Below are 209430 nucleotides of genomic sequence, written 5' to 3' on the forward strand. Positions count from 1 at the left end.
TTGGTTACTTTAACTGTATTTTTGCTCACGTAATTTGCTGTATTTAATTTTAGTACTATTAAGTAAAGCTCCTGCTAGATTATGCTGTCTTTTTCCTTGCATAAACACCACAGAGACTCTCTCTGCTTAACCCTGTAAACTTATCTAGGGAAGCTTTCAACTTTAATATTAGTAATTTGACTTGTGGATTCAATATAGTTAAGCTCTAGATATTCACAGCTTGTACAGTAACTGTCAAAATGCCATTGTCCGAGTGACCTCAAGGCCCACAGCATCAGCATCCCAGATGGGAGCTCACAGCAACCCACCACCGAAGTACTATGAAGCTAACAGTTATTACAAAACAGTACATAATGCTTTAGTGTAAAAGTCACTTTTTATTATTTCCTATTTGAACTACAATGTTAATGACATACAAGTACATAAAAAAAGTTTTTCAGCGTACCAAACAGCATTTTTTTTTTGTACACAGCGATTTTCTCATCAAAATACCATTCCCAACATGCATTTACCCTCTTAAAAAGAAAAAGGTTTTCTGATACGTTCCCACCAGCAGCACGTAAACCAAATATCCAGAACACATTCTGAAGCCCCGCCTTACATTTTATAAAACTAATACATATTAAATTAGCAAATGAGATATTTTAAATAGTTAACAATGTGATTTATTATAGAATTTTTTTTAAAAACATCTAACTAGTTCTATTTAAAAAAGTTGAAAAACTATTCTTAATACACGTTTCCATTGAAATAATTTTTGTATTTTTGATGTTTTGATATACAGTACATGTAATAACTTTTGCTCAGTAAGAAAAGAAATCAAAGAAAAATGAAAAAAAAAAAAACGACAACACTTGTTTAACCAAAGAAAAGCAACCAGCTACGATAATTTGGTTTGAAACAGACTCACCATAATTTGATAAAGCTTGTCAAACGTCAGCTAAACAGCTCATTTTCAATACATTTAACAGCTGCCCTTCAATGTCTCGGTAAATTGCTTTTTCGGACAAGGAGGGAAAAAAAAGTGTGAAAACAGCATACAATATAGACTGTGAACAGATATCGTAAGAAACAGTGATATAAGAAGTTACAGTACTGACAAAATTCATTCCCCCCCGCCCCAACAACCACCACCACTCCCACATAATTTTGAACATGATGGATAAAAAAGGAATAACAGTCAAAAGAAAGAAAAAAAAAGGAGTGGTTCCTTCCATTAACATACATTCAAAAAAAACTATTCTTATAGCTTAAAATATGCACAGTATTTGTGTATCATGACAAACATGTAAGACACATTCCTGGCCTGAGTAAAAACTCTAGAAGCAGTGTTTTAAGTGCTCCAGTAGTGATGAGCACCCAGTTAAAGATCAGAAGGGAAAAAAAAAAAAAAATCTTATGCAAAAGAGCCTGGACTTAGTTATCCCTCTCAATGAACTGCAGGTTGATGGGGGCACCAGGGCAGAGCAGGCCGTGGGTTTTGGCCTTGACATCTTCAGTGAGAGGAGACATCCCAATGTAGAATTTCTGAATGAGCTGAAAACGGAGCAAAAAACAAGCATTATTTTCCGATGTGACAAAGCTGAGCATAACATCGAAGTGCAGGACATTAGGGTTGAAAGATATACAGAGGATGTGACAGGCAGCTATTTCATATCAGTAAAGTGGGGAAGTTGTTCTGTGAGAATCCCTTGTGGAATTTGGAGCATGTTAGCGAAGAAGAGAAATGCTCAATGAGGCCATCAAAATAAGAAATAGAAGTTGTGTCACGTGTTCGGTTTCATCAAGCCTATCATACATTACTATGTCATACATCACTATAGGGGGGAAAAAAATAGAGGAGTGTTTTTTTGAAAGAGATTTTTCACCCCAACTTGAAATAAGTGCCAAAATCCAGAGATATAGGAAACTGGCGGCAGAGATAATTGTAGGAAACGGATTTAGCCTACGTTAAAATCGAATGCTGCACACAAAATCACTGTACTTTGTTGCCATTTTCTCAACCAAACATGATCTATGCTAACCTGACCCTCATCAGATGGATGCAGTTCCACCGAGCTCCACACTGCTGCACACATCCATCTGGAATCGCTGCCATTGGGAGGGATTTCAATACCACATAAAATGGACGAGCCAATCAGGATCATCGGGCAGGGTTTTTTGTACATGTGACGTATCAGAGAAACAACTGTTTGGAGTCAGACAACAATGGCGGCTCGCAGCAAGGAAGCAAGCTGTGAGCAGACGTCCCCGAGCCCCTGTTTTGCATGACCTGTCCCCAGAAAAAGCTGACCCCTGAAATGCCCCGATTTCAGTGTATGATGATGGAGTAAAAAAAGCTTAACACGCCAAGAGGTATTTAGTAGAATTGCTGAGTTGAACGTGCCTTCCCCGCCCAGTCGGCATTGCACATTGGGCAAAAAACAAACAAACAAACAAAAAAAACCCGACAAAGACTCTCCGCCCACCCGCTTAGCAAAATCAGAGACGTCCCTGGTTTCATTAGAGAAATCTGGTTATCTGGTAACGTTGCTGCTGTTATTTTAGCAGTATTGTCCAATCTACTGATTATCAATTCTTTAAAAGAACTCCAGAGAACGGCTTTGGTTAGTGGGAACAATGCTTTCGGTTTCAATATTGGTTCTGATGTGAGTGGTTAAAGTAGCACGTCAGTAAAGATGACAGACAAGTGGTTTATCCAATCATATGCAAGGATTTTTGATAAGGCCCCTCCCTCTGAAATAAATCGCCAATGGAGCAATCCCAGATGGATGTGTGGAGCTCTGCAGAACAATGTCCATCTGGCGAGAGTCGGGTTAGATCTTTGCTGCTCAGAATAAGTTCCCGCAGTAATGTCGCTGTATCTTGTCCTAAAACAACTTTGAGCCAGTTTCTCCAGTTCAATTCCATTTTTCTATAGATAAATTATATCCTCTAGGGAAGTTATACGGGAGCAGTCTCTCAAACTGTTAGAGACCTTACAAATTCTTGATCAGTGGAAAGTTTTTTTACATCAACATGCGAATAGGAATGTTTGGTTGAGAAAGCAGGGAAGTTATCAAATGCGGGAGTGAATATTTAGATTGTTGAAATTAGATGTAAAGTAAAACCCTTAGCTTGACAGGCTCCTGTGAATTTCTAACTAAATGTCAAATTAATCTCAAAACTGAGATTAGACTTCTTACTCTGGGTAAGATACTGGCTACTCCTGGATACTCTTCACACTCTCTTGATTGCAACCTTATAGGAAGTGAGATGGTTGGCCAGTAATAGTATGTTTGTACTTGTCGTACATGTGCCTTAAAAATGATTTTGAGCAAAATCGAATTCCGTGGCATATTGAAATGAATTGGGATAATTGCAGTTAACTACAAAGCTCTATGCATGTGATGAGGTGCAATTAAAATGTATTAACTTTACAACCCACATTCACTTCACTTCCAACTAGGTCCATTCTCAGACCAATGCATACTCAAAGCGTCAATAGATACCCTACCCTGGTGAGAGCTAGATGCATCTCCAACTCCGCAATTCTCCTGCCAATGCAGCTCCTGATGCCGTAGCCAAAGGGAATTGAGCCAAAGTTGTCCACACGATCTGAGGAATCTTTCCGTACCCACCGGTCTGGTTGGAACTCTAAGGGACTGGGGAAGTTCTGCTCATCCAGAGATGTGGAGTAGTGACAGAGGGCCAGCTGAGTCTGAAGAAGAAAAAAAAAAATTGCAATTGTGTAATGAAAACTGTTGCGCAACATATGTGGGAATAATGCTCTATCATGTTACATCTGTTTTTTTAATGTTTTTGGCTGGCGGAGTCAAAAAGTTTTCCCTTCAGCACATGCACACTCTAGAAGCATCTTACCCCTTTGGGGATGAAGTATCCACCAACCACCAAGTCATCCTGGGTAATCCGGCCGTTGCCTGGGAGAACTGGAAAAAGCCTGCTCCCAGGAGGGACATACAAAGAGTGTTATTCAGCAGCACTACACACTGTGTCAGGCTGTTCATAAAGACTTTCTCTAAGAAAACTGAACAAGAAAAAGCAGGGAAACAACGTAAAAAAAAAATGCAAAGCTAAAGGAATCCATGTAAAGATTCCTGATAGAATGGAAGCACAATTTTAGTAATAAATAAAATACTGCTGAACTGTTTGTCTTCTTGCTTGCATTTTTATAAAGGGAACAAAAATATGGGTGTTATGAAAAGCTAAACAGAACGTACCTGAGAGTCTCTTTTACAAGCCCTCTGATGAGAGGCAGGCGAGGGACGTCTTGAGCTGTGGGCACGGTTCCAGGTCCCAGAGTCTGTGTGACTTCGGTGTGGATCTGCTCCTGGATGCGAGGGTGTTGTGCCAACAGATAGCTGGCCCAGGAGAGGGTGAAGGATGTCTGTAAGATCAACAATGAACAGCAGTTGAATACATTGTTTACATTGATCAGTTTAAGAGCTATAAGGAACCCCCCCCCCCCCTTTTTTTAAGTTTTGCAACAAGAGCTTATATGTTACACAACAGACAGAGGGTGGGGGGCTTGAAGAGGGCTAATTCCACATGCTGAGCAGACACTCGTGTTTACTCCACAAGCTGACATCTCATGCCAAGATCCTTATCGCTTCTCATCCATCTCTACCTTGATTAACTGTCCTCACAATACACCATTAGAGTAATGAATCCTAACTTGGCGTTATAAATAGAAATAACTTATGACCAAATTGCACAAGTGGAAACAGCATAACGCAATTTTACCTTACACAGCCGTTCTGCTGAGTTGCCACAGACATCAAGACGTTTTCCTCACTCAACTTGAAACTTGAACCCCCCCACCACCAATGAGCAGACAACTTCCTCTGTGTGACTCACGTTTCACTGGCATTTTCAATTGAATGAGGTTGGCAGATGACCAAATGATATGAAAATGGCCTTTAACACTCTCCCCCTGTTGCCTGTGGAGCTTAACATCTGCTTCGCCCTCCCCCAAACCCACACCATTCCTTCTTTTTCCTGACACTCCCGCCTGACTTTCCCCATGCAACCCCCTAACTTTTCCACCAACGCTACTAATTACATGCACAGATAACAAAACAGCACCCTTGCTTTTGCATAATAGACCTCAATGGGATAGGTAATGAAAAAAAAAGCATGCATCCTTGTGTAGGCCATATCAAGATCTTCTCTGACCTCTGCAAACTCTAATCACGTACCTGCCATGGAAATGACTTCTAATCAATGTCAGATGGCACAGATTGCTTGCACTGCCTCTGCCAGAAGGGAATCATATGACAAAAACGAACCCATGCCCAGTTCTCAGAAGCTTATGCCTTTTCCTTCCAATCAGTGCATTTTCTGTCCTCCCATCACCCACCATAAACCCAGCTCTTTCTTCCTTTCCTTCTTATGCCAGTTCCCAGCTTTCCCCTCACATCCAGTCCCTCACATCCAGTCCCTCACAGCCCTCCCTCCCGTCACCTCACCTTTGCCCGCGCTGCGCCATAACTCTGGCCGTAGCTAACGCGTCTTGACAGCTCTTGTGTGTGCTGAGTAAAGGCAACTTGCACTTCGGGGTCAGGTAATAACTAAGCCCGCCACCCCACAGAGCTGCGGCCAATTCAACAAATTTAACAAAAACACAGACACCCTTTCATTCTGTAGCCCCAAGCACAGCACACAACACCCCCCCCCACCCCTTAGCCCTCATTAATCCGACAGTACCCCAAACAAATTAGGCTGTCACTATGAACAGGTGCAAACACACTCGTAACAGACAACAGAACGGGGAAAAAAAAATTGGCTTAGTCAAATTCTGACATATTTCCTTTAAAGACCTTTAATCCACCGTCTCCTGAAGTGAAACCCCAGGATTAAAGGCTAAAAAAAAAAAAAAAAAGTGAAAGTGAAGCAACGAAACCCTTCCTCCAACTCCGATCAGAAAACTAAAATTACAAAAAACAAATGCTGCACCAAAGACGGTCAAAGGTAATTAAACTGGCAGCCTCAATTACCAGCGAGTAGAACAGCGCGTCTAGTACTTTCTAATGAGGAAACATGAGAACGTACAACACAGATGTCTGGCACAGAAGAAGAAAGACAAAGGGACCCCTGTGTTGAGCTAACAGACAGAGACAAACGACAAGAAGAAACTAAACCAGAGTGAGAACATGCTTGTCAGTGGGATAATGTGTAACCTCTTGATTCATTCCCCTGACCCGACGCTGGCACAGCTACACAGGCACAGATGTGGCACCAGTAACCTTACCATGCAAGCGAAACAATGAGTCAGACACACCCAGAGTCCCATCCCCTCCAACTCCTTCAAGAGGAGTAATTACACGCTACTAACCACACCCCCACGCTTTAAAACACTCCATAAAAACACACACCGTATCGACCCCAGCCAGGAGCATCTCTGTTACGTTTGCGTAGATCTCCTCCACGCTCATCTCCATCGTGGTGAGCATGTGTGTGAGCAGTCCACCCTTCACCTTCTCCCCCCTCTCCACCTGGGCCTTGATGTCCTTGAATCTTTTATCTACATGAATCATGCCTGGGATTAGACAGATGCAAAGAAAGGGAGGGAGGTGCAGTGTAGGACGGCATAGGGAAGGGAAGAAAAGGGAGAAAATAAGATATACAGTTATGTAAGGTAGGAGAGCTCCCAAACTTAAGCAAGATTTGTACACAAATCCACATTCTTTTCAGCTGATGTAAGGCTATCTAAAACAAATCCGTTTACAGTAAAAGGGAAGGCAAGTTTATTTGTATAGCACGTCAGTAACAAGACAATTCAAAGTGCTGTAACTGAGCAGAACATAAGCAAAGAAAACACAGAGAGGAATGGACATAGCAGTGGTTCTAAGTTGGTATACAAACCTAATCTAATGATGTTTCAATTCACTACAACAGTTTAAATAGATCATTAACATTCAAAGGCAATCCTAAACAAATGGGTTTTTAATCTTGATTTAAAAGGAACTCAGGCTTTCAGTACTTTTACAGTTTTCTGGAAGTTTGTTCCAGATAAGTGGAGCGTAGGAACTAAATGCTGCTTCTCCATGTTTGGTTCTGGTTCTGGGTATGTAGAGTAGACTGGAACCAGAAGACCTGAGTGGTCTGGAGGGTTGATACACTGATAACAAGTCTGTGATGTATTTAGGTGCTAAGCCATTCAGCGATTTCTAGAATAATAAAGTATTTTAAATGTACCCGGTTTCTAACGTAAAAGATTTAGTGAAAACTTTATAGAAACTCATTTACTGTGGAAAACCCTATCATAAACATGCAAAGCAGCACTTGCTGAATATCGCTAAAACATCACTCTTTATAAAGTCACTGTTATTTAGCGAAGCACTTCCATGAACTTCGAAGGAAAATCTAAAGCCTCTCACAAAACACTTTCAAGTCAGTAATTGCATGCCTTTTGGGGTGGGGAGGGGGGGGGGTGAAAGTCAGCCTGCCATTGTTATTCCTCCGAGTTACCAGGTGACGCTTGTGTAAACGTTGGGCTTCTCAGTTCGGCGGTCTGAAGCATTGATGACCGGCCCGGTCAGATGCACCGAGACAGAACAGAATACTGGGATTCAGCCCACAGTAGTTCCTTCAGTAGCTGTGACAACTTTCTGCGACATATGTGCCTCCCTCTGACTGGAAGTATTTACCCTGCCAGCACGAACAACTGGACCAGTCGCAAAGATCTGGGCTGCATGCTGACGCCCAACACCCTAGCAGACCCTGCTCCAGCCACCATGCCTGTTTTGGTCAAGCTATGCCAGGTTGAGCAATAAAAGCCCATGTGTGAGGGACAGAGCCAGCTTCACAGTGAATTATGAATCTCCATTGATACTTTAGAGGTACTCATCTACACAAGTACACTCAGTGGGAAGCGATGGTCTGGTGGGTTTTTTTTTTAATCTGATTTTTGTGACGTCATGTAAGCACTTACTAAATCTGAACAGGCCATCCCAGGAGAGACAAAACTCTTCCCATGGTTTGGGAATGATGGGGCGCAGCCACTTAGGAATCGCTCCGGCATACATGGTGGTCTTGAAGGAACTGAACATGAGATGCAAGGCCGAGATGTAATCCTGGGTTTCTTTGGGCACGTTGTTTTCCAAACATCCCAGCCTACACTCATACAAGATGGCAGCCACACCTGTGAAGAGCAAAAGTTATTCTTTAGTGTACAGATTTCTAGAATTGTGGCACAGAACAAGAGTGTGTTACCTTAGGCTATTTGGGGACAGTTCACGGTGACAGTTTTAACACTTTGGATGTGTAAAGAACAAGTTTAAAAAAAATAATTGACAACTTTTCCTTTCTCTCCAGGACATCCTTCAGTCTACCATTTAATGTTTTAATCCCATAAAAGGTCCTCGTTTTTACTCTAACTTAAAAACAATGAATCTAAAGGCCTGAACTCCACATAAGCAGAACTTCTTCAGAAGTTCTTACTTCACAAGAACCCCTGGGAAGCCCTTGTGGGTCTCTCCCACTGCAGCATTTGTCATCTCACCCACTTCAAACCTTAACCAGTTACACAATATTGGTCGGACGCCACTCAAGAAAAAAAATCTCAGCCCTCAACATGTGTCACGAACAAGCTGGAAGGACATTCAGAGCAGGCTTCATGAACATTTAGCTAATTTTTTTTTCTTCCAGCCCTGGGAGAGTCAAATGAATTGCTCTGTTCTTGCAGAGCTTTTTTACTCTTTACTAACCTTCCATGGAATATTTGAAGAACAGGTCATTCACATTGAGGACGGTAAGACCATCAGGCTGTTGGGCTCGAAGGTTGTAAACTCTCTTGACCAGGTCATCCACCACCTTGTTCACATCATCGGAGAAGACCGCCACATCGCGGGGACGCATGATCAGTTGTCTGAGCACACTCCGCATCTTTAGCCAATCTTCTCCCTCACTGAAAAGCAATGTAGAGTGGGTCATTTTGAGCTTTCGCCAAACCAAAGGACTTTCCATCTGAAATCTAAACATGGGACCATAATTGTTTTATGCAATCTGTTCTAACCATGGTATATCGGGAGCTTGTTGTCAGGATTCAAATATCAAGGGGGGGGGGGGGGGGTTACTACTCACGCTGAGATCAGGCCAGTGGAGCGGCCCCTCATGTCTCTGTACTCATGCCAGGATTCCATGTTGGCTCTTTGAGGGGCCACGCCCTCAGCCCGCAGGACCTCCGCCACCAGTTCACGATCAGCAATGGAGACCACCAGCTGGGGTCCGAAACGAGATTTGAAGATTTTTCCAAACTTTTTGGTGTGCTCCATCTATAAAGCAGGGATGACAGCATTTATAGAGGTTTGGCTTCTACTCTGATTTGGAGTAACACAGTTCAGCAATTCTTTCAATCGGTGTGTGACAAGATTGTCTGAGATCAAACTATAATGAAATCCACAGTTAAATGTCTATTACTAATAAATGACTTCTAAAAAGATATTATATTTCTAAAGAGATTATAATATATATATATAATATATATATATATATATATATATATATATATATATATATATATATATATATATATATATATATATATATATATATATATATATATATAAATTTTATGGGAATTATTCTACTCATAGAGTTCATTCTTATATCTGCAGAAAATAGCTTCCATAACTAAGAAAACTTCTGTGAAAGTTCAAGTAGTGTAGTTCTGTCAATGTTTCATTCCTTGGTTTGTTCCTTAGCCAGAAGGTATTTGTAGTTTAATGAACTGAAAAGTTGGCGGCGGGACTTTTAGCATTTCCCGTATCTCGGTCTGTTACAAAACTCAAGCCTTGGAGCGGAAAACTGACCAGGGGTCGAGCTCCGGATGCGCTTTTACGCAACAGACAGTGCCATTCTGCGCATAGGTGGCAGAACTGGCCGAGGCTAAGTGTACACTGGGGCTTTGCCAGCTACGAGAAGACAAATAACTTATTTTTGCGTGAAACAAAGATAGAAAAGGCGAAGACCGAAACTTTTCGGGATTTCTTTACCTGAATCTCGTGGATTCTGCTGAAGCCGTCTCGCCAAAAAAACTCGACCAAGTTGGAAAGGGTGCTCGGGCCGGGCATCTCCTTCAGGGTCTTGATCTTACTTTTCTCTCGGACCTCCGCCGGTGCGATCATCCTGTCGGACATGGCCTCCTCTCTGGTCGGGATCTGCAGAACCTCGCTGGCTGCTGACTTGTGTAAGGCGCGGGAGACGAGAGCCAGCTGCTCGTTCAGAAACCCGACTGGGACACCCTTCCAGCATGCTCCCGAAAAGCGATTCAACGCAGCCATCTTCGAAAGAGCTCCCAGCGAGCAAAGGGCGATACAATTTTAAGAAATGAAATACAATCTTGAACGACTGTGCTGTCTTCCTGGCACGTGTAAGACGCAGAAGGAATTGTATCGTGAAAGGCTTTTAAATAGTGGCTTGGACAGCCTCGGTGCCCGAGGATTGGATGGTCGCTGCGAGCGATGGGAGGGATATCTGCTGTATTCGGGTGTGGGCGTTTACCCAAAAACTTTTAAGTCCATCCTTTCGTTGCAAAAGGGGTGCAGTACAACGTGCCATTTAAGTTACATCACACCAATCAATTAAGCGGCGGACGTGGGCGCGCACCAGCTTGCACCGGGCGCGCGCGCACATACGGACCTTTGTTTCCATGTCCCCTTGGGGACACGATCGAGACAATGCCTGCCTCAAGCTTCTTAGTTTTACTTTAGCTATCCCTAGCTAAATACTTGACACAAGACTAACCCTGCCACAGTCCTTATTCTTAGAAAAACAAACACCGTTCCCCTATTATCTGGACAATTTCCTCCCAGATGATAAAGGGAGTCCCCACAACTGGGTGCCACACAATAAACTGTATGCTGCACCTCCCATATAAAACCTATCCACCACTGCTAACATAAGCACGACTAGTTGATGGGTGCATTCACAGAAAAAGGAAAAAGAGCAACTATAACAGTCCAGGGGCAGGGGTCTGCAAACTTTACAGTCTCATGAGCCATTTTTGCTCAAAGTCGGCTGAATAAAACTTGTTTAGAGCTGCAAATGTTATATGACATGCAGAAAAAAAAGACAACTCAGTTTTTTTATGAATATATACTATAGGAAATTTGTTATTTGCAAAATTTGAGTTTGCAAAAATAGGGCACTTTTATGGGATGTTGATATTTGTGGAAAATTATGTGTGTGTGTGTGTGTGTGTTTTTTTTTTAAAAAAAATGACATAATTTCCAAACAAATTACAAGAAAAATAGTTGTAAAAACATTACTGGTCCTTTTAGTGTTATTGTTTTGAACACATTAAGTTCTATTATTGCTCTGCTATTAATGCATATTAAGTTCTATTAATGCTCTGCTATTAATGCACATTAAGTTCTATTAATGCTCTGCTATTAATGCACATTAAGTTCCATTCTGCTAAAACCTGCATTTGTTATTATATCCATAATTAAAAACCCCATTAAACACAGGTTCTTCATAATTTTTAGTCGGTTATTAAGAGCCATAGCAGAAGGACCAAAGTGCCACTTGGTGGCTGCAGAGCTGCAGGTCGCAGAACCCTGGTTTAGGGTCACACAGCAAGAGCAATCTCTAGTCTGGCATAAAACGTGGCTTATGTTGGACTTAAGGTGTTAATCTTTTACTCCTATTTACAAGGATTTTTCTCCCACTAAACCTGAAACTTTTTTTGAACGTAGTATTTGATTGTCATTTGAAAAATTTGTGCTAAACAGTACATTTAATCTTAAAGGGCTTGCTGCGACTCAAAAGCTACCCCTCACTTGAGAGCATTAATTCACGCACTTTTGATCTCTCAATGTTCTTTGCTTTCCAAGTAATAGTAATTGTGCCACAATTGGATTGACAGTTATCTCTTTCTCTTCACTAAACAGACACGTTGATTTAAATCTGCCTTAAGACGCTTCACTCCTTCGGATCCCGTAAGCCCGAGGTTCCTTGAGGACACGGCGCATTCGGACTGTAAGTCAACAGACGAGGCAACTGTGCCATGTCATTTAGCAAAAGAGTGGCCGGCCCCGAGTTGACTTCCCACACTAGCACTCTTTTGGAGCTTACACAACACATCGGGGTCTTGATTTTCTATTTTGAAAAACTTCAAGTGTCCAAGAAGGAAGTAGACCCCCCCCCCCCAATTCTTCCCCATCCCCACTCTACTGCGGCACTTCATTCGAGAGTTTTCCTGTCTCACTCGACGGAGAAAAGAACCCAGTGGATAATGCCACTTGTAAAAAGAAGAAATTATTGGCCCTATAGGTTAATTGTGTTTTCTACAGTTTGAGCTGTTTATTTGGACTTATATGGACAACTTACAACCAACTTGTTCTTATAAAGTATCCATAATGTTCCAGAGGTTAATAGAGGAGATGACAAAGGAGTTCATTCTACAAAATATCTTTATGAACATTTCAAAGTGGAGACATTTGTATAATACAACATGAAACAAATGAGTCACAATTGAAGCAAAATTCACAAAACAATATTCTAAAACACAAAAAGATTTGTTTTCACAGCCAAGGTACCAAACCCTGCAGATCCAACATACTCAAACAGCCACCCTGTTCTCATGTTACATGCAGATCTCTCTGGCTTTCAAAAGCCCTGAAACTCAGCCCCTCCACGTTGTCCCGACCGGATGGATTCTCTGCGCCCGCAAAACCCATTGTTGCTCATTTCTGCTCTGTGCCCTGTGACAACAGAGCAGGTCTTCAAGTGTCGGGTTTCACCGGATCTACTTTCTGAAGCGCTTGAATAGTGGGTGAACGCTCTTCCCTGCTGCAGAGGCTTTGCTGCCCCGGCTTTGATATTCCATGTAGACCGTGTCATCTGCGCCCGACATAGAGCTCATGGTGCCCGCTCGCCGGGAGAACTGACGACAAAAGAAATAATAGTGTTAGTCATTTACAGCACTGGTCTGAAACCTAGACCTGTTCCCACAAATAAAACTTTTTTTGAAGTTATTGTTTTAGTACAACTCTATTTTTAATTAATATGTGAACCTCGGGAGAAAAAGTGCTTTGTTTTCACCATTTGCGTACTATTTAATATGTTGACTTTTGATTCTCTGAAGGGCTTCAGAGAATCAGTCTGTCTTGTCCACCATGATTGGATTGTATTTCTTTTTCTATGTGCAAGTCTATTTGATTAAAATATATATCTACAGTTTTTTGGCCCAATATTAATTTCAGTTCTTTTAGATGAATGTGTCGTTTTAATCCAACACAGCTGAAGGTTCTGTTCATTGCAGTAAAATTGCGGTAAAACTGGTTGCATCAAAAGAGAGAACGTAAAAAGGAGGGATGCATGACACGTTGCCATTTGGTCGGTTTTGGCCGTTTTTTTTTTTTTTACCATTTTGGTATGGACCGATGTTTATTACCTTCTTGTTGCCATTTGTGTTTGTGTTTCAAGAGGCGCAGCAGGAGGAGGTGACCATATGGTATTTGCTTGGCCATGTGACAATGATGCAGCGCAGGATGGTGATCATGGTGTAACAAGGGTATGTGTCATGTAACGCCAATTATAATATCGATATTGGCCACAAATTTTCATAGTGGTGCATCCATAATAAAGAGAGTAAAAGTTTGTGTTGATTTTAATCCTTGTATTGGCATTAAAATGCAGTTATAAAATCCCATCTGCCATTTTTTAAGCAATGGGGACAAAACATAGAAAATATGTGCATCTAAAAATGCTTTTGATTTAATGCTTTGTTTTTTTTTCCTGAGCTTAGTAAAAGACCTCACCTGTGGTCGGGTTCCCACTTCGCCTGCCACAATTTCCTCTTCAGCATCCAGGTCTGAAGCAGCTAGCACCTTCTGAAGCAGCTGCTGTTGGTCTTCTCTGGTGGAGAACATTAGATCCTCTTCATCCATACCTGCTAGTTTTGTGATTACCTATTAAAAATAAAGTAATGAAACAAGTTGCATGCATGCATAGGTAGATTATAGTATAAATAGAATGTATATCGCTTTAAATCATGAGATTAATAACGTTCCACTTTTCCAAACTGTTCCTGGTTCTTTGACATGATGGTGGACAATTGTCTCCCACAGTTCTGAACATCATCATCATCATCATTATATATATATATATATATATATATATATATATATATATATATATATATATATATATATATATATACACAGAAATAGCTTCTGATTTATTTTTAATTAATTTTGAAACCAGACAGCTTTTATTTTAAACCTGAACTAAAACTACAACCAGAGGTTTCTGATATAAAAAATAAAATGACGTCTACATAGAATAACGTATAGCCCCTAACTCATTTCGGTAATGTCTGTAGCACACTTAATGGTTTTAGAAAGGCAACAGAAAGCAGAGGGCTTGTGAGGTTGAATTTGACGACCATTAAGCCATTAGTTTGAATGGATATTTAAGGTGATGTGTAAATCACTTTAATCCAATTGATGTGTCCCAATCCGGATAACATGAGTGAACGCACGGTGGGAAACCCATTCAACCCCATCCGTAGGCTTTTTGAGGCAACGAAAAGGCTCCAACAAGTGTGTCCTCGTTTTACTTTTTGGCCCAGGTACATGTGACTGGCTGGTGTCAAAATCAGTTAAGATCTGATTCTCCTGTAGGACCTGCTCTGACCTTTAATGTCTCTCCCACACCATTCACGTGCCACAGACTCATGTTGTTATTAATAAACAGACTGCATCGTCTTATTATAAATTCATGAAGTCTAGCAATGACGGTGTACCCAAATAGAGAGCAGTGATTATCGCATGTTTACAGGAAGCCTGCATGCAAACAAAGAGCTTATGTTGGTTGTTTTTAAAGACCAGAAGGGGGATTTTGGATCTGGTTGTTTTGCATGGCCTCTTTATGTGAAAGCCCTCTTTGCTGTCAGCTTAAGCTGCATCACAATCACAATGTGACAGTGCTAACTAGAGGTGTAAACACATCAGGTGTCCAATACCCCATTCAGAGAACCACCTTCTGACCCGACACGGGTCATACAAGCAGCAGAGTCACACACTCAATACGTTGAGTAATTAAGTTTATCCAAAGCATTATAGGGCTCTGTAAAAACCCTCAAAAATCTTACGTGCCATTTTATTTTGCTCAAGTTGCATCTTTTTCAAACTACAATTAAAAAAACAGACCTATGACAAATTTGAAATGGAGCCAATTCGAAATCGTGGTCAAACATCCGTTGCTCTGTTGACGTCTCTTTAGCTGCACAGTTAATGTGTTTATGTGCATATAGAGCGGGCGACTAAGATCCAGTCGCAGGCCAGGACTTGTTTGTGGAACGCTCCAATGCTGTTCCTTTCTTTGTGACAAAAACAAAACACAAAGCTTTGTGGTGCAGTTTCCTTTGCATTAGTGTTAATGTCGTGACATAATCACTGTTAAACTACGAGAACAGTTCACCCTTTGTCCCAAAAAATTATTTCGTATGTCAGTAAGTGATTTCTCTACCTTGCTCGACCACTAAAGCTCACGTGAAACCACAAAAACGATCAAACAGAAAACTAGAAACGCTTCCTCTCACCCATCTAGACACTGAACTCCACAGATGCACGGTGTTTCAGCTCAATAAGCCCTCACTCCATCTGTGCTGTCACCAGATCGGATGAAGCGGCACACTTTCATAACTTACGGTTTAATTAGTAATGCAGATTTGTTTTGAATGATCTGTATCGTTTAATTCATCCATTTTTTTGTGTGTTGTTAACCATATTGTAACTTTTATGCTTGGTGTTTCTCAAGTACTTTGAGATGTTTATCTTTGGAATGTGTTACATATATATATATATATATATATATATATATATATATATATATATATATATATATATAAATAAATTCATCGGCTTTATTATTGGCAAAGAAGATATTAGTTCACTGAAGCATTTGAGATTCTAATAAAGAAAGACTCAGACCTATAAAAAAAAAAAAAAAAAAAAAACACAGGCGTGGTCTTGTTTTCTTACCTTATTAATTCCCTCACATTTATTCTGCCTTTTACTGTTTTTATCGTAGCGTTCACACGAATGAGGCGAGTGTCAAAAACGCTAAAATGCTGCAGCGGTAAACAAACCTTAAAACTGTATCCCTGGTCCACAAGGAACCTCTGCCTCTTTGTGGAGTAAGCCATCTCCTGGGTGTCCTGGGACACCAGGGAATAAAAGTACGCATTGTACTCCTCCGCCACCATTCCTAAACGGGGGAGACAAGCATGCAGACGTTAACCGGATCCGTTCCTGGATGCCATTGGATTTAACAGTTGTGACACTTTAAAGCAAATAGTCTCAATCTTAATAGGCGGCAGACAGACGAACCTTTCTTGGCTCTTAAGACTCTACCAAGTCTCTGTGCCTCCTGCCTGCGCGACCCACCGTGGGAGGAGATCTGGATCAGAACATTGGCTTCTGGCAAGTCAAAGGAAGTGTCTCCGACCTGTTCGGGTCATCAGAGATGTGCGCTTTTTAAAAATCACAGAACTGGAACGCATGCACGGCTCTGACAAAAGCAGGCAAAGCAAAGCAATCCGGGTTCTTCAGTTGATTAGTAAGAAAGTGAAAACGTTTACAAAAATCTAAAAAGATGGCATTATTGCTTGGTATTCAGAGGTGCAAAAATGTTTTATCCATTCAGTTTTTGTCAGCAGGGTGAATAAAACCAGGAACTTTGATCAAAAGATTACATAGAGATGCACAGAAATGTGGACTTGATCTAATGTGCTTTAATTATGTGGATATTATAAGGGGGGAGCATGGCCATAAGTCAGTAAAACACTGTAACTTTGAAGTTGCTATTCAATAAAAACCTGCAACTCTTTGTGCTTTTAAGACTGGAAACAATTTAAGTGGTTGATCCCACGATGTCAAATTTAGCCCCAAATGAGAAATAATGCGGACTAATTCAAAGATCTCGTGTAATAAGAGAGCTTTGAATTAGTTTTAACAGCATTAACAAAAAGCCTATTTAACTCTTATAAGACCTTAGTTAATAGAGTTAATAGAGCGGTTCAGAAACAATGTAATTTTAAATAAAGTGGGCCAGAACTATTTAAAATATATATTTTAGACATTTGACGGTCATATAGAGAAAATTACCATCAGTTAATTGCAGAAAAAACACAAACTGGCTGTTATTTGTTCTTTAAATGTCTTTATGTTTGGGTTTAGATTGTTTTTGATAGCAATATGATCCAACATGTCATGTGATGCTCCTTTGAAGATGCATTTTATCAATTCTAATCGAGCACTGATGGTTATCTTGTAGAATTGTTGCCCATAAAAGTTAAAGATTAATGATAGTGAAGGACAGCACACTTCTTTTCACTATGGGTGCTGTTTTAGCAGCTACTGTGCCTAGAAAGCGTCTGCAGGGTGAGTGACCTCATCCCTGTGATGCTTTGATCCTGTTATGCTTTCCAACAACTTAATCCCATGTACCGTTTAATTTAATTCAATTTACAAGCTAAATGGAGCATTTTCAACGTGGTTCTTCGGCGGACGCGTCGACCCAAGCTGACCTACCAGTGAGGAACAGCACCAGCAGACGCATTAAGTGCTGAATGAATTTTAATCCATTTAAAAGATACACTCAGTTCACGCGCAACGGTTCCAACGAGTGCCAATCAAGTTATGGCTAGGCTTGTTAGGGTCTTAGTGGAGGCAGGTGACAAGGTGTTTTCAGGAGGGTAAAAGGGGACACTCCTGCTCTGATGCAGTTGGCAGCCCGTTGCACCAGTGGGACACCACAAATAGGAACGGTGTAAACACGGACTGCCTTTTGCACAGGCACGGCAACGCCAGGTCACATTCTAGAGAGAGAAACACTAATGATCAAGAAGAAAAATATGGCTTTCACAACGATAGGTGTGCGATTAGTCTCCCTGCAGGTGAGGGTGAGCCGTTTAAAAACCTAGATGAATAATATTTCAATGATCATTACTGTCATTTTTTATTCCCTTTCATCGCATGAAAGCAAAAGTTGTTCCATTTCACCTGTTAACCGTGGAGGTCGGTAGTAACTATGTCCATTTCTAAATCTGCTCTGAAGTCCCAACTTTTCTCATGAACATTACATCACCATGTTCAAGTTTCTTACACATTTATATGATGTTTTATATAAGTTGCTTATCACTTCTTTTACCTGTTTTATATTGTATTTCACTCTAGTTGCTTGTAACATCTTTTCTGTGTTTACCATGTGTGCTCTGCATATTTATTCAGCACTTTGGTCAGTCGTGCTAATAAATAATGTTGGCTTAGCTAACTACTTACATTTACTCAGTTAAATTTACTTGAGTAACTTTGTGGACAAAATCTACTTTTAAGAGTAGTTTTACTGCATTCTACTTTTTACCTTTAGTGGTGTAATTAAGAAGTATCGCTACTCTTACTTGAGTGAAACCTTTGGCTACTCTAGTCACCGTGAGAAACTTCACTGAATGAAGAACACATTGCAAAAACGGAACTAAAAATAAGTCACATTTTGTTGAACTTAGTGTGTTTGTCCTTGATTTTAGCAGGTAAATAAGATTATCTGCCAGTGGAATGAGTATTTTGACCCCTAAAATAAGATAATTAGATATACTGCACCTGAAATAAGATGATGGAGATGAGTTGTTCGTATTTTAAATGCGAAAATCTTTTTCCATTGGCAAATTATCTTATTTACCTGCTCAAATCACGGACAAATACACTGAGTTTAAGAAAATTCGACTTACTTTCAGTTTCGTTTTTGCAGTGCAGGCCTGTTTTAACCACAAACGCACCAGAGAGACACACCTACAAGCTTTGTCGTTTGAATGTTATCTCCTGAGCTCATTGAGCCATTTGAATGAAAATGCGCACTTATTTCTGTCCATGGTAGCAGTGACGAATCTAAGAGGGACCGTTTTTACCTTGGAGATGAAAATGGTGTTGATCTTCGGATTGTGTTTGAAGTTTTGCAAAATCTGCATTCGTTCTCCCTGGGAGGTCGGCCCATAGATGAAAGGCCTTGAGAAAAACAAAAAAGAAGTAACAAGAGGACAGTTAAACCAATATATGCCTCGGCAGCTTGCAGCAACAATTAAAATAACTCTTGGTCAGAAACAAACTTGTTGAGACGGATGGCGTATTCCTTCAGGGCAAAGACGTTGTCGGCAAAGACGATAATCTTGTCGTTGCGCCGCTCGTGGAAGCGGATGAGAAACTGGCACGCCCGAAACTTATTGGGGTTCATCGTGTAGAGCAGAATGCGCTTCTTCGTCTTAATGGCCACGTACTCTCTGTAAAACTCAGGCGACATCGGGCACCACACCTGAAACACAGAAACACAGGTACGCCGTTTGCTTTAGGGTCTTCCCATGTGGGCTCCTGGAGCCTTCTGCATCCGCTCGCTGTACGTTAGCAAAAGACGCACTACTAAATTACACAAATAAACCCCAGGATTATTGCTACGTAATCTAAAAAGCAGCAATGTTATGCAAACTGTTGCATTTTTATTTTAAGTCCATGTGTGGACGCCATGAAACCGTGGCGTTTCTTCTCAAGGTTATCCTTCTGTGAGAACATCATACAGACTCATCCAATACTCCACATGAAAAAAAAAAAATCATGTTCAAAACAGCCTGATGGATGCAAAGTAATTCAATTAAATTATAATTAGATTCAGCTCTGGGCTACAAACTGAAGTAGCATTTGTTAAATATGACCCAAAAAAATTAATCTTGCAGGAGGAGCTTTTGAATTTAACCTTGTTTCTATGTCTCAGGAGCGGAACTAAGGTTTTGAAATGATAATTTTCTCTGTCCATACTCACCTCATAGTCGGTAACTGGTTATCTGCTTAAACCTAAGTTAGAACAACTTACTCCGTCTTTCACCAAACCAGTTAAGATTTTTTTTTACTTATTTACTTGTGTTATTGTCACCTTCGTGTAATTTGGTCTAATCTAAGACTGATTGAAGAGCATCAGATGATTTCTTCTTGTCTTGTCTGCGCTTTAATTTCACTCCCAGCCTCTTTAGTAATACTTTTCTAAAGAGGCTGTATTAACTGGCTTCAGGTGATCAGCCTTAATCGGAACCATTTGTTGTTTTCTTCATGAAATGTTTCAAGGACTCTTCGAATGAAACTTTAACTATAAAGCTTGTTTCATGTGCTTTGAGGTATGAATGTTTTCACCATGAAATCTCTTTTTGATGACTTATAATAAGAGCTTACCTCTGCACACTGGACCTTAGCAATATAACCATTGTTCTGCAGCTCCATCCAGTTGGCTTCAAACAGCTTAGGGCCAATTAGGAAGTTCAGATCCACAATCTTGTCGTCTTCCCTGACCAGGGTGGCGGTTAGGCCCAGTTTGCAATGGGCCTGGACTATAGTCAGGACGCGTCGAAACATCTTGGCTACAGAAAAAAAGACATTTATCCAGTGTGAGATAGCGCACAGCACTATCTCACACCTCTGGTAAAATCTAGCGTGAATACTCGTTAAAGTCACACTGAGAGCTCACCAGGGATGGTGTGCACCTCATCCAGGATCATAAGCCCCCACTCCTGCGTCCGCATCCACTCCATGACCTTTTCAGCCTCCCAGGAGCGCTTGGTGGTGTGGCCCAGCATGGAGTAGGTGCTGATGGCCACCGAGCAGCCGATCGGCTTGTCCTTGGCGTCGGAGGTGAAGCGGCAGATCTGAGAGTCGTCGATGGTGGACCACATCTTGAACTGGGACTTCCACTGCTCCACGGACACCGAGGAGTTACCCAGCACCAGGCAGCGTTTGCGCACGGTGCACGCGGCGGTCACGCCCACCAGAGACTTACCCGCTCCTGGAAATCAAAGGTGAAACCAGGCTAGTGGATATAAAACAGCATAAAGCTGGTAGATTGCTTCGGGTTGAACTAAATGGTTCAGCTGCCTCGTCGCTCTTACCGCAGGGCAGCACAATAACTCCCGATCGTGCGCGGCCATTTCCAAACATCTTGCGCAGGCTCTTCTCCTGGTAGGGCCGCAGCACCGCGGTGGGCTTCAGGTCGATGTTGATGTCGGGGTTGACGGTGTCGTTTCGAAAGTCGTACTCCGCCAGCAGGGGGTACTCCAGCTGAATGCAACGCTTCTGCAGCTCCTCTATCATTTCCTACGGCACATCGTGCAACGATAAAGCGACGCAGCTCGGAGCGGGACGTGCTCCTTCTAGCTGGATGACAAAAAAACGTTACCTGGCGAATTTCGAAAGACACAGTCTGAGTCTCCTCCTCTTCTTCTTCCTCCTTATCCATCTGCTCATAGTAGCTGAAGATGTCCTCGGGGACCTGCTGGTTGGAGGCTTGACCATCGGCGGGCTGCTGTGAGGTCGAGGCGCCTCCTTTGTCCTGGACGATCTTAGAGATCTGTCAGGAAAACAAGACGGTCGCTGAGGCGCAACACGACAGGCTGCAGCAGCAAGGGCAGCGTTTCTATTTTCCAGCTTGTTTTATGAAAACACGCTGGACATGTTCATGTTTTCACGTTCAACTAGGGCTGGACGATATAGAAAAAAAGCTTATCGATAAAAAAAAAAAATCCATATTGATCGATATCGATAATTATTGAAAATATTTAAAACTTATTTTATGTGCAGCTTTGTCTGGACATTTTATGATATTGCTAAATGACTTAATTTTAATAAAGAACACAAAAACAGAATTCCAATTAAATCTTTATTTAACCAACTTTTTTAACCATAACAGAATTTTTTTTAAATAAAAATAACTTAAGAGACCTGAGTTATGTTATTAAATAATGACAAAGAATAAACTAAAGTGACCAGTAAAATGACCAAAATAAATATAATAAATAAATAAATAAAATAGCCTATTTATGTGGGAATAGTACACTAGTTACTTCTCAGGTTTCATAATTGAGAGGCTGACACAGGGCTGAGGTCTGAGGTTGTGGCGTGTAAGGACACAGACTGCAGCTCATTTTGCACTGATTCCATGCACTCGTTGCACAATTTAGGGAGCGCTGTTAGAGAAAAACTTCCCGGAATTTTATATCGCGGATCAAGAGTGGCAGATAATTGTTTGCAGCCAGGTTGCAAACCATTATCAGCATGCCCTGTGTTGTGGTTTGAGAGGGCGGCGCTTTGTGACGGCGTGCCTGGGTCTGCGATTACGATTGGTCGAGAGGAAGTAGTGACTGTAGCATCAACTAATATGATAGGCTGAAAGGAAGGAAGGAAAACTCTCCATATCGAAGTTTTATCGACTCTTTTTTTTCCTATCGCGCCGCACGTCTATCGATCGATATATATTGTTATTGAATTACCGTCCAGCCCTACGTTCAATGTAATTGTTTTTTTCAACTTGTAAATTCAGTAAACCCTCGGATAAACTTTGATGTATAAACTGTTTGACGCAAGTACTCATACGAGTGATTTACAATAACATCTAGTGCGGGTTTGCGTACCGCTGACTTGCTGTGGATGACCTCGGTAATGAGCCCCGGGTCCGAGCCGTCGGCGCCGCGCAGGCGACACTCGCGGATCACGCCGTCCTGCAGGAGATGCTGGATGACATCGGGGAAGGCGCTTTCTACGAAATACCTGAGAGTGGGAGGAGGAAAGGCAGAAGAAGAGCACTGACGGGATGACGGACCAGGGCGAAAGCAGAAGGAGTTCTAACAACTGATCTTACCTGTTGTGCTTGAGCACCAGCTTGACTTTCCCGTAGCTCACAGTGCAAAGCTGAGGGAGAGCAGTTGATTAGAATGCGAACGAGCAACTAAAACAACGAAGCTGAGGGGAAAAAAATAAATAAAAAAAAAATGACGTCTTTGTCCTACTTTAATAAACTGCACAATGCCATCGGGTAAAGAGGTCTTGCTGAGCTTCTGCAGGTATTCCACGATGTCCGAAGTCTGCAGGCCCACGCTGACCGCCGCGTAGAGCGAGTACGCCGTCAGCTTGTACTCGTGGACGTGGTTAGGCCTGCACACGGGCTCTGCGATGGCCACCAAGAAGTCCTGAGCATACTTATACACGGGAGAGAACGCTTCGAGGAAGATGTGTCCATCTGGAGCCTGGAGGAGAATTGGATACATAAACATACATTATACCTGGAAAAGTACTAGGAGCCTTTTTTTTTTTTTTTTTAAAAAACAACAACGCTGCTTCTTACCACCCAGAGTGGGCGTGAAGAATTGTCTTTCTTGAGCTGCATCTGGACACGGTAGTCTTTGGCTCCATACTCGTCCAGCTTTGTCCCGGACTCGTCCACCTGTTTCCCCGCGGCAGCCGGCACGGCTTCCTGAGGCGCACTGCCCGTCGCCTCATCTTCGTCGTCTTCCTCTTCATAGTGACGCTTCTTGGATTTCTTCTCTGCGGCCCGACCAAGACAAAAACAACAATCTCAACTTGTTTGAAACGAATGATGGAAATATAACTTATCTTGATTTTAAATGTCTACTGATCAACTTCAGTCAAAGCACCACCTGTTATTGGTCTGATAAATGCCTGCTGGATGCTCCTGTGTTCTTTTAATATTTTTGAAGGAGGCAGTGTTCACTGGAAGTTTTTTTTTTTTTTTTTGGGGGGTGTGTAGAAAACAAGGCTTTAACCCATTCTTCTTTTTTTTTAATAGTTCAAGTTCAGTCACATTACATGGAGAGTGTCTGCAAATATCATTTTTAAAGCCTTGCCTTGGACTCTGAGTCGGACTTAGGTCTGGACTTTGACCGGGTCAGTATGTTTTTTGATCTGAACCACTCCATTGTAGGTTTGGCCCCTTCTACAGAAGAAATGCGTTTCTTTAGCAACTGGTTAGTAGGCTTCCTTGCATTTAGCTCCATTAATTTCCACATCAACTTTAATCAACTTCACCGTCAATGCTGAGTAAAAGCATCGCTTCAGCACCATTCTGTAGCCACCGTCCTGAGGATGGAAAGTTAGGGTTGATGTCCAGTATCGCCCCCAACTACTCACTTAATTTTTCATGTGGGTGAAAAAATTCAACTTTATTTACTCTGTGTCGACTCCATGGTTTGTGGGAAACTTTAACTTTAAGGCCAGATTTGCAGATTACTCTACTATAATAGTTGTCCTGTCAGCTGATTCTCCCACCTGAGCTGTGGATCTCTACAGCTCTTCCATGGGCTTTGAGTTTGTGTGCGTGGATAAAACAGTTGTCTGTTAAAATTAGCTAAATTTGGGATTAAAGTTGTAGAATCTATCTCCAATTCAACAACATACAAGGCAATAAACAGATGCGTTCAGGGACTCGGAACACCGATCTACAATTATTGACAGACTGATCATTTTTGCTCGTTCTCTGACAGCTAAACATGTAGTTAGCTCCCATCGGCTAGCTCTATAGAAAATCAGCAACCTACCTCTGTCTCCTTTATCCTTTTTGCCCATGTTGAGACGTTTGAACGGGCAACGCGGCAACACAACTAAGCAACGTATTCAAAGTAGTTCATTTTTTCTCTCCTGAAACGTTATCGTGATGGACTAACTAGGTGTGCAACAAGGAGACTTAAAGTCGATCTGAAACGTCTTCCGGTCTCGAGATTCAAAATAAAAGCTCCGCCTGTCGGAGAGTCTCACATGTTGGCGCTTTACTGCCCTCTGCTGTACAGGTGTCAGATTGCAACGACAGGAAGCAAAGGAGGGTTTATTTCAGTTTCCCGCAACTAGAAAAGGTGAACAAACAAGCATCTCCAATCTAAACAGGGACAGCCAGTTTATAATATGTAAAAAGTATGCGTTGTGAAAGTATCAACCTGAATAAAAACCTTGTTTTGTATGAACAACAAATGCATGTGCAACTTATACATATGCAGAAAACACATGTGCAACAACAACACAACGTCTATATTACATCTATTTGTTTTTAGTTTGTGCAAAGAATATTTGCTCATTAGATTCTACACCGGCCTTAGCATGTTGTACATGTTTCTATTATTATTATTATTATTATTATTATTATTATTATTATTATTATTATTATTATTATTATTATTATTATTATTATTATTATTATTATCTTTTAATTTGTCCTAAAAGTAATTACCCCTCATACCCACTGAAAAGGAAACCGTTTACATTATGCGATGACGAATCGAAACCCTGTTTTAAATGACAAAGAAATTAACTTGTTTATAGTTTCTGGGTGTTTTTTGAATACCTGTTATTAATTAAAGATAGAGAAACGTATCATGAGTAAAATAACAAGTGCAAGTGTAACAAACAAGCATTCTAATCGTAACGCCTCTACATCGCCTCTACTACAATTTGTGCGCTTTTATTTTGTGCCTATTTCCGGTTTGGACAGGTTAGTTTTTGTTTACTTGATGAAACATCCTTCTGCTCCAGTGTTTACTTCCTGTGTGAAAGGTTACGAGTGTCTCAAAGCGCACGTCTATTTTTTTTGTCTGTTTGTTTGTTTTGTTTTTGTGCGAGAAAGACTTCTTATTTTAGTCGAAACGGAAACAACTGGGTCAAAAATGGCCTCTGATGAGATAATTGGACCCGCGTTACCGCCGATGTTCAGAAAGGAGGGATCTGACAGCGACGAGAGTGAAAATGACTGTAAGAAAGAGACATTTAGCCTGAAGTGGTCGCGTCAAAAATATCCTCTCCTTGGTTGGTTGCAGATGAGTTGCGTGTGTGTCTCTCTTTCTCTCTTCACACCCTGTAGTCGCTGGCCCCGCGCTGCCTCCCGACTATAAGCGGGGGGAACCGTCCAGCTCCTCGGAGGGCAGCGAGCCGGAGGTGCCGGTCAAGAGAGCCAGAACCGGGGGAGCCGGAGAGTGGGTGGTCACTGCAGCGTGTGGTCATTACCATGCAATGCCCCAGCAAACACAGCAGTAACATGTGTCTCTGAGCAGGGCGACCACAGATGACCCTGAGGATGATGGGTTCTTTGGGCCAGCGCTGCCACCGGGATTTAAAAAGCAGCAGAGCTCACCAGAAAGGTGAGAAGAATCCCATATTCCAGGTATCTGTACAGTGTTGTGGTAAAAGTGCCACCCCCAGATTTCTTCTGTTTTGTTTCCCCCTATGAATTAACTGTAATCATCAGTGAGAATGCTATACAGCATTCTCACTTATTGTTATCCTGTTTTTCTTTATTATTATTATTATTCCGTCGGCGTCTAACTACTCCCGCATGGTTCAACCAATTTCAACAATTTTGGTGTCAAAACGTTCATGGTTATGCTAACTTTTACAGTTTTTAAAATATTTCACTTTTTGCGTGATTATTATTTTTTTTGGCTGTTCCCATTGAAATCAATGCAAATTGCTTCAAATTCTTCACTTTCTTCAAACTCTTCACATTCTTCCTATACTTCCAATTCTTCTAATTGTTCTTAATCTTCAAATTTTTCAAATTCCTTCAAATCTTTAGAAATTTTTAAAAAATTTCAAATTTCTTCAAATTCTTCAAATTTTTCCAGTTGCTTCAAATTTTTTCAAATTCTTAAAATTTCTTCAAATTCTTTAAATTTTTCTATTTTCTTAATTTTTTCAAAATTTTCAAATTCCTTCACATTTTTTGAAAATGTTCACATTTTTTAAATTTCTTCAAATTTTTTCAAATTCTTTAAATTTCTTCAATTTTTTTCAAATTCTTTAAATTTCTTCAAATACTTTAAATTTTTCTATTTCATTTTTTTCAAAATTTTCAAATTTCTTCACATTTTTTGAAAATGTTCACATTTTTCAATTTTTTTCAAATTCTTTAAATTTCTTCAAATTTTTTAAATTCTTTAAATTTCTTCAAATTCTTTAAATTTTTCTATTTTCTTAATTTTTTTTCAAAATTTTAAAATTCCTTCACATTTTTTGAAAATGTTCAAATTTTTCAAATTCTTTAAATTTCTTCAAATTTTTTAAATTCTTAAAATTTCTTCAAATTTTTCAAATTCTTCTATTTCTTCCAATTCTTCAAATTCTTCAAATCCCTTCAAATTCTTAATTTTTTTCAAATTCTTCAAATGTGATTTCAATGTTTTCTGCATTTTCTGCTCAATCATTCTGCAGATTAGCATTCTCACTCGCTGTTACGCAGGAACAGCTTTTTCTAGTTAACCAATTGTTTTGGTTGTTTCACTTGCCACATTTAAATGGGACCTAAAAAACCAACAACAGAATAAAACTATGAGGGAGCAAGCACTTTTTTTAAAGCACTGCATCTGTGGCCTACCAGTAAAGTTTCAGGTTACCTAAGTCGATGTTGCTCCCTCAGGCCCCCTGTGCTGGGACCAGCTTTGCCCCCTGGATTCCAGAGAGCAGCGTATGACAGCGACGATTTTGAAGATGGAGAGGGTCTCCCGGGGCCTGCGCTGCCCCCGGGATACCAGGCTGAGCTTACCAGCAGTGAGGGAGAGGACGAGGACGTGATAGGACCCATGCCCGCCAAAGGACCCGTTCAGGACTCCGTGGCTCTTGACTTCGAACGGAGAGCACAAAGGATGCGAGAGAAGCTCACCGGGGAGGTTGTCCATTTCCCACATAACCTGAGCTGCAGACGTTCATCGTTCATAAATGCTTACAGACATGTTTATGCGTTTACAATTTCTCCCTGTCCTGTCTGGCTTCTTATGCAAATAGGATGCCCCTGAGGTGGTGACCAGAGAAACATGGATGACTGAGCTCCCGCCAGAGTTGCAGCACATTGGCTTAGGGGCTCGAACCTTCAAGAAGAAGTCAGGTCCAGAGAACAAGGATCGGTCGATTTGGACGGACACGCCGGCAGACAGGGAGCGCAAGGCCAGGGTAGTTACGATGAAATAACTTAGCATTTCTGAAACCGTTCGACTAAACTATTGTCTTCCTGATATTTGGTTGGGTCTCAAAGTTTCGTTCTTTACCCACAGGAACGTCTGGAAGGAAAGAAAACGGAGAAGAAGGACGATAAAGTCCCACAAGTTTCCCCAAGGGACATAGACATGGCAGAAAAAGTATCTAAATATAATGTAAGTAGCTATTATGTCTACTACTGACTCAAGGTATTCATGCTCCTGGAAACTTTTTTTTTTCACATTTTCTCACAAACGTAAACATATTCTGACAGACTTGAACTGCCAGGGGCTAACCCACCACCTGGGACAGAGCTTTGGTCCTGGACGCAGTCTTGTAAGCACATGTAGGCAACCAGCTTCTCTATACCCTGTGCCCGAAATGCTTTGGCAGGACATGTGGAAAAAAACAATAACTTTGTTCTTCCACTTTTCTACTATATAAAGATTTTCCACAACTTCAGCTCCACTGTCAACAGATTCTCCCAGCTGAGCAGTGGTTCTATGTAGCTCCTCCAGAGTTACTCCTCTGATCAATGATCCGCTTGCCCTGGCCTGTCCGTTTAGGTGGATGGCCATTTCCTGGAGTGTTTGCTGATGATTTATACTCTTTCTCTTTTGAAGAATGATTGATTGAAAAGTCCCTAAAAGTCTTGGGATGTTGTTTTAAAAATTAACCCTGCAGTAAGGCGCTCTGCAACGTTCTCCCTGAGCTGCCTTCTTCGTTACTCGTCTTCACAATCTGGTTTGTTTCTCTAACGTTTTCCAGCAAGCCTCCGAGGACACTGGCCCTTTAAGATCAGAATTTACTGTCCCATAAATCCCAAAATTAAATACATCGATGAGTGGCGTTGTAATCTGATACAGTGTGAAAAAGAGTCCAAGGGGAGAGAGCAAAAAGTACGCCTGGCATTCTTTAAGCGTTTTCACTAAGATCTAAGACTTTAGTATCAAAACCGTTGTTTTTTTTTCCTCCCCCAGGAGTCCAAACGTGCCGAGTCTCTCATGAGTCTACACTCAAAGAAACTGAAGGAAAAAGCGAAAGAGACGGCTGACATACCAGTGGAGAGGAGGCCGTTTGATCGGGACGCAGACCTGCAGGTGAATCGCTTTGATGAAGCCCAGAAGCAGCGGCTGCTGAAGAAGTCTCAGGAGCTGAACACGCGCTTCTCCCACAGCAAGGACCGGATGTTCTTGTAACATTTTGTCACAATTGTAGAAAATGCCTTCAGCTTTCCATGTGTTGTAACGGGTTGTCTGACCATTTTTTTTTTTTTTTATATACATATAAAAGGTTTATACAACATGGACTGCGGACAATGTTATTTAAGTTGTTAAAGAAAGCATGTGTTGATGAAGTGTTAAAAAGGACAGGTGTTACGGAAGGATTTTCAGACTAAACAAACATTATTCTTAGACAGACCAAGTCAGATGTTTTGTGAAATCAAACTAGGGGATACCAGGAAGCCATAAATGGCATTTCTCTTACATTTAGTTTATATCAATTCACGCTGTTGTTGTTGTTATGATACCTGGAATTTCTGGTGAAGAATCCAGTAATGATTGTGAACAACTAAGAGTGACAAATAATGCAAATAAACTTCAATTAGATTTCTGATATGAGTACAAACTAAACTGGTTGTCATGCTAGAAACACTTGCAGTATGTAATAAACCCTGCCAGATAAGCCCTATTACATGTATGTAATAATTTCCTCCATACATGTAAATGGCAAGGGCTTCACGGGGACACACATGGTAGCACTGTTTGCTTTCAGCCAGAAGGTCTTTGGTTCAATTCCAGGCAACTGGCTCTTTTCAGGGTACTTACTTCATTTATCCCACAGTCCATAAACATGACTGTCAGACTGACCAATCTAAAATGCCCCTGGGGCAACCATTTTTGGCGGTGGTTTGTCCTGTGATGAACTGGTGGTCTTGCAAGTATAAGTGGGTATAGTTGATGGGCGGATGTAAAAATCCTGTCGAAAGCAATTGAGAACTACACTAAGAGAGTTTAGTTGATGTATCATGATAAAATAAAACTGATTAAATATGACTATTTATGTATGAACAACTGCTTATGTTTGTAATAAGACAACACTCATAAATGTGAGCAGCGTATATTTTGTGTTGGATTTATTTCAGGACGAAGTGTATTTTTTTGTATAGATTGCTGTCAAACATGCTGACCAGTAAAAAAAATGTTTTCTATAGATTGAATAACTTTGTGTCTCAACGCAGTAATAAAATGATGTTATCCCTTTATTATTTATTTATTTTACTCGTGTCCTGTTAAATCTCTTATTCACAAAGAAGCCGCAAAGGATGCGAAAACTGGAATGAACCCTGGGAGCTTCCGTACCAAGGACAAGCTATATTTGTTTTGCGCACGCGCGGTTGTGTGTGTCGTAAGTTAGCATCGCTTTGAAACATGTCAGAAAAGGGAGAGGTAGATTTAACTGGTGCCAAGCAGAATACCGGCGTCTGGCTCGTGAAGGTGAATATATGTCAGTCTATAATCATGTTAATAAACGAGCGAAAGGCTTAAATAATCATTATTAATAAGCCGAAGCTAACTGTTAGCTTAGCATATTAGCGACCCCGGCGAATGAAACTGCTGCTGCTACTTACGAATATTACCTGATGGAAAACAGTGTTTACAGCGTATTTGTGGGGTGAAGTCGGCGCCCTTTGGCAAATTAACGTGTAAATTGGTTGGGTGTTGTAAAAATACAGATGTGGTTTAGTAAAACTATATAAATTGGCTCTCTGAGAGCTTTAAAGCGTGTTTTAACACGGTTGAATAATTACACTGATTGAATACATTATCATCAAAAGACAGAAACTTAGAAGCTCTAATTAAGAATTTACCGCTCACGTTTTTTAAATCAATGGGTTTATTTATCTAGGTGAACGGTGTGCCTTAGAATGATAGTTAAATAAAAAAAAAAAGACTAACAAACAAACAAAACGTTATTACTGAATAGCAAAACAGGCTTGGCAAAAACAAGAAAATAAAAATAGAGACAGTACTAACTAAGGAAACATACTACCTTTTTTTTATTTTTAGAGCATTTAAAATGCTGAAGCCAGGTTCATGTTTTTTATGTATTTTTGTAAAATACAATAAGAAAATTGTTTAAAAAAATGCAGATGATCAGAATTTGAATAAATACAGCTTCAAATGTTTCAGGTAATTAATCCCCCCACACCAATTGCTGTTGCATCGGGACAGAAGGGGGTCTTTTAATGTCAGTTGTTCCAGATCACCTGTTTTCAGGAGAAATCGTCCTTGTTGACACGCGGTGGTCTTTGTCCTCGCAGGTGCCAAAGTACCTCGCTCAGCAATGGGCCAAAGCACCAGGAAGAGGAGAGGTCGGCAAAATCCGAATTTGCAAGTATGTGAATCTGAGTCTCCGTCCGTTTAGTAGCAGAAGACTCCGCAACGTTTCAGGAGAGCAAACAAGTGTTTCTGTGATTTCTATGCTGAGGTGCAACAATGGAAGATTTTCCCTGTGCTATATCCCTCCCAGAAAAGGTTACAGTACTAGGTGCAGCATAGTTATTATTACTATTCTCAGGCACAGGAGCTCCTGGAAGCACAGTGTAATAGGCACTTAGAAAATGAAAACTGAATTATGTAGACCGTTTATTATTATGCCATAAGTGATGCATATCTTCTTTTCAGTCAACTGAGTGAAATGTTGTGCTTTGCTTTTATTTTAAAGAAAAGGAAACCAAGGAAAACCAGAGGTAAGTGAGCTTTTCTAGAACTACAAAGGATCCCGTACTTGTGTATATGAAACTGAGGTGGTATGCACCATAGTACATATAACTATAAGGCATAAACTATATGTATTATAGTTTCCTACTTGACAAATCAAAGGTAAGGGTGGTCAAAGGCCAGTTAAAGGGGGACACAATGTTTTTGGCCACCCTTAAGTGTGCAAAAAACATTGTGCGGAAATAGTTTGGGATTTTTATACTAAGGTACACACATCATTACTCTAGTTATGCATGCTTGCTACCAGTTTTAAGGTCGGACAGTCACACTTTTATTTACATTCTGTATTGCTGGGGTTTAACATCTCAAATGAGAGTCTGGCTCCAAGTTGAATGAAAATAAAATAAGAACAATTGATTCAGTCTTTGGTGGTCTCAAGTCGTCCACATTGCTGCTCTCCACAGGTGTCCTTCACTTTGAACGAAGAGCTCACTACCATCGAAGGTATCGAAGACAAGACGGTGTCCGCACCTCGCGATCATCCTTTTACCATGCAGTCAGTGGGGGGTCAGATGCTGGCGGTCTTCACGGAGAGTTCATCTGGTGAGTTGCTGTGGCCAAAGCGTCTGCCTGATTACTTGCGTCGCAACATGAGACACTTTGGTAGTATTCAACAATCAATCCGTTCGATTTCTGTGACGTAAAATCCCTCCGTTGGTGACGGCATCCGTTCTGCTACTTGTGCATTCTTGCTTTATACAGGTACATCTAAAAGAATCAGAATAGCATCTAAGGATTCGTTCAGAAACGGAAACTCGTGTATTATATAGATTCATTGTGCATACAGTGAAGTAATCCAAGCCTTTCTCTCTCTTGTAATTCTGAAGAGTATGACCTACAGGTAATGAAAACCCTAAACTAGGTGTCTCATTCAGTTTATCCGTGCACAATAATACTATTACTATTATTACTATTTGCTTTTTTTTTTTACACATTGGCTCCAGATGCACTGACTCCAGCCTCATTCCGCTCCTTGTAAAGTTCCCTGCAAGTCCTTGGAACGGATTTTAGTTGACAGTCCTCTCAAGGCTGCAGTTATCCCTGTTTGGTGGTGAAACATTTCCCCCCCGACGCTTTTTCCTTCCACTTAACTTTCTATGAATATGCTTGGAGACGGCACTCTGTGAGCAACCAACATCTCTCGCAGAGACCTTTTCTGGCTTATCCTGCTTGTGGAGGGCGTCGATGGCCGTCTTCTGGACATCCGTCCAGTCCGCAGTCCTCCCCATGATTGTGCAGCTGACTGCCTGAGTTCCCAATATTTAGCCTTTTCACAATTTTCTGTACCTGAATTTCTGGTTTTCATCATCTGCAAGCCATAATCATCAACACTACAAGAAATGGAGTGAAATGTTTCAAACCTTTATGTGCAACGAATCTGTAAAATTCACGAGTTTCACTTCCTGACAGAAAATATTGACCCTTTTCACAAATTGTGATGTTTTTTTTTTCTTCTTCTTTTAGATGTGCCTGTATGCCCGCTGTCTGTCCCTTGCCTGTGCCTCCTCGCCTTTCTGTGTTGAGAACGGACTTATTCTTGAGTGAGAAGTCGTCCACAGTGGTGACACGGTGCCTGCCGGTGCTGTGCCGCATACAGTGGACGAGTGAACGCTCGAAAGAAAACAAGTCGTCACTGTGTGGATCTTGTCTGCTTTGTGTTGTTTTATTTTTGGTCTTCGTGCATAAGAGCTTCGCAAGTGTCTTTGTTCGATCATGTGTTGGTCGTTTTGTCTGTAAAATCTAATGCGAGTTAAATGAGTGGATTGAGTGTGGAAACGGTTTGCCACGGATCTGTGCGGGAAAACGCCATGCAGTGGACCAATCGACACAAACCACCGCTGAGTGTGGGGTTGATTTCATGTCTGCATGGGCTTCCTGGGCTTGGTTTGGCTTTTAAGTCCCTTTCTGTTGTGCTATGAATGGTTTGAGGTTTGGTTTTATGTGCTTTGGGTGCTAATGGGACTGGTGCTGCGGTGCTTTCTGTGACTGCAAACCGTTTACATGGATGTGTCTGTCTGTGTTTTGGGGGCTGCACTGTTGAAGCGCTACATGAACGCCGCTACGACCACTTACATTTCAATACTCTGGAGCTTGGTCTGAACCCTTAGTATATATTCTGGAGCTGATACAACAGACAGCAGTGGACACGTTCCAGCTCTGCCTGATGCCTTTTTTTCGAAATTCAGTTCTTCAGATAAGCATCCGTGCAGCCCCTGCTTTGAATGTGTGACGAGACGCGTAGCGTCTTTGCTTGCTCGCGTTCTGGTCACTCTGGCTTCTGCTCGTCACAAAATATGCGTTGACGCTGTGTGATTTAACACTCGTGGTGCGGGACTAAACCCTGGCTGTGGCTCTTACTGTTTAATCCCCCCCTCCTCCCTTCGTTCTGCATCCCCCTGTGTTTTCATGTGTGCCATCCCTCCCTTCCTGTAGGCCAGTCAGAAGAAAGATCTGATGGCAGCAGCTCAGGTTCGGGGGCGGCTCCAGGTGAGTCCTCCGTTTTTTGCCGTAAGCGGTCGAGTTCTATCAAAGGGAGCGGCGGCTCTTTAGCAACAGAGGTCGGTTGTGGCGTTGCACCGTGAAGCCGTTTAGAAAACATCTGGGCCTGATGTTTATGGTGGTGCTGTAACATTTAAGCTCCTCTGAAACTCTTTTGGACCCTTCTTGTTAAGGTTCTGCTCTTTTTTTTTTGACTGGTTCTCCAACATCGGTCCACATGTCACGCCTTGCCGTCACCAAGAACAGTGTTGCAGTTCTGGGTGATGGTTGGTGAAGTGAGCTGAAGTTGTAGAAATGTTGGGAAACTGTTTGGTTTGGGCTTTTGTGAAAAAAAAACAACAACAAACATGCAATTTTCATGTTGCAGCCCCCAGTTCTGCATCAAGCATTTATTTACTTTTTGATAAATGGTCTCACTTTTACGCCTAGGGTCCACAGCATGATACTCCCACCTCCATGGTTCACAGTTGAAATTAGGTTATTTTCCTGGAATGCTGGGATTGGTTTATGCCAAACACGTCCCGTAATCTGGTGTCCGATTAATGGCTCGTCCATTAATTAATTAATTTACTCCTGCTCCCTTTAGCCCCAGCAAACACCTGAGGACAATGCATGTACACCAACAGGGACATGCCAAAACAACCACATAAAAACACGTCTATGCCCCGGCTTCCATTCGTGTCACAAACACATCAGAGGAAGTTAAAAACGGCTCCAGCATTGTTAGTGAGGTGGTGAACACGCTGAGAATGACTCCACAGGTCTTTGTGTTTAGTGCGACAAACCTCGGTCTTACAGTCTGGTCGTTCCTAGAGAGCAAAAGTTTCCCGACCAGGAACGTCAAACTTGAGAAGACTGATTTTAGAGCCATGCACTTTGATATCAATGTGAACAAGAGCTGGCTGCAGGTCTCGTGATGACATTTTGGGGATTTTGAGACTTGCGTTAGCATCTGGCAGTGCGCTCTCAGGGTGATCCTGCCGGGACGACCCCACCCGGACTTGATGGCAGCCGTTTATGAGATCCGTCATTCTGAAGGCCCCAGGCAACTGATTGGATCCCATCAGGGTGTTCAGTCACTAGTCAGAACCACCCAGCTAAATGTGGAGTGAATAAAGGGTTGAACTGGCAGACCTCCTTCAAAATGCTAAGTCACAACACTAATGATGTGAAATGGTGGGTCTGCCCAGTTTGAATAAATGTGGTGTCCTTATCTTTTCCTGACCAAAAATCCTTTTTTTTTTTATTACATTTTACAGAAACATCTAAAACGTTTTATTTTAATGTATTTGGGACTTTCTTTGGGACTTTAAGTATTGTTATATTGTTATTGAATATTCATATATCCAAACATACAGGCTGTCTAAGGGTGTCCTAATTTTTTCAAATGACTGTACCCCCATATTTTAAGGTCGTGTGAGAAATTAACTTTAAGGTTGAAAATTATTTAGGCTTAAAATGTAACGGCAAAATGCTACGCCAGTATCTTTCTGCAAGATACAAAATAAAGCAAAACATTTGTTGTGAGCCTGCAATGATGCAGATGATGGATGCTGCTGGTTCAGGAAACCTCCTGGAAGTAAACTTTGGAACATGCTTGTGTCATGTTTTTTCAAAGGCGTGTGAATTGATTGTGGTAAAAGGGTAAAAGTGCCGTGTCATCCGTAAACAAGGCCAAGCAGATACCCAGTGACCGTACCTCCATGATTTGTCATCCAGCGTCGGGGGTTTGGCGGCCCAGTGTACCATTGGATGGAAGTTGACAGACGAGCACCACGAAGATTGGAGCCTCTTATTTTTGACACATCTCAGTATTTGATTTTTAACTCATCTGAGTAAATAAAAAGTGTAAAAGACGAATGGTTCTGTTCAGGGTGGTCGGCACGGCAGTTTTGGTGCATTAGCCACAAAGAAAGCTTCTGGTTTTTTTTTTTTAACTTGGAGCATCTCGTATGGTTTAATCCCTCGCATCTTTTATGACATCAGCTTCGATGAAAACGTCTTTAGATGCATGCATTACATCTACTTTTTATAGAAGGTTTTAAATAACGCCCCCCCCTTTTTTTCTCTCTCCAGATAAACTAGCCCTGGAAGGAGTGGTGGTGCAGAGAGCAGAATGCAGACCTGCTGTTAGTGAAAGCTACATGAAATTAAAGAGGTGAGTACGTTTTCCTCAAACCACACACGGCCTAAAAAGCTAATCACGTCAAATCTGTGCAGTTTAATCTGAGCCGCATTTGAGTTATGTCTGTAACCGTCTGTTACAGGCTACAAATCGAAGAGTCCTCCAAACCAGCGAGGTTGTCACAGCAGCTGCTGAAACCCGTCACCACCAACTACAAACCTGTGGCCATCCACGACTACAACGTAAGAAACAGGCTTATTCAGTTTATGAGCAAGAAATAAAACAGAAATGCCCATTTTCCGGTAAGTGAGCTCATCGTTTACTTCTGCTGCAGCGTGAATACGAGAGGAAGAAGAAGGAAGAGGGCAAGCGGGCGAGGTCTGACAAACAGCAGGTGCTGGACATGTTGTTCTCTGCATTTGAGAAGCACCAGTACTACAACATCAAAGACCTGGTGGACATCACCAAGCAGCCGGTGGTAAGGCTCCAAGGCAGCAGAAGGACCCCATCTATTGTTAGAAAAGCCCTTAATGCCGACAGATTTCAGGCAGTCTAGTTTGCCCAGATTTATTTCATGGAGATAAACAAACGCATGTAGGTCCTAAAGCTCCGCCTGTTGTGCTAAAGATAACTAAATGGATTTATTTCTGGAGCAGTTTTAAGGCTGAAGTTGTCACTTTACATTTTATAAGCATGTTTGGCGCCCAGTCACACCAGACAAGACATTCAACTGTGATTCTGTGTTCTTCACAGACGTACCTGAAGGAGATCCTGCGTGATATTGGGATCTACAATGTAAAGGGAACACACAAGAACACCTGGGAACTCAAGCCGGAGTACAGACATTACCAAGCAGAGGAAAAAACTGATGAATAAGGGATTTTTTTCTTTTGAGTTCCCATTTCTTCACAGCTGCATTCAGGATGCGAGGCAACATGAAGAGGTTTACATCCCCATGATCTTGTTCCTGCACAGAACTACAACGGTGTTTCATCTGGACATCTTTTTCTAGACTGCTTTTTATGTAATCTGTAAAACTAGTATTTGGAGTCTGGGTAATTAACTATGGAGGATGTGAGAGACAGGTAAGGATTCTTAACCAGATATGGGGAGGGAGGGTCAAATCTTCACTGGAGATTTTAATTGATTTAAAGTTTTACACTTCTGTAATAAAGTTCTCAACAAACTTCTCTTGGCCTTATTGCACACCCAGAAACAGAATGCAATTACATCTTAGTTCTGTGAAATAATTCAACACGTCGCTTGTTTCGGAGCGAAACTTGTCAAAATGCTTAATTTCCAATTATGGCTTACAGACTGAAAATCCTAAACTTGCCCAAGAAAATTTTAATATAGCAAACTGCTATGCCTAATGTAGCTAAAACATCTACAAAAGGTGTCCTGAACCTCTAAATGGTCCATCGGGGGTCAGTACTCTAGTCATGATGTCCAGAAGACACCCCCCCCCCCCCAGAAATGGTCCGGTCACTCAGGACTGTAGCTACAGCTAATCAGGTTGGTAGAGGGACATGTGGTAGAAAAAGCTGCAACGGCACTAACCAGTCTTAAGTGTACGTCTCTAAAATAAAGACATTTTGAGAAAGTGTCACTTGAGAAAAATGAAACTGAAATATTTAAAGACTTTATTTCTTGTAATAGAACTACCAGATAACACATTTCAGGCTCCCTGGTTGGGGCTCCTTTAGCATGAATTGCTGCACCAATGGGGCGTGGCGTGTACACGGTTCTGAGGTTCAGGAAGCCCAGGTTGCCCTGATAGGCAGCCTTCAGGTCACCTGGATAGTTGGGTCCGGTCTCAAGCTTCCTCTGGGTGAATCTTAGAGGTTCAGGAGTTTGCTGGTTGATCAGTCATAGTGACGTTATGGCAAGTACCACGAAACAAAAAGCGTAATCATTGTGTACGTTAACTGGAAAGCAGTACAACTGGAGACCTTAAAGGACAGTTGATGTAAACTGGTACCAAATAAGACTCAAGATCAAACTCAATGAAAATTAAATATCTGTAGTTTATTTGTATAAAAAAAAAACAATCAGGGCTTCATAATGACAAAGCTGGCATCCAACCACGGCGTGGGTAGCAGCTTCAGTAGGGAGGCCCATACGTCCCTCTAATCTCTTGGTCATCTTCTGGAAGAAAAATCGATTTTAGTTCAAATCAGAGGAAATGGTTCATCTGCAGCAGATTCTGCTACAAACTTGCAGTCATTGCAGAGATCAGCCATTTGTGCTCATTCCAAGTTTGAATTTCTCTAAAATGCACCGTTTACTCAGGTTGGATGAAACCTGAGTTTGTGCAAACCCCGTTTTTAGAGGCCTTGCACAATGCCCGGCAGGCTTTCCTGTACTCCCCAAGTTAATCCGGGTACTGTAAGATCTAGCAGCCAGAAAACATGAGGAAGGCTCAGTTTAGCATCTCTGTGCAAACCAAGAAGCCAATGAAGCCCGCTTCAGGTCTATCAGTGGATGCAAATCAAAGTGTCACCTAACAAACATGAATTTGTGCTCACCTGGCGTCATAAGCTCTACCAGACACTGCTAAGCTGTCCGCTGCCGCTAGATTATTCAGTTAGACATCATGGCACCTTTAAGGCAAATGGGGGAGAGAAATAGTATAAAGAGCTTAAACTCATGCCATCATGGATTAGACATATCTATGCACAGAAACAATTAATCGGTTTGTTCTCCCTTCTTCAATCCGAGACGCCATTAAACGAGGCGTGCAGAAAGCGCAGGGACGTTTTACTGTCGCATCTGAAAATAATAAAACCCAGGATATCCCACAATAGGGAGACCGGGCTGTCAAAGATGCAGGCTTCAACCAGCCGATCACAATCAACAGCAAGTAATAACAGAGCCACATATGCTTACAAAAAAGGACTTTGCGGCCCGTCTGGGGTCAACCATAGCGCAGCCACTCAGGAGGATCAAATGAGCTTGAATAGCCTCAATCCATCGATCAGGTCAAAGTAGAAAAGCCAAAGACATCATCCAATGTCCGGCTCAAAGCTGTGACCGTCCATGGAAGTATTAGCTGTAGGAAAGGAGGGGGGAAAAGGCATAATTGACATCATTTATATGTATAGATTAAATACTTTAATTATGGTCATTTGCATAAGCTCTCTTGAACTGTTTCTTCTGTCAGTGATAAATGAGAGTCACTGGTCTAGAAAACTTGTCTGGGAAACCATTGGTCCCCCACAAAATAATGTTACAGATCTGTTACTGCATAATGAGGCTTATAGATACGTGCCCGAAACACTTAACGTGGTGTAATAACAAACGTAAGTGCAGCTGAAACAATCTGCACTCGGACAGACTGAAACATTCAGGGGAAAAAAAAAGGACAGCCTTTAATTGTGTAGCCCCAATATCTCTGTATTAACATTCAGCCGAACCGAGTTGCAGTGATTACAGCAAACTAAATCAAAGTTACTGCTGCAGGCTCACAACGTTTCGGCAGACTGAAAAAATGCCTAAATGAGAAATTCAAAAGACATTTTCGGGACAAATATTTAGTCACATCTTATGAAACCGAACACATAGGGTAGCTTCATGCTAACTAGCTGCTAGCTAGCTACTTGACACGTGGTCGCTGAAACTAAAAATAAGCCTTATTCCTCAAGAGTTTCCTATTTAGTCAAACTAACTGCGCACAGGGACTCACCTTGCAGCCTGACATGTGAAGCAGCTGAACCTTTGACGTTATAACACATTATAAACCTCCGGCTACTTCGCACCGCGTCCAACTAGTGAGAAAGGACGCAACAACGTTAGCGTTCAGCTTTTATAGGTCGCTGCTTGACGCTCGCTTTCGCCCCCTTGTGGACAGAATAGAGAACTCATATTGCCACGATCGCCCCCTGGTGTTCACAGTAGGCGGTGGCTGAAATAAAAATGTCTCCTCTCCCACTTCAAATAGTTTACGAACGCTCCTCACCTGGCTGGCTATATCTTACATATTTACTTGCGTATCAGGTGGTTTTAATAACTTTGTGGCACGTGTTCATAGATTAATATTTTGATTAATAGTCGTGACACGAATAGAGGCGTATTGACGCTGAAATAGCATGTTTCAAATCAAAACTTAAAAGCGTGGTGAAATAAAAATAAATAAATAAATGCTGGAGCCAAATTTAGATCACGAGGCACACGTGCCCGCGCAGGAGACGCGCTCCCGCCTCCCCCATGATCATTTTTGCGAGAGCGCATCACACTCCTTAATTGGACTCCGCCAGCCAGCGAAAGTGGTCTCTCTGCAGCTTCCCGTGGATCTAGTGCAGGCATGCTGGCGTCCGAGAAGACTTAAATAAAGGTAAGCTGTAACTGTGGGAAAGGGCGACTGAATATCTCTGTTATATTTTTCTACCAACGAGCGAAAATGGGACAGAAAATGGTGTGAAAATAGTTCACAGGGGGCAACTGAATGTGGAACTAGTAGACTTGATTGGCATAATTTAGTCAAATTTAAAATTTACTCCCCCTTTTTTTCTTTCTAAGGTGGCATAGATCAAAACAAAAACAAAAAAACCCAGCCATGTTCAGAGCAGTGTTCGGAACCAAGAAGGAAGGAGGAGGAAAAAGAGGAGACAAAAAGAGCCAGAAAAATGCAGGTAAGACTATAATTAGTGATACACTAAAAGTTAAAGAGAAACTTGGCATGTTTAGAAGTATACTGCTATTTCCCAGTCTTTTTTTTTTTTCTTGCTATAAGGTTTTCATTCTGTCTCCAGGAAATATGAAACGTGTTTCATATCACAAAAGGCTTTGTTTTATTTACTGTCAATGTTCAGGTTTTCTTCTCCCGGGTGAGGTAAAATGGAGCCATTTCAATTAGCCTAATTCATCAGTGTGCTCCGTCCTTCACGCAGTGTCCCACTGCATTTATTTTAAGTGTGTCATTTAAAGTTGGATTGGGTTGAGCAAACATCATGACCTACTAAACAGAATTCAAAAGAAGTTGGTGGCGGGTGTGTAAAGTGGAGGGAATAAACCTGCATCTCTGCAATAGATGCCACCAAACGCTGCAGCTCTGCCAGCTCGCATCTTTGGCGCGCTCTGGAAAGCCCTATGTATTTTTCAGTGGGGAAACTTGTCAACTTGCAGCAGTACAGAGCAGATTTCAGCGTGCACGGCGAAGATACATGAACATAAGTAGAGCTCAGTATTAGAGCAACCATGTTGCTTATTAATATTTCATAACGCGCTGCACTGGGAAGCAAAGAACAGAGAGGGAGGACAGAGAACTGTGTCAGTCTCATTAAATTCAAATTGTGTGTTTACAGTACACTGGCATGACTCTCATCTTTTCGGGAAGACTCCCCTTCATCTTATCTTATCCCCATTTAATCTTTAAAGATCTTGTAGATTTAGAGATCTCCCCATTCATAGCATTTCGTTCGAGTTCGAGCTTCATATCAGCAGTAAAATCAGAAGCGGCTTTGATCGCCAAGCTTGTGCACATGAACAAAGGGATCTGACATTTTGCTCTCAGTGAAATGAAGGCAGTTTACATATGAGTACACAAAAAGATTTGAGATAGAACACTTTTTTGTTATTTTTGTATATTGTTTTTACAGAAGAGCAAGACATGGTTGGCTTGGTGCAAATATTCATGGTATCGATGTTGGCACTCTGTGAGATTGTCAGGGCCTATTAACATCTTCCTCAGAGATCTGAAATGCAGGTAGGGGGTCAGGTGGTGATTGGGGGGGGCTTTTGTGTCAGGGTGAGATGTGGATGATGGGCGGTAGGTGTGAACAGCCACTTTTCAAACCTGCGATAAAAGCTGTTAAGGTCATCCGGCCTTAAACCCGGCTTATTAAAGCCTGTGTTGTTACGCAGCTATACCCACACCACTCCAACATTTATTTATAGACTGTACTAAGTTTTCTGTCTGTTGCACGACATCTGTCTGAAGACTCAAGGCCCAGCTTATAGACTTCAGCTCACGACGGACGTGAAAACGGCTCAATTGCAAACTTAAAACGCGACGGGCCGTGAAATCTCCTCTCACATAGAGGCAGGGGCGGTTCTAGACAGGGGCCAACAGGGGCCCATGCCCCTGTAGAAATGGTCCTGGCCCCTGTTATGGCCCCTGTACTAAAGACAAATACACTTCTCATAATTATTTGCAATGGCAAAGAAACCATAACTGATTGGTTACTTTGACCAATTTAATTTTCTACCTATACAGTTTTACTCTTAGAAGGATTTAAAAATTAAGATGTTTCACGTTTAGCTTTAGCCGTATTGAGCTGGGGGCAAGTTTTCAACTGCTAGATCAGGGGGTCTGAAACCTGCAGTTCCAAAACCACAAGTGGCTCACTTAATATTATTACACAGTTAAATATTGCCATTTTATTGTTTAATTTTTTTTGTTCTGTGCCCCTGTGAAAAAACACTGGCCCCACCTTGGCCCCCCTGGTAAATTTGGTCTAGAGCCGCCACTGCATAGAGGTTGCCCACTTTTACATCAACTCACACCGCGTCCCCCTGAGGCGGCATCCGGCCTGCTTCCTGGTCAAACTCCTGTCTGATCAACACTTTCCCCATGCGTCCCATGCAGGTGTCGAGGCGCACATGGCCGGCGTCCAGCAGAGGGGCAGCGGCCAGCGCGCCTCTCACCACCACGGCCATCACGGCAGCCAGCTGAGCCGGAGGAGGCTGACGAAGGGCGTGTCCATCTCTCTGCCGTCCTCCCCCCTCCTCCCTCGCCAGGCCGACGTAGTTTCCTCCCAGTCGTGCGTCAAGTTCCCAGGTGGGTTTACTTTGAAACGAGCGACACAACGCCACGTCTCGCCGACAAAGAGGATTAGCTGCAGAGGGAGCGAGATGCTCTTGCACGGCTGTGCTTCGATAAGCAGGGAGCTTCTGTGCGTTCAGTCGTTCCGTACATGTGACAGAACGTGGAAGCGGATACGGACCGTGTCCTCGGGGGGCCAAAAAAAAAACAAAAACAGCAAAAAAACACAAGACAGATTGTCAGAGTTAATAATTCAGGGAAACAACTGAAGGCAATACCCTCCCCAATTAGGTTGCTGAACTTCAGGATAGTTTATGTTGGAGCTTCACACCAGTTAATCTGGGAATTGGTAAAACAAAGACAGATCATTACAGTTTTGGCCGTAACCTTTTGTTTTTCTGGATGCAGGTTTTGATACTTTGCAGTAGATGGAATGAAACGGGGCCAGTGGGTTCTCCTACTTTTCCTCTTTCTTCCTACACGAGACAAAAAAAAGATAGTGAAGAAAAAGTCCTGCGGCTCATTTCAAAATACTTTCTTTGTCTTTAAAAAAAAAAGACTTGCACTTAAGCGGAACATACATGCACCGACCTGTCCGGCGCGGACCCCCAGCCTTCTCGGCCAATAGATAGTCACCAGCCTGCCGTGAGAAGCAGCTATACACAATGGATGGATGTACTAAAATTAAACCTATTCTCTATGTGATTGCTGGAGACCTCGGTTTTCATCTGAGCATTACACAAACTAATCGCCATACTACAAACCTGGCTGGTATTTTCTTGTCATTGACACATTTTTAAGTTCAAACCCTGAGCATAAAAAGAAAGGGTTGAAGATGTCTTGTGTTTAAAAATAGGTAAAAAAAATAAGAGCCTTCCTTTGATTGAACCATCTATCTAGACTCCTCTCTTTCCCCTCCTCTTCCCACATCTTCGTCCCTCCCAACTGCAAAGCGAAATCAGGAGACGAGGGAGTGACACAAAGCAAAGGAGTTGAGGCAGCAAGCACTTAAGAACAGGGTTCTGCTTTCACAGTTTTTATCATGCTGATCAGAGCTGCCTTTTTTCGAAATCTCTGCAGCTGTCCTCAGTCAGATAATTTACGAGTGCTAATGTTGTTTGACTTAAAAGAAAAAAAAGACAGAAAATGCTGCAAAGATCCCTTAAAAGCATCTCCTAACGGCTCCTCTCCTGCAGCTGCATTTAAGGAAACTAGGTAATGCTTCAAAGTGTTTAGGATTCATTTCTCTTTCACAAACCGGACCAGCAAAAGAAGATGACTCACAATCTGTAAGCAAGAAACAAAAAAAAAAGTATATTTCTTGAGTAAATGCAACGAGTTCAGTGATGTATCATGCTCCTACAGTTTTTAGTTGACTAAAAAGGTATCAGGGGCGTCTTACATGAGGAGAAGCAGTAGGTGGCAGTATCTTCCAGCAAGTAGACCCCCCCCCCATTCAGAAAAAAAACACACACACACACACTCCTATTACATTTCATTGCATGCATCCATGCCGCAGCCCGAGCAAATCCGAAAGGAAAATTACAGCAGGTTAACATCGGCAGCGTCAGGGCCTCCGGTGCTTTGGTGGTCCTGTACCATCAAATATGACCCAGTGGGCTGCTCTGCAGAGTTTTCTCTCAGTCACTTGACAAACACGATTCAACCGGTCACTCCCCCCCCCCCAACCCCCCCCCCCCGGAGAATGCTAAATTAGCACAATCCCGCGTTTTGGCAAACACCTCACCCTTGAACGTCTCATCTCCTCTCCAGGAGAAGAACCTGCTTCCAACAACCCTGAGATGCTGATGCATAATTTGAGACACACCCACACACACACGAGAGTGCACTGATTCCCTTACCACACACACACACACACACACACACACACACACACACACACACACACACAGAGCGGAGGCATTAACATGTCATAGATAAACACCCACAATGCTGTGAATAATGTTTACATGCGTGGCTCTGTGTACATTCTGCTGTTTTACTCCTGGGACACAATTCAAAATTCTGCACCGCAGATCTCATCTGGGGAGGCTTAATCTCCCTCTCCCTCTCTCTCTCTCCCTCTCTCACTTTCTTTCATCCCTCCCTTTCTCCACCCTCCAATCCCTGCCTCCCACCCCGGCTCGCTCTTCCTCCCTCTCCCTCCTGCCTCTCCGCCGTGGCCAAAGGACGGGCGAGGAAGCCGGAGTATGTGGATGGCTCTTCCAGAGCGAGAGAACCTCTCGCCTTTGCCTCCTGCCGTGGCAAGACAGACCACAGAGGTGAGAGCGGGAGCGCATGGGCGTGTTTAGCATCGTGTCCGTTTTTTGTTTTTTTTTCCCCCTCAGGTACTGATCGGTGAGGCTGAGCGAGAGTCCGAGTGGGGCTGAGGCAGATGAGTGAATGAGGTGAACTGGGAAAAAGAGAAAGTGTGTTTGTGCTAATTACTCCCTGGAGGCTTTCCAAGTTTCTTCCTTAAAGATGTGCATAAGGGAAACGATGCATTCGTGGGTTTTAAGCGACTGTCTCTGCTTTATCTTCCGAGTCCTCGCAAAATTTTGCCGCCGCAGATTTGGTTACATGAAAGCCATCGCGGTGTAAATACACCCCCTCAAGCTTTTGTCCCCCCCCTCCTCCCCTTTCCCGTGTTTTTGACCACAGGGCTACCCTGAGGCTAAGCAGATTTCGTGAGGCATCTTCCCTTACCCAGTTGCCAGGCACCTCTCAGCTTCCCGTTTCCATTGGCAACTGCCAGGTGGCTTGATGAATAGTACTGGACATGCAGAAACGTCCTCATGTTACTCCAAATTGGACTCTGCTAAACTGAAAGCAAACTTTTGCTCCCTCTACCACCCCCCTTTGGAAGCAGCTCCACGTTTTCCCCCTCAAGTTTTCTGCAGGTGCCCGGACTGTAAGAGGAGATGGTCGAGCTCGCCTCCAAAAAAAAAGAAAAAATGAACCGTGGTTCCCTCAATAACGGTCTTCTGTTTGGCACCGTGTGGTCTAATGAAAAGAGGGGCGAAAAAGAAGGAACCAAAAGGAATGTGGTTGGATCTTTTAAATGGAGAGCAGAATGAAGAAGAAGCAGCAGCAGAGGGAGGGAGGGAGGGAGGGAGGGAGAAATGAATGTGGAGTCTTGATGAAAAGATGTTAGTGAGGAGGAGTGAACTGCTCCTGAAGTCCGCGATGTCCTGTCATCCTGCTTTTTTTTTTTTTTTAAATGCCTACTCAGTATTCATGTTACTCAGCTGAGCTCGGTACGTGCATATGGCATGATGATGATGTAGGAATGCAACGGTGGGCACAGAGATTTAAAAAAAAACAACAACAACTGTGTTACAGCCTTCCTTTGCTGAGGTGAGCCCGCACCTACTGGGTCAGCGTGTGACGGAGGCTTAAACGCTGATGAATGAATGCGGCGCGTGGCCCGTTGTCGGCCCAGTCTCTCCTGGAGGAGCGGTAAAAGGCGAGAGCCAGGGCTCTCTCCGCGAAGTTCATTGAAATTCACAGCCCGTCTCTTGACAGAGAGCACCTGGCAGGCGTATGCGCAGGGAATCTCGCTCAACCTTCTCGCTGGAGGGCCACTGCTTGTGCACTCATTATCGGTGCAGCTGGGGGGGTTACGCTGACCTGTTGATGCATTTATTTTTATTTTTATTTATTTCATTTTGCTGATGCTGCTGGCTAGAAACCTCACGAGCAAAACGGATCTGAAACGGGTGGCGTGTGTCAGATGGACGTTCTCCTCCAGTTCAGGCGTTCTTACCTCATGCATTGATCTTGTGTGTCTCTATCAGACCTCCACGTGGAGCCCCACCTCGGCTCCTCCCTTTCTACCCAGGAACTGATGACCAGACTATGCTTCTTATTGGGCGAAGCAACGGGCAGCACTGCTAGCTCTCCTATGGAGGACAGGAGGGAAAAGAAGGTGGGATTTCTATCGATTTACGGTCCTCTGAACTCATTAAGCATGAAAAATATAGATGTTTTTTTTTTTTTTTTTTTTCCTTTTGTTATCAGCTATTGTTTGAAAACGATCCACACTGGATTAGATTATGCTAACAACACCCACAGAGCTCCATCTCTGCTCAGCAGCTGACAGGTTTTAACCCCCTCCGCGAGCCTTTCTGCCTGTGCCTTGCTCAGCCTTGGCCCATTTTCTCAGCCTCATTCCACCACCTGAGCTCCAGATCCAGTCAGCTTCGCAGAGATAGCACGGTTCATGTGAGGAATGTGGGTTGTCCTGGCGAAGATAGATGAGGCTCTGGTACAAAGGGAATAACGAGGGGCTGTTTAAACTCCGGCGCCTCGCCTCGCCACAGTTTCTGCGTTGCAGGAGCGTTGCGTCAGTAATGAAGAGGCTGTAAACGCACGGGATCAAAACGAAAGCTGAGGCTAGTTAGGCCAATTTTGAACGTTCAGCGGTTTAGGACCGAAGTCCTCAAGGGCGCGCGATACATGCAAACGCACGCATTGATTTCTTTGTTTACACATCAAGGATTTCATCTCTACGGTTTTCACCTGGCATGCTTTTGCAGAATGTCTTACTATAATCAACCTATTGTGTTCAAAATGTCTCTATTTCCTGTAGTTCCTCTCCGTGTTGCCTGTGTCCTACCAAAGTCGTGTCATGTTTTGAATTAAATGAATCTATTTCCTCCTTACAGCTATGAAAACTGTTCCCTGTCAGTTTTGTCGATGTTCCTTCAGATCTGTGGAAATCGACAGCGTGTCAGGACACCGATTGGTTTAGATTGCACTTTTCTATAGTAACTGGATCACCTTTAAGTACAATGAGGCATAATTATGAAAACTGGTAAAATTACAAGTTTTGGTTGTAATTATCTGAATGTTTGTTGAAGGCAAAGCTGCCACAGAGATGGAACTGATGTAAAAAGGATGATTGTCGATGCTGGTAATTCACCCATTTAGCTGCAGTAACTTCAAGTCGTCCTTTACTGCATGACCTTATAAATCTTGCGTCGTTGCGAAGGAATTTTGATCCTAATAACATTGTTTCAGCTCACTGAGATTTGAGAGCATTTGTTTATGTGCAGCACTCTAAAAAGTCCAGCTACAGCGTTTCATTTGGGCTGAGGCCTGGACTTTGACTGGCTAACTAAAGCACCGTAGTCTGTCTGTCTGTACTGAGGCGCTATGACCCCAAATCATCACCCCTCCGCCACCAAGGCTGATAGTTAGTATGGGTTGTCTGCTCTGATTTGCTGCTTTTATTTTACTTTTTTGTTTTTCCAACAGGGTGCTGGGCAATATTTGAAAAACAGTTTCGGTTTCATTATTCCAAATGGACATTGTTCCAGAATGCATGCGTTTCATTCAAGATGTACACCATTGTTTTTTGTGTAGATGAAAAGATCTCCTAATTGTTCAGGTTTTTTCGAGTCTAACCATTTAACCCGCCAACTGTGCAGTGCAGAGGCCGAGCTTTTGCAGTTCTCATGAGCTTTTTGCACTGACTTTGCTTTCGTGGGAGTTTCCTGGGACATCCACTCCTGGGAAGATTGGCAACTCCCATAAATGTTTTGGACCTGTGAATTATCTTATAACCTGCCCCTGATAGGCCAAAAGTTATTGCTTCTCCAAGGCCATTACTGAGCCCCTCCCGCTTTGGCATCGCGTTAACACACATCTGTAAAGACCAGCGAACTCCTCAAACTCCCGCTTTTTTATAGAGGCGCTCATACTTGCTGATGACCAGTTAATCAAGTTGTTTTAATTTGCAGCGTCTTGATGCTACTTTCCGTCTTGAATCTAACCAAAGCAGTGATGGAGTACTTAGCTGTGTACTACCATGACTTTAGAAAGGCTCTGGGGCTGATTTGGGCTCTCTGGCCAAATGTTACCCATGTGTTTTAAAGAGCGATGGTTCTCAAACAGTGGAACGTGTTTATAACTGTCACAACCTGCACAGCTGCTCACCTTAATAAGATGCATTTTTTTATTGCTATTATTGGATAAAGTTATTTATGCAATGTAGGAAATATTCTACTGTAGTCGCTGATGTAGAGCAAATCTTCCCTGACACTGTAAAGGCAACCAGCCCCACCGTACAGTTTGCCTAAACTATAGTGTGAAAAAACAAACAATAGGACCGTGTGGTACAAATACCACTGATGTCGCGTGTACTTGAGTAGTATTCCCAGGAGATTTTTAGCATTAATTATTTATAGGATAAATGTGAGACATAGCAGGAAAAGCACCAACCGTCATATAGACGAGCCATTTATGGACACATCGATCGGATTCATTAAAATAGAAGCGCAGTGGAGAAAATCTAAAGATTCCCCAGTAAAACATAAGCAGAGGAACGATCACCAGTACAAGAGCTGGTGGCAACACATGCTGCGTTTTCTGTGTTTGCCGGTTGTTGTACTCAGTGACCAGGTTGATGCCAGCGTATTTCTCTACCTTTTGTACATTCAAACACTGAGCCGACATCTTCACTAAAGGTGGTTCTATAGTGCCGCCTTTGTGAAAGATAAATCTTTCACAAAGGCGGCAGATAAACCTTTGTTCAACTATCACTAAGTCATGTTGTTTTTTCTCACCAGAACCTCTGTCTTATTGTTCATTTTTAGTTTGCATTCAGGGTTTTCTGATCCATTGGATTCTCACTTCAAAAGTTCATTATGAGTTTAATGTTAATATTCCTATTGGTTCAGGTTTCAAACGCAAAAAACCTGTAACATTACAGGCAGGAATGAAAAACGGACGGATGGGTGGATGTATGGATGAATACAGCATTTATGCGATGGGATAGAGAATGAAGTCTGGAACTTTCTAAATAGTTAGTTTTCTTTCTCCATACTTATCCAGACCTGGAAAACACTTGAGGTTGAGAAGTTTAAGAGCCACTGAAGTAGAGGAATGTAGACTAAAATTTTTTTCTTTCTATTAATTCTGCTGTTTGTTTTTTTTTCTTCAGTGTGACACCTCTGTCCAAGGGGGGAGTCCCAGCTCCACTCTTACCTGCAGCACCACCTCCCCCTGTACAGAGAGCCCCACATCCACCCTGAGCACCAATGCTGGGGGCCACTCCCTACCCCAGCCTTTGCCCTTATCCTCTCCTCGCTGCGGCTCCAGCTCCAGCCCCTGCGGGACCCTCTCTAGCCCCGCACACAGCCCTGCCCCCTGTCCTACTTCTGGACTCATCTGTGTCAGCAGTTCGGGGCCTCCATCTCAGAGCCCCACCTCCACCTTGGAGAGTAAGGATAGCGGGATAATAGGTGAGTACGGGCATGTCTTTAAACGGGATACTTCCACATTATGGGAGTTTAGATTGTTCTGGTTTTTTTTTTTTTAAGCTCAGGCATGTCCCGTACAGGAGGGTAAATACAGTCAGTTGAAACATTTTCACTGACCTAATTCAAGCGAGGTGGAACCGGTGACACTTTTTCTTTAAAAATAAAATAAAATAAATCTTAAAATTCATGCAAAGTTGTTTGAAACATGAATAGGGTTTAAATCTTCAAGCGTGCACCATAACCTCACATGCATTTTTTTGGTTTTTTTTCTGAGCCGCTTGTGCCACTTCGGCCTTAAGGCCTCAGCTCCCTGCTGTCAAAACTGGGACACTGCTGTCTTTGTTGCGTATGGGTCTGATTCTCTCAAAATAGGACACTTTTTTTTCTCCCCTCCTTAAATAGAGTTTATATTTATAGTTGATTACAAAAGACACATCAAGTGCACCGAAGTCCCGCTGATCAAACAGGTCACGTCTCCTGTTTTCCTCTGTTGATGGGAGTAAATGTGTGTTGCTCCAAATGAGGCTCAGTTTTTACATCTTCAAAAAAACAAAACATTTTGACATACTCACTCAAGCTTTTCTCGGGGTTGGGCTGCTTTAAACATATTTTTCTTCTCAGCGACCATCACAAGTTCCTCTGAGAACGAGGAGCGCAGCACTTCCAGCGATGTTCTGACCAAGGAGGAGGCCCCGGGGCCCGGCCCTGGTGTCATGGGCCAGGCGAGCGACGAGCGCCATCCCGGGCACCACAGGGACAATCTGACAGCCCCGCAGCCTGAGGCCCTATGCAGAAGTGAGATCACGGAGCCCAGGACTCCGCCGGCTCCGAAACGACCCCTCCCACAGCACCACATCCAGGGCCCCTCTTCGCACACGATGCCCCGTCCAAATTCAGTGGCAGGTATAGTTTTACCCTTCTTGCCGTTTCACAAGGAGCTTGATGAGTTGTGAAGACTTAAGAAAAAAAAGATTCACTTTTCTGCGCCGCGTTAAGCCCGTGAATTAGCATCGAAAACGCCCGAGTCACACTGTGGTTTCTAATCAAGCAGCAGCGACTTCAGGAAATCTGAAAATACTCCCCGATCGTAACGCTTCCTTATGCCACTTTGTGCCATTGTCAGCCTCCATTCTTGTGAAGCTTAAACAAACGAGGCCTAATTAGCGAGAAAGTGAACTAGTTTGCCAAAAGCCGCCATTATGCTCCACATGAAGTTGGGCTAATGAGTGCATAGATGCAACAGCTGTGACCCGGGTGATTAATTAATGGAGTGATTAATTTGGCGTCAATGAGAAAATTGACTGAATTGATTGTTGATTTGACACTTTCTAAATACTGTAAAGGCGTAATCAGCGGTTATCTCCGCGGTAAGCAGAGCACCTCGAACCGGCGCCCTGCTTAGCACTGGGGCCGGATCCGCTCAGCGAGCAGCGCCGGCTAGGAGTCCTGGGAGGCCTCCAGTTGTCAGCAAAGTAACGCCGCCCCTCCCCTCTTCTCCACAGTCACGATCCTTCGCTGGTGCGCGAGGCTCTTTCTCTTCCCTCAGATGTCGGTTCATTTGCGGTGGAAGCAAAAGGAGAGGTTCCCCCGAGGAGCGGCTTCACAGTAATGCCTGGCAGTTTCTTTCTGTCAGCCGGCGCTTTCATTTAGACACCCTTGATGAATTTCAGAATAAAGATTAGGCGAAGCCGCGTGCGCACCGCCAGCGACGATCCGGCTTCTCGTTCGTTAGGTATTCAGACACACGAAGCTGAACGCGCGTTATGACGAACGGCCTAAAATCCCACGGAGCTCTAACTTATCGCTGGGTGAAAAACGTTGCTGGTGCAGAAATGTTATTCGCGGCCGGCGGGCCCTCATGCGAAACTTCAGAGAACTGTCCGAATGCTTTTAACTGATTAAAACGCAGCCTTTACATTAAAGCCCAAACACAACAGGGCGTTAAAACTGCGTTTTGGTGTAATTTCACGTGCAGTTCCAGGACTGAAAGGCTGAAGTGTCCCTACGTTCTCATTACTGAGCTCAAAATCTGAAATTACAGTTGCAGTAGCTAATTTGCACATCGCTTAATAAAAGGCTGGCTGTCACACCTTTGCAGCACAGGCGTACAAATGAGAAGGAAGGAGGCTTTCATGTCGTTCATTCTGTGCTACATGAATGTTTTATCAAACATTTGGGCAGCAGTGAACTTTATGACAGCTGTTGGCAGACAGAGAGAGAGAGAGAAAGAGAGAGAGAGCTTTATGCAAAGTCAGGGCCTGGAGGTGTGCGAGAGTCCTTGAATGTTTTCCAGAGTACAGTAAATTTGTTTTTAATCCCCGGATTAATTTAACAGATGTGTCCACACGAGGCTCCGCATTGCGATCTGCTGGCTTTCTTAGACGATAACCTTTTACCGTTTAGTATTTTCATAACCACCTGAAGCTGGCATTGTTTTGTAACGTGATTAAATTGAGCATGATTGAATTAGAATTTTATTTTGACTCTTGAATGTGATTTGGAGTCGATATAATTGGACATGAATGTGGCCCATTTGTCTTGTAAAGTGGCACAAAGTGACAGTCGTTGGGAGCTGGAGCTGTGTAAAGGAGATGAATGGAGCGTGTTACCATGGTTTTTTTTCTTTCCCCCTGCTTCTGCAAAACAATATTTTAATATTACTCTTAAGCTCCTACGTCAGTTTTTGCTCGGTTCGTGCATGAATGAAAAGCCTCTAATAGCGTATTTACGGCTGAGGTGGGAGCGGGCATCTTTACGAGATGCGCATCGCTGCTGTTGAAGTGAAACAATTTCTCAAGGTGACAATCAGTTTCAGTTGAGTTTATTTGCCAGCTTTACAAACTGTGTAGGTCAGGTAGATGCTTTGCTTGTTATTTGTTTATTTTTTAAAATAAAACTGAGCAATTTAAACTGGTTGGACGTGATTGCTTATTATATTTCAAAACTGCTGCTTCTGTTGTTGAAAGCTGGACGGGATGAAGCGGGTCATGAAAGGATGGACGTAGAAGATTAACAAAAAGCAGCCCATAACTACCTCTAAAGCCCTGAAAAATCTTGTTTTCATGTTGCCCTGCCTAAATCCAGTAAGGCTGCCCGCGTTCGCTTGTTTCCAGTTTTTCTGCTGGCCTTGTTAAGTCTGTAAAGCTAACCTGACGTCGATGAGGGAAATGAAATGGGCTTTTTCTGTCGCGCTCAGTGAAGATGCTAACTATTATTAGCGATGTATGCTGAGCACAACGCTTCCTGCCTCCAATGAGACAATGCTGCAACATGTGTTCAAACAGATGTTCAGGGCTGTGGTTGTGACTCCTTTGATGAGAAACAACGGAGACACGCGTAGATAAGCTGCGGCTGTCACCGCGTGTTTCGGGTGCAGCCATTGTACTGGATTTTGAATTTGGGGGTTTATAAGAACCCCTGACCCTCGAATTTACAGGGGTGCTTCCTCTTTGCTTTTCTGAACAGGCTTAAATGTGTCTGCACATGGCGGGTCACATGAGCCAGGCTCAGCTCCAGTCTTTATTTCCACTGTCACCACATGCATGCCTAGCACGAGGGATTTATACAGAGTTAACAACAAGATGCTGTCCGCTGTTCCCAAATACTTGTCGACACCCTGAACTGCTGAGGTCGTAAAATAGACTCTGGACTGGACACTGTGAATCGCACACTGTCTATTTCCCCTGCATTGTTTACATTGTTAACATTTCACTTGTTTACATAAATTACTGCTGCACATTATCCTGAAACTTACTGCAATTTACTGTGATTTTTCAAGCTGTATGCAAACGCAATTTCGTTCTGTATGCACTCTGTGCATACAAAATGACAAATAAAGTGTCTAAGTCTAAGAGAAGGAGAAATTTCTGCAAAGTCAGAGATTTAATGCAATCAGCTGGGCTTTGTCAGATATCAAACCTTTTATCGTTTGCAATTAATTGAGCTTGACGGCAGTATTTCATGAATAGGATCAAATAGATTTTGAACCCGTCTATATGATTGTATTGTATTGACTATATGTATCTAATATATATATTTTGTTTATTAGAGTTCTAATAATGTTGTCTATACAGTACATTTGCAGTGGCGCATTGTCAGATCAATAGAGACGTTACTCCAGCACTTTCTCTGGCGTCTTAATAACAGGGCTGCAAATTGTAGGCATGGTTATGAAGGAAAGATTTTGCCATATTGTAGAAAAAAACTTTTCAGGATGTTTTGAATATAATCTTATAAGAAAGCGATAACAAAAATGCTTTTAAGATAAAAAAAACAAATTCTCTTTTGAGGTGCGAAAGCCTAACTGGAGTGATTGTTCCACCTCAGACACATCTTTAAATGATGTTAAAACCTCTCAGACACACCGGGTGGGGGGGCTTGCTGGGGGCTGAACAGTTAACCTTTCACGTGTTGAAGGGCCAACAAGAGTTGTGGTGCAATCAGCTAAACAGTCATCAGCAGCACGGATGAAGGTGGGCAGTGCGTGTGGGATAGGTTGGACCGTGAACGGGTGGAAGGATGAGTTGTTCTGGTGTCTCTGTGTCAAACTGGCCGAAAACATGTTTTTACTCATTCACTGTATTGTTGGTTCTCTCAGACATTTGGCCTGGCTGTCTTTAGCCAGTAATCTCTTTCTCTCTTTCTCTCTCATCCCACTCCACACCTCCTTCACACTGTTTTTTTTCTGCAGACTGCGCTCCGTCCTCTCACTGTGGATGTTCTTTCAAGCTGCAATTCTCCACTCTTGTTTGTAATTTCATGCATGTGCCATGTCCTAAAAGCCTTCTCCAGCCTGTTGGAAGAAATGTTGGGGGGGATTTTTTTTTTTTTGTCACCTTTCTGCTTCATATTTCTTGCACCACACCGATCTGATTGCGCCATTATAATATCATTGTTGTAATCAGCTGTTTAATTTTACTTTATTTTTGCAAAAGGAAGGCTTATGTTGTCCGCAGAACAGGTTTCATGCTCTCTTATCAGCCCAGTAAATTATAATATTCACAGGCCTTCAATCACAGTCTCTCACGGTAACACTCTGCAGCTTCTGGAGGATGATGGACACGCAGAGCTAGCAGATGTATCAGAAGAACACGATCTTAGAAGTGTGGGTTGAAGGATGTACAGTGATTTGATACATTTCTGTGCCTCCTTCTCGCTGTTTGAAATGTACGAGAAATGAAAAACACTCGTTTCACTAAAGAGCTGCTAAAATATTTGTAATTAACTGCTAGGACAATCGCTGCACTGTCAGATTATTGAAGACTAGGAAATACCTCTTTATGCACCAGAAACGGGCACATTGTGTGTCGCCTGTTGGAATGGTCTGTCTGCAGTATTTTACCGTGGACTGGTGTTTTTTATTCATCCCACACTGAAGAGATCACAGACAGAAGTATTATCAGAAATGGAGATATTACAGGATTTATTCTCTATATGTGTTTATTACATCTGCAATAAAGACCGGTACCAATAAATAAATGACAGATACTGAACACCTTCACTCTGATACCCCTGATTAAAGCCCAGCGAGAGCAATGGACTTCAGAAGTAAACTAATTACTAAATAGAATCCACCTCGGTACAAATCCAGTGATTTTGCGAAGGCATGAGAGGTTTGTTAGAGAACAAACGGCATCATGAAGACAGAACAGACAGTGCAGAGGTAAAGATAAGATAAGCTTTATTGATCTCACAGTGGAGAAATTAACTTGTCACACATCGGCTCAATAATCAATAATCAAAAGAAGGTGCCAAAAGGAGGAAAGGTGCTTAAGGTATTTACAGTGTGTCAACACTGTAAATACACTGTCAACAGTGCATCAAAAAAGATAAAAAATAAAAAATAGGAAAAGGAAATAAAGCAGAGATTTAGGATGACTTATGTACATAAGTTGTAATGCAGGGTTGGGTTATGACACAATATTCAAGGCCCAACTTGTTGCTTTCTGTGGCAGAAAATTCAAACTGCACATTCCCCTGATCACAGTAACCCCACTGTGGATTACTAGCATCATGCTGTGGGGGATGCTTTTTTTTCAGCAGAAAAAGGGATGTTGGTTGATTGGAACATGGATGGAGCTAAATACATTGCAGTCCTACTATGTGAGATACAAAAAGGAATCAAGAACTTGACTCTCCTCATCCACTATCACTGAGGTTGAGCAATTTTTCAAAGAGAGTGGGCAAAATGTCCGGTTTTTGAATGTGCAATGCTGGTAGAAGCATACCCTAAAAGACTTAGAGCTGCAATTGCAGCAGAATACATTTCTAGAAAGTATAAACTCAGAACAACCACTGAATTCAAGTGAACATCACACCTTGTAGATTTGTTTCTGGAAAGCAGGCATTATTTTATTTCACCTTTACAATCCTGCACTACTTTGTGTTAGTCTGTCCTGTGAAATCCTAATAAACACACTGGTATGTGCTTGTAAAATGACAAACTACAACAGTTCAATGGGGTATTGATATTAGCGCAGGTCGCCATAAGCATGATTGTGCCCATGAAGCTTTAGAAGTTAAAAACTTGACGATGAGCAAACTAAAACAACAAGCGTCCCAGCAAGCAGAAATAGTTGCACATGCAGTGGATGTAATCTATTTAGCTGGTTCTCTGCCATGCTTGGATTCATAAACCGCTTGGATTAAATTCAGAGAGAGGGGGAACTACAAACAGATTAAACCAGAACAGAGCTTCTTCGCTGTTTTTTTCCTTTAAGCTAAACGGACAGACGAGCAGCTAAACCATAAAATGAACAGACTTTGTGAAGCAAGTAAATGTTCTTTACATGGTAACAATCACACGACATTAGAAGTATGTGATAGTTTATTATCTGGGCTCTGTGTTTTGAAGTGTTGGTTGAATAAAATAAAAATGGAAAGTTGTAATGTAAGGGGATATCAGCGTAATGATGTTCATAGACATCATATACGTAGACTCCTCGTTGGGCGGGTTCTGCCTATGCTGCGGATGCGTCAGAGCGTCCGCCATGTTGAATGTGGCAAATCTGCTGTTAGACTCAGACAGTTAAACAGTATCAGAGGGACTTTAATCTCAAAATATACTTTCTATTTGTAATATTTTTATTTTTGTGATATTACAAGTTTATTTTCGTATCCCTTTGGCTTCATTCTCCTGACTTTATTCTCGTAAAGAATTAAAATAATTATTAGAATCTAACCGGGCCCTATTACTCCAGGACTTACATAGTTCTACAAATTGTGACTATACTGCAAATGATCCCCCTTAATTCTCATAATAAGACAATTTTCTCATAATATTACCACTGTTGTCTCTTTTTTTTACTTTATTCTACGATGTTTTCCTCATGTTAGTAATTTTATCTCTTTAATACCCCCAAAAACTCTGTTGCTAATCTATGTCTATACCAGATCTTTTGGATTTTTATATTCATATATTTCTGTCCCTCTCTCTGTCTGTCTCTGTCTGTCTGTCTCTCTCTCTGTCTTTCTCTCTCTCTCTCTCTCTCTCTCTCTCTCTCTCTCTCTCTCTCTCTATATATATATATATATATATATATATATATATATATATATATATATATATATATATATATATATATATATATATATATAGGGTATATATATATATATATAAATGTGTGTGTAAGCTCCATCTATATCTTTCTATCTGAATACTTAAAATATATATACAGTGAACATAGACGTTTACTACATTCTGCCACATACAATATGGCGGTGACATTGACATGCAAACTTGCGCCCAATGAGGTGTATTTATGTCTGTGGTTACATATAAAAAAAGCAGACCTTTACACCAGTGCTTCTCAAATAGTGGGGGGCGCTCTCTAGGGGTGTGCGAAGGCACTGCAGGGGGCGCAAGAAAAGCCTTGCCTTGTTTTATCCAGAAAATACAGGCCTGCCAAATGTGACAACAGCACCCCCTGCTGTTTGGTCTGTACCTGCAGTCAGTTAGTATGACGAATACTATTTATAAACCTAAAAAAGTACAACATTTATTGCAGCTGAAGTGTATCTTTAATATAATGGCTTATAATATTAAATATTATAAGCCAAATATTATTTTTGCCATATGAGATTCATAGCTAGTTACAAAGTACGAGTCGAGCTAAAAGCCATTTATATTTTTGTTAATATCAGGGTTTCCCTGAGAAAATCTTGGTGTGTTACGCGAGGTACGCGCAGAACCGAGGACCAGTGTGGGTGGGGGGGACCACCACAACCCGACCTACCCGCTCCTAACCCCCCACCCCAATCCCAGCCCAGACGACCACACGGGCCCAACCACCCTGAGATTGGCCAACATGAACCGAACGGGCCTACCAACCAGAGCCCACCCCACAAACCCTGAGTTTCTACCTCCCCCACGCCTTGCCCTCCGTACGGCAGCTTAAAACAGAAAACAATAAAAGTTACATTTTTCACCCATTTTGTTGGGATGGGGGTGCTGAAAATTGTTCCTTCTTCAAAGGGGGTGCAACAGAAAACATTTGAGAACCACTGCTTTAGACTATTTACAGACTGTGTACCATTTCATGCTGCCAATACTTTCTTGCATTCAGTGTAGGTTTTTTCCCCCCATAAGTTGTTGTGGAACCCACTTGGTCCCAAGCAGCGCCTACAACAACCAGGCAACTTAATCACACAGTCACGACCATGAAAAAGAGGCTTAACCAATCACATCGCTGACATCTTGACAAACTGAGTCTAATGAACGTAAAAAATATCGTTTTGCAACCTAAAACTTAACTTTAAATGCTGATACGGTAGGGGTCCTCAGCAACCTTTTGGTTCAGCTCAGCTTGGCCTTCAGTAATTTGTGGACCGCCCTGTGGGAATTGAACCTGTCTGGGGCTAAATGGCCTTTCATTGGTCGACGGGTCAACGTGTGGCACTCCTAAAACTGAATCATGTCAAATTAAAAGCGAAGCCGTTTCTCAAGGAGGTCCCACTGTGTAGTGATGAATGATCGCCTCCATTCTTTGTTTCCTTTGAAGGAATTTAGTTTCACTATTAATTATTTTACTCTATTGGTCTTAATTAGTGCATTTTTAATGTATGTTTTTTGCTACGAATTTCCATAACCAAACTAGGCGTTGCAAAGTAGTTTAGATTATAAAGGTTGGAGTGTACTATATTTGTTCACTCTTAAAACTGTCCCTATACAAATAAGCCAATAAAGTAAACTGTGGTAGAGAGGACTCTTCAGCTAAATATCCTCACTAATAAGCGAGGTAAATCCACACGCAGCCCCTTGGTAGAGACCTAGCTAGAAGGTCCCCTGTTAGGTGTAACTACATCTTCTTTGCTCTGGAAGTTGACTCCTCCGCTCGATTAAGGCACTCAGAGGTAGACAGTGGTCGTGTGTTACACTTTCCAATGTACAACTTAGAAAAGCAAATGCTTTACTCCAACTGAGACTATAAAGTTGACAAACCTTTCGAATGCAATGATCTGCAGCTCCGTTGTCTTTAAAACCAGTTTTTTTTAAATGTATCAAGCATTATCCCATTAGACGTCAATTTACAACCTCGTCGGTTTTTCTCTTCTCTGGTCTGAGTCTTGCTGCAAGAAAAATTCACAAATCATTTTTTTGCTGATGACTGAAAATGTTCAGTTCTCACATTTCTCTTCAACTTGGAGTAGAAATCGTTGTAACTGCAGAAAGTAGGCTTGGGTGACCTTTAAACTCTCTAGCGCGAGTAGGATGATGAAGAGAAGAATGTGGGTGTTCAGAAATCTGCCTTTTTTTGTGTTTTAAGAACTTCAACGTAGCATCTATCTACCAAATTGGCTTTAGACTGGCGTTTCTGGTCAGTTGCGGCCAGTGACGTGCTTCTTCTCATGTCCTGTGACAGCATTTTGTATCGATGGCAACTTGACATTACCCGAGTGTGAGATGTGTTCAGTTCTGCTCCCTCCATCTTGTCTCCTCAAGGTCACCGAGCCCGCATCTGTATCTGTTTATGTCTTACATCGCCATGGATACAGTAATTGACTAGCATATCCGCAGTACGCAAGTGTTTTTTGATGCACGTCTCTTGACGCGCAGGATTTTGATCCTCCACCTGTTCTCCCTGCACAGCAACGAGCTCCACTCGGCTGGAGGATCTGAGCTATCTGGAGAACCAAAGGGCTGCGGGGCACCGGGGCTCGGTCCGAAAGCACAACACAGCCGGACGCGCGTGCGATGACCCCAAAGGTAGTTCACCGTTTTCGCCTCGGGGTAGTTCTCTCTCAGTTTTTCCCCGCTCGGTAGGTGTGAACTCTGTCCTCTGGTGTGCAGGGAGACTGGTGGCGTTCAAACAAACGGACATAATGCTGAAACCGCTGCTGTTCGAAGTGCCCGGGGTCACCGCAGAGACGCCTTTCGTCGGCCGGGACTGGCTCTTCGCTCGGCTGGAGGAGGTCTTGAGGAAAAGCAGCAGCTGCGAGGGCCGCGGCGCCGTCATCGTGGGCAATGCCGGATCCGGCAAGACCGCCATCATCTGGCGGCTGGTGACGCTCAGCTGCCACGGGATGCGGACGTCGCAGGGGGGACCCAGCGACCCCCACAGCCCCAAAGCCTCCCCTAAATGTGAGATTCGCCGAACCCGTATATATTATGCTCCAGTGAAGTCAAATTCTTCTAAATTTTTGGGAGAGAGGAAAAAGAAAAAGTTTTTGAGAAGTAGTTAGTAACTGGGTCACACAATCTTCTTTCAAGTTCTCCCCTGAGGTTTGTCTGCTGATTGCAGTTTTGTAAGGAGAGGGAGATTGCTTTTTTTTTTTTCCTCCTTTCTTCCTCCTCCCATGAGTGACACTGAAACTGTTGTTTTGGCTGAAAAATACAAAGACGAACCTCTCGCGCAAGTGGATTGTGCACATAGCCGCATGCTGTGACGCGCTGGAATATTTCTGAAGAAGTTATTGTGAAGATGGCGTTATAAAAACAGGAAGGGACAAATTCCGATTTTTTTCCCCCTTAATGTGACAAGCTTTCAGGCCTGAGTATTGTCAGATTAAAGGATAAAAGCAAAGGAGCATGGAAAAGGCCGGGTTGCATTCATTTTTCAGCGCTGTTGCATTATTTACTAATATCTCTACTGTACTGTTGTCATTTCATCTTAAGTTAGACAAAGGATATATCAGGGCATGGGAGCAGTACCAGGGCACAGCGTTCTAGATTTGATGATTAAACCTTTTTTTTTTTCTTGATTTTCTTATTTCTGATCTATTGATTACTTTCAGCACTCTGACTTCCTAATTGTTTGTTTAGTATTTATCTGACTGATTTCATTTGCATCTGCTCTGCATTTCTTGACGTTGGCATTGGGCTCGTTGTAGCCGCAGACAGGCAGGGGAAAGCAGCCTCCAACCAGAGCTCTGCTGCAGGAACGAGTGACAATGCGGGACAGAGGAAGGAGGCTGTGAGATGCCTAGCTGCCAAGGTAAGAGCAAAACCACGCATACGCATTCACATTTTCCGGGATTTCCTCGAATAAATCAAAGGTTCCTCTTAATTTCTCACAAATCTGACTTTAAAGCCCAGCTGGTGGGTTTAAATAGAAAGATTATATCAGATTTAAACCAAGCTTATTCTTTTATTCTACAGTTTTATAGAATAGAAAGCAATGATTACTCAAATCAGCAATAAATATGTAAGCAAAAATGAAAACATTTAAAAAAAATATTTAATTTTAAGCATTGATTTCAAAAGATCTGTAAACTTAGGGCAAGAAAAGTTGTGTCACCTTATTAAAGCCTTCAGACACAAGCGCTGAACATTTAAACCGGGTCCTGAAATAGACGGGACACCAGTGAAGGGAACCAGAGGTGATACAATCTTGCCTTTTCTTTCCACCTGGAAGGGACCGATATGAATAAAAATTCAGATCCCCATAAGCCTGTCCTTGTTGGGCAAGAATAGAGAAATTTGCCACTTCAGTACAGGCTGCAAGGACTAAAAAGCTCTTGCTGCAAAGGGCATTTCATGCTTTACAAGAAGTGAAGTGCAGAACACCCAAACATCGTCGGACTCCACTTCATATTCTCGAACATCCCGCGAAGGGGAAACGTTCTTCCCGGAATAATCTATTTATCAAGAACAAGATGTAGGAACTCCCGAACCATTAGAGGAAAAAACACATTTCTGTGTTCTTGCTGGGTACGTATTGGCCTTCAGCAATCACAGATTAAGAGTGATGAATACAGAGTTAAGAGTTACAAAGCTGACTTGAAGCCATTTGGCTTTGCTCAGGAGTCCTGGCTGAAGAAAGCTCATCATGACAGTGGAGGGGATAATAATAACGATGCAAGATGGATGACAGTAAGAATTTAATAGGCCAATAACAGTGTCATAACCACATTGGGGATTTTATGGTCCCAATAAAGGACTAATAATAATATTTTAATATTTTTTCTGCATTCTCACAGCCACTGCTCCAATGTGAAGCTGAATCCCTGAGACTGATATCTCAGGATAATCAATGGAAACAGGAGTAAACATTTTACTTGATCACTCATATTAAATGCGTTTTTAAATGAATGGTAATACTTCCTCTTTTTTGTGGAATAACTTAAATCCCATGAGTGCATGACTTGGCTTCTCATTCAAATAATCTATTCAATTGACACAAGAAGCTAATAAAAAGACATTATAAATGAGAGAACCCTGACTAAGCATGGGAAAAGGGGAAAAGATGTGCAGAAACGTGCAGTAAACAGAGATAGCGATGAGAAAACACTATTATGTCCATGATGAGAATGAGGAGACACTGAACAATCATAGATGTTAAAATCCTGATAAGAGTTCTAAAGCTAAAATCACACAAGCATAACAAATAAAAAAGAAGCAACCTGAAATCTATTTTCAATAAAACAAAATATTTCAAAGCAATCTATGGAGCTAAACCAAAAGTGCAGTAAATTTACAAATGATCAAGGTAAAATAAAATTAGCAATGAATAATCTTAGTAAAGGTCAGCTAAAAGCTGCTGTTCTTACTTAGGATTTTAGCCGACCATAACATACCCCCTTTATTTCTAAAGCACATTAAAATAACTAAGGGCATCAAAGTGCTGCACACACAGTGGAAAATAACATTAAAATAATATGGAAGTAAAACACAGACAGACTAAAATAGAAAAATCAGATAGTTAAAAACCATTATAATAGTTGCAATTTGTTAAAAGTAGTTAAAAATATGTTTTTAAATGATCGAAAGTCCTTTTTTCAGAAGTACTGAGGGATGTGGTTGGCTTGTGAAATCTGGATAAATGGGAGGGATTCAACCATTAAGAACTTATAAGAACTCATTAAAGCACATTATAATCAGTTTAAAATGTTCAAGAGATCAAAAAGAGGGGACCTCAAAATAACTGGGATAACTGGGACCATGGAGATAGATTCAGTCGTAGTTGTAGAGGGGAGGTAATCTTTTGGGCAGCCCAGAAAACCCAGAGCTTGCAGTAACTTATTCTGGAAAGTCATATAAACGTGCGTATTAAACGCTCTGCCTTGAACTTCCAGAGAAATATTCAAACTGCGTGTTCATCAAGTCACAATATGCATTAATGGCAACGCTTTCAATGTGAGAGAAGAATCCTAAGTTATGGCCAAATGTAACACAGAGATCATTCCTTTAAGGGTTCATCTGGAGACTTTGGGAACTGACTTTAAGTCTCCTTCTCTTCACTGTGCACCAATAAGCCAAAAGAATATATAATTTTATGATATGATATAATTAACTTTATTGTCCCAATTGAAATTTGTCTTGGGTACAGACTCTGGCTGCCAAACTATAGTCCAAACTATGTGTCACACTGCATTCACACATAAAAACACTACTATAGAAATTCCATTGTAAGAAAATAAATAAATACATAAAGAAGCATGTTACATTACATTCACAATAAAAAAGTCTAAAAACCCTTATTTAAAAAAATCTGTTATAAGACATAATGGATACATAAAAAAGCATGCCAGTTTTGTGTAAAATTTTGGATACCAGTGCCTGTTCCACTATTTACTGTTTGATTTGTTTGTTGCTTTAATGCAAAGAGGAACAAATGAGTTCTCACAGCGGTTCAGTCTACAGGCAGGGACTCTAAGACGTCGACCAATGAAAGTGCAAAGACATTATAATGTTTTATTATTTTGAAATGAACAACTTGACTTGATTTCACCGTTTCTGCTAAACGACGCTCTGCCTCGACAGCACAGGCATTTGTTTATTTCTGTTTTTTTTTTTTTTTTCATTCAGAGGTTTGTGAAACTGTTGCTTTGACCCCTGGAGCTACACGCATCAAACCTTGCCACTGCACAAGTTAAACTAGATATCAGTGCTGGACCCAAACCGACGCTCTGACCCCGAATAGTCCCTGTCGCCAAGAGAAAAAAAAAGGAAAAAAAAAACAAACATACATTCGGTCCACATGGGAACGCACAGCCACACACATACATTATCCCAATAACACGGGTTATTCATGCTGTTGCTGAGCAGACTGCTGACTCACCTGCAGCTCCACCAGATGAAAGGAAGAAATCATTCATATCACTGGAATGCCCCCGGAGCCTTTTCTTTGAGAGCCCTGTTTGTTTGCAATGCTCCCACCATTTATTTTACTTTTATGCATATAACAATAAAAATGAGCCATTGTAAACCGTACTCCAGGGATCCATATGAGTGTATCCGGCATTTTACGGCGAGCTGACGGGGGGGGGATCAGTCGTGAAAGACATACATTTAACGGCGGCGCATCCGTTTTGCCGGGGCTTTCATGCTTGTTTTGCGTTCAAAGAGTGGCGTGGCGGCACGTTTGTGACACTAATGTCAGCGTGCCGGTCTCTCCGTTTCTGGGCACATGTAGAACACGCTTGCTGAGCGCATTGCATGGATGACATAGAAGCTTCTAAATTTACTAACTTGGCCTCAATAAGAGTTTCCATGGGAACTAGTGAGACTGCGTGTGATCGCGAGGATGTTTGCTCAAAAGCGAAATCTTTGATGATGTTATATGTGGACTACCCATATCTCATTTCTTGGACCGGTGAAAATGGAAGAGCTGGAATATTTACTTATGCAGCAAAAAAAAAAAAGAAGAAGAAGAAGAAAAGAAACGGCGCTTATAAACGCTTAACCTTTTCTAGCCTCATCATCAGCAGTGCTTCAACGTTTGATTTCATTCTTCTCATACTTTACTTTTTTTTTTTTTCCTGATCCCATGCCGGCATAAAACAACTGTTTGTTTGCTCCGGCTGTTTGTTTGTTTGTTAGAGGAATCCTGCATTAATCTGCCGGATGCAGCTCTGGTTGAGGTTCACAAACAAAACTACATTATGACTCATCTAGCCAGCCTTATAGCTTTGTGTTATTTCATTACCACTTTTATATCGCGTCTTGGAGGTTAATTGGCCCCGCGCGTGTGTATTTCTAAAGGCATATAAACAGATGCTGCAGATTATACGGCGGCGTTGTTTTCACGCCTCCAATTTAAAAGCAAAAGCAGTCGCTGGGAATTATTGCGACGTGGGCAGAAAACTTGTAAAAAAAACAATTTGATGAGATTCAGTTTTGGTATTAGATCATAAATGCTGAAAATACCATTGTAACAGCAGAAATGTAGAAAATAACCAGTGCAATTATTGCACATAATGAGAATAAATATAGATATATTTATGCAAGAACAGATTTCTATATTCCTTATGTTACGACTGTTGTCATTAATATGATATCAAAGGTGCAAACTGGACTGGAGACGTTGTAAGCTTCCCGTGATTCCTAATAAAACAGTCCGTCTTACTTTGCTGACATGATCAATAACTTATACCCATCAGGTTGGATGCAGCAAAAGCAGAATATTTTAGGTTTGATCCCCCAAGATAGGTTATTCCCCCCTTCTTTGTTTATGCTAAATATATCAGTAGGCTTAAAAATTAGGACAATTATTCTGCACTTCCAGGAACATTCTTGATGAAGTCCTTCCCTGAACAACTCTTGAGCGTACCAAAGGTATAACGCTCATTTTTGAATGCAAGCCGAAACAGAAAAAACTATTTATTAGTTATCCTTGAAATGTAGGCGAAGACAGACAACTGAATGAAATATTCAGACATCCAGCAAACTCTGTCCCTCCGGCGGTCTTACGTTTTACATCATGCTTTTTCTCAGTAGCTTCTTTTCTTTGCACTTCTGATCATCTTTTCATTCATAAGTTCTTCAGCTTTTTGTTGCTTATTTTGTGGATAAATCATCATCATCATCACCCATCCTCCTCCCATTTTTTTCGTTCTAGGTTTACAGCTTGCTCTGTTTTTCCAGTAAATACCGCCGGATGCGCTAATCAGCTATTATGTAAAAAAGGCCGTTCAGTCCGTGCCCCTCAGCTTTACTTCTTCTGTTTTCCTCCGGCAGGTTGTAGCCTACCACCTCTGCCAGGCGGACAACACCTACACCTGCCTGGTCCCAGAGTTTGTGCACAGTGTCGCCGCCCTGCTGACCAGGGCCCCTCAGCTCGCCCCCTACAGGGAACTGCTGGCGCAGGAGCCGCACCTCCAGAATCAGCTCAGCCTGCGTTCCTGTGTTCAAGATCCCATGGCTGCCTTCAGAAAGGGGATCCTGGAGCCTCTAGCCAGCTTACGCAAAGGTACTGAGGAAGGAAACGCGACGCTGCGATCTAAATAACTCTTTTTGGTCTCGTGACGCATCACATTCCAGGTGACCTGAATCTCCTGTGTGAAGCAGGCCGTCATTGCTCCTAGATTATTTTCCCCCGGTTAGGGTCAACGATTAATTCTCATTTAGACGGAGGAACGATGAGCGTTATGTTTGCCCTGGTGAATCATCTGCCTCCCCCAGGATTTCAAGGTCACTAAATACTTTAGAGGGGTCCTCGGATGTTGCGGGCTCATTAGCCGGCTCGGTTTCTCATGATGCAGTTAGTCAGCTAGATGGATGTGTTATTACAGCGAAGGCCCTCCACAGCCTGAGCAGAGGAGTGTTTTGTCTATTTCATCTCTATTAAAGAGGTCAGGGGAGAGAAAAAAAACGGAAAAAAAAAAAAAACGGAGAGGCCCTCGTGTGAGTGAGTGTGGGCTGTCTGGTCCTCGCAGCCTCGTGGAGATGGTTTGACAGCTTCGATAATGTGAAACATGATGGATACGTCGTGTATCGAGTCAGTTAACAACAATGGCCTCTAGCCTCTTTCAGCTGAAGATCTATCAACCATTTACCCTTTTTCTCATTACACCCTGTGCCGTTAGAGAGGGATGCATCCATCGTATCAATATCTCGTTCATTTAAATGGGGAGCAACATCGTGCATCACTCTCCCTCTCCCGTTTTCAGAGCGACGGCTACCCGAGGAGGACTACATCATACTGGTCGACAGTCTTAACGAAGCGGAGTTTCACAAGCCGGACTACGGGGACACAGTCGCCACCTTCATCACCAAGATCGTGTCCAAGTTCCCCCACTGGCTGAAGCTGGTGGTGACGGTCAGGACGGGCCTGGTGGTGAGTTTGTGTGCGGTGGATAAAGTCAGCAGCATGCGATGGCTCTGTTCTATTTTGCTCCTCTGAATTACGCCCGAAAACATCCGAAGACACGTGAAACTGTCGCCGGTCCAGACTCTGCGTGACAATCCTGCTTCTCCTCCTGTGTTTCAGCCGCTGTCACGGACTGTCATATCACAAAGTCGAGTCTTATGAAAAAGTAATAATGCACTCCGAGGTGACACCCGCTCTTTAAGGTTGATATTACTCACCGCGCACATAAGCTGGGAAGGTTTCTTTGCCTCCTACATCTGCGGTTTCCCGTTTCCCCCACCCACCAGGTCCCACTCTGTGGTCAGAATAAACTTGGACAAGTAAAAATAGCTTCTTCTTCTTCTTATTTTATCATAGAGGTGTCCTGCCAAAATCTTTATATTTAGCACGCTTGATAGTATTTCACACGGATCGCTATCCACGGCTAGTTTTTCCTGACGAAATAAGGAACTTAATAGTGTTGGACAGAAACGGTTAATTTGAACAATAAAAAAAGCAAAAGAAACAGAGAAAAAGGTAACATTTATAATCAACAGAGATTTCAGACTATTCACAGCTAAGCAGCTTATTGTTCTGTTTGAAACGGCGCAGGTAGAGCCATAAACTTATTAAATGGTCCTTCATTTCAGCTGCTGTTAGACTCAATAATCTTATCTGCTCACAACAGATTTAATAAGTGTTTACAGAGATGTGGATGGTTGCACAGGTTCTTGATTTGATCAGGAATCGTTTACACTGAACCTCACATGCCGATGTCCATTTGCACACGCTTTAACTACTCTGAGCTGCTTGCTTGAGCATTTTGCATAGTTTTCTCACATCGTTCTGTATATCGGCTGCCGTCCTTCCGCTGTTTAACCTGAATGTTGCATTTTTTTTGTCTGAATGCGCTGTATTATCAATTAATAACTGCACAATACTTTCTTTTTTTTCCCCTTTCTGCTAAGTTAATTCTGGTTTGCTTATGTAGTTTCCTAATTAATGAAGCCATAAGCTTGACGCTCTTCTTTTCCCCTCTGTAATCCACTTCTTGGCTAAAAATAACCAAACAGGATCCTCTTTGTTAGGTTCAACGATTTACTTGAAAAATATAAACGACACAGGAATGAAATATCCAGCAAAAATAAAACAATAAAAGAAGTTTAGGAGAAATGTGAACGAGGTCAAAAAACTGTGTGGCTCCACCCCAATTGCCTGACTAACCTGAAGCCGAAGCCACACCCCTAATACTCCAGAAACTCATTAATGCGCAACTAATATGTACATTTGTTCCTTACACATGAGAACCTTTTACTTACTTGTATATAAATTGTAACTTATGAATAATCCTTTTTATCTTAACTTAAACAGAATTTAGGCTCCTACAGCTTATTTTGACTTAGCTTGTTATTCATATTAATCTAGTTTGCAACTCTGTCGATGTGTTTTATGCCACTGTCACGCTGAAATTTCCCTATTGTGGGACAATAAAGGTATTTATCTTCTATTTTATTCTATTCTAAATCCAAACCCTGTACCTCAAAATCAAAACTGTCCTTGTCTTAACAGCTATATTATATGTTAAAATAGGTTATTTATAATAGGTTAGTTATAAAGTATACTATTTTTCACATACATACATACATACATACATACATACATACATACATACATACATACATACATACATACATACATACATACATACATACATACATACATACCATTTTTAGTGAAATATTCTTAAATGTTTTTATTTGGACATTGCTGTATTTCTACGCTGAGACTATTCCTCAGTTTCGCTCTGCGCTCAAATGAGCATTCAACACTTCTGTGAGTACGTCGCCTCTTCTCTGTTAAGCAAATCCATTCTGCACCTGTCAGCTAAATAAATGCCAAACAGTTGTTGGGGGGGAAAAAAAAGGAGAAAAGATTTTTTTTTCCACATTACTCACACTGACGACGAGGCTGTCTCCAAATGTAGTTGTTTCTGCGCTTCCCTCCAGAGATACTCAATGCTGATTACCTCAAAATGACAAATAATCGTCCCACCGTCATTTCTCACCTTGTTGAAAGGAAACGCGCTTTATTCCACGGCTGTCTAGCAAAGAAAAGGCAGGCTTAGATGGAATCTGCTGATAGTTTTTTTTTATTATTATTATTTCCCACACAGAATTTACAAATTGCTCCACATCATTTGCAGATTTTACTGTGAATGCTTTTTTTTTTTTAGTTGTATTGAGTGAAATCTTGTTAAATGATGCAGACCTTTGCGTGCGTAACATTCTCCAAATATTTCCTAGTTAAATCAGCACTGACTACATCATTTAGCTGCTGACTAATGTCTCAACATTGTGTTGAATCTGTGCATTTTCTACTCCTGCGCTGCTTAAAATGCCGTATAATGGCACGTTTTTTTTTTTTTTTTTTTTAGCCTCGGTTCTGGGCAGACCTTGGCACCGCCCGCTCTCTGTAGTCTGATGCGTTTTCTCAATCTGGTTGGTAAGCTCACCAAACAGCAGACACATCTGTCCTATACCGAAGCCAAGCCTCCAAATGTTTGCATGGATTACACCCTGAATGGTTGGTAATGCTAGCCGGAGCCTGCTGGGAGTATGGACAGCTCGCCAGATGATTACATAATCAAATTGGAGTTTGGAAGTATATAAACCGCGTTGGGAGTCCTTTTTCACAAGACGCATCAAAAATATGAAAATAAATAAACACAAAAGCTTCACGAGGGGGAAAAAAAAAAATAGAGCTATTATTCATCGTCATCATCCTGCATACACAGGAAGTGAACAACCTTGATATTTCCCAGTGCAGCGAAGGGGGTTAAGTAAAGCACAGTCTGGATGCACTGTGTGTTGCTGAAACTAAATGTCAGTCTTCTTTAAGCGAGGCACTTATTGACTGAGCAACATTTTGTCTGTTCATCATAGCCTGTTTTAGCCAGCACCGAGCAGCTGAAGATGGCAAGAGAGAAGCTGAAATGTGAATCTGAGAGATGCCTGTGAGCAATGGTGGAGCTTGAGTCATTGTCACACTATTTACTGTACTCCTTCCCATGGCTCTGCATGAGTCAGAGACAACAGCATCTGAATAATGGCTCCAGATTTCTGGTGCTTTTATGTTTAGTTGATGTGCCAGAGACGCGCTTCTTCAGAACCGGGGTACGTGCATTAAAGCCTTCCTTCTGTGCAGGAAATCACCACGCTCCTTCCCTTCTCGGGCATCTCTCTGGACATCCTGCCAGACAGCAGTGATCTGGGAGCTGACCTGAGCGACTACATCCATCACCGGGTCAGCGGCAGCAGCCAGATCGCGGCTAATGTTACCACGCCAACGGGCTCCGCTCCTGATCCCCTGCTCCTCAGCAAGTTCAGCAGCAACCTGTCAACCCGGAGCCACGGCTCCATCCTCTACCTTCAGCTGACTCTGGATCTGTTCCACAAGGGCCACCTGACTCTGAAAGGAGGAAACTACCTGGTGGTGCCCGTCTCCCTGTCAGAGGTCAGACATTTGTGTTTATCTCCGGACGCGGCCTTTGCAAAAGATCAAAAGGCGCCTCACGAAAATTCTCATACCCTTTTAGCTTTTTCCCCCCCCCCCCCATTTAGTCTCGTTACAACAGCAAACTTCTGTGTTTTTTTCTCCTTTAATCTCAGTTTTATTTTACAAATTAAAATCTGAAAAGTGTGGCTTACATTTGTATTTTCTCCCCTTATGTTGATAACCCAAAATAAAATGCATAAATCGTTTTGTTGTTTTCAGAAATCGCCTAGTTACTAAATAAACATTTTGTTTGTTAGCGAACAAACCGTATCATAAAGAATAAGGAACACAACAGTCAGGAATTCAGTTCTGACAGTGAAGAAGGGCTAGTCTTTGGAAAAAAAATGACCCAATCAATCACTAGTTGAACTGGATGAAGTAAAGAACATATAGCAGTCCTACTATGTCTGTCTACATAAATTAACAAGTGAGAAAAGGAGGCAACTAATCACAGAAGCCAAATGAAAAGTTACTCTGAAGGAGCTGCCGGGATCCACAGCTCAGGTGGGAAATCTGTTGACATGTCAACTATTATTACTACAGGAACTCCCCATCCCCATTGTAAAACACGGTGGCGGCGCCATTCATGTCTTGCGCAAAAACGAGAAAGCTAGTCAGAGTGGATGGGAAGACGGATGGAGCTAAATGCAGGACAATCCGAGACGAGAATCTGAGACCAGGGCGAACATTCGCCTTCCAGCAGGAAACATACGAAGGAGGGGTTTGGATCAGAGCACATTCAAAGTGTTAGAGTGGCCAAGTGATAGTCCGTACCGAAATCCAGTTCTGAATCTGCAGAAAGACTTTGCACCAAATGGTCTTTATCCAGTCAGACTGAGTTTGGCCGGTTTCATGCAGAATAATGAGCAAAAATCCTCTAGACTTGTAAAGTTGATGGAGATCTAACCCAAAAGAGCAGGGTAAATGTACACCACGCTTTCTAGATTTGTATTTGTATTAGTCTATTCCACAAAAAAAAAATTTTTTTTTTAACATGTTGTGGTGACAAAGTGTGAAAAACTTCTAGGGGTATCCTTTCAAAAAGGATACAACCCACAGACGTGGACGGATGTTTGCTTTCACGAAGTTCTTGTTTTCTCATGTTCAACGTATAATCCCGTAGAGATAAAGAAGCACGGTTTACTTTGGGTGTATTTTTGGAGCTGCCCTTCTGAAGTTTAATGTCTTAACACTCGTCTGTCACCCCGGCGAGCGGCCTGTCAGAAAATGCCCTGAAGCTGAAGTAATTAGTGTCCACGCACCAATCTCGCAGGCAGTCGGCTTTTGTTCTGGCCTTTTTTCTTTTCCAGAAAGACAGAGAAGAAGCGTACCCCCACGCTGCTCTGATTGTTAAAGATAACGTGACAGAATCAACAACTTTACACAGAATGCCAGAGAGAGCAAACTGCAACAAAGGTAAACAGAAAGGCATTGTGATGCAACACAATCAAGAGTGTGTGGAGAAATCGGGACATCAGCTAATGTGCCGTTGTGCTCGTATATAGGCTTAAAAAAAAAGATTAGGATTTGCTGATTGCGTGATGAATATGGAAAAGAGCAGTGGGTTATTTATGTGTTGATCGGCCTCTTGAACCGCTAGAATAAAAAGTCAGTGGAGATTTTCGTCTAAACGAGGTGGAAATCCTTCTAATTCATCCAGTGTCCATAGCTGTCAAGGCTATAATTGCGGCAAATTAGGTCTAAAATTAAAAGCTTTGTGGACGTCTACTTTGTAAAGATGTTTGCATTCTCCTGAGATCCATAAGCATAATTACATGCTGTCAACGTGGCGCCTCAACTCATAACCTCTCAGGCACTTTTAACGTCCTGCTGAACAAATATGCCGCGCAGAGTTATTGGCACCACCATATGAGATTAATCTCTCTCTCGCTCTCTGATGCATTTCAGCTACAATGACTAATTAACGCTGGACAATTGTCTTTTATCATAAATATGTATTTAGCACAGTCCAAAATAATAGTTTTTCAGAGAGCAGCTTTTATAAATGAATGTGTGTGCATGACTGGAGGAAATCATGTCTCGTTTAATCTAAAAGTCAAACGCATCTTTGTAACAATCGATATGGTCACTTTTCCTACAGCTAAACAAACAAAATGGATTTGTGTTTATTCGCATAGTGTTAAAACTAGTAATGCGCCAAAAAAATGCTTTTGTTTTTTGCCTGTTTATATCAACAGCATGTTGTTTTATGTATTTTTGTTCTAAGTTTGGTAAAAATTAATTGATAAAGGACAGGGATATAAAGTTAGATGCCTAAATAGGGATTTCTTTTATATCCTTTCATTTTCACAACCCTTATCAAGGAGCCTGCATCGTGTTTTGTGCTTTGTTTTAGCTGGATCTGCTATATTTAACTGATGAATTAAGCAAAGCTCATGAAAAAGATTTCTTGTTATCGGTCTCAGAAAGAAAAACATAACTGGGCAAAATTTAATTTGCGGTCCTCAAGGAAAACTGGGAACTGCCATTGTCTGTGGTGGCACCTGATCGGTGCATCTTTTTGGTTAAAACTGCAATATTGTAAAGATATAAACTAAAATGTGTGGGAAAATTCTTTAAGATTCAAAACATGAACTATGCTTTAGAATTTGCTGCAAACCCGCAGCAAATTCACCGTATTATGGTAACGTTCAGGGCTAAAGGAATGCATCCAGAAAGTTTTCACATCTCCGCACTTTTCCAATATTTCTTGTTACAGCCTTTTCTCAAAGTATGTTAAAATCATTGTTCTTCTCAGAACATTTTGCACAGTACCCCACGAAAACAGAGTAATTCATTTAAAATGGCTATCCATCAACCAAGTATGAACAAGCAAAAGTTACAGCCTTTGCCTTGCACTGTTAGCATCAAGCTCAGCCTCGGGTAACTTTGGGTTTGTCTCTACAAGCCTGGCACACCTGGCTTTGGGTATCTTCTGTCCTTCTTCTCTGCAGATCCTCTCGAGCTCAGTCAGAGTGAACGGGCAGCAGCTCTAGACGTAATTTTTAGGTATTTTCAGAGACGTTCAACTGGATTTAAATCAAGACCTGCTGGTTCCTCAACATCCAAAGACTGCTCCTGGACCCAGATGTTTTTATCTTAGCTGTGTACTTTGGGTCATTGTGTGGCTGGATGATGTATCGTCTTCTTAGTCTGAGGTCCAGATCATTCTGGAGCAAGTTTTTTTTGAAGAATATCCACAAATTTCCCTCTAGTGTCCACCCTTAAAGGCTCGCATGGGGCGTCCAAAGTGCAGTCCTGGGGCCATTTGAGGACCTCTGAAGGACTTTATGTGGATGCTGGTAAATAAGTCAGTTCATTGGTTGGTTGATACAGATGCAGTGTAAAAAAAATGTGTGTAACGCTAAAGTTTATTTGACGTAAAGTCTTCCGAGATAGATCCAGAGAAATTAAAATCTGCTCAGAATTAAAAGCATGAGGTACAAAAGAAACAATTAATCTTTGAATAAGCGAGAATTGTTGAACTTGATGTCGAAAATACACAAAAGCTTTCTGGACGAAAAGAATAGAAAACTAAACTTTACGGGCATTGGATCCTGTTTTTTTTTTTTTTTGTTGTTGTTGTTGTTGCCTTTTAAACAGAAAACTCCCAAAATCCTTTATGTGTTTCAGCTCAACACGGGTCCCTTTCCTAAAGACATCAGACCACTTTGTTGTAGTTTGATCAAAATATTGTTTCTTTAGTCTATTGTTCATCAGTTAAAAACAAACAATTTCACAATAAAATAGTTTTGTTTTTTTGTTTTTTTTTTAAGAGAAAGTGTTTTGGCCCCCTATGGTTAAAATCTTGGACACCACTGTTGGAGAGGCCTCCCTGGTCCAACACATCTGAATCTAATGGCTCTACAGCAGACTCCTGTACAACTTGCTGGCATCATTTCTCCGTTTGAATCAGCCTTGCTGCAGCAGGACCACGTCTGAAACAGGACACCGGCCCTTGAGCGTGTCCAACCCCTGCTCTGCGGAGCTAGTGGCCCAGTTTCTGCCGCAGAACAACGTCCTCATCAGGGTTAGCCGGGCAATGAGCAGTGCTTATTTTTCTTCGTACATGATGCTTCTGATATATTCCAAAAAGTTCTATTCTGGTTTTGAAATCTTTGTTTCTCTTGGTCTGACATCCTGCAAAGTGTGTTGTTGCAAAATCCAAGCGGGCTGCTCTACTGTAACCTGAATAGCTATCAGAGGTTGGGCTTCTGGTTGGTTCCTCTTATCTCCACAGTGAACCCTGTAGCTCAGCCTCAGTGACCACTGCATTCTTGATCACCTCTCTGACTACAAACCTTCTTCTCTACTTACTTGGCAAATAATGGAGACCACAGGGACTTTTGTGACATCCAATTTAGCCCAAATGGCATTTTTAGCCTTTCCCAGATTTGTTCCTGCACACGGTGCAGTTACGGAGCTGCACGCACTGTTTCTTTAAATTCGCTGCGTGGTTTCTGCGCTGATACTCGGCTGACGGCGTGTTCCATGAAAGATTCTTTTTTTATCAGCTGAATTTAGTCACAGGAAAATCTCAAGGATAAGCATCAACGCAGAGGGTGTGAATATTTATGGACCTATTATATTATAATTTCACACTGGAAATAAAACAACAGGAACCCATGTGCAAATGGGTTTTAGAGTCAATTTGTAACGTAAATACATGTGGAGGGAAATCGATCACTGTTAATCTTTACTAAATTGACCGGATGCCCAATATGTTTCTATGCTTTAATGAGATTAATTAATTTTGCTTGACTAGCCATACAATATAGAAATTCCTCTAAACGTTTCTTTCTGTGGTTCTTTAATGTTTATAAATGTCCCAATCTGACTTAGCCATGAAAAAAAATAATAATCCACAGATCCAAGAAACCAGATCGCTGAAAAAGACAAAGCAGCTCAGATCTTTGGGGTAAAATGGAGGCCAGCATGCTGACGAGCTTCTGTTGTTTCCCTCTCGCAGCAGATGCTTTCCTTGGTCCAGATGATCTAATTAGTGTTTACAATGAACCCATATGAGACAAACATCTGACATGTAAGAGTTTTCAAATCAAACGCAGCACTATGCACAAGCGTTATCGCTTCCACCAGCAGAATCTTCCTGCATCAGTCCAAAAACAGTCAGACAGTAATGGGCAGCAATAGTTGTGAGGTAAACGGCTGGAATCACATCGACTTAAAACTTCAAATGTTTTGGAATCTAAAATCGATCCCAGCCTCAATCACTGGCGTTGTCTTTTAGGTGTACCTGCTGATGTGTCGTGTGAGCTTTCCGGATAAGGACGTCTTTGAGCAGGTCCTTCCGGTGCTAAATGTGGCGCTGGCGTCTCTGCACCCACTGACTGATGAGCAAATGTTCAGGGCACTGAACGCAGGCAGTGTGAAGGGGGAGCTGGAGTGGAACGACTTCCAGCAGAGATTAGACAGCCTGGCTGGGTTCATGGTAAGACCCCTGATGTTACTTCATGGAAGAATCTAGAATGATTCAGCCTTCGTCTGGACTGAATGTGGCGTTTAGCGACTTAAATCTTGTAATTTGGAGGGTTTTTAACATTGAGGATTATAGGAGGATAATACTTGATCATAGAATCCTGTATAATTACAAGTGTTTCTAAATATTGTTGTTCTGTGATTGAAGGTTAGACGGAGGGACGGTACTCGGATGCTGTGTCATCCCTCCTTCAGAGAGTGGTTGGTTTGGAGAGCTGACGGTGAAAGCACGGACTTCCTGTGTGACCCTAGGTGAGTGTAAAATCCTTATAACACTTCAGCTGTGGTTGTTTGAGGAGCGAAATGATCAAACCGTCACATGTGTGCATCCACAGGAGCGGCCATGCACTCCTGGCCTTCATGTTCTCCAGGCAGGAGGGAAAGCTGAACCGTCAGCAGACGATGGAACTGGGACACCACATCCTCAAAGCCCACATATTCAAAGTAACGACACATCTCAGCACTTTGTGGTTACCTTTGAGGCTATTACTGGACACACTTACTCTGGTCCTTAGACTGTTTTTAGGAGGGACGGTTTAGTGGGCTGATAAGGAGTCTGTGTAGTACACAATGGTCAGAGTGATGCCAGATTGGGGCATCAGAGATTTATCTCGTAGAGAAATCAAGCTAACTGTGATTCACAGCAGGGCGCATTTAGTTGCAAATAAGCCTCTAAAACTACCCAGAATAAACAAGAGCAGCAGTAGTCTTATATCCATCCAATTTTCATGCAAATCTTGAGCAAAGTCTTCATATTTTGATACAAAAGAAAATGCAAATTATAGATATTTCCATCTACTGGGTTGGAGCGAATTTAACCAGGCTGCAAAAAATGTTTATTGCATGGCTGCAATAAACAGGAAGGAGAGGTTTAAGGACACTTTCACCTTCCATGTTTCCATCTCCCGTGTTGCTCGTTAACTCTTTTTCGCAAAATCCAAAAACCACCTCAAGCGAGCGTAAAAATCTTTTTGCAAAGATTTTTACGCCACCTTTTTTTTTACCTCTTACATCCACCTTTTCTAATGTGATACTTTCAAAAATACGCGTAAAAGAAGCGTTTATGGAAACACAGCTAGTGTGAGTTTATGTATCACGTTGTTTAAATATCGGTGCTTCTTTACTAACTGTGTGCACACAGTTATTGAACCTGTAAACGACTGCTTCATGCATAAGTCCCGGTGTGTAAGAAGCAGTGATATAACATTGAGTTGTTTTAAACTCCCCTGTGTAAACTTCCCCTTTATCCTACAAAATCAGCTCACTTTGACCAGCATCTACTCCAAGGAAGACACTGAATACTCACGATACCTCCACACAACCACATTTAAAAAAAATTAAATGAACTATCCTTTTGACATCAAGCACACATATGAAGATAAGTCATGTAGGTAAACAGCCAGACTTAGTATTGTTCTCTGTGTGTGTGTGTGTGTGTGTGTGTGTGTGTGTGTGTGTGTGTGTGTGTGTGTGTGTGTGTGTGTGTGTGTGTGTGTGTGTGTGTGTGTGTGTGTGTGTGTGAGCGGTTGACGCGCCGTGAACAGCGATCCGGATTGTGCCGTGCAGATCTGCGCAGGTGTTGTCTGACTCTGCGTCTGGTTCTCCTCACACAGGGTCTGAGTAAGAAGACCGGCGTGTCCTCCAGCGTTCTCCAGGCCATGTGGGTGAACTGCAGCACAGATAGTCTGTCAGCTGCTCTGGGCTCCCTGAGGAACCTGTACACCCCCTAACATCAAGGTGACACACGGCAAGGCTATCCATCAACCAAACGTATCCACACGGAAATATATTTTTTTTAATGTCAGGGATTTTTTTTGTTTTTGCTCCTTTTTTTATTATTATTACTTTGCAGGTAAGCCGTTTGCTGATGCTCGGTGGGGCATGTGTGACCTGGTGTACGGAGGTGATAGGACACGCCCCCATCCTGGCCGTCCATGCCCACCTGGGCCACGTGGAGATGGTAGCGTTGCTGCTTGAAATGGGCGCTCCTGTGGACGGCACCACCGGCAGCGGCATGACGCCCCTCTGTCTGGCGGCTGCAGCCGGACACGCCGACATCGTGAGCCTGCTCTGCAAGAAGGGAGCCAAGGTCAGTGTCGTCTCTGTTGATCGTCCTGCGGAGAAATCCCGATTAAATGCCCGCTCTTAAATGTCCGGACCGCTCCGGTTTTACAGTCAGCACAGTTTTGGCGATCTATTCTGGTAGGGAGATGACAGAAAACGGGGGGATGCCTATCTAGGCCAGTGGATTGCAAGCTCCAGCCAGCACTGCAAAAACAAAACTAAAAATAAGTCAAATATTCTTGAAATTAGTGTATTTGTCCTTGATTTGAGCAGGTAAATAAGATGATTTGCCAATGGAATGAGATTTTTTTGCACTTAAAATAGGAACAACTCATCTCCATCATCTTATTTCAGGTGCAGTATATCTAATTATCTTACTTTAGGGGTCAAAATACTCATTCCATTGGCAGATAATCTTATTTAGCCGCTCAAATCAAGGATAAATGCACTAATTCCAAGACAATTTGACTTATTTTTAGCTCCGTTTTTGCAGTGAGGAAAAGGGGGTTGAGAGTCCTTCTGTGTTCCTCCCTGTGCCAGGTGGGGCTTGCTGATAAGAGTGGCCAGTGTGCACTGGTCCATGCTGGGCTGAAGGGCCACGCAGAAATCATCGGCACCTTGCTGGGCCAGGACTGGGGAGCAGATCTCCCCGCCGATCCACAGCAGCCCAACGGCAACGACACCGCGACCGGGAAAACACAGGCGGCCCAGCAGGCGGTCACGGCCGCAGCCAGCGTGGGACACATGCAGGTACGACGCAGATTTAAAAAAAACAATAAAAAAACAAAAAACGCTGATGAAATTCATCTGTATGTGGATCACGGTGCGGAAGATTGTCTTCGAAGCTGGTTATTTTCTCTTGTTCGAGCTCCGCTGGTGCTTTGGTCTGTTTTCAACCCAGCGTGGCGGCGATGGAAGACTGTCAAATTGTGTTATTTTCTTTTTTTTTCTGCAGGTGGTGAAAAGCTTTCTGGACTTGAAAGATGAACAGCTGGCAGTGCAGATGGACGCTCACGACTCACTCTGGGGAGAAACGGGTGCATTTCTTCTATCAGTCACAGAGATTTAGCTTTCTCACCTATTCTGGTCCGTCGGTGTGGTTCTGGAGTCACGCTCAAGGGCTCGCCTCGTACATGTCAGGCTCATCCTAGCTCTTTGCAGTAAATTTGTAAGAAAACCAGAAAAAAAACACCGCGCATCCACATGCCCCTCTCCTAGTTTTATAAATCAGTTTTGCCCTGGCTGATATCAAATGGCCTTATTTTGACTGAAATAAAAGCGCGGAGAAGGATTTTTACAGGATCCGAAAAGCAGCTGTTATTCAATTGTGACACTTTCACCTCCATGCCGGATGCAGATTTCCGTGAGGGCCATTTGTTGGATGAAGCCTGCGTCTGTGCTTACTGCATCATTGCGGTGTAATCGCATTAAAAAGTCCCCTGCAGTCCTGAGATCGAAACTGTGGGTGCATGAAAAAGCCTTGTAAATCATGTATATATGTATCTATATATGAAATCTCAGCATCATTGGGTTACAGGCCATTAGCGCAGGTAACATGGTCAGGCTCAAGTCTTATTACAGAACCAGGCGTCCTGGGTTCTCTAGATTACCCAAGACAGCAGAGCCCAGAGAGCACTTATCGAATGTTGTTGTTTTTATGAGAACATTTTCACTTGTGTGCAGTTAAATCCGAGCTATTTAAAGCAAAGACTGAGCCCGTGTTCATCCATTGTCCCTTGTGACAATGGCTTCTCATTAAGGGCAGCATTATGCTGTGTAATTGACTGGCCTCTGAGGCATGTGGACGCATGAAATATAAATCATTTCCTGTAGGGTTAAATGCATCAACGCCTCACCTTTATCGCAAGCTGCATGCATCAACGCCTCACCTTTATCGCAAGCTGCTCAATTAGCTGCAAGGCCAATAACAAAAAAAAAAAAAGGAACCAGTCTTTGTCACAATAATGCCAGCTGGTTAAGGGGGATGCAAGACTTCCAGAGATTTACTTAAAAAAAAGTTAATCTCAGGAACTTTTTAAGAAAGCTCCAGTTTTGGTTAGAACTTTAGATACTTTCTTGTTAGAAATTTTGAACACAGTTCTTCTCAGAAATGCTAGAGTTCATTTAAAATGCTTGGGTGAGCTCAGAGCTCAGATGGGTGTTTTGGATCATTGCCCTTTTGGAAACAACCAGCTGTGCTCAAAAACTCCCAGAGGAAGTTGAAGAAGTTAGGAATAGCAGTCCTTCCTGATCTGTATGCATTTCCTAGCTCTTGTGAAGCACTTTTCTAAAATGCTATACCTTCAAATGTGCTATATAGTAAATAAAGTTATTTTTTACTTGCTTACACATTTAATCCACCATGTGCAATGACCGATAACACAGAGAGCAAATCAGCTCCACAGCATGATTCTGCCACCACCATGCTTGGAAGTTGGTGGTATGTTGTTATATCGTAATGTCTTTCCATGACCCCTCCAAACCTCTTTCTTGCCTTTGCTGCCAAACACCTTCATTTTTTTTCTGATCGGACTACAAAGTTAATCTTCAAGGTGTCGGTTTGAGACAAGGGGCTTATATACCGCCGATGCTGCAGTCAGTCTGCTGGTTCTTAAAACCTGAATCCAAAAAGTAGTATTTTTTTTTAGCAATTCTTTTCAGTTACAAAGACATTTTCCTTTTTCAAATTTTCTTTTTCCATATTCCAAATTATTTTTTAGTTAACTTTTTTTTTGTAGTTACAGAAATTTTTTTTTGAACAAACCTATTGGCCCCAATTTAGCTCATTACAAATGACAAGGAGCCAAGAACAGACATTAAAACAGAATTGGTGATGGATATATATCTACACTACCGTTCAAAAGTTTGGGTTCATCCAAACAATTTTCTGTTTTCCATGAAAAGTCACACATATTCACCGCCATACGTTGTGAAATGAATAGAAAATAGAGTCAAGACATTGACAAGGTTAGAAATAATGATTTGTATTTGAAATAAGATTTTTTTTTACATCAAACTTTGCATTCATCAAAGAATCCTCAATTTGCAGCAATTACAGCATTGCAGACCTTTGGCATTCTAGCTGTTAATTTGTTGAGGTAATCTGGAGAAATTGCGCCCCACGCTTCCAGAAGCAGCTCCCACAAGTTGGATTGGTTGGATGGGCACTTCTTGCTTACCATACGGTCAAGCTGCTCCCACAACAGCTCAATGGGGTTCAGATCTGGTGACTGCGCTGGCCACTCCATTACCAATAGAATACTAGCTGCCTGCTTCTGCTCTAAATAGTTCTTGCACAATTTGGAGGTGTGTTTAGGGTTATTGTCCTGTTGTAGGATGAAATTGGCTCCAACCAAGCGCTGTCCACTGGGTATGGCATGGCGTTGTAAAATGGAGTGATAGCCTTCCTTGTTCAGAATCCCTTTTACTCTGTACAAATCTCCCACCTTAACAGCACCAAAGCAACCCCAGACCATCACATTACCTCCACCATGCTTAACAGATGGCGTCAGGCATTCTTCCAGCATCTTTTCATTTGTTCTGCGTCTCACAAGGGTTATTCTTTGTGATCCAAAGAAGAACCCTTGTGATTCATCCGTCCACAACACTTTTTTCCAGTCTTCCTCTGTCCAATGTCTGTGTTCTTTTGCCCATCTTAATCTTTTTCTTTTATTGGCCAGTCTCAGATATGGCTTTTTCTTTGCCACTCTGCCCTGAAGCCCAGAATCCCGCAGCCGCCTCTTCACTGTAGATGTTGACACTGCTGATTTGCGGGTACTATTGAATGAAGATGCCAGTTGGGGACTTGTGAGGCATCTGTTTCTCAAACTAGAGACTCTAATGTACTTATCTTCTTGCTCAGTTGTTCAACGCGGCCTCCCACTTCTTTTTCTACTCTGGTTAGAGCCTGTTTGCGCTGTCCTCTGAAGGGAGTAGTACACACCGTTGTTGGAAATCTTCAATTTCTTAGCAATTTCTCGCATGGAATAGCCTTCGTTTCTAAGAACAAGAATAGACTGTCGAGTTTCAGATGGAAGTTTTCTTTTTCTGGCCATTTTTAGCGTTTAATTGACCCCACAAATGTGATGCTCCAGAAACTCAATATGCTCAAACGAAGGTCAGGTTTGTAGCTTCTGTAACGAGCTAAACTGTTTTCAGATGTGTGAACATGATTGCACAAGGGTTTTCTAATCATCAATTAGCCTTCTGAGCCAATGAGCAAACACATTGTACCATTAGAACACTGGAGTGATAGTTGCTGGAAATGGGCCTCTATACAGCTATGTAGATATTGCACCAAGAACCAGACATTTGCAGCTAGAATAGTCATTTACCACATTAGCAATGTATAGAGTGTATTTCTTTAAACTTAAGACTAGTTTAAAGTTATCTTCATTGAAAAGTACAGTGCTTTTCCTTCAAAAATAAGGACATTTCAGTGTGACCCCAAACTTTTAAACGGTAGTATATATATATATATATATATATATATATATATATATATATATATATATATATATATATATATATATATATATATATATATAATAATGTATATAAATAATGTATAATCTTAACCAATTGTGGATGAGAGAAAACCTACTATAAACTCAAACTTATTCTATTTTTTGTTGAACAACTAGCGTAAATCTTTGAAAGCACAAAAGCAATATGATATTCATGGTCTTAATTGGTGGATTTCTACCTCTTACCAGAACTACAGCATATTTGGATGATCATAACATGAAAAGCCGTTTTCCTTTTTTGTGTCTAAGTGATACCTCTTCTTCTTCTCTCCTGTGTCATCTCCATCCCTTACTTCTCACCGTTTGATCTCTCTGCCAACCCTCCATCAGTGCTGAGCGCGGCAGCGGGGAGAGGGCGGTTGGAGATGTGTGCCTTCCTGCTGGAGCACGGGGCAGAGCTGGAGGTACCGAACCGCAGAGGAATGGTTCCACTGCTTAGTGCCGCCAAGCACGGCCACACACAGGTGAGGGGAGGGCTTCTGCAGGACCTCCTGCACCTGCGTCAGTGTTTAGTCAGAACAAGTTTAGAATCTGCTTGTGCTGGCCACAATGTCTGGATAAGGGAGGAAATATAGCATTTAATGTGGGAAAAGATAGTTTTTTTTTCAGCTCCAAAGGACAACAGATTTTCTGTTTTGATGTCTAAAAATAGATATATCCGTTAAATCTTAGGTTTAGCCATCTGGTTCTTAGTTGTTGTCTAGAAACCATATAGCATGTATGTTCATATGGATTAACATGCATGTTTTAGGAGTGACCGTCTCTCAGGTTAAAGGGAGTCCTAGGTTTTAAAGCTAAATTCATGGCCCCTCCAGCTGCTGTACACTGCAAAAACGGAACTAGAAATAAGTAAAATGTTCTTAGAATTTGTGTAATTGCCCTTGATTTGAGCAGGTAAATAAGATGATTTGCCAATGGAATAAGAATTTTGTATTTAAAATAGGAACGATTCATCTCCATCATCTTATTTCAAGTGCAGGATGTCTAATTATCTTATTTTTGGGGTCAAAATACTCATTCCATTGGCAAATAATATTATTTACCAGCTCAAATCAAGGATAAATACACTAACTTAAAGGACATTATACTTATTTTTAGATCTGTTTTTGCAGTGTAATATCTTTGGACAGGTTTGAAAACCCCAAAGTTGCCCCTTGCATGGCAGCTGTTTCTAAATCAGAGTTGCATTGGGGGGAAAAAAAAACAGCTTACTGACTTTAAAAAAAAAAAGCTGTGAAGCATGTCTAATGTGTTACATAAACTGCCTCAGCCTAACCAAGCCAAACCCTTTTTACTTTATTCGAAAAGGAGATTGTGTTGAATTACAACACATTTGAAAAGAGGGAGATGTTTCTGTGTTCCCTGCAGTCACACTTTGTTTATCTTTAACGTTTCTTGTGGAATGTAGCATACATAGTACGCCACTGCAAATAGTCTGCTGTAAAGTTATGGCAAATAGTTATATATAAGATTTAAGAAAAAAAAATACACCGGAGAAATTTGAGACTAGGAAAAGTGGGGGAAAAAGGGGGTAGGAACCTTGTTTATATTCAACCGTCTTGTTGGTTTGCCCCCCAGGTCACGGAGCTGCTTCTAAAGAAAGGTGCAGATATCAATGTCAGCGACAAACAGGGTCGCACCGCGCTGATGTTGGCCGCCTCTGAGGGATACGTGGCCACTGCTGAGCTCCTGCTGTCGATGGGTGAGAGCGCGCCCCGCCCTGCTTTCCCAGAATTACCTTTGGCTGTACGTCGACGCGCTAAAGACGAACGTTTCTATCGCGTGCTGGCGGCAGGTGCCTCTCCGTCCTCCGCTGACCAGGAGGGGCTGACGGCGCTGAGCTGGGCCTGCATGAAGGGCCAGAAGGGCGCGGTGCAGCTGCTGGTGGAGGCGGGCGCAGATCTGAACCAGGCGGACAGGCAGGGAAGAACCCCGCTGGACCTAGCCGCCCTCAACGGGGATGCGGACACGGTGGGTTCTGTGTAGAAATAGTTGGCTTTAGAAAGGAAAAATATTAATTAAGATCCCCGTGGCCTTGCTGGGAGCCTGATGACAATCAGTGGCAAAACATAATTGTTGTTTGACTGGAATCATAATTAAATCGTTTGCGCGGTTCAATCACGCGTCACGCGGAGCCGCGAGGCTCCACACCGAGCCTCTTGATCACCGGGAGGACAATCAAAACTTTTATGATGATTAGCATTTTTTCAAGAATCGGGGGAAATGAACGAGCTGAGCCCTATTGTCGGCGATGCCTGTGAGCGCAGCACAGAGGGCAGGACGCAATCAACGAGATGACTGAGATGGCGGAGATGCTGAGCCGGAATGTGAATGTGTTTTCAGGTGCACAGCCTGGTGGAGCACGGAGCGGTGCTGGAGCGGCCGGACAACAGCGGCACCAGAGGTTCAGATCGACCGGCGGGCTGCCAGAATCCGGCTCTGGTGGCTTCGCTGCTTAAGAAGGGATCCAAAACAAGTAAGAGCATCAAGGAATTTTGCAGTCCTAAATATTCAAGGCTAAAATCGGGTTGGTGAAAACACGCCACCAATCAAAGTAAACATAAAACCGAATCAGCTCCTAAAGCTGAGGGTATTTTCATCTCTGCACCTGCCATGCACCGATCAATAGATGCTTTAGATTTGAAGCACTTCACCGCAGCTCATTGCTCCGTTTTCATCTGATCTACTCCATTTTCCTTCTTGCCTCCCTTCTTCGATCCTCCTCGGCAAACCAACAGGCTACAAAACCGCCCCGCACGATCGATCAGGTACATGATTTATTAAACCCACCCGAGTAAACGCCACGAGGGGAGCCAGCTCATATGAAGACAAATGTTTGTCCACCTCCATTAGGTCACGCTACGTGGGCTATGGCTTCCTCCAAACCTGACATCCTCCTCATCCTGCTGCAGAAGCTGATGGAGGAAGGGAACATACTCTACAAGGTAACGGAGGCCGCTTGTTGTGACGACTCGCCGGAAATGCAAACTGATGCCGACCGGTGCGCTTTGTGTGTTTCCCAGAAGGGACGCATGAAGGAGGCCGGCCAGCGCTACCAGTACGCCCTGAGGAAGCTGCCTCGCGAGGGGCAGGGAGACGAGCTGAAAGGGCTGAAAGACCTGCGAGTCTCCCTCTATCTGAACCTGTCGCGCTGCCGCAGAAAAAGCAACGTAAGGAGCTGCATCACTCATGCACTATTTAACACCAGCAGGTTTATTAGACGATGAGGGAAGGGACGGGCTGACCAGATGAGGCCCACACTACACTAAGATCTATAATTTATCTCTCTAAACATAAAAAAATAAATAAAATACTGTCAGCACTAGCGTGGCACCAGGCAGAAATATTGTCCCTTTGTTTTTTTTGGACCCAATTTGATGTGTCTCTGGTACAATAAACAGACAGAAAGACCCGGAAGCAGGTGGAAGCATAATGTGCGTGCTGTTAGTGTGGAGACGGATGTGCGTGGCCTGCAGCCAGGTTTAGAAACCACCCTGGCAATGACAGACGTCCTAACAGACTGTGTAAAAATGCCATCCTTAGGGTCACTGCGGCCGATGAATAATGGAGCGGATAATGTGATGTGATAAGGTCACTCTCTCCGGCCGACAGGAGTGCTCGCTCTCTCTCTTTCTCTCTTTGCTTTTCCACAGGGCCGTTAATCTGCAGCGGGCCGGCCCAATCCCCGTTATTAGAACTGGATGTTTTGCTTTGAGAGGCGACAGGGGAGAGCGGACACGATGCCGTCATTAAACATTCAGCAGCGCCGCCGCTCCGACCTCTTTCTCAAGGACAAATTCGCATTGTGTCGGCGTCATTAAATATTCACCTGGGAGTGATGAGACGAGCAGCGAAAACCTGCAGGAAAAAAAAAAACAGCAAGCGGCTCTCGGCCCGTTTTCACGCGCTCTCCATCGGGTCGATAAAAACGATCGCAGCTGGAGCAGGCGTCAGTCTTCAGAGCCATAAAACAAACTACTTCACATGAGAAAAGCATCACATTTCTACTGCAGAACCGACACACTCGCAGCTTTTCCTTCCACGGATAATGTTGTGGAAAACTATTGGCGCCGTTGCGGTATTTCTTTTGTTTCTGCTTCACTTAAATCCCGAAGTTACTGCAAAAACGTGAGCGTGCCCCTTGTTAAAACGTGGATTACTGCCCTTAACAGCGTGATCCGCGCACAGGGTCCGATCCCTGCCAGACCTGTGACATCAAGAAATCACTTGAACAGAACCTTTTTGACAAGCTGGGTTAAAAGACGTCAAAAGGCAAATGTCACGCCCCTTGCTACAGATATTTAAGAACCAATGAGATTTTTTACTTTTTATAAAAGAGTCACTGAAAAGTGAAATGGCCCACCAAAGTTACTCAAAGAACATATAGACGATTCATCCAGGAAGGCAGAACAGAACCCCAGAGCAGCATGTGAAGCACTGAGCCAGTTAGGGCCAATAAAATAAAGATGGACAAAACTACCGCTGACCAAAAACAACAGTCTAGCCAAGAGACGAAAGTAGAACTTTTGTGCCTCCCGTACGATCCGGCATGAAACTAACATAGCAGACGAAGGTTGGAGGTGTTAGTACCATGGTTAGTGCCTGCCTTGCCATAATTAATGGATTCTGCTCTGCACCTGATGAACATGAAGGAGAATCTGTGAGCATCGGCGTCTCACCTTCAGCTCAATGCACCCGGGTTATGATGTGAGAGAATGACCCAAAGCACGCCAGCAAGCTCACCTCTGAATGGTTGGGGGGGGGGGAGGCTAATATTTTAGGGTGGCCTAGTCAAAGAGTGCAATTCAATCTAATTAGGATGTTGTGGAATAAACATTAAGAGGGAGTTTGTTATTAAATACCAGTGTTGTAGTCAAGTCACTATGCCTCGAGTCCGAGTCCAGGTTCGAGTCTCCAGTGTTCAAGTCTGAGTCAAGTCCAAGTCATTAAAAAAAAAAATCAGAGTCGAGTCCGAGTCAAGTCCGAGTCGAGTCACTATTGATCCAAGTCGAGTCCAAGTTCCGCACTAAAGTAAGCATAGCCTACAAGTTTTTAAACTAAGAAAAAAATCCACACTCCACCACATTGCACTAATAATTTAGATATTAAAATCATACACCAAATAATATTCCAATGACATATTAAAACTATAGCCTAATGATATAAAAAAAGTCGAGTCTTTTTCTCAATTTCCGAGTCAGAATGATCTGAATGTAGGAGTCCGAGTCCAAGTTCGAGTCATCAGTGCTCAAGTCCAAGTCAAGTCACGAGTCTCTAAATTTAGCTAATGACTCGGACTCGAGTACTACAACACTGGTAATTACCACAGGAATAGTGCTTTTTTATTGTTCTTTCATTTTCTCAGGTTTACATTTGTCTTGTTTGGTGATCTTTAACATTTTAGTGTGACAAGAAAAAGCAACAAGAAAGTCTGTAGGGAGAAAAATACATTTTCCCATGACTCTTAACTTTAAAGGGTTGGTTCTTTGTGACAACACAGGATTTCGGCATCGCCGAGGAGTTTGCGACTAAGGCTCTGGAGCTGAAACCCAGGTCCTATGAAGCGTATTACGCCAGAGCACGAGCCAAGAGGAGTAGCAGGTAAAACGCACTGCGTCATGTTGGTTATTGGGTAAAAATAGAGCAACTCATGTGAGAATCGGCGAATGCCACGCCTTCTTTGGCTCTGCGAGCTCCGTACTTTTTAAAAAGCCTTTGTTCCCTCTCCCTGTCCTCCCCAGGCAGTTTGCCGCGGCGCTGGCGGACCTCCATGAAGCGGCACGACTCTGCCCGTCCAACCGGGAGATCCGCCGCCTGCTGGCGCGCGTCGAGGAGGAATGCAAACATCTCCAGAAGATGGCCGGCAACAACGCGGCGCAGGCCTACGGCCGGAACCCTCACGGTCACCACCACCAACCCGCAGAGGAGGAAACGGACGTCTTTTCACAGGGAAGCCTGGAGAGGCAGATCCCGGCTGAGCAGCTGGACCCAGAGAGGGAAGAGGAGAGGGAGGAAGGGGACGAGGTGGGTCCCCACTGTGGGAAAAGTCCAGAATTCTGGCCTCTGAACCCCTACGGTCCAAACAGGACGCTCCCCGGGGGTGCAGCGTTTGGTCTACCGGATCAGTCCCCGTGTTTCCCTCCGGAGGAATACGTTCAGAGCCAGCTGTTTGTGGACATGTCTGAGCCCGCTCACGCCGTGAACAGACAGGCGCAGAACCAGAGCAGCAGGACTCATCACAACTGCCACTCTCTACAGTCGGGGAGCAGAGGCGCCGTCAGGCCCATGTCCCTCTGCGGCCCCTCCAGCCCTCTACCCGGCAGGCACATCTCCACCTCGCTGAGGCCAGCACCTCCGGCGGGAATCGACATCGGGTCAGCCAGCGAACACTCCCGCCACAGTCCCACTGAGCACTACCACCCCCTGTCCCCCAACAGCTCCTCGCCACCCGGGGCTCTTCAGATGTTCCAGCCGCGCTCCTCCAGCTTCTCCAGAGGCTCCGACAGACTCTCCGCCCACTCCGGGCCCCTGGACAGCCTCGCTCTTGCGTTGGGGTCCGGGCTGGACGCGAGGCGGGACGGCGGAGGTACGGCGGGCTCGAGGGGCTCCAGCTCCAGTCAGGCCTCCAGCGGGAACCTGTCGGATGGAGGCAGGCAGCAGGGGCCAGACGCCCCGTGCCCCATCAAGAGCAGCGGCAGCTTCAAGGCCAAACCCGACCTGAAGCCCCGGCCCTTCATGGGGGTCATGGACAAGGCGGTGCGGGTCCAGAGCCAGCAGAGCTCCAGCATGAGCCGACAAGGTCCGGGGGGAGGAGGCGCGGAGAGTTTCAGCATGTCGGTCATGGAGTTCCAGGGGCTGAACAACGAGTTCAAGCGCGCCTCGTTCCAGGAGCAGCTGCCGGCCAGGGAGTTTGGAGAGCGTCCCCATCAGCGGGAGAGCCGAGGGTCCGCGTCCTCCCAGCTGCTCTTTCCTGAGGGCAGGCACCGGCAGGCCAGCCTTACCAGAGACAACCCTGCTCTGCACATGGCTCCCATTAAACCCAAGCGCTCCTTTATAGAGTCCAACGTGTGAGGAGTTCGTCAAAGCGCAGATATGCTTATGCGGTTCATACGGTAGCAAAGGAGACTGATCCGAGAGCAGCTCCCTTCCCCCGAGCCCGTTTTGTAGATTTCTGCTGCTGCACTGCATATACAATCTAGAACCAGAACTCAGGCTACGACGCTTTTGCTTACGACCACCGTATTTCGTTTCATGGAGACCAGACATACCTTAAGTAGAGAAGCTGAAACTGCGAGTCCACCGTCTCAACTTTTAGCGAGTTATCTGAAATAAATAAGCCAGAGAAAGCTTTGTGCACGAATAAACAAGACCTCACGCTGTTAGCTGCAGGTTACGACCATTTCTATTGTCAAGTGTCTTTTAAAAAAACATCTATATTTGTACGGTGCACATGATCTTTGGAGATAATATATTTCCTCGTCGGTGATTATCTGTCACAGCATTACGGGCTCCAACAGAGATTACTTTGTGTACTTAAGAGTCTCTTTCTTGGTACATTTGATAAGAAACGGAATGTAAACGACGTCGTCGGACGCCTCTCGCTCATGACCGGACATTACCGCACCGATATTTACAGTATATAGTCTGTTCTTTATTTTTGGATAGCAGAGAACATATTTAGATGACGTGTTTATGAGTTTTAAAAAGGATGCACAGTAAGAAATTACAGAATGTAGGACAGCTAAACCTTAAGAGACTTATTACATTGCATTATGTCCATAGTTGTTCATATACCCTTTGCAGAGTTATAATATAATATACACAATGTCGCCACATTATAATTGTGGTATAATAAAAAGAAAATGTTAATGAACGACTGTATTTCTACGTTACTTTTTTTGCAGTAAAAGGGAAAACGGTGCATATGAATGGAGGTTTTAATGACTCCTTTTTGAAGGAAAAACAGAACTTCAATGACACCAAGAAGTTCTGTATTGAAACGAGTCAATGCTGAAGACCTGTAAACTAAAAAGATTTTCTGTAAAGAAAAGTGACCATTTCTCTACAGTCCGTACAGATTGTGAAATTTAAGGACCATAGACAGCATGCTTTATATATATATATTAGTTTTATTAGTATTGGAGTAGCTGGCACTGTAACTGATTTTAATTGGATGCCAATAAGACCCAGAGATGCTTCAAAACATGCACCAAGTGGCTATCAGTGGTATTACAGTTAAAGGCCGCTCCAGTTTGGCCTATTTTCTGATAAGTAATGAACATATTCATCTTTTATGCACATTTTCTAGAAATACACAACAGAAAAAGCGGAGGACTAGATCACCATGTTCCCCCAGAACAGATTCATGTCAGCCTAGTTCTTCCAAACTGATTTCCTGATTTCTTGTATTGATGACGACAGCGGAAAGCTGCTTCTGCACATTGGTCCAAAACCGCTCATGCCTGTCCAATAGCTCACAGCTCAGCGTATTTAAGACTGTAGGAAATATTCATACTGCACATGCACAATGTTGATGTGATTTGCACATGAGGTGGCAAATATATATCACAATATTAAAGTAAATCACATTTATGATTTTATCTTGTTTCACATGACAAAAAACTGGCTTTTGCAGGAAATTTATGTCATATAACATTTCTGAACAGATGTTTTTCAGTTTGTACAACGTTGCCAATTTGCTTCCAATACAAGTGACCTGAAGACATGAAATGCACTTGGTGTGAGAATCTGTGGCCCAACGTAAAAAAAACTTATTTTATTTTATAAGTTAAACCCTTTAGTAAACTGGGTTCTCGCTACCTAAATGCTAGTTTAAGAAGCCATTAAGTAAAGGAGGAAAATGAAAGTGATGAATATTTGCAAGGTAACAGAAGGGCAACGGTCGGACTCGGCCGCCGGGATAAAGTGATCTGCTGGCTTTGCTAGATCGACACCTTCTAGTACTTCTTGATCTGATGTGTGATTTTTGCTGATATAATTGTGAAACTAAGTACAAAGTAAATATCAAAGAACCAACAGAACTGCTGAACTAAAAGGAACTAGTGAAATATTTTCTTCTTTTCCCGGCTTTTTAAAATTGGTTTAAAATGTTGATTACATTTTAAGCCACGCCCTATTTTGTCCACGGCGGCGATCGTCATCACCGCTCTAATCGAGCTCAGCAGCAAGCGTCTGATAAAGGGTGCGCATACCAGGCAGATCTATATTTATGGTTTCTCCATGCCCCGTCCAGCTTTGGGCCTCCAGGAGGAACCCATCCACGAGAACGGATGTGAACCAGATGCAGCGTTAGAAGAAGTCGTGGAGCAGGCCAGAGGGAGCTACTGGCTGGTCTTCCAGCGGCTAATGGCCATCTTGAGCGTGTGGTTGGGGGTGAGGAGTGTCGTCAGCAGGGGAAGGTTGGTCATTGGGCTGGAGCGGTTCTTGGTGTGGACCCAGCTCTCGATGGCCTCTCTTTCATACGAGTAGCCATCTGTTGGAGAAGGTGGGATTATTAATAACAAAACAACTCCCGTCTTTTTAAGTGCCTAGTAACACAGAGTATATGTGCCCATGTAGTTTATTTTATTCAACTCAAATTTATTTTCTATATTTTTTTTTTGCCAAAGAAAAATCTGCCCATTCTTTTCAAAATAGTCCAAGCCCCGTGACAGAAGAGGAGAGTGGGATGTCCAGACCAGAGAAGGTGATGATGGGGGTTGTGAGTAGGGCTGGGCAATAAATCGATTTAATCGATTAATTCAAATTTACAATTCTTTAAGATTTCCTTTTTGGAAAATCTGGATTTTATTTTGCCAATACACTCATTGGGTTTCCATGAAGAGAACAGCATGTGATGCTGAATATATGTTTAGGCAAATGTATTGTCAAAATATTGTTGAGTGGAAACTTTTTTTTTTTTACCATAATACGAGGTACTTCATTTACTTATTTACTTTTTTGTTTACTTAGTTTGATGTTCACAAGTGCAGTGAAGCCTGTTCTTAGCTCAATGTGTAATACCACTAGCAGCAAATGTTTTGTTATATTTTCATTGTTTATAATGGCACGGCTACCATCTTGTTTTACAAGCATGTTTCACAGCTTGTTTTTAGTTGCACTTTGAATTCAGGTCAACTCCCTGACGAAATACTTGACATAAAAAGCAAGGTTTTAAAATAATTTCTTTAATTTCTTTTTATGAAACAAAAAGGAGGAAAAAAAATCGATTAATTGGATTTGGTATGATAAAATCTGAGATTTATTTTTTAATCCATATCGCCCAGCCCTAGTTGTGAGGGATGAGTAAACCTGACGGGGAGCGCCGAATGAAAATGCTTTAGTGTTGAAGCTGTTCGGTTGCAGGAAGTTATGGTTCATCCATGCTTTTAATTCTTCCACGCAGAGTGGGAATGTGGACAGGGGTGCTGTGGATGTAAAGTTGAGTGTCATCCACGAAACAATGGGCTGATACTACATAGCGACTGATGATTTGGTGTAGGGGACACGTGTAGATGTTGAAGAGCGTGGGACCAAGGACAGATTCTTGAGGAACTGACTAGAAGCTTCCAATGGAGATGTGTTCAGATTGGTTGGTGAGAAAGGACCAGTGTGACCAAGGCCCAGATGTGACGGAGCCGATACCGATAAAAGAGTAAAAGGGGCTGAAAAAATGCATGCCACCCTTTTCTGATTTCATTTGTGTATATATATATATATATATATATATATATATATATATATATATATATATATATATATATATATATATATATATATATATATATATATATATATATATATATATATAGTCCTGACAGTCACACACAGGACTGTCTCAGAAACTTGAGTATTGTGATAAGGTTCTTTATTTTCTGTAATGCAATTAAAAAACATGAAATGTCATACATTCTGGATTCATTACAAATCAAATGAAATATCGCAAGCCTTTTATTGTTTTAATATCGCTGATTATGGCTTACAGTTTAAGAAACCCAAATATCCTATCTCAAAATATTCGAATATTGTGAAAAAGTATACTAGTAGGCTATTCAACTAATCACTTGAATCGTCTAATTAACTCGAAACACTGCAGGGTTTCCTGAGCCTTGAAAAACACTCAGCTTGGTTCAGTAAACTAAATCACAAGTATGGTAGTGGTTAAGAGACGACATCAGATTCTCACAGTAACTGGTGTACTGACCATGGCATTACTGTCCTTGATTGGCCTGCCAATTCCCCTGACCTGAACCCCATAGAGAATTTGTGGGGTATTGTGAAGAAGAAGCTGAAAGACACCAGAGCCAACAATGCAGATGAGCTAAAGGCCGCTATTGAAGCATCCTGGGCATCCATAACACCTCAGCAATGCCACAGGCTGATTGCCTCCATGCCACGCCGCATTGATGCAGTAATCTGTGCAAAAGGATTCCCAACCAAGTACTGAGTGCATTAATGGACATTTTCAAATGTTTGATTTTGTTTTGCAAGACAATAAAAGGCTTGCGATATTTCAGTTGATTTGTAATGAATCCAGAATGTATGACATTTCATGTTTTTTTAATTGCATTACAGAAAATAAAGAACTTTATCACAATATTCTAATTTTCTGAGACAGTCCTGTACATGTGACAAAACAGGAGAATTCATATCTTATATCTGATATATATATATATATATATATATATATATATATATATATATATATATATATATATATATATATATATATATATATATATATGTACACACACATTTTCACACATTTATCCAAGTCTTGTGTTGTGTTAGTCTATTACATCAAATCCCATTTAGCTATGTAGTTGTAACTTGACTAAATGTGAAAAAGGGGCTGCCTAATATTAGGCAGGCCTGTCGACGTACCAGCAGCTATGACCGGATCCCTCATCAGCTCTCTGGTGATCGGACACAGAAACTCATCAGGGGTCCCGGAGCACACAGAGTCGCTCTTCAGCTCCTCCACCTTCCTCAGGAGTTTGCCTCGCAGGCCGACCGACTCTGAACGCAGGAAACCAGACAAACAGGGGTGAAGAAATGTGCGGCGGCAGAAAACGCGCTCTGGCCCATCGCTTCCATGTGCCATGATATCACGGTGTGGGGCTCTGAGCGTTTGTCATTCCTGCGTTTATCACTTTTTCACTCTTGAATGGCAAATGTGAGCGTGGGTGAGAGCGAACGCAGTGGGAGCTAACCACGTCTGTCCAGTTCAAAACCAAGAAGCAGACAGAAGCCTTGGGACTAAAAAGGACAGAAGAAAGTAAAAATACTCGTATGGCCGTGCCTGCAGAGGCCGAAGCGTGCACAGACTGCTCCCTCTGTCTGTCATAGCGGTGGATAAAACGCCGTTCTCCGAGTTGCCTCTGCTAAGGAGGTGGGATTCGTGCTGCTGCTAAAAACAGATCAATGTGAGCGCAAGCTGTCACGGCGCCGATGCTGTGTAAACCGAGCGGGTGATTGACAGCGACTGTGGGATGGAAATGACGACATTTGGTTGGCGTCGCGGCAAACGTTCGCCGAGAACTGCGTGACGAACGAGGCCTTAGCTGGTAGACTGAAATCGACAACATAACACTCAGACTTCAGCCTTGTGGCGTCGCTTCGTCAACACACAAAAACAATATAAGAGCTAAACTCTGGCTGTTGTAAGTGGAGAAGAAAAAAAAAAAAAAGAGGGAGACATGGAAATAACTAAGAGTTTAATGGTATTAGGTGTAAAATCGACTTTGTACCTTAAGGGAAATTCTGCTTTGAGGATTGGGTTATGTAACCCGCAAAGTGCTCCAGATTAAAGCCAGAACTGACCAAGTCTTACATTATGTAATCTGGCTGGGTAAAAACCCCTCGTCAGCACCGATTCCTTCGCCCCGCGCTCTAATCCCCTGCGCTGCCCTTTACCCACGCGAGTAGCTAAAAGAAGCCGTGGTTTTCAGGTCGGCTCCAGCGCTGTGTGAAGCTCGGAGGGACTGTTTGTTTTCTCCCCCATTTTCAGACAAAAAAAAAAAAAAAAAGATGAGCATAAGGACTACAAGGAGAGGGAGGAAGTGAACAAGTGGTGGAGCTCTCACTGAGCAGAGTGTGACATTTGTCTTCCTCACCTATGCCCAGCTCTGACGCCAGCGTCTCCTTGGTGAGACTCAGCAGCTCGGCCCCGTCTATGTTGTTGGCCCTGAATTTGTCCGCCAATCCCCCGAGGCCTTCCTCCGCCAGCCACTCTGACACATCCCCCTCCGACCAATCGGCGACCAGCAGCCTCGATCGGCCCGCCGCGGCTTTTCCTGCGAGGGCGAGTCAAGGCGAGAGGGGTCAGCTGCTGCTGACGGCCGCAGCGCTTTCTAAGAAAAAAACAGAAAAAACGGTGCCCTCCCCCCAGGCTGCGTCGTAAGCTTAAACAGATTTCACATGTTCACTCCTCACCTTCACGGGGCGTCTCCGAAGCCTCTTCTTTAACACGGCAGAGGAGGAAAAAAGCATAATTGTGAGCGGGAGACCTGCAAAGCACTTTTAAGGCAACCTGAGACGCTTGAGGCTGAGGTGTAATGAAAAGAGGAGCACTCAGGCACACAACACCTGCGTCCCTCGCTGGCAGGTGGAGCTGCTCTAAGGTGGGGGGGGGGGGGCTGTGGGGACCAGCTTAAAGTTGTAAGCTACAGATTCAAGTGACAGGGCTGACTTTAAACCTACTACAGCCTTATATCCAGAAGGTGTGTTCGGAGAATACAAGCGACGAAAGCATGCTGATATTTAAGATGAAACGCTAAAACTCACCAGGCAACGACTTCCCGCCTTTCCATCGGGCAGCGTGTGCAGCGAAGGAGGGAAAAATAGCAAGAGGTTACAGGACAATGGTTAATAACCCTCTAAATAGATGTTTTGTTTTTTAATCTATGAATCCATTTTACTGTTTTTGGTGTGGTTTGTTGTGTACACCCGCCCCCCCCCCCTCTTCACCATGCCCGCTGCACCCATCCTCCAGCCTCCAGATGTTCACGCTCTTATCCATGGATCCGGTGGCAATCAGCGGCGAGGTTGGAGAGAAGCAGCACGCCGTCACGTACCTGCAGCAGCAGGGGGCGGGCGCATCAACGGCAGCACTGAAAACCTTAATTACTCATAACGCCAACGCATTTTGTTTTTCATACTTCCTGCAACTGATTTTGATTATTTTTTTTCACTGACACACTTACTGTCCACCCTTGAATATTTATTATGTTACGTTTTATAAATGGGATCGCGCTGTGTGTCGGTTGTCTGGCTGTAATGTGGCGTCTCACCGCAGAGCAAACCTGCCTGCAGTTATAAATATAGAGTAACCTGAGCCTAAATCTGAAGTCTTTTAAAAGGTAACTTTGGAGATATATGTGACTTTTATGATTGGTATTTAGGATGGAGGTGAAAACTAAAAAAACGAGAGCTTTGCATTTGGAAATTAGTGAAGTTCAGCTACTTCAAGGCTAAATAGTGGGTCAGTATCATCATAAAGTTAGACACTTTAGTGCAACTATAGCAGCCCCCCTACATGTCCATCTGTACAAATTAGAATATATTTGAACAGTTTATTTCTATAGTAATTTAATAAGTGTTTATTGTATGTTCATTTAGATGATTTTGGTTTATAGCTAATGAAAGCCCAAAATTCTCCTTTAATGAAACTGGAAGTCTTATAGTGACTGAAAGCGTTTCTCTCAAGGCTGCACTTATTTTTTTTTAGCACATTTTTTCCTTCCACTCAACTTTCCATTTGGATGCAGCACTTTGTGACGAGCCAGCTTTTCAGAAATGGCCTTTAGGGGCTTAAACTCCCGCTGAACAGAGGTCGTCCCAATGATTTTGTGGACCTAGCATAAATCTGTATTAGGTTTCATTTTTATTGGTCTAAAATAATATTCTACTTTTCAAAGAACCTGAATTTTTATTTTTTTAATCAAGCTATTATGATAGATTAACAGAACATAGCCAGGTTGATCGTTTATTTCCATGAATAAATGAAGTCATCATCTGAAATTTTTATTTTTTATTTACTTAAGTCTTTTTTGTCTGATGATCTGAAAGACTAAAGTGTGACCCAAAGGCAAGAACAGGATAAATCTGTAAGGAGGCAAATATCTTTTCACAGCACACCCTGATTTCCTCTTTGATACATTTTAAGATCTGAGAAGAAAAAAAAAATTAAATCAAATACCCTGATGCTTTCCCAGACCGTGCAGGAACCCTTGATCTAAAATCAAATTTTCATCTGATTTAAGGAAGTCAGGGCAGAGTTAATGAGGGAGAGCTCTCTAAAACCTAAGCTGGATTGCTGGGAAATGTTGATCCACAAAAGCTCCTTGGCTTCACACAGAAGCCGCGAGCGGAGCTTTGCTAAACCTCCAATCAAGACGGTCTCTGACTCTAAATCTAAAGTCAAATGAGTTTCCTGGAAGCATTCTGTCTAAAGTTTCAATTTGCTTCTTTTCCCCAGCAGCTATCTTCCCGCTTCTATTTCAGATACAGATTCCTTTTCCCCCCAAAAGCACTTTCATTTGCCGCCGCTGAAAGGAGCCTTTTCAGACACAGGTGGCTGGATCGATGTGGAACTGGCTTGTGTGATCGTTCATCTGTGACCTATCTGTCAGGGACAGAGCGTGGTCCTACGTCTTTCAAAATGGAAAGCAATGTTTGGAATCGGTGGTGCAGCAAAATATGTACTCCCCCGACTCCAGATCTCTTGAAATTTGCAATTTACAAATGACTCAAAAATGAAAAGAAAGAAAATGCCAAAAAACTTCTCTGTATATTTCTAAAAATATCTGTATATTTCTTTTATCCTCTTGTGGTAATGACAAGATGGATAAAAAATTTATAAAATAATCAGTTTGACAAGAGATATTCTGGCTGGCAAGAATAAATATAAACATAGTTTGAAAAAGCTGCTTACAATAAGCAAAATAAACACTCACCTGTCGTGGTGGTTCAGTGTGTAAAGCGAAACAGCATTATTCTGTGGGAAAAGTGTCAAAAATGAGTATCTATATCTATATCTATATATCTATATATATATATATATATATATATATATATATATATATATATATATATATATATATATATATAGATATATAGATATATATATATATATATATATATATATATATAGGGCTGCACAGTGGCGCAGTGGGTAGCGCTGTTGCCTTGCAGCAAGAAGGTCCTGGGTTCAAGTACACCCCTGGGTCTTTCTGCATGGAGTTTGCATGTTCTCCCTGTGCATGCATGGGTTCTCTCCGGGTACTCCGGCTTCCTCCCACAGTCCAAAAACATGACTGTTAGGTTAATTGGCTTCTCCAAATTGTCCTTAGGTGTGAGTGTGTGTGAGAATGGTTGTTTGTCCTGTTTGTCTCTCTGTGTTGCCCTGCGACAGACTGGCGACCTGTCCAGGGTGTACCCTGCCTCTCGCCCAGTGAACGCTGGAAATAGGCACCAGCAACCCCCGCGACCCCATGAGGAATAAGCGGTTTGGAAAATGGATGGATGGATGGATGGATGGACACACACATACACACACCCAAGGGGTACTTACCGCATCATAGACCTTAACACTCTTGTCCACTGAGCTACAGGAATTACAAATAAAAAATAAATCAGTTTAAGACATGACTTCAAATCCAGGTTCTCTTCTTAAGAAATAAACTGATCCTTTGTCTCCCTCTAGTGGTTTTCCAGGAGCACTGCAACAACACGAAGGTAGATGGTGGCCTACTTATGGTGCTTGCTCGAGTAAACAATCTATAAAAGTCCATATCTCGATCATAAATAGATCAAGGGATGAAAACTGACCTATTTAAGAGCAAAATAAGGATTTCAAAACTACACAGAGTACAGCAACAGAGAGTACTCATGAGGTTAGACTGTAACTAGAAGTAAGGTGAAGAGGACTGCATATCATTCGTCTCATATTGACACTGACAAAGCAGCTTTTAGGCTTGTAGAATAACTTGTATACATTTTGTACTGGACCTCCGTGGTGCTAATGATACTCTTCAAGCCCTTTCATTTGAATGATATTTTCTACTTTGCTTGCGTAGCAGATTTGTCCAACCCTGATGTCAGCAGATGCTGTACACAGTTTTATCTGCCGAGTTGAGAACTTCCACACCACACGTGCTCCTTTTGCTAGCTAGGACCTTACCCAGACACCAGCAGCTGCCCATCAGAGGAGTACGCACAGCAGAGGACTGGAGCCGTCTGGTCACTCAGCGTGTGTAGGAGGACCATCTTAAAGCCTACAAAGGAAAGCGACAAGAGTGGTCCCTGAGACTTTCTGTGTCCACAAAAACACACACACACAAGAGCGTGTCCAAAGGGTCGTACAAAGCTGTGAAAACCAGACCTTTAAGGTGAGGATTTGTAGCTCGGCTTGGGATGGCATGGATTTGTTTAAAATGAATTTGTAGGCTCATTTGGTAGTGGTTCAGTTATTCTCGTGCATTCATTACAGATGAGGTCGACTCTGGTCTAATCTATTGAAAGCAGATTCCACAGGTGGAATAACCCACCAGTGGAAACCACATTTTGTGACACAACAGTGATATATAGAATAGCCATCTATGGCCGATTTAACAAAACAACCAACACCGCGCTGACTGATCGCTGTCTTTCTACATCGTTTATCTTTTTTTACCTTGAGATTAGACCGTTAAGACAAAATCTGTGGCGTTTTTTTTAATTTGCAGCTACAGTTCGGGATATATTATTGTATTATTAGAGGAAGGGTTTCCAACTCAGTCAACTCGGCAGCAGCTATCTAAATACATGTGTACCTCCAGAGGTGAACTTGTTAAGGGTCCAGATCTTCAGGCGACAGTCTTGCCCGCAGGATGCCAAACGAAACTGCACAACTTGGCCGCCTGAAGAACAAGATTAAACTGAAATAAATTCAATCCGAAAACCATTTCCTAACAGATATTTTAAAAGGCTGCTGTTCTCTTATCTCTAATCTCTTTATTTAGAAAAACGTTGCTTTTAGGGAAGTGAAAAACGTGGCATTGACTGCGACTGCTCTAGGAGGTGATTTAGAAAGAAAGCCCTACTTAGGGTTGTTGACCGTGCGCGTGATAAATCCACAGCGACGGGCGGCTCTCACCGCTGAGGATGCTGGGAGCGAAGCTGCAGCACAAGACCCCCAGATCGTGGGCATTCTTCTCGGCGAGGAGGGGGTTCAGCTCCAGATCCCACAGACGCAGATCTCCGTAGGTGGAGCCCGTCATGAACATCTGACTGCAGGGGCTGAAGGAGCAAGCTACCATCGTTGTGTCACTCACTCCCCCGGTTCTTTAGGAGACAAAACAAATAATAATAAAAAAAAAACGCAGCCGAATGAACAACGGAATGACTCTCATCGTTGGTTCAAAGTCAAATACTACGCGGGCAAATATTGACACAGCAGCGCGGCACGTGGTGTAGGGACGAGATGCTTTTACTGATATTTAATCTAAAACCAGGGGTGTCAAACTCATTTTGGTTGAGGGGCCGCATACAGCTTTATCTGATCTCAAGAGGGCCACACGAGTAAACTCATTGCAAGATTAAATAGAACTAATAAATGTGGACTTGTTGTTGATTTTTATATTAAATTAATTTCACTTTTACACAATATATTATGAATGACCTCAGCGTTTTTAAGAAAAGTATGTGCAATTTCAACAATACTTTTACTCAGTTAAACATTTACCTAAGTGCATTATGCATAAGAACTGATCACAGTGATTGTACAATGTTGAAAAACATTTATTCACATTTTTTGGAACTTAAAAACACTGTCCTGCATGACAAAATACATCAAACAGATAAAAATTAAGAAATGATTTGAATTTTTCCCCACCTGAAGCCTAATCTGCTAATTAAAACACAGCGCAACAGCGCTGTGGACAATATAGGAACTGCATATTTTCAATTAAACGAAGTACATGTTTTTTTCAATAATTGTTTTATCATTCTCTTCCTTTTATCTCCTCTCTTTCTTTCACCTTTTCTTTTTTTCTTCTTGTTCTTCCTTTCCTACTTTCCCATTGTAGTGTCCATATCATTTGAGATATTCCCCGCATGAATCATAATAAAACTATTCACATTCATAAATCAAGCGGAGCACTATACTGCTCCACTTGTGAAAGTCAAATCTGATGAGCTCTTTTTGGCATTAAGACAACAATTATTTTTGCCACATCGCCAGACAGGACACTGGGAAATTATTATTATTATTTTTTATAATGATAATGCATTTAGCCACAGGGCCGGACTAAATTGTTCGGCGGGCCGGATCCGGCCCACGGGCCGTATGTTTGACACCCCTGATCTAAACGGATCATAAATGGTTTTTACTGAAGCAAATTTACAAACAACACAAGAAAAATCCTCTGGTTATGTGTAAGAGTCGTTAAATTCTTTCTTGTATCTGACAAAAAAAAAATTATAAGCGGTTGATGAGGATTAACTTAAAGAAATATACTCTACTTTTCATTAGAATCTAGATAAAATAGCATCTGTGTTTCTTTGCATCACCGGCGACAGAAAATATTTTGCTCTGATGTTTTTTTTTTTCCTGTCGGTGAATAATTGAACGACTGTTCTAGCTCCAGGGAGGCACAAAGAGTTGCTTTACCTGGACAGTCTTTTAGAGGGGAAATCCCAGAGAGCCAAAGTGCCATCGGACGCACCAGAGACCATGTGGACCGAGTCGGGGGACAGAGCGCAGATCCTGACGGGACTGCGGCCGGGATGTTCCAGGACGGCCTCGATGTCACCCGTCACCATGGACCAGACCACGGTGGTTGCGTCCGTGGAGCAGGAGGTGAGGAACTGGCCGCAGGGGCTGAAGCAGCAGCAGTGGACGCTGTAGCCGTGCCCCGTCAGGGGCGAGAAAGGCAGCTCGGAGAAGTCGTCCGTGTTATATATCCTGAGGGTTTTGTCCCCGGAGCAGGTGGCCAACAGTTTGGCGGAGAAGGCGCACCAGTTGACATCGTCTTGATGGTCTCGTAAGGTGCAGATGAGAGACGCCATCCCCAAAGAGCCCACCCTGCAGAAACCAGGAAAGGAGAAAATTAAAGTTAAACAAAGAACCAAACCCACAATTTCCCATTGTAATTTTACACGGCTCATTTAAAATTAAATCTAGACAAAGTTACAATATAGGCCTCAATGCAAAGGAGAAATTATGATTTTAAGCATCTTTCTGTTCGCTTTTTTCTTTCTATAAGCAAATCTGTTTTCTAAATGGTTCCTATAAATCTTTGGTTTGGAACCTCAATATTTCAGACTAAAATGTAATAATATTTCTATTTGTGTTTTTATTATATTTATCACAAGCATAATATGATTGAACTTCCTGACAGCCTGGCCTGTTTCACTATTTCCTTTTTGAGCCAGTTTTTAAAAGCTGGGATACAAAATAAAAAATATCAAAAATCTGGGGATTATATTATGATTATCCTAAAATAAACATAGATTTTGTAAGTCTGTTGTTATAACCTTTGATAACCTGATTGATTTTTTTTTTTTTTTTTTGTTCAGAATGCCTAAGACTTGAATTTGTTTGGCAGCTAAAAGCGGCCCATGTGAAGAAGCAGAAGTCCAGCAGAAAACTCTGATCTGAGGGTCAACAGCCCCAAATTATCAGCAAAATTATTATTTTTTTCCCATCCGTTTGGGTTTATTGGTTCTCTTTTAGTAACTCAAAAACCAAAACAAGCCTTTTGATGGACAAAAAACAAGTTTTTGGTGAAGCAATCTAAATATAAATAAATGTAAAAAACAAAAAAGGAAAAAAAAACAAACATTGATTTTCTTTTCAGATATTGGAATACAGTTGTGTGAACAATAATCATCTCCAGGCAAAGAACCCCCGCCTAGGAAGGATGCCCAGGAAGATGCATTGATTGTAAAGATTGAGAGGGGACAGTGGGCTTTGAAAGTTCAGACATTTTATTATAACAGGTACTGGCGGGTTTGTTTGACGATTACGTCATTATTAGTGATAATTCAAAATAGATGCCTTTATAAAACAAAGCCATTGTCACCATTTTGCATAATAAAATTAATTGCAAAGTCAAAAATCAATCCGTCTTGATTCGTAAATTCTTAATTTTATTTGTAGTATATATATATTAATTTATTTTTGCAATTATTTATGATGCCAGATTGTTTCATTATTGCTATTTTCATAGGATCTCTGCATTTTCTTTCTCTATAAAAAATAGAATAGCTTAAACATCACCCTAAATCCGCATTAGTTGTCCGTGTCAGCGGGGTTTAAACTTCACAAATTGTTGCTGCTAAAGATGCTAGCGGCTCCTCCTCGGGACTGAGAATTATTTCACCCATGTGAAACAGTAGAAAAATAAATGCCAGCACAAAACAAACTTTGGTTTTAAAAAAAAAAAAAATCTTCTTGCAACCTGTTTTACAAGCGATTAAAGTATTTCTTACCCGTCTTCTGTTGTTATTCTTCCCCGTTGCTCCCCAGTCTCTAGTGTTCAGCGTTTACTTCCTCCCCCGTTCAGCTGACCATGACGTCACCGCAGCTCCCCTTGTGCTGCGTTCGCTGTAGCTCCGAAACAGGAAGGTAACGTCGGAAATTAAAATTTATTTAAAAAAGAATTATTATCTGTACTTATTGCGCATAGCGCGGGGTATGATAACATCTAACCCGATTTAGTTTAAAGTTTGAATTAAATAACATTGCATTCAGTCCAGTTGGGCTTTAATAATCCCGAAGGAAATTTTGAAATTGAAACTTTCGATATCTTCGTTTCTTTACACGCTGAGAGCAGGAAGGAGTTCTTGTCGTCTGTGCTGCAGAGGCTCTGGAGCATTGCTGCTCATAGACGTATATGAATGTTTATGTCTTTACAATGTCTATGGTGTTGTTGACTGATGTTATTATGCAAAAGATGCCCGGGGTCTTTCCATAGTGACTGCCATTTTACTAACCATCATTTTTGCACAATCAGCTGTAGAGGTTTCAGACCAGTCCCCAGAACAGAGCCACCCGCCACCCCCTTTTTATATATTTTTTTTAAATTTTGTATAAAATCCTTGTAAATACAGTCTGCCCAGTCCCCACACGTTCCTCTATATACAGATTGACTGCGGTCTCCATTCCAGATAACAGACCACTCCAGTCTTTTCCCATTTCCTATTTTTTTGTTCACATTCAAAATGATTGGATCGTTTCTACACAAGACACTCCACCAGCTCTCCCCACCCAGAGTCTTTTCCATCTAATACACCTGACCATTGCCATCTGCAACCCAAGTAGGCTATTCCTCCAGAAGACAGACTCTGACTTGCCTTAAAAGTGAAAATAAATAGTGAGTAGACTACTGCTGCCTGCGGTGCTCCTGTGCTGATGACCACCTGGTCAGACACACAACCCTTCAGTCTCACAATAAGTATTAATGTAAGTGATTGTGGGGGCATCTTTCTTACGCAGTAAAACAGGCTGGATTGTGTGTAAATGCACTTGAGTAATAACAAAAACAACAATTCTTACAGTGCTGATTGCTTTGTCTAGATAAGAATCTTAAAATAAGTGTCTCACGGTGCCTGTAACTCCAACCCCATGACATTAAGCAGACTGCGGTGGGTTCTCGTATGGGTTAATAAAAAATGTATCCAGGACTCTCTTCGTGTGTGATGTTAGGGCCACAGTTGTCAAGAAATAATGGATGAGATTTCTTTGCTATTGGTATAAGCAGAGTGTCTTCCACAGGCAATGGTTCTCAGGCTATAGTTGAAGGGGTTCTATAGAATCCCCACATAGCTGGTCTGCACAGATCTTAAGAGAGTCTGGGGGTGACACCATCTGGACCTGTGGCCTCGTTGTGGTTCGTTTCTGCAGCTGCCTTTTCACCTGATTCACTGAGACAGGAAGAGGCAAAGGGTAGCATCCGTATCTCCTGTCGGCTGCAGACAAAAGGAGCACGACTGTTTCTGGGGGCCCGATGAGCTTGGATATTTACCGACATAATGATTTCAATAATTGTTTTTACTTTCCCTGTGTATTTTTTCCCATGCATCATTATCATTTAATTAAAAAAAAGAGAGCTGGAGTACCAGATTCAAAGATGTTTTTTCACCTCCTGACAGTTTTACCTAAAAGTGATGATTCTTCACTGACAATGCACTTTTCATAAGAAATAGCAAATTTGTTTCAGACTTTTAAAATTGTACATTCATGCAAATTTATGGTCTACTTCACCGCAGATGGAAACACAATTTTTAAAAAACTATATTATTTTCAGTTTCCCCCCGCTCATACCATTGCTAAAAAAATCCCAGTTCTGCGAAATGTGAAGCTGTGTCATTGTCATCATTAAAGTGCCTGTAACATAGATGTTTTTTATTTAATTATTCTAAAGAAAATGTCTTAAAATTGTTATGTGAAATCAGTTACATAAAGAACAACATGTATTTTGTTTTTCAGTATGTAGGGAAACATTTGACCCTCATTTACATCTACCTGCTGATGCATTTGTATGTCCTGTTGGGGGAATGTTCAAACCAAAAGTTAAACATCTGTAAAACTACATTTTGTTGAGTGAAATGTGAGAACTTTTACAAACAGTACAATCTGATTTATGATGAAAACATTTACTGTACCAACTAATGTATGGACGAAGCACATTTCAAGGCTATGACGTTCATGTTTTAGTTCATCACGTATCTTTACCCTTTCGTTCATTGGTATTTTAGAGTCTAGGAGAATTTGTTGCGCTTTCGTTTTTTGGCCACCTGTTTTGTCAATTCTTACTTCATAGATGGCAAGTAGAGGAAGCACACCCGTACCAAGGTTTAGTTTCTACTAGGAAATGAAGGCTACACTGCAAAAAGGGAAGTAAAAGTAAGTCAAATTTTCTTAAAATGAATGTATTTTTCCTTGATTTAAGCAGGTAAATAAGACTATTTGCCAATGGAGTAAGTACCCCTCAATAAGATAATTAGACATCCTGCCCTTGAAATAAGATGATAGAGATGAAATGTTCCTATTTTAAGTGCAAAAATCTTATTCCATTGGCAAATAGTCTCATTTATCTGCTTAAATCAAGGAAAAATACATTAATTTCAAAAAAATTTGACTTACTTTTGGTTCCCTTTTTGCAGTGTATGATTAATCCAGCAATCCTAAACAGACACATTTGCCATAAAGCAGCTCAGTGAAGTGGAAACTGAAAGGAAGCAAGTTTAAGACGCTTACATTGAAAAACATCCTTTTAATAGGTCCGTGCCACACACTAGTGAAAAATAAAGCTCCTACAAAAGAATGATACTTTTATTCCACAATATCTTAAATAAAGTAACTTCAAGTACTTTTGACTTGGGTACAAAAAAATCTAGCTGCCTCCATCAGGCCACAACACACAGCAAGGTTCAACACAGTGGTTACAAATGGCCTTTAGGTCCTCTGTATTGTGGCAGATTCTGAGGAAATGTGTCGTGGAAGCGAAACCGAATGCTCGTTGCGCCTTTGTTTCTCTGCTAAGGTGAGGAATGGTTTCTGTGTTACTGTCCAACTTTGGAGGCCCTGTCAGATTTAAATCATATTTCAAAATAAAATAGAAAATTGTTGTAAGAATGAAAACTAAAAAAAAAAAAGAAAAACAAAACAAAAAACAACAACATCCCCTACATGCCCCTGTTGGAAGGGTAGGCACTACCAAGATTAAGGATACCACAGTGTTTGCAGAGGATATGTATATACTGTACAAACAATATTTATGATAATGTTTTCATCACGTTCACTAAAATAGAATGCTACAATCATTCTAAGGCATAAACAATATCTTAATATTCTTAAACAATTTTTACACATCGTTCCAAACAAGACATAATATTGACATTAATAAACAGTATATACACACGGATCGCCGTTGTCCAACTGTTCCTCTGCTGCTCCTGTAAATAAACACAGTTTTACAGCTTGAACAACGTGAATACAGTTCTCTGATGCCCCAAAGCACTGAACAGTGTAAACAGGTTTCTTTCTTTTCTTTTTCTCTCTCGCGCTCTCTTTTCTTGGCTTTGTTTTGATATTTGGGAGAAAAAAAAAATTAGAACACAAAGACACATTCCTTTTCGTTGTTGTTGTTGTCGTTTAGATTCAAAGCAGTTTAGATGATTCCTCCTTTTTCATAGAAAATGAAGTGGACCTTGATTCATAAATAATTATTACAAAATTAAATACATTCACTATAATACGATTAAATAACAAAAGACTATGTACAGGTAGTGGAAAGTATTCTAGCGCAGATACATCAGTGACATTTGAGGATTCATTCAGTGCAGTGTTCTGAGACAGGGAATGGTATTGCACTAGGACACCCCATTTCTCTGGGACTCTTTGGGGCTTTTATCCCTGTTGTAATAAATCCAGCGCACCTCATGTAACAATGTTTTTCTTTTTCTTTTTTTTTCTTTTTTATTCTTTTGTTGTTTTGTTTTTTTTCTATAGTGATATCTCTCTTAAGCACAAAATGGATTCCTTATGAAGGAGCCGACTTTTTCTTCCATCCTGCAAAAAGCCACAAACTCCGTCAGAAAAAAAAAAAAAAAAAAAAAAAGAAAAACAATAAAAAATTAAAAGTAAAACCTGGTGTTCCGGTATGAAACGTTGAATGGGTTCACAAGGAGAGTCTGAACTGTTCAGTTTGTTTGCTTAAGAAGCTCAGTCCAGCGCTTCTCGAAAAACTTCCTCATGTTATGACCAGCTCGACCAATGTCCGAATTGTCTTCATTGAATTTTTCACAGTTATCAAAGACCAGGTTGACATCAATGATGAACGTCTCCAGGTTTTGATACCTGAAAAAAAAGGAAAACAGTCTTTAAGCTTTAACATGTTACCCATAAAACATGTGGTCCAAACATATTATTAGTTAATATTAAACTTACATACTTTTTAAGACTTCTCATTACATTTTGATTATCAGTTATAAATTAATTTCCACTGTTATGCTGATGACACTCAGCTATATTTATCCATAAATCCTGATGAATCCAATCAATTACTTCGACGACAGTCATGTCTTGATGACATTAAACCTGGATGACTTTAAATTTCCTGCTTTTAAATTCTGACAAGACAGAAATTGTAATCTTTGGACCAGAGTCCTCAAAAATATATTTTTTTAATCAATCACTTAATCTGGATGACATTAAATTGGCCTGTGGTAATAAAGTAAAAAACAACAACCTTGGAGTTATTTTTGACCAAGACATGTCACTTAAATCCCATAATAAACAGGTTTCCAGGGTTTCCTTTTTTCACCTCCGGAATATTACTATAATTAGAAACATTCTGTCCAGGAGTGATGCTGGAAATCTAGTCCATGCATTTGTTACTTCAAGGCTGGACTATTGTCAATTATTTACTATCAGGAAGTCCACAAAATGCAGTTCAAAGTCTTCAGTTGATCCAAAATGCTACAGCGAGAGTTTTGATTAAAATCAAAAAGAGGGATCATATTTCTCCAATTTTAGCTTCCCTTCGTTGGCTTCCTGTTAAATCAACAATAGAATTTAAAATTCTCCTTCTAACGTATAAAGCCCTTAATAATCAAGCTCCATCATATATCAGAGCTCTGATTACCCCGTATGTTCCTAACAGAGCACTTCGCTCTCAGACTGCAGGTCTGCTGGTGGTTCCTAGAGTCTCTAAAAGTAGAATGGGAGGCAGATCCTTTAGCTATCAGGCTCCTCTCCTGTGGAACCAACTCCCAGTTTTGGTCTGTGAGGCAGACACTCTGTCTACTTTTAAGACTAGACTTAAAACTTTCCTTTTTGACAAAGCTTATTGTTAAAGTGGCTCGTGTTACCTTGAGCTATCTCTATAGTTATGCTGCTATAGGCTTAGGCTGCTGGAGGACATCAGGGCCTATTTTCCTCCCTCGGCTGAGTTCTCTAACTTGCATTCTTTGTTGTTATTTCAGCTTTTATTTTTTTGTTCTCTATCATTTTTTCTTCATAGTAGGTACACCTGGTCTGGTGTTCTGTTAGCTGTGACATCATCCAGGAAGACAACATCCCATATAGGGATTAATGGGTAAATGTATAGGGCGGATGGGTAACTAGATGGATGGACGGGAGTTTGTGCTACATTCTGTTTCTTTTTTCATACTTATCATGATGAAGACACTCAATCAGAGCCATATTTTTCTACCCTCTCCGGACTACAGAGAGGCTCAGCAAACAGCTGATAGAGAAGTTTCTGAGTTGTTGCAACATCCTTCCTATAGAGAAACTGGCTTTAAATGACATGCAAAAGCCCTGCAGGCTTTAGGGAGAAAAACAACAAACAGAAGTGTTGGGAACTCACTGGCTGCTCACTAGCTTCTCACGTATGGTGGAGAAATCCATTGGCTTCTTAATGACCTTCCTGTAGCCAGGGACAGATTTCAGGTTGACTGGCGAGAGAAAAGGCCATGCATCCTGATGCCGCTCCAACTCTGCAAGAAGTACTCTGTAGGGCACACGAACGCAAAGACAAGAATTGGTTTAGCGAAATAAAAAGCTCTTAATTTAAGAAAGGAGTTGGCTTTTAATTTTTTTCTTCAAAGCTTCAAACAGATTTTCATGTAAAATCCACAATTTGAGGCACTCTGCAAAAACACTTTATGAAAAATATAGATGTATTCCAAGATTTTATAACAATACACAATTCACAATATTAGTTTAAAAAGCAGACTATCATCTACATAAAATGTGAACTCTTTTACAGCTTTACACAAAAGTAACACTTTCCTTGCTTTTTATGCATAATCAGCTGTTGATTAGCCCATGACTATCACTGCACTCAATTACAAACTAGGACACTGGGACATTTCTCTACTTTATATTTAAGGCTAAAGAAAGTATGTAAGTAAAAACAATCTTACTCAAATTAGACTTTATGGTTTATGTGTACAGTGCTGAGTAAAAAAATAAAGTCAAAGTTAAATATTCCTAACTTAGATAGGTTTTCCAGCTTTGGAATTATGTGCAGCAGCTATATATATATATATATATATATATATATATATATATATATATATATATATATATATATATATATATATATATATATATATATATATATACACAGGTACCAACCAATTTGCCATGGGCCAGTATTAAGCCCCTGATAACTATAACACAACTAATCATTTCCTGGTACCCTTCTTCCTGTGACTTATTGCAGTACAGACTTTCATAATATTTTCACAGCTTCTGATTTCAAAGTACTTTTGTGTTTCTCAGATCCAATCAGATGTCGAAGTTGAATGGCAAGTTTGTTAAACCTCCAGTTGCGTAACTGGCCTGATATTTGCGAAGGAGCATTTCCTACCAATCTAAAGGAGAATAATGATTTATATTTTTTTTCTAAAGTAATGTAAGAACAGTGTTTAGTGTTTTAGTCTTTTTTTTTCCAAAACCAACTCTTGGATTAAGACAATCTTAGAATCAAACAAGATCCATTTAATTTTTATTTCAACAAACGTTTCCAATTTTACTCCAATTAAACTGATATCAAACATAAAATATGTGAGGTTTTAAGGGTTGCCTGCAACAAACAATGAAAGCAAATCAAGAATTTATTGAATGAGCGCTGCTGGAAATGGAGGCTTCAATAATTTATAAGAATCATTCAACAACAACAACACAAGACAAGCGCACACAACCCAGGGACATATACCTGCATAGTCCCAGGTCCCTGTTGTTGTCTCTTGCCGTCTTGGCTCGTTTCACACACACAGGGCTCTCCTGATTGGCTGGTATCAGAGCAGGTGAACTCTCCTCTGTTTTTCTCTTTCTGCTGGTGTCTTTCGATCCTTTTTTGGGCGTGTTGCTGGCACTGGCTGGATCCTCCTCCGATACCTCTCCGTTACCCGCCTGCTTCCCGTTCTTCTTGGACTCACCGCCTTTCTTACTGCCTCCTCCGCTAGAAGCTACAGTTTTGGCTGGAGGCTTTTTGGTCTTGGGGGATGGACCACTTGCCTGTGTAATTGAACAGTTAATGGACACAATCTTTAAAAGGGTTACCTTGAGCTTATATTGATCAACCCACTCCTATAATTACAAAGTTTGCATGGCTTGGAAACTAATGGATTTAAGGAGACCACTGGTGTTGCTATTTCTGTTAGCAGACCCACTGTTAAAGATGGCGTGGATTAAAAATAATTGATGTGGGCCTGATTACATTATTCACATACCGTTGAAATGCAGGCTGGACAGTACCAGTCTCCTTCTGGGATGCTGGTGATCTTGGGTTTGTGACAGTAAGTGTGACACCCTTTGTCACAGCCGTCACACAACAGGAGAAGGTCCTCATTATCCCCTTTCTTGCATATCTGACAGTACTAAAAAGAGAAAGCCCGTCCATTAAAACAAGAAGACAATTCCTGAAATAAGGCCGTTTTCCATTTTGGGAGCATCTTCTTACCACTTTCATAATAGACCTTTCCCAGGCGATAGACTTCTGCAGCTGCTGGATGCACATGGCCAGCTGGGCGGCACTACGGACCTCACTGAGAGCCTTCCTCCACACCTTCATGCCGTGGGCCACCTCCTCCTCGCCGCTAAGAGAGGACAGAAAGATGAGCACCAAAATAGCGCAATAAAAACAAGAATAGGTGGGTCTGCTTTTCATACAAGCTGTTTGGCATCAGTTGTAAAAAGTTGCGAGCAAGACAGCAGATCATTATGAGCTCTGGCTGTGCAGAGACAGGCATGAGGGTGTAAGGTGCCGGGGAGAGGTACACACCCATTCTGTCAGGTTAAAGGCACGCTCATGCAGAAGGTTTGAGGGTTTGTTAAACTCCGGAAGCCAAAAAGTGTGCTCATAATCAACGTTACAGAGGAACAACACCATGCAGATGATTATAGGAAACAAAAGTCCAAACAACAGTGAACAATGACGATGCACAGGAAAACGAAAAGAGTGGAGCCTCTACCGCTATCCCCCGTTGAAAACAACCCATAACTCGGTGAGAGCAAACAAAAAAAAAACAGATGTACACAAATGGGACAAGCGGCAAAACATCTGCTGTTAAAGCAACCAAGACCCTCAGTTTTGGGGGTGACATGGGAAACAAAAAGCACAGACAGAGAGAGGAAGGGGTCTTAGTGGGAGAGTGGGTAGCTTTGGTTGGAGAAATGACCTACCCTTCCCTGTCAGCACTAGTGGATGGGGCGGGGGCAGGGACAGTGACCGTACCCACATTATCCAGCCTGATCTGAATGGTGGTACCTAAGGGGCTCCTCAGGTACCTTCTCTCGATGTTGCGCTCCAGATCGGCCAGACGTGTCACTGCTATGTCCAGCGGGTTGTCTGGGTGACGCATCACCCCGCCCTTCTCTCCGCGCTCCTCCAGATGCTCCTTGGAGTCCTTATCTCCTACGCTTCCCGGAGCCGGGGTTGACTTAGTGGGGGGCTTGTGCTCGTAGTACACCAGATCCTCCCGCTCGGACTGAGGGTCTGGGTAGGTCCAGCCCTGGATGGGAAAATCATCTGTTATGTCTTTTGATTTGATGTCATTTAACGTGATTAAAGCTGATTTCTTCTAATTTGGCCACATCACACAAAGGAGGATTTCCCTAATTCACCTTGACCTGCAGGCTGGCCGCAGTGACTTTCCTCTCTAGTTCCTCCACCTGCTGCAGCACAGCAATGTCCATCTCCATGGCCTGTTCCTCCACACACCAGCCCCGCACCGACTCCACGCTGACCTGGCTCTCCTCAAGCTCCCGGAGCTCAATCATGGCCACTAGATGAACGACACGGCAGACACTGATAAGTTACAGGCTCACACACAAACGCACTCGCGTCACACACCGGAACTGGTACGCGCGCTGGAAGACCCGTTGCAGGACTCACCGTCTTTATGTTTGGTGCAGACCTGTGGGATTATCTCCAAGTACTTCTGCATCTGCCTCTGGAGGCATCGTTCCCTGATTCCTCGAGTGTGGAGAGCTTCAACCAGCAAGCGCAGCTCTTCGATGTGACACACTCGCCACCAACCTGTCAGCAGTTCTGAGACAATGAACACGCGCGTTAGCTGGAGCTCTATGGACATGCATCTGTGAGAAACGTTGTGTTGCAAAAACTGTCCAGACTAAATGATCCTGATAGTAACGAATACATTTCAATTACACTGCAAAAATAGATCTAAAAATAAGTAAAATGTTCTTAAAGTTAGTGTATTTGTCCTTGATTTGAGCAGGTAAATAAGATGATTTGCCAATGGAATAAGATTTGTGCTCTTAAAACAGGAACAATTCATCTCCATCGTCTTATTTCAAGTGCAGGATGTCTAATTATCTTATTTTAGGGGTCAACATACTTGTTCCATTAGCAGATAATCTTATTTACCTGCTCAAATCAAGGACAAATACACTAACTTTAAGAACATTTTACTTATTTTTAGATACATTTTTGCAGTGTAAAAGCTGGTGTCTCGTTCATGAACAATGCTTCGGGGGTCACTCACCCTCTGGAATGGGCTGAGGTGCGGGGTGGTCCAGGGACTTTGGGATCTCCAAGGCGGGAGAGGGCATAGAGGAGCTTTTCTCAACGCGGGGTATAGGTGACTCGCTCTTACTAGAGACGCTTGCTGTTGTGTTGCCCTCCAGAGAGTGACCCGGCATGGGGCTGGGGCTGCTGCACAGAGGCAAGCTGGGACTTATCATGCCACTAGGCCAGTTGGCAAAAGAAACCCCGAGCAACGAGCCCCCAGACTTCAACTAAAACAAGGAGATAAACAGACATGTAGTAAAACTGGAGATGAAGCCTCCATACAGTTCGGTTTGACGTCATTAAAAGCATCAGCCTTACCTGCAGGGTAGACAGAGGGTAGTTGAGGAAACCAGTCGGGTGATGCGGGCTAGCCGACGCAGAGGCAGCGGAAGGAGTGAGAGGAAGGGCAGGGGAAGGAGGTGGAGACCTGGGTCTGCAAGGTGTTGAGGACGCCTGAGGAGAGCCGCGAGGCGCTCCTGGCGGGGGAGTGGTGAGAGAGGAGAGGTCACAAGGGTTGCGAGGAAGTAGACTGAACCAGTGGCCGCTCCTCTCTGTCAGAACTCTGAGCAGCTGGTCGTTGGCTTGGAAAACCAGGTGCGGGGATGGGGCGGGGGAGGACGTCGGAGGAGTGTTCCCTGGGCTTTCCTGTGGAGCCGGCAGGCCGGGGAAGGATAAAGACGTTGAAGCTGGAGGAGGGATGTTCGTAGTGTCATTAGTGGTCACCGAGGAAGGAGTCAATGCTGCTGCTGGCTCGGGAGTATTGTGATTGGGGGAGGATAATGTTCCTTTTTTGGAGGCATTAGGAATGCTCGTGGGACTGCTGCTTTGTCTCGCATGCGACCTCTCCTTCTCCTCCGTCCTTAGAGATTGTTTGCTGACGTCCTTGCCAATGTCCCGGAGCGTGCACAGTTTGGAAACGAAGCCAGGCTGCTGGTAGAACAGAGTCGGAGAGTTTTTCTTCCCCTCGTGTTCCTGATGCTCGTCTTTCTGTTGTTCCAGGCTCTGCGTCCGAAGCTTCTGCCCGTCGAGGTTGCTGGGTTTTTCCTTGTGCAGCTCAAACTCCTGCGGTTCCTCTTTTACCTTGACCTCTTCTGCAGCTCTTCTCCTCCTCTGCCGCTCCTCCTCCAGTTCCTCTGGGGCTGAGGAAAGAATGGGAGCGCAACACGCTTCAAACATCTTGAAATAGAACTGCTGTATGTTAAATCATTGCTGCTTTCTAAATAACATACTTTTCAAATTCCTTAAAGAGGATAAAAAGAGATGTGATTATTTATAGCAGCTCCTTCTGTGCTTTCTTTGAGATCAAACCTGTTTTTTGTGACATTTCTTTTATTCTACTGTGTGCGTGTTGTGCTGCCGCTACCTTCCCCGCTCTCCATTGCTTCAATGAAGACCCCTCCACAGTGGGGCAGAACCCAGTACCGGCGCCGATACCGGTCCTGTCCGTACATCATGGAGCGCAGAGAATGGGAAATCTCAAAGAGCTTTCTTCTGGTCTGATGATGTTGCTGTAAAGATAAATTTAACAATGAACGTAATATTTAAAACTAGTTCATTTTTAGGATAAACTGCCCAGCGAGGAACATTACGTATAGATGGACGGATAGTTGTGTCCCTAATGTTTTATCAAAATGTATTCAAAAACTAGGAGGAAATGTTCATGCTGACATGGAAATAAGCACTGGATAATCATGCATAGTACTGCTAAAAAAAACAACAACAACAGCAGTAATAACCACTGTTTCTGTGCTTTATCTCTTTGTAATTGACTTCCCAGGAGACTTTTCTAATCTGTGTGTTCTGCATGCAATCACACATTATTAGCAACAGCCAAGCATGCATAATTTTACTGTCGCCTTAAACATTTATGGTTACAGTAATTAGCTTCGTCATACCACAACACTCATTCTACAGGGGAGCGCACCTTAGCTAATTTCTCTATTTGCTTCTCCAGCTCCTCAACACTGGTGGCCTGGTCGACTTCGTCCTGATGTGAGGGGAAAAAAAGACAGTAGGTGTCTGTGAGTGATTTTTTTTTTTTTTTTAAAAAAAGGGTCAGCTTTAATAGGTAAGTGTTAAGATACATCCATTTTTGTTTTACCTCGTCAAACGTCTCCACCTTTTTAACCTTTTTAATTTCCTCCTCCTCCTCATCATCGTCCTCGTCTGCCTGGTCGTCGCTGTCGTCGTCTTCGTCGTCATCATCCTCGCTGTCCCCTCCCAGCTTCCTCTTGCGTTTGGCGGCAGAGGACGGGGTGCCGAAGGACGGGTTCTCTTCCACCCCCATGCTGGCCTCCCTCTTCCCAGTTCGCTTGGCATAAATGGTCCTCAGCCTGCGTCAACACGCACAACAAGCTCAGCGCGACTCTTTATTGAAAATAAAAATAAAACGTATTGTTCATAAAACTTACTTCTTCAGTTTTCCCTCCATAATGATCTTGTCTTTCCTCATGTTTGCCATTTGATCCAGATTCTTGTCAATTTCACTGCAGCAGAAAACACATTACTGTCCATTATACTTGTGCTTTCAATTACAGTTGAGATTAACTGGTAGCTATAGAGGCAAAGAAAAAAAACAACTTAATAGCCTGTTTCCCAGAGACCAAATTACTTGCACACTTTGTTTAAAATCACTGCAGATATCACCTCCTTCTGCAGCTTTATTAATTGTTCTCCACTTAATAAGAAATGAATAATTACTGCCTAGTGAAAAACTTTAACATTAAGCAAGATAAAGCCCTCGGTTGATACATAGATAAGTGCTGCACTTCTGTCTCTATGTTTTACTTCAGCAACCCTAGAGAGAAAGAAGAACTGAGAACGACGCAGAGCACTTCAGAACCACCAAGCATCATGTAACTAAAACAGAGAGTATTCGTAACAAATAAACAGCGATCAGCTGGTCCGTCCAGTTTTCAGCCAGTGTTTCCTCTCCTACCTGATAACAGCTTTACTGCAGGCCAGCTCGTTAGCCAGGAAGCCCAGAATGGAGGCTTTCTGGACAGGCGTGTGAGCCTGGAAGGCTTTGGTCTTCAGACTGAGGGCCAGAGGAGCCAGGTCTGTGTTGGCACAATGGGCACTCATGTACATTTGTAGCACCTCAGAGACGTTATCCCTGTTGATGCCAACGTTGGTTAAGTGGTCCCCCAGCATGGTTTTTGTCTGATCGTGAAGAGAGTTGACGAAACAGACAAAAAGGTTGTGTTATTTTCTCTTTTCAATTCAAGTTGATCCAACCTGTCAGGATATTTATCAGTTTCTTAGAGTTAATGATATATATATTTTTGACATGGTAAATGGTAAATGGACTGAACTTTCATGCTGACCACCCAAAGCGCTGTACACTAGAGCCTCATTCACCCAATCGCACTCACTAACGTGCACACATTCATACACCGAGACGTAGTAACATGGGTTACTAAACTTTAAATCTGTAATTAGAAACTGCTTACAGTACTAACTTATTAACAGTTACATTAACGTATAAAATATTTATTTAAATTGAGGAATGTCAAATTTCAACTTGAAATTTTATCTTTCCGCCTTTAATTATGAGCATTTTGCTTTACATAACTTTACATATGCTTGTTTTATGGTCATCATAATGCATCCTGTGTGCGTATTTTGTCCATTGCAGCAATTACAAACAATGCATAACTAACTTATAAAACCTAAAATGACTCCTTATTCAAACTGAAAGTTTTCACCTTTTGTCCAGGCGGCAGACCGGGATCGCAGACTGCTAGAGAGAGCAGTTTGACCAAAAGGTCTTGAACTTGGCCCATGCTGTCGCCCACATTGAGCAAGCCCTCCTGCAGCATTCCCAGGGTGGGAACATCTGCATTCAAATCAAGTCCTAAGACTTTTCCAAAGCCCCTCAAAAACTGCATCAGCATCAGGCAGTCCGACACGGCTCGTCCGGGGAGGATGAGGCCAGGAATCCGGGAGAACTCTGGGAGAGGCTGGACACAGGAAAACAGGGAAAGTTGAGGGAGATGGCTGCTGTTGGGGCTCACCTGCTAAATCTAATGTAAACAACAGGACCTTTTAAGGTAATATACAGGTGGCATTACAATATAATCAAAAAGATGAGTTATTTCAGTAAAGTATAAATATATATATATATATATATATATATATATATATATATATATATATATATATATATATTCCTTTAGTATATAGATTCATTTCACACACAGTCATATAATTAAAGCATTTAAATTCAGTAAGTTGTTGGATGATTACGATGATACAGGGGATTTTTGTCCACCTTTTTCTATCACAATTTTTTCTTCCCCTCAAATGTCCATTAATATGACAAGAAACAACGCCCCTGTACACAGCCAGTTTTGTTTTTAGTGATGATCTTTTGTGGCTAAAACACTCCTTCTGGTAGCTGCCAACGACATATGTAATTTTTTATCTTGATCTTATGTACTTATGTAATTCTGTTTTCCCAGAAACCGAATTGTGGGTTTTCATTAGATGCAAGCTATGATGGTCAAAATGAATACATCACTCTGTGTTTGAAGAATCCGTCTATGAGTTTCACTTATTGAATTGATTTACTGAAATGAATCAATTATATACTGGTGTATTAAGATGCACCTGCATATATAATACAGAGCAGAAAAACAGTTGTGAGACAATGTAATATGTGTGGACTTCACATCATGGTGACTTCCCGGTTTGTTTCCACAGCCTGTGCTTTATTATGCGGTTCTTTGATTTAACCACTAGGGGGAAGGCATGTCCAAAAATTCACAATCATGTGAGACTGACCCAGGAAAAGGTTCCACTAACTCAGCTATAACAACAACAACCACTCTATTACTCCCAGCACACCACCAGCACTATCACTAATGCGACTGATAACAGTGTTTATTACATTCTTTTAATCACCAACCTTATGGTCAGAAAGACACATATCTTCATTCGGCTTCTTCAGCTCCCTCGCTATCTCCAGCTCTAGTCTCCGTTGCTCCAGTTTACGCTCTTTGTTCAAGCGCTTCTCGTCCCTTTTCTCCTGCCGCAAGCGTTCGCGCTCCTAGAGAGTCCAAAATTTGGGGGGGGGAGCATTAGGGAAAGCGAAGCAAGTGTGTGCGTTTGTGTGTGGAACCAGACCAGGGGCTTTGCATGACTTTGCTGAGCAGTGTTAGAATTCAGCCCTAATACTGCTGCGCATTCGGAGGAAAAGTGCTTGAGGGCCAGAATCCTTTAACTCGGTGTGAGTGTAGAGGGAAAAAGAAGAAAAAAAAAAAGAAGAAGTGAAAGTTTGCAATGGAAAGAGAGAAAGCAGGAATTCATGGAGAGAATAATGACTTTGGCCTATTTTATGGCGGCGGCCATGTGGATGTGTGTGTTTCTGCAATCAGTCGTGTGCATGTGAACTACCTCTGCTTTCTTGCGAGCCTCAACAGCCTTCATCAGCATTACATGTTGCCTCCTCCTTTCCCTCTCCTAAAATGGCAACAACAACAACAAAAAAAAAAAAAAGAAAAGAGCGGACGCATTAAGCAGCTCGCACTGTACAAACAGCACTCAAGGTCGACTGAGTTGCTTATGTATTAATGTAGAACTGTGAATTAATTAGAAGGCACCATACGCGAACAAACACAGAACAATGCTTCACATGTATACACTTTTCACATGTATGGTGGAAGCATAAGTGAACAGTACGGTAGTACAATGACAACCAAAAAGCAACACATAGATGCGATACAAAGTAGATGTGATGACAGGCTCGAGAGAAAAAAAAAAAAAAAAAAAAAAAAAAAAGGAAAAAAGAAGCAGCTCGAATCGGTGACGGCGCGTCTAAACTAAAGCTGACACAACAAAAGCAACAGAATGCTAGTTCCAACAAGTCGCCTGACGTGCCACACGGCCGTTGTAATCAGAACAACAATAACAGGGGGGCGGGGGGGATTTTTTTTTTTTTAAATTACGCGAGTCAATGCTGATCTTCATTTTCAGCCTCCTTCCAGTAATATTTGGTGAGGGAATGACAAAGAGGAACGGATAGTTAAAAAAGCAGCAACAAACTGAGCAGTTCCACTTCAGTGGTTTTGGCAGCTGAAGTATTAGCACAAAATATGACTGCTGAGGATGAGATCTGTGTTATTCTTTGGTGCAAGATATGCTGCCGACTGCAAAAGGCCACAGGACTTACTGGTGACTGACTATCGTTTCATTTGATCTCTTTTGCGGTTTCCTGTTCCTCTGTGTCAGCCCGTCATTCCCTCTGTGATCCACCAGGTAGACACAGCTGCCACTATTAGGGGTTTACCAAGAACTTTTCCAGCACGTAGAGACGAAAACAGGCTGATTGTGAGGATTGTCTTATCATGGTGATAAACACACACAAAAAAAAAGCCGGACACCGCAAGGTCTGCTTTGTAGCAATTTTTCCTTTTCTTCATTTGATTTGTGCCACAAATGTAAAACTTACAAAAATAAAACAGGAAGAAGAGGAAACGAAACCCGCACATTCTTTTAATCTTAAAAACCTTAAATATAAAGGGACTTTACGACAACAAATATGCTTCGAGTGGCAACATTATTTCACGCGCCTCACTTTGAAGGTATAAGTGGGGCGAGGCAATGATTTCCTCATTCCTTTTAAAAAAAACTGGATAGGCAAAACTTCAGATTCAGCTGCAACTGTGTATCATGAGTGAAAAAAAGGTCTACAAGCAGGAGAGCCAGGCCAAAAATAAAACACACTACTCAGAACCATATTTGTCATCGTGGTGGACTTAAGTATGCTCTCATTCTTCTGTGCAATGGGTCCGCTGTGAAACTAAAGTTCAAACTGTGGGGGGAAATGTGCCTGGAAGGGCCGCCACCACGGCGACAAAATGACTCCCAGTAGCTGTTTTCATTCTTTGTGCAAAAAAAGTACAGGAACAGTGAATGACAGAGAGGCTGGCATGGGGCAGGTTAAAGTCCAGAGCTCTATGGACTGCAAAACAGATGCACGGACGAACAGACACAAGCTCGATCTCTGGGCTGAAATCGTCAAGCACTCATGGGTAACACAGGCTACTCCGATACAACAGTTAGACGATGTGTGTGATGGATGGAAAGTCCTCGAGCTCTCTCTCTCTCTCAGACAGTGTGTGTGGATTGCCGAGCAGTCTTTGCAATGCATTCTGAGTAGAAGGGGGGAGGCATGGGAGGGGGAGGGGGACAGAAGCTGCCTGGCCACCGTGACAGGGTCAGTTGTCCCTCAGGACGAGCAGATGGAGGCAGCATACTGACTCTTTTTCTCTTTTGTTGGTTTTGCTGGAAAGCCATGCAGAAGAATGTAGTATGACAGCAGCCAGTGCTACACTTAATGCATTGCTATGACAACCATAACACAACCAGTTACACGATGCAGGTGTTAGATGTACAAAAATAAACATACCCATACCATATCTAGTCTATGCCTCTCCAACTCCTGGCAGAGAGAGTTGGCAAAGTATTATGGAACAGAAGTAATCACCAATACCAATAAGCAAGGAGTTCAAACACAGAGAAAACACTGGAGCATGTCATTAAAAACACATGTTCTGGCTCTAATCTCATTCACCCATCAGATTCTCACACATCCAGGTATAGTATTGAGATTTACGCTGCCACACACACACATTCGAGGATGTTTAAGGTAGATCAGGCATGGGCTGGTTTGGTTGATTAGCGATTTAGTCTGCAAGCCGTTAAAATCCTCCGTCCTAAAATCTAACGTCGTTCTAATGAGATGCCGGAGTCGCTGTCGATTTCTAGCAAAGCATGGAGCGTAGAGTAACAAAACGCTGCCCCTCGCCTACTTATTAGTGCACACTGCCAGTCAGCTGGCTGAAAAAGGCACATTTCTCTTGCTTACAAGCAGAACAAATTAAGCTGTTTGACGCAGGCAGCTTTGGTGCTGTAATTAAAAGAACACACCCATTATCCATACTAACATAGCTTCGCTTTAAAACTACAATTGGCAGACGGCAATACGTTAAGCAGCAGACTACAGGCTAGCTTTCTGAGCTAATGGCAGGGTCATGCTCTCACCATTACACCACAGCGACTAGAACAGTAAAACGTTATTGGGTTCTGTGCAATAAGTGCCCGAAAAATGCTGCTAAATTTGGCTGGGGTTGAGTTTACATTTTTGTTTTACCAGACAAATCGAAATATTAATAAGTAAATAGACTGGTAAACAAAGAGTCTTCACTTTAATTGCATTAATTGTTGTTTTGCTTGTTTACATAGAAACAATTAGATCTTGATTTACACCTTTTTAATTGTTTTTTTTTTATGTAAACACTGGGACAGAGGGAAACGTGGTGTTTTTTACTCAAGGGGAGACTCTCCTACCAGCCCATGCCTACAGTAAATGCTTTTCTACAGTGGTAAACAGTGCACTAGAGAGTCTAAGAAAATTATACTAAGAGCCTACCTGGTGTTTAAGAATCTCCGCCTGCTGCCTCCTCAACTCTTTCTCCTTGAAAGCAAGGCAGAAATGACAGTGGAAGAATTAATATGCTTCCCTCCTGTTAATATTGTGAAAATCACTACTGACAGAAGGAATTTTAACTTATGTTAAACGCTACTTTTCATTTGTTTGCTTCCTGCCTTTCACGCAAAAGAAGCCCCATTATACGCGTTTAATTTACATAATCATTCTGATTAAAATAGGTGCATTATAATTTATCCTTGTGTGATTTACGCTGAAATGTAAACATACCTTTATGCGTTTCTCAGCCTCTAATATTTTGGCATTGGCAGCTTCTTCCTTCTTTTTCCGTTTGGCCTATGAATAAAGATTACAGTGACAGGAACACATCAATCAGTCTTGGTTGAGAGCTTTGTTGCACGTAAAGTGACTGTTTGCAGTTTTCTGGCTTGAGTAAAGATTTCGACGCTCCTGAATGCCAGTCAAATTTGTAAAACAGAGGGAATGAATAATGTATCTCTTTAACGTGTAATTGTGAAAATGTTGAAGCCTCCTGTTAAGTGTGGCTTGCCAACCGTGTCAACTCAAAATTGATTTAGTCCTGTTAAAACACTTTGAAGCTCATACAGAATAATTGTGTGCGTCTGCAGATGTGTGAACGCAGACGAGTGTGCAACTCGAAATGTGTGTTTGCGTGTGGCAAACAGCACTTTCTTTCCTCCCCCTGACCCATTTATGCTAAACTGTTACTGTTGTCTGATAAAAAAAAAAAAAAAACTTTTCTGTCCAATTTAAATAAGGTCTGAAGAGGCAGCAACATCCATTTTAATATTCAACACCCGTCAACCAAGACCAATTTAGCATTAGTTCCATGTGGAATTACGCCTAAGAAGACGCAGCTCCCTCCAATGCATGCTGCTGTTCAGTAATGAGCTTTAGGAAGATTAAAACACTATGGACTTGGGGGCTCCAGCTATCCAGGAATGCTCTGCTTAATCAGAGGTGCTGCCGGATCAGATTCTCTACCTCCAAAATTTGCTGCGCTCTCAGTTCTTTCTCCATCCGAATCTGCTGAATGCGCTTGATCTTTTCCTGCAAAAAAAAAAAAAAAAACCCAACAACAATAACAAAAAAACACTATAATCTCTTAATAGTTTAGACAGCGGAAGACATCCACTGACAAAATCTCTTTCCAACGACTCGGTTTTTGAAAGATTGAAAAAGGATAGAGCGAAATTTACAAGTAGAAGTAATAACAGTAATTGGAAAGTAGAGGAGGGTGACAGAGATCAACATTTAACAGGGGATAGCGTGCTTAAGATTCAAAGGAAGGACGGAAAGGAGAACGAGACAGGAAGACATCTCTTCAGCACGCACCTGCTGCTTGAGGATCTTGATCTGTTCCTTCTGCTTCCTTCGCTCCTCTGCCGCCATGATAGCTGCAAAGGGACAAGGCAGTGTTTTATCGTCCTCCAGAAAAAGGATGAGTGCCACCGTTTACATTTATGAGAATGAACATGAACAGACGTGCTTGTACTGAGATCGCATAATGCGGGCGGCTGCGCTTTTCGCGCTGAGAATGAGTGAGAAACGCAAACACAAGAACAAAGGTTCAATTAAAACGATGTGTTGGTAGTAAAAATAAACAAGGTGAAAATAAAAGGGAGAAGCAACTGAGAAAAAAAACAACCTTTGGAGTTTTTAGGACTGATAGTCAACCCCGATAATCGATCAATGTTCCACTAGTGTTTAGGTTTTTATAATTGTTAAAGCATTCCTGTGAACAGTTCATCCATGATTTTATTACATCTCGGCTTACCACACTCAGCATTTATACTTACATATACATATTTGGTTTTAAACATTCAAATTAATAAACCTGTGATTCTTTAAACCTATTGAATTGTGTAATTATATTTGAGTCAAATTCTAGTAGTAATGTTAAAATGATTGGAGAATTAATTAAAAAAAATACAATGTCTTGACTAAATCTTGGTATCCTCAATTTCAACACTAATGTTTGTGTCCTTTAATCAAGCAACATTGATTGGGACATCCATTCTAATTTTTAATCTGAGAAGATTTTTATAGGACATATTTCACCTAATTATTTTATTTCCTTGTGCATGTATAGAAATAAAAGGTCACATATTACAAGACAGTTAAAAAGTTGGACAAACTTGTGCTTCGTTACAACTCATTCAAGTATAAAAATAAAAATATTTTTTAAATAAAAATAAAAGCCTTCAGTTTTCCTGATTTCAGAGTTTGGGTACAAATAAGGTTTGTTATGTTGATTCCAATTATTTTTTCTTACATTAGTGTTTAAAATACTATTGCATAAGATGAATTAATTTCATGCCATAGAGAGTAATTAGTGTTACACATTTATAGGAAGTTTAAAGAGTGTATAATAACTCAAAAATTAAAGAAAGCAGTTTAAAAGTGACCAGATGAATGCTTGAGTTTGGTTCATCTTTAGATTATACTCTGAAGCTGCCAGCAAAAACAGCCATAACTCATAAATATTTTTTTTAAAGTAAACGACTCTAAGAAACCCAAAGGTGACCATATGAAATGCTTTGTATTTCAGCTAAGCTTCATATCAAACTAAAACAAGTAATAACTCGGCTAAGCAAATTGTATTTAACTTTTTGAAATTCATCATCATGCATATCCAAAACACAAAACAAAAAAATCTATAAGCATAATGAGCTATCAGCATGGTAGCAAAAAGATTAGAGTAGGGAGAAGATTAAAGCTTGTGCTTTAAAGACGAACATCGACACAAACAAAGGCTGTAAGAGCAGCATGAGCTCCCCAAAAGGTCCTGCCGGTATTCATACTGCACTCATTCAGATCAAAGAAGTTCGAAGTGACAGTCTGACCAACTGAATAACCTGCACCAGCATGTTTTTACCGCGCCGTGCTCTCTCACCTTGCTGTCTGCGAGCTTCTTTGGCTGCACGTGCCAGCGCCTGCTTTTCCAGTTTTCTCATCAGTTTCATCTGGGCAGCCTGTCGGGCAATTTCTGCACAGACAAGAAAGAAGAGAATTATCAGTGATAAACTTCAGGGGAATACCTACAACCGCAGCGTTGCAAGTCTTCTTTTGTTGCTGTTGTGGTTGAACTGTTTGAGACATTGCTGGTTATGATAGATGTTCGAAACTTTTGAACCTGCCCAACCATTTTTTAAGTGTTAAGGTGTTAGTGGAATCCAGTTCTTATCAGAGCCCTTAAAAAGCTCAATAATACATAACTAAAAAGTAAACATTTTACTGGTAGGGAAGCAGCTCCATAAACACAAATGTAGTTGATATAACAACCACAAAAACAAAACAAAAATTAATAAAAGCAAAACTTTCCAGCTTGTGCTACCTGCATAAGAAACGGCTGATTGATGGTCTGCCTATTTACGATAAACACATCTCAGGGCTCATTTCCTGTTCTAACCTTGAGCTTCCAGCTTACGCAGAAGCTTGACCTCACTGGGGCTGGGACCTTCGGTAACAAGCGGATCGCCCACGTTTGGGGGTCGTCCCTTCCGCCGTCGACCACTTTTGGTAACGTCGGCCGCTAGCTGCCGCTCTGAGTTCGGAGGACGACCTCTCCGGCCCTCCATTGCCAGAATACGAGGAACGACCTCTTCTTCCTTCAACAGGCTCCACTGTAAACCCTGGAAAAAAAACAGAATAAAGTGGAGATGGAGATATTGGAGAGGACAAAGCGAGCTGAAAGAGTTAAATTTCACTTTTTAATTTAAGCTAGCTAGACGTATTTGTTTTCACATTACTGAAACTGAATTAGATCATTTTTACTATTAAAATAAAGAAATAAATTATAATATATGACTTTAAAATAACTTTTACATTGCATCTGTTCTGTTTCTCTTTCCCTCACAAATGTACTTTACATATCTATGTTTTCATTTCTGCTTCAAATAACACACACACCTACTTTCTTGTTTAAGGCATTGCATCACTGACAAAGCACTGTGCACAAAGTCTTTACCCACACCTTTTTCCTTTGTATTTTGCCTCCAAACGCCAGACTTTCCTGTGTTTTACTCAAGTGTTGTTGATCAATCTTTGTGCACGCTCTATGCAGGGCTTTTAAAGATCTTTGAACAATGGCTGCTGTTTTACTCAGCTTTCATAAAAAAAAAATAATCATAAAAGCCTAAAATTATTGAAAACCTATTTTCATTTGTTTCTGATAGGAAAATAGATAAGGTTATTAAACGGAGAAGTATCAGTTTCAAAAAGTAAACAAACCACAAACGATTCATCTGTTTCTTAATTTGCATTTTAATAAAAAAAAACCTGGATGGCATATTGAAAAGTCATACCCTTTTCTAGAACTTTTATTGGCATTACAGCGTCGACTCGATCCCATCACCCTAATGATTAGCTCCCTTCACAGATTATTCATAAGATTCAAATCTCTGGCTGGGTCACTCCTAATTGTTAACAATACGCCCAGTCAGCAGAAAAACTGGTTAAATTACAAGATTTATTTTAACACTAAACCTGATAAGAGTATAAATATCATAGCCATTTGATATAGTGTACCCTGTGTGAGCACACTCTACCAAATGGCAAAAGGAAAAGTGGGAAATGTTACAGGGGAATGGATAAAAATTATTTTGTGACTATTTACAGTTTCAAGATACTTTAACTTTACATTTTGTCGCTTTAAAATCACAAATTTATAATAAATAATGTTTTGTGAATTTGATAGTCCCTGTAGCTTCTATGTTTTGTTGTGCTTGGGTGATTCATATAAAAACCAAACATGCTTCTGAAACTGCTTATGTCTTTTAGACTTTTAAACTTCAACCCATTCAATGTCTGCTTCCTGGCTAAAAAATGGACAAAGTGCTGCTTCTCAACCCTAAAAACTCATAACTTCTGTGGATTTGCCTCCCTCTGCTTCACCACAACCTGGCTCAGTGAGCATGCTTCAGACAACGCACATCTGACCCCGGGCTTCCAGATGTTTGGAGCGGACCACAGAGGGTTAAAAGAAAGGAGGTGAAATTTGTTTTTAGATAAACAAAGGTTGGAGTGCTGATGTCACAGTGTTACATAAGGCATGTAGGCCTCAACTGGAGTCTTCTTTTTTTTTTTTTTACAAACTGCAAACGGTTTTATTCACAGTGAGAGTTCTCATTTGTTCTGGCCGGTGTTTACATCCCACCACATCAAAAACTGAAAACCTCTGAGCCTGTGGTTAGGACTGTTAGGAAGTGGACTGATAAGTCAAAGCAGATGTTACCAGCATCCTTTGACTGCACAGACTGGTGCGTCTTTGAAGCTTCATCCACTGACCTGAATATATTTACTGCCTCTGTCACCTTATACCTCAGTTTTTGTGAGGACACGTGTGTGCAGACACCTTTCACACAGACACCAACAATAAACCATGGTTTATTTCACGTCTGAGGGGCCATGGGGAAACATGAAGAGGCTAACGGCAGTGCGAAAGGGGCCCTGTTCAACCAGATAAGGAAAAAAGCTCAAAGCAGCTAAAAAAAAAAAAAAACCCAGCAAGAAGTTGAAACACAGTTTTTCAACTAATGACCCAACTAGAGTTTGGAATCCTTGGAGAAACACCACGGCCAACAGGAGCTGGTCCACCCACCCTGAGCTCAATCCTTGTCTGACCTCTGCAGCTGCTCCTGCAGTAGAGGCACTGTTTGCAAAGCAGCCATTCACTCCACTCACCAACTCGTACACATCACAGTGACACAACAGAATCCCCATGCACCGATCACCCTCCCCCTTCAGAACCCCTACCTGAATGTAAGCTCTCTGTGGAAGATAAAATAGGCTCTTTCAGTGTCAAAAGACCAGGAAAGCACCAGAATCTGACAATGTCTGCCTCTCAAGCCTGAGAGCAGATCGGCAGACCGGTAGATGATGCAGTCAACCTGGGACTGCACTTAATCTTGCAACATCTCAAACACCCAGGAAGGTACACTACAATCCGGTTTATGGACGTCAGCTCGGCCTCCAACACCATCAAACCAGACATTCTCCTTCAGTAGCTCACCCAGCTCACAGTGCCAGCTTCCACCTTATAGAGGATCACCAGCTTCCAGACTGACCGGCAGCAGCAGGTGAGACTAGGGAGCATCTTCTCCTACACAACGGGTGGATCAGCTGGTCCACTGGTGCGGGCAGAATCGCCTGGATCCTGACTCAAGACAGTGGTGATGACGGTGGAGTAAGCTATTTAAACTATATTTTCTTCAAAACGTCAAGACATCTTTGTGGTTCATTCAGCCGATAACAGGAAGGTGGAATGGAGTATGATAAAGTTATTCTATTGCATTCTTTTAAGGTTGCCACCTCTGTCTGGGATGAAGCATGCCGGATATTAAAAAGTTGGTAGCCTCTAATAAGAGTTGCTAAAGATACCCTGTTTTGCACTAACTGCTCTCAAGCACACGATGTGACCTCTCCTCTGCTCCTAATATAAATAACTAATGATCGCTAACACCAGGAAGGTTTGAAAAAGGGTTAAATGCTCTTCTCCTATCTTCTTATACATATTTCATTCCTTGAAGGCAAACTAAAATCAGCTTTGGCAGGTGAAAGCCTTACAGAAACTTGAGACCAGAAAACCTTTGATTGGCGCATCTGTAAAAATGAATATAAAAACATCATTCAATGTCCAAAGGAAGACTCTTAGGAGGCCTATCATTCTAGAGTTTTAAATAGTCGTAGGAAAGACTGTATCATTTGATGAAAAACAAAATAGAAAGAAATGATGAGTGGATGAAGACTTCTGCACAGAACTGATACTGATACTGTAACATACGTATATGGTCACCTGTGGAAGTAATGTCAACTGATTATTACATTCTTCATGCACAGTGAGAGGCCTATAAACTTCGACTACTGAGGGTTTAGGTTGATTCCTATCAGTGACAGCGACTGCTGCACGGAGCTTTGACGGCAGCTAGATGAAAAGATGAACCGGGATCAGGGACAGAGAGAGAGAGAGGGAGATGAAAGGCAGTCACCTGGGGTCCTTCTCTGGCTTCATAGAAGTCACCAACCCTTATCTTTGCACTGAAGCTAAAATTATCACGCGTGATGCCACTTATTCCATTTCTGGACAGATACTAAAGAAGAGAAAATAATAATGGCGTTGGTTTAGGCAGGGAGAAAAAAAAAACGAGATCAGCGACATTGAAAAGCAACTGGGAGGCACTAGACTGGAGGAAGTCTACGGCAACAGTGCGTCTGTGCAGTGCTACTAATCATTATAAAAGCAAGGGGACAAAAAAAAGAGCAAAAGCTCTCAGGAGAGAAAAATGGATCTGACCTTGGGATGCACAATTCTGGCCCCTTTCTATTTATCTGCAGCATTGCTGGTCTTTTACTGCCTGCTGAATGACTAAAAGTGAGCGAATGTTACTGCATAGACATTTTTTTTTTGTCAGCGCTACATTGAGGCAGCTTGGACAAAAGCTATGCTTGAAATTTCAATGAAGCAAAACAGGAGACTTGGCACATTTGAATACTGAACAAATGGAGCAAAATTGTGCATCCCCTGAAACTAAGCATTAATCATTTCGGCGGCAGGGAGGGGTGAATAAAGTGGCACAGGAAGTGAATCTAAGAGTACCGTCTGTCACTATTAGGGTCATGGAAAGCGGGATGGGGGTGGGATTTGGGCTGGAGAGCAGCTGAAGCAGAAGCAGAGGCAAAGTTCTCTACTACTGATACACAAACACTTCTGTGAGCAAGCTGAGAATTCAGGTAGGAATTTACACACACACCAAAAAAAATAAAATAAAAAAATAAACCATGAAGCATGCTGTCAGCAATGACTGCCATTATATTTCTTATCATGAACCAATTTTTTTTTTTATTGGTTTGCCCACAAATTTGCAGGTGTATCACTAATGAGACTAAATGCGCCACAGTGAGAGCAAGATACCTTCATCACATCTGGGTACTGCCTTAGTTTCTTGCCACAGGGTGGGTAGTAGGACACCTCACCCTGCGGGCGTCCACCCACCGATTTGATTCTTGTTTCTCTCCGCCACCTAGGAGTGAGAATAAAACAGGTGTTCATGCGGCTTGTTCTCCACGTCGTGTATGAAGGCAGCACAATTTGAAGTGATTGCCAAGTGAAACTTCGACAAAATGTATTGTCTGGTTTTGAACTGCTTGCACGTACCCTAACTCCAGAGGTACCATCAACTCCTTTTCATCCATCACTCTCTTCCTTTTCCCTAAACCTGTAGAGGGATGGCATGAACCAACAGGAAAAATCAGAAAAACTGTAAGACCAGGCTCTTTTTTTTTATTTGGCTTTAACCACTATTACTAGCATCATGTGACAGTGACCATGTTTAATGCACAATTTACTAGATAGCTACATAAAAGCCTAACAGTTAAATTATAAAACTGAAAAACATGTTTGCAATAGAGATCAAGCGATCGAGAGCAAAAAGCACAGGTGAAAGATCGTAAACGTGTTGCTTCCTGGCTTGCTACACCTATGTCCTGTTTTTCTGTGATCTGGGTAATCTCGCATTGAATGTGGCGGAAATAAACCTTGCTGCTGTGCCAAGAAACTTGTCAGGACTCTTGGGCATGCCCCTACAGGATTTCAGAGCTGCGGTTGAGCCATGACAACAAACTGCCTCCTTCCTGTCTTGCAAAGAGGAACAAGCCCTCTTCATACTCACCTGAGTATCAAGGGAGTGTATTTCCTTTAAGGCAGCACACTGACATTCTTTATGCATGTGGTAGTATCTACAGAGCTGTTGTCTGGGCTGTGCGAGGAGTGACTGTACAGTGTTTTTCGCACAGTCTCACTTTTGGGCCTTAAGGTCTCCGGTGAGGTTGAAAATAGTCACAACATCCCAAAGGGAACAACTAGGCTACAGCTCTACGCCCCTTGTTTACATAGTAATCTGGAAAATTTCCATCTGTGTTGAATTGCAGTACGGATCAGTGGATCTCTCCAGAACGAGGCTCTTTATTTTCTTAAAATGTTTTGTGGCCCTCTGTACCACTTTAAAGACACAAGTCGGACTTTTTCCCCTACAAAAAGCATGTTTCACCTTAATAGGAGTAAAGGAATTCATCAACTTGTTTTTACTCAAAGAACGGTGAATGGTGTATTTTATCAAATTTATCATTTATTTGGTTCATTCATTATTATCATTATCATTTATTATTCTATCCTATATAGCTTTAATAAATATGATTGCTCTACCTATGCTTCAATGAAGAACGACTTGTTTGAAAGCTGATTACACAGAGTCTTTATTTCCAAGAGCAACTATTCTTGTACTTAAAGGAGTGGTTTAGACTTAGTCTTAAAGGTGGAAGGAGAGTGTGTGTGTGTGTGTGTGGGGCGGGTCCTATGCAAAGTATCTTACCTAAATGAGATACTCCTCATAACATCTTCATTTTAAACAATACAAATTGTGTTTTCCTGGAGGCTGGAGGTGGACTAAGCAGGGCCCAGATAAAAAGGGTCACTACTCAGCTCAATTTTCAAAAATATCGCAATCTTTTATGTTAACTATTTATTTTATTAATAACACTAGATAGTTATCATACATAGAAATATATTATTATTTTGTTGATGACCTCATGACTTCACCATCCGTGGTAGAAGCTTATCAAAGAACACAATATGCTGTCTCATATCTCACCAAAGTAGTAAGTTCAAGAAGTGATTCAGTGTGAAAATGTTCCAATTAACTGCGTTAATAGCTATAATGGTTTGGAGTTGTTGTAAAAATAGAAATCCGCTTCAGTCTCTGGGAACAAAGTGACTAATATTAATTCAAAATAACGATGCTAAAAGTTGTATCTACAGCAGCTAACATAGCAGCTGGCCATAACCTCTCTGAACTATCCCGTTCAGTAAAAATGTTAACCCAGTTCTCTCCCTACATGCTTGCACAGTAATGACCAGGAAACACGTCGCTGACACTGAATAAAGTTGACGGGTGTTTTTTTTTTTTTTTTCCAGTCAGGAACTCCTTAATAAAAACAGGTCAACTTCCTCAACACCACAGCCAATTTTCTCACAACATATGAACACGTGTTAAACATTATCAGCGCATTAAAAATTCATACGAAGCAGCACAATGATTATTTATTTCATCTGTGGAAGAAATAGCTGTAATTCACTCTTTAAGACCAAATGTATTCTAGTTTGTGCTGGAAGACAATTTTTGCCCTACATATTTATTACAGGAGCCTTGATCTGTTTTTTTGGACTCATTGTGGAGGGTTTCTGAAATATATGTTTTTTTTAATCCCAAATTGATCAGTTAACGAATATTATAATTAGATTGTTAATAGTATTTCATTCCCATCAGCTCTTTAAACACTTATGCACCAGCCTCTATCCCTCAGAATGCCATCTTATGGTCACACTCGGCCTCACAACCTCTTTGCAAAGAATTGTTGAAACAGAAAAGGCAAGAGATATGATTAAATCAAATGTGAAGATGTTACCTAACGGAGAAGCTAGGCTGTAGGAAGAAGAGCCTGCAGAGCTGTGATAGGACAAGGCACTGGAGCTGGTGGCAACAGAGGGACTCTTGATGACCTGTAGGTTGAGAGGGGAGCAGCTGGTGGCGGTGTGGTTGGTTGAGGTGTTCAGTAGCTCCGGACCTTTGGTAAGCCTGCAAGGAGTCGTCTCCTTCTTTGACGGTCCAGAGGGCAGCAGCTTTAACTCCTTCACTTTCTTTCCTGAAACGTCGCTATCCGAGTTGCTGTCGGACTCTGGGAACGATACAGAAGGAGTTAAGATTATAGAGGCCTCACTTACAATAAAATAGATACATTTAAAATGTGTTTGTAGCTGTGATGCACTTAATAAATAGGAACAAAAATCAAGATTCCAATCGCTGGCCAAATAATTGATACAGCATTGGGCGGCGCGATAAAAGAAAAACATACAACATGCGATTATATCAATAAATGTCGCATAGTTACTGGTCTACCCTGGTCATTGGGAATATCACTTCTTGTTTATGTTTGGGTTATAAGCAGCTCCATTATGTTTTGCAGACAGACAGCCCCTACCTGAGAGACTATCATCCGTATCCTCTTCATCTTCCTCTTCAAGGTCATCATCCTCGTCATCGTCGTCGTCGTCTCCTGAGTCGTCAGACTCCTTGTTGGCTGGGAGACCCGCCGCGGGGTTACACGTTCCAGGGATTCCCACGCCAGGAATTCCGACCCCAGGGATGCTCACTCCGGGAATCCCGACGCCAGACTCTCCTCCCCGAAACAAATCTACCAGAGACTGTACCAGATGGTTCTGAGAGAAGCCCTTCCAGGCAGCTAAATGGTCTGCTTGTGCCGGCGCTGGTGTCTGCCCTTTAACCTTGGGCGTCTTGCTTTTTCTAGATGCGTGACCCGTGGCGTGGGGTGAGGTAGTTGGAGGCTGCAACGGAGGACCAGCCTGGGCACTCGCTTGGGTCCTACTTGCCCCTGTGCTCAGATTGACAGGCATCGACCCAGCCTCCGAGTTCGGCTGGGGGGACCTGCCCTGAGAGGCAGCGTCTTTGCGAGGTTTGGTGATGAGGGCCAAAGGTGCGTCCTGAGTGGTGCTTTGGATGACTCCATTTGGGTGATGGGGTTCAGGGAGACCCAGCAGGGCACTCGAGAGGAAGAGGTTGGAGTGATTGTTCTGGGGTGGAGTAGGCGGAACAGGTGGCAATGGCGGCGAAGATAGCGACGTCCTTTTGGGGGATTTGTTTGGCCCCTGCTGCTGCTTCTTTTGCTCAGCTGGGAATGTCTGCCCTAGAGACATGAGAGTCTGGGGAGAAAAAGGGAGGTGGAGATCAAGGAAAGGCAGGGAGAAGGGGGCAGGGGGGCAGGGGGGTGGGGGGGCGCAGAGTGTGAGGAACAAAAAGAGGTTACAGAAGAAAAAAAATTAGAAGAGAAACGGCACAAAGTGGAGCTGCTCTAGCTGTCAGTTCGCCTCGCTTTGGATTGTTTGAGCAGGTGACAAAACTACAATGCTGAACACTGGTACGGTTAACTGTGTCTAAGCCTCTTCTTGGGAAACAGAAAGAACATAAAAGCAATAACCAAAGGCATTGTTATTGGCCAAGTTCGCCAAAAGAGACACTGCGCATCCTTGTAATTACTTGTCTGCACATTTGAAAAGCTGCACATTCGTTATCATCCATTCGGATGGGCATGTTTGCCCTTTTTTTTTTTTTTGTACCGCTGATAAGTTTAGTTCAATCTGTGTTTAAGCAAAGGCAGGTTAGACTTTTCTGCTGCACTTTCAACTGGATGTGATATGAAGTGAAACAAATCAATTTCACAGACCATGAAATACAGTAACAGTGCTAAAACCACAGGGGGAATTTAGCTCAGTGTAAACTTCTCTGGCTGCTGAAACAAAAAAAGAAGAATTTATTTCCCAGAAACAAGAAGATCGGAATACCTATATGTAATCGATTATAGTCCTTTCATTTGGTAAACATGAAATCTTTACGGTTAAAGGCCAAAAGAGTACATTTCAAAAGAATTTCCTCCAAACTTACTGCAAATAACACCACAAGATGTGTGAAGTGCATCGCAACGTAGATTAAAGTAAAACCAAGAACCAGTTTATCAACAACTCAAAACCAAATCTGAGCAAAATAAACCAGCCAAACCTAAACAACACATGTAAGACTGTAGCAATAAACTGATGACACAGCTTAATGAGCCGATGGCGAAAGGAAGTTTCAACATATTTAGCTCGTAGCATCTTGTGCCTGCCTGCTAAAATGCTGTGATGGACACTTTAATTTACTGAAGTTAGATTTACAAGAGAATGAAAACTGGAATTAACCTTACAGTGATCATCAAAACACAAATGAATACACAGCGCAGCACAGTACACAGAGTAAAACCTCCTGATAAATCAGAGGACCTACAAAGCAGGCAGACAATAATGATAATTCATTAGGACAGTAATACTGTTCAAATACTACAGCATTCAGGTGTTCAGAAAATGTTCACCCAATAGCAAAGACATATTTCCTTTAAAAAGTCGAACTTATTTTCTAAACAAACACATGATCTATCCTTCCATCCCTTCATCCTCACAGATGTGCTGTCATTTCCAGCAGTCACTGGGTAAAAGGGGAACGTCCTAAACAGGTCGCCAATATATCACAGGGCAAAACAGACACACAGGACAGACAACCACATTTACACACACACACACACACACACACACACACACACACACACACACAGACACACACCCACACACACACACACACACACACACACATACAGACACACACACACACACACACACATACACACACTGATACCTGAGGGAAACGGCCGGATTAGAACATGTAATCTATATGAGATTCAAACCCAAACTTCTTAATATAGGACAAATTCAAATTGACAGGAAACTTTGTGACCAGGCTTACTCTGATGTACAGTGCGGCCCACATTCATTGGCACCCCTAGTAAATTCGTGTACAATAGATGTATTGTAGCAGTTTAATCCTACACTGAAAATGTAAGAATAACATTGGGGGAGGGGGGGGGGTAATAATGGTTTTTCAGAGGATCACCACTGCCACACTTTTACCTCAGCTAACAGTGCTTTTTAAAAAAACCTTTTGAACAATTGACAATAACATCCTCCAAGGTTGGAGCATACAGGCAGAGAGAGGATTTTTGATGAACCTATTTGCACATTTTCCAGGTTTCCAGGCTTCCACCAGGTTTGTGTCGCAATCGAACAAAGTTTCTGATCCCAAGAAGACACCTTTCACTACGCTTGTCCAGCCGTGAGCTTTGGAGATATTTTAGCTGAGTCATGCCCTACTTATACTTAATGTTACTTACTGATAGTTTAGAGAATCTCTGATCAATTTAAAAAGTATATGATGGCTATATATATATATATATATGTATGTATGTATGTATGTATGTATGTATGTATGTATGTATGTATGTATGTATGTATGTATGTATGTATGTAGTATGACAATGTCGTTTTTGCCCTCTGGATAAATCAATTAAAGGTTGCATTTTTCAACAAATTCTACAACTGCAATTAACAGGAGAACCAGGAGCACACTTTAGAAAAGCTAGTCACCGCTGTGAATTACATAAAAATGCACTTTTCCTTGGCTCTGTACGTTCACTGGTTCCAGCCCTGTGAATATCTGTGAGCTGTTTGGGTTTTGTCTTTAAAAATGTAGTGGCTGGCTAAAAGGTTTAACCAAGTGCAGTTCATCTGATAGTAATGCTGAAGAAGGGAGATAATTATAGCTGCAGGTCTAACTGTATGCTCAGCTTTAGTGAATAATTTCATTATAGCCAATTTGCTGAGGATAACTTTGTTCACTAAAGCTGGATGTGCAGCTGTGATTCTCCTGATTGCTTCTCCCAGCACACAGTGCGTTCACCGCCGTGCCGTTGCGTGAATGAGGAAGATGACAGGCCTACCTGTTTGAGCCTGAACTCGCTGATCTGTGCCAGCGAAGCCTCCAGCTGTTTCTTCTTGTTGGATTTGGCGGCGCTGGACACGACGGGCCGTGGCGGCTTCAGCGAGGACTTCTGCGGGCTCGTTAAAGACGAGGTCAGACCAAAAGGCTTTGGGGAGGTAGATGCCAGGAGGGTCGAGCGGGGAGGAGAGGGGACGGAGAGGGGCTTCGGGGAGGAGCAGAGGGAGAGGGGCAGGTGTTGAGGAGAGGAGGAGGGCAACAGTTTGGGAGGTTTGGGAGAGGCGGTGCTCGACAGCGCTCTTGGGGATGCGGTGAGGGCCATTGGGGAGGAGGTGGGTGATGGTTCCCGGCGAGGCTGGGTGAGGAGTGCAAGAGGCTTGGGGTTGGCAGCCAGGCCAGTGGACTGAATCACGCTGAAATGCTGCTGTGGCCCCTCAGTCCGGCTCCTGGAGCTCTGCAGGCCCAGAGGCGAGGTTTGTGACAAGGCGGGCGGGGAGACGGAGCAGGGTAATGGCACGAGAGTTGGGGGGTTGGAGGGCACCTTCTTAGCTTGGTTGTCCTTCTTGACCTGGAGCTCCCTGGAAAGTGGCCTGTCGCTCTTTCCAGTTCCAGTGCTTGGGAATAAAACCTGAGAAGGACATTGATCAGACCACTATTAGACCAGCTTAAGCGAATAAATCTGCAGAGCGACTTTAATGAAACGCGGCGCCCTCGACGCCGAGCTTTCAGCGCAGAGCGGTCGCTTTTTCCCCTCTTTACCTTTGCCCTCTTCTTTATCCGTTTCTCAGACTCCGAAAGTTCGCTCTGTTTATCCTCTTCGTCGTCGTCCTCCTCGTCGTCATCGTCGTCCTCGTCTTCCTCCGCGAGGTCTTCCAGATCGCTGCTGAGAGAGCCATCGCTCGAGCTGTCCGAGGACGTGCCTGATTCGCTGTGACTCGCCAATGAAGCCCCCGCTGGTTTCCTTCGAGCCTTCTAAATTCAAAAACAGTGAGAATCAGCCTCATCAAATCAGACGGTTTCCCTTTGAGCAGAGGAGCTGATGCGAGAGCACTAACCTTCTCTTTCGGCTTTGCAATCGTCTTTTCCACCAACTCTGCTGGATTGCTCTGAGGGCTGCAGCGGTGGATATTAGACGCGTCTGAGTTTTTGGTTGGCTTTGTCGTTGCCTGAACAGCAGTCGGACTCGCAGAATAGCCCCCTGATTGTGTTGTGGGAGGACAGACGCCGGCGCCGTTCACCGCTCCGTTCACTCCTGCAAGCACAAAAAATCTGCTGCATTACTAATCAGCTTCGTCTTTTCTGAGAACTTTGGCAATAGGGGGATAATTGAATATCTGGAACTAACCGCAGAATGGAATGAGGCTAATAAAAATATTGATTTATACATGTATCTCATCAAATGTGCTGGCCGTGTGAGGCCCATGCTCAACATGAGTGGTTTACATAATAAAAGATAAATTAAAAAGATACTGTGAAATTAAAAGAGCACACGAAACTGAGATTACGAGAGGGAACATGAGGGAAAGAGCCAGAGAAAGAAGTTAATAGAATGACTAAGTGAGCAGTGGAAGTCATTAAATCTATCTTGAAACAGGGAAAATCTCATCATAGGCCAAAGTGGATTTAGGTTGTGGAGGAAGACAGAGTGTGAAAGAAGAGAGACAGATCAATGAAGGGGGGTTTTTAGCAAACTGCTTTACCTTTAGGCGGGTCGTGGCTATTCTTGCCAGGCGTCCTGATCTGAACAGGACTAGTGTTGTGATTGGGCTGGATGTGGGGGGCGAAGAAGGGAGGAAAGCTGATGAAAGAGGGGAGAAAGGCAGCAGCTCCGCGTCCGTGGGCTTCAGCAGCTCGCCACCACTCTGAGAGGAAGAGCAGAGGAGGGTTAATTAACGCCGCGCTTTTACTTCCATGAACTGCTGCCTGGGATTCAAACGTCGTCCTATTACCAGTCAGCGCTCCTAACTGTGGGTGGGCAGCCAGAGCAGCTGACATCCCAATGGAGCCCAGGCCTCCAAACTCAGGCCTGCCCGCCCCGGCAGTGTAGAGGGCTCCAAAGGCAGGGTGGTTCACCAGAGGGAAGGCACTTGACAATGTGGAGCCAATGAAGGGCTGATCCCCCACTCCTCCAAACAGTCGGCCTGGACAGACATAAACAAAGGAAGAGCGTGTTTTTAGAGAGCTATTCATACAGCAACAGGTGTGAGCAATCTCTTCACGTTTTGACTACTCACAGCTAACAGACACACAAAATGTAAAACTTCTCTCATCTTGCAGAAACGGTTTTACGCAACGAAATGTAATATTTCCTTTTGGAGTCCCGCGAACAGGAAATGTGTCTCTCCGTTTGACCCACTCCTTTAGGGAGCAGCGTGCTGCCAACACAGAGCGGCACACAGGGAGCAGTCTGTGGTCAAGGGTCTTGCTCAGGGACCCAGAGTGACAGTGAGTTTCAAACCACCAACCTCTGGGGCCCTCTCTAACCACTAAGCCACCGCTCTCAATCTCAAATCGGACTTTAGAACCGAATGTGTCGATCTTCTACTCACTGCATTAGATGTACTTTGGCTGGGGATGCAGATTGATTTCATTTGAGTTCCTATCAAAAATCACATTTCTGCTGCCAATAGATTTTGACCACAGGCGGCAAAAAAGCTTTCTAGCAGGAGCTTCAGCTTCAGCTCACCACTGTGAATAAAACGTCTGACGCTGTTCCTGACGGAAGGTGAGCGTCGTCGCTACTTACATTTATCCAACCAAGAAAGTTGCGATATTGCTCTAAATTGCCAAATCTCCTTTGTCCACCTGTTCTCATTTTATTTTCACAGAGGACGTCGGCCTCAAATTGCCTCTTTGAGGCCTTGAAGTACGAATCGTCAGGGTGTGAGGGCCTTTTGATGGCGTCACTTTTTTTTTTTTTTGACATTCCTAAAGAATTAAACGCAGGATGACTGTTTTCTGCTTGTCTAAGGCTAAAAAAAACACATGGAGCTTTGACAAAGCGAAAAGCGCACTTCCTTTTCAACCCGCACAACACATACACACAGGAGCTCCAGCTTCATGCTTGCATGTGTACAGTAAAGCATTCGCCTTTAAGTGACAATCAGGGTTCAGTACAGACCTACTGCATTTATGTGCCGATAGATCTTTAGCTTCAAATGGGTGTGGGTACGTGTTGCAAACTGAAAATGGCTGGATAACCTCAGAGAGGGGGGGAATGAACCACCTATATAAGGCGTAACAAAAAAAAAAAAATAGCTAACCTCCTTTCCATCCTTTTGGCATTCAATTCCAGCTCAGAAGAATACTTCATCAACATCATCATCGTCTAGCGTTTTCCTGAGCACAATCATTTCTGGCAGGGGCGACTGCCACGTATTACCTCCTCCCAGAGTCAGATGCAATTTGGTGTGAGCATATTTCATGCAAATTCAATTTCTATTCCAGAAAAAGGAAAAGCAAGCCCGCCCGATGCCTCTGCATGCACCAGGTAATACACAGGTAAAAAAAAAAAAAATGATGACTGTAGAAAAGGAAAGTGTTGTGCTCAGTGCCGCAGATGAAAATGTCAAACTGCTATACACACGCGCGCGCGTCGCAGAAATATAGAGCAAAGTGACACGCGGTATTTTCTGATCTAATGCAGTCAAGCAGGTAATAACAGGGTCAGTTAGAAATGCTCTTTTACAAAAAGAAAACTCTCTCAACGACAACAAAAAAATAAAATAAAAAAATGAACACGTGCAGAATCTTGGGGTATTTTTAGGTGCGAACAAACTGTCTGTGGTTATGCGGCCTTGCCAGCATCCTGGTGTGTGACATATGAGAGTGTAGCCCTTTGTGCTGGCTTCAAGGTCCTTCTCTGCCACGAGACGGCAAATTTCTGCCGTTTGAATGTCATTAGAATATGCTGAATATGTATATGTGCCCGCCTTGCCAGCGTCAGCTCGTGGATACGAAGATAAACGACTCCAACGCGACCCCACCCCCCCAAAAAAAAAGGCCGGCCACAGCATTCACTTACGCCTAGGGGGCCCCCCCCCCCCCCCCCCCACATACACCCCTCCTTCGCACCCTCCTTTCATTCCAGGCAACACAAAGTGACATCTGCAAATGCCTTTTCAATATTAATGCAGGCTTCCAGAAGGCGAATAATTAAATCTAAAAATCTGAAGTGGGAGAGAGGCATGGGAAAGACATACCTCGGATTACCTACTCACTCTTCCTCACGCTGTGTCTCTCTCTCTCTCTCTCTGTTTCTCCCTCTCACTCCCTCGCCCTGTTTTTCATTCCGCTTCAATCCTTCCTCCGCTCTGACAAACTGCACCGCCTGCTTTTTTTTTTTTTTTTCATGTTTGGATGCTGCCGAAGGGGGATTAATTTGTTGTTTGTTGCAGTCAATCAAATTTCCACAGACAGATTTAAGTTAATTGCATCCGTGAGTTGATCCCATAAGGAGAGAGCGCTACAAGCGTTGATCAGCTTTTATTTATTCTCCAAGTGATATCCTCATCAATGACACATGCAAACAGAGTCAGTGCTCCCCTTTTTTTGGGGCTCTACAGATTCTATTTTCCTGTGTGTTGCTGGCGAAATTGCAAAGGACCTTGAAACAATATCTGCGTCGATGGAAGAGCTACACAGAGCAATAATCATGGACGTTACCCGTTTACACAAAGTACTTGAAATATTCTTGCTGTTCTCTCTCTCTCTCTCTACATAAAGACGACCGAAAGGAAAAGAGTTTTCACAGAGTTAACACCCAGCCTTAAATATAGTGTGTTGCATAAGTATGTATACGCTTGAAGGTTTTCTAACGTTTGTCATGTTACAAAGGGAGATTTTTAAAGGTTGAGATAATGTTTTATTTCCTAACCTCGCCTTAACCTTCTCAACTTTATCTCTCGCTAGTGCGGCGTGGCTCTTCATCATTACTGATGTTCTTTAAGAGCCCTCCACAGAACAGCTATAGTGACTATTTACTAATTTGGGGACTTCTGAAGGCAACTGGTTGCACTGGATCGTATTTAGGTGAATCAGGGGGGGGGAAAAAGGAGGCTGAATGTTGTTGCATGCCACACTTTTCAGATTTTTCTATTGTAAAGACTTTCTGAAAACAAACTGTTTCACATTTTGTCTCGCTACAGACACAAACGTCCAAAACATGCACGACCAAAGGCTGTCGTGCTGACGGCCGTTGCCCCCTGAGCGGTAGATCTCTGCAGCTCCTCCAGAGTTATTATGGGCCCATTAGATGCTTTTTGTAATGAATGATCTCCTTGTTTGCGCTGAATGTTATTTTGGGACATCAAAGTAAAGAGACTTTTGTCTAAAAAGGAAATCTATTCTTCTTGCACTTCACAATCATATTCAAGTTTTTTTTGGTCTATCATATATAACTCCACGTAAAAAAGATAGACAGAGTGGATATTTCTGTAAGACACCGCACTGCATATATCTGAGTTAAGTTTATATACAACACATGCCTTCCAAGAAAGTAGGAAAAAAAAATGGCTGGCTTGCTGGATTCTCACAAAGTAGGTAAAAGTTTAGAGCCAACACTCTGCCTCTAAGCCTTTCATCCAAATCCAAAAATCGCTTATCTAGAAAATCTGAGCACACATAGAAGTAGAGGAGGATAAGAGGGATGCATAATGCATTAGAGGAAGATGCTCCTAATGGCTTCTTCTTCTCCTTCTTTTTGGGCAACACAGAGGATCCTGACGACAACACAAGGGGCTTTATTTTTGCTCTCTCCCACTTCCTCTACTTGTAACAGAGAGAGGGGGGGGGGAAAATCACACTACAATCACAGAGAATGTTGCCTCTCATATTTCCTACTTAGAGCAATAGCAGTAAGTGTGTGCAGTTGCGTCTGAACAGATATAAAGCAGGACCATAAGAAAAAAACGGCAGCACATTAGGAGATGAGCAGAAAAAAAACAAAAAACGTCGGAGCACAGAGGAGATATCGGGATAACACCTAGAGTTACAAACACATTTACACACACATGCAGAAAAACAAAGACGCACACACTCCTCTTTCTTTGCCTAATGGCTTTGACCATAACACAGAAAGGAAGCTGGAGGCCGGACAGGGCTGACTAGACACTGAGTGGCTAACAAATGTTAAATCATGCAGGCAGAGGCTCTTTCTCTCTCTCTCTCTCTCTCTCTCTCTCACACACACACACACACACACACACACACGCACACACACACACAGTGGCGTGCTGAGCCTGACTCTGAGGCAGCTGGAGCCAGAGAGCTGAAGGTTGTCAGGAGACATGGCGAAGCATGTGTGTGTTTCTCACACAAAAGAGCCCCCTAATTGTTTGGGATTCATTAATGCAGCAGCTTTTCAATTGCAACCCAAGCTGTCAGGACAAAAAAAAAAAAAGAAAAAGAAAAAAAAAAATCCTCGAAGCTGGGAGAGAGGTGCATTCACACCGACTGCAAAATAACTGTATAATTAATACTGGGGGAAACTAATTTTTCATGGTAAAGAAATGAGGAGGATTCTGAATGCTATCAAGACATGAAGGTGACCACATTTACAGCCTCCGTACGGATGTGTGAACACCGTTTGCGTTGTGTGTTGGCATTTCTCAGCCGTGCACGTGTTTTTTTTTTGGAAAGATGGAAAGATTGACACATGGGTTTGTTTGGGGTGGGGTGGGGGGGGTGGATCTTACCAGAGGTGTTGAGGGTGGATCCCAGTGCTGACGGGCTCGGGGCCAGGCTGCTCTTAGAGTGGGGCGCAGGCGATGACGAAGAGGAAGAGGAGGAGGAGGAGGAAGAAGAGGCCGCAGGGGAGGAGGTGCGAGCAGCAGACAGGGTGGGCGCAGGGGAGGCCAGCCGCTCTCCAGACTCCATATCTGTCAAACACAATCCAATCAGCGGGGTTACAATAGCAAAGCACATCCACAGAAACACACACCAACGTATACCGCCGCATCGCACCTCCACCACACACACACACACACACACACACACACACACACACAAACACACACCCTGACACTTTTCCTTTCACATCTCACTTCCCCTGAACAATATTTCTATTTAGCCATGCTCACTGGCTCCCAGCCTCTATTGATTGAATATGGGGTACGGCGGAGGATGACATGTTTAAGGACTGTGATAACGGACAGCAAAAAAAGCAAAGCAGGGGTTTTACATTTCGATGGCAAAAAAATAAATAAAATAAAAACCGTCAGCGTGAGGAAGGCGTATCCTCGACAGGACGCTTTGCTGGAGTGGGATGTTTCGGAGCGACACGGGTCAGAGGAAAAAAAAAAAAAACTCAAGCTCAAATAGACAAATAACACATTTGTCACTTTTCTTTGTCATCCCCCCGTCTCTCTGCTACGTAGGAGCTCCAAAAGCAGAACTTGTGCACACCTGTGCATCTCATCTCAACACCTGTGTCTCCCCCTAATGAAAAACCCCTCGTAACACCTGCCTGATGGGAGGCAAGGAGAAAAAAAAAAAAAAAAAAAAGAAGCATCTTCCAACCTAAAAGATCTCTCTGAGGCCTTAAAAGACTGCATTGTTCTGAGTCCTTTCAGCTGGAGCCACGGCCAAAATGGACATGCTTTTTAGCGGATGTGTGCATTAACCAACTCGGCGGCTCTCCATTAACAGGCTCAAAGAGTCGCCACGGCAGCTATTACCAACCAACCAGGGGCATAAACCCTCACAAGAGGCATTTTGGTCATCCAGGCAGCCGCATATTTTGCTCATATTTGTCAGCTTTAATCCCCCTTTTTTGCTTACAACTGAGAGGACAATGTGTCAGTGCCCACACAGCCGCTGACTTCTGGAGCCGAATAAATACAAAACAGTTAAAGAGAAATTACACACACACACACACACACACATACACAGATTTCAACCCCCCACTGCACACACAAAATCACCTCCCCTGTCTATCACATCAACCTGACTCTTTTCTCTCTTCTCCTTTTCCATATCCCTCTGCCCGACACTAATCCAGGGCTGAAAATCCCCTTCAAAAGCACAGTTTGCAGATTGTGTTTTACAGGCAGGCTTTGTTATTGTGTCATTACACATAAACAGTCTCTGCCTCCATCTCTCCTTACTTCCCTCTCTCCTGCCAACCCCTCCACCCTCGCTCCCTCGCTCCCTCCCTCCATCGCCCCTCTGCAGTGGGAGCAGAGCCACTGATTAAATCTCTGAGACAAAAGCTGCTATCCTCTGAATATCAAGTATCAGCCTTTCGCCAGGAGCAACACTGACAAGAGAGAGGGAGAGAGGGAGAGAGGAGGCGCGGATGACAAGAAAACCTGCTGCAGTCCGCGGGGAGGAGGCTGGTGTGCCATCGGACTTGGGCGGCCATGACTGCCACCGCTGCAGAGGAAAAGATGGTGGCGGTGTAATTATGAGCAAGGTCAAAGGTCCTCCGAATGGACTTTTTTGAAAGGTGACAGCATGTGGGTTAAAAAAAAAAAAAAAAAAAAAAAGAAGGAAAAAAAAGAGCCAGATTACGAACCTTTACTGTGAGTAAGTAAGTGTTGCAGGTTAGTTACAGGGATACATTTCTGGATGAGTGAAGATGAGGAGTTTTAGTCTTATTTCAGTGAGAAACGCCCCCCCCCCCCCCTCTGTATTGCACGACTAGCTGTCACACTTTATGCTCTTTCGCTCTTGTCGTCACCTTTTAAATGCCAGGTTAGGGTGAAAAAGAAAAACAAGGGGGAAAAAATAGATCTCCCCGCAATAATAATAATAATAATAATAAAAAAAGAGGCTGCTTTCTTCTCCTCCCGTGGATGCTCCGGATGACAAATCTAAGTATCATTAAGAGCGTGCCGAAAATGAAGAGGAGCTGTGGCCCTTCGTAATTATCATAACGCACGCGGAAAACAAAAGGCTCGCGTCTCCGAGGACGAGCGAGCTTATGTGGTGTCAGCTGGTAAGTGAAGCGGATCATTCCCCACCTTTTCAGGGGGGGGGCGGGGGAAGGAGAAAAGAGAGACGGAGAAAGAAGGAGAATAAGCAAAAACAATGCACTCGGATTTTGTTGTGGAAGGAAGGGCAGGAGTGAAGGAAAGAGAGCAGAGAAGATAAAGCGCCGGCTGTAAACTATTCCTGTCGTTCCTCAATATCTGCACTTAATGCCTCGCCTTGTCAAAACGTGATGATGTGAGCAGAATTGATTCACCCCCCCCCCCCCCATCACAAACAACAAAAAAGCAATCCCTCCTTTGCAGAGGTGTAAAGCAGAGCTACCCTCCCCCTCATCTTCTCTCATCTCTTACCATCTCTCAAAGGGCCTCTTTCTGGGATGAGAGATGGAGTGGGAAAGGACAGCGGAGGGGTGGGAAGGGGGGGGGGGGTCTATGAGGCAAGTCCATCTTCCTCTGACAACCACAAACTGATCACTTAGAGCAATTAAATCTAATAACAATAATAAGATTGAGCTCTGCAATGTACCACCAAACGCACAGCCACAACAATGATTGCAGCAATAATAGAGCGCCAAGGTATTTAAGGATCCAATCCTGACTTAATTATAAGAAATTAAAATGGATTTAGCATCGGAATTAGCTTGATTTTATAGGTAATTAACGGTACGTAACAGTGGCGGGATAAGGCGAGCGGCATAATCTCCGTGAACGGCTAAATCAATCTGACTGGAGCGACGACCAATCAGCGGCGAGCGCCGCAGCCAGAAACAGCGGGTCCTCGCAGATGCAAGGAGAGGCAGAATTTATGCTAATGGCTGAACTATGATTTATAAGATGTGCTCCAGCGCCGCATTCACAGTCACGTCCACCAACACGACGCGGCGCCCAGCTGTCAGCGCATGCACCTAATGGCGGCTGGATGCAGCGGCCCTTCAGGAGATAGCGTCGCTATAAACAGCTCTGCGCTTTTATGATTGCATGTGGCCTTCGTATAGGAGCCTTCGCCTGTCAGTCGCATCTAAAAAGGAGGCCACGGCGGCGTAGAGGAGAGGCAGCGCGTTTAGCGCTGGTAGGAACGCCGCTTGATTACACGTGCGGCAGCTTGGCGAAACAATCGTGCGGAAGGGTCTGTCTGGATGTGTGTCACAGCCCCGAACTATAAAACCTCCTGCGTGTCTCAATCCGGCCCCTTTTCTCCTTACCCATCAGCGCACACACACACACACACACACAAGTGCACACACGTACACACACGTACACACAGTAACAGATGGCTGATACTAACTGAGATAATCCGCCAACAGAGTCATCAGCATGGATCAGTGGTAATCAGAGTGTGGACACAATGTCTCTTCTCCAGCCGTAATGGAAGGAGCGCCTGGCGCAAGAGAAGGGAAATGCATTATTCCCCCATGATGCCCTGACCTCATTCAAAGACACACGGTGGCTCCCAGCTCCCTCTCTCTCTCTCTCTCTCTCTCTCTTCCTTGTGTTTTTTTTTTTCCCCCTCCGCGCCACAGACGACAAAGACTATATGATGGCTGCTTTTGCAACATTCACCCTCTCCTTTGGATCGCTTACTTCCTGCCTTTTATTGTGATCCCCAACTGTGTCGAGCCCAGACCCCACTTCAAGTGTCCTGCACTGAGCGGCTGACGGTGGGGGAAAACAGCAAGTCGACGTTCCAAGTGTGTCACGTCGAGGGTTACGGGCAACAGAAAGCCCTGGAGTGAGTAATCAGCAGCTGCATTTAAGAGTCGCCGTGATGTTTGTCCTCCCCCCCCCTCCTGCATTGCCGCTTCCAAAAAACAACAACAACACGGGAACAATAAAACCGATGCTGAGAAAACACAGTCATTTGTCAGTGCGATATCAAGACGCTCCTCTTCTTATCAGCTGACATCAATCATTTTCATGGATCGTTCACTATCAAAAGGTGTAACACACACACACACACACACACACACACACACAGAACTACTTTCTGCGCTATGACTGCTGCTCAAATGATTCACCAGTCATTCTGAATCTTTCTTTATCCTTTTTTAGTTGTAGTTCGGGGACGCTCTGTAGTTTTATCTGCTGTCTTATCCGTGCTCTACACACACGCCATCAGCGTTCGGATGTGGATGTTAGACAGCGATGAATTCTTAATATTTCAGCTCATCTTGCTTACATTAAAGTGCACGCACAGGCTCCTTCGGTGCATCTTCTCCTACCCGAAGCCACCCTTCAAGTAGCGGCACCATGAGCCAGGAAATGACATGACTGGTTGCCTTTTTAGCAGTATGAAACAGGCTTTATCTGGTGTTTCGTGGTATTTATCGTAATGACGGTTAAAAGCGATCACTAAATTCAGAAGTGCTCTGGCTCTGACCCTGCTTCATAAAAAACAAACACTGCTCTAAAATTCAAGCTTACTCACCAAAAAGGTTACTTAAGTAACATTAAGGAGTGCAACTTCACTGCTCAGGACAAAGCAGTGATAATAGACCTGGCCTGGGTCATCATGGCAACAGGTCCAGCTCACGAGATAAAGGCCAATCGAAATACCGACGACAACAAAATGAGACATGAACAATATTTTGGGGAAAATTATGGATCCAGTTTTGATCCGTTTTGAAAAGTGAAGCAAAGGTTTCGTCGATGGCAAACGTTCTTTTATGGATATGGTTCCATCCAGGTTTGGTTAGTATGTATCAAATATCGCTGGTCAGTGCCCATTCGTGCTCTCACAAATAAAATAAAAGGTGTTATTAAGATCAACCTGTTATTTTTTTTTTTTAAAAGAATCTCTCTACAGGGTAGGACTATGAGGTCAAGTTTTAATCAGTTTAGGTGTTTTGAGCCTGAGCTGTGCAGTCCAGAGGCCTTAAAACCAGGCAAACGGTCTTTTGGTTTATCATCGTTAAGAATCAGCTGACGATGCTAACTTTAGCATTTTTAGCAGCTAACAGTTAGCAGGTAGGGATTTTCTCGGGGGGGATTACAAATCACGTGCATGTTTTCTGTCAATCTGTCTCCGTTAGTTTTCCACAGCGTAACCACAGACTATTAGAAAGAGACAAAGGCTCCGTCATTAGCTTTTTAACCTGATGTCGTCAGCCAGCCTGACGAGGTGTTTCTTTGCCAACTAAAGTAGCTCACTAGCATGCAGTCAACCTCTGCATGGCTCTGCTAAAGAGCTCACATTGGAGTCGTGCGTTGACGCAGAGACACGTCCAAACGCTCGTGGACAGCAGCCCTCCAGGACTGGATTTACATTAGTCAAACCAGTCTAACTATTGCTGAGCAGCTTTTTGCCTGTTCTGGTGTTTTAGTGATCTGACTTTTGTGATGAGCTCCAAGTCTTTGAGTTTGGAAGGCATCCTTAGCATCACCCTAATATTTCTCTCCCTCGACAAATTTAGATTCAGTCTGGACCCCTCCAAGACTTTAATAATACTTCTAATCAGCAGAAAAAACATATGCGTAGGTAAAAACATAAGATTACTTTAAACCCAACCCTTTTCAGGGCTCAACTGTGGATATGGTTTCTCAGAACAAGAGCAAACATCAACATAAAGTCCGCTGATAGGAAATAATGTAAACGGATTAATCAAATGCAGAGTTGAAATAACGCCAGCTAGTTTGGCACTTTATTACTCCAAGATCTCTTGCCATCCCATTACAGCCCTGGCTGCGTTTGGTTAACAGTCTGACCGATTTATGCAAACTATATTAATGATCTTTTGGTGCAAAAAGTGATGAAATAGTTCAAACAGCAATAATCACAATCATAATCAGTTGTTTTGGGACTAGCAAACACGGTTTACAGTATAGTGTTATTAAATTCTTAGTTTTTGTTTTAGGAGGTAATGATAAAAGAATAAAACATAGGATAATTACACATCCTCACCCTCCCGTGTCATTTCTGATTACTTTTAAGTATTTGATTGCAGGCCTTTTTCTTTAAAATACATTTCTAGCCTTCTGATTAACTGAACAAACATTTAAACAGGATATTTAAGACAGCCAGTGAAGTCAGCGAATTGCGCCAACGCATGAACGGGGTACAAAGAGGCAGCAGGCCCCCGTTGGCCCGTCTAGGTGACAACAACTAGTGACTCAGACTCCTCCCTCGGCACCGGTCCTGCCCGGTGACAGATGGCAGAGCAGGGCATGTAGGGGGGCGGGCAACCTTTCTCGCCCTGCCTCGGCTAGCCTTGGCAGTTGCGCTGGCCGCAGGTCCTATTACAGCCACACCGCTGCCTGCCTTCCTGTTTCCATGTAACACTGGAGCTTACCAGGCAAGAGCTCCTGCTTACCGCTTGCCAGGGTGAAAAGGTAATGATGTGGTTGAATGTGGCGTTAGCAGTAAAAGACTTTCCGTGCTCGGTTTCCACTACACACGTGTCACGATATAGCCGTAAGAGGCTTTAGATGGGAACGCGAGAAGCAGACGGCGTGCCACATACATTCTGTATATTTTGGAACAGACAAGAAATCATCTCTTGCCAAATGGCTTTATTTGCCTTTTTCAAGCATACTGTAGATGCCAGAGGCGGGAATCAGAAGCCCTTCTCACCATCCGTCTCCGCTGGGTTCCCAGTGACAATAATGTGATTTTGGGACATGGTGATGACTCGGTGGAGGGGAATAGGATAGGCTTGTCACTTGTGTTTGATGTCAAGCCCATGTGTGACAGAATAGTGTTACTCAGCTCAACCAGACACAGCACTACTCCCATTTCCTGGCCATAAATAGAAGAGAAAGAGGTGGTTGTAAGACACGTTGTGTGTGTGTGCATGTGTTTAGGAAAGAAAATCCGTGTGTGTGTGCGTGCGCATGTGTGTTTGTGTGTAAATGCGCCCATACCCACTATTCTAAGTATCATAAAGTAAGCTAAATAATAAAATTCTCATCTCTTCCGCTCGTTCGCATCTGCATCCAGCCAAAGCTAATTATTCTCCCCATGGTAACGTAGCAGGGTCTTCACATCAAAAAACCAGAGGTGTGCATCAGGCAATCATCCCTGATGAATCTGCCCTTCTCCCTCTGCTAGCCACTCACACTCGTCTCTGTCTGTCTCACCACTCATTACATTTTGTTTTATTCATTTCTTTTGTCCGACAGGCCCAACCAGATCTGTTTGTCATTGACCGCACTCTGTCTATAAGAATCTCTGATGACTCTGGAGGAGTTTGGAAACACACATGCCCCGTGTTCCAGAGAATATCATGCTGGTGCATGACACACAGACACACACACACAGGCAGGTAGGTGTGGTGAGTTCTTATCATTTCTAGACTTCAAACTTCACATTTTACAGAGCTTCGCTTTCTGTAATTCATTATCAAACCAATGAACCACAACAACTAAAGCTGCAACTTAGATTCAGTCATCATGTTTAGATGCTAATTCCACATACAACTTGCACCCTTTGCACCATTTCACTGCAAAATGTGACCTTACATGACACAACCGAACAACGCAATCCAATGTTGGCAAATGCTGACAGTTCCCTCGTTTTCTGGGGGAGATGGATTTATCAGGAGGATCTAAAACCATTTCAAGGTAAAAAAGATGAATACTTAAGTAGGAAAGATGAAGGGTTTGTGCAAACATGTTTTTTTTTTTTTAGAAGAAAAAGATCCATAGTGGCAGACATTTGTGTGCCAATTAGAGCTGGAAATAATGTTCATTGTGAGGACAATGCATAAACCATGTAATTAGACAGAAAAAGTGTTAATATTCATTTAGCTTAGCAGTTTCGCATCTAATTTGTCATTAAAACAACAAAAAGTGAACACAAAAGAGAAGACAAAGAACACATCTTCACTAAATATCAGGCATAGGCTCCCCAGCTTTCTGGGTAATCAGAATAAGCATTGGTATCAACACAGTCACATATAATTACATAAAATGGATGTAATAAACCCCGGTGCTTTGTTGTGAGTGAAATTTGTGAAGAAGGCTCACTCGTTCTGCTAAACGTGCATCTTGAAATAAAAGCAGAACACACGTGAAAAGACACGAAACTGAAATAACTGTAATTAACATCTGTTATTGAAGAATACTGAAGAGAAAAAGAGACAACACGGAGTATGAAAAGCAAAGGAAAATTGGCGAGGGTGGTACTCCAGATATGCGCGGTGCGAATGACATGCGTGTCAAAGAGCGAAACAAAGCGACGGTGACAGAGCGGTGGAGCCCCCTCTGTCCAGACGCATGAAGGGGAAAGGGTTAACGTGCCACTCCTCTGCAAATCCAATGATAGGAGACCCCTGGGCAAATGTGACAGGACTGATACGAGGTTCAATAGCAGAAAGTTTTTCTGTGAGCACCACAAAGGCTGATTGGATATTGCTCCTAAGCTGGAAAGGTGTGTGTTACTGATACTTTTACTGCTTAACGTAGTCAGAGTTAGGTTTTCTGTGCCGAGAGAAAAACACACGGCATCCCCAACCTGTGTGTATATATATAGATGGAATCGATGACACATTTGTTGATATTACAAGAGAAACCTTTCTAAAGCACACCTTTTGAAGAAGTTTCACGTTACTAAAACAGTGAAAGTTTGTTTCGCTGTCCGCTTTTTCTCTTTAGTAAGCACTAAACTGAATTTATTTTAATAATGAGCAGGTACGTATGACAAAAGCTGCTGTGTCACTGCTGGATAATGGAGATCGCCCGCACTGCATCTGAGATCATTTCAAGACAGCAAGGAACTTTGACCCGATGACTGGGCCGGGTTTTAAGGAGGAGCGTGAAGAAGGGAGGTGTTGGTTTATTTTATCTTGTGACCAAAGCACAGGACAGTTTACACACATAATAATGTGTGCTTTGTAGTCCTTTGAAAGACAATCTAAATTGGTCAAAATATGAATCGGCATTGTGGAGCTTAATTAAAAAACAAATCTAACTAATTTAATTTCAGCTAATAAAAGCTAGGTTTGTGCATTTTTTTTATTTAAGCAGACCTTGCTGGGCTATCTGGATGTCATTAAACTTCGGCTGGCTAAAGTTGCCTCTAAACAACAAAACAATTTTACCAAGAACTTATTAGATCAGAGATTCAAATATTTATTCTTCTTGTAGTCTATGAGCAGGTAATTAATCCCTTGTTTAATCTAGGTTAGGGTGTCACTGGATTTATCAGACAGTGTGTGTTTTCTTGATTACGACTTGCTAACAATAATCTGTACAAGCAAGCACTAGTAAATCCTCATAATTCACTTTAGAAAAAAGATAATATTGAGCTTTTTTTTTTTTTTTTTTAAATAAAACTAGTAAGTATTCTGCGTCCTCGGGGGAAGCTGAAGAGATTATCCAAGCTTTACTAAGGAAAAGCATTACCAGAGGAAATCAAGCCTTTGCAGCAGCTCCCATATACATTGGGACTTTATCGGCACTCAGAAAAGCAGATTGCTATCCAGGTCGACTCCTTCTGTCATTCAGCTGACGTTAGATTAAACCCAGAGAATGGACTCAACCTATGTAGGGCTTTTCTAGTCACACCGACCACTCAAAGCGATTTTACACAGAAGTTCACCCTGCCTCACTGACCGTTCTCACATATTCACACACCGATCGGTAGGCAATTTGGGATTAGGTGCCTTGAACTCATTGAGGTGTGGTGGGAAAAGCAGGAATCAAAGTCACAACCTACGGATCTCCAGAAAACGCCTCCTCCCGCTGAGCCAGAGCTGTCCCTAAAAACCCCGATGACTTTAGACAGAGAATACTTTAGAAACATCAACGATTTTACCGACGTGATACATTTTTGTCTTTTTGTGAACTACTTCTCTTTTTTTCCCTCCTAGAAACTTGGATCAGAGTTCACTATTAGAAATCTAAAGTTATTTTAGGCGCGAGGGCCACTCTGCTGACAGCAGGTAACCTCGGGTGACTCAAGACTTCACACCCGCTCGATGAATCACAAGTCACCAAAACAAACGGTTCCGTTTAATGAGAAATAAAATTACACCCCATGCCGCAGAGATATCAATAAGCCGTGATTCGCTTAAAAGAAACGATTCTAATATCCATTTTCACCATTTTCATCGCATAACATATAATCAGCTCCTGAAATATAATCTAGGGAGGGCCACGTTTGTTCTCCGCAGCATTATTAAACACACACTAAATGCAGAATTGTGATGGCTGATAGTCTGAGTGGTGAAGGGGGTGGGGGTTCCCACCCTTGCTACACAGTTAGCGGCTCAGTTAGCTATTAACATTATTAAATGAAAAGGCTCCTCGCACCTCTCGCTTTCCCTTCCACACCTCTGTCACCTTGACACCTTTTTTTCTGCCCATTCTCTCTCTCTCTCTCTGTCTTGCCAGCTCCCTATTATTTCATGCTTTTCCATTTAAATCCATGTTAATGACGCCTGAATATAATGACTTCATTAAAATAAAACAAAAATAAAACACACCCTGCTTCCTCTTCCACGCAAACAAGACAAATGCTCTGCAAAGTCAAACGTGTACTCGACGAGAGGCGGCCAGCGGGGAGAGGGTGTGCTCTGCTCACATTTGTTTTCCAAATGCAGCGATCAGGTGAAGGTCCTTAAACGACACCGGGGGAGTTTCAGAGCGACAAAAGCAAAGTTTTGAGGAGAGAGAGAGGAAACCCGGCGGCATTAAAGCCCGGGGTGTCAGCCGGCCGCGCTCCTCTCTGCTCGAACGGGTGCGTCGGCTAATGTTAAACATGTGAAAATGACCGACTGGGAGAGAATGGCGTTGTATTGACAGAGATGGAGGCGAAGCAGCAGGCAGTCGGCCACTCTGTTCTGCTTGGCTGCAACATGGGAGGGAGGCCAGCATGGACACAAACACGCGCGCACACACGCGCGCACGGACATGGAAACACACACATGCACACAGACAGGCAGACACACACTCTCGCAGATAAACACACTGTCACGGTTTCCTCACTCCGCGCGCACACACACTCAGAGGGAGAGACACACACACACACACACACAGAGAGCCAGTGCAGCAGGTGAGGTGCCAGCACATCACAGCGCTGCCATTTTTCAGTGTCTTGCTCAGGGAGAAGCGCTCTGACATTTTATGAAGCACTCTGCAGAAATCAGCAGCTTGTAATGGCGGCTGGACTGTCACTCCTTTCCACTGCCTCTATCTCTTTTCCCTCACACTGCTTTTAAGATATTATCTCCGTTCATTAGCATAATCTAATCAATTTTACAACGCTGGCTTTTAATTAGAAAAACCCAGTCTTGCCTTCTTGTTCTGCGCTTGGACCTTTTTTTTTTTTTTAATGTGAAATAAAATTATATAAAACTGAAGCAAGAAGTGAAGACAGCAGAACTAAAAAAAAAAAAAAGGCCCCCTATCATAATCAAAAGTTTTAAAGTGATGATAAAAAAAGGACACTAATGATAAGCACTAGTCCCTTTAGACTGCATGTTCTTCCACAAACAATACATACGGAGCGCACAAGCACAACGCTATTACAGGACGAATTAGCACAACGGGAACGTTGCGTTTAGATAAGAACATCTGAAAGCGGTTGTTTACTCACATTTTTATCTGAGCCTCAGAATCATGGCTGCTGACATTACGGTACGTGCTCGGCGGAAAGGCCCAACGATTAGAAATCCAGCCGGCGAATATGTCGTCCGCATAAACAGGGAATCTATAGCTTTGATTAACTCTCAGGTATATTATTGTTGTGCCCGACGAGCTCTCTGTTGAGCAATGATTAACAGCTAGAGGCTCCACACGCCGCTGCTAGCACATTAACACAATGTTTACATTAGCCAGACCCGCGCTGAAGCCATTACCGCTGTACCCAGGTTAACACTCGCCTTTCAGATGCCGAGAAGCCGGCAGCACGTGGCCCGACGGTTTAAAATGCTGACAAACCTTGGCAACCGTGACCTAAACTTTACCTCCGAAGCTTCACTTAGGGCCAGTGCATTTTTAAAGTAACTCAAAATAGTATGCCCACAGGAAAAAAAATGTGACTCGACTTGAAATATGTGGGAAGTGTCAGGGCCAAATCTCTTAGTGTAGGCTACGCTATAAACCTTAAACTAAGCCGATTTTATTAATGTGACATTAGCATTTGTAATGAGCAAGGGGTGGGGGGGGGGGGGGTAGCCTTGGGATATCTTTGTACTTGTAAAAACCACATAAACATGTATGCACAGACCCACGCAGCCAGAGGCACTGACAAACGAGCAAACATAAACACGGCTTCCATAACACCCACTGAAGTGCATCCATATTATATGAAAATCACTAAACTTAGTCAAAACACACAGAGAGAGAAAAGTGGCTTTTGCACGAGTCCAACAGCTGAGTTCGTGGAAAGTGAGTGTGACAGTTCAACGTTCAACTCCAGTCAAATAAAGCCTGGGATTCACTTCGCTCTGAGCTCCAGCAGCAAAAAAACAAAAACAAAACCCACCTTAACCATTATTTTTTTAAAACCAAACTAAAACCCTCATCACCATGCCGGGCAGATCTTGTTTTTCCTTCAACAAGCTTGCGGAGCACAGGAGGAAAGCTTAATCTTAGTATCTCGCAAAGGTCCCGGCAAGCTTTTACATGTCAGCCTATTGACTGAACTGTAAGGTTTGCATTAAGTCAATGCTGCAGCAGCACATTACTCATTATAAAGGTAACTCAGATGAATCAATTCATGACAAATTGTTTGCGTGAATACAAAACATGATGATTTTTGGCCTGGTTTTAACATTCAGATAAAGACTGTTTTTGCAATGTAATCTGTATTCACAACTGCCGTCACCGCGGCCTGATTGATGTATGGACGGTATCGGGATAGGACTGCAGACAAGGCATTTGAAAAATGATTTGGGGTTTATAAGATGCAGAATGGTTAACTAAAGGATGGAATTTGGAGGTCTTACATTTGTATTTTACTCAGAGGACCCATAGGGATGCATAGGGTTTCCCATTTAAAGTGATTCAATATAAAACACGGCACGCAGTTAGAAAGGTTAGGTCAGTAATAACACCGATCGGTAAGAGTTGTGCAAGCAACCTCTTTATATACATAAGAAGCCTTTAACAGCAATCACACGCAGCTGGAAGGACACGATAAAGCCACTATTAATCCTGATTTAACCCACATACAATAACGCAAAGACCAAAACTCGCAATATAATTATTTTTTTCAATCATAAATCATTAATAGAACATTTGTCCCAATTTTAAAGAACAATCGGCCCTGGGATTGTGCTTAAAGGATTTCTTAATCAAACTCGTTTTCTTGCGACATTTACTGACTGCAGTGACGTTGAAGCCTTGTGGGGATGTTTGCTCCAACGAATCATGTAAGCGGTGTATAAACAAAGCATGAAAGTAGCTTTGTGTGAATTTATAAGGCAACAAACCTAACACCCCTCTGCTATGTGAAACAAACTTGCAGCGCGTTCCCAAATCAAGACAAAGCATCAGCACTCTAAATACAGTACACGCCATATTTCCCAGGCAAGCCTGAAACTGCATGAATAAAACCATTTTCTGCATGATGGGCGCTTAACATTTTTGTGCCAGTGAAGGCAATTTGCTGCAGTTCTTATGTAACTTCCCTAAATACATATAGAGACTAAGTGAGTGAATGAATGAATGAATGAATGAATGAATGAATGAATGAATGAATGAATGAATGAAATGCAACAACATACAGCCATGCCAGAAATGTATCACATAAACATTCTGGAAAATTAGGAAATGTAAATAAAGAGTCGTAATGAAACAAACAAAACATTCCACATCTATTAGCACATTTAATTAAGTAAAATGATCAATTTTAAACGGAAAACGTATTATTGGAGTTTATTTACCTGAAATCTGGCTTTTACCACCGGCAAAAAAAAAAAAAAAAAAAAACAATGCTTTAGCTCTTTTCTTTGGGAGATCCAAAACCTGAAGATGTGTATAATTTTATTTTTATTTTTTATTTGTTAACTGAAATGATCTTTTTATTCTTGATAGAGTGAAGGAATTGAAAGAAAATGTGATTTATTTTGGATTTTAGATACATGTTTCTACAGGCCTTTTTTTGTTGTTGTTTTTTTGCAGGAAAGAAACCACCTGTTGCTTTGAACAAGTATCCCCAAAGCCTCTTTTACAGTAAAAGAGTTACCACTTTTAAAATAACTGAGGCGTTTGTAGCCAAAAAACCTTGGAGTACAAAAACAAACCCAGCATGCAAAATTTATAGGCGGCTTCCTCCAACTATGAACCTGTAAATAAATCTAAAAGACACACCAAACATAAAGGTGTGTAAATGCTTAAATATGGGATAAGATCCTTTTCTATGATCAAATCAGTGCAGGGTGGAGGCAGGAAACGGGTAGAATATATTATATTTGCTAACAGGAAAGGGAATTAAATGGAAGCCAAACATTTCACAGAAGGTGATCTATGGGCTTGTTATAGTTTTAATTGTCTGCCTAAAGGATAAAACGTCATGAATGAGCACGGTAATGTGTAACAGCTTCGCTCTACCGTCTCTTAAAGCGTCACTTCTCTTTGCTGCTCTCTCCAGGACACTTTTTCCTCCCCTGAGGGGCCAAACGTACAAGACCCATTTTAAAAGCCCAGATGTGCCTTTAAAGGAGTTTGTCACACCCGCCGTGGAGCGCTTTGAAAAGCTGTGCAGAACATCCACAGAACGGAACAACCTTTTTCTTTTCCCTGTGACACGACTCCATTTCCACCACACTTTTCCCGGAGTGATTTCACATGAGGAGTCAAAATATTTGAGCCTCCATTGTCGACGGCGTCAAAAGGTGGCTCGGTTGGCGATCCACGCTTTCACGGGTGGATTTACACGTCGAGACTATTAAACACGCACACCGATACTAAAAGCTTGGTCCGGGTGTCGCCCTGTCCTATGGACCCAGGCCTTTTCTCGTGAGTCCTGCCAACAGTCCCTATAGTTAGCTACCTGATATCATTTCAGGAGGAGCTAAAGGGGAGCAACGGATAACAGCTCCGGTTCTCCATGAGTGTCTGCTTGTGTTTCATTTGTGTCTCGCAGCCTATGTCAGGACGGGCAGATTTTTTTTTTTTCACATTTTTTTTTATTTAGTGAAGCTGAAACCGAAGCTGCCTAGTGCTTGATGTTGATAGCTGTGTCTCACCCACTCACTGCCCCAGAGGGAGCCAGGACCGAGACCGTTGCTCAGGGTCTGTCTGCTCACACACATGAAACACGGGCTTGGATTACACAGGGCTCAAAAGTGACTCATCCCGAAGAGTGGGTGGAGAGAAGGACCCTCTGTGTTGCTTTCTTCCTCTACTTCTCTTTTCTTTTTGCACAAATGCGTGCACACACACACACACACACACACACACACACACACACACACGCACAGAGAAACAAACAGTTGCTAGTGATAGCTGCATCCCAGGCTCAGAGAGAGAGGACCTTTTGGTTTCACGCACCTGCCAAAGACAGATGTTAGGAAGGAAATCAGAGAGAAAGCTCAGAGTGGAGAGGAACGCCGCGCTGTCGTACCTCGGCTAGCTCTCGCTGCACGGTAAACTGACTGGAGAGCAAACAGCTGCACACGACAACACACACCGATGATGAAAGCAACAATAGCATACAGGCACCTGACATGCATACACATCGGGGGGGGGGGGGGGGGGGAATCTTCCACTTTATGTCTCACGGGCTCCACTTTTTTTGTTTTTTTTGTCGTGTTTTTCGCACCGTTGTGCTGATGGGTGCCCACATCATATCCTTTGGAGCCAAGGGTGTTTAAGTACCATGTTTTTTTATTTTTTGTCTTTTTTTTTGGGGGGGGGGGGGCTTAATCCTCGAACGAGCGACAAACAAGTCACAACAAAGCTGAAAGCAATGTGGGTGGGTTTGTTTTTTTTTTTTGTTTGTTTGTTTTACAGACAAAGCTTCTTCTATTTTTCCACTGCTGACTTTGTGAATTTCACGACTTCTTCATTTGAATATAGCACCACCGGGGGTTTTTAGGAATCAAGACTCTCACGAAGCATTCCCCCTGAAGTGAATGTTTCTGCACAGCGATACGTGCTCGGAAGAAGACGAGGAAAAAAAAAAAAAAAAAAACTATTTGGGGAAACTGCGACCTCCGCTATTATCATTTAAACACCGATATGACACCATCCTACATCCTGTCAGTCAGTGTGGCACACTTCCTGGTTCCAGAAACCACGTCTCAAAGAAGAAGAAGAAACTAGCACAAGAGCGCCGCTTTTGTCTAAGCTGGAAGCCGTGTCTGTGAGCGTCGTGTGTCACTGCTGTGTTTTTTTTTTTTTTTTTATCTTTTAAGCTGTTGTCACCCAGCTGGCTCAGAGAGGCAAAGTGGCCCGTGGTGTGGGTGCATATGGGTTGCTGTGCGTGTCACCAACAGACACCCTTCACGGTTTGTGGCCCAGAAACGGGATAAAACAGTGAGTTAACCAGCAGCGCGCTGACATTATCTCTCTCTCGCTGTCCTGGAATGCCAGCCCGCTGTGAAACTCCAAATATGTGCCGTCCTGTCACACCACATAACGCTCCTCTGTGTGGTTCTGAGCTTGTGTGTGTATGTGCTCAGAGAGGGGGAGAAAAAAAAGAAAAAAAAAAGAACAGGAAAGAAAAGAAAAGAAGAAGAAAAAAAGAAGCAAGTGTGGGCGATTTGCCTTTCCTTTCCTGTGTAGAAAAGGCCAAGTGTGAACGTCTGTATCTAAATGCTTGATCTTAAAATACAAGAAGACCACGCAGCTAACAAGTGCTATGAAATTAGGATTGCAAAGCGACTCGGATCCAAAGCAAACAACAAATATGAGTGAAATCTGCGAGAACAAACGGGACAAAGCGTTTGCCAAGAGTGTCAACAGATTCCCTCTTTATCTTTAATCCAAGGAAGTCTGCTCCCGCTCGTGTTTACAATCACTGGGCAAAATAGAGCCCAACTCGTGCCCTTGTGATGCCAAAGACTCTAACATCCGTGACTGTGGAGGTCACGCAGCCCGTCCAGGCTGAGCATTAAGGGTTAAGGGGATGAAGCCGAGTGTGAAATGTGAGAAGACAAGCCAGCATGGTTTCTCAGGCAACAAATAGGAAGGCGACAAACATATCTGTGCGCCTGCGAGGAACGGTAGGTATGTTAGGAAGAAAGACTGTCGCGTCATCCGTTTTGCTCGCAAGACGAATAATAAAAAAAAAAAAGAGTTAGGCTGGCTTTTTGAACTGGCTGAGTTTAGACATGTTAATCAGTAATAGCTTGTTGTACTTCAGACGGGCGGGGGGGGAGAGCGAGCACATGGGCGTGCGCGTATATGCGCGTGTTTCTGGCAAGTCCGACGCCACTTGGATTTGAGCTGGTTGAAGCAACAGAAAGCTCCAGACCAAGAGATAATCCATCTGGACTGTTTCCTTGCAAAACATATGGAAAAAGGCAGAAGGTTTTTTTTTTTTTCCTTCCTTTTTCCGCCCACTATAGCTATTAATATCTCACAGTCAACATTTGCTCATGTCCCACTAAGGACTGGAATTCCAGCTGAAACGCCGTCATCTTAGAGGATTACAAAGGGGCGGTCAGGGCGTCCTCGTGCACTCGGCCTATGCATTCACTATGTGCAACGATGTGTCCCGTAAACACAAACCGATGGACGCCGTCCAACATATTTGGGCGACCCGGAAGAATGTAATCTCAGCCTTCAGACAACAAAACGACTTGTTCTGCTCAAGTCATTTAAACAAAGATAGCCTCTCTTCGCCGCTTTGAAAATAATTCTCTCCGCTATCAACGGGGACCTCAGAATAATCACACAACTACCTGACAGCAATTGTCCACAGCTCCGCCGAAAACCTCAGTTAAAATGACAGCTCTGTAAATTGTTTTAATTATAGCCGACACAGATAACAGCCTGTGGAAACATCGCCCGTTTCTTCAAGTCCTTCCGCAAGAAATCAGACGGTACAGTATTCCCTGGAAAAAAATTGCAGTTGTTGTGGCGCGGGCGTGTATAGGGGAGCGAGCGTGTGCGCGCGTGTGAATACAATATTCATTTTGCTGCAGGAGGACAATCTATGCATAACAATGAGCGGCGCTAATGAAATCAGCCATCAACCTGCGATACATACATATTAAAGCAGGACCTCAGAGTGTCATTCGCTTAGTGCATCATTTGTTCCCACTCCTTTTTTTCTCTCTGCCACCTGACCTTTAGAGTACCCCCCCCCCGCCGCCACACTTCTACACACTAAAAATAGGACGTGTACCTGCAGTAATGTGGCATTATGCATACATGCATGCGCACGCGTCATCATACAGACATGACATTAAATTTTCCCTGCGCTGATTTGTGCACTAAGTAGAGGGAAAACACGCTCTGTGGAGATTTATACACCGATGACTGATGGTCGGACGGTCAAACTTTTTGGGAGATCTCGCAGACGCCTTTTGGCCGGATGATGTCAGCATTACAAATGTTAACGGCTGTCAGAGCCGTACCTGCGCTATAATGTCACATCATCCTCATCTGCCGGGGAATTCGCGCTCCTCCCTTCTCTCTAAGCACACTTCACGGCTTTGGTCTTTCTCTCCCTCCCTCCCTCCCCTAACCCCCACCCCCCCACACACGCTGGCAGGGAAATGGATCCCTCCACCTGACAGTGGCCATTTTGAGCCTTCTCTGCTCTCCTCTCTCTGCTCCTGCTTCCTGGTAAACAATGGGAGAGGGATAATTGATCAAACAGCCAGGGAACCCTCCAAGCAGGGGAAGGTCACCGCCCGCTGGTCCAGCTCACCGAGGAGCAAGGGAGAGGGGGGGAGAGGGAGGGTAGATGTGTAGATGTACGCTTGTCAACACCAGTAGGTGAAATTTTGCCCGTGTGGATTTAACTATGCACATGTGGGGGTTTAAGAACGAGTTGCTTCTATGAATTTAAGCTTGAGTGACCTTCTGTGTAAAAGAGACCATTTGAAACGTACATATATTGATGCTGGTCTCGTTATCTATGTGTGGATATATATAGATGCTAATTTACATACGTATAGATTGTGTGTGTGTGTGTGTGTGTACTTATGTGTGTTGGTGGTGGTGGTGGTGGGGGGGTGTCTCCGACGCTCTTGAGCTGCCATTTCTCTTCCCTGACAAAGACTCCATCTGCCACAGAGCCATTTGCTGCCTCCCGAGTCGACAGAGCGTTCTGCACGCCGTGTTCACCTTGATGTCACCTCTACACAGCTCATGCCTTGCTGACGCTACACACACACGCGCGCACACAAACTTAAAACACACGCAACACTCTAACTCCCCTTACGTACACACACAAACGGAGACACACACACAGACACGGACACGCAGATGCGTATGCTCATTCTCACCCGCTCCCAAACAAACACACACTTTCAGCTTTTCTTTTTTTTTTGTCCCACAAACTCACACACACACACATAGTGATGTTGCACTCTGACGCTCAAACACAAACACACATATTGAGTGTGTCTAGGCAGCGGCCCTCCCTTCCCTCTGCATGGCTGATATCACTGTGCAACCATCAGCGCTGTGCATTGTGGGAGTGTCTGTTGGGGCAGAGAGACGCGACAGGGGCTGAGGGATTCACACGCCTCTGAAAGACAGCCAGAGGGAGAGAGAGAGAGAGACGCAGGATGGGGGGGGGGAGGCAGAGAGAGAGAGGGAGAGATATGGAAGGGGGGGGCGCCGGTAACTGGAAATGAGAGATGGCATTTTAAAGAGGAAGCTGAATTTCACCTGCAATTACCGTAGCTCCGGGGCACAAGGCTCGGTTAAGAGACATTTCATTCCAAAGCCACGCCGTATAGCTGCCGCACCGAGGCCTGAGAGGCGCATAAAGAAGGAGGGAGAGGGGGAGAGAGAAAAATAGAGTGGTGCAAAACTCTCCCCTGCCCAAGATGGCCCTCAGCAGATGCAGTGATGAAAGAGAGGAGGCAGCCGGGGATGTAACTGGTAAATGAAACTTAGCAGGAATAGGTATCGAGGAAATGAAAGGGACAAGAAAGGAAGGGAAAGAAAAGGAAGACAGATTAAGAGACAGAGGAGAGAGAGAGGGGGGGGGGGGGAACAAAAAACGGGGTATCTCATTCACCAGGCCCCAATCCAGCCATCTGCACAGCAGACCCAGACAGCTGAAACGGGCCTCAGAGAGCACGCAACATGCACGCAAACACACTGAACAAAGAGCAAATCATATCCAATACACACAGATACCCACACTCTCACAGTACAGTTCATGGAAAGCTGGATGTGTTTAATGATTAATATCATTCTTGGTATCCGTTTTTCCTGTTTTGATGAACCTTCCCTCTCGCGGTTCTTTTCCTTCTCTCTCTCTCTCTCTCTCTCTCTCTCTCTCTCTCTCTCTCTCGCTCATCGAATCAAGGCGTAATAGTTTCCCCGCGGCTTGGTGTCCTGGCTAGTTTCACCAGACACACTGCTTCGTTTCATAGGACGAGTGTGACTGCACAGAAACCGTAATGAGCTCTCGCTGGGAGCTGGGGGGGGCCTCCTGGCACCGTTAATGGCTCCTCTGGTCTGCAGCTGTATCCAGGTTACAACCCGGCCCGTCCGAGCGGCCCCCGAGACACGCAGGCCCTGCGGGGACCAACTTCTTGGAGCCACAGGCACGTTTTACGGGCAAAAAAACCCGCAATCACGGCGCTGTGATATTTGCTCGGTGTGTGCGGGTACGAAGTAAAGGGGGGGGGAGGAAATAAGACCTAGAGAGGGAGGGAAAGGGGACAGGAAGCTGTAGAGGATGTCAAGACACAAACAACGGTCTGTGCCAGAAAGAGAGGCAACAGTTGGAGAGATGTGGTTTGGCCATAAAGGTAGCAGATTGACCCAATAAACCTGGAGGCGTTCATGGGGCAACAGCTGGCATGTTGTGTGTGTGAGAGACTGAGAGGGAGAAAATGTTCGAGCTTGGTCTGCTAAATAATCTCCATAAATAACCACAATAATAAGAGCAACATGAGCAACAGTCACACTGTATGCCGACATGGTGAATGTTTCTCACATCTTATCTACCAATCATCATCATTCCCAGTCGTTTAACAACATTAATTCTCGGTCAGACGTTTTATCGATTGAACTTGACCGAATTGTGTTGCGATTGCATTGAACTTAGCGTCCAACCACACAGAAACCGGACTTTACTGTTGAATAATGAATTGGGTTGATGTGAAAAGACTTTGGACAGCACTGGACTCTATAAATGGCGCTTAAACAACAGCGTGGCACATAAATTATAAATAAACTACGATTGATTTGTTACTTTTGCGCTGAAGTCGCGACTCTTGGAAATCTTCTCAACCTTAAAATTATGCTTTTGTTTTAGTTAACAGTTATTCAGCAAAACTTCGCTAACACTGATGTACGCGCAATGGTAAGACGGGGAAAGTTGTGCGTATCAGTGAAAATCTAATCAAGCGCTTACAACATCCAAAAAGCAACAGAACACATGAAGGCTTTGAGGAAATGTGTTGTGAACAGAAACCTGGAAACTGGAAGCTGTTTCCTAACTTCAGGAATGTAGAGCGATAGGATATGAACAGGATCCCTTAGTTTTGAGAAGCGCCTTGAGATAACATTTGCATTGAATTGGCGCCGTATAAAAAAACACAGGCTGAATTAACATTAGTGATGTACCAATTAGTAAGAAGTTTTTTCTTGATTGATTGGTTAAATCCATTTGTTCTTTTCCTAAACATTGAAGACAGGTAAACTGAGAACTCGTTTGTTACTGTCCTTCGTTTTCGGTTTAGATAAAATAATCAACTAAATAAAATAAAGAATTAATCGGATCATGGACAAGTTAAGGTTTTTCATGCATACCTTTAATCTTGTTTCATTTTCTTTTGGAGTCCAAACTACACCTGTCAAGGAATTTGCTGCAATATATTTCTTTGATTGTGACTGTTTCAGGTCATTCTGCCATGTCAGCCTTTCCTACTTTAAGGGTTTTGACCACTGTGTACTCTACCGTTTCGGGTATGAAACTGGGCTGTCCATAGATACACAAATAATGTCTAGGGATCAAGGTCATGGAGTTATTTTGGTTCAGTGAGGGGTGCTAATATGTCATTTGACTCAGTAATTGGTCCAAACGGGAATCACAACCACAATCAGTTGAGTTATTGTGTAATACAAAGTTTTCTGAAAAATAATATACAATTGAATTATACATGAAATATCTCTATTATTCATGAAAATGCTTTCTTGCAAACAAAAATAAGCCAATAAAGAATGGTTTAAGCACATAAGTGGTCTGTTTACAAGCACAAAATGGTAGTGTTTAGATTCTAAATGGCATATATATTTGCAAAGGAGCAAAAAGGTCCCAAAGCCCACATTTAGTTGTACAAATGTGGGCCTGGATTTCAAGGTTAAGCCAAACTTTGTCACTGGTCAGTAAAGGTCTGAGTGACCAATCTTGAATTCATATCTGGAAAAAGTAAAAAATGTTACAGTTAAAAACTTTTTGCGAGTGACACAGCAACAGATGTGAAGCTGATAGATGGCCCAGTAAATAAACAACAACAAGAAGAACACAGTTTCCTTCCTCTGGGTAATACTGCTGTGACCTGCAGCCTGTTACTAACACTGGATAACCCTTTGTTTTTAACAAACAGACATCGGGGCTGAGTCTGAGCATCTCAAATTGCAAACCGCATCTGTGCACGGCTCAAAGGTTTGTGCAGTATCAGGTTTGGAGGGCTTCTCCTAATGTTTCATAAATTCCTGCTATACAATTATGTTGTAGTACAATGCCCAGACCCAAACACTGTATGTCCAACATCTCACCTTTGATACAGCAAACACATTAGAGCACAAACAAGCACACACAAGCACACACCACTCCTGCTGTTGCCCTCCATGAGAAAGCTCACAGCTTGGGTTCTTTAGCTGCTGTTTTGTCTGGACTCCATTCAAAATGGCCCCCCTCATGACCACACGCATTATGGTGTGGGCAGGCAGCCCCTTAGTGCACCGAGGATCCCTGGGTGCGAGCAGTGATTCATGGCACAAGGGTCTGTGAAAGGAGCAGCCTCACCCCGCGCTGCATGAGGACAAGGAGAGCAGAGGCCGTTTGGCGGCGGGGGTGAATCAAAAGTCCGCCTGCAGACAGAGCCGAAGCCCGTGGAGACGGCTGCGGGCTGAGGGAGGCAGGAGCCGAGGCAAGTGAACATGAGTGGGAGTGAAAGCGACACAACGATGGAGACGGGTAAAGCCCCCCCCCAAAAAAAAAAAAAAAATCTGAATCTGCACGTCTCCCTATCCCGAGGACAACCCTCGGAGTGGCTTTTTTTAACAATCTTCGCTCCGAGGCAAGTACAAAGTACTAAATGTTTAGGCGTTATCTCGAACGCTTCCCTGATCTAACAGAGCGCCGGTTTAAAGGGCACAGGGAGAAAGGAGCACAGCGAGAAACAAAGAGGGCTCGCGAACAAGCGCTGAAAAATGATAGTAGTTGCTGGGATTGATGAAACATTATTCAGGTTTTGTGACAGGCAGCGAGACACAAATTCTTTCCCCTCAGGCTACAAGGTGTAATTTCCCCTTCCACTGTCACAAGAAGCATGTAAAAAATTATCCATACCTCAACGACTGACTGCATGCACGTAATTCCAATTTACACATCTATCTATCTATCTATCTATCTATCTATCTATCTATCTATCTATCTATCTATCTATCTATCTATCTATCTATCTATCTATCTATCTATCTATCTATCTATCTATCTATCTATCTATCTATCTGTCTGTCTGAATAGAAGCAGGCGTCTTCCTCTGTTGTACTACACGGTAGGATGCGGATGGAAACGCTGGCCCCACAGGAGACACACACACACACACACACACACACACACACACACACACAAGAGTCGGACTGCTGTGGGGCTGACGCAAGACTATCTCTGTCTCACGTGTCTCTCCCCTACGGCCGCCCGCTGCTCCTGACCTTCGAGATGTTTTTCTCTCTCCTTCTCCCTCTCCCTTTATTCCTCTCTGTTTCACACTCACACCCTCACTCACTTAGACACACACACACACACACACACACACACTCCTCCCTTCTTTGCACACCTCCCTGCCACTCAGTGTTTTGCCATTAAACAGCGCTGCGTTTTCCAGCTCGGATCAAGCAGATGGGCCTGCGTTGAGCGTTGCGGCGCCCTTTTTCCTTAAACGCGCAGACACGCACCGACACACCGACGGCGCACGTTCGCATGATGTTGTTTTTTTCTCTTTTGCTTTTCCTTCCTTTCCCCTGGAACCTGAAGACTCATCCCGGCCCTGTGGATGGATGCTTCATGTGGGTACCGTGTAGCTCTGTTGTGTAACGCCTTGCTGAGGTAGCTGAAAAGCACCCCCCCCCCCCTTGAGACATGCTCCGCAAAGCAAGAACGCCAAACAGCAGAGAGGGGGAGAAAAGGAGAGCGTCGTTTTCATCCTAGCATGGTGAAGACCGGGAGTTCATCCCTCCGGGTTAAAGAGCACCGGCGTGAAACCGCTCACATAAAGTTCAACGGGTTCATAACACACGAAATTACGCACACATGTCATGTAGGAATGTTTTATATCTCCGTGCCATTAAACACACTTCTTTTTTTTGTCTGTTTTCTCTCCGCTCTCTTTCAACATTTGCATATTCCTTTGGGTGTTTGAGTGGAGCAGCTTCGTCGTTTTTTTTTTCCCCTTCCCTTGTCTTCCAAGCAACAAATGTCAGCTAATTACACCATAGCTGTTTGGATGAGCTCCATCTTTCCCTGTGCTCTGCTGTGCTTGTTCTCCACGGGGCTGCAGGAAGAGTCAGGCAGCCAAGGCAGCGGTTAGGAACAGCCAGCTGTGGGGGTTGAGCTACGAGGATAACCCCCCCCCCCCTCCAACCCCCCCCCATCAAAATTGATTCCCCAGGAGAGGATTCGTCAATACTTATCACAAACGATACAACCTACCCGCACCAGCCTGCGCCGGGGAGAGGGGGTGTAATGTATCATTCATCGTGAGAGATGAAGCGGTAACGTTAGACCTGATAGAATCAGGTCTGGCAACACACTGGGCTAAAAAAAAAAAAAAAAAAAAGAGAGAGACAGTCACATGCGAAACAAGTATTTCCCTGAGCTCCGCATTCAATGAAAACCTTCTTATAAAAGATCCTATTTGATCTGATGACACACTCAGCGGCACGGGGGCCTTCTTGGGAGACGGGAGAGAAAAAGTGCAAGTCATTGTCTGTGTGTGTGTGGAGCTAAAAACCTAAAAAAAAAAAAAAAAAAAACTCTGCCACCTTGATGAGCGTGCATGTGTGTGTTTGTGTGTGCTGAAGCCTTGAGGATGCAGCCGCACCCCTGAGTACAGCTCGCGCTCGCAAACAGAGAGTGAGACAAACGGAGAAGAAAAGGACGCTTCGGAGAAAGGAGAGAATTAAAGCCGCACATCGCAGTCCACATAAACAGCGCGCCTGTCAGGCTCAGTTAACAGCCATTTAGATTCTGTGTTGGGCGCGAACAGATAGCAAACTCAAAGAATGTTTATTAGGCTTCTACGTTTCATACAAATATTCTGATTAGAATGGAGGAAATCTAATTAATTGCCTGATTCACTGAATGAACCCCCGAATTTGTAATGTAATCATAACAACTGCTTTTCAAGGGGGCTCTTGTTCAATTTAATTGGGGAAGAAGGAGAAGAAGAAGAAAAAAAAAAAAACATCCTCTTTCACTGAATGAATAAAAATCAAATTAGGCCTGAAACTGGAGGAGTCTGCAAGTTTGTTTTGACGTGCCACGGGAAAAAAAAACAGTAAAAGCAGAAGTGTGTGACAATATGTATTTGAAAAAGTCACGCATCGACTCTCTTGCAACACACAGACATGCATGCGAGCGGCAGGGCAAAGAGAGAGAGAGAGGGGGAAACAACAGCGTGTACTCACTGTTAGAGATGTCTTCAGCTCTTTGACATAACTGCTGTACCACCTGGAGAAGAGGCAGAAACAAATGCTCACTTAAGCTCGGGTTCAATCTACAACCTGAGTCAGAGGTATGAGGTGCCTACAACATGCCCGGGTCTGATATGGCGGCAGAGCGCTTTCATTACGCTGACATGAAAAAAACAAAAAAAAAAACAAACAGGGTGAACCTCCTGAAACTAACCTGTATCAATTTTGCAGTTACACATCTTTGTATTTGCGGTTTTCAGGCACATCAAGCCAAAAATACAGTGATGTTCAAAAAAAAAAAAAAAAACACACACACTTGTGCAGCTGTGGCTACACTCAAACACTCTTGCACACTCAGAAACACACTCACACTCACCCAAAAAAAAAAAAAAAAAAAAAAAAAAAGTCTCTCTGTCTCCCTGAGCCCTTTTCTTGCAAAACCTGTTTGCTAGAAATGGATCCAGACATCGGAGCTGTGAGCGTGAGGATATTTTCCCTAAACACAAGACAGTTCTTGCAGAGAACCAAGCCTTACCGGCGTTCTCACGCCCGTCTTTCATGCATTGTCTACGAGGCTCTGCTGCGCGCTCGGAGCCTGAGCCTAATCTACGCAGCTCACCATAACAGACACCACCCTGCTTTGTATACACGGCGGTCAAAATGCACACAAAGATTTTTTTTTTAACTTTCATTTGCACCACTGTGGCCTAATTTGTACTGTACCAAGTGAGCGAGAAAGGTTGGGGACGGTGTTAAAGTGGGACGACTCCAAAAGCCAGGTTCTCCTCCTCAAAGTCGGAGGTGGAGGTGGAGGTGGAGGTGGAGGGGGGGGGGAATCAAAGAAGCAAGGCAAACGTTTCCATCCAGACGACACCAACACAAGAGCGGCGTTGTAGCGTGTGTGGGCAGCTATCTAACAAGGTTCTGTTGTCTGTAAACACATCCATCTGGTCAGCGGCGACAAAGTCCAGCCTTTTGCGAACGCCGCATTGGCACGACCGGGCATAGACATCCAAACTGCTGAAAAGTCAACGTTTATGTTCTCACCAAGTTTTTTTTTTTTTGTTTTTTTTCCCCCCCTCCTTCTTCCTCCTCCTCCTCTCTGCCTCTTTCATGTCACTGGAGCTAGCTCTTAAACAGCTCTAAATGATCCTGTCTGTTCAGACGGCCCGCGGCCACGCCGACGTCTGTGGCTGGGAATCCAACGCGCGTCGGGTTCATCGCGGCTCGCCTCGTCATCAGACGGGGGGGTTCTGGCTGTATTGATAGGGCCTAAACTGATCAGGCTAGCTGTAATGGCTCCCTACATTATCTAGACACACACACACACACACACACACACACACGGCAAGGCTGCAGGCACACACAAACACTTTGATAGCTCATCGGCGTGATAATGACAACAGAGAGCCAGGTAGGCTGAATTCATCTTCAGCTTTTTCATAAAGGCCTATTAGCTGATGATTAAAGGATCCTCTGCTCATAGGACTTCAGCGCCGAAATGTGATTTGCCAGCCATGAGGCAGGTGAATTACACTGGATCAGAAAGCCAACGCTGTCTGCCATCATTTGCCTGACTGAGAATCAGCCTGTTAGTCTATTAACCTCATTTTACTGTTAGATCTTAGCGGGTTTTTTTACATCAATGGCACGTGGATTTGAACAAAAAAAAAAAAAAAAAAAAAAAAGAACAAGCTTTTGCCTTCAACCCCGATTGAGTAAAAAAACGTCTGCATGAATCATGCCGGTGGTATTTAGGCTGCAACTGACAACTATTTCACAATCAGGGAGTGATTCACAGTTATTTTAGCATCACTTCAATATTTAGCTTGGTTTAATCCAAAACACCAATCCAAAAGTTGAAATGAAAAGAATCGTTTGATCGAAGCATGATGTAAGAAAGCTTGGGGAGCCATTACATAATGCAGTAACAGGAACACTATTCAACTGGAACCAGAATAGCAGGCGGAAAAACAGCAGTTTTGACTTATTAGAAAGGCAAAGAGAAGTCACGTCTTGGAAGTTATTTTATGATTCATGTTAAGATGCCCGGGCTGGTCAGCTCTTTGAATTTATCTTTCAAGGTCGATCTTAGCATTTAAAAAAATCACCAAAACAACATGAGAGTCCTAAACGAAAAGATGTTTTACATCGTCATTATTTAGGTCCGTTGTGCTTTGTTATTTTTCTAATGTCTCCCAGTTGATGCCTGATTCCGCCCTCGGAGGTGTCTGCACCACTCAGCAACACAACTAATCTGTGCCACTGCCTGAAATTAAAATGCAAAGAGATCAATTAGCAGCAAACAGAGGAGGTGACAATTTATTCAGACGATAGATTTAGCCAAAGTTTAAAGGAATGGATAGGATCTGTCAACGGCTGCACCACGATGTGAGCAACTTTTTTTTGGTCAAGATAACTTAGTCTTGTTTCAAATTAGTCGAGTTCTGAACTGTATAATTTTATTAAATATTTATTACTTTTTTTATATTTGAACACAGATTCAAGCTGGGCTGGGTACCATGACCTAAAATTGATATCACAGTATGGTTTATATACATTTATAAGTTCCTACTTCATCTCTGAAATATATCTAACCTTTCAATGAACCTAGAAATGCCGTGTCGGACAAACTTTTCTTCCTCCAGCAGGACAAAAGCAACACACTTTGTGGCTGTTTTTCCAAATAATCCAACAGTAGAAGTCATTTTTAACAAGTTCGGTTTCAAAACAAAGCTGCAGGTTGGCTGCCTGTTTTAAAAAAAGTACATTAGACAGGCAAATATAGCTGCACAAAGATGTCATGACCCATGGTGTGAGACCAATCCCTCCGACCAGTGATCCTAAACAGTGACAGGATCACAGAACTATTTGCAAACACACACACACACACACACACAGACCTGGATAAAAACAGTAGCCTGTTAGGTTTAAAACGAAGACAGTGACCAGAAACTCCCCAAAAAATGATCTATGTTTACTGTATTGGGCCAATTACAATATCTTTTACACGACAGCAGAACAAAGTTCTGAATAAGAACCCTGCCTAACACAAAGACAACCGAATCCCAACAGCTGACAGGGTAATGTAACACAGACACGAGCCAAGCAGCCACACTGACACACAGAAGGGTTTGTTACAGAAAGAAAGTACCGTGAAATATGAACAGGAACCTATTTAAGTAAGGAAAGTTGCAGAAATCCCAATAAACGCTGATTTACACGGGTGGGCAAATTATCTAGGACCAAATTATTCCCCATTTGATGACGGCAGAGATAACAGAGTTCACCATCCTGCTGTCAGATTAACAGCCAAGCCGTAGCTTGGAAAAGAGCAGCTTTCTGCTGGGGTGGTTGGACCACCGCAGGCTGCATGCAGAACCCCCCTTTAATGGGTACTTGCTGCCGGCATTGCCTTCAGAAATAGACCGAAGAATCTGAGGGAGACACCTGGTTGACACAGTCCTGCCTCAGAAAAGTCTGGGCCTCAGGCTCGTACAGAAAGAGGAGGGGGGGGCAACATTAAGAGTGTGGAGAAAGGGCAACTCGGCGATCATAGGAAGGCTGGATCTCCTGTACGGTCGGTCACCAGCCGAGGGACGCCAAACGTTGAGGCCAACGGTGAGACGAGCCATTCAAACTGTGAGCGCTCTTTAGCTGGGCCGCGGTTGGGGCGGACCGGATAAGCCGAGAAGATTTTTCAACTCGTCTGCACGGATCGGCCGTGAAGCTGGGCAGGCAGGACGGTATCGCACATTACACCCGCAAGACAAACTGCACCGTCATCAGCAAAAGTGAGATTATTCACTGACCGGCTAGCATCAAAGGGTACGCCCCTTCTGCCTTTGAATTCCTCTCAAATTATTTTCATTACACTATAGCATCATTTTTATTAACACAACCCCTGCCCCCACCCCACCCCACCCGGCACGACTCTGCCCGAATAATACTTGCTTTTTACACTTCAGACACGTTGGCACGTGGGCAGTGTGCAACCGAACTGTGCTAACGTTTGCCCGGATTGTCTTGTTTGGGTTTCCTAATCTACCACCACTGCTTCCTCACATGAACAGATGTTGACTTTAGTTTTTCAGATACGTACAGCAGCTCGCTGACATCTGCGCAGTGGTAAACACACGGGTCATACGTCTGTATCAACCACAGAGAGGGGGGGGGGAGGGAGGGAAGGGAAGGAGGGAGAGAGAAAGAAAGAAAGAAAGAAAGAAAGAAAGAAAGAAAGAAAGAAAGAAAGAAAGAAAGAATTTGTGTGGGCTGTTTGGTAGTGGAGCATGGAGAACAAGTGTACTCTGGAAATATACATATTGAGATTAGCCTAAAATCTATTTCCCTTTAATATTTGATGGCCTGTTAGAGGAGCGACACCGCTGCGGTGTTTGTCTCTGCTGATCTCTGGCACGGCGCTGCCTGTGGGAGGGAGTTTAGGCGAGACTTGGCCGCAGACATTTTCCTGAAGCCCCTCGAACAAAACAGGCAAGTCTTGACAGTCTGTCCGCCACCAAGTCGTCACACAATCAGTCGCAGGAAACCAATCCCTAAATAGCAGTGATTCATCTCTTCATCACACACAATGCCAGTACACAGTGCACAAAGAAGCTCTCTCTACCTCTCTCTCTCTGTCTTACCCTATCTGTCTCAACACCCCCCCCCCCCCACCTCCCTCCCACCCCCATCCAACCCCAGCCCCAGTGTGGTCTCTCATGCTGCTTAAAAATAAGTGCTTCTCCCAGCTTTCTTTGCCCTGTGATTTACTGGCAGTGTCTAACTGCAGGGCAGCATCTTTTATCGTTACATGATCTGGGGCTGAAAGCTGACAAAATGGAATCTCTGTGCGAGTACTTTTGTGTGCGAGTAAGTGTACGTTCGGGGGCAAAAAAAAGAAGGGGAGCGTTAGAGGAGGAATAAAGAACTTGTGTGAGAATCGTTTGTCTGAGTGCAAACCGAATACCCCCCCCCCCCCCCCCCCCCCCCCCCCGGCCTCCCGGTGCCGTGCTGCTTGAATATATGTGTGTGTTTGTCATTCTGCTAAATGGTTTCTTCCTTGACTTGATGGAGCTAGTGCCATCTCAAGGGAACGTGTTACACCACGCGCCGAAGTAAAGCGCTTTGAGACCGGTGAAAAGCTCCGAGCATTAGCGCGATCCATTTGTGAGAGGTGGAAAATATACTAAAAAAAAAAAAAACAGGCCTGATTGTGTGCTTCTTTTCTTTGGTCTGTGTGTACGCGTGTTTCTGAGCTGCCGCGATAACTTTCCTCTTACTGGCGGGGGGAGCCTAAAGCCACATTAAGCAATCCACCTCTATTTCTTACGTCTCTCTGCGAGATGAATCTGGTTTAGATAGCCGACGTGGCCTCGCTTCGTATCTGTTCGTCTCGATGGCCCTATCGGTAGCATCCTGCCTAGCCAGGAGAATCAGGCCGGCGCAGGAGCACGCCACAGGTTCGCCACATCACCTCTCCGGCCTTTGACGGGGCGTCGCAATGACGTGTGAAGGTGGGAGTCGCCTTGACCGGCACAGCTGTCGCGTCTCCTCCCAGCAGCCTCTTGGCTAAGTGGCCTTCCAGGACACTCGGCGCAGAACAGAGCCGACTGGGAAGCAAAGGGCCGAAGCCAGTGGAACATGCCTACCACCCCTGCTGGGCTTTGCATCATGACGTTATTACGCTCTGAGCAATGCCCCCCCCAAGATGGGGTGAGGAGGCGACTCGGAGCTAGCTTGGCATGCGGCGCGTGGAAACTGCTGGCGTTAGATGCGGCGAACAACGTCATGGCGTCTATTGGTACCGGCTCAACCATCAAAGCAACCATTTTTTTTAAAAACTGATGAGCAGAGAGGGGTGGGATGGAGGGGGGTGGAGGATATAGTAGTGCTGTGTGGAGAGCAGATGTGAATCCACTTTGATTTCAGCCCCTGTGTGTGTGGAGCTTCTATTAAATGGATCTGCTGTCTCCTTTATCAAGGGAGTCAATAAAGGGCCAGTCCTGTCAAACCCTCAGGGGCGAGAGTGAATGCACATATGTGTCCGTGTGCGGGAGTGTGCGCGCGCCACTGTGTTATGGGCGGATTTTGAAGTACTCTGACAGGTGAGTGATTGAGTACTTTCATTTCCCTCCAGCGACAACAAGACATCCACACACACACACACACAGAGAGGAGGGTTGCGGAGGGGAGGGGGGGGGGAGAGCTGTTGTTTCTTAAAGGATGCTGCTTCTGCCTGCGTGCTTAAATTAGCTCTAAATGTTTGGATTACACACGGGAGCTCTCGTACAGGATTTAGCAACCGTAGCCTGGAGTCCAGAGAATGTTTCCGTCCACATGAACGCACACAAAGAGGACACGTCCTCGAGCGGATCGCAAACACCGGTCGCACCCAAGACAACACAACTTAAGTTGCTCCCTTAACGATGGGAGAGATGTCGGCGGATTAAAGTGGCACAGAGACGGACAACGCCGTCCGTCGGGTTTTCAATATGGCTAAACTCTCTGCGCGTTTCACTTCACAAGAGTGCTGTCTTGGCTTCTGCTGATGGGGGGAGGATATAGTATGCAAACGGACACAGAGGGAGAGAGGGAGGGGGTGAAAAAAAGGGAGGAGAAAGAGAGACGAGGAATGAGGGGAGGTCAGCACCCCCAGTCTCAGATAAAGGCCTTCTCCCTCCCTCCTGCCTCAGCTTTCGAAGCCCCTGCCAGGATCGGGAGGCGTCTCACGTTACAGCTGTCTCTCAGTGTCATCGTTCAGAAAGAGCGAACACAAGCGCAACAGAGAGACAGACAGCGAGGCAGAGGGACAGACAGACACGCAGAGAGGGAGAAAGGCGGCACAATGCCACAGACGGAGCGGGGCGAAGCTTTCTGAGCTGGACGGGGGCGAGCGGGGTGGGGGTGGGGGTGGGGGGGGCAACAGCAGCAGCAGCAGGTTCAACTGGATGAAGAGAGCCTGTAGTTTGACTGCCTGCTGGTGTACTTAATAAGTAATGCTCATGCAATGCACATTTCCACTACAGCGCAGCAGCGTTTTGAAATCACTGAGATGTGCTTTGACCTTTTTAGGACGAATTATTTCGAAATGGAGCTCGAAACGGAGCTGGTCGGCCCATTTCCTCTTCGCCACCTGGTGCTAACTGAAAACCGACAATTTCCCAAGAAGAAGAAGAAGAAAAAAAAAAATGGGGAAACGCTGTCGATGCGTCGCTTCGCATGCGCTGAGACCGGACAGAGCGAAAAGGGCGCCGTGCTTGCGCGGGAGACAAGAGTTACTGTAAAAGTGTGCGCTTTGCGGGGGCTTTGTGTGGATTAAGCTCTGCGAGTTGCCTCTCTACACATGAGTATCCCTTTTTAACCTTAATATGCTAAAAACAGCAGCTTGTCCCAGGCACAGTCATGACTAATCCACTCACTGCCGGCGAATCAGCGCCAGCGATCCCAGCGAGGTGAGGCCACGTTAGCGAGCGGTCGGGAATCAGAACGCGTCAGCGACAGAAGCCGTTCTGGCTGGAGACGGGAGTCGAACTCACGCGACTGAACGAACCGGGTACGGGATTTCATCAACGTGACGGTTTGCGAGCAGCCGCACACGTCGCGGTTTGAAGCCGCATCCTTGTCCTTCTCCCGGGTGCTATGTAGGAGTTAAATATTTTAAATTCTGGCTCAGCTTGGAGCAGGGCTTTGCCAGCGCAGCTAAAATAAAAAGCCTTTGTGGCAGCAGTGACCAGATTTTTAATGCTGAAGAAGATCAATAAACAGGGGGGGCTGTCGAGGTGCAATCTCGCGCATTTGTGTGTCTCTGTGTGAGTGTGTGTATATATGTGTGTGTGTTTGCTGTCCCTGTGTTCTGACAGCTATGTGTGTGCGTCAAGGTTTAAAGCCCAGCGAGGCTTACATGGCGCGGCGGCCTGTGCCATGGAGAACCCCACTGACCCAAGAGGAACACCAGTGGGGAAACCAATATCATTCCCATTCCGCCATTCAAACCTTCTTCCTATTTCTTTTCCACTCATTTCCTCTCCTGTTGCAGCGCAGCCAGAGTGTCCTGGAGAAATGTATATTTACAGGCCCCCTCTGCCACAGATTGGAAATGTCACGGTGCGGCAAACGTCAAACTGTATAGCAGGTCTTTTCAGACCTCCGTGCTGTAATCAGGTTTCTGTGCCCAGATAGGAAGGCTAAGGACGCGAGGAGGAAATAAATAAATAAATAAATAAATAAAGCCAAGTAAACATCTTGTGTGTGTGTTTTTTTTTTTTTTTTCACAGGAAAACAAAACCCCGGCACCGGCGCGTTTCTGCTGCTTCAGCTTACTCCATCCAGCTGCTTCTCTTAACACCGACAGAGCATGAATGGCCGTCTTTCATGGAGCAAAAAAAAAATAAATAAAAAATACCAGTGATGTGAAAAACGCTTTCATAACGCTGCCATGTCATGTCCGTGTTAGGTTTCACAAAAGGCCACGTTAAATGGATGCTTTTCAGCTCACTCGGAGCGCCGACCTAAACATGAATATGCAACAGAAACATACTGAATAATGAGGAGCGGCGCGCTCCGCTGTTCCGCGCGGCGCCGCAAAACACGAGGCGCGTTTGTGTTTTCACCCTCCGCGCCGATGTACAAAACAAAGCAAAAAGAAAGAAAGAAGAAAAAAAAAGAAACAACCCTGAAGTGGAACACTCATAAGGACCTTTTGAGACTTCATTAGACGAAACTAGCACGGACTTTCCAAGCCAGGTGTCTCTTCGGGAAGGGGAGGGAAGAAAAAAAAATTAAAAATCCACCTTTTCACCTTGCTGGTGGAGAAGCATGCGTCCCAACGAGACGGCGAATGCGCAAACAACCTTGACTTTCATCAAGGAAATTCTCACATTGAATGATAAATAGAGGCCCACGGGACGCGGCGCAAAAAAGAAGCAGCTTATCGCCTTTCCCTCCCAAATTTGGCCGCTCTGTCTCCCGAAAGTCGGCGCAGGGTGACCCGCTTGCACTTCCCGCCGCTTATTGTTCCGTAATTAATCCGCCATATGTAATCCGCGTAGAAATGCAGAGGGAAAAAAAAACCGGGGCGAGTGTTGATTTGTTTAGTCTTAATTAACAGTGGAGATTGTTTACTCGCTCCTACAACAGGAGGCATATGTGCCCCGTCTCATTAGCTAGGCTTTCAAACCGGAGCTGCACTCTCGCTGCACAGATGGGTGCGAACCACGCCGGTCAAAGATAGCCACAATATTTGAAAAGGCTGGCTTTAAAAGCAGCTGTCGCCAAGAATGCACTGTAGACGATTCTTTGTGTGGATTAGCAGTGGACGTTCGGCGGAGCAGGAAGCGCTACCAAAAATAGCGAGGTGACACGAGGTCAGTGAGATCATCCGAGGTCTAACTAACCTTCAAAAAAATAAATGCAAAAACCTTGTGAGCGTGCGTCAATCAGAACGAAGGACCAAGACAGACACACAGTAGTGCATCTTCAATCCATCTACAACTTAAGCTTTTAGTTTATCCTCCGTAGAGGAACGATCAGGTGTTAAAAGGATAATCTGTACGTCTGACCCATCTGTTGTGGCAATCGCTTTCTTCATATGTCAATTAATGTGCGGCGTTTTCCCGAATACACGCCTGTGCTTCCGTTCGTGAGCGACGCCCCGGGTTGGGAGGAGATGAAGAAATCTGACCAGAACTCTGTCTAACACGAGTTTCTTGAGTCATCTGGTTAAGAGCAGGTCTCCACTTCCTCTCTAAATTTCACAGCTCTCTATCGTCACTAGCATGCACAGATTTGGTGGTGCAAGCAGATGGCTATAATTCTCGTTAAGATTGGTTGCGACGTCTCCGAAGTCTGTGGCCAACTACAACATAAAACATTGATTGAACACCAAGAGTTTTTTTTTTTTTTTTAAAGGTAGTGAAGGGTGACGTTATAAGCGGAAAAATAAAACTTGTGGTATTATTAGGACTATTGTAACAATAAAGTTGTGATAAGCCTACATTTTCCTCGCTACTCTTTCATTTTCATCATCACAACTTCCTCACGAATATTGGTCACTAACTTCTAAATCTGGAAACGAAAAGTCAAAACGAGTTATTAAATTTATTTGGGAAACCAGGCTTTAACGCTGCATTCCATTTATCTCGGACTTTCCGAGCTGGAAATTACTTCCCACCCGAGTTGATAGAGGTCTAGGCTTTTTTAGTGAAAATGGAAAAGTTTTGTTGTGTTTCTACTGTTCGTCTACACGGAGCACGTTTCCTCCAGAAACGGGCTCCAAAGTGTAACGTTTTGAAAACATCGCGTTCTCCGTTGTTGTGTTTACTGGGAAAAGCGGAACCTGTCTGCGTGGGGGAGGCCCCGGCACATACCTGGTTGTGCCACCTTTATCAGCAGGGAGGGTTTATACGCATGTTGTTGAGTTTTAAAGAACATATCACCCACTAGCGGTGTGGCAGGGAAATTAGTTTTAACGATTCTACTGGTGTTGTGTGCACAGATACTTAAAATGTTGTCATGTAGATGTAACAGAAAGAGAAAAACAATCCTGATGGAAAAGGACTTTTTTTCTTTTTTTGCAGTGATTTTTTTTTTTTCCACTGACAAATAAAAATCTTCTTAAAATGGAAAGTTTTAGATACAACATAAAGTAGTAATCTTTTATTAACCACATGGTTGTTTTTTTCCATTCTAATTTCATACTAAGTGAAAACACAAATATCCAGCGACGTTCACTCAATAGCAGACTTAGGCGCAGGCAAAGATGCAGCAAGCGTTTTTTTTTTTTCCGAAGAGTGACCCATGTGCCACCATTATAGTTTTCCCCTTTATAGTTTGAATCATTTACAGATTTTTTTTCTACAAAGGTTTAAATACTTTGTTCTATCAAAATATTGCATGTTTAGTTGTTATTGGGGTAAAAAGAAAAGTTGTTTTTGCATTTATTTATTTTTTAGCTCACGTGTACTTTCAGCTTGGTGATTTTGGCCCATGTAGAAAAAGGTTAAAGGAACTGAAGGAACATGCCCACAGACAAATGTTTTACATGAATATTTAAGCCTTTGGTTTAATGAGAAACGAATCACCGTAAGCGCTAATAAATGGTTTATATATAAATTTAAAGGCCAGGTCAAGTCAGGTCGGCCATTAGTGGCGGTGCGCTCAGGCTAACCGTCCATCTGATCTACAAAATTTTGTTGTATGTACATTCTATGCATAATGACAAATAAAGCACCATATTATTATTTTTATACCTTATATCAGCTTTCACACCTTCCAGTATGCAGGCAGTCTCGAGGTCAGTATCCAATATGGCTACTGTGCCTCTTTGGATAGCACACGCTAGGCTAACAGACACCCAGAGCTTTTAGTCTCTGACTTTCCTGTGGGAATATTGACTTCAATGAGAATCCTTGTCGTTTTTCCTAATAGAAACTCAGAAAACGTACAAAGAGAATGCACCATGTTTGCATGGCAACTGAAACATGATAGCCTACCGACTATTGTGACCAAGCAATCCTTTGGAGTTGCGATATTGCGCACAGATTGACATCTTCGACTGTGATTGGACGTATTGCGCGGCTCTAGGAAAGACTTCCTCGCCGAGCAAGATAACGAGTTACGCATCTGCATGTGAGTATTGATGCAAACACTATGTTTTCTTTAATTATTGATTTGGCCCTCGACCATCTTACGTAAACCACAGAATGGTCTGAGTGTTGACACCACAAAGGAGTACAGGACGCACTTCAGTTTCCATGTAAAGTTAGATAGTCAGCAATAGTTTTTAACTGTGGGAAGGAGTTAGGACGATATTGCTTTTAAACGCCCTTTTGACGATACTGAGAAACGATTAAATCAACATACTCCCTATAAACTCTCTTTGCTGTAATGCTAGTCATTGATGCAGATGCACTCAAACGCTGCTTAATCGCTGGTTTAAGGTGTTGCGACCTCTTTTCCCCGCCGTCATCAGTCGGAACAATAGCAAGGCTGTTGATCCATTTTACAAACGCATTTTATTTTTTCTTCATCTTACAGTTCAAAACTGTAAGATGCTACACTTGGGGAGATTTACCATACCATGTACAGCATGTTGGTGCATGAAAACTTCCTGATAATGCTAATCATCCGGCGTAATTAGGTGTAATGCAAAACGATCATTGCAATGCCAAAAAATGTGAGGGTTGCCTCAAACTGAATAATGTTATACTGCATCACACACACCTAATAAAGCCCACTTTAGCGCCTTTCTGAAAGAAGATAAACTAGAGGTTCCTCTTTAGAAAAATAAAAAGAAACTTTATATTCAATAGAAGGGGATTAAAGAGAATCCAGGCCTGTGTGCACATGGGATTGCCTTCTCAAAAGCTGTCCAAGTTCTGTCAGATTCAGCAACCCTACACACAGAGCTTGTGAACCTAATTTCACCTAATCAGCTTAGTCAATAGCAACCATTTGCTGTGATTCTGGTAGACATGCAAATAGGGCTTAACAATGTATATCCTTAATTCCTAAATGTTCAAGTCAAGCGGAAGTCCCCCCTTTATCTCCTCAAAAACAACAGTTCCAATTTTAGAGGGAGACGGAGAAGAAAAGCGAAAATAAAACTCCAGCAGGGCTGACTGTTTTTTTTTTTGTTTTTTTTCCCTTGGCCTAGCAAGGAAGGATCTCTCTCCGATTTGAGTGTGCTTGAGGTAGCACAGTGTGCTTTCATTTCAAACCAACACGGCAAACAATCTCTGACAGATTTGTTCCCCTTTTTTTTTCACTTTTGCTCTTGCTCAATCTCTCTTAATTACGACAAAAACACGGTGCACAAACGTATTTGCACTTCTCGTCAGTTTGCACGCCCAGCACTTACATGCACACACACGCACACACGAGTGTAAAAAAAAAACAAAAAAACAAAAACAACAATCTTCAAAACAAAAATCTGACTAAAACAGGGCCAAATAGATAGAAAAGTTGAAAGACGCCGTTCTGTTTCAATTCACTGATACCACTAATGGCTTCCTAGCAGCCCCATGAAATCAAGCAGCTGTCATGTCGATGCATCAGCAGCGGAGAAAGGAACGAGAGCCATTCCCCATAAGGACAGAGGCACCGCGCCTTCATGTTTGGCTAAACATCTGCTCCTCTGCACTCCGGCTTTCGCAGCAATAAACGGGCAAACAAAAGAGGTGGGAGGTGAAATGATCAGATTTTCCATTTCAAAGCATTTGTTCTGTGTGTTTTCATCCCTCCCTCCCTCTCTCCCTCCTCTTCCTCCTCCTATTTCCCTGCTTATAGGACACGGAGAAGATGGTGAGATCAGGCTCTACCTTAGGGGAAGGGCTTGAGCACATGCACGAGGCAAAAAAAACGGTGGAAAATAAATAGGACAAGTGTCCTGTCTGGAAAACGTGCAAACAGGCATCAAAGCATTCTAGAGTGGAGGAGGGGTCACGGTGAGCGGCCATGTACAAAGATCTCTGTGGTGAAACTTGAAGAAGCAAAACAAAAGCAAAACAAATAGTAAAAAGCCATTTCCTAATTAGACTGTTGTGGACAAGGTGTTACAAGCATTGCTGTTTTTACAAGGAAATGCCATCATAATTGTGTTTAATCGTTATGTAGCATCAAGTACTTTATTGTAACTCTCATTAGCATTCTTGGTAATTAAGGCTAGCATCAGTCCTTTCCTCCCTCCCTTCCTCCTTTCCTTACTTCCTTCCTCCATTCATTCATGTTCAGCGCAGGCCAAGCAACTCTAAAAAAAAAAATAAAACACCACCGAGCTCAACATAGGAGAAATATAAAATGAGTAACTTGAGTCAAACTGCGCCAGCATTCACCTGTCCGAGTCAAACATTGCAACCTTAACGCACCACGTCGTGTTTTAAGGTTTATAAAAAATCAACGTCACGTTCTTTTAATCTAAGCTTCAAAGACGATGGCAAAAAAGGTGCATTTAACCCTCACGTTTCTTTCTAAAGCGGCTTCATAAAAAGCTTCGCTTCCTTTTTCTTTTCTTTTTTTATTTGACAGCGCGTAAAAAACTTTGCTAAAACTTAAGAGAGAGCGAAAGAAAAAAAAACGTGGATCCATTTCCAACTAAAGTAGTCAAAAGTGTTTGTGTGTGTGTAGAGAGAGAGGGAGAGATAGAGGGGGGAGAGAGAGAGAGAGAGAGGAGAGAAGGACAGGCTAGGGGTGCTTGAGGGACGAATTTAAAACAACCAAGATGGCGAGAGGCTTGTTGTTTTGGAAGGGGGCAGAAAAAAAATGGAGGATATTGTAATGTACACAAAGGGATAAATTTCAGCAAGTCAGCCAAGCGGCTGCTAGCTCGCCTCGGTTTGAGGAAGCGACCGCGATTAGCAGCAACCCCGGCGAAGCCCCGGCCGACAACACAGCAGAGAGAGAGAGAGAGAGAGAGAGAGAGAAAAAAAAGAAAAAAAAAAACTAAACTCCGACTCCGGAAAATAAATGAATAATACTCGCTCTAAACTTAACCCAAACAGACGGGAATGTTTATAAATTAGTGGCAATTTGTTGTATTTTCGCGTCGAGGGACCGCTGAAGTGGACCAGCGGCAGTCCAGCCTGCCACCCTCCTCCTCCGTGTCTCGCGACACTGTTGACGGTTAAACTACGGACCGAAAAACGGCCCCAACGGCTCGTTTAAACGGCCAAATACAAAAGAGAAAAACACCACCAACAACAACAAAAACGCCACAAAGGCTTAAAAGTTCAAAAACCACAACGATTAAAACTAGTTATCAAACAAGAGGGAACGGTGCGAGAGAAAGGAAAGAGGGACACAAAGACGATTCCCACTATCAGGTCGTCACCGCCACTCGGGGAGAGACGGAAAGAAAGAGAGAAAGAAAGAAAAAAAACACTTGGTTTTAATGATTAAAGAGGTAAAACTTTAATAAATGCACCGCCGACGACCTCCGGACACGCCGACCGGATGAGTTACATCCAAGCAAGACAACAAAGTATCCTCAAAAAAAAAGAAAGAAATTAGAAGCGAAGCCAGCTCTTCTAAAGCGGTGCTCGCCGCTTGTTTCTGTGACGGGGCTTGAAAACAAGCGTCAGAGAAATACGTGAAAGAAAAAAAGATGAAGAAAAAAAAAAAGAAACGCTTACCTTTTTTTAGTTTCGACACTTTACTTATTTCCAGCGTGCGGCTTCTTTAGATCAACTAACTCTTCGGTTTGCTCTTCTTGTCGCCTCTCTTGTGTCTTTTTTTTTTTTTTTACCCCCCTCTCTTCCTTGGTCGCTTTTGGTTATGAAAGAGGTCGGGGACGAATGATAAAGAAGGGAATTGGCCAGTAATTGAGTCTCGGTTGCGTGCGTGCGTGTGTGTTAGTTACTAACAGCAGATTGAAGGAGACTCTTCTCAAGGTTTATTCAGCTCCACTTCAAGGAACCGACCTGACGTCAGCTCACTACTGCCACACAAAGAAAACTTATTATTTGTGCAGCGGCCGTAGTTGGAGGAGCGGATCCAGTAATTGACCGTTATTACTTTAAATGCGACATTATCGCTTTGCGGCACGGCTCCCCCCCCCTCTCCGCGATGACTTTTATTTATGAATGTTGATTTTTTTTTTTTTTTTTTTTTTTTTTTTTTTTGTGTGTGGCGCATCTCGCTCCCCATCCCGTTGTAAACAAATAGACAACAGCTGTAAATAGAATATATGTCACAACTTTTTTCTTTTTTTTTTTCTCTCTGATTGCTGACGGCTATAATTAATATGACTGCACTTTGAAAATGTAACCTTTTTTTTAAGTTAATGCACCAAATAATAAATAACGTCGAAGAAAGATGATGTTTGGAAATTAATTTTGCTCCATATTCAAATAATTTTCATACAGTAATAACAATTATTGCACCTATCTATCTATCTATCTATCTATCTATCTATCTATCTATCTATCTATCTATCTATCTATCTATCTATCTATCTATCTATCTATCTATCTATCTATCTATCTATCTATCTATCTATCTATCTATCTATAAGTGCGTGATGTGTGATCAAACAAACCCTAATGGTTTTCGCAGTGGCTCCAAATTAAAGGGCATTTTGTGAAACACAGCCAGAAATGGGCCAGCTCCCGCTCGGGACGGGATCAATACATTGCCTGGCAAGGACAGCCATCTGTGCCTAATTGTGTGCTTTACCTCCTCTTCTGAACGCACAATGAGCAACAGGCTGAACGCAGGCCCCTCTGACCCAGACTGGGTTTCCAGACGGGGGGAAGATTATTTCATTCAACTGGAAAACAACAAGGCGGGGTGGGGGTACAGGGGCGGGTATTGCAGTGTAGGGAAAAGGGGGGTAGACTTTTTTTTTTTTTTTTTTTTTTTTTTTGCAGATGGAGTAGGCAACTGTTCTTATACGCCCCACCCTGACGAGGATGGGTCACAGAACTGGAGCCAACTGGTGCTCCTCTCTCTCTCTCTCTCTCTGTCCTCTCTTTCTCTCACTTCAAAGCCCTGGGTGTTTTCATTTTAACAGGTAATTTTAGTGGATTAACAAACTGTCCGCTGTTAGTTTATGGATAACCTCATAAATCTGGCATTGTTAGCAGACTGTCGCTTTATAGGCACATTTATACTAATGCTTTATGATCATTTCGGATGATCATAAACCAAGGTTGCCCCCCCCCACCCCACACCACCACACCCCACCCATCTCCCTCTGCTGTTATGTCACAACATCCAAAAGTGTCGCCACACTTTTCTGAAGCTGTTGCAACAATTGCACAGCTCTTGCTCAGAAATCCTTCATTTTTTTTATCTCTAATAAAAAAAAATAGAATGAAAGAAAGAAGAAGAAGAAGAAGTAAAAGGTAGTGTTGTGGTGCGAGTCTGATAAAACATTCATGATGGCCAGAGTTTGGCGGATGGACACATTCAGCTTATTCAGCTTTTGGTGCGCATTTAAAGCCATTTTTACGAGCTTGCTCTCTGTGTGTTTGGTTGGTCATTGATTTTTTTTTCTCTCTCTTTGCCGTCCTTCCATTACCTGTTGTAGGGTGTGTGTGTGTGTGTGGGGGGGGGGGGGGTTGCATTTCTTCAAACACACAAAAACCCACAACAGTCCTCTCTATCTGTCTCTGTAGCCACTGGCACCCTGGCGTATTTCTCCATCTCCTCCTCCTTCTTCTTCTCCTCCTCGCCTCCTCTTGTGGCGGGGATGACAGGCCGTGAGGAATGACAGTGGCTCTGTTTGTCATACAGTAACAGCGAGAAGCAGGGATTTTTAATTGCATTGGAGAATCTTCATTAAAGAGAGCACATGGGGGCGGAAAGTGGGGGAAGAGGGTCTGCATGGGGCTGCGTCGGGGGGGCACCGTCATTAGGAGAAGGCGCTAGTATAGCGGAGAAGGGTGGGCCCTCTTTGCATGCACACTGAGAATGCCTGTCGTACCTCGGTCATTTGTAACATAATAAGTGCCAGCACAATGACTGCAATGCGAGAAAGCACACCACAGGGAAGGGAAGGGGGGAAGGGAGACAGCATGTCTGTCTAAAAGAGGCACTTTTTTTTTTTTGTCTTGATTAGAAAGTATAATGAGCCACTAAAGAAACTAGGGGGGAGAAAAAAAAAAAAAAAAAAAAAGGATCTCTCCTGAGACTGATGGAAAACAAATTAATCTGGTGATTTAAATTTAATTATTATTTTTCTATTAGTCCACCATGCAAAGACAGCCATCAGAGGAGAGGAGCTGTGCTTGCACTTATTGATTTTTTTGCCCAGACACATTCAGGGAATACAGATTCATCCGCTTCCTTCCCCACGCGGTCCGCTACGTGAGATTCCATTAACGCGAGAAGCTTCCAGCAACTGCGAGATGTTTAATTTGAACGCCATAAATGGAGCCTAAAATAGTGCTCGCACACAAGGAAAGTGGCCTAAGGATGTCTTCCTATAAAATTGAATTAGTTGTCACTTATTGTTGTGTCCCCCATAATAAGTATTAAATAAACACCCAATGAATTAAATTAAGACAGTGCTCCGCTGTATAGAATAAATCATGCACCATTGCCCCCCCCCCCCCCCCCCACCACCACCACCTCCCTGCCTTTGACATCTTACACACTTAGAATAGTTGACTTCAATTGAATCTGTTATTTTGCGGAGTGATGTGAAGAAAGCCCCTGCTGTGACCGTCCTGCCCATCCACACGTCGCGGATTCTTTCCCCCCCCGTCTTGTGAGATGTAATGATTTTTAAAAAAAGTCAATGATTTGAACTGACTGCGTGTGATTAAAAGCGCGGGGGACCAATTTGCGGCAGCTATATGTAGAAATACGAGGAGCCTGGAGTTAGCTCGGATCCTCTCGCCGACATAAAATTCGGCAATTATGCCAGATGAACGGCTTTATTGATTCGTTTCCTCCTATCTCCCGACGAAAAACGGGCGCGTCTCGGAGATTCTGGAGGCCCCGGCCACGCCTAATTGCGTACGGGGGCGACGGCGAAAGACGCATTGATCCGTGACCTTTGACCCGAGAGACATCCAGGGGGAAGACGGTTACAGGCGGGGTTTTTTTGGTTGTCGCCGCTGTTTCCATCCACGCTGGTATCTGGCTCACCGTTCGTTGTCGGCTTGCAGATTTCTTTGAGTAAAAGCACACGCGGAGCGCGGCGCTTATTCAGGAGATCAGCCAGAAAGTGTTGAGCTGGCGCGGCTGACTGTGAAAGCCTTTGCTCAGTCGAAATGGATGCACTTGGAGAGTGTTTATTGTGGCAAATGTAACTGAGTATAACCCTCCGCTGCATGATGTAATACACAGAAGGGAGAAATCATCATAATAGCAGAGTAGTAGAGTGACTCATTCGCTGATGAGGTACAGTCACACTGTCATTCAGCAAGGAGATGCAGTGGAAGACCGGGAGAGAGAGAGAGAGAGAGAGAGAGAAAGAGAGAGAGAGAGAGAAAGAGAGAGAGAGACAGCGAGAGCATTAGCATGTTCCTTTTTTCTGGGAACGAGGGAGTCATTTGTGCCAGGAAAGTGGAGAAACAACCTCTCGGCCCCGCAGTGATGCATCCCTCCATGAAGAATGAGATCACAAGCAAATGTCATCCAAACCTGAGCCGAGCCAAACGACCTTGAATAGAAATAAATAGCAAACAAAAAATAAATAAAATAAGATAAAACATCTCCACCCACGTCAGCGCACGCGCGCGAGAGAGCCTCACAAAATGTCAGTTGAATTCCCATTTGCCTAAATCTGCTCCTAAGTACAGGGGGTTTAGTCGAGGCACTCAACCTGGTATTTTGCCCAGGCGGAGGAACCGCTGCTCACGCCTTTACCTGTGCTCTAGTTGGCCGTTGCACGTACCAAAAGCGAAAGTTCAATTGTCGACAAAGTGAAGTGGCTCAAAATCTTCCCCACTCGGAGAGGGGCAACAATGGTTTGAAAAAGAGAACAGATGTGCATACCAAATTAACTTCACTTCCCTTCTGTGACTCTACAACTTCACGTGCTTGCTGAATTCAGCTTAGGGGGGGATTTTTTTCCGAACAAAACTACTTTCATACTTGAAATAACTTTAGAGCTTCAGTGCGTTTTTTTTTTTTTTTTTTTTTTGCCTAGCTTACATACTGTAGCTCTGCTCACAGAAGATATATCTTTGACAGAGCACCACGTATCGATAGATATGCCGAATTTGCTGTTCTCTTATCAGAACTGACCTTTCACTGTTTTTTCTCTCTCTCTCTGTTCTCTGCACCATACAACCGTCACTGTATCATTTATTATGACGGTGCAGGTTTAACCCAAGCTCGCCTGCCGTATAATTCTCGCACTGCAAAGTTTGCACAGCCTAATAGACAAACAACACTGTTTGAATAATGAATGGTTAAAAAACGAAGCACTGTTCCAATCCACAGAGACCTCTTCCTTTTTATTAACTCACCCGCTAGTGACTTGTAAGTCAACTGTAAGCCTACCTTTCATTAAATTCAACTCAAATGCTAATCCACAGGAGGCTCGTACACTGAAAGACTTTTTAGCTGGGGGGAAATCGGCAACAGAAGTGTGAGAGTTTGGTTTCCGCAGGGTGATTTTTTTTACAAATTTGGTAGGGTTTCCCTACTAACTGATTAAAGACAAGAAACCACCTCGGCTTTTTAAATTTATGCATCTAAAGTGCTAGAAGTGAAACTCGGACCCAGCCTAAAATTAGTTATGATTTGTATAAATAGATCTGCTTTCTGGGGGTGAACAGAAACAGTCCTCAAGTGCAAATATGGGGGATTTTGACCCAAAATAAAGCTGTTTACTATGACAGTTTTAGAAGTGTTGTATGGCGTAATCTGCAGTCAAATGTAAACACGTTGTACTTGTGCATTTGTGTCAACATTGTTTTAAACAAATCTTTCTACTACATATTTTTCATTCATCAGAACCCAAATTGGCTCTCGAATGCAATGTCTCTCGAAAGTGTACTCCACTCTGTTAAAATGTCAGGTTTTGTGATTAGAAAAACTGTTTCTTCACAAATAGTGTCGCGTTTGCCCTGTACAATTTGTCAAAAGAGGAAAAAAAATAATCAGGCCAGATTAGTGTTCACACCCTGAAACATACAGTATATTGTTACAGTAACTTTTGTTTTCATTTCAGCAACTCAGTCTTTATTGGTGGGAGCATCCTGAATCTTGACTATGAGCAATATTTGCTCACTCTGACTCGTAAAAGCTCTCAAAATACAGAACGGATTGTGAAGATCTATCCACCTTAGTCCCCAGCTCTCTTCACAGGACTTTACATTTACTCTACTTTAATTTTCTCTTATCTCAAGGTGATGGTGAAAAGTGTCTAGCTCACACCTAAACCTGCCTGACATTTGCAGCTGTTCATATTGAGAAAAACCCAGACAAAGAGGCAGGTTTGATCTGAGGAGAACGATGCCACCACCGCCGGGTTTTGTCCAGATTTTGTAAAATTACTTTTTTCCCGACTGTTTCTCTCGTTATTGATGACTGTATTTTGTGTGCCTGGTTTGTAAATAATGCTATGGGACATTTTCTAAAAGAGATCATTTTGAGATCGTTTTTTTTTTTTTTTGATCGTTTTTGACCCTGTCTGCAAACTGCAACAGCTTTAGATAAAGGATGCACATGCGGAAGATTCAGGAAAACCCAGCTAGGACAGTTGAACTTTATTCCAGGCTATATAACGGATGGTCAATGGGAACAGCTGAAAATGAATCAGCAATGCTTCAGAAAAGTAGTTTAGGGGTGTGCAAACCTCTACCATCCCAGTTACTACTTGGTTTTATTAGATTTTTCTTTTGCATTTATAGGTTTGTTTGCTTTTCAGTTAAACTGTGCAAAGTGAATATCACATTAAATAGGACGTGCATGCGTTGGTATGCACAGGCACATGCACGCTCTATATACAGTAATTGTTGAGAAGATCAGCACTGGTTTATAAGTAAAATTATTTTGTCAGTTTGCTGGAGGTATGCTCTCGCTCTCGCACGTGCGTGCGCTGGTATGCATGGGCGTATGCACGCCTACTTAGTAGCAGCAGTCAACAAGAGCATTAACTGCCCATAAATCAAATGTAACTTGCCCGTTGGTTAATGGTACTATGTTTTGTTGAGAAGATCATTAATAGACCACAAGCAAAACATTATCATGTGTTTTTGCTCAGGATGCGCACGCATGCTCCTGTGTGCGTGTGCACATGCACGCCCGTATGCCTATAAATAGTCCATAAATAATACACCGTATTGTCTGTCTGTCAAGTGAATGCATATGCACCATGCATGTATGCACGGCCCATAAGTAACAACTGTCAAGATTATTAAAAGTCCAAATATGATTACTTATTCCTAAAATCCTTATGAGTTATAAAGTAAAGTCTTCTTTGTCTGCCGTTTTTCATGAGTGCGTTTGCACACCTGCACAATATACTATGTGAGAAATAATAATTGTGCAAGGAAGATTTGCTAAAATCTTGTCTGTTAATGATACTTATATGGTAGAAAGCTGTATTCTTAAGACTTGTGATGGTATTTTGTGTTAAGGAGAGAAGTGGGGTAGGACCCTATTAGTTTTTAACTTCTTCCTACTCCATTTGAACAGCTGTGGCATGTGTAGTATTTAAGTTTGTATACTTGTATATTTTTTTTTGCTTAAATAAACAAAATTATGTGAAATAAATGTGGAGCAGATTTTGAAATGATTTGTCATAGTGTCAATATTTTACATAAAAACAGTGGTATTTTTAAAAAGGGTGTGTGTAAACTTTTAAAAGCCATTTCCAATGCACTGTTTTTCTATTTTTTATTTATTTGCTCTGGAGTCAGTAACCGGTTGGGGAGAGTGGGTGCAGGTCTGGGCCCAGTGTTTGTGCGTCTATGGAAGCTTTAAAGTACAAGGGAACCAAATGTTCAGCGTGGTTCTGACATCGAAATAATCTCTTCTGTTGAGTCACATCAGCGCCAACGTTGACACCGCTGTCAAGCGGTTAGGCTGAAACGGCCAACGGCCTGAGATTTTATAGGATTCTGAATTTAAAACAGATATTTCACAAAACAGCCGGCTGAGAGAACTAATCATCGTGTGTGTCTGTCTGCAGATAATGGGGTCTTTTGAAAAGGTTGTGCTGGGTTCAGATGTTGCAAAAAAAAAAAAAGAAATATGGATGTAGTGATCGTTTTAAATGTCACAGCCCAACTGTTGCTCTGAACGGAAATTGTGTTATGGAAGAAACAAAAACATTATTAATGATCACGTGTACGGGTGTCAGCTGAAACTCTTGCCGTCTCTATCCCGAGCAGTTACGTGTGGAAAGAAATATACACATTTACTGAAGAGAAACATCCTACAGTCATGATAAAAAAGACATTCACCCCCCTTTGTTGCTGGAGCAACTTGCCGATTAGACCTGATACAGATTTAAATGCTAAGAATTACATTCAGAGCCCTCGTTAAGCATCTGTCAAATACCAATTCATGCTGCAATACTATAATCTCACACTGGAAAACACAGACAACAGTTCTTATAAATAAATGCATTTTTTAAATTTATATACTTTTTTACTTTTTAAAGTTGACCAGACTGACTATGGACTTCCTGTTTCCCGTGTGGCACGGAGGTCCTTTTGTCATTGACACTCTCCCAAATATGAAGGACACAGGAACATGCCCCTTAAGTAAAGCAGATGTGCGACATGTTGGGAAATGGCTACAACAAAAATTTGATTTGACTCATTTTAGAATCTCATCGTCAGATTATTTATATGTGAAAACCATAGAATGATTAGAGGACACGTTTGTTTTTACCATCATCACATCCACACACAACCGCGGGTTTGCGAAAACGTTGCCGTGCATGAGAGCTATTCTCTGCTGATTTTCATTAGTATTAAATCTTGGACATTTAAGCTGTTTTTGATGCGGCTGACTAGTAAAAATGAAAACTTTATCGTCGGTACGGTTCATTTGTTTTGTTTTCCATTTAAGCATCTGAAATAGAAGGCTACACATGCATAGGAAACTAACCTGCTAGAATATTGAAAACCACGTCCATCTGCACATACGTTCAGACGTAACCGTTCTGTCGAATAAAAACGGCAATGTTTGGATAAGCATTGAAATTGCTCCAAATGATCCTATGTGATGCCCAAAGCGTACCTCTTTATCTCGGTGTATGTATGAAAACACGGAAATTTGCATTGGAAAATAATGTACAAAATGTGTTCAGGCACTCAAAAATGCTACCTTTGGTCTAATTATAGCTGTCTCATTTAAATGCAGGAGAAACGTTCATGCATACCATATGAGCTATTTTCAGAAAATGCCTCACGAGCATCCCAAATCCATCCATTTGAAAAAGTCTGCGTATTCATTGTAGAGATCTGTTTGAATTGCACGCACAACGCTCAGAGCTATTTTAAAATGTATGCAACAAAGACCCCCAGCAGCAGACAGTAAGTCCACATAAGTATTGCTGAACGCCATCAGTGCTCAGTTTTAATTCGCGAATGGATGAAACAGGACAAAGTGTGTGGGGCAGATGCTTAAATTTGTGGTTTTCAGACGTGAAGGTTGTGAAGCGCCTCTTTTTTAACAGCTTTGGTCACTTAGTGAAAAGATGATGCTAAGCACGGAAGAAAAGTTACATTTTCTGTAAAACTACAATTGTTCTAAATGAGAACAAACGCTGATATGCTCTAATCTCTAATGATAATAATAATAAGTGTTAGAATAACCTCAGTTATTCTAACATCCCCACACCCCTCTGTAACTGTCATTTATGCATTCTTTGCACTGTTCTTGCACAAGTCACTATCACTTCACTTGGATCCTCAAGGTGAAGTGATATGACTATTGTGAGATGGTATTGTGTGGAATGTTGTAAAAAAAAAATATATATATATATATATATATAACAATGTGTGTATTCTGGAGCATGTAACAAAAGTAATTTCCCCCTGGGATCATTAAAGTATGTCTGAATCTGAATTTGAACCTGAATCTCACCGGATGCGTTAGGAATGTGAACGCTAATGTAGATGATTTTTTTTTATTTAACTTCTTAAAATCATGAACAAAGTAGCTCTGACAAAATGTGCAGTTGAAACCAGACACTTACAGCCAGGACTCCAAAAGCAAGTCAAAAAGAAACAAAAGCAGATTACAGTTTGCAACTGCAGCGTGTGAGACCATAAACTTTGTAGACGTGTCCTGAAGAAGAAGAAGAAAAAAAAAAAAGCTGTCTTGCCATGATGCTCATCAATACATTTAGAGGGACAAGGGGGGAACCTGCCATCCCTGAGAACAGCCTCCCAGCTGTGAAGTAGTGGGGAGTGGCAGCATCATGGTGCGGGGGTGTTTTGCTGCAGGAGACACTGGCACACTTCAGAAGATCCACAAAAGATATCCAAAAAAAAGTGTTTTCAAAATGTTAGGATATCCTACCCCCTAATACGTTGCCCCTTTAGGCTGTAGTGAGATGCTTCCTGTGGCTAGCCACCTGTCACTGACATCTGTCAAGGCAAATCTGCCCCACTTCTATTTTAAAAGGAGTCAATAGTTTGTACAGCCCCTTTCAAGTCACACCACATCATCTCAGTGAGATCAAGATCCCGAACCATGGGCCGGCCGAGGACTTGTCATTCTTGGGTTTACTGGAATGTTTTTGGGACATTGACGTGTCGATTCGTCCAGCTTTATCCCAAAGAACCCCAGACCATGACACTTCCACCTCCATGTTTCATTGTAGGGACGGGATTTCCTGGGATTTTGTATTTGGTTGAAGCCAAACATGTCCTCTGTGCTGATGTCCTAATCATGACATTTCAGACTCATCTGTTCGAAGAACATGTTCAATTCCAAAGGCCCTGGACTTTGACCTAGCTCTCTCTGACTTACGTTAGTCTGGTCTCTGTAGTTTATCTAGGTTCTCGTTTGTATTACTTTAATTGTTTTATATTGTTAAAATGTATGTTAACTATCAATGTGTATAAATAGGTTAGAAAAACACACTTGCCCTGTCAATGTGTGTCCTGTTCTATCCCCCCCACACACACACATGATTGTAGATGGTACCATGAGTAAAGAAATGTGTTTTTATGTGGAAAAACCGAAGCAACACGTCCCCATATCAGCCAGGAAGCTAAAGCTGGGGCACAAATAGGTCTGTCAAATGTCCAAAGTAGCTTGAGGACAACAAAGTCGACATGATCTCACTCCTATAGAGAACTTGCAGGCAGAACTGAAATGCTGTGCGTAAGCAAGGCGGCAGACAAACCCGATTCAGCTGCACCGCTTCTGTCAGAAGAAATGGGCCAAAGTTGCCCGAAACTAGAAGCTCAAGAGACGGACACCCAAAGCATCTGACCCAAGTTATGCAGTCTGAAGTCTGATATACGTAAAACTTTAAATTCACAGAAAGCCACCAATTTCTGTCATTTTTCTGCCAATTGGAAAGCTGATTTAATTTTGGTCATCTGAATACAGCAGAAGGTTAGTCAGACGCTCAGAAAGAAGGAAGCCTATCTTTTTATCCAGGGTCGTTATTTTCGTTTAAATCAAATGAGTTGACTGAAAACGTACAGGAACATTTTTGTTCCACAACATATTGATATTTTACCAAGTTCTCCGTGGGGAGGGGGAAAAATATTCTTGTCATGCGCTGATTTGTTTTTTTTTCCTCTACTTGCTCAGTGTCAGAAAACTCAATTTGAAGACTTATAATCAGGAACAGTTGTCATAGAGCACGACACTGCCACCCCCTCACCTCCCTTTTCTTATCGTCCTGAGCCGCTCAACGTGTAAACACTGGAAGGCGCGTCTGGCGAGACACAACCACGGCGCAGAGAGACCCGCGTCACTTCCCCATGAGCCCGCGAGATCATGGGAAAGCGTACACTACCTCTTTCACAATTAAAATTAGCCCTTCTTCAGGTTAAGGCCCCGACACGGCTGCGCACGGCCTCTCTCGTGAGTCTGAAGGAGGCGCGGCAACATCTGTCGGCCCAGTTCTTCATACGGGACGCGTCTGCAAGTTTCAGTATGAAAAACGCTGGTCAGTGAACCAGAGAACCAAGGCGCGCTCTGATCGACTCCGCAGTCAAATGACAACCCGCAGACTCTGTTCTTGCTGACACCCCTTTGGGAGGAAGGTTGCTCAGAAGGTGGTTAGGGCTTCCATGTGCACTTAGATGTTTAGGTGTGTACGCGTGGAGGAGGGGTTGTTGTTGGTCTTAAGGTTTTTTAGGAGCGATGCGAGCAGAGCAGGCCCTGCCTTAATTAACACTGGCAGGCCTGTGTTCCTCCTGGCGGTGCGCAGGCAGACATTCTTGCCTGGCCGCCCTCAGTGACGCCTGGTCAAAAAATAGGCCACGGCAGTAATGATCACAATGGTGACATCATCTTTGCCTTCGACGTTGCTCTCCCCTCGGTTGCGCGTCTGAACAAAGAGCAGCCGGCGCGCATGGGGAGGGAGGCAGATGTCACTTTGCGTCTGGGGAGCATTAAGGAGCCCCCAACAAATGTTCTTTGAGCCCTTGGAAGAGGCTTTTTAGCGTTTTGTGTGGGCTAAAAAAAAAAAAAAAAAAGCTGCTAATCTCTTAAAGTCGTTTCGTTAGAAATGGGCTTCCTTTTGGTTGGAAGTCAGTTATCTCTAAAAAAAATAAAAGATGCGCAAGATTTGAACAGCACCGGTGAAATGCCTGCAGCTGAGGCGGAGGACGCACGCTGGGACAAGAGTGTCCGCAAATAGTTTGTTTAGTTTGGCCCTCTAACATGTGATCTAAAGTGTTAACACATGTGGCCTTGTTTTTTTTTTTTTTTTGTTTTTTTTGTCAGCATTGTTTCTGATCTGTTCAAATGGAGGCCTCCAAGTCTTCACAGACTCCTTGAGCAGTAGTGGCAAAGACCTCATCATTGCAAATGCAGGTAATCATCGTTTTAGGGCATAAAGCTGCACTTTTTTTTTCCTGAATCTCACAATCAAGGCAACAAAACGTGCAGAATATGTCTGACAGTCTATGTACGCTTGAGTTCATGCCAATGTCTGCGCCTTTAAATAAATCTAGTTTTTGCTTTAGCCTAAATAAAGCCCACGGGAATTTATGCTTTTGTGTCGTCCTTCCCGGAAGTCTGTGTACTTAAAAAAAACAGAGTTTGTCTTGTAGTCCTCCCCCCTTAAAATCCAGCAAAAGTCTGCAGAAGAGCAAGAGGAGGAGAGAGAGGGAGGGAGAAGGAGAGGAAACAGATTCTCAAGACCTGGACGAGCCGTGGGAAAAGAGGGGTCTTGTAGAGGAAAAGCAGAAATGTCTCAGGACATTCCTTTGTGATTACACAAATCCAGACATTCTTGCACTTATTCCGTGTCTTATGGCTCGAGTTAAAGTCTCGTTTGTGAGCGTGTAAACATCCTCTTTACTCCTGCAGATGTTGTTGGCAGTTTTTTCTATTTAGATCCATTTAAAGTTTAATAAACACAGCCTGGAGGACAAGACTAAAGATCAATTTGCAATAATTACAGTATGCATTTCCTTTTCTGGGGGGGAACTTTGATGTTGCACCACACCATCCTTTCTGCAGCTGGAATAAAAGAAAAGGGGAGAAAAAAAAAGAAAACACGGCTCAAAAGGTGCGGGCGGGTATCATATCCTGCAGAACCAACACAAGAAGATTCAAACAAGAAGGAGGGCACTGTTTTCCAATCTCAGGTTACACGCCCGAGATCTTTGAAGAGTCAGCTGCCCCGGCCCCAGTGGGATGGGGAAAGGGGGGGGGGGCATGTTCCTCCCTTGTCGCAGCTACCATGAATGAGAAACGGCTCCAAGGAATGCTCCATTATCGTCCTGTATCTGAGGCGCAGGGGGAGGAGAGGAGAGGAGAGGGTTTGGAGCCTCCCCTCGTTTAGCTGCGCGCAGGATCCTGTGTTTGCAGGAGGAAAGAGGGCTTTTAGGAGGGGTGGGGCCGAGGAGTGGGCACTGGCCTACTACTACTACTAGCCTCCCTCCCCGGCTCACCAGACCTTGCACTTCCTCATTTGTCTAGGTCATGCGTCCTTTTTGTCAGCAATTAATCTGCAGCTCCGCCCCCCTATATTTATCCCCCCCCCCCCCCCCCCACCCTCCCCTTCTATACTCTGTCGCTCGCGGTTTCTCCTTCACCCCTTGTTCCTCTTAGCCTTGGCTGAATTTACACTTGGTTTGATCACTCTCCGCCGCTGTATTCCTGCTACTAATAATGGATGGCTGGCCACTTTAGCTGCCACGTTTGAGCCGCGCACAAGGAGCACGCTGTTGACCTTCACGTTATTATGCATCCGCTGCGCGACAATGCTCCCACTCTGCTCCAAACCGACCTTCCAGGACCCCCCTCCCTCCTCCCTCCCCCCCTCCCCTCCCCCCCTCCCCATCCCCTCTCCTCTCCCTACCCACACGCACTTAACATGAACGCACTGTGTGTGATTGTGAATTAATCTTATTGGAGGACAGAGGAACGCAGCCTCGCGACTGAATGAACACAGCAACTGTGTGTTATCTCTGATCGATGCCTCTTGGGTTCTGCTGAATTAGATGTAAGTCAGACTTTAGTAAATCATAGGGAATTTTTTTTACCCCCCCCCCCCCCCCCATTCCTAATCCCGGATTTGCAGCGATGATGCCTTTCATAGCAATTACACAAATCAATCTAATTAGACCTGTTGAAACTGGCTTTAATTGCCTCCCTGATTAAAACAAACAGCAAGTTATAGCGTGCAAATAACAATGCAGAGGCAGGCAGAAACTGTAAACTTCAGCGCCCCTTAGTGGTCAATGGTGTACTGTGACTTTTTTATGACGTCAGCCCACACACACACACACACACACACACACACACACACACACACACACACACACACACACACACACACACACACACACACACACACACACACACACACACACACAGAGACGCTCATTCACTCAGGCACATATTCCCACTGTGCCTCTGTGTAAGTGGGTGTGGGTGTGTGTGTGTGCTATTACCACTCATGTTGTGGGGACATAAATCAGGTTTCCACAGTCAGATTGTGGGGATAAGTGGTGTTTACAGGGTTGAGAAAGGTCCCCAAGATATGAATGTCGGTGGATGTGGGTCTTTTCTTGTGTGATGGAGACGTGTCGGCGCATATGCATCTTGTAATTTCTGCGTTAAGAGTGATTAACATGAACTACACACATAGATGTGGCAAACAGTAGGCGATCGCTTGGTTATGTCTACGCAACCAAGTATGTTGAAAATGTTCCCTCTATGTAAAAAAAAAAAAAAAAAAAAAGCAAAAATGATGATGTCTTTCTCCTTTTTTGTCTATTATATTTACTAACTGCATGAAGTACATGTCAGTGTTGTGCTGTAGGGACGTTTTTGTAAGCCTTCGGGGTGTTTTTGCTGGGCTTCTGTCTTTAAAAAAACAACTTGGATTCAAGTCAGGCAACATGGCTGGGCACGCTGTCGTTTTCACATTTTTCTTCCTTACTAAGTCTTGTGAATCTCCCACTGTGGATTTTGGACTGTTCCCATCATTTAGTCTTCAGAACTGCTCCCGTTGTGTTAACAGTAATGTCAGGCAGAGGGGTTAGTATGTGGAAACTAAAGGTATTTATGATGTAAAAGGAACGAATGGCATATTTCCTGTGTCGCTTTGCATCCATCCATCACTGTTCGTCATGGTAATACTGGACAGGTCCATGGTAAACATGCTTGATTCCATTTAAGCTAGTCAGCTTTTCATTTTTCTCCAGTTTGGTGCAAAAGGAGAAACAAATGGCTCTGTTTTACTAGGATGCTAGCCGTAACACTGATAACGGGTGCTGTGTTCTTAGCATTTTGATGGAGTTTTCTCAACGTTCTTTTCTTTGAAATGTCACGAGGCAACACAAAAGGAAGCGATACAGCTCTGATTTGACACATTGCACGGCGTTGTACTGACAAATAATTGGGTCATTTAACTTGTTTTGAATACCAGCTTTATCTGTCTGAGTAAATTATCACCTTTTTGTTTTCTTGTACTCACAATGGATAAAAAAAACAGCATCCTTTTCAGATAAGGGGTCAGTCTGGGTAATTTAAGAAGAATTACATTTAAACAAGAAATGACAGCAGAGATGATTTACTTACAGTACGGTTTTTCATATGTTTAACATATATTTACCATATAACTGTCCTAAATATAATGTGAGGTTTTTGATTTTGTACTTTTACCAAAATCTTTCTGCTAACTGAAGCAGGCAAATGCTTTCATAATTAAAGAAACAGATGCATTAATGAAGTTGTTTACAAGATTACAGGAAAAAAAAAGACATGCAATAATAATAATAATAATAATAATAATAATAATAAAGGAAAGTTCTAAAAAAAATTGGATGGATATACAATTTCTTCATTATGATGCTGATATCTGTGTAAGTTTCTGTAAAAAAAAAGGGTTTCCGATCTATGTCAGGAAAAATAGATGTATTATAATTCTGTTGCGGAAATTCAGTGTGGTTATTCCATGAAAGAAAAACTGCTAAAACCTGCATTCTTTATTATATCTATATATAAAAACATTAGTTGGTTCTTCATTTTTTGCCAAAGTTATTATGAGGCACAGAGGAAGTTCCAAACACTGTTGCTCTTGCTGAAACCTAAAAAGTAACCAGAGTTAGAAGAAAAGCTTTAACCTAATATGTACATGCAAACATTAATATGTATTAAAACAAATTGTTTACATTTCAAACATTCACATTGACATGTCGAACCTAAACCAATGAACAGAGAATTAAAATATAATTTTGGGATACTTTCCAATTATGTCTATTTTTATCTGGTTAAAAAAAAACTCCCACGTGCACGACCTATGACTTAACTATGATATAACTTTTTAAATGAAAAATGGGGTCACTCCCAGTTTAATTAATTCTGCATACTTTCCCATGTCAAATTATAAATGGCAAGTCCAAATTTTTCTTGTCAACCACAACTGTTTTGGAAAACCATAAAATCTCTCACTGCAGAAAATAACTCATGGGTCTTGCCAAATTACATTGTCCATAACTCATCCAATATCTATGACAAAGTTGAAATGTTAAATTGTTTCAACCAACATTACTGTGACATTGTTTCAACCAACATTACATTTTATCTCCACCCTCCACACCCTCAAGCAACACTGGGACTACTCCAGAATAACCCTCTGATGCATCAACATTTAGTTTCCAGCCTTTGCTTTGTGTCAAGTCCACAAAGCACTAAAGTCATTAGATGCACATAAATCACAAGGACCTGACCTAATTGGTCCCTACTTTCTAAAATTTGCAGTTGATTTAATAGCGAAACCTTTGACTTATATTTTTAACTATGCAAATTCCAAAATCTGGATATCGGCTTTTGTCACACCATTATTCAAAGGTAGTGACCCAAAAATTTTAAATAACTAAACTTTGCATCTTATCAAAAATGTTGGAATCTCTAATAAATGGACAGTTGTAAGATTTTTTTGTATTCCAACAACATTTTATGTGAATTCCAGTCAGGCCTTAGGAAAGGTCATAGTACCATAACAGCAACACTGAAGGAGATGAACAATATCTCGACAGCTCTTGACAATAAAGCAACATTGTCCAGCGCTTTTCATTGATTTGTCAAAAGCCTTTGACTCTGTAAACCACATTTTACTCAAAGAGAGACTGATAAATATAGGATTATCTAAAAAGGCACTTAGATGGATCTGTAATTATCTCACTGACAGGTCCCAATGTGCTAAATAAGATACTATTTGTTCTAATATTCTCTCGTTAACTAAAGGAGTGCCCCAAGGCTCTGTTCTGGGGCCACTCTTATTTACCATCTATGTGAAGAATGTTGACCAGGATCTCGTGGACACCAATTACCATTATTATGCTGATGATATGGTTATCTACAGCTTTGCATTACAAAATGCTTTTAACATAGTTCAGTTCATAGTTCATGCTCCTACAAATGGATCTTACTTTGAATGCAAATAAGAGCAAGCTGATGTTATTCTCAAAGAACAAAGAGAAATCTGCAGACGAGTCTTCCATTTGTCACTTTTCAAGGGGCAGAAATCAAAAGCGTTAACTCTTCTAAATATCTAGGTATTTCAATTGATAACAGTCTTAGTTTTAAAGGGCATGTTGAACATTTGGTTAGGAAACTGAGACTGAATTAAATTGGCTTTTATTTAAAAAATAGGCTATGTTTTTCTCACAATGCAACAAGGATACTTGAAGCTGATTTACACCCATTCTGGATGGTGACCTCATTTATATGCATGCCCCAACTCAAGTATTGAAACCATTGGACTCTGTTTATCATGCCTCATTGAGGTTTAGCACAAACTGTAAGCTTCGCCCACACCACTGTGAACTTTACACACATGTGGGCTGGCCAGCACTAGAGAATCGTAGACTCACTCGTTGGTATACGTTCATTTATAAGGGTATTCTACGTCTGCTCCCCTCATGTCTGTGTGAATGCATTCAACCAAAGGCGGCTGGACCGTACTCTTTACGCTCACAAGACTCACCGCTACTTTCTGTACCAAGTGTCCGCACAGAAGCTGGTAAGGTGGCATTACAGTACTCTGCCCCCACAACATGGAACAATTTACAAAAAGACTGGAAATAAAAGGAACTGGTTCAAATAGGCCGGTTTAAACTCAAAAGTTTGTAAATGAAATCCATGGTTTGCACATGTTTTGAAATAGTCTTGTGAAATTGTTATGAAATTGTCTGTAATATACTGAATTGTTGTGATCTGTGCTGCTGTCTTGGCCAGGACTCCCTTGAAAAAGAGATTAGTAATCGCAATGGGACTTTCCTGGTTAAATACAAGTTAAATAAATAACCGCACAACCATCAGCAGCTGAGTCTGTAGTGAAGGCTTTGAAAATGTTGTTGATTTCTAGGAGTAAGAAGGGCAATAAAGTTTAAATGCAGGATCAATGTTTTTCAAGACAAAACACTAGACAAATCTGAAAAAAGCACCCTACTATATTGGTTGTGAAAATAATTCTAGGGAAGAAAAAAGTTAATCATCTTTAACTGGTAAATGTTATTTCAAACTTTTCCCCACATTTCAGCGTGCTCGTACCGAACACTTTCCAAATCTTTGTATAATATTTCAGATTTCAAGGTCCACGAATAATTCATAGGCAGCCGGATTTGATCATTTTGAAGCCGTACCTCCGATCCTCACTCAGTCTCGCTCAGTGCTCGCTGACAGTTATCAGGGACGCCAGACTGATTGCACATATCTCAGATGATTTATGCGTACATAGTTGTAGTCCATTTACATACAAACAGATATAATTCTGGGTTTTATCTTTCCCCATTTTCTATTTCACTATGTATAGATAAGTATGTAAATGTGATTATTTTATGTAGATATATTTCCTCTGTGCTGCTGCGTCAGTTTATTTTTGTTATTATGTCCCATCAGGGAGTCTGTAAACATGCATCCAATTTTATGTTTTACTGTATTACTCATGGACTAAAAACTTGCAGCACTATTGATTAGTAATTTATGGTACATGTGGCCCTTCCCATAGGGAACACATAAACCTTCACTATCGTTTATGAGGCTGCTCCTTGTGCTTTTACTTGATTTATTCTACAGATTTTGCACATTTACAGTCTCTTGGAAGGAACTGATACATTTCCATATTTCTTTCACGTTGCGTCTACAAACTTCTATGTAATTCAATGGGATTTAAAGGGATTTAAAGTAATAGAACATATTTTAGACTTCACATTATTGTGAAGTCTAAAATAATTGATACACGGTTTTTCCTTTTATCCTTTTTACAAATAAATATCTACAAATTTGGTGCCCCAAAAGAAAATCCAAGTCACCTAATGGATAAATACAGTGCAATATGTGTGTGATTAAAACGCCTCAGAAATACAGTTGTTTTTTGCAGCGGTTGTAGTGGTTTGTTAGAGCACATTAGTGAACAAAAAGCATCAAGAAAACAGAGGAGCAGACATATATAAAGTTGTACAGAAGCTGAAAGGAAAGTTAGGTCACAGAACATTATACAACAATTTTACACAACATCAAACCGAAAACTGTTCCATCCATTTTGACAAAAATTGGAAAGAATATGGCACAGCTGCACACCTGGTAGCCCTGGAGGGGCTGCAGAGATCCCCAGCTCAGGTGGGAGAATCTGTCGACAGGGAAAGTACAAGTTCTGCGCTCTAAAATTCTGGCCTTTATTGAAGATTAACAAGAATACAACCATAGGAAGGCGTGCATCCTAGATGCTCAAAGGAGTGCTTCTGCAGGTTGTTCCTCCCAGCTGCTGTTAGACTTTACAATCGCCGCTGCTCACAACAAACTCAGTGTTTACAAATATGCAAATGGTTACACAGGTTCTGACTTGATCATGAATCGTTTACACGGTCTCTCGGATGCTAAGGTACACTTGCACACGCCTTAGCTACTCCAAGGTTATTGCTGTTCTGCATACTATTACATATCATCTCATACTGTTCTGTGAATAAGCTGGTGTCTTTCCACTGTTTAACTTGAATATTTCCTATTTTTTACCTGAGTATGCCGTATTATCAATAATGTGCAATACCATCCATCCATCCATTTTCTGACCTGCTTAATCCCTCATGGGGTCACGGGGGTTGCTGGTGCCTTCACTGGGCGAGAGGCAGGGTACACCCTGGACAGGTCGCCAGGGCAACATAGAGACAGACAGGACAAACAACCATTCTCACACACACTCACACCAATTAACCTAACAGTCATGTTTTTGGACTGTGGGAGGAAGCCTGAGTACCCAGAGAGAACCCACGCATGCACAGGGAGAACGTGTTTCCATGCAGAAAGGCCCAGGGGTTGGATTTGAACCCAGAATATTCTTGCTACAAGGCAACAGTGCTACTCACTGTGCCACTGTGCAGCCCTAAAGTGCAATACTTTGGTATATATTTTTACTTTTATATTGGCCTTTCTGATAAAGCTCATTATCTGTTTCTTTAGAACTTACTTTAGATTAGATTATTTTTAATTACTAAGAATTGTGTGTAACTCTGTCCATGTCTTTGCCACTACCGCACCCAAATTTCTCGATCGTGGGAGAATAAAGGTATTTCTTATCTTATCAGCAGTTTACTACAAGCTACATAGGGAACATGGCAATAATGAGGAAGGAGGTGCTCCGGCCAAAAGGACGCTACGGCTACACTTTCTGGACTACAACTACAATCAACTGTAGTGGAAAACCAACGCTGAACATCACTCTGTACACACTCTCTCCAAGATGAAACATGGAAGTGGCAGCATCATGCTGAGGGGACGCTTTCCTTCAGCAGGGACAGGGATGCTGGTCAGAGGTACAGTAATAGAAAGTTCCTGGAAGCACCATCTGTGAGGTGCCTGCAAAAGACGTCAGATGGGGCAGAGGTTCACCTTCCAGCAGGACGACGACCCTAAACAAATAGCCACAGCTACAACGGAACGGTGGAGCTCACAATCGACAATCGACAATCTGTAGCAATACTTGAAAGAGGTCATTCACAGACGCTCTCGTCACCTCTAACTAAATTTAAAGGAGCATAGCGCCCCCTCTTGTGACAAGTTGAAATGACACCATTGTTGTGCACGTGCGTTGCAGAACAGGAAAAGCATCTGCCGTCTTTTGTCTAGAGGCGCAATGTCTTCTGAGGTAAGAAACATATAAATATTGAAGTTAGCCCGTGTCCTCTGGCTAATGCACCGATTACGGCAGGGACAAAGTAGCCTGGTGAACGAGAGCGCGCAACACGTCACACCCATGAGCATACTCCGAAAATACAGCCCAAAACACTCCCTCATGACCTGACTAATGGAGCTTATTCAGGCAACTGCGGCAATTTGCGCGATAATCTGAGCCATGCACCTTTTGTCAGGACTCAGTTAGCAGAGCTGTGCAGCCAGCTCTGCTACCTCTGCTTCTCCACAGGTGTTCGTGGTTGGTCGGTGGGCGGAGTGCGCACACCTGCGGCTCATTCAGCAGCACCTGAGCTTCCTATAAGAACTGCGTTCGAACAGCGAGAGGACGCCAGAGTGTTATCGTTGCGGTATGCTTGACAGCCTCGACCTCTAGCCAACTCTATTTCCTCGACGCTAATTCTATGTTTGTGTCTCTCAAGGTTCCCTTGTGTCTCTGCGAGCCTCTCGTGACTCTCGAGCCCACCTGGTACCATCAGACGTACCTTCACTGTGAACGCAAAGCTCAACAACTCTCTCCGGTTCCTCTCGCTGTTCTGGATCCCTGGATGTCCTCGGTGCTGCTCGGACCCCCTCGCCCCGCTCTCCGACGGCCCGAACACCTGCTCAAGACAACCTAGCTGAGTCCTCCTCACCACCTTCCCGTTCGGTTTTCCAATCCACTTGGTAAGCTTACGATTTTAGCTTATTTCTCTCACTTATTGTCCACAACTAATCACGTCCCCTTACCTCCTTAGACTGGTCCGGTTCCCTGGTCCCGGGGTAGTTCGAGCCGTCATCGTCCCCGTCCCGCAGATTAGCGCTGCGCTCCGTGTTTACCCGAGCTCAATAAAATCCTTTGAATCTGACCTTTGTTTCCGAGTGTGTTTTCTGCATGTGGGCCCGACATCTCAAGGCAAACATGACACCTTTAAACTATGTTGGAAAGAAGAAACGACGAAAAGAATTCAGGCTCTAAATGCGAAAAGATGATAAAACACATGCTACAAAAGAGCTGTAGCTTTAAATCTATCTTAAAGGTGGCTCCACAAAGTATGGATTCAGGAAGGAAAGATAAAAATACACACCACACTTTTCAGATTTGTAATAAAAATTGAATAATGTAGATAATCTTTGTCCTTCAAAATCACAAATATGTGCTAGTTTCTATTGATCTGACACATAAAATGACAATGAAATGCATTGAATTGGGTAGGTTTTGACGTCAGCTGTATGTTTCTTTTTGGGGCGCAGGAATCTCATCTCCTAACTTTAATCCCCCAAACACCAAGGCGAAGCAGATTCTCTGTCTACACTCCAAATTGTTTGACCTGAAAAGAAATAAACCTTTTTTTTTTTCTCCCCAAGGGGAAATGATTTATACTGTGAATTAATACATAGAAAAACATAGAAATAGAAGCAAGACTGCTAGGTTGTCTTCGGGGTAAGCACAGGTTAAAATCTTCTGATCGCCCTGAATGCACTGCTTGTGTTTGTAGCTCTGCTAAAGCTGATCATGTCGCGCATGCTGGTAGGTAATTCAGGTGAATCCCTTTTTGGCAAGGGTTGCCAAAACCGAAAAGCTAACTGCTCAATATCCGGGGTGATGAGACCGTCTTACAGAGCACTATTTTTTTCAGGATTGTACCATTTGCCTGCACAGCCTGGCAGCTGTACAGAGAGGTCTGAGAGGTTTGTCTCTGCAGCCAGCATTTTAGACACATTTTGTGTCCTTGTCGGTTCTTAAAGCGTGTCCTGGGTTTGCATGCAATCTCACATTCCCCAGAAATATCTCCTCCTCGCTGCCTCTTTTGACCAACATTTTTCCTCTTCTGCACCTGTGGATTTTTTTTTTTTGATGATAGATGATGAAATCTGCCAGAGCAACCTGCAGACATAATAATGTTTCTTATATCAAAGCTGACACGACAACCTAAATAACAAAGCATTGATAGTTAACGTACAAGATTTCAAAAGCTGTTTTCAGTCTGGTTTTGTTCAATGAGTCATACCGTCAAATTGTGAGGCAAAATTCCCTAGATACTTACTTATTACACATATATTACATATAATATGAAAGCGGGAAACTCAAGTTGAGCTAAGGAAAAGGCCTAAAGGGTTTTTAAAAAGACTAAAAAGTAATCTAATTACACTGATTCAAAACAGGAAACATTTTATTTATGTCAAACTGCCACATTTAATCGTGACATAAATATTTGCTTTAGTTTCCAGAAACTTTACACAATTTAGATCTTTTAACGTATTTAATTGAGGTAAAATTATAGATTTTTTGGAAAACATGATGCAGGTGATCTTGCAACATATCTCAAAATGAATTGATGCTTGATTTCCAAATTTTTTCTTTGCAATTTCCAATATTGTAAAGGTAGTATGGATTAACCAACTGTCACTGGTGTGTATGAAACATTCATTATTTTGAGCTGATAATGGGCTTCAGCAGCTAGAGTTTGCAGTACTGTGTGTGTGTTAGTGTAAAACTTAAAAGCCCTTTATGA

The 209430-nt window shown here is 42.8% G+C and overlaps 7 protein-coding genes, 1 long non-coding RNA gene and 2 other non-coding genes across 27 annotated transcripts; 3 read left to right on the top strand and 7 right to left on the bottom strand.

The window, feature by feature from the left end:
- Positions 1 to 357: 357 nt before the first annotated feature.
- Positions 358 to 10480, bottom strand: LOC105934446 (cytochrome P450 27C1). The gene is made up of 9 exons (XM_012874420.3): positions 9996 to 10480; positions 9085 to 9275; positions 8709 to 8908; positions 7934 to 8143; positions 6375 to 6538; positions 4221 to 4387; positions 3862 to 3940; positions 3497 to 3700; positions 358 to 1536 (listed from the first exon to the last, which is right to left on the bottom strand). The coding sequence occupies exons 1-9, from the start codon at positions 10281 to 10283 to the stop codon at positions 1417 to 1419; spliced, it is 1623 nt and encodes a 540-aa protein (XP_012729874.2). The 5' UTR covers positions 10284 to 10480; the 3' UTR covers positions 358 to 1416.
- Positions 10481 to 12398: 1918 nt separating this feature from the next.
- Positions 12399 to 24554, bottom strand: ercc3 (excision repair cross-complementation group 3). Its single transcript, XM_012874442.3, has 15 exons — positions 24371 to 24554; positions 23161 to 23360; positions 22826 to 23062; positions 22678 to 22727; positions 22451 to 22586; positions 21220 to 21390; positions 20933 to 21137; positions 20515 to 20829; positions 20223 to 20407; positions 19115 to 19317; positions 18917 to 19013; positions 16341 to 16458; positions 16100 to 16218; positions 13767 to 13916; positions 12399 to 12889 (listed from the first exon to the last, which is right to left on the bottom strand). The coding sequence occupies exons 1-15, from the start codon at positions 24396 to 24398 to the stop codon at positions 12752 to 12754; spliced, it is 2352 nt and encodes a 783-aa protein (XP_012729896.2). The 5' UTR covers positions 24399 to 24554; the 3' UTR covers positions 12399 to 12751.
- Positions 24555 to 25357: 803 nt separating this feature from the next.
- gpalpp1 (GPALPP motifs containing 1) lies at positions 25358 to 29535 on the top strand. The gene is made up of 7 exons (XM_012874398.3): positions 25358 to 25571; positions 25681 to 25792; positions 25871 to 25957; positions 27232 to 27481; positions 27597 to 27761; positions 27863 to 27961; positions 28766 to 29535. Exons 1-7 carry the CDS (start codon positions 25487 to 25489, stop codon positions 28982 to 28984), a joined length of 1017 nt encoding a protein of 338 aa, XP_012729852.2. The 5' UTR covers positions 25358 to 25486; the 3' UTR covers positions 28985 to 29535.
- Positions 29536 to 30144: 609 nt separating this feature from the next.
- gtf2f2a (general transcription factor IIF, polypeptide 2a) lies at positions 30145 to 37381 on the top strand. 2 transcript variants are annotated; one of them, XM_012874399.3, is made up of 9 exons: positions 30145 to 30283; positions 31111 to 31184; positions 31515 to 31539; positions 31975 to 32113; positions 34004 to 34057; positions 36146 to 36227; positions 36337 to 36436; positions 36529 to 36672; positions 36948 to 37381. In XM_012874399.3, exons 1-9 carry the CDS (start codon positions 30218 to 30220, stop codon positions 37068 to 37070), a joined length of 807 nt encoding a protein of 268 aa, XP_012729853.2. In that variant the 5' UTR covers positions 30145 to 30217; the 3' UTR covers positions 37071 to 37381. The 2 variants fall into 2 exon arrangements, with proteins under 2 accessions (XP_012729853.2, XP_012729854.2); XM_012874400.3 differs by lacking the exon at positions 34004 to 34057.
- Positions 37382 to 38201: 820 nt separating this feature from the next.
- Positions 38202 to 40019, bottom strand: LOC105934438. Of its 2 annotated transcripts, none has more exons than XR_004930878.1 (4): positions 39880 to 40019; positions 39084 to 39246; positions 38723 to 38797; positions 38202 to 38339 (listed from the first exon to the last, which is right to left on the bottom strand). It is a non-coding gene; the product is annotated as an uncharacterized LOC105934438 (long non-coding RNA). The 2 variants fall into 2 exon arrangements; XR_001166707.3 differs by having other exon boundaries at positions 38202 to 38342.
- Positions 38553 to 38684, bottom strand: LOC118563013. Its single transcript, XR_004930963.1, has one exon. It is a non-coding gene; the product is annotated as a small nucleolar RNA SNORA31 (small nucleolar RNA).
- Positions 38890 to 39026, bottom strand: LOC118563014. Its single transcript, XR_004930964.1, has one exon. It is a non-coding gene; the product is annotated as a small nucleolar RNA SNORA31 (small nucleolar RNA).
- A 699-nt stretch (positions 40020 to 40718) lies between the features above and the next one.
- On the top strand, positions 40719 to 91228 carry LOC105934433 (protein TANC1). The gene is made up of 28 exons (XM_036136085.1): positions 40719 to 40825; positions 42781 to 42972; positions 45147 to 45239; positions 46755 to 46885; positions 49904 to 50204; positions 50844 to 51125; positions 60310 to 60426; positions 60511 to 60801; positions 61551 to 61654; positions 66619 to 66850; positions 67551 to 67717; positions 70934 to 71242; positions 76533 to 76733; positions 76929 to 77032; positions 77116 to 77224; positions 78394 to 78508; positions 78625 to 78869; positions 79385 to 79594; positions 79800 to 79881; positions 83701 to 83834; positions 84949 to 85072; positions 85166 to 85341; positions 85714 to 85846; positions 86109 to 86138; positions 86224 to 86315; positions 86394 to 86540; positions 88871 to 88971; positions 89112 to 91228. The coding sequence occupies exons 1-28, from the start codon at positions 40750 to 40752 to the stop codon at positions 90439 to 90441; spliced, it is 5628 nt and encodes a 1875-aa protein (XP_035991978.1). The 5' UTR covers positions 40719 to 40749; the 3' UTR covers positions 90442 to 91228.
- A 61-nt stretch (positions 91229 to 91289) lies between these two features.
- wdsub1 (WD repeat, sterile alpha motif and U-box domain containing 1) lies at positions 91290 to 104939 on the bottom strand. 4 transcript variants are annotated; one of them, XM_021322508.2, is made up of 14 exons: positions 104845 to 104923; positions 104633 to 104719; positions 103022 to 103435; positions 101507 to 101694; positions 101184 to 101270; positions 100553 to 100646; positions 99944 to 99977; positions 99327 to 99367; positions 97339 to 97445; positions 97156 to 97173; positions 96805 to 96831; positions 96486 to 96665; positions 95254 to 95388; positions 91290 to 92863 (listed from the first exon to the last, which is right to left on the bottom strand). In XM_021322508.2, exons 3-14 carry the CDS (start codon positions 103417 to 103419, stop codon positions 92712 to 92714), a joined length of 1461 nt encoding a protein of 486 aa, XP_021178183.2. In that variant the 5' UTR covers positions 103420 to 103435; positions 104633 to 104719; positions 104845 to 104923; the 3' UTR covers positions 91290 to 92711. The 4 variants fall into 4 exon arrangements, with proteins under 4 accessions (XP_021178183.2, XP_021178182.2, XP_035991977.1 ...); XM_021322507.2 differs by lacking the exon at positions 104633 to 104719 and having other exon boundaries at positions 104845 to 104939; XM_036136084.1 differs by lacking the exon at positions 104633 to 104719 and having other exon boundaries at positions 103022 to 103441; positions 104845 to 104932.
- A 2671-nt stretch (positions 104940 to 107610) lies between these two features.
- Positions 107611 to 186146, bottom strand: baz2ba (bromodomain adjacent to zinc finger domain, 2Ba). Of its 13 annotated transcripts, none has more exons than XM_036136094.1 (38): positions 185815 to 186146; positions 170684 to 170726; positions 144506 to 144688; positions 139760 to 139951; positions 139511 to 139672; positions 138866 to 139062; positions 138570 to 138782; positions 137812 to 138438; positions 134413 to 135151; positions 133840 to 134109; positions 131534 to 131594; positions 131291 to 131399; positions 130368 to 130469; positions 126791 to 127013; positions 126275 to 126367; positions 124714 to 124775; positions 124363 to 124428; positions 123628 to 123693; positions 123340 to 123384; positions 122323 to 122349; positions 120303 to 120368; positions 119815 to 119955; positions 118613 to 118867; positions 117844 to 118067; positions 117317 to 117391; positions 117007 to 117238; positions 116830 to 116892; positions 116269 to 116413; positions 115224 to 116044; positions 114880 to 115132; positions 114267 to 114422; positions 113996 to 114156; positions 113660 to 113883; positions 112833 to 112968; positions 112603 to 112749; positions 112086 to 112387; positions 110730 to 110873; positions 107611 to 109216 (listed from the first exon to the last, which is right to left on the bottom strand). In XM_036136094.1, the coding sequence occupies exons 3-38, from the start codon at positions 144684 to 144686 to the stop codon at positions 109060 to 109062; spliced, it is 7137 nt and encodes a 2378-aa protein (XP_035991987.1). In that variant the 5' UTR covers positions 144687 to 144688; positions 170684 to 170726; positions 185815 to 186146; the 3' UTR covers positions 107611 to 109059. The 13 variants fall into 13 exon arrangements, with proteins under 13 accessions (XP_035991987.1, XP_035991984.1, XP_035991982.1 ...); XM_036136091.1 differs by having other exon boundaries at positions 122317 to 122349; XM_036136089.1 differs by having other exon boundaries at positions 113555 to 113883; positions 185815 to 186145.
- Positions 186147 to 209430: the final 23284 nt, after the last annotated feature.

Source organism: Fundulus heteroclitus, chromosome 4 (assembly GCF_011125445.2).
Source record: "Fundulus heteroclitus isolate FHET01 chromosome 4, MU-UCD_Fhet_4.1, whole genome shotgun sequence".
NCBI classification, from domain to species: domain Eukaryota; kingdom Metazoa; phylum Chordata; class Actinopteri; order Cyprinodontiformes; family Fundulidae; genus Fundulus; species Fundulus heteroclitus.

Excerpts from the sequence above, each read along its gene's own strand:
- ercc3 (XM_012874442.3), bottom strand. The coding sequence starts at position 24,398 with ATGGGCAAAAAGGATAAAGGAGACAGAG. Across the intron at positions 22,728-22,825 it reads GCATTGTGCAGTTTATTAAA|CTTTGCACTGTGAGCTACGG; the intron begins GTAGGACAAAGA and ends GCTCTCCCTCAG. Across the intron at positions 19,318-20,222 it reads CTAAGGTCCAGTGTGCAGAG|GTGTGGTGCCCGATGTCGCC; the intron begins GTAAGCTCTTAT and ends TCTGTGTTTCAG.
- wdsub1 (XM_021322507.2), bottom strand. The coding sequence starts at position 103,419 with ATGGCGTCTCTCATCTGCACCTTACGAGACCATCAAGACGATGTCAAC. Across the intron at positions 101,695-103,021 it reads CCCTCTAAAAGACTGTCCAG|AACCGGGGGAGTGAGTGACA; the intron begins GTAAAGCAACTC and ends TGTCTCCTAAAG. Across the intron at positions 99,978-100,552 it reads GGGCAGCTGCTGGTGTCTGG|CTCAGTGGACAAGAGTGTTA; the intron begins GTAAGGTCCTAG and ends TAATTCCTGTAG.
- baz2ba (XM_036136088.1), bottom strand. The coding sequence starts at position 144,686 with ATGGAGTCTGGAGAGCGGCTGGCCTCCCCTGCGCCCACCCTGTCTGCT. Across the intron at positions 134,110-134,412 it reads TACGGATGATAGTCTCTCAG|AGTCCGACAGCAACTCGGAT; the intron begins GTAGGGGCTGTC and ends TATCGTTCCCAG. Across the intron at positions 116,045-116,268 it reads AGCAATGGAGAGCGGGGAAG|CCCCAGAGGAACTGGAGGAG; the intron begins GTAGCGGCAGCA and ends TTCTTTCCTCAG.
- gpalpp1 (XM_012874398.3), top strand. The coding sequence starts at position 25,487 with ATGGCCTCTGATGAGATAATTGGACCCGCGTTACCGCCGATGTTCAGA. Across the intron at positions 25,958-27,231 it reads CAGCAGAGCTCACCAGAAAG|GCCCCCTGTGCTGGGACCAG; the intron begins GTGAGAAGAATC and ends TTGCTCCCTCAG. Across the intron at positions 27,962-28,765 it reads AAAAAGTATCTAAATATAAT|GAGTCCAAACGTGCCGAGTC; the intron begins GTAAGTAGCTAT and ends TTCCTCCCCCAG.
- LOC105934433 (XM_036136085.1), top strand. The coding sequence starts at position 40,750 with ATGTTCAGAGCAGTGTTCGGAACCAAGAAGGAAGGAGGAGGAAAAAGA. Across the intron at positions 50,205-50,843 it reads TAAGGATAGCGGGATAATAG|CGACCATCACAAGTTCCTCT; the intron begins GTGAGTACGGGC and ends TTTTCTTCTCAG. Across the intron at positions 60,802-61,550 it reads CCCCAAAGCCTCCCCTAAAT|CCGCAGACAGGCAGGGGAAA; the intron begins GTGAGATTCGCC and ends GGCTCGTTGTAG.
- LOC105934446 (XM_012874420.3), bottom strand. The coding sequence starts at position 10,283 with ATGGCTGCGTTGAATCGCTTTTCGGGAGCATGCTGGAAGGGTGTCCCA. Across the intron at positions 6,539-7,933 it reads GGATGGCCTGTTCAGATTTA|GCATGATTCATGTAGATAAA; the intron begins GTAAGTGCTTAC and ends GTCTAATCCCAG. Across the intron at positions 3,701-3,861 it reads GATACTTCATCCCCAAAGGG|ACTCAGCTGGCCCTCTGTCA; the intron begins GTAAGATGCTTC and ends TTTCTTCTTCAG.
- gtf2f2a (XM_012874399.3), top strand. The coding sequence starts at position 30,218 with ATGTCAGAAAAGGGAGAGGTAGATTTAACTGGTGCCAAGCAGAATACC. Across the intron at positions 30,284-31,110 it reads CCGGCGTCTGGCTCGTGAAG|GTGCCAAAGTACCTCGCTCA; the intron begins GTGAATATATGT and ends TTGTCCTCGCAG. Across the intron at positions 31,540-31,974 it reads GAAACCAAGGAAAACCAGAG|GTGTCCTTCACTTTGAACGA; the intron begins GTAAGTGAGCTT and ends TGCTCTCCACAG.